Source organism: Nicotiana tomentosiformis, chromosome 2 (genome assembly GCF_000390325.3).
Source record: "Nicotiana tomentosiformis chromosome 2, ASM39032v3, whole genome shotgun sequence".
NCBI lineage: Eukaryota > Viridiplantae > Streptophyta > Magnoliopsida > Solanales > Solanaceae > Nicotiana > Nicotiana tomentosiformis.
In genome coordinates this window covers 129502205-129790562 of record NC_090813.1, presented here as the reverse complement: position 1 = coordinate 129790562, position 288358 = coordinate 129502205, and the positions used below count along the sequence as shown (strand labels likewise).

Below are 288358 nucleotides of genomic sequence, written 5' to 3'. Positions count from 1 at the left end.
AGTCGGATTTGAGTGAAACTGGTATGGTTGGACTCGTAATTGAATGAGTTGTCAGATTTTATAACTTTCGCCGGATTCCGATATGTGGGCCCCACGGATGAATTTTTAATTAATTTCGAAATTTTTATTAAAAATATAGTATTTTCTTATAGAATTGATTCCTATAAATTTTAGTGATTGTATCGAATTATTTTTGGTTAGATTCGAGCCAATCAAAGTTGGATAATCGGGAAAAAGGCCTACTAGTGGAATAAATTGGAACAAGGCGAGGTAAGTCTCTTGTCTAATCTTGTAAGGGGAAAATTACCCCATAGGTGATTAAATTAAATAATTATTGCTAATTATGGGGGCTACGTACGCACGAGGTGATGAGAGTCCGTGCGTAGCTACTATTAATGCTAAAGTCCGGGTAGTTTAGGACTCAAAAGCATGAATTACTTGTGTAAATGGTAGTCTTTACTTAATTAAATTATCTGATATATTTATATATATGTTGTAAATTGTTAGATAAAATTATTAAATGATAAAAATCTCATATTCTTGAATTTTCTGGTTAAATTAATTAATTGTTAAAAGAAATTGTTCATTCTCCCGAATTTATCTTATAATGAACATACTCTCTTTCTGGAGGTACATAAGAAAATGTCCTCTTTTCTTGTGGAGCGGGCCGAACGCCTCGGCAGGATAGATGCATCTATGGATCGTGTTGCACGTCCCTCGGCAGTGTACACGAAACTCTCGATCGGGCCGTACAACCTCGGCAGAAATCATGCTTAATAATAATAATAATTACACGATACTTGGACAGTTTATTGCAGCTTGTAAAACTATTTGATAAATTGGAAATGTTTATTGGAATTGAAGGATTTAATTAATAGATTGGGAATTGTTGCATTTGAAGGGTTTTTATTACTTCTGCTAATTGAATAAAATTATTGTTAACTCTGTGAATCATGCTGATTTGAATAATTATAATTTATTTTATTTATTATTGTTGACCCTTAGTGAGTATCAAAGTCGGCCATCTCGTCTCTACCACTTCGGGATTAGGCTTGATACTTACTGGGTACATGTTGTTTACGTACTCATGCTACACTTGCTGTACTTTTTGTGCAGGACTTGCGGCAAGTACTAGTGGGGGACCTATCGTCTTACACCCACGTTATCTAGGGGCATAGTGGTGAGCTGTCTTTCTAAGTCGTTCTGCAGTTACCAGTGTCTCTCCTTGTACTTTTTTTTCATTCTGTCTATTTTTATTTCAGAGAGTATTTGAGGTTTTGTATAATCTACTAGATGCTCATACACTTGTGACACCAGGTCTTGGCACACACATTGGTAGAATTTGGTGTCTTATTATTTTTTTTGATTTAAACTTTATCGATATATGTTTAATTTATTAGTTGGCTTGCCTAGTTGTAGTGTTGGGCGCCATCACGACCTATAGGTGAAATTGGGTCGTGACACTCCGTACCTGCGGACTCGCACTGCGGTCACAACAAATTTTGCACACAAGTCATAAATGACACAACGGATCTATTCCAACTTTCGAAATTGGAATCGGAATCCGATCCCGATATCAATAAAGTCAACTCCAGGTTAAACTTCTCAACCTTCAACTTTCTAACTTCTCCAACTCAAGCCGAAACGACCTTCGGACCTCCAAATCAATATCCGGACAAGCTCCTAAGTCCAAAATCACCATACGAAGCTATCGGAACTGTCAAAAATCTATTCCGGAGTCGCATACATAAAAGTCAAACTCCGATCAACTCTTTCAACTTAAGCCTCCAACTTAGGGACTAAGTGTCCCATTACTCTCCGAAAGTCTCCCGAAACCAAAGCCAACCACCCCCACAAGTCACAAAATCACAATATAACATAAATGAGGCAATAAATAGGGGAATGGGACTAAAGTACTTAAAACGACCGGCCAGGTCAATACAACGTTTTTTAGGGGAAAAAGTACTTTTGACCTCCTAGAAGCTTGGTCAAACATGCTCTTAATTTAATTAAATAGATCATAATGAAAATAAATGATTCGTATAGGCCATATAACTAATTAGTGAGAATAGAAGTAATTGTTGTTATACTGTTAAGTTTGCGCAGTATTAAATTTAAAAGAGTATATCTTTTTAGTCTAGTTAGATACTTGTATATCAACGTGCATGAATATAACTTATAAGAGTGAGATCCCTTATCTGCCTTAAAAAACAAGCACAGTATTTATCATTGTACATTGATCAATGTGTCCTAATATACCAAAACAACTAGCTGGTTAGATATTGAGGCACTGTTAACTGATTGTTCAATAGATGCATGAGAAATATTGAGAATGTGTTGGTAAATACTGAATATCGTTAAGAGAAAGACAGGTGCTGAAGTGGAGGAGGAGGAAGCTGAGAGTGGAAGTGATCAAGAAGATGGAGTGTGATGAACTTCAAAGATAAAGCACCATCCTATAAAATGGTTGTAAAATAGTCACACTTGACTTTTATGGTAAGGTTGAACCATCACTACTACATTATGTGTTTGTAGCTATGAAATCTTAGCTATGAATTTAAGAATCGTGGCTATTTTTAAAATTGTAAAATATCTTAGCTACCAACACTAAATTGGCAAAGCTAATTTCTCACATTTGCTATAATTACTAATAATCGTAGCAATAACTATCTAAATAGCTACAAATTCATTGCTACGGTAGAATTCCTTAGCTAATCATAAGTTTTTGCCACGCACCAAAAGTTACCGTAGCAATAGTAACTTTTTAGCTACAATAACTTATTTGGAACGATGTGTTGTAGCTAAATGGATATTTTTGCTTCAAGTTAAAAAAAGTTGTGGTAGTAGTTAAATGATATAGCCACATATTTATTGATATGGCAGAATTTTGTAGCTAATCATTAGTTTTTTGTCACGAAATAAAAGTTATTATAGCAATAGTAACCTTTTAGCTATAACATATTATTTAAAACAAAATATTATCGCTAAATAAATATTTATTGCTTCAAGCTATAAAGAGTTGTGGTAGTATGAGTTAAATTAGCCACAGATTTATTCCTAATATGGAATTTCATAGCTAGCCATTAGTTTTTCTTCCTCGAGATAAAATTTATTATAGCAACAATAACTTTTAGCCATAATAAATTATTTAAAATAAAATATTACTAAATAATTCTCTTGCTTCAAGTTCTAAAAAGGTGTGATAGCAGTTGGTTTAATAACTACAATTATTTGTCATGATTAAATGATATAACCACATATTTATTGCTATAAAGAAATTTTATAGCTAATCATTAGTTCTTTTCATGATGTGAGACTTGCCATAACAATAATAATCATCTACTAACATTAAATATTTAAAATAAAATCTTCTAGATATAAAAAAGAAAAATTAGTTAATTAACTTAATAATTACAACTATTTGTCATGACAAAAGTAGTAACCACAAATTTAGAGAGACAATAAACTTCGTAGTTAACTATAACTTTTGTCATACAATCGAGGTTATCATTGCAATAGTGGTATTTACAAAATTTTGTAGGTGAATGTTTTTGTCTCAATGACAAAAATAAGGATTGGCCTAACAATATTAGTTTATGAAAAATAATTATAACTATGAAAGTTAGATTTTTACAAAATGATAGAAAAAATAGTAAGTGTATATAAATTGAAATATTAATTAATTTTTAAGTAACAAAAATTAAAATGCAAAAACTAATCTTCAATACTAGATCTTTTTATGCCTATTTGTAGTCTCAAGACTTAGCAATTGACTTCTTAGTTAAATCAAACTTATATTTTTATTGCAACTTCTTGTTTTTTATGTTAATTATGTAAACAAAATTCACAATTTATAACATTGTAAAGATATTTATGTATGTCTGGACCTTTATTATTTTTAAGTAAGTACTTAGAGTAATTTCTTATATTTAATCACTTCTTTTCAAATAAGTCTTCATATATTAAAGACTTTGATAGTTGTGGATGTATCTATGTATATGGTCCTTAATTACTTTTAATAAGAACTCGGAATAATTTCATATAGCTAATATTATATTTTCAAATAATTTCTCATATATTAAATTGAAGAACTTTATAATGGTTTTGGTGCATTTAGTTTTGATAAATGACCAAAGGCTCCAAATACATACAAGAAATAGTTAAAACAAAGAAAAATATTATGATATCAAATCGTGGCAAAAGTTACAAATGATATGGCTACGAATCTATAACTATAATAAGTTTTAAAGCTATTCATAATTGATTGCTATGCATTTGAAGTCACCGTGGTAATTATAATCTTTTAGCCACAATAAATTAATTGGAACATAGAGGTTCCATATCATCGTGCGAGATCTAGCTACATATATGAGAATTATTAGCCTCCCTCGTGATATTTAAAACTCATCAAATTCTGAAGATCAATAATTATCATAACTTTAATTAAAAATATGTTTGAAATAAGAATTAAGTAATTAATATAGTTGAGATATGGTTGTATAACAATAATTGAAATTTCTAAAAATTTAATACAAAATTAATAAAGTGGAAGATGTGAAAAATGGCAGAATAAGTAGATTATTTTTGGTTAGTGAAAGATGAGTTGGGAACATATAGAATGTACTAAAGTTCTATCTATAATAAAATACAATTAGTAGATTGTTTTTGGCTATGATAAAATTATAAATATAAAACTATTTGAGTAAGGCTGATTGATATATGGAGTCGTTGAGTGTAACGACCCGGCCAGTCGTTTTAAAAAATAATTGTAGCCCCGTTCCCCTATTTACTGTTCATTATGTGCTTTATAACTGCTATGTGAATTGATGGGGTAGTCAGTTCGGATCCAGAGAGATTTCGAAATGAATTGAGACACTTAGTCTCAAGGTTAAAAATTTAAGTTGAAAAGGTTGATCAGATCTTGACTTATGTGAAAACGACCCCAAAATAGAATTTTGATGATTACAATAGCTCCGTATGGCGATTCTGGACTTAGGAGTGTGTTCGGAAAATTATTTAGAAGTCCGTAGTGGAATTAGGCTTGAAATGGCGAAAGTTGAATTTTTGGGAAGTTTGACTGGGGAGTTGACTTTTTGATATCGGGGTCGAAATTCAGTTCTGAAAATTTTCATAGTTTCGTTATGTCATTTATGACTTGTGTGCAAAATTTGAGATCAATCGGAATTGAATTGATAGATTTCGGTATCGAATGTAGAAGTTGAAAATTTTAGTTTCATTAGGCTTGAATTGGGGTATGATTCGTGTTTTTAGCATTATTTGATGTGATTTGAGGTTTCGACTAAGTCTGTATGATATTTTAGGACTTGTTGGTATATTTGAACGGGATCTCGAGTGGCTCGGTGAGTTTCGGGGTGAGTTTTGAGCGAGTCCAGGTATTTCGGCACTCTAATGTTGTTCTGGAACTTTTGGAAAAGTACGGACCGCACAATCTTGAGTGCGGTCAAACTTCAGAGGAAAAGTACGGACCGCAAAAGAAAAGTGCGGACCGCACAATTTTGAGTGCGGGCACACTTCAGAGGAAATGTGTGGACCGCACAATTTTGAGTGCGGCCGCACTTCAGGGGTTCTTCAGGTTTGATGGTCCAACTTCGAAGGCTTATATCGTTTAATCTACAATGAATTTGGAGATGATTAAAAAATAAAAGTTGTAGCCATTTGAATCTAGTTTCTAGAAAGGTATAGCATTAATCATTTGGACATCTGTACGAAAAGTTATGGGTATTTTACTGAAATCTGGTAAGTTATCACTGTGAAGTGTGGCCGCACAATTTAGACTGCGGCCGCAAAACTTGAAAATGTGCGGACCGCACATTGGGAGAGCAGACTTGGTACTATATAGACGAGAGTTAGGGTATTATTTTATTTTTGGACTTTGGGAGCTCGGTTTGTGGCGATTGTTTGTGGGATTTTCAAGAAATTTATTGGGGTAAGTGATTCTAACTCAGATTTGGCTAACATACATGAATATATCATTGTTTTTATCATTTAATCAGCATTTTGAGATGAAAATTTGAAAAAATTGTAGAAATTTCATAAAATGATTTTTTGGAATTGGAATACCGATTCGGAGTTGGATTTGAGTGAAATTAGTATTGTTGAACTCGTAATTGAATGAGTTGTCGGATTTTGTGAGTTCCGTCGGATTCCGAGACGGGGTCCCCACGAGTGATTTTTGGAGTTAAATTTTGGATTTTGTTGAAAAATTAGTATTTTCATATGGAATAAATTCCTATGATTTGTATTGACTGAATCGAATTAATTGTGACTAGATACGAGGCTTTTGGAGGCCAATTCACGAGGCAAGGGCATAGCAGAGTAAAGAATTATACAATTCGGGGTAAGTGACTTGTCTAACCTTGCGTGGGGAAAATTTTTTATTAGGATTGATATTGATATGATAATTGTGATGTGTGAAAAGTCGTGTACGCGAGGTGGCGAGTGTGTACACGGGCTAAATGTGGAAAACTCTGATTTTAAATTATGTAGATCTCTGTTACACATTAATTAAATTATTTTATCCGATTATACTCATCATCATTGATCTATTTTTATATTTTAAATTTGCCTGATATTTTTCCTACTAATTGTTTTACCTGTTTAGTTGAAACTTTATTTTCTTTTATTTTGTGCATTATTTGAAGGTTGAATTTTTTAAAATTAAATATTATTATAAATAAAGTATTTTACATTTAAAAATTTTATGTTAAGTCAAGATGATAAATTTGTGAAAATATTATTTTTGCTGAATATTTTGTGAGACTTTGTACTTATTGTGATTGAGTCGTGAGCTCCTTATTGTGGAAAATATTCTTGTTGTTAATTTATTTTGGCAAGTTGACATATTTGGACAGTTGAGGTGCAAATTATGATATATTGTGATATTGATATGCATGCGATGGTAGGGGTGGCATGTGGGCCGGGCCCGGTCCTAAGTGAGCTTCACGGGCTCGGTCCTAAGTGGTCCGGTCCTAAGTGGGTCGGTCCTAAGCGGTCCCGGGCTTCGCAGGCTTTTCGTTAGAATCGGTCCGGGACCGGGACCACGAACTAGCGGTCCCGTGTTAAGTGGATCGGTCCTGGGCCTAAGCGGGCCCAAACGGTCCTAAGCGGGCCCAAGTGGACCCAACGGAAAACTTTCTATTTTTTAAATTATTTTTATACAAGTTAGAGAAAAAAATGGTAATAAAAATATCTAAGGCAATTCCTAGTAAATTATATTATAGAATTGTCACCTAAATTTTTTAATTCAAATTTAAAGACAAAAATATTGTAAAGAGATATTCAAAGCAATGCGTTATAGTATATATACTATACTATACTATATATACATCTTAAGATATATAAGCTATATTCGATTTACTATATATACATCTTAAAATTTATACATTAATATTCGATTTATATACTATATTTATATATTTATTTATAAATTTATTTATACTATACATTAATATATAAATTTATTTATATATATATATATTTATATACTATCGAATATGGCTTAAGATATCTCTCTCTCTCTCTCTCTCTCTCTCTCTCTCTCTCTCTCTCTCTCATATATATATATATATATATATATATATATATATATATATATACATCTTACTATATACATAGTATATAAGCCATATTCGATAGTATACATCTTACGATATACTATATATATATATATATCTTATATATATATATATAGAGAGAGAGAGAGAGAGAGAGAGAGAGTATAGTATATACTATATTATACTATATGTATAGCTTAAGGTATATAAAAAGACAAAAATATTGTAAAGAGATATTCAAAGCAATGCGTTATATTTTTATTATAGCATTAAAAAATTATGAAAATATCTTTCTTAGTCTTCCTCCCCCTATGGAATGAGCACAACAAGGTGCTAATACCACCATTGAGAAGAAAAAGAAACTAATCAAGATGTGCCAAAATACAAGTTACATATTAATTTACATGGTATCTCTTACAAATTTCATAAATCCTTCAAGGTCCGAGGAATTTTCGTTGGTGGTGGCGGAAATGAAGCTTGGTCATCACCGCTTCCAGGCGAAGCATCATCCTCCGCAAGTTCAGCTAGCATTTCTTCATAAGCTTCGTCTACCTCTGGTTGTGATTCAGCAAGTCCAAAATTTCTTCTTTCCGAACGGATCCAATCTCTGAAAAGTACTGATTTTTCCAAGCTCTCCCTCATAGACGCTCTATAATCACCGAGTTGAAGTCTTGCTTGACTGAAAGCGCTCTATGATGCCACTGTTGAAGCTTGAATAGTTAAAATGTATCGGGCCATCCTTGAAAAAATCGGAAAGTGAGGGTTAGAAGGAAAACTATAGGGTAAGCACATAACAGTAATCATTTTTGCCAATTCTTCCCGATCTTTTTTTGGATCATAATATAAAATACCACCGATAACAGTGTTAATTTCCGGTTGAAATTGATTTGATCCGGTACTAAGGTCAGCCTGACTAGGTGCACTTGTCCCCTCGGCCAAAGCTTTCATATGAAAATATCTAGCTTTATCTTGAGGGTGTAGCAATATGTGTCTAGTCAAACTCCGTCCCCCCTCCCCCGACTTCCAACATATTTAAAAACTAACTCTTTGCCACAAGTTTTACATTTAGCCCTATTTTTTTCTCTTAGTTGAGTAAAAAATGGCCAAACAAGAGATGTTTATGCCCGTTTAGAAGGTTGTCTAGAAAAAGTAGGGGCAGTAACAGGAGGGTCAGACGGGGGATCATTTGAATTATTAATAGTTGGGTTAACTTCAGGAGCAGGACTAGTGGGTGTATCGTCATCCGGTTGCATTTCATCAAAATCTATTTCTTCATCATCATTTTCATCAATAGTTGGATTACCATAAAGAGCATTCATATATTCATGGTTTAATTGTTCACCGGGGGCAATATTATGGCAAAATTGACTCTCAGTAAATTGTAATAAACTATTATCGCTATCAAGAATAGCAGGTGTAGGACGGGTAACAGGTTTCGGCCGGGGAGCCGAGGGAAGTGGAGGAGGAATACATTGGCCACTAGATTCACCACTCTTAGATTTTCCCTTATTTTTACTAAATAATTTTTTTAGGGAATAAGCCATCTTAATTAATCAAACAAAGTAAATAAAACAAATAAAACTATAATATTAAAACTTAAGAGTTGGAACGGGAGCAGGACCAGTGGGTGTATCGTCATCCGGTTGCGTTTCATCAAAATCTATTTCTTCATCATCATTTTCATCAATAGTTGGATTACCATAAAGAGCATTCATATATACATGGTTTAATTGTTCACCGGGGGCAATATTATGGCAAAATTGACTCTCAGTAAATTGTAATAAACTATTATCGCTATCAAGAATAGCAGGTGTAGGACGGGTAACAGGTTTCGGTCGGGGAGCCGGGGGAAGTGGAGGAGGAATACATTGGCCACTAGATTCACCACTCTTTGATTTTTCCTTATTTTTACTAAACATATTTTTTAGGGAATAAGCCATCTTAATTAATCAAACAAAGTAAATAAAATAAACAAAACTATAATATTAAAACTTAAGAGTTGGAACGGGTTTACCGAATTAACGAACAACTTGTTGAAAAATAATTATCGTTGAAGACTTGAAGACTTCAATTCACAAACTTCACAATTTTGCACAAATTGTAACAATTAAGTAAGCAATTATAGAAGAATATTAGAGAGAGATTGAGAGAGATTGATAATTTTATGAGAAAAATGAAAGAATGAGGGGGTATTTATAGTTGAAAATAGGAAAAAAGTGTAATTATAAAGAATTTGGGGTTAAAACAAAATTTGGGGGGGTTAAATGACTATTTTGCAAATAGCCAATGGTTATTTTGGTAGACCAAACGGCTAGTTTTTAAATGGCCAACCGGTCAATTTTTTTTAAAAAAAAAAATTATCCGTTGGGCCCGTTTAGGACCGCTTAAACCAGCCCACTTCTGAGCCGGTCCCGGTCCTAAACAGTCCCGGTCTCGCGGGCCTCCCCTATGAGACCGGCCCACTACCCGGCCCACCACCCCACGGTCCCGGTCCTATCCAGTTAGGACCGTTTAGGCCCACCGCCCATGTGGGCTTGTGGTCCTGGGCCGGTCCGGGTCCTAACCGGCCCACATACCATCCCTATGCGATGGTATAAGGTCTGAGTGTTGAAATGTATGTGGTGAGATAAGGGCGGTGTCACGATCCAAAATCCATAAAGGTCGTGATGGCGCCGTACACTACTGTCAGGAAAGCTAACAATGAATACTTAAATGGGTTCTCATTTTTGTTACTTTTGAAATCGTATTTTCCTTCTATTTAAATCGTAAAAGATGAAGCTTACTAAATAAATAATAATATCTTTAAAAATTACAATACATCACAACTCATAATCATCCAAAAACCCGGTGTCACAAGTGCATGAGCATCAACTAGGAAGATAAAATAAAATACAATAATTGTCCGGGATACAAATTTGGACAGAAGAGAAAATACAATACTCTGAGGGAGACTCCGTTGGTTGCGGATCGTCGTAAAGAATGCAGCTCACCTAAGTCCTTGCCATAATCGCGCCTCTGCGCCCACAAGGCCGCTAAACATATGTGTACCTGCACAAAAATGTGCAGCAAGTATAGCATGAGTACGTAAATCAACGTGTACCCAGTAAGTATCCCGCCTAACCCCGAAGAAGTAGTGACGAGGGATCGACTTCGACACTTACTAGTGGCCCAATAATATCAGGTACAGTAAAAAAGTGAATAAATATGAGATAGAGTATATATATGAAACAAACAAGTATAAAATACGTGGTACAATTTTCCTCTTTACAATTTACTCAAGCTCTCAACTAGCAAGTTTCCTCCGTAATCGGAGCATATATATAGATATAGTGGATTTCATCAAAGAGGTTGTCATAATTATAATCAGGGAAAAACCCTCAGTTACACTGGCTTCTTGCCAAATATTATGCACGATTCCATGAGGATAATATATATATAGGAAGTGTAGAGGCGTATGGCCCGATCCAACATTAAAGTAAATCGTGCACTGCCGAGGGTTGAACGGTGTGAACCATAGATGCATCTATTTACCTGTCGAGGCGAACGGTCCGCTCCCATGAGAGTGTGGTACATAAATTCTGCCGAGGCGAACGGCCCGATCCCATAAGAGTAGTAGAAGGAAATACCCCGATCGCGAATCATATGTGCGACACTGTCAAATATAAATTTAAGAAATCTCTCCGCTCGCGGATCATACTTGCGACGCGGTCAAATATAAATTTAACATTAAGATGATATCTCCTTCTTGATTCTTTTCAAAATAAGGGAAATTCAGCTTGTAGCCTTTTAAGGAAATTACCCCGCTCGCGAAACATACATGCGACGCGGTTACACATAGATTTATTAAGCTATTATAGCATTACTCAATCCTTTTCGAAATTACGAGTCCAAATAAAACCTTTCAAATCTTAAGTTCTTAAATTTCAACTCCTTTCAAAACATTTAATAAGCAAACTCAATCTCACTCCCTCTCAAGGCAGACAATAAACATAAATTAATAACAATATCAACAAGGCATGATGTGAGCCTAAAACTACCAGGACATAGGTATAGCTAGTAACTACGTACGGGCTCTCGTCAGCTCGTGCGTACGTAGCCCCCACAAATAGAAGCACACAATAATTTAGTTCACCTATGGGGTTAATTCCCTCTTACATGGTTAGAAAGGAGACCTACCTCGCTCCAAAATTCCATAACCGACTCCAAAGCCTCCCTAATACCTCAAACCGATGCTCGTTGCTCCAAAGCTAGTCAAATAAGTTGTAACCCAATCAAAATATACTCTAACTCCGCTCGAAAAATTGATAAAAAATCACCCTCGGGCCCACGTGCCCGGATTCCAAAACTTTTCGAAGACAAACTTTACCCATAACCTCACAAACTCAAATATATAGTTTATTCTCAATTCCATGCCCAATTTTGTGGTCGAAATTCAAAAATACCAAATTCTAGGTCTTCTACCAAAAGAAAACCTCACAATTTATACTAATTTCCATGTTTGAATCCTTATACAAACCATGTATTTAATTTATAATAAGGGGGGAATTACTTACCTTGAGTTGCTTGCTGAAACTCTCCCCTTGAAGCTCTTCAAAATCGCCCAACCCAAATGAAAATGGGAGAAAAATGGCCAAAACCCCGCTTAAAAGCATTCTGCCTAGCCGACCTTTGCACCTGCGGTGCCTTGGCCGCATCTGCGGTCCCGCACCTGCGAAAATCCTATCACAGGTGCGGCTCCAGCTCAACTCATCATTCTCGCACATGTGCTATTCTCTTCGCACATGCGCCTTCGTAGGTGCACAAATCTTTCCGCTCATGCGGTTCTCAGCAACCTGCTACTTCCGCTTCTACGAGTCATTTTCCCGCACCTGCGGGCTCGCACCTGCGGCCCTCTTCAAGCAGGTGCGGTTACACCAGATGCTCAGCTGCTTCAGCCCTTCTTCAAATTCCAAATTCGATCTGTTAACCACTCGGAATCCACCCGGTGCCCTCGAGACCTTAACCAATTATACTAACACGTTCCAAAATATATTACGAACTTAGTCGAGCTTTCAAATAATATCAAACAACGTCAAATTCATGAATCGCACCCCATTCCAAGCTTAATTAACTTTAGAATTTCAAACTTCCTCATTCTATGCAGAAACCTATCAAATCACGCCCGATTGCCCTCAAATTTTACACACAAGTCACGTTTGACATTACGAACCTACTCCAACTTTCGGAATCAGATTCCGACCCCGATATCAAAAAGTCCACTTCCGGTCAAACTTCTCAAAAACCTTCAAATTTATAACTTTAGCCAAATGACTCCAAAATGACCTACGGACCTCCGAATCCACTTCCGGGCACGCTCCTAATACCAGAATCACCATACGGAGCCATTCCCAGACTCGGAATCCCAAACGGACATAGATAACATAAAATTCACCTCCATCACAAATTCATGAAATTCTTCCAAAGTGCTAACTTCCACAATTGGTGCCGAAAAGCTCCCGGGTCTTCCAAAATTCGACCCGGACATACGCCCAAGTCCAAAATCGTCATATGAACATGCTAGAACCTTCAAATCTAGATTCTGAGGTTGTTTACTCTAATATTCAATCTTAGTCAATTCTTCCAACTTAGAGCTTTCAAAATGAAAATTTTCTTTCCAATTCAACTCCGAACTTCCCGAAATTCAATCCCGACCACACGTACAAGTCATAATACCTGAGGTGAAGCTGCTCATGGACTCAAACAACCGAACGACGTGCTAGAGCTCAAAATGACCGGTCGGGTCATTACATTCTCTCTCACTTAAACATATGTTCGTCATCGAACGTGCTAAGAATTGCTCTGGAGTTGTCTGAAATCATTGCTTAACACCTCATGCACCTACCCGTGCTACCACAACTCAGTTGAGCCCACTGGATCGAGTAAATCTGAAGATTCCCCTTTTTGCTTAGTCAAATTAACCTTAGAGCCAAATTCCAACATCCGGAACCTTCTGTCAGGCCTGTTTCCAACGTACGATCACTGTATCAATCACCACACAATGTACCAAAACATGACTGCATACCTTTGCTAAATTCACACCACGTACCTCATTCTGGACTGAATATCGATACTTACTCTTTAACTATGCCTCATACCGATCTGATCACATTGACCCCAGGTCCAATAATCCTGTCTCTCCCAGTATAAGTTGTTCAGGCAATAAGCCACCTCAGACACTGCCAAAAGTCTCATGTGATGCCACAATGTGCCAATAAGCTACAAACTTGAAAATGATACATAAGGAAAATGAATTCTAGAAAGAACTACTCAACCCACGTAACTAACTAGACAACCGAAAAGGTGTTACGAACCTTCCTTAGAAAATGGAAAACAAAACACACAAAAATAGATATAGGGGACTGTACTCAACATCACACTGTTGCGGCGCGTAACCCGATCCGAACATAAAATCTATATAAGGATATACTTACCGAGCTAGAATGCTCATTATTACAAAATACCTGAATATAGGCCACGAGCACGCTAAGTGAATAATACCATCCCTGGGGAGACAGATAGTGACATACGCTACAAAAGTCAAGCACAACTAAGGTGCGATATATGATCTAAATCTCGAGAGACATTCTGCTCACATAACATCATCGCTACGCGGAACCTCAACACATATGAAATTAACAAGCTGGTTCACAACTCACACAGCACAATATAGTATTACATGAAGTAGCGGACGACGAAACAACATCCAATGTCCGAATACTCCTCCACAAGGAGCGCTAAGCCAAAATGAACACATTCGGCCTGATATATAGCCCACATTTATATCTAGATCCGTCCACGGACCTCAACCCGATTCGGATCGTATCGTACTAGTCTAATAATCTTTCAAGGGTTCATAATAACCCTTTTTTCCCCATAACACACAAGAACAACCATGATATCCGGAACAAACCTCCACAATCCACAATCAAATGAACCGAGCGCCCTCCAAGCATAAATTCTCACATGAACAATAGTGCCATAATCTCCATACTTGGTTCCAATCTTCGATCAATCAAGTAACTACATGTCACACTTATACAATCTTCCCGTGGAACGTGCTCCCACGACCTTCCGCACCAGATAACAAGTCTGCACATCCATACCACCGGCAGCACAAATGTTGTAAAGCAAATCAAAAATCCGAAATCACTACTCAAAGCCTCTTGCACAGGACATCGATTCAGGTAATGCTAAAGACAATACCAGCTTACTCTAACTATCTGAATCCTTTCCCGCTCATCCGAGCTCTTGATATTCTTGTCGACACCAAACTGCAACCTTGATCCTCAACTTCTAAATCCCATGCCGATCACTGCACTTAATCATGCCAATGCGCAAGAGTGCAAGAATTTCATCTTTAACTTCCGAACTATTAATAGGGTAAACACTTCATCATATAGAAACCTTCTACTTAACTTGTTTCAAGAGAACCATTGCAACACGTGACTGAATTCTTATATCCACAGAAAATACCAATCTCAAATAGTGGTCTAAACCACCATAACTCTTCCGGGATCCATCTACACATAACATGCCATAATACTTGAAATCCTCCAAATAAATCAATTACGGCGGCCGTCAAGCCTCGCACATACTGCCACAAATCACATGCATAACTCAATGCGCTGAAGGAACTGATCATTGCCACCATCATGACAATTAAACCATCGTTAGACGACCCGTTTTTCCTAATTTATCCTTAACTTTCCTTAGAAATAATAATAGCTCCATTTATTACATCACGAACCTAAATCCGCACTCATCCTGAGTGACATTATTTCACGAGACCACGTTGTCCCAAACCTACGAACCATCTCATACCCTCCTTGTGCGCATATTCGCATCTTCAACTGGTATACCCATTCTGAAAATTCCTCTATGAGTCTGAATTTATTTTCTCTCATTCCTCCAATACTACACCGCAGACCGAAGATAACATAGAACACTCCAAGTCCTTTTTTATAATCTGCAAAAACTCGATACTCAACCATACTACTGGCTCGAAATCCTTAGGCACTGCACTCTGAATTTTTTGAACCCACTAGAACTATTGCTGCGAGTCACCCACTCTGACTTGGTCCCGAATGTAATCAACTCCATGGCTCTGCTATCACGTGTACACCCTCTCAAAGAAGCAACCGACTGAATTCCTTTTCTTATACATCCATTAACACGAAGCATAAACTCTGAGTCTTTCCAAAAACTTGAACACGAACCGATAAGGACAAAGACAACACATATTCCTCAAATCCTTTGCTCAAATTACCACTGATGTTTTCTTTCCTTAGTCGTAATCACCCGCCAATTTCCTCGAAATCTTTCTGTTAAACCTTTTATGAACACTCTGAATTACTAGCCACATTCACATATCCGACCTCTTGCTGGATAGCTAGTAGAATTCTTTTGTAAAAACCCCATCAACACCACGCAACCGCTAACCTGCTCACAGGAGATATCCCACCTATGGAAATTCCATATTGACATCCTCTAACAACGTTGCGCCGAGTACTATTACCACGAAAACCAATAAAATATCCTGAGCCCGCACTCATTCACTAGCTGTACAAGTCTGTTCACTCCTCATGGACATCAACTAAAGATGTGATAATACATTCCAATCAAGAGTCATGTTGTATCCTTCTTCATATCAAGCAACTCATCTCTGTTGCATCAAATCTCCCACCGCCTAATAGCTAATATTCCTATTTGAGTCTGTAGACCCCGTCACTGTCCACCATGGATCCCAAATCACTCTAAACTTTTCTCATGGTGTGTAGTCCTCCTACTACAAAACCCATATGTTACTCTGCCACTCTCCCACTTTGGTCAAACTCCCTCCTTAAGAAACTACTCGACTCATGCTCCTCACACTTAGCTTTCTGAAAACTTAACCACCGCAAGACACCCTTTCACCTGCCCTTCCTCATCCTTCGCTACCCAGTTGTTGCCTCAAATCAATATCTATCTCCGTAGCACTTAAACCAATAGGTCGCTATTAACTTTAAACCTTTCCAAAGATCATCTTCCTCGAGCCCATCAACATTAAAAATATCCATCTGATTGCAAAATTGTTACACTCCGCTAACTCTGACAACTGCTTCTCTCGCACCATCTCACAGATCAAATTCTAACACGCTCGAAAGTACCAAGTCTCATTGCTCCATCAACCCATACCTGAACCTTTATAGGCCAATTGTCTTTCCTCCGTCGGAAATAAATACTGGACCTTTGAGTCATTCACTGAGTAAACCCTTTTCCAAGTCATTCATTGTTCTGACACATATACAAGCATCCTACTATTACACAAACACTGTGCGATAGCAACACACGAATCATCATGATAATCAAAGCCAAATCTCGAACCTTAGGTAATACTGATACAGAGCTGAAACGACAAAACGACCTTCCACAAGGCGACAACAATCGTCCAAAGCAATTATGTAGGGAGGAACATCCTGCACCACATCTGTAGTACCATTACAATTCCTCAAATTCCTAATTTATAACAAGCGCTTCACATTGCATAAGATTGAATGGGAAGGAAATGAAGCCATAAGCCTAAATGGAATCAAATCGCACGATGAGGAATCAAGAAGGGAAGTGCTCCTAACAACCATGTAGCCTCTCGAAGATAAGTAGAGACGTCTCTGTACTGATCCGCAAGACTCTACTAGACTCGCTCATGACTCGTGAGACCTAAGTGAACCTAGTGCTCTAATACTATATTGTCACGACCCAAAATCCATAAAGGTCGTAATGGTGTCGGACACCACTATCAGGCAAGCCAACAATGAATACTTAAATGGGTTCTCATTTTTGTTACTTTTGAAATCATATTTTCCTTCAATTTAAATCGTAAAAGATGAAGCTTACAAAATAAATAATAATATCTTTAAAAATTCCAATACAGCACAACTCATAATCATCCCAAAACCCGGTGTCAAAAGTGCATGAGCATCAACTAGGAAGACAAAATAAAATACAATAACTTTCCGGGATACAAATTTGGACAGAAGAGAAAATACAATACTCTGAGGGAGACTCTGTTGGCTGCATATCGTCGTAAAGAATGCAGCTCACCTAAGTCCCTTCCATAATCGCGCCTTTGCGCCCAAAAGGCCGCTAAACATATGTGTACCTGCACAAAAATGTGCATCAAGTATAGCATGAGTACGTAAATCAACGTGTACCCAGTAAGTATCCCGCCTAACCTCGAAGAAGTAGTGACGAGGAGTCAACTTCGACACTTACTAGTGGCCCAATAATATCAGGTACAGTAAAGAAGTGAATAAATATGAGACATTAAATATATGAAACAAACAAGTATAAAATACGTGGTACAATTTTCCTCTTTACAATTTACTCAAGCTCTCAACTAGCAAGTTCCCTCCGTAATCAGAGCATATCTATATATATATATATATATATATATATATATATATATATATATATATATATATATATATATGATAGATATATATATATAGATATAGTGGATTTCATCAAAGAGGTTGTCATAATTATAATCAGGGAAAAACCCTCAGATACACTGGCTTCTTGCCAAATATTATGCACGATTCCATGAGGATAATATATATATAGGAAGTGCAGAGGCGTATGGCCCGATCCAACATTAAAGTAAATTATGTACTGCTGAGGGTTGAACGGTGCAAACCATAGATGATTCTATTTACCTGTCGAGACGAACGGCCCGTTCCCATGAGAGTGTGGTACATAAATCCTGCCGAGGCAAACGGCCCGATCCCATAAAAGTGGTAGAAGGAAATACCCCATTCGCGAATCATACGTGCGACATGGTCAAATATAAATTTAAGAAAATCTCCCCGCTCGCGGATCATACTTGCGACGCGGTCAAATATAAATTTAATATTAAGATGATATATCTTTCTTGATTCTTTTCAAAATAAGGGAAATTCAGCTTGTAGCCTTTTAAGGAAATTACCCCGCTCGTGAAACATACATGCGACGCGGTTACACATAGATTTCTTAAGCTATTGTAGCATTACTCAATCCTTTTCGAAATTACGAAGTTCAAATGAAACCTTTCAAATCTTAAGTTCTTCAATTTCAACTCCTTTCAAAACATTTAATAAGCAAACTCAACCTTGCTCCCTCTCAAGGCAGACGATAAACATAAATCAAAAACAATATCAACAAGGCATGATGTGAGCCTAAAACTACCCGGACATAGGCATAGCTAGTAACTACGTACGGGCTCTCTTCACCTCTTGCATACGTAGCCCCCACAAATAGAAGCACACAATAATTTAGTTCACCTATGGGGTTAATTCTCTCTTACAAGGTTAGAAAGGAGACTTACCTCGCTCCGAAATTCCATAACCGGCTCCAAAGCCTCCCTAACACCTCAAACAGATGCCCGTCGCTCCAAAGCTAGTCAAATAAGTTGCAACCTAATCAAAATATACTCTAATATTCATAATTAATCAATTTATAAAAATTTCTAACTCCGCTCGAAAAATCGATAAAAATCACCCTCGGGCCCACGTGCCCGGATTCCAAATATTTTCGAAGATAAACTTTACCCATAACCTCACGAACTCAAATATATAGTTTGTTCTCAATTCCATGTTCAATTTCGTGGTTGAAATCCAAAAATACAAAGTTCTAGGTCTTCTATGAAAAACAAACCCACAATTTATACTAATTTCCATGTTTAAATCCTTATACAAACCATGTATTTAATCTTTCCGCTCCTGCGGTTCTCAGCAGCATGCCCCTTCCGCTTCTGCGAGTCATTTTCCCGCACCTGCGGCCCTCTTCACGCAGGTGCGGTTACACCAGATGCTCAGTTACTTCAGCCCTTCTTCAAATTCCAAATTCGATCTGTTAACCACCTGAAATCCACCCTGGGCCCTCGGGACATTAACCAATTATACCAACACATCCTAAAACACATTACGAACTTAGTCGAGCCTTCAAATTACATCAAACAATGTCAAATTCATGAATCGCACCCCATTCCAAGCTTAATGAACTTTAGAATTTTAAACTTCCTCATTCGATGTCGAAACCTATCAAATCAAGCCCGATTGCCCTCAAATTTTGCACACAGGTCACGTTTGACATTACGGACCTACTCCAACTTTCGAAATCGAATTCCCACCTCGATATAAAAAAGTCCACTTCCGGTCAAACTTCTCAAAAACCTTCAAATTTCTAACTTTAGCCAAATGACCAATGGACCTCCGAATCCACTTACGGATGCGCTCCCAACACTAGAATCACCATACAGAGCCATTCCCAGACTCGGAATCCCAAACGGATATCGATAACATAAAATTCACCTCCACCCCAAATTCATAAAATTCTTCCAAAGTGCTAACTTCCACAATAGGTGCCGAAACGCTCCCGGGTCCCAAATCGTCATACGAACCTGTTGGAGCCTTCAAATCCTGATTTCAAGGCCGTTTACTCTAAAATTCAATCTTAGTCAATTCTTCCAACTTAGAGCTTTCAAAATGAAAATTTACTTTCCAATTCAACTCTGAACTTCCCGAAATTCAATCTCGGCTATGCGTACAAGTCACAATACCTGAAGTGAAGCTGCTCATGGCCTCAAATCGCCGAACGACATGCTAGAGCTCAAAATGACCGATCAGGTTGTTACAGGTGGCTTGATATGCATGGCTAGTAGGGGAACTACTAGAAGTCATGCGGTGTGATAAGGGTGGCTAAAACGCGGGATGCTATTTCGAAAAAAATATTTTCTTTAAAATTAAATGTGAAGGCTCCCGCGGTGATCTAAGAAAAATAAGATATTGTGAATTTAATTATTATTTGGGACTACGAGGTGGTACCTCGGGAGTGCCCTAGATGATATTTAATTTTGGCTGCATATGCCTTTGATTATTGTCATGATTTTTCTTAAAGTCATAAATTTCTGTTTTCTTGCCGCAGGGTATTAATTACCCTTATTTTGTATAATTTAATGGTGACATACTACTTACTTAATTCATTTACATTGTAATTTATTGTTATTATATTGTTAAACATATCACCATGTCTTTTATTATTTCAGTAGGGCCTGACCTGACCTCGTCACTACTCTAGCGATGTTAGGCTTGATACTTACGGGGTACCGTTGTGGTGTACTTATACTATACTTCTACACATCTTTTTGTGTAGATCCAGGTACATCTTATCAGACCAGACATCAGTGAATTAGCCGTACGAGGAGACTTCGAGGTATATCTGGCAGCGTCCGCAGACTCTAAAGTTCCATTCTATCTTTATTATGTTGTTTCCTTATTTTCTTTAGACCTTGATGTATAAAGGAATTGAAGATACATTCTTATAAGCTTGTAACTTATTTCTACCGGATTTTAGGAGTTATAATTATGTGAATTTGAAAATTTATTTATTTTCGATTTCTATTGTTATTTCGTATTGATAGGCTTACATAGTCTTAGAGACTAGGTTCCATCACGACATCTTACAAAGGGTAATTTGGTGTCATGACATTGAGATGGATGTTGTTGTAAGTAAAAAAAAATTATAAAAGGGTAGAATATAACATTAAAAATCATTTTCAAAAAACCTTGCATGTTGTTATATAAATGTGATGACCCAAAAGGTCATCTTATGTTTTAGAACTCAAATCTGCATTCTTAAACCTTAAAAATCTCATTTTTACCCTCCCAAATTTGCGTGCACAGTCCGGACAGGTTTCTGAAAAGCTTTTATGTTGAAAACTAATGAAAATAAGAATTTTTGCCTTAAAAGTTGATTTTAGTTGACTTTGGTCAACATGTTTAGTAAACGGGCCCAAATCCATGTTTTGACGGTTCTGGTAGGTCCGCATCGAATTATGGGCCTTGGGCGTCTGCCCGGAATCAAATTCAGAGGTCCCTAGCTCAAATTATGAATTTTTGATGAAAATTAAAAGTCTGAAAATTAATTATTTTTAAGAATTGATTGATGTTTGGCATTGTTAGTATCGGGTCCGTATTTTGGTTCTGGAGCCCGATACAATTTCATTATGATATTTAAGACTTGTCTGTGAAATTTGGTGAGAAACGGAGTTGATTTGATGTGATTCGGACGTCCAGTTGAGAAGATATGGATTTTAAAGTGTTCTTGAGAATTTCATTTGATTTGGTGCTAAATTCGTAGTTCTAGGTGTTATTTTGGCGATTTGATCGCGTGAGCAAGTTCGTATGATATTTTTAGACTTGTGTGCATGTTTGGTTTGGAGCCCCGAGGGCTCGGGTGAGTTTCGGATAGGCTACGGGGTAATTTGCACTTACAAAATCTAAGATTTTTGCTGCAGCAACTGTTCTAGTGTGCCCTTCTTCACGTTCGCGTAGGTAGTGTCGCGAACGCGAAAGGTAAAATGGGGGCAGGGGAAATTTCTTCTTCGCGAACGCGAAGGACTGGTCGCGAACGCGAAGCGTTGGGGGTGGTACCCTTCGCGAACGCGATCTGTCTCACGCGAACGCGATAGTTCAAGGGACCTGGGGGAGGGGGTCATGTTCTTCTACGCGCACGCGTCCACTGGGTCGCAAACGCGAAGGCTTGGGGGATTTGCCTTACGCGGACGCGTAGAAAGACTCGCGAACACGAAGGCCTTAGGCCGCTGTGCATCGCGATCGCGACAGGCCTCTCGCGAACGCGATGAAGGCCTGTCGAGTGACTTAAAACAGACTCCAAACACTGGTTTGAGCCATTTCTTCAACATTTTTCAAGAACCAAATGGGGTAGAGGCGATTTTCAAGATTCATTTTCTTCCCCAAATTGTTGGTATATGATTCTAAACCATTTTCTTTCAATTACCCATTAAATTTCTTGAATTTTAACCTAAAATCTAGAGTTTTCATGGTAGAATTAGGGGTTAGGGTAGAAACTAGGGATTTCAAAAATTTGGGGATTTAGACCTCAATTTGAGGTCGGATTCCACAACCAATTATATATTCGGGCTCAGGGGTAAATTGGTGAATGGATGGTCCGAACCTCGGGTTTTGACCAAGCGGGCCCGGGGTAGATTTTCGACTTTTTGGAGGAAAATTTAGGAAATCTAAATTTATGCAATGTAATTGATTCCTTTAGCAATATTTGATATTATTGAGTCATTTTTGAATAGATACGAGTGGTTTGGAGGTGAATTCTAAAGAAAAAGTTGTGATTGAGAATTTAGTGGCCTTCGGAGCGAGGTAAGTATTGTGTCTAACCCTGACTTGAGGGAATTAGGAACCTTAGATTACTTGCTAAATAAAATTCATGTGAGCGGCATATATGTGAGGTGACGAGTACTTATGGGCCGCCAATTTACCTGTTCTCCCTGTTTCTTTGTTTTTCTTATATTGTCTCATTCTTATGCCAAATTACTACGTGTTATACTAGTGTTGTTCAATTTATCATTCTTATCATGTGTTTTACAGATTTTCTGGTAATAATTGAGCTTTTATTTCAAAGTTGAGATTGATATTATGGAACCAAATGTTGAAGTAAAGTTAGTACTTGCTATTCTATCTCCCTATTATTATTTATGCATTGCATTATGGTAAGGGAGAGTGTTAATGCACGAAGGGTGATGTCGTGCCATATTATGAGTGTTAATGCACGAAGGGTGATGCCGTGCCATATTGTGAGTGTTAATGCACGAAGGGTGATGTCGTGCCATGATATAAGAGTAAAAGCATGAAGGGTGATGCCGTGCCGTTTCTATTAATCTTATGGTGAGATTGAGAGTAAAAGCATGAAGGGTGATGTCGTGCATTTTTCCTTACTGTATTCACTATTCCTGTTGATTCATGGTATATTGGCTGCTCTGGTGATCATTCTGTTGTAGTTTTTTATCTTGTATTCCTCTCAGTATGTTTCCCTCCCGACATTTTCTGTTTAGTTCTTCATTTTTGTTATTTGTATATAGAATGTTAAATTGTAGAGGTTGATTTGTAGGTGCCTTGACTTAGTCTCGTCACTATTTCGTCGAGGTTAGGCTCGACACTTACCAGTACCTGGGGTCGGTTGTACTGATACTGCACTCTGCACTATCTGTGAAAATTTTGATACCGGCTCAGGTTGATCGAGATTTGCTACTGGTTCGCTGTCCGGAGACTCAAGGCAGATCTGTCGGCGTTCACAGATCTTGAAGTCCCCATCTATCTTTTATGTCCTACTGTTTTCTTTCATTGAGACAGTTGTATTTCTTTCACACTATTACTTGTAGTAAATTCTAGAATGCTCGTGAATTGTGACTCCAGATACGGGTGGTAGTAATTAATACAGTTTTGTGATATTTCGCACTTATTATATTTCATTTTAGTTAATTATTGTTACTTACTGAATGGAAATAAGAAATTGGTTTAATGATTCTCTAACGTTGGCTTGCCTGGCAAGTGAAATGTTAGGCGCCATCACGGTCCCGTCGATGGGAAATTTCGGGTCGTGACAGTTGTTATCAGAGCACTAGGTTGCCTAGGTCTCACGATTCACGAGCAAACTTAGTAGAGTTTGGAGGATCGGTACGGAGACGTATGTGCTTATCTTCCAGAGGCTATGAAGTCTAGGAACAAGTTTCACTTCTTTTCTTCTCGGTCGTGCGATTTTGCTTCATCAATACTGATTGAACTCTTCTACTCTTTTTCTCTCACATATGGCGAGAACACATACCGCTTCCTCGGCTGAGCAGCAGCCAGAGCCTCCAGTGGCAGCTCCTACGCGGGGCAGAGGTCGAGGCCGAGGCCGTACTAGAGGCCGAGGCAGGGGCAGGGCTCAGCCTAGGGCCCGAGAAGCAGCCCCAGTAGTGGAGCCTCAGATAGATCTTGACAAGGAGGTTCCGGCCCAGACTATTCCTGCCGGACCAGCTCAGGTTCCGGAGGGGTTCATTGCTACCCCAGTACTTCAGGACGTTTTGGTCTGTTTGGTGGGCCTTATGGAGAGTGTGGCCCAGACTGGCACATTTCCCATGGCATCAGCAGTCTCTCAGGCTGGAGGAGGAGCCTAGACTCCTACCATTCCCGCTCCAGAGCAGATAGCTCCCCAGTATCAGGCTCCAGCAGTTCAGCTAGTCGGATTAGTTCAACCGGTTATTGCGGCACAGATCGGAGATGTGCCAGCTATGTCTTCTGAGGCTTTGTAGAGATTGGACAGGTTTACCAAGCTCTTTTCTTTCCACTTTAGTGGTGGTTCTTCAGAGGATCCCCAGGAGTATCTTGACAGCTGTCACGAGGCTTTACGGACACATGGGTATAGTGGAGACCAATAGGGTAGATTTTGCTGCATTTTAGATGACTGGTTCTGCCAATAAATGGTAGAGAGATTACTTGTTGACCAGACTAGCTGGGTCGCCTGCGCTTACTTGGGACCAGTTCTCTCAGCTCTTCATAGAGAAGTTTCTACCTATCACATTGAGAGAGGAGCGTCGCTGTCAGTTTGAGCATCTCCAGCATGGCAGTATGACTGTTACTCAGTATGAGACCCGTTTTGGGAATTTGACCCGTCATACCATTCTCCTGCTTTCCACCGAGAGAGAGGGGGTGAGGAGGTTTATTGATGGACTTGCTCAGCCTATCAGATTGCAGATGGCTAAGGAGACTGGGAGTGAGATTTCTTTTCAAGCGACTGCTAATGTTGCCAGACGAGTCGAAATGGTTCTTACTCAGTGAGGTCAGGGGTCTGACAAGAGGCCTCGTCATTCCGGTGAATTTAGCGGTGCCTCATCTAGAGGCATGAGTACTTTTGGTAGAGGCCATCCTCCCAGGCCATTTCATTCAGCGCTCCAGGCATCCCATGGTGCCTCGGGTGGTCGTGGCCCTCAGATACATTATTCCGACCAGCTAGCCTACAGTGCACCACCAGCTCCTATTAGTGCACCTCCACTCCAGAGTTATCAAGGTGGTTATTCAGGTCGACGGGGTCAGTTTCAGGGTCAGCAGTCACAGCAGCCGAGGTTATGTTATACTTGTGGTGATCCGAGGCACATTGCTAGATTTTTTCCTCGGGCAACGGGTAGCTCACAGCATCAGAGTTCACGTGTCATGGTTCCAGCACCAGTTGCTGCACCACCTACTCAGCCAGCCATAGGTAGGGGTCAGGCAACCAGAGGTAGAGGCCAAACTGTTAGAGGTGGAGGTCATGCCGTTATAGGTGGAGACCAGCCAGTTAGTGGCCGTTCCAGGGACATAGTTTAGGGTGGTGGGGCCCAGCCCTAGTATTATGCTTTCCCAGCCAGGCCTGAGACTGAGTCATCTAATGTTGTTATCATAGGTATTGTTACAGTTTGCAGTAGAGATGCTTCAGTTCTATTTGATCCGGGATCTACTTACTCCTATGTGTCATCTTATTTTGCTTCCTATTTGGTTGTCCCCCATGATTCTTTGAGTGCTCCTGTATATGTGTCCACCCCAGTGGGAGATGCTATTATTGTAGATCGTGTTTATCGTTCGTGTGTGGTCACCATTAGGAGTCTTGAGACTCGTAGACCTTCTACTTCTCGACATGGTTGATTTGATGTCATAATGGGTATGGGTTGGCTGTCACCTTATCATGCTATATTAGATTGTCACGCTAAGACAATGACCCTAGCCTTGCAGGGACTGCCTCGATTAGAGTGGAGAGAGAATCTTGGCCATTCTGCCAGCAGGGTTATCTCTTATGTGAAGGCTCGACATATGATCGAGAAGGGTTGTCTAGCTTATTTGGCTTATGTCCGCAATTCTAGTGCGGAGGTTCCTTCCATAGATTCGGTGCCGGTTGTTTGTGAGTTTCCAGTGATGTTTCCTGTAGACCTGTCAGGGATGCCAACCGACAGGGATATTGATTTCTGCATTGATTTGGCTCCGGGCACTCAGCCTATTTCCATTCTGCCATATCGCATGGCCCCGCCAGAGTTGAAAGAATTGAAGGAGCAGTTGCAAGATTTGCTTGATAAGGGCTTCATTAGACCTAGTGTCTCGCCCTGGGGTGCACCTGTGTTGTTTGTGAAGAAGAAAGATGGATCGATGAGGATGTGTATAGATTATCGGCAGTTAAACAGAGTCACCATCAAGAACAAATATCCATTGCCGAGGATTAATGATTTATTTGATCAGCTTCAGAGTGCCAAGGAGTTTTCAAAAATTGATTTGAGATCTGGCTACCATCAGTTAAGGATTAGGGCATCCGATGTTCCTAAGACAGCTTTTCGGACTCGGTATGGGAATTATGAGTTTTTAATGATGTCATTTGGGCTGACAGATGCCACATCAGCATTCATGGATTTGATTAACCGGGTGTTCAAACCCTACTTGGATTCCTTTGTGGTTATGTTTATTGATGATATCTTGATCTACTCCCACAGTCGAGAGGAGCATGAGCAGCACCTTCGGATCGTTCTTCAGACTCTGACAAATAGCCAGTTATATGCTAAGTTCTCAAAATGCGAGTTTTGGTTGAGTTCATTTACTTTCTTGGGTCACGTTGTATCAGTAGAGGGTATTCAGGTGGATCCTAAGAAGATTGAGGCAGTCCAGGACTTGCCTAGACCCACATCAACTATATAGATCCGTAGTTTCCTGGGTTTGGCGAGTTATTACCGTCGATTTGTGGAGGGGTTTTCATCCATAGCAGCCCCATTGACCAGATTGACCCAGAAGGGTGCCCCATTCAGGTGGTCAGACGAGTGTGAAGCGAGCTTTCAGAAGCTCAAGACTGCCTTGACCACGACACTGGTATTGGTGTTACCCACAGGTTCAGGATCTTATACAGTATATTGTAATGCATCTCGTATTGGTCTGGGTGCGGTATTGATGCAGGATGGCAAGGTTATTGCATATGCTTCACGGCATCTGAAGGTTCGTGAGAAGAATTACCTTGTTCATGATCTAGAGCTGGCAGCCATTGTTCACGCGTTGAAGATTTGGAGGCACTATCTTTACGGCGTGCCATGTGAGGTATTCACTGATAATCAGAGCTTGCAGTATTTGTTCAAGCAGAAGGAACTCAATTTGAGGCAGAGGAGGTGGCTGGAGTTATTGAAAGACTATGATATCACCATATGGTATCATCCCGGGAAGGCCAATGTGGTTGTCGATGCTTTGAGTAGAAAGTCAGTCAGTATGGGTAGCCTTGCATATATTCTAGTTGGTGAGAGACCTCTTGCATTGGATGTTCAGGCCTTGGCCAACCAGTTCGTGAGGTTAGATGTTTCTGAGCCCAGCCGTGTTCTAGCTTGTACAATTGCTTGATCTTCTTTGTTTGAGCGCATCAGAGATCGGCAGGATGACGATCCTCATTTACTTGTCCTTAGAGACATAGTGTGGAACGGTGGTTCCAAGCAGGTTACTGTTGGAGATGACAGAGTTTTGAGGATGCAGGGTCGTATTTATGTGCCTAATGTGGATGGACTTCGTGAGTTGATCCTCGAGGAGTCCCACAATTCCTGATATTTTATTCATCCAGGCGCCACCAAGATGTATCAGGACTTGAGGCAGCATTATTGGTGGAGGCGAATGAAGAAGGACATAGTTGCCTATGTAGCTCGGTGCCTAAATTGCCAGCAGGTAAAGTGTGAGCATCAGAGACCTGGTGGTTTACTTCAGAGGTTATATATTCCTGAGTGGAAGTGGGAGCTTATCACTATGGACTTTGTTGTTGGACTCCCACGGACTTAGAGGAAGTTCGATGCAGTTTGGGTCATTGTGGACAGGCTGACTAATTCAGCGCATTTCATTCATGTAGCAGTTACCTATTCCTCGGAGCGGTTGGCAGAGATTTACATTCGTGAGATCGTCCGTCTTCATGGGGTGCCCGTGTCTATCATTTCTGATCGAGGTACGCAGTTTATCTCACACTTTTGGAGGGCAGTTCAGCGTGAGTTGGGTACACGGGTTGAGTTGAGCACAATATTTCATCCTCAGACGGACAGGCAGTCCGAGCGTACTATTCATATCTTGGAGGATATGCTCCGCGCCTGTGTTATTGACTCCGGAGGTTCTTGGGATCAGTTTTTGCCGTTAGCGGAATTTGCCTACAATAACAGCTACCAGTCAAGCATTCAGATGGCTCCCTATGAGGCATTATATGGTAGATTTCAGCTCTGTCCAGTTGGACAAGGATTTGACTTACGAGGAGGAGCCGGTGGCCATTCTAGACCGGCAGGTTTGTCAGTTGAGGTCAAAGAGTTACCCTTCAGTTCGAGTGTAGTGGAGAGGTCAGCCTATTGAGGCAGCTACTTGGGAGTCCGAGTCCGATATGCAGAGTAGATATCCCCACCTTTTCACCAGCCCAGGTACTTTTCTATGTCCGTTCGAGGACGAACGGTTATTTTAGAGGTGGAGATTATGATGACCCAAAAGGTCATCTTATATTTTAGAACTCGAATCTGCGTTCTTATGCCTTAAAATCTCATTTTTACCCTCTTCGATTTGCGTGCGCAGTACAGGCAGGTTTCCAGAAAGCTTTTATGTTAAAAATTAATGAAAATAAGAATTTTTACCTTAAAAGTTAATTTTAGTTGACTTCGATCAATATTTTTGGTAAACGGGCCCGGATCCATATTTTGACGGTCCCGGTAGGTCCGTATCGAATTATGGGACCTAGGCGTATGTCCGGAATCGAATTCGGAGGTCCCTAGCTCAAGTTATGAATTTTTGATGAAAATTAATTATTTTTAAGAATTGATTGATGTTTGGCATTGTTAGTATCGGGTCCTTATTTTAGTTCCGGAGCCCGGTACAGTTTCATTATGATATTTAATACTTATGTATGAAATTTGGTGAGAAACGGAGTTGATGGGTCCGTAATTTGGTTCCGGAGGGGGTCATGTTCTTCTACGCACACGCGTCCACTGGGTCCCGAACGCGAAGGTTTGGGGGGAGTTTCCTTACGCGGACCGTAGAAAGACTCGCGAACGTGAAGGCCTTAGTCCGTTATCCATCGCGATCGCGACAGGCCTCTCGCGAACGCGATGAAGGCATGTCCAGTGACTTAAAACAGACTCCAAATACGGGTTTGAGCCATTTCTTCAATATTTTTCAAGAACCAAACGGGTAGAGGCGATTTCCAAGAGTCATTTTCTTTCCCAAAATGTTGATAAGTGATTCTAAACCATTTTCTTTCAATTACCCATTAAATTTCTTGAATTTGCAACCTAAAATCTAGAGTTTTCATGGTAGAATTAGGGGTTAGGGTAGAAACTAGGTATTTTGGGGATTTAGATCTCAATTTGAGGTCGGATTCCGCAATCAATTATATATTCGGGCTCGGGGGTGAATGTGTGAATGGATTTTGGTCCGAACCTCGGGTTTTGACCAATCGGGACCGAGGTCGATTTTCGACTTTTTGGAAGAAAATACAGGAAATCTAAATTTATGCAATGTAACTGATTCCTTTAGCAATATTTGATATTATTGTGTCATTTTTTAATAGATACGAGAGGTTTGGAGGTGAATTCCAAAGGAAAAGCTGTGATTGAGAATTAAGTGGCCTTCAGAGCGAGGTAAGTGGTGTGTCTAACTTTGACTTAAGGGTATTAGGAACCTTAGATTACTTGCTAAATGAAATTCATGTGAGCGGCGTATATGTGAGGTGACGAGTACTTATGCGCCGCCAATTTACTAGTTTTTCATGTTTCTCTGTTTTTCTTATATTGTCTCATTCCTATGCCAAATTACTATGTGTTATACTAGTGTTGTTCAATTTATCGTTCTTATCATGTTTTTACGGATTTTCTGGTAATAATTGAGTTTTTATTTCAAAGTTGAGATTGATATTATGGAACCAAATGTTGAAGTAAGGTTTGTACTTGTTATTCTATCTCCCTGTTGTTATTTATGCATTGCATTATGGTAAATGAGAGTGTTAATGCACGAAGGGTGATGCCGTGCCATATTGTGAGTGTTAATACACGAACGGTGATGTTGTGCCATATTGTGAATGTTAATGCACTAAAGGTGATGCCGTGCAATATTGTGAGTGTTAATGCACGAAGGGTGATGTCGTGCCATATTGTGAGTGTTAATGCACGAAGAGTGATGTCGTGCCATGATATGAGAGTAAAAGCACGAAGGGTGATGTCGTGCCGTTTCTATTAATCTTTTGGTGAGATTGAGAGTAAAAGAACGAAGGGTGATGTCGTGCATTTTTCCTAACTGTATTCACTATTCCTGTTGATTCATGGTATATTGACTGCTCCGATGATCATTCTGTTGTAGTTCTATCTTGTATTCTCCTCACTATGTTTCCCTCCCGACATTTTCTGTTTAGTTCTTCATATCCGTTATTTGTATATACAATGTTAAATTGTACCGGTTGATTTGTAGATGCCTTGCCTTAGCCTCGTCACTATTTCGTCGAGGTTAGGCTTGATGCTTACCAGTACATGGGGTCGATTGTACTGATACTGCACTCTGCACTTTCTGTGCATAATTTGATACCGGCTCAAGTTGATCGAGATTTGCTACTGGTCCGCTGTCCGGAGACTCAAGGTAGATCTGTCGGCGTTCACAGACCTTGAAGTCCTCGTCTATCTTTTATGTCCTACTGTTTTCTTTCATTCAGACAGTTGTATTTCTTTCAGACTATTATTTGTAGTAAATTCTAGAATGCTCGTGAATTGTGACTCAAGATCCGGGTGGTAGTAATTAATACAGTTTTACGATATTCCGCACTTATTATATTTCATTTTAATTAATTATTGTTACTTACTGAATGTAAATAAGGAATTGGTTTAACGATTCTCTAACGTTGGCTTGCCTGGCAAGTGAAATGTTAGGCGCCATCATGGTCCCGTCGGTGAAAAATTTCGGATCGTGACAATAAGATAATCGTTATATAGATGTCTAAGTGTATATTATAATGTATACTGTCATATAAATATTACTTGTGATTTCCAATTATTACTTTAATTACAACATATTTATATCTTATTATGTTGATAAGTTATATTTTTAATTGCATAATTATATAATTAGATGTATTAAATTGAAATAACAATATAATTAATATTAAGATAATTTTTAATTACCTAGTTTCTTTTTACTAATTTTTAGGAGGGTAATCATGAGTTTAGAATAAGTTTTCCTTCCAAACTTTCCCCCTAAGTTTTTCGGCAAAAATCAAAGTCTTAATTTAGAGAGGTTAGAGGAGAAAGAAAACCCTTTCACTACATATCAAAAGAAAGCCAAAAATCGAGTAAGGCACTCTCTCTTTAGCTGCTTCCGCCGCGTCATCAAATGCCATCTTCGGCAATTTTAGTACCCAATATACAGTTCATACCAACAAGGTGTATGAAATCTATACGCTGCGATCTATGTTCCTCGCCGGCCAAAACCTAACTGGTCAAAGGTAGGGAACTCTTCAAAATTTTCATCTTCTGGGTAGGTATTATGCATTTTGGTTCGTCACATACACGGTGGATTGTTTGGTAGTGTATTGGTCTAGGAGTTGTTGTGGGTTTCCATTATTTTTTATTTTTCTGTAAAAAGTTGTAGATTACTTCAAATACTCTACAATTTAGCATTTCTGTCTCGATGTAGACATTGTTTTGATGATTTAATAGTTGGTAATTTCTGGAATTTCTATTCACTTTAGTTTCAGTTTTCTCTTTTATTTTTGTGCTCTTTGTATAATGGATATTCTGCAATTCTGTCTCATTTCTTACACTGGTTTATTTTTCTGATTTGTTAGTATAATAATTAGACGATATTGGATTTTTGGTCACTATTTGCTTTAATTTTATTGCTGGTGGATTATATGCAAAATAAAGGAAACTTTGGATCAAGAAATATTGTGAAAACTAGTTCCCAAAATTTTCTTGAGAAGCCAATGAATCAAATGAAATTAGAACAAGGAGAGTAGAATAAGCATAATGAATTTTTGGAGTATGTTTTATGGAATCAATATTGGCTAATAAAAAATTGACAGTCACAGTTCATGGATTGCTCTTTATGATCCAAAAAGAGTATAGTAAGTAAGCCATGTAGGAGGTTGATCTTGTATAGGTTGTTTTTCAACTATGACTGATAAATGATTATTTAATCAAATTTTGAAAGGTCAAATAATACTCTTAAGAAAAGATTAAACCAGCATCTGATAAGAATTTAAAAGTAAGAAGTTAACTTGGACCTTCATAAATTTTTTGGTAGTAGTTTACTAATGCTCAAAGATATGCTTTTCTTTAATACCATTCTTATCAGTAGTTCTTTGTCCTCTAAGATTATTGTCTCTCCATCTTATAAGATTGTTGTCCCTGTTGCATTTACTCTTCGCATTCTCTTTTTTTCTATGAAGTATATTCACATTTTCTTCCTGTGAACAGTGTTGTTCAGGATAGCTGGGTTAACTTAAACTGTACGTTAATCTAGAAACACAATTAGGTCTAGATTTAATGTGTGGTTGTCACGATCCGAAATTTTCACCTTCGGGATCGTGATGACACCTAATATTTCACTTGCTAGGCAAACCAACGTTAGAATAATATTAGCCATTTTAAAATAATTTTAAACTAATTAATAACAAAAAGACAAATGCGGAAGTAAGGTCTGAAATATAGTGAATAATTCACAATAATAGCGAAGTCTAAATACCATCCCAAAACTTGAATCACAAGTGCATGAGCTTCTAGAATAATACAAATAAATGTCCGAATAAAATTCAAGTTGTTTGAAATATAATACATAGCTGACATAAAATAGAAGGGGACTTCAGAAATGCGAACGTTGTGCAGTTATACTCAAGTCTCCACTGATAGCTATATCCGGACAAATCTACAGTACGCCGCTGGGACCAACTTCGAAATCTGTACAAGAAGTGCAGAGTGCAGTATCAGTACAACCAACCCCATGTACTGGTAAGTGTCGAGCCTAACCTCGATAAAGTAGTGACGAGGCTATGACAAGACACGTATGTAAACCACCTGTACAAGTATATACAAATACAAAGTAACAATAATATAACAAATAACAATTTATAAATTGGGAGGGAACATGCGAAGGAGAAGGATATAATAATTTCAGCAGGAGGAGTGTCACTTAGCAGCCAATTAATTTATCAATAATAAAATGAGCAAATGATAATATGAAAATGGCAAGGCACCACCCTTTGTGCTTTTACTCTCATTTGACACGGCATAATTCTTCGTGCTTTTACACTCACAAATGGCACGACAACACCCTTCGTGCTCTTACACTCACAAATGGCACGGCAACACCTTTCGTGCTCTTACACTCACAAATGGTACGGCAATACCTTTCGTGCTTTTACACTCACCAATGGCACGGCAACACCCTTCGTGCTTTTACACTCTTCCTTACCATAAAAATAATAATATAAATTCGGAAGAGTATTTAAGTGCGGGGATATACACTTATCAATCAATTCAATTCCAAAATACTTACTTCACCTTCCAAAATATTCAACAATAATTAAATGAATAAAAATTTCACGAATAATGATCAAATAATCAATAATAAACTTAAGCAGGAATATCTTAATTAAATAGACAATTATTCACAATAAACAAATTCCAGTCGCATGCTTTGACTCAGCCACAACTCATAAGTACTCGTCACCTCACATATACGTTGTACCCGCACATTACATCATGTAACAAATAGCCAATTAAGTCCTACTCCCTCAACTCAAGGTCAACTACGACACTTACCTCGCTTTGCAACCAAATTCAAGAATCCAATAAACCCTTGCCTCGCGAATTCGTGTCCGAAATCCTCAAATCTAGTCATAAACAATTCAATATACTCAATACAAATCGTAGGAATTAATTCCATATGAATTTACTAATTTTCTGGATTAAAATCCGAAATTCATCTCAAAAATCAACAGTGGAGCCCACGTCTCGAATCAGGAAAAAACTTACGAAATCCAAACACTCGTTCCGAGACGAGTCAACCATACAAAAATTACCAAATTTCAATGTCAAATGGACCTTCAAATCTTAATTTTTCTTTTTTGGAAAGTTTTACAAAAATTCTAATTTCTTCCATCTAAATCAGAAATAAATGATGAATATAGACATGGATTTATGAAATATAATCACTTTTGGTTATAGAACACTTACCCAATTCAAAGTAGTGAAAACCCCATTTGGAATCGCAAAAATCCGAGACTCAAAACTCAAAAATGAGTAAAAATGGCTAAAACCCGATTTTATGTATTTTGCCCAGCTTTTTCACATTTGCGGACCAATTTTTGCATCTGCGGACTCGCTTCTGCGAAGAGGAGTCCGCTTCTACGCAAGGCTGCCCTTCCCCCCTTCCCGCTTCTGCGATGCGTGGGCTGCTTCTGCGACAGCCCATCCGCTTCTGTGGACTGCCTGCTTCTACGAGCTCGATTCTGCGGCCAAGACTTCGCAGAAGCGAAGGCACCAGAAGCAGCAAACTTTCAGAATTTGCTTAAGTCCAATTCTTGTTCTGATTTCGATTCGAATCACACTCGGGGAATTTGTGACCCCGTCCGAATATACCAACAAGTCTCATAACATAATACGTACTTACTCGAGGTCTCATATCATGTCAAACAACGTTGATATTATAATTCACACCTCGATTCGAACTTTTAAGTTTTCAAACTCTTCATAAGTCAAATCTTTGTCCAATTGGACTGAGATAAAATCTAACACATGGGAAGGATCACCATGATATTTCCGAAGCACAGACACATGGAACACCGGATGAACCGATGATAAAATAGGTGGTAATCCAAGCATGTAGGCTACTTCACCCACCCTTTCAAGAATTGCAAAGGGTCCAATATACCTAGGGTGCAATATCACGAACCTTATTGTCGGCATAACTCTTTTTCCTAGACTGAGCTGTGCGAAGTCGATCCTGAATAACTTTGACCTTATCCAAGGCATCCTGTACCAAATCAGTACCCAACAACCGAGCCTCTCCCAGTTCAAACTAGCCAACTGGCGAACGACATCGTCTTTCGTACAATGCCTCATATGTAGCCATCTGAATGCTCGACTGGTAGCTATTATTATAAGCAAACTTCGCAAGTGGCAAGAACTAATCCCAAGAACCTCAAAAGTCTATAACACAGGCGCGAAGCATATCTTCCAATATCTGAATAGTGCGCTCTGACTGTCTGTCTGTCTGTGGATGAAATGTTGTACTCAACTCAAACCAAGTGCCTAACTCACGTTGTACAACCCTCCAAAAATGTGAGGTAAACTGTGTACCTGATCTGAAATAATAGACACGGGCACACTGTGAAGGTGGACAATCTCACGGATGTAAATTCCAGCTAACCGCTCTGAAGAATAGGTAACTGCCACTAGAATGAAATGTGTTGACTTGGTTAACCTGTCCATAATGACCCAAACTGCGTCAATTTTTCTCTGAGTCCTTGGGTGCCCAACAACTAAATCCACAGTGATACGCTCCCACTTCCACTCGGGAATTTCTAACTTCTGAAGCAAACCACCAGGTTTCTGATGCTCATACTTGACTTGCTGACAATTTAGACACCGAGCTACATATGCAACTATATCCTTCTTCATTTTCCTCCACCAATAATGTTTCCGTAAATCTTGATATATTTTGGCGGCACCTGGATGAATAGAATATCTAGAACTGTGGGCCTCTTCCAGAATTAATTCACGAAGCTCATCTACATTTGGCACACAAATACGACCCTGCATTCGCAGAACTCTATCTTCCCACACAACAACCTGTTTGGCATCACCGTGTCGTACCATGTCCTTAAGGACAAGTAAATGAGGATCATCATAATGTCGTCCTCTGATGCGCTCATACAAAGAAGATCGAGCAACTGTGCAAGCTAGAACCCGACTGGGTTTGAAACATCTAACCTCACGAACTGATTAGCCAAAGTCTGAACATCTGCAGCTAAAGGCCTCTCACCAATCGGAATATACACAAGACTGCCCATACTCACAGCCTTTCTACTCAAAGCATCGACCACCACATTGGCCTTTCTAGGGTGATACAAAATGGTGATATCATAATCTTTGAATAACTCCATCCATCTTCTTTGCCTCAAATTAAGATCTTTTTGTATGAACATATACTGAAGGCTACAATGATCAGTAAATACCTCACATGAGACACCGTAAAGGTAATGCTTCCAAATCTTCAAAGCATGGACAATGGCTGCCAATTCTAAGTCATGAAGATGATAATTCTTCTCGTGAACCTTCAACTGCCGCGATGCATATGCAATCACACTTCCATCTTGCATCAATACTGCACCAAGCCCAACGTGAGATGCATCACAATACACCGTATAAGATCCTGAACATGTGGGTAATACAAAAATTGGTGTCGTAGTCAAAGCAGTCTTGAGATTCTGAAAGCTCAACTCACACTCGTCTGACCATCCGAATGGAACACCTTTCTGGTCAGTCTGGTCAATGGTCTTGCTATAGATCAAAACCCCTCCACGAATCGACGATAATAACCTGCCAAACCCAGGAAACTTCGGATTTCTGTAACTGTAGTAGGTCTAGGCCAATTCTGAACAGCCTCAATCTTCTTAGGATCCACGTTTATGCCTTCTGTCAATACAACATGCCCCAAAAAGGCAACTGAGTCTAACCAAAATTTACATTTTGAAAATTTATCATATAACTGATTATTCTTCAAAGTCTGAAGCACACTTCGAAGATGCTGCTCATGCTCCTCTCGACTGCTGGAGTAAGATATCATCAATGAATACAACCACAAAAGAATCTAAATAGGGCTTGAACCCCCGATTCATCAAATCCATAAATGTTGTTGGGGGCATTTGTCAACCCAAATGACATCACTAGGAATTCGTAATGCCCATACCTAGCCCTAAAAGCTATCTTAGGGACATCAGATGCCCTAATCTTCAACCGATAGTAACCAGACCTCATAATTATTTATCTGAATTAACGAGTCACATTTAATGCCACCTGGGCGGGCACCCACCTCATAGGTTAAAACTCAATAATTATAACACGGCTAGTATGCACAGCGAATTTCATATAAGAATTTTTCAAATAAGCCTAATAAGCATGACTCCCTATTAGTACTATAGTACAAATTTAATTTCACAAGGGAGAACTTAAACACAAGAATTTTTCTCACAAGAATCTCGTCCTTATATAACTTCCACCGCAGCTCGTAACCCGGTTTAAACATATCAATTTATATTACAATGCGAGGATTTCGTCCTCAGTTCTGAATCACAAGTAATATGCACATCGTGCCAATCGCAAATTTCCAGTTTCTCTCTTTTAAATAATTTCGGTTAGACAAAATCACAACACATAATGTACCCCACACCGGTAGGGAATATAATTCATAATTTATAATTAATTATCCGGAAATTACATCAAAACTTACCGAAATGAGTAACAGAAAGCCACCTTTAGCCTCGCAGCTCTTATTAGTGACCAACATGGAATGATAAGCGTAGTTATCTCCATAGAATATCCCAATAGGAGTAAACACATAAGTAGATTATAGAATTACGAAGCTCACTCATAAGTGGAGCACAATAGGAAGACTCGTCTCGATACCCATAACCGGATCAAATTAAGGAAATTATTCCTTTATATTAGATCGAGGTCGTACCTATAACAACACCATCTGATGTAGCAACCTCCGCCACTATGACTCCTTCTACCCGTCTGTCCTCCACCCCTAACTAGTCGTGTGGGTGGTGTAGTGATTGCAATGGGACACGTATCCTGAGTGCTTTGATGACATATGTCTCTCCCAAATATGGAACAATTTTCTCATGATGTGCCTACTATCACCGCATTCATAACAACCCCTTTACAGGTTTGGCTGCTCATACTGAGTCTGTGCCAGAAAACTAAAATAACCATTGTAGGAAACTCATGTCAGTGGTGCATTAAAAGAACTTATTGGAGCACCCCGAGTAATCCGATAGGCGGACTGGCTGGCCGACTGGCCGAGCCTCCGCCATAATGATTTATACTCGCAGAGTAGAATCCACTGAATCCCCTAGAACCTCGAGACATCTTGAAAACTCATGTCAGTGGTGCATTAAAAGAACTTATTAGAGCACCCCAAGTAATGCGCTAGGCGGACTGGCTGGCCGACTGGCCGAGCCTCCGCCATAATGATTTATACTAACAGAGTAGAATCCACTGAATCTCCTAGAACCTCGAGACATCTTGGTCTCCTTAGTTTCCTTTTTCCTCACCCCGAATACGTTCTAACATCTTGGCAAACTTATCCTCTACAAAATATCAGGCCTTAAACATGTGTAAATTTTTGGGGAATCTTTCAGTACCACATATATACATTTGAGGCCAAAATTGATATAACACATGACCCCGCAATCCATCCATTGATAGTGGACTTCCCCCACTCGGCGTGAAGTCATAGTTCATCACGTCCGATGATCCACAATACTAACCTTCACAGCTCGTATAAATCAACCATATGCCAAGGTCCATTGCGCTCCCCACATGATTCACTAGGTGATCTCTCAATGCGTTCGCATCTTCAGTCGGAACCTCACGTTAAGGCAATGTTTGGGCATCTCTGGCTCACTCGTAGTCCATCTGCGGCATCACGAATCGTCGACGCACAACTGATACCGAGTGCGCAATATCATACATGAGTGGATACAAAGGAATACGAGATATATGTTTCAAGCTAAATCAATGTCGCACGATAAGGAATGAAAGAAGTGATATTGTTCCTAAACTTCATAGCCTCTGAAAGATAAGTACAGACGTCTCCGTACCGATCCTTCAGACTCTACTAAGCTTGCTCGTGACTCGTGAGACCTATTTAACCTAGTGCTCTGATACCAACTGTCACAACCCGAAATTCTCACCTTCGGGACCGTGATGGCGCCTAACATTTCACTTGCTAGGAAAGCCAACGTTAGAATAATATTAGACATGTTAAAATAATATTAAACTAATTAATAACAAAGAGACAAATGCGGAAGTAAGGTCTGACAAATCGCACGGTAACACCCTTAGTGCTTTAACACTCACCAATGGCACGACAACACCCTTTGTGCTTTTACACTCTTTCTTACAATAAAAATAATAATATAAATTTGGAAGAGTATTTAAGTGCGGGGATATACACTTATCAATCAATTCAATTCCAAAATACCGACTTCACCTTTCAAAATATTCAATATACTCAATACAAATCGTAGGAATTAATTCCATATGAATTTACTAATTTTCTGGATTAAAATCCGAAATTCATCTCAAAACTCAATAGTGGGGCCCACATCTCGAATCTCAAAAAAAATTACGAAATCCGAACACCCGTTCCGAGACGAGTCCAACCATACAATAATTATCAAATTCCGATATCAAATGGACCTTCAAATTTTAATTTTTCGTTTTTGAAAAATTTTACAAAAATTCTAATTTCTTCCATCTAAATCCGAAATAAATGATGAATATAGATATGGATTTATGAAATAATAATCACTTTTGGTTATAGAACAATTACCCAATTCAAAGTCGTGAAAAACCCCTTTGGAATCGCCAAAATCTGAGACTCAAAACTTTAAAATGAGTAAAAATAGCTAAAACCCGATTTTATGTATTCTGCCTAGCTTTTTCGCATCTGCGGACCAATTTTCACATCTGTGGACTCGCTTCAGCGAAGAGGAGTCCACTTCTATGCAAGGCTTCCCATTCCCCCTTTCCTGCTTCTGCGACGCGTGGGCCTCTTCTGCGGTCACGCTTCTGCGACAGCCCATCCGCTTATGCGGACTGTCCGCTTCTGCGAGGCATGGCTCGCTTCTGCGGCCAAGACTTCGCAGAAGCGAAGGCACCAGAAGCAGCAAACTTTCAAATTTTGCTTAAGTCCAATTCTTGTTCCGATTTGGGACCCCGTCCGAATACACAAACAAGTCTCATAACATAATACAGACTTACTCGGGGTCTCATATCACGTCAAACAACGCTGAAATTACTATTCACACCTCGATTTGAACTTTTAAGTTTTCAAACTTTTTAATTTACAAAACTTATGGCGAAACATGTTAAATAAATCCGGAATGACTTCAAATTTGGCACACAAGTCATAAATGACATAACGGAGCTATTTTAATTTTCGGAATCGGATTCCGACCTCGATATCAAAAATTCAAATCTGTGGTCAAACTTTTAGAAATCTTTAGGCTTTTTAAATTACTAGTTTCCGTTAAATGGCCATAACCTGAGTTAGGGACCTCCAAATTAAATTTCGAGCATATGCCCAAGTCCCAAATCACGATAGGGATCTACCGGAACTGTCAAAACACTTATCCGGGTACGTTTTCTCAAAATATTGACCAAAGTTAACTTAGTTGAGTTTTAAGGCTATGTTTCATATTTTAATCCATTTTTTACATAAACACTTTCCGAAAAATTATACGGACTGCGCACACAAGTCGAGGAATGATGAATAGTGATTTTCGATGTCTTAGAACACAAAATTAATTATTAAATTTAACGATGACCTTTTGGGTCATCACAATCTCTACTTCTAAAACAAACGTTCGTCCTCGAACAGAATTCGAAAAAGTACCTGAGCTGGTGAAAATGTGTGGATATTTACTCTGCATGTCTGACTCGGACTCCAAGGTAGATGCTTCTACCGGCTGACCTCTTCATTGCACCCGAACTGAAGGGTAACTCTTAGACCTCAGCTGGACCTGCCGGGCTAGAATAGCTACTCGCTCCTCTTCATAAGTCAAATCTTTGTCCAATTGGATTGAGCTGGAATCTAACACATGTGACGAATCACCATGATATTTCCAAAGCATAGACACGTGGAACACCGGATGGTAAGGTTGAACCATTATCTATTCTCTTTCTTTGATTATTTTCCCGTTCATTAGGTAGATTTTATGTTTTTACTTTCCCCCAAAATATAACATGCTTGATGAACATATATTACATTTAGACTATCCCAATGATTTTCGCGAAAAGGACTGGTGTAATTGCCATGAAGAAGATGACATTGGTGAATGAAAAAGGAAAAGAGTGGGGAGTGGATACAGTGCATATTGGGTCAAACGTAGGCATAACAAGAGGATGGGATGAATTTCGAACACATAACAAGATAGCCAGTGGTCGGACTTGCCGCTTCAAGTTGATTCAGGGCCGCCACACTGGACGTGGTGGTGATGTTTTACAGGTTCAAAAGATTCCCAGACCTAAATTCCTTGCAATAGGGCTACAATATGGATGGTTTATGCAGAGAATAATCATGCTATATAGATGGAATAAAATCAGAGCATCTTTGAACAAAGAAGCAGAGATGTGGAGAGTGTTGCAAGAAATATTGCCTACATTATTTGTTGATGTAGGCAGTTAATTAGATACTTTGGGTTCTAGTTGTGGTCTGTCGACTTTAGGAAGAGAAGGAACCCTCTCTTAGGAGGTGTGCTTCTACTTTTCTTAAATATAAATGGCATAGTATTCTAGTCTAGTTTGTGGTTCCTTTTTTATAGTGGTAGCTATAGCTTTCTTTTGTACTCACACTTGTGATTAATAAAGTTGATTTAATTACTCTCCTATCTCAATTTATGTGGTAATATTCAGATTTTGAGTTAAATGAATTTTTTTTTTTGTATATGTTGTCTTTTTAATATTTTTAAATTATTAATTATTATAATTTATAGAACCTTTTATATAATTCCCAAATATATAAGTCTTATTTCGAAAAAACTTAAACATTCTATGTTCAAATAAACTGTCAAAATATGTACTTCCGTGATGCTTCAGCTGGGCACATTGAACTTTTCCACGTTTATTTAAGAAAGTTAAATATTTAATCATGTATATATATATATATATATATATATATATATATATATATATATATATATTTGTTAGCAAGGTGGGGAGTTCTTGGAGGGAAGGAGTCGAGGGTCTATCGGAAACATCCCCTCTACCCCAGGGTAGGGGTAAAGTCTGCGTACACACTACCCTACCCAGACCCCACTAGTGGAATTATACTGGGTTGTTGTTGTTGTTGTTGTTGTTGTATATATATATATACTATATTATATGTGTGAAAACTTTTAGGTTAAGTTATTTTACTAAAATATTCTTCAAAAACTGAATGACTAAATTACCCTATACTTAGTGATTTATTTATTAATGTAATTTATTATTATTACATATGCAATATTATGAAGAACTCAATAGTCATTTTTTTCGGAAAAGGGTCATATTTGCCCATGTACTCTTTAAAAAGGATTATATTTGTCCTTCGTTATACGTTTTTGATATATTTATCCTTATTGTTATACTTTAGGATCATATTTGTCTATGTACTGTTCAAAAATAGTTACATTTGCCCTTCACTATACTTTTTTGACATATTTATCCTTACAATTTACTTTAGGATCATATTTGTCCCTCATCCGTTAAATCGCCATGTCCCACCTTTATTTTCCTACATGGTGCCTATGTGGATTTGTTTTTCTTCCAATTTAAATATGGTCACCTATTTAAGTTAATTTAACTCGCACATCCAATTTAAATAAGACGCACTAACTAAAATAAATGGAAATTCTAATTCCCTTCCCCCCCTCCCCCCCCCCCCCCGTCCATCTATCCGTCTTCGAGTCAGCTCCATGTTTTCCGGAGAGCAAGAAAATTTTAGACAGTGAGTGAATAAAACTATAGTGTTATCTCTAATTAATTTATTTAATTATTTCACCTTTATCTATGTTAATTTATTTCCCTTTAATACTTAGGAGTTAGGAGACATGAATCACTCAATGATGTTTTGAAGTGTTTGTAGAGATACAACTCTATAAAGTCTAAACTTGGTCAATTGATCATGATTGATCCACGAAAAGCAATTTCCTGATATGATATTTACGAAGATTGTGTGAAATACAATAGCGATATAGCAGCGACAATATATTGGCAAACATTAACTTTGAACTCAAAATTATTAATCTAATACAGTTCACAATTATTGCAGTAACCAAAGTAAATTACGAGAAGTTGCACAATAATGGAGTTAATGCAGTCTTATTTAAATTAGGTAGGCGGGTTAAATTATCTTAAATAAGTGACCATATTTAAATTGGAAGAAAAAAAATTCGCATAGGCGCCATGTAGGAAAATAAAGGTGGGACATGACGATTTAACGGATGAGAGGCAAATATGCTCCTAAAGTATAATTATAAGGATAAATATGTGTAACGACTTGGCCGGTTGTTTTGAGTATTATAATCTCGTTCCCTCAATTACTGCTCAATTTATGCCTTACAGTTATTTTATGACTTACCGGGTTAGTTGGTTCAGGTCTGAAAGGATTTCGGAGTGAAATGAGACACTTAGTCTTGTCACACCTCCTTTTTCCCGAGGGGATAGGGGATAGAGAATTTTTTTCAATTTAAGTGACATTATTCGAAATGAGATTATTTATTTAATTCAGAGTCGCCACTTGGAATAATTTATGGTGTCCCAAGTCACCGGTTTATTTTAAATCCCCAAATCAAGGAAATTTGACTCTTATTTTTGGTCCGCGAACACAGAAGACCGGGTAAGGAATTCTGTTAACCTGGAAGAAGGTGTGAGGCACTCCCAAGTTCCGTGATTTTAGCACGGTCGCTTAACAATTAATACTTGGCGTAATTATCTGATTTATTACATGTTTTAAACCTATTGTGCATTTTTGTCTTTTAACGCTTTTTAATATTTATGGAACTTATTTGAACAAGTCGCAAACTCATTTGTTTTTGTACATATTGTGAATCGCGTCACGTGAAACGCACTCGCGATTTACAACATATTTATTTTTATTATTATTCGAAGTTGAAGTCAAGTCGCGTGAAACGCCCACTTGAGTTGGGGTTTACGTATCATGACCATGCCACAAGAACCATACCCATAGTCACGATGATTTATTAATCGCGCCTAAAGCAACTAGCATGTGTTCATGATTTATTTTTCCTTACAGGTTTGAGATCTGTGTAAGGTCAAGAGCTATGGAAATCAATTGTGGAAAATGGGTCAGCTTTTGCTCTTACTAAATTGGGCCTGACAGAAACTATTTTGGACCAGATAAATTAAATTGGATCGTTGTACAATTTGCCCTTTAAAGCCAATTAATGAGTATGCCCAGATACTAGTTCATCAAGTTACTCCCTTATCAATTAGTCAATTGCAGTAGTACATGTTTCATTAAGCACAGCCCAACCACCGGGCCCAATCATTATTTTTTTTTTTAAATCCAAACCTCATTTTTCAATTTCAACTAGCAGACATAGATTGTATCCCCAAAGTTCAAACATTCACTACGTACCCAAAAATTATTTTTTATAAATCTTCATGTTAATCATCAAAAAAGTAGAAAAATTTAACAAAGCTAATGAGACCTAACAATTAATACAAAAAAAAAAATTTAATCTTCATGAATCTAAATAAGATCAAATTATATATTCAAGCATATTATCTTAATAAAATAATGATGAGATAAATGGACCTTTACAAGACTGTTTTGAAGCTCGGACAATGGACAAGGATGTAAATCGAGCCTCGACCAAAATCGACAAATGGAGCTCGAACTCGACGACTCAACTTTGGAGCTGTTGTTTTCTATACAAAAGGGGACTGTTTCGCTGGGTTTTCGGCTCGTTTTTGTGGTGCTTTTTAGCTTGATTTCCAGTTGGTTCGGGGCAGGAGTTTAGGTGATGAATTGCTGAATTTTTTGAAAGAAAGCCGAAGAAAGAATGACACGAGTAGAAATTTCTTTATCATAGAAGAAGAAAATATTTTTTTCTCAATTCCTTCCTCCCAATTTTTTCCTTTCTCTCTCTCTCTCTCTCTCTCTCTTTTTTCATCACATTTCTCTTCTATATATACTAAAAAAAATCGGAATTTTCAGATTTTTATTTTTTATTTATTTTTTATTTTTTTATTTTTTTAAAAAAAAAATTCCACTATCCATTTTTCTTATTTTTTTAAAAAAATAATTCCCCACTTTCCTTTACTTTTAGTTTTTAATTTCTCACTTTTTTTACTTTTAATATATTTAAAATCCCACTTTTTTACTTTTCTTTTTTTATTTCCCACTTACTTTTACTTTTAAAAAAAAATCAGATACCCTTACTTTTATTTTTTAATTCCAACTTTATTTTACTTTTTATTTTTAAAATTTCCACATTCTTTTACTTTTAGTTTTTAATTTTTCACTTTCTTTTACTTTTTTTATTAAATAATTTCTACCTACTTTTACTTTTACTTTTTAATTTTATATTTCTACTTTTCCTATTTTTTAATTCCCATCCAAAATTAATTTTTATTTTAAATAATAATTAATTTTTATTTATTTTCGGTTTTTAATTCATTTTATTTAAAAATAAAGATAAAAATAATAATAATAATAATAATAATAATAATAATAATAATAATAATAATAATAATAATAATAATAATAATAGTAATAGTAATAATTATATTTTAAATTATTAATAATTTTTTCTATATATATATATATATATATATATATATATATATATATATATATATATGTATAAGTGTAACAAAGCTAAATATATATATATATATTAAATTCTGAAAATATTTACATAGTAGAAGGTGATAAAAATTCAAATATAGTCAAATATTAGGTGCTCACAAGTCTCATAATTAAAAACTTAAATTGGAAAAATTAACCGGATGTTGATTATGTATAAACAACCTCAGATTTGAATTCTGATGATTCCAATAGCTCAGTATGGTGATTTTGGACTTAGGAGTGTGTCCGAAAAATATTTTGGAGGTCCGTAGTGGAATTAGGTTTGAAATGGCGAAAGCCAAATGTTTTTGAGAGTTTGATCGGGGGGTGACCTTTTTATATCGTCGTAATCCGATTCTGGAAATTTGAATAGGTCTGTTACGTCATTTCTCACTTGTGTGCAAAATTTGAGGTCAATCGGACGTGATTTGATAGGTTTCGGCATCGTTTGTAGAAGTTGAAAGTTTCAAAGTTCATTAGGCTTGAATCTATCCGTGGTTCGTGTTTTTGGTATTGTTTGATGTGATTTGAAGGTTCGACTAAGTTCGTATGATATTTTAGGACATGTTGGTGTATTTGATTAAGGTCCCGAGGGTCTTGGGTGAGTTTCAGATGGTTAACGGATCAAATTCGGACTTAGATGAAATCTGGGAAATTTCTGTCTTCTGGTGTGATCGCACCTGCGAGAAATTGGCAACAGATATGGCTCATGTTGCGCAGGTGCGGGCAGGCGTAAATGTGCGATGGAATTTTTCGCACCTACGAAGGCGCAGATGCGGTCCAAGTCTCGCAGAAGCGAAGTTAGCTGGGCTAAGTGGCTTCCGCATATGCGGTGTTTTCACTGTAGAAGTGGGACCGCAGATACAGAAATTATGGCCGCAGGTGCAAAAGCACTGGGCAGTGTACAAAACAGAAGGGTCCGAGAAATTTTGTCATTTTTGACATTTCCAAGAGCGGGTGAGGCGATTTTTGAGCGAGCTTTTCACGAAAAATCTTGAGGTAAGTCACTTGTGATCATTTCTACTCCATAATATTGAATTATCATCGAATAATCCGACTAGATTACATATTTTTGAGGTGTAAATCGGGGATTTGAAAATACGATTTAAAGATTTGGAGGTCGAGTTGAGGTCGGATTTTGGTAAAATTGGTATGGCTAGACTCGAGGTTGTATGGGCTTTCGGATTTATAACTTTTGTCGGGTTCCGAGACGTGGGCCGATTTTGTTGGAAAATTAGTATTTTCTTATGGAATTAATTCCAATAAATTTTATTGACTGAATCGAATTATTTGTGGCTAGATTCGAGGCGTTTGGAGGCCAATTCACGAAGCAAAGACATTGTAGAATAAAGAATTTCATGGTTTGAAGTAAGTAACAGTTCTAAATTTGGTCCTGATGGTATGAAACCCCAAATTTTGTGTTATGTGATTGGTTTTGAGGTGACGCACATGCTAGGTAACGGGCGTGTGGGCGTGCACCGTAGGAATTGTGACTTGGTCAAATTCCATGGAACTGTGTAGTTGAATTATCTGTTGATATCCGTACATTCTCTAAGTGTTAGAGAAAATTGAGCTAAGACTCGTATTAAAAATCATGCTTAATCATATGTTGTTATTATTGGTACCCACTAGGGTCATTTATGTGGTTGAATTATATGCTCAAATTGTAATTTCACACTCAGTCATGCTCATTCATTTGATACATCATATAACCATTTTTGGGCTGATTTTCATGACATTTTGAGCCCGAGAGACTGAGAGGTTGATGACTGAGTGAGGCCGAGGGCCTAATTGTGAGGATATTTATGGGATCGAGCTGCGCGCGCGCAACATGTTTCATTGGTATATGCCATGATTGGCTTGATATAGCGCTTGGGTTGAAGGAACTCCTCCGGAGTCTGTACATACCCCAGTGAGTGCAGGTATCTACTGAGTGCGAGTGTCGTGTGCGAGTACCGAGTGCCGAGTGATGAGTGACTGTGAGGAATGAGTGATTGTGAGGAAAGAGTGTCTGTGAGGAAAGAGTGACAGTGAGGTTGGAGTGAATGTGAGGACTGAATGACTATTACTCTGAGAGGATGCATTGGTTTCATTAATTGCTGCATTTCAGCTGTCATATATCACTATTTTGGTAATTTTGGAAAAATATTATTTTTTGTTTCAGTCAAATTTGATATGAAATTTCTGTGAAATTTTAAATGTCGAACTTGAGAGCATGCCTACTCTTTTATATTGGAAAGTACTATATTTGGACTTAACTGAGAAACCCGTCACTACTTTCAGTTCTTTATTTATTGTTGTTACTTACTGAGTTGGTTGTACTCATACTACAGATCCAGGTGATCCCGGATACAGTTGGTGTTGATTCTTTCACACAGCCGATTTTTCGGAGATTCAGAGATAGCTGGCATGTTTCGCAAACCTTGTCTCTCCTTCCCTATCCTTTTATTTATTGTATTTGATCTCAGATTATTATAGACAGGGTTTCCCAGACTTGTAATGTATAGATGTTCATGTACTCAGTGACACCGAATTTTGGGAGTGTGTTTATTTCTAATGTTCGTGGGATTTACTCTTAAACTTAATTATTATATTTTCAGTATTTAAAATAAATTATGGGTTATTTATGTTGTCGGCCTGCCTAGTGTCGAGATAGGAGCCATCACGACGGGTGAGATTTTGGGTCGTGACAAGTTGGTATCAGAGCCTAGGTGACATAGGTCTCACGAGTCATAAGCAGGTTTAGTAGAGTCTTGCGGATCGGTATGGAGACGTCTATACTTATCTTCGAGAGACTGCCTAACACTTAGAAAAATTTCACTTTCTTGTATTCTGTCGTGCAAATTGTTGATTTCGGAAACTAAATTTATGTTATTCTATTCTCTCAGAAATGGTGAGGACACGTACTACCGAATCGGATAGTCAGCCACCAGTTCCACCAGCTAGGGTCGCGAGAGGCCGGGGTCATGGGAGAGGCCGGGGCCGAGGTAGAGGTCAAGGTATAGCTCGTACCACAGTTGGACCGGCACCTGTAGTACCACCCGTTGCTCTAGCTCAGGAGCAGATTCCAGATATAGCTGAGCCGACAGGACCAGTCAGGCACCAGCTGTGCCCATTTAGATTTCAGGTCTTCAGGAGACTTTGGCCCAGATATTGACAGTTTGCACTGTCCTTACTCATGTGGTTTGGGCTCAGGCCACACCTGCCATTTTTCAGGTCGGGGGAGGTACTCATACGCATTTTTTTCCGTACTCTAGATCAGGTGGTACAGGGACTTCAGATATCGGGGGCACTACCAGCCTAGTCGGATGCAGCTGCTCAGGCCCTGGTAGTCCCCGTTATGGCAGATGATGAGCAGAGGAAACTTGAGAGATTTGGGAGGCTTCGACCTCCATAATTTAGTGGTGGTGAGTCAGAGGATGCTCAGGGTTTTCTGGATAAGTGCTAGCGGATGCCTCGGATAGTAGGTATTCTAGAGACCAGTAGGTCTCATTTACTACTTTTCAGTTTTCTGGGGCTGCCTTCAGATGGTGGGAGGCCTATCATAGGCGCATGACGGTTGGTGCAGTACCATTTACATGGCAGGAATTTTTGTTCTCTCTTTGGAGAAGTTTGTGCCGCAGTCTCGCAGAGAGGAGGTGTGCAGACAATTTGAGCAGTTACGTCAGGATGGCCTGTCTGTGATGCAGTACGAGATGAGATTTTCTGAGTTGGATTGTCACGTAGTTTGGTTGGTTCCCACTAATAGGGAAAGGATCAGGAGATTTATTGATGTCCTCACATATCAGCTACAGTTATTTATGACTTGGGAGAGGGTATCAGGTGCTACCTTTGATGAGGTAGTTGACATTGCTCGGTAGATAGAGATGGTTCGTAGCCAACAGCGTGGAGAGAGGGAGTCTAAGAGGCCTCTTGGACCATGTGATTTCAGCGGTGTTCCTTCCAGGGGTCGGTTTTACCGCAGTAGGGGTTGTCCTTACATACACGCTCAGACGAGTCGTCCAGTTCACCTTGGTGTATCATCCGGCCAGGGTTCATATAGTTCTCATCAGGGTCAGTCATCTCTCGGTGCCCTTCCAACCCAAAGTTCATCATGTGCTTCTTCAGTTCAAGTTTCATTTTCACCGGGTGCTTCTAGCAGTTATTTTGGTTCTCGGGGCCCGATTCAATCCGCACCACCTCCAGTACCGGGGAGCTGCTTTGAGTGCGGGGAATTTATGCATATGTGGAGATAGTTTCCTCGTCTCCTGGGATGTCCAGTGCAGTAGAGGAGTCAGACTATGACTTCAGCACGAGTTATTTCACCACCCGCCCAACCAGCACGGGGTGGAGGTCAGTCAGCTAGGGGTCGCCCAAGAGAGGGAGGCCGATCATGTGGCGATCATGCCCAATTCTATACTTTTCCTGCCAGGCCAGATGTCGTTGCTTCAGATGCAATGATCACTTGTATTGTCTCAATGTGCCACAAGAAAGCTTCTATATTATTTGACCCTGGTTCTACTTATTCGTATGTATCATCGCACTTTACTCACTATCTGGATATGCCTTGTGAGTCCTTAGTTTCACCTGTTCGTATATCTATGCTGGTGGGCGGTACTATTATTGTGGACCGTGTATATCGGTCTTGTGTGGTAACCATTGGGGGACTGGAGACTAGAGTTGATCTCTTATTGCCCAGTATGGTTGATTTCGATGTTTATCCTGGGTATGGATTGGTTGTCTACATATCATTCTATTCTGGACTGTTACGCAAAAATCGTGACGTTGGTGATGTTGGGGTTGCTGAATGTCGAATGGAGAGGTTCTCTAGATTATATTCCCAGCAGGGTAATTTCTTATTTGAAAGCCCAACGTATGGTTGGGAAGGGGTGTTTGTCATATTTGGCTTTTGTGTGAGATGTTGGTGAAGATACTGCTACTATTGATTCAGTACTGGTAGTGAGAGACTTTCCGGATCTATTTCCTGCAGACCTGTTGGGTATGCCGCCCGACAGGGATATTGATTTCGGTATTGACTTGGTGTAGGGCATTCAGCCCATTTCTATTCCTCTGTACCGTATGGCACCAGCTAACTTATTGAAAGAGTAACTTCAGGAACTTCTTGATAAGGGGTTCATTAGGCCTAGTGTGTCGTCTTGGGGTGCACCGGTTTTGTTTGTGAAAAAGAAATATGGTACTATGCGAATGTGTATCGATTACAGGCAGTTGAACAAAGTTACAATCAAGAATAAGTATCCTTTGCCGCGTATTGATGATCTATTTGACCAACTTCATGGAGCGATGGTATTCTCCAAAATTGATTTGAGATACGGGTATCACCAGTTGAAAATTCGGGATTCGGATATTCTAAATATAGCATTCAGAACTCGTTATGGTCACTATGAATTTCATGTGATGTTATTTGGGCTAACCAATGCCCCAACAATATTTATGCACCTGGTGAACAGTGTATTCCAGCCGTATCTTGACTCATTTTTCATAGTATTTATTGATGATATCGTGGTGTACTCACGTAGCCAGAAGAAGAATGCACAACACTTGGGTATTGTATTGCAAAGGCTAAGAGAGGAGAAACCATATGCCAAATTCTCTAAGTATGAGTTCTGGTTTAGTTCGGTGGCATTCTTAGGACACATAGTGTCCAGTGAAGGAATTAAGGTGGATCCGAAGAAAATAGAGGCAGTTCAGAGTTGGCCCAGACCATCTTTAGTTACTGAGATTCGGAGTTTTCTCGGCTTGGCTGGTTATTATCGTCGCTTCGTGGAGGGTTTCTTGTCTATTGCATCGCCTATGACTAAATTAACACAGAAAGGTGCTCCGTTCAGGTGGTTGGATAAATGTGAAGAGAGCTTTCAGAAGCTCAAGACAACTTTGACTATAACTCCAGTATTGGTATTGCCTACAGGTTCAAGGTCTTATACTGTGTATTATGACGCGTCACGTATTGGTCTCGGCACAATGCTTATGCAAAACGGTAGGGTGATTGCCTATGTGTCCAGACAATTAAAGGTACATGAGAAGACTTATACGGTCCATGACCTTGAGTTAGCAGCTATTGTCCATACCTTGAAGATTTTGTGGCATTATTTGTACGGTATCCATTGTGAGGTTTATACCGATCACCGGAGTCTACAACATCTGTTTAAACAGAAGGATCTTAATTAGCGACAGTGAAGGTGGTTGGAGTTGCTTAAGGATTATGATATCACCATTCTATATCATCTCGGAAAGGCCAATGTGGTGGCCGATGCCTTGGGTCGTAAGGCGGAGAGTTTGGGCAGCTTAGCATACTTACCGGTAGCAGAGAGGCCTTTAGCCTTAGATGTTCAGGCCTTGGCCAACCAGTTTGTTAGATTGGATGTTTTCGAGCCGAATCGAGTTTTGGCTTGTGTGGTTTCTCGGTCTTCTTTATATGATCACATCAGAGAGCGCCAGTATGATGATCTCATTTGTTTATCCTTAAGGACACGGTTCATCACGGTGATGCCAAGGAAGTCAATATTGGGGATGACCGTGTGTTATGGATGTAGGGTAGGTAATGTGTGCATAAGGTAGATGGGTTGCGTGAGTTGATTCTCCAGGAGGCTCACAGTTCGCGATACTCCATTCATCTGGGTGTTGCAAAGATTTATCAGGACCTGAGACAACACTATTGGTGGAGGCGGATGAATAAAGATATAGTTGGGTTTGTAGCTCGGTGTCTTAATTGTCCATAGGTAAAGTACGAGCATCAGAGACTGGGAGGATTGCTTCAGAGACTTGAAATTCCGGAGTGGAAATGGGAGCGTATTACCATGGATTTCGTATTTGGGCTTCCACGGACTTTGAGAAAGTTTGATGTTGTTTGGGTAATTGTGGATCGATTGACCAAATCTGTGCATTTTATTCCCATTGGTACTAATTATTCTTCGGAACGATTGGCTGGATTTATATTCACGAGATTGTTCGCCTACACGGTGTGCCAGTGTCCATCATATCATATCGGGGCATGCAGTTTACATCACAGTTTTGGAGAGCAGTGCAGCGAGAATTAGGTACATAGGTCCAGCTAAGTACAACATTTCACCCTCAGACGGACGGACAGTCCGAGCGCACTATTAAGATATTGGAGGATATGCTACGCGCTTGTGTCATTGATTTTGTAGGTTCTTGGGATAAATTTATGTCACTGGCAGAGTTTGCTTACAATAACAGCTACCAATCGAGCATTCAGATGGCTCTGTATGAGGCTTTATATAGGAGACGGTGTCGGTCCCCGGTGGGTTGGTTTGAGTCGGGTGAGGCTAGGCTATTGGGTACTGATTTGGTTTAGGATGCTTTGGAGAAGGTTAAATTGATTCAGGAGCGGCTTCACACGACGCAGTCTAGAGAGAAGAGTTATGCCGACTAGAAGGTCCATGATGTTGCTTACATGGTTGGGAAAAAGGTTCGGCTCATGATTTCACCCATGAAGGGTGTGTTGAGGTTCGGGAAGAAGGGCAAGTTGAGCCCTCGGTATATTGGGCCTTTTGAGATACTTTAAAAATTGGAGTGGTGGCTTATGAACTTACCTTGCCACCTAGTCTATCGGGTGTTCATCCAGTATTCCATGTATCCATGCTCCGAAAGTATGTCGGGGATCCATCTCATATTTTGGATTTCAGTACAGTGCAGCTGGACGAAAATTTGACTTATGATGTGGAGCTGGTGGCTATTTTAGACCGGCAGGTTCGAAAGCTAAGGTCAAAGAACATAACATTAGTGAAGGTACAGTGGAGAGGCCAGCCAGTCGGAGAAGCTACTTGGGAGATTGAGCAGGAGATGCGGAGCAAATATCCACATCTATTTGAGACTCCAGGTATGATTCTAAACCCGTTCGAGGATGAATGTTTGTTTAAGAGGAGGAGAATGTAACGACCTGGGCGGTCATTTTGAGTATTATAACCCTGTTCCCTCAATTACTGCTCAATTTATGCCTTACAGTTGTTTCATGACTTACCTGGTTAATTGGTTTGGGTCCGGAAAGATTTCAGAGTGAAATGAGACAGTTAGTCTCATTATTAAAAATTTAAGTTGAAAAAGTTAACCGGATGTTGACTTATGTGCAAACGACCTCGGATTTGAATTTTGATAATTCCAATAGCTCTGTATGGTGATTTTGGACTTAGGAGCGTACCCGAAAAAGTTTTTGGAGGTCCGTAGTGGAATTAGGTTTGAAATGGCGAAAGTTAAATATTTGAAAAGTTTGACCGGGGAGTTGACTTTTTGATATCGGGGTCGGAATCCGATTTTGAAAATTTGAATAGGTCTGTTACGTCATTTATGATTTGTGTGCAAAATTTGAGGTCAATCGGACATGATTTGATAGGTTCCGACGTCGTTTCTAGAAATTGGAAGTTTCAAAGTTCATTAGGCTTGAATCTATGTGTGATTCGTGTTTTTGGTATTGTTTGATGTGATTTGAAGGCTCAACTAAGTTTGTATGATATTTCAGGACATGTCGGTGTATTTGGTTAAGGTCCCGAGAGTCTCGGGTGAGTTTCAGATGGTTAACGGATAAAATTCGAACTTAGAAAAAATCTGAGAAATTTCTGTTTTCTGGTGTGATCGCACCTGCGAGAAATTGGCCGCAGGTGCGATGCCGCAAATGCGGCTCATGTTGCGCAGGTGCGATGGAATTTTTCGCACCTGCGAAGGCGCAGATATGGTCCAAGGCTCGCAAACCGGAGGCAGTTAGGCTAAGTGACTTCCGCAGATGCGATATTTTCACCGCAGAAGCGTGACCGCAAATGCGGAAATTATGGCCGCAGGTGCGAAAGCACTGGGCACTGTACAAAACAGAAGGGTTAGAGAAATTTTGTCATTAATTTTTGACATTTCCAAGAGTGGGTGAGGCAATTTTTGAGCGAGGTTTTCATGGGAAATCTTGAGGTAAGTCACTTGTGATCAGTTAGACTCGTGGTTGAATGGGCTTTCGAATTTTGTAACTTTTGTCGGGTTCCGAGACGTGGGCCCCACGGGCAATTTTTGGGCTAAATTTTAGATTTTGTTGGAAAATTAGTATTTTCTTATGGAATTAATTTTAATAAATTTTATTAAATGAATCGAATTATTTGTCGCTAGATTCGACGCGTTTGGAGGCCAACTCACGATGCAAAGACATTGCAGAATAAAGAATTATACGGTTTGAAGTACGTAACAGTTCTAAATTTGGTCCTGAGGGTATGAAACCCCGAATTTTGTGTTATGTGATTAGTTTTGAGGTGACGCACATGCTAGGTGACGGGCATGTGGGCGTGCACCGTAGGAATTGTGACTTGGTCAAATTTTATGAAACTGTGTAGTTGAACTATCTGTTGATATCCGTTCATTATCTACGTGTTAGAGAAAATTGAGCTAAGACTCGTATTAAAAATCATGCTAAGACATATGATGCTATTATTGGTATCCACTGGGGTCATTTCTGTGGTTGCATTATATGCTCAAATTATAATTTCACACTCAGTTATGTTCATTCATTTCATATCATATCTCAGTCTCTGTTGCTATTTATTGATACATCATATTACCATTTTTGGGCAGATTTCATGACATCATGAGCCGTAGAGACTGAGAGGTTGATGACTGAGCGAGGCTGAGGGCCTAATTGTGAGGATATTTATGGGATCGAGCTGCGCGCCACATCATGTTTCATTGTTATATGCCATGATTGGCTTGATATAGTGCTTGGACTAAAGGAGCCCCTCCAGAATCAGTACACACCCCCAGTGAGCGTAGGTACCTACTGAGTGCGAGTGCCGAGTGCCGAGTGGCGAGTGATGAGTGACTGGGAGGAAAGAGTGAATGTGAGGTTGGAGTGAATGGAAAGACTGCGCGACTATTACTCTGAGAGGATGCATTGATTTCATTATTTGTTGCATTTCAGCTATCATATATCAATATTTTGGAAATTTCGGAAAAATATTATTTTATCTTTCAGTCAAATTTGATATGAAATTTGAGTGAAATTTTTAATGTCGAATTTGAGAGCATGCCTAATCTTTTATATTGGAAAGTATTGTATTTGGACTTAGCTGAGAAGCTCGTCACTACTTTCAGTTCTTTATTTATTATTGTTACTTACTAAGTTGGTTGTACTCATACTATACCCTGCACTTCGTGTGCAGATCCAGGTGATCCCGGATACAGTAGGTGTTGATTCTTTCACACAGTCGATTTTTCAGAGATTCAGAGGTAGCTGCCATGTTTCGCAGACCTTGTCTTTCCTTCCCTATCCTTTTGTTTATTGTATTTGGTCTCGGATTATTATAGACCGGATTTTCCAGACTTGTAATGTATAGATGCTCATGTACTTAGTGACACCGGGTTATGGGAGTGTGTTTATTTCTAATGTTTGTGGGATTTACTCTTAAACTTAATTATTATGTTTTCAGTATTTAAAAGAAATTATGGGTTATTTTATGTTGTCGGCTTGCCTAGTATCGAGATAAGCACCATCACGACGGGTGAGATTTTGGGTCGTGACAATATGTCAAAAAAGTTAGGGCAAATATAACCCTTTTGAAGAGTACAAGGACAAATATGATCCTAAAGTATAACGATAAGGATAAATATATCAAAAAAGTATAACGAAGGATAAATATAACCATTTTAAAAAAGAGTACAGGGGAAAATATGACCCTTAACCGCATTGTTTTTCTTATTTCCGTTGTCTAATATATCATTAATTACTTCTTTAATACTACCTCTTAATTAGCCTCCTACTCTTCCTCCTCTTTGATTTTCTTAATTAGCTTCCATAACCCATCAAATTCCTATGTCAAGTTATTATCCACAGTACTTCAACATTTGCAAGTAGCAAAAGATGTGTATGCAAGGAACAAAGATCAAATAACAAAAGCGAAGAATTGAAAAATCGATAACATTCTAGATGAGTTACAAAGTGTTTTTAACGTATGTGAAACCCAAAACATGAAATTGAGTCTTAAAACGTCTGTATTGTTTGTTTATGGGTGTGTTGTACATTTTTTGCTCTTTTATTTAGTGTTTTAAATTTTCTCTAAATGATTAGGTGGAAAATTGAGATGCTTGCAATTATAGTCATATCATGAATATTTACTCTTTCTAATGATGATCTTGGACCAGACGTAATATTTGGTCTTGGCATGTTCATCATGGCTAACATTTACAAAAGTCGTACTAACAACTAACCTTTGCAGTTATTGTAAAATATTGATTGTTAAGACTGAATTGCTCACAGGTCTATTCATGTCATCATTGCTTGTGTGAAAAATAATTATTTGAAATTTCAAAATATAAATATCATGGGATAGGAAAACGTTTATTCAATTTAGCTTAACTCCTAAATAACATTTCCAAACTAATTGTTTTGCTCACAAACTGCGGACTGAATTTTTTTTTTTTTTTTTTGTAAAAACTAAAAAAAACTAATTTATTTAGAATTACATCTTGATGTTTACTATTCTTTTATGAAGGTTTGATTTTCTTTCTTTTTTGATACTAATCTTTCAATTTATATTGTTTGTATTTATTGATGTGGGATACACATACAACATACGTGTCCAGAAGCAATTTTCTAAAGCAATATTTTTGTAAAAACTGAAAAAACAAAAAAAAAATCATTTTTTAGTTAAAAATATTTCAATTTTTTCCAGTTTTTAATTACTTTAGAAAATTGTTTTTCAGTTTTTTTTTTTAGTTTTTACAAAAATATCGTTTTTTCAGTTTTTAGTAAAAAAGAAAATTAGTTTTTTCCAGTTTTTACAAAAAAAAATAATTATTTTTCGGGTATGAGTAATGAGTCTTTTTAATTAATTAGTAGATATTTAGAATTGGCCAACAAGATGATGACATGTGTCCCTCCGTTTAAACGAGGGGTATATTTGAACCCAAAGTATGATCGCAGAGGTATAAATAACTCAATAGTATAACAAAGGATATTTTTAAATCATTTTCGAAAGTACATGGGTATATTTGCATATTTATTTACCTACCACTGTGCACCTATTAAGCATTAATTAAGAAACAAAGGGAACTAACTCTGTTGCTCTACTATCACTTTACCATTTTCTTCAGTTGGCAATTTAGATCAGTCATGGCAGCTAAGCCCCACCTACAAAGTGGTGAAGGCTCTTCCCATTGGAAGTCTTCTACTAACATTACTCAACCAAAGTTCTTCAAGATTATATTTTCCCAACATGAATCCAGCCGTCTAGTAACCACTTTCTTCCTTCTATTAATATTTTCCTTATTTTGCTGCTATTTTTAATCTATGTCCTCCCTCTCTCTCTCTCTCTCTCTCTCTCTCTCTCTCTCTCTCTCTCTCTCTCTCTCTGTAGGGGTGTTGAGCTTACGATTTTGGTGTACATCCATCTGCTATTATTTTCCATAAATAGGAAGTGTTTTCTTTTTTTAACGTACTAAAAAAGTAAATAGCATTAGAGAAAATGAAACAGAGTCAGTACTTTTTAAATAGCTAGTAGTTGCAGATCCATTAGAAAAAACTTGAGGGCCAGTCTGCTGACAAAGATACAAAATGAGAAATAAGTTAATATAAAAGTTTGGAAAAGAGTATAGTGGAGAAACTAACACAGGTCGTTAACAAATTTAGGCCTATGGTTTTCTACAAGTTATAGGAATTCACAGTCAATTTTTAAGAATAGACTTCTATGGAAGAGTCAGGTAGCTACATTAAGGGGTTAAGGCTTCACTAATAGTATGAATGAGCAACTTTATGAAGATATATTGTTATTATTAGAATACATTGTTTTATTTTCACACATCTGTTGCTTAGATCTTCTGATATAGAAGAATGAAATCATATCTTTCTCCTAATCTATAGTAAAACTGAGATATTGCAATTCACAGGTTAATTACATCCAGAAATATCTGCTATCTTTTCTAGTTGGCATAATTAGATTAGTGTAGATATTTTTTGTTTTAGTAGTTAATTCTGAAAGAACAGAGAATACACTATGCAGGTATATTGCAGGATTTTCTCAAGAAAAACAGGTATATTTTACTGTGATTCGAGAAGTATGAAACTGAGTTTAGATCTCCTTTGCACACAGAGGATTCCGGAAGACTTTGCGAGCAGATATTGCAAGAACATGCTAAACCCTGTGTATCTTGAGGTTCCCAGTGGAGAAGTATGGGAGGTTGAAGTTGTTCATTCTCAAGGCCGAATTTGTCTAGGCATTGGATGGCAAGATTTCAGTGACTTCTATTCAATAAGCTGCGGCGACTTTCTGATGTTTGGATACAATGCTCGTTCCCATTTTAATGTCACTATATTTGACTTGAGTGCATCAGAAATCGAATATCCATACAGTTCTGTTCATGGTATACACACTCCCATTTCCTATTGCCATGAAACACGCCATGCACCAAAAAGAGACCAGTCCGGGTCAGATGATTCTGTAGAGATCCTGGAGGGTATTCCTAGAAGCCAGAAAGCAAAAGCAAAAATTCCTGATACGGTTGAGCATTCTGTTGAAAACTTAGGCCAATGTCCGTTAGGACAGTCCAGCAAAAGAAAAAGACAAAAAGGGGATGCAGAGCATGATGCTTCAGTTGACATGCATGTCAAAAGAATGAAGGTTGAGAAGTTGCAAGAGGATGTAGCTTCACCTTCTTTCATAAGAGAGGGCCAAAGTGAGTATTTTATCTGCTCTTTTTGGCTATGAACTGAACTGAAAAATGATAATTTAATAAAGTCTAAGTTCCATGCACTGACGGCGTAAAATATATTTACACAATCTAGTCACTTATTAGGTAACTCCCGGTAATCTTTATAATAAGCATCAATTAGTAACTCGATGAATGGTAACTGCTTACTGTCACAGGTTAAACTACATTGATGGTGTATATAATCTTTACACAAGTCAGTTGTATATAACTTAACCCCATTTAGTATTGACACAATGATCTTAGTTTAATGTTTGAACAAGATAGTAATAGACAAAGAGTGGGACATAGCATATCAAAGAGCAAAAACTTTTAAATTCAAGAATTCACTTATTGTATCTTTTATGCAAACCTTCATACGTCTACTCTCCTTTCACACTAGTAAGCTACAAGCTAAAAATCAATGTACTGATCCATCTCCTTTGGCAATCCATACCGTTGAAATTTGCTAGGAAGTATTTCCTCAAGAAATATGGTGATTTAGTTCTTCATGTTCCCGGCAGGGGAGGCATTCGTGCTGGACAATAAGTTAAAAAGTTGGTGATGTTTATAGTTTTGAAGTGATTAAGGGCGCTAAGCTCTTCATAGATGTTACCATATTTCCAGTAGCTGAGAGCACACCAGTGTATAAAACAGATGGCCAAGAAGCGCCAGAGGTTTCGGATAGTAAAGACAAGATTTTCAAACTGATAATTCTGTTCCATGTACTCAGCCCAAAGTAGCTCATACCAAGTAATTAAAACAGCTGAAAGAAGTTTCATATGGTTTCTACTAAAAATTAAAGGTGATAAAGTTGAAATCTCTCTATAAGATATTCTGGAGTATACCAAACGATCATAAGCTGACATTTTAGTGTCTATTTTACTAGTTAATTTTCTTGATGGTTTTGATAAAGTTGTATCGACTTGAATTTCTTCAGATCATGGGGAAGGCACTGAGATTGAGCATTCTCTTGAGATATTGGACCATTGTCCATCAGGACATGGCAGCAAAAGAAAAGGACTAGAAGGGGACGCAGAGGATGATGTTTCAACTGACATTCACACCAGAAGTATCAAGGTGGAAAAGTCACGAGAGAATGTGGCTTCGCCTTCTTTCACAAGAAAGACTAAAAGTAAGAAACTTTTTAAATTCTGGCTATGAGCGGACTTGATAACTGATGATCACCTACGTGCATGACAATTTAGTAGTAATACTTTGATTTTGAATTTCTGTTTGAAGAAAGCGGAGAAAGTTGCCGGATGCACAAGCAACAATCCAAGCTGGTCTCAGCTAAGAACAAGACAGTATTGGAGAAAAAAAGGTCTATAGCATATCAAAGAGCAAGAGCTTTTAAATCTGAGAATCCATTTGTTATATATTTTATGCAACCATCATATGTCTCGAAACCATACAATCTAGTAAGCTATAAACTTTTTAGACTTCCCCTATACTTTAATCTGTATTTAATCCATATGGGTGCATGCCATTATACTTATTTTACTCTGTCCATCTCTTTTGGCAGCACATATCGTTCTTATTTGCAAGGAAATATTTCCCGGAGGAATGTGGCAATTTAGTGCTTCGTGTTCCTAGCAGAGGATCTTGGACTGTCAAATACGTCGTTGGAAGATCAAAAGCAGAAATTCGTTTCTGTTGGAAGGCCTTCGTGCTGGACAATAAGTTAAAATTTGGTGACGTTTGTGTATTTGAATTGATTAAGGGAACTAAGCCCATTTTAGATGCCACTATATTTCCGGCAGCGGAGAGCAAAGCAACGCATAAGATAGATGGAAAATTGCCAGACGTTTCTGATTGTAAAAACAAGATTATCAAAACTGAGAATTCAGAAGACGCTGGGAAGCATGTGCAACAATCTAAGTCTTCTTGTAAGGGCAGAGTGGTGGCCAAAGAAATGGTTATAGCGTATCAAAGAGCCAAAGCCTTTAAATCTGAAAATCCATTCTTCGTATGTTTCATGCAACCATCATATGTGTCTTCTGCCTGCGGCCCGATGCGATTGGTAAGATAGCTATTCTTGAATATCTCGTGAAGTTCAATATCTTAGTGACCTAAAGCTAATCCCTGATTAATGATGAATCTTTTGTTCTGTATAATAATGCATCCTTCAAATTGACAGTCCATAACACTGTCAAGAGCTAGGAAATTTTTTGCCACTAGACATAGTGATGTAGTACTTCAAGTTTCAAGCAAGAAATCCTGGGCTGTGAAATGCATTCTTGGAACAGCTAACGCTAAGTTGACCTCCGGTTGGAAGGATTTTGTGCTGGACAATAACCTAAAAGTAGGTGATGTTTGTGTGTTCGAAAGGGTTAGTAGATCCAAACTTTTGTTCAATGTCATTATATATACTTCTGCTGAAGGTATTTAAGATGATTTCACTTCTTTAGTACTTTAAACTCCTATGTATATTTTGGAAGGGAAGGAAACAATGAACACTATTCTCCCTAGGAACAACTTTAGGATCTCTGATTTTGTGATCTTAACTTCTTTTAAATAGTTTACCAGTATGAGGTTCGATATTAATGAGTAATTTTAGAGAAACATATTAATAGGCGATTTTGGATATTATCCAGTTCTATCTGGTTGTGTGTAGCGTTATGCTAGTGAATTTTATTCGCGATCAAACGCGGGTGGATTTATATGGGAGGATATGGATCCAAACAAACTGAAATCTCAATGAACCAAAAGTAAGTTTTTCAAGCTAGTGATGGACACAAGCACATAGCAACACATAGGTCATTTTTCTCAAGGAAGTTTAGGTTTTAGATATTAGATCGGCTTATCCAGAACTAGTGAAAGTTTGAAAATTTGAAAAAGAATTTCAACACTTTTTGTTTAGCAAACACCACATTGAATGAATCTAGGTTGGTCATCTTGGAATAAACTTTCCCAAAGGATACTTTATCAAGATAGTATGACAACTTCTCCAAAATGAAAATTGAAAAGTTTCTAGCAATAGTAAGGATCTGTGTTATTAGGAGTGGCAAACGGGCGTGTCGGGTTGGATATGGTTCGGGTCGAAAACAGGTAATGGAAAAAACAGATAAATTATCCGACCCGAATCATATTTAATACGGATAAAAAACGGGTTAACCATATTATTCATGACATCTTGAATATGAACACTTTTGGGAGAATTCCTAGTCTCCCAAACTTGAGGAACACCAATATGAGACTTTATAAATGTAAAAGTTAAACTCATTAGTTATCCATTGGTTATCCATTTTCTAAATGGATAATATGGTTTTTATCCATATTTGACCCATTTTTAAAAGTTCATTATCCAACTCATTTTTTAGTGGATAATATGGGTGGTTAACGGTGTTCTTTTAACCATTTTGTCACCCCTATGTGTTAAGAATGGGGCGTGCATAAATGATAAAAACAACTAAGGTTGTCCAACGGGACGGGCCGTCCCGTACTACGTCCCGTCCCGTCTGTCCCGTCCCGCGTCCCTTTTCTTTTTGAATTATACCCGTTGGGCAACGACTATAATTGCTAAAATAGCCGTTCCCAACGGCAAAAAACGGTCATATTTGCCCCCCATCCCCCCTCCCCCCCACAAAACTTTTAATATAATCCCTAAGTTTATTAAATTACACTTTGGCCCTATTTTCTACTATAAATACCTCCATCATTCTTTATTTTTTCTCACAAAAATAAATCATTCTCTCTCAAATCTCTTACATTCTATCTATATTATTCTCTCAATTTTTTCGCAATCAAGTGATAAGTTTCAAGTATTTGGGCAAATTTTTGGAGCAACTTTCAAGTTTCAAATTAATTCGTCAAGTATTTGGAGCAATATTTTGAGCAATTTCTTCAAGTTTCAATATTTAATCACGGTGCACTCGTTCCATCTCTTAATTTTAATATATATTTTTTGCGCATTATTTTAGTGCTTAATTTTTGTGTTTACTTTACGTGTTCTATTTTCGTATTTCATTTGTGTTTTTAATTTTGTGTTCACTTTTTAAATTTAATTTCATATTTAAATTATGGCACCTAAAAATGTATTTGGCGTATTTAAAAAAAATAGTAAAGGTGAAAGTAGTAGTAATTCTAATCCTAGCCCTTCTCCTATAATTAGAAAACATATAGATGAAATGACTCATGTTGATGAAACTTCATTTTTTCAATCCCCGCATGTTATAATATTAAATTTCGGAGAACAACTAGATCATGACACTTTACAAAGACAATTTGGCAATGATATTTTTATTGAGGACGAAGAAAATGTGGATGAAGAAAATGAGGAAGAAGAATTAGATGAAACACCCACTAGTCCCGCAACACAAGCTCCAACTCAGAGTTAATCTCGGTCTGGAGCTTTACCCCCTGTACCTCCTGTAAGGGGTAAGCCTAAGGGTGAACGTCCCAAAACATCACTTATATGGAAATTTTTTAAACGTGATAAAGTCAATCAACGTGCTACATGTGAAATATGTAAGCAACGATTTGCGCACACCAAAAGTGGTGGGACGAGGGGTTTATCTAGGCACTTAGGTTGGGACCACAAAGCTTTATGGATACAAGCTAAAATAGAAGCCGGAAAAATACCGAATCCTAGCACCGGTACTAGCACTCCTAGTGGATCTGGCGGGGGTTCTAATTTTTTACAACAGCAGCTTGACCCTGCTTCTGGTACTATTTTACGTCCCTATAACAAAGATAGAGATCGTGAGAACTTAGCAAAAATTGTGGCTGTCTGTGGCTTACCTTTTACTTTTCCTTCTCACCCTGCTTTTGTGCATTATATACACGAAACTTATAATCCTGCTTTTCCAGGTTTTCCTAAGACTACAGTTAGAAATGATGTTTTTAAATTTCAAACCGAATATCTTCAGTATATTCATTGTGTATTTTCACTTAGATTGTAAAGTGTCTATCACATCTGATATAGGTCGTAGTCCTAATGGTTATGATTATTTAACTGTTATATGTCATTGGGTTGATCATCACTTGAACATGCAAAAACGTATTATTGGTTATAAATTTGTTGATTCAAAACACACTGGAGCATATATTGAAACTACTGTTCTACAAATACTTAATTTTTATGGACTCATTGATAAAGCTTTAACTATCACCTTAGATAATGCTTCTGCTAACACAACTGCAACAACTAGCTTAAGAACTAGACTTTGTCCAATTAATCCGATAATTTTTCATGTTAGATGTGTATGCCATATTTTTAATTTGATTGTAAAATATTGTATTAATTTATTTTCTGATTCTTGTAGTAAAGTACAACATGTTTGCGGCTATATTTTTTGTGTTAATAAAGCGAGTAGAATTCGTGAATTTGCTCAACAATGTGCTAGTGCTAACCTTCCATATAGAAAAGTTCCAAAAGATATTTGTACTAGGTGAAATTCTACTTATGAAATACTTAAAGTTGCTTATGATTATCGAGTGCCTATACAAAAGGTATTTAATATGCATAATGGTATCCCCGCTGATCAAATTGTTGATTCTGATTGGGATCAGATCAAAGAGCTTACTAAAGTTTTAGAAAACTTTTATTATGCTACAAAATAATTTTCTGGTATATATTATCCTACTATTACACAAATATTATGGTATATTTGTGAAATTTCTATTGTATTTGGTAAGTATAAAACTAATCCAACTTATACACCGGCCATTAATGAAATGATTGCAAAATTTAAAAAGTATTTTTTTCCTATTCCCCAAGTTTATTTAATTTCTACTATACTTAACCCATTTTAAAATTAAGAGGTGCAAAAGGACTTGTTCGTAAAATTTATGAGAATTTAGCAATTCAAGAAAATGAACAACCATCTCTCGAAGAATGCCAAGCTAACATATATTCTTATGTTAGATCAATGTTTGATAAATATAAATCTATCGAAATAACCGGTGGTGAAATTGCTTCTTCTACTTCTAAGTCTAGAGTAGAAGTTCTATGGGAAGATATGGATGATATAACAGGTTTTGATTCCTCTATTGATGATGAACTTGATTCTTATCTTAATCAAGGATTGGAAAGTATTAAAGACGAAGAAGGCAACGAACAACTTTTGGTATGGTGGAGGGAGCGTGCGAAGGTTTTTCCAACACTTTCAATAATGGCCCGAGATATCCTTGTTATTCAAGAATCATCAGTAGCATCGGAGAGTGCTTTTAGCACGGCAAGATTTCAAATCGGAGATCATAGACATTCCTTAGCAGAGGACAGCCTAGGGATTTCCGTATTATTCAGAGATTGGATTAATTCAGAAAGAAGAAATCTTGGCTTTGAAAAATTAACCACTAGGGAAGAAGAAGAATACAATGAGATACTTAGCACTGGGAGCGATGACGACATAGAACTCATGGAACATCAATCAACATTGCCAATTCCAGAACAATGTCCGAGAGAAATTATAGATAAGTTACAACGAAGTTATATAGGAGCTTACAAATATTAGTATGATAATTTGTAATTGGCTACTAAGAGGCCTAGTTCAAACAGAACCCTTCCTAGAAGGTGGCTGCGTAGATTAGGTGCTCTTCAAAAGAATTATATTTGTATGTGAGATTTGAAAGTTCTATTAATAAAATAAAAGACTCTAAGCGTTGAATATTTTTTATGAATTGTCTTACACTCTTACTTAGTTACTTAATGACTTGAAATTATATTAAATAAATTATAACTCTATTATAAATTTATAATTACTAGAATATTTCATTACAATTCTTTTGTTTTAGTATTTTATAATTCTTTACTTAGTTTTCTAATTTTCGCTTAATTTTTAAATTTATTAAATAAGTCAAAAAACTAGATGTTGTAAACTTTAAAAATTTAGTCATTGTCAAAAGAATATCCGTTGCCAAACTCAATGCTTAAATAATTTTTTTTTTAAAATGGCACTTAAGGCCCGTGAACCCGTCCGTCCCATCCCGTTTGTTAGCGGGACGGGATGGGCCTACCGTTTCATCCCGTTTGTCCCATCCCATTTCGTCCCGTCCCGCCACCGTTCCGGCTAAATATCGTCCCATTCCGTCCCGTTGGACAGCCATAAAGACAATTGAGAAAACGGTTAATAAACAAAATGCAGTAATGAACGTTTTATAAGATGCTCTCTATTAAATCTGTATATATATATATGACATTTTGTAAATAGTATCAGCTCATACCCAAGTAAATCGAATATTCTAAAAGATTTACCAAAATAGCAAGTGCAGTATAAAAATAAATTAGTATTAAAAATTGAATAGAAAATCCGACGGAAGTCGGTCCGTTTTTCAAAAGATTTTATTTATTTATTATTTTTTTTTTTTATGAAATCGATCAACTTTAGTTGTTTTTTTGAGCAAAAATGCGAGAAACTATTTTAGCATCCCGCGAAATTTATTTTTTTAGAAACAAACCAACTTTGGTCGGTTTTTCATGTAAAATTAATATTAAAAAAACCAATTGACCGTCAGTTATTTTAAAAAATTAACGGATTTCAGTCGGTAATTTTATATTTTTAATAAAATCGACCGAAATCGGTTGATTATTTTCGCACGAAAATGCAATTAAAGAGTACAAGTAAAATAAAAAAAAGTATTACATCAAAATGTACCAAATGGTCTAGTGGTAGTATAGTGTCCTGTGACAGTGCAAACCCCGAATCGATTCCGAGACGATGCATTTTTTAATTACATAATTAGAAACATGTTTGGAAAAAATCGACCGACTTCGATCGATTTTTTGAGAAATATTTTTTTTTTGATCGTTTGTGAAATTTAAATGACCGACCGATTTCCATCGCTATTTAATACCCTAATTTCGATGAACTTCAATCGATTTTTTCAATTTTCTGTCCCATTTTGGTCCGTATTTGATAGAGGTTTTTCTCTGTTTTCTAGTAGTGACACCTTGGGAGAAGAGAAAAGACACAATATGATGTCTAATTCCGATTTCCGACACAATCAACCTCTCTTTTGTTTTTGTTTTTCTTTTTGTCTGTTTCCCGAATGGGATTATTCTTGCACATGAATGTACATGTCATCATTCCACTTAACATGATATTTCCCCTGAACGAATCCACCCTGGACTAAATGTTATACTCGGTTTTGTGTCATTATTTTCTTATTAATTAGTTTCAAAAAGGTTATATATACCCGTCTATTATTAAAAGTAAGTTATATCTATCCTCACTTTTAGTTTTTTGGTATAATAACCCTTACTGTCATAATTTTGGATCATATTTGTCCTCCATCGTTTAATGACTTTGTCACATCTTAAAAATACACGTGCTTGGCCCTGATTGGATAAAAAGGCCCCGCGCCATTTCTAATAAAAACCCATCCGACGGTTTGACCCATACTAATAACCCATGCATTTCCACAAAAAAAGGAAAAAAAAAATTAAACCCATTCCCCCCCCATCTCCTTCTCCTCTGTCCCACTAAGCACAAAGACCAATTTATAACATGTAAAGAATAAAATGGAGCTTAGCATTCCAATTTCAGTAACTGAATCCTACTGTTGAATCCAAATTTTACTATGAATTCTTATCAACCTGATATTAATTCCTTTTGAACAGGCTTCGTGAGTCTTTGAACTAAGTCTTGAAGAAACTAAACAATCAGTGTAGTATGCATAGTTTTATACTGTTACGATTCTAATCAATCTAGATAAATCTTCTGATGATTTCTTCGTGAAAATTAGGTCTCTAGCAAATAAGGATTTGGGAATTGTATATTGCGCCGTTTTCCCTTATGATGCTTCACACATGTGTGTTTGTGGTTTTATGACTTACGAGATTGAGTGGTTTCGTTCTGGAAAGATTTCGGGTTGATTTAGACCCTTTGACTCTTGGCTTTGAAGCCTAAGTTGTTTATGTTGACCAATAGTTGACTTTTGTGAAAAAGACCGCGGAACGGTGTTTTGATGACTCCATTAGCTTCGTATCGTGATTTTAGACTTGGATGTATGCCCGGATTCGAATTCGAAAGTCTGTAGGTTGGTTTGTGTTGTTTTACCGAAATTTGGCAATTCGAAGTTTAGAAGTTTAACTGCAGGTTGATTTTTAGTTATCAGGTTTGAAACTTGATTTTGGGACTTGGAATATGTGTGTTATGCTATTTAGAACTTGTTTGCAAAAATTTGGTATCGTTTGGAGTTGATTTGATAGAATTCGGACGCTTAGTTGCAATTTTAGAAGTTCTTGAAATTTACTTTGAAATTCATGCGTTTTGGTGTCTGGTTTGTACTTCTAGATGTTACTTTTGTGCTTTGATCACACACGCGAGTTCGTATGATGTTTTTAGACTTGAGTGCATTTTGGTTTGGAGCCCTGAGGGCTCGGATGAGTTGCGGACATATTTCGAAAAGTTTTGGATTGAAAACAGGAATTTGGTGTGATGATACCTCACTAGGTTCGCAATTGCAAAAGCGTCGCATTTGCGAGGAGGACAGACTTCGCAAATGCGAAGCCAATGTCACATTTGTGACGTCCTCTTAAGCTATCAGTGATCGCATGTGCGAGGGTTCGTAATTGCAACAATTACACCTGATCAAAAGGGTTGGGAGTCGGGATTTTTCAACATATTATCTCATTTTAGAACCATAGACGCGGTATGAGGCGATTTGGAAAGGAGATTTTTATCTACAAACATTGAGTAAGTGATTCTAATAAATTTCTAGCTACATTTCATTAATATATCTTAGATTTAACATCAAATTCATGTGAATCAAAGTGACAATTTTGCCTAAGTTTTTTTTTTGGTAACTAAGTATTTTTATTTACCATCAAAAAAACTGTACAAACCGTAGCTAACTAACACAGTTAGCTATCCGCGAATTCATCACTTCTACATGATCATAGAGAGCTCTACTAGAATCTAAACATAAGTACTTCTTGTCTAATTCTAACCGAAACTCGCACACTACTAACACAAGCAATATCTCTTGCTAATGACTCATTAGTGTCACGACCCAAACCGGCGACGGGCACCCGATGCCTTACCTAGCCGAGCACCAATGTAATGTCTCTTTATTATCATACCATCATGGGTAAATGGTCTAGAAGGGCCGTCATGAGATAACAAGAATAAAAAATAAGGGAATACTAAATATAGGACGATCCGACATGATATAGAAACTTATACATGTGACATACGGGCCTATAAGGCCGACATAATCATTTGTATACTCAAAATATAGGCCGATAAGGACATACAAGTATCCATATACATGACATCTGTCTACAAGCCTCTAAGAGTACATAAATGTCATAAAGGTCGGGACAAGGCCTCGCCATACCAATCAATATATGTCCAAATCATACTGACCAAATAGGCAACTCTGGAACAAGTGGAGTGCACAAACACCTTCCGCTGAGCTGATAGCCTACTAGAAGAACTCTCAACCTGTCTATCGGGACCTGCGAGCATAAAACGCAGCGTCCCCAGGCAAAAGGGACGTTAGTACAAATAAAGTACCGAGTATGTAAGGCATGAAAGTATTATATAAAAGACATAAAAAAAATATAGAGTAAAGAACTCAACCTGTAATTGTGAATAGCTCTGTGAATCATGAAAATTTTATAATGTCATGCATGTGCGTATAAATATCATACCATGCATAGGTATATGCATACATAACATCATCAAGCCAAAGAGGGCATCCCATCATATCATTTCAGCCACTGTGGGCGAAATTATCAACGTATACCAGCTGATCAGGTGGTGGTGTATATATAACGCCATAACCTTTCCCCATACCTCATATATATATACTATACGCGTATATAATGTCATCTGGTCATGGGTAAATATACATGTATAAATGAATGCAATGCATAATGAAGTAAGTCAATAAGATCTCTCAAAATGTCATGAGACCCATGAACATATGATATGATAGTAGGACATATGGGGAATTAAGAACATAGGCAAACCTAGTACTTCTAGGAATAGAATCATTTGTGAAAGTTGCGTGCTTGCTCGTTTTGTTGTATCATATGGATCGTGCTAAAAGGAAATAAGGGATATCCTTAACATACCTTAGCTACATCGAGTCCTTAATACCTTCAAAGTAATTCTTCAAACAACTCAACTCAATCTATCATAGCTTAAGGAGATTCAAAATCAGTGTTGAGTAAAAGCTAAGCCCGCAACTTAAACTAGTAGCTTGTTTACGTAAATTTAGGCATCATCTCCCCTATAATAAGAGCCTCCTCCAATACCATATACCAACAATAATGAACAGAGCGATCCAGCAATATATAATTATCAATAACAAGATACCATATAACAACAAGTCACAACTACTTCACGACGAGCGGCAAGCTCCAATTTGAATCTGTATACCCCATATCACCCGTTATAGACCTCTTAATTTAATTTAATAGTACTATTAACTTGATAATGAAGGCATTCATCAATTATTCCAGCCTTATACCATATATTTATAACAAAGAAAATAATCCACAACTCCAATTATCCTCAATTAGCAACTTTATTCACTAGTTCATGTCTAGTCCATCCATTTAACTTAATCAGTGTCAAGATAACCTTACGCACATACAATAACACAATATAAATACCTCCTACAGTAGCTTCAAGTCAAAATCCAAGTTACATTTAGCTTATAACATCCCTCAATGTCAATACAACACCATAGAAGTGACTCAAGCTAATCTTCGCTTGCAATCTCAAGTTTCATATGTTTCTTTCATCAATTCACTTGATAAACATATATACATGCATAACAACAGAAACTATATCATAATAAAGTTATTTTCACCATTTTTCAACCATAACAACATATATATATATATATATATATATATATATATATATATATATATATATATATATATATATAAACCAACAAAAGATAACAACATATCGTCCCCTTTCAAGTGTTATCTTATAACCTTCATCCAAATAATTTAACCAATACATAGATAAGATTAATCCTAAGAAATAGGGTATTATAAATACCTTAAATAATCTGGAAAAACTCGAACCAAAGCTTCCCTTAGCTTAAAAGCACCCTTAATCACATCACAACACCATAAAGACTCTCTTCTTCACTTAGGCTAACTTTGATGTTTGATTATGGTGTATTTTTTTGGAATTTGTTTCGAGCCTTTGGGGAACTATTTGGTAGGGTTTGGATAGCGTGAGGCTGGAAGGAGGACGAAAAATAAGCAAATATCATCCCAAAATGAGACAAGAATAAGTGAAGGTCTTGCCCCGACCAAGTGGATCCAATAGGGGCTTCCTACGCAGTCTCGCAAAAATGCAAATATCTCTTTACACCGATGTCGTATTGATGAACGGTTTGCAAAGTTAGAAACTAGATACATGGGTCTTTAGTTAAATATAAATATCTCCCTGCAACGCTCAATATATTGGTAGAAAATGGCCTCATAACCTGGCCTATAAACCTGCCAGTTTCTCCGAAGTGCGGCGCCGTGACTTGGCGACCCTACTTTAAAAATTCTTATTTTTCTACCCCGGTATCGTATGAATAAATGGTTTAGAACGTTGGAAACTAGGTTCAAATACCTTCATTGAGGTATTATATATGTCCCAAAATGACATTATAAAGCTTACGAGTTTAATTTCTTAAAACGGCTCGTTACAAGGCAAATCTTAGCTTTAATTTTTTGCAACTTAAATCCGATTTTTCCCAAACTTTATGTTTTATATCCAAACATCATATATAGTCATATTATTACTTTAAACTCATTTAAATAATGATTAACAAGTCTCTTATTCATCTTAACTTATTTAAGAATTCGGTAAACCTTTCTTATCCTTATAATTGGATTTTGTCATTTTTGAGCTTACATTAAATAATACTATAATGACAGTGACGTCTGAAGTACGAGGTGTAACAACATTAAATCACTTTATATACTTTTAAAGAGGATCTTATTTTCGATCTTACATCAATTTACTTACGACTTACTTTCACGTACAAAAACATGGGGTGTAACAACTAGCTCTATACACCTTCTCAAAGATTCTCATGTTTCTTTCTATCCAAATGCTATAGACATACTTTGCGTACATCATCTTGAACAGCTGTGCAGCTTGTGATTTCCCCTTTGATTTGCTAATAATCTCTTGTTGGTGTTGTTGCCCCCCCCACTGTATTCATTGGACGCTCTTGAGCCCATTGAAGTAGTCTATGCCATACTCTTTTAGAGTATTCATATTCTAGGAAGAAGTGTTCATTAGTTTCATCAAAGCTTTAGCATATCACACGTTGAGTGTTTATCTCTAATCCCCATTTGGTTAGTCTGTCAGCAGTTAGAAGTCTGCCTTGTAGCTGCAGCCACAAGGTAAATGTAGCTTTTGGCCGAGCGGCATTAGAGAACATCATGCATTTCCGTGGCACTCTATCTTCATCTCCGATCAACTGTATGTATATTTTTCTTGTGATGCTCTTTCCAGCTTTAAAATTGCATTGCACTTCCTCCAAAGTAGACCTTGCTTCCATAATCTTCCTGATCATCCAACATGCCTGTTGAGGTATAGCCACAGAGTTTATTGATTGGTCTTTGATATAATATGTGTGAATCCATTTGATCCACAGTTTATCCTATTTATGTGCAAGATCCCGGTATGTCTTTGCTATAGCAGCTTTATTCCAAAGATGTAAATTTGTCAAGTTAAGACCTCCAACACTCTTTGGGGCACATATTTTGCCTAACCTTTTGAAAATGCAAATTTGAGTTCTGAGAGTTGATTTGGACTGAATTTGAAAACTAATCACATATATGGACACGCGGGGTTATGAGTAGTCAGAATTTACCCTTGTGCATGGATTTTGACAGGACGAGAATGGGGTTGACTTTTTGAAAAAGTGTAAAGATCATAGCTTTATCTATTGTAATTGTTTTTTCTTGCATTGCTTGATAATATTAAGTCAAGTTTGGTTAGATTTGAGCCATGTGGAGGCGAATATTAAAGGGAAAACTATTTTCGAGAGTTGAGTTGGCCTTATTGAGGTAAGTATCCTTCCTAACTTTGTATGGAGGAACTACCCCTTAGGATTTGGGATTAATCGTGCTATTTGTATTATGTGAAAGTCGTGTACGCAAGATGATAAGTTGGTGCACAAGTTATATGTGGTATTTGACCGATTTATGCTGTTTAGACTCTTTCCATGCCTTTAATTGAATTGTCATATTATGTTTTAATTCTCATCGTCAGTCTACTCTTACTTTTGTTAGTCTATCCTTACCCGTCTTATTTGACTTTGTTGACATTTGTTCTACATCTTACTTGATACTTTATTCTTATGCTTTAGTTATTGCTTTCCTTATTGCCTTGTTACATCCTTAATTGTTGAGTTACTTTTACTTGATGTCGTTATGTCATAAATTATCTTCTTGTTGAGTTATTGGTATTTAAGTTGTGAAAGTTGTTATCACATTGAGGCGAAGTTATTAGTTGTTGAGATATCTTCCTTGTTGAACAATTCACATTCATTGGTATTGCTGATATTCTTGTACACATTGTGGTTGAGCCATGTACTATTTGTAGTGGAAACATTGATATTGTTGATTTTGGCAAGTTGTGGTACATGGGCACTTATGGTGCGAGTTGTTATTGTGTTGTGATATTGATGTGCATGCGGCGGTATATGGATAGGGATTAATGTGCATGTGGGGGCATAAGGTGGGATTTATTTACGTGTTGCTAGTATAAGAATTACTTGAAGCAATGCGGTGTTATAAGGTGGGCTATAGTGCATGTAGCTATTTCGGAAAAAATATTTCAAAACCATCTAAATGTAAGGCTCACACGGCAGTATAAGGACAGATTGTAATTAAAATTGAGAAATGTGAATACGAGGCAGTACCTTGGTTGAGATTCTTGTTGTACACGAGACGGTACCTCAATTGTGATTCTTGTGTGCATCTCATGTAGAAAAGATCTATTGGTGGAATAGTTCTTGTTGCTTTTGTTCTTCCTTGTTGTAACAACCCAGTCGGTCTTTCCGAGTATTACAGTCCCGTTCCTCTATTTACTACTCATTATTTGCTTTACTATTGTTTTATGACTTACAGGGTTAATTGGTTCGGGTCCGGTGAGGTTTTGAAATGAATTGAGACACTTAGTCTCAAAGATGAAAACTTAAGTTAAAAGGTTGAACGAATGTTGACTTATATGTAAATGACCCCGTAATAGATTTTTGATGATTCCAATATCTCTGTATGGTAATTTGGAACTTCGAAGCGTGTCCGAAAAATTATTTTAAAGTCCGTAGTTAAATTAGGCTTGAAATGGCTAAAAATAAAAATTTAAGTTTGGAAGTTTGACCGGGGAGTTGACATTTTGATATCGGGGTCGGAATCTGATTCTGGAATTTGGAATAGGCCCGTTATGTCATTTATGACTTGTGTGCAACATTTGAGGTCAATCAGACTTGATTTGATAGGTTTCAGCATTGAATGTAGAAGTTGGAATTCGTTAGTTTTCGTTAAGCTTGAATTGGGGTGTGATTCGTGTTTTTAGCATTGTTGGATGTGATTTGAAGGCTCGACTAAGTTCGTATGATGTTTTAGGACTTGTTGGTATATTTGGTTGAGGTCCCCGGGGCATCGGGGTTGATTTCAGATGGTTAACATATCAAATTTTGGACTTAGAACAATTGAAACTTGCTGTTGCTTACTGATGCAATCGCACATGCGGAAATTGGCTCGCACGTACGAGGAGTGAAGCGCAGAAGCGGCCAGGCTTTGGGGTGGACAGTTTTCGCAGGTGCGATGCATTTTCCGCACTTGCGTGGTCGCAAGCGCGGTGAGGGGTTCGCAGAAGCGTACCCGCATGTGCAGAATTTTGAGCGCAGGTGCGGAGCTAGGGGAAACCAAGTGGTTTCCGCAAAGCGATTCCGCATGTACGAATAGGGGGTCGCAGGTGCGAAAAGCCTGGACAGAATGTTAAAAATAATTTTCGCGATTTTGGCTTCATTTCTAACATTTCTAACACGGTTTATAGAGATTTTACAGAGAGAATTCACGGAAAATCTTGAGGTAAGTCACTTATGATCATTGTTAGTCAATAATATTAAATTATCATTGAGTATTTCGACTAGATTCCATGTTTTTGAGGTGAAATTAGAGGAGTTGGGCCTACGGATTTCAAAATAAGAATTCAAGATTTAAAGGTCGAGTTGGTATCGGAATTTGGTAAAACTTGTATGGTTGTACTCGTGATTGAGTGGGCGTTCATATTTTGTAAAGTTTGTCGGGTTCCAAGACGTGGGCCCCACAAGCGATTTTTGGTGAAATTTTGGATTTTGTTGAAAAATTAGAATTTTCATATGGAATTAATTCCTATAATTTGTTTTGACTGAATCAAATTATCTATGACTAGACGAGACTTTTCGAGGCCGATTCGCGAGGCAAAGGTATTGTAGAATAAATAATTACATGGGTCGAGTTAAGTAACACTTCTAAACTTGGTTCTGAGGGTATAAATCCCTGAATTTCGTGTTGTATGAATTGTTTGGAGATGACGCGCATGCTAAGTGACGGGCGTGTGGGCATGCATCATGGAAATTGTGAATTAAATTGATTCCGCGGAGTTGCATAATTAAATAAATGTCATAATCCGCATATCCTCCACGTGTTCGAGAATTGGACTGAGACTCATATTAAAGATCATGTTTAGGCTACATGCAGATATATTTTAGGACCTACATGGGCCATATTATTGTTGAATTATTTGTTTAAATTTACAATTTTGTACTCAGTCACATCTATCACTTGCATATCATATCTCAGTCTCTATTGTGATTCATTGATACTTCATATCATCATGTCGGGTTAATTTTTCATGTCATTGAGAGTGAGAGAGAGTGGAGATTCTGAGTGATATTTATGTTTATTTATTTATACCTGGATCTGGCTATTATAGCGCAAGGAGCCTCTCCGGAGTCTGCACCCCCACAGTGAGCGCAATATATATATATATATATATATATATATATATATATATATATATATATATATATGGGATGGATCTTCCCTGGGCATGGATCTTGCCATAGATATATATATTAAGGGATGAATCTTCCCTGTACATGATCTTGTCCGAATCATTGATATTCGGGGATGGATCTTACCCTGGACTAGATTGACCTTATATAGTACCGAGTGACTAATTGTCAATTGATGGATATACATATATAGTAGGGATGGATCTTCCCTGGGCTAGATTGGCCATATACAGTACTGAGTGACTGAGTATTTTTAGATTGTGATTACACGAAGTTTTCACTAAGGTGCATCATATATGATATGTGCATGGGCATGTAGAGGCATAGATGTCATATTCCTCAAATTGTTTAGAATTTGTCTATTTTACTTTTACTGAGTGTAACTGTTGAACTTAAAAGCATGCCTACATTTCTGTATTGTTATTTCTATATTGGATTGTACCCGCCGAGCTCGTCACTACTTTCAGCCCAAAGGTTAGTCTTGTTACTTATTGAGTTGGTTGTACTCATACTACACTCTGCACCTCGTATGAAGATCCAGGTGCTTTCAGACACGGCTACTGTTAGATATTAGAGTGCTATCCGTTGGAGACTATCAAGGTAGCTTCCTGACGTCCACTGACCTTGACTCTCTTTATTTCAGTTATTGTACTGTTCTATATTTCCAGATAGTGTTTTTATCAGTTAGACTTTGTATTCATTTAGATGCTCATGTACTCAATGACACCGGGTTTTGGGAGTGTATTTATATCTCGTATTTGTGGGATTTTCTCTTAAACTTAATTATTCTGTTTTTCGTATTTAAAAGAAATTATTTGTTATTGATATTGTTGGTTTGCCTAGTACCATGTTAGGCACCATCACTACAGGTTAGGAGTTTAGGTCATGACAAGTTAGTATCAGAGCCTAGGTTACATAGGTCTCATGAGTCATGAGCAGGTTTAGTAGAGTCTTGCGGATCGGTGCAAAGACGTATGTACTTAAATGCTACCAAACCCTTAGGAAAATTTTACTTTCTTTTATTCTGTAGTGCGAATTTGTTGATTTCGGAAACTAAATTTCTGTTATTCTATTCTCTCAAAGATGGTGAGGATACGTACTACCAGATCAGACAGTCAGCCACCAGTTAGGGTCGCAAGAGGCCAGGGTCGTGGTAGAGGCCGGGGCCGAGGTTGAGGTTGAGGTGTAGCTCGTACAGCAGTTGAAGAAGCACCTGTAGCACCATCGGTTGCTCTAGCTCAGGAGCGAATTCCAGATATAGCTGAGCCGACAGGACCAACTCAGGCACAAGCTGTGCCCATTGTGATTCCAGGCCTTCAGGAGGCTTTGGCCTAGATATTGACAGTTTACACTAGCGTTGCTCAAGGTGTTTCGGCTCAAGCCACACCTACCACTTCTCAGGCTAGGGGAGGTACTCATACCTCTGTTCCCCTTACTCTAGAGCAAGTAGTGCAGGGACTTCAGATACAAGGGGCACTACCAGCCCAGCTGGCTGCAACTGCTCATTTAGCGGTAGATGATGGGAAGAGGATACTTGAGAGATTTGGGAGGCTTCGACCTCCATCATTTAGCAGTGCTGAGTCAGAAGATGCTTAGGGTTTTCTGGATAAGTGCCAGCGGATGCTTCGGACAACGGGTATTTTGGAGACCAGTGGGGTCTTATTCACTACTTTTCAATTTTCTGGGACTGCCTTCAGATGGTGGGAGGCTTATGAGTGGCGTAGGTCAGTCAGTACAACACCACTTACATGGCAGGAGTTCTCTGTTCTCTTTTTGGAGAAGTTCGTGCCGCAGTCTCGTAGGGAGGAGCTGCCCCGACAGTTTGAGCAGCTTCGGCAGGATGGTATGTCTGTGACCCAGTATGAGATGAGATTTTATGAGTTGGCTCGTCACGCAGTTTGGTTGGTTCCCACTTATAGAGAGAGGAGTAGAAGGTTCATTGATGGCCTCACGTATCAGTTATGGTTGCTTATGACTAGTGAGAGGGTATCTGGTGCCACTTTTGACGAGGTAGTTGACATTGCTCGGTAGATAGAGGTGGTCTGTAGCTAGGAGCGTGGTGAGAGGGAGGCCAAGAGGCCTCGAGGTTCGGGCAGTTCTGGTGGGGTACCTTCTGAAGGGCAGTCCTACCACAGCAGGGGTCGTCCTTACAGGCACGCTCAGACAGGTCGTCCAGTTCACCGTGGTGCATCATCCAACCATGGTTCATACAGTTCTCATTAAGGTCAGTTATCTCTCAGTGCCCTTCCAGCCCAGAGTACGTCTTGTGCTCCTTCAGTTCATGGTTCATTTGCACCAGGTGTTTCTAGCAGTTATTATGGTTCTCGAGGTCTGCCTCAGAACTTACCGGCATTTTCAGAAAGGGGTTGCTTTGATGTGGAGACTTGGTCCACATAAAGAGATATTGCCCTCGCTTTACAGGAGGTTCAGCTCAACAAAGGAGTCAGGCTACAACTTCTACACCAGTTGCTCCACCACCCGCCTAGGCCGCTCGGGGTAGGGCTTAGTCAGCTATAGGTTGCCCAAGAGGGGGAGGCCGATCAGGTGGCAGTCAGGCCCGATTCTATTCTTTTCCTGTCAGGCAATATGTTGTTGCTTCAGATGTAGTGATCACAAGTATTGTCTCAGTGTGCCACAGGGAGTCTTCTATATTATTTGACCCTGGTTCCACTTATTCGTATGTATCATTGTACTTTAATCATTATCTGGATATGGCCCGTGAGTCCTTAGTTTACATGTTCATGTATCTACGCCGGTGGGTAATACTATTATTGTGAACCATGTGTATCGGTCGTATGTGGTAACTATTGGGGGACTGGAGACTAGAGTTGGTATTTTGTTGCTCAGTATGGTTGATTTTGATATAATTTTGGGTATGGATTAGTTGTCTCCATGTCATGCTATTCTGGACTGTCACACAAAAATCGGGACATTGGCAATGCCGGGGTTACCGAAGGTCGAATGGAGTGGTTCTCTAGATTATGTTCTCAGCAGGGTAATTTCTTACTTGAAGGCTCAACATATGGTTGGGAAGGGGTATTTGTCATATTTGGCCTTTGTGAGAGATGTTGATGCAGACACTCCTACTATTGATTCTGTAATAGTAGTGCGGGATTTTTAGGATGTATTTCCTGGAGACCTGCTGGGTATGCCACCCGACAAGAATATTGATTTCTATATTGACTTTGTATCGGGCACTCAGCTCATTTCTATTCCTTCGTATCGTATGGCACTAGTTGAGTTGAAAGAATTGAAAGAGCAACTTTAGGAACTCCTGGATAAGGGGGTTATCGGGCCTAGTGTGTCACCTTGGGATGCACCGGTTCTGTTTGTGAAAAATAAAGATAGTACTATGAGGATGTGCTTCGATTACAAGTAACTAAACAAAGTTACAATCAAGAATAAGTATCATTTGCCGCTTAATCAGCTTCAGGGAGCGAGGGTATTCTCCAAAATTGATTTGAGATTTGGGTATCACTAGTTAAAAATTCGGAATTTAGATATTCTAAAGACTGCATTCAGGACTCGTTATGGTCACTATGAAAATCTCGTAATGTCTTTTGGGCTATCCAATGCCCCAACAACATTCATGCACTTGATGAATAGTATATTCCAGCCATATCTTGATTCATTATCGTAGTATTTATTGATGATATCCTGGTATACTCATGAAGCCAAGAGGATCATGCACAACACTTGGGTATTGTATTACAGAGGCTAAGAGAGGAGATACTGTATGTCGAATTCTCTAAGTGTGAGTTCTGACTTAGTTCAGTGGCATTCTTAGGACACATAGTGTCCAGTGAATTCAAAGAAAATAGAGGCAGTTCAGAGTTGGCCCAGGCCATCTTCAGCTATTGAGATTCGGAGTTTTCTCGGCTTGGCCGGTTATTATCGTCGCTTTGTGGAGGGTTTCTCATTTATTGCATCACCCTTGACTAAATTAACCCAGAAACGTGCTCCGTTCAGGTGGTCGGATGAGTGTGAAGTGAGCTTTCAGAAGCTCAAGACAACTTTTACTACAGCCCCAATATTGGTGTTGCCTATAGGTTCAGGGTCTTATACTGTGTATTGTGATGAGTCACGTATTGGCCTCGGTGTAGTGCTGATACAAGATGGTAGGGTGATTTCCTATACATCCAGACACGTAAAGGTACATGAAAAGAATTATCCGGTCCACGACCTTGAGTTAGAAGCTATTGTTCATGCCTTGAATATTTGGCGACATTATTTGTACGGTGTCCATTGTGAGGTTTATACCGATCCCCGGAGTCTACATCATCTGATTAAATAGAAGGATCTTAATTTTCGGTAGCGGAGGTGGTTGGAGTTGTTTAAGGATTATTATATCACCATTCTTTATCATCCCGAAAAGGCCAATGTGGTGGTCGATGCCTTGAGTCGTAAGGCAGAGAGTTTGGGTAGCTTAGCATATTTACCGGTAGCAGAGAGGCCTTTAGCCTTGGATGTTCAGGCCTTGGCCAACCAGTTTGTTAGATTGGATGTTTCCGAGCCGAACCGAGTTTTGGCTTGTGTGGTTTCTCAGTCTTCTCTTTATGATTGTATCATAGAATATTAGTATGATGACCTCTATCTGCTTGTCCTTAAGGACACAGTTCAACACGGTGATACTAAGGAAGTCACTATTGGGGGTGATGGTGTATTACGGATGCAGGGCAGGCTATGTGTGCCTAATATAGATGGTTTGCGTGAGTTAATTCACCAGGAGACTCACAGTTCACGGTACTCCATTCTTCCAGGTGCTGCGGAGATGTATCAGGATTTGAGGCAGTACTATTGGTGGAGGCGAATGAAGAAAGATATAGTTGGGTTTGTAGCTCGGTGTTTAAATTGTCAACAGGTGAAGTACGAGCATCAGAGACCAGGCAGATTGCTTTAGAGACTTAAAATTTCGGAGTGGAAGTGGGAGCGGGAGCGGGAGCGGGAGCATATTACCATGGACTTTGTAGTTGGGCTCCCACGGACTTTGAAGAAGTTTGATGTTGTTTGGGTGATTTTAGATCAGTTAACCAAGTCCACGCATTTTATTCCAGTTGGTACTACTTATTCTTCGGAGTGGTTGGCTGAGATTTATATATGCGAGATTGTTCACCTTCACGGTGTGCCACTATCCATCATTTCAGATCAGGGCACACAATTTACATCATAGTTTTGGAGAGTAGTGCAGCAAGAATTGGGCACACAGGTACAGTTGAGTATAAAATTTCACCCTTAGACGGACGGACAGTTTGAGCGCACTATTCAGATATTGGAAGATATGCTACGCGCTTATGTTATAGATTTTGGGGGCTCTTGGGATCAATTTATGTCAATTGCAGAGTTTGATTACAATAACAACTACCAATCGAGTATTCAGATGGCTCCGTATGAGGCTTTATATGGGAGACAGTGTCGGTCTCTGGTGGGTTGGTTTAAACCGGGTGAGGTTAGGCTATTGGGTACTGATTTTGGTGCAGAATGTTTTGGAAAAGGTTAAATTGATTCAGGATCGACTTCGCACGGTGTAGTCTAAACATAAGAGTTATGCCGACAGGAAGGTCTGTGATGTTTCTTACATGGTTGGGGTGAAGGTTTGTCGCAAGATTTCACCCATGAAGGGTGTGTTGAGGTTCGGGAAGAAGGAAAAGTTGAGCCCTTGGTATATTGGGCCTTTTGAAATACTTAAAGAAGATTGAAGAGGTGGCTTATGAACTTGCTTTACCACCTAGTCTATCGGGTGTTCTTCCAGTGTTTTAGGTATCCATGCTCCGGAAGTACGTCGGAGATCCGTCCCATGTTTTGGATTTCAGCACAGTGCAGTTGGATGGTAATTTGACTTATGATATGGAGCTGGTGGCCATTTTAGACCGACAGGTTCGAAAGCTAGGGTCAAAGAATATAGCGTCAGTAAATGTACAGTAGAGAGGCTACCCAGTCGGAAAAGCTACTTGGGAGATTGAGCGGGAGATGCGAAGCAAATATCCACACCTATTTGGGACTCCAGGTATAATTCTAAACCCGTTCGAGGACGAACGTTTATTTAAGAGGGGGATAATGTAACGACCCGGCCAGTCGTTCTGAGTATTACAATCCCGTTTGCCCATTTACTGCGCATTTTGTGCTTTACTGTTGTTTTATGACTTACTGGGTTAATTGGTTCGGGTGCGGTGAGGTTTTGAAATGAATTGATACACTTAGTCTCTAAGATGAAAACTTAAGTTGAAAAGGTTGACAGGATGTTAACTTATGTGTAAATGACCCCGAAATAGATTTTTGATGATTCCAATAGCTCTATATGGTGATTTTGGACTTAGGAACATGTCTGAAAAATTATTTGGAAGTCCTAGTTAAATTAGACTTGAAATGGCTAAAAATAGAAATTTAAATTTGAAAGTTTGACCGAGGAGTTGACTTTTTGATATCGGGGTCAAAATCTGATTCTAGAAATTGTAATAGGTCAGTTATGTCATTTATGACTTGTGTGCAAAATTTGAGATCAATCGGACTTGATTTGATAGGTTTCGGCATCAATTGTAAAAGTTGGCATTCATTAGTTTTTGTTAAACTTGAATTGGGGTGTGATTTGTGTTTTTAGTATTGTTGGATATGATTTGAAGGTTCTACTAAGTTCGTATGATATTTTAGGACTTGTTAGTATGTTTGGTTGAGATCCCGGGGGCCTCGGGTTGATTTTAGATGGTTAACGGATCAAATTTTGGACTTAGAACAATTGAAACTTGTTGCTACCTACTGATGCAATCGCACATGCGAAAATTTGCTCGCAGGTGCGAGGAGTGAAGCGCAGAAGCAGCCAGACTTTGGGGTGGACAGTGGTCACAGGTGCGAAGCATTTTCTGCACTTGCGTGGTCGCAGACGCGGTGAGGGGTTCGCATAAGAGCACCCGCAGGTGCGGGATTTTGAGTGCAGGTGAGGAGCTGGGAAAACCACGTGGTTTTCACAAAAGCAGTTCCGCATGTAAGAATAGGGGGTCGTATGTGCAAAAAGCCTGGACAAAATGTTTAAAATAAGGTCCGCAATTTTGGCTTTATTTCTAACATTTCCAACACGGCTTTGGGCGATTTTGCAGAGAGAATTTATGGGAAATCTTGAGATAAGTCACTTGTGATCATTATTAGTCAATAATATTGGATTATCATTGAGTATTTCGACTAGATTACATATTTTTGAGGTAAAATTAGAGGATTTGGGCCTAGGGATTTCAAAATAAGAATTTAAAATTTGAAGGTCGAGTTGATGTCGGAATTTGCTAAAATTTATATGGTTGGACTAGTGGTTGAATGGGCGTTCATATTTTATAACTTTTGTCGGGTTCCGAGACGTGTTCCCCACGGGTGATGTTTGTGTTAAATTTTGAATTTTGTTGGAAAATTAGTATTTTCATATGGAATTAATTCCTATAATTTGTTTTGACCGAATCAAATTATTTATGACTAGATTCGAGGCGTTTGGAAGCCGATTCGCGAGGCAAAGGCATTGCAGAATAAATAATTACATGGGTCGAGGTAAGTAACACTTCTAAACTTGGTTCTAAGGGTATAAATTCCTGAATTTCGTATTGTATGAATTGTTTGGAGATGACACACATGGTAGGTGGGGCGTGTTGGTGTGCATAATTCAAATTGTGACTTAAATTGATTCCTTGGAGTTGCATAGTTAAATAAATATCATTTTCCGCATATCCTCCACGTGTTAGAGAATTGAGCCGAGACTCATATTAAAGATCATGTTTAGGCTACACGCCGATATATTTTGGGACCTACATAGGTCGTATTGTTGTTGGATTATTTATTTAAATTTACAATTTTGTACTTACTCACATCTATCACTTGCATATCATATCTCAGTCTTTGTTGTCATTCATTGATACTCTATATTATCATGTCAGGTTGATTTTTCATGTCATTGAGAGCCCGAGAGACTGGAGATTCTGAGTGATATTTATGTTTATTTATTTATGCCTGGATCTGGCTATTATAGCGTTTGGACTGAAGGAGCATCTTCGGAGTCTGCACCCCCACAGTGAGCGCATATATATATATATATATATGGATGGATCTTCCCCTGGACTGGATTGACCTTATACAATACTAAGTGACTCACAGTCAGTTAATGGATATACATATACACTTGGGATGGATCTTCCCTGGGTTGGATTGGCCATATACAGTACTGAGTGATTGAGTATTTTTAGATTGTGAGTACACGAAGTTTTCACTAAGGTGCATCACATACGGTATGTGCATGGGTATGTAGATATAGAGATGTCATATTCCTCAAATTGTTCAGAATTTGTCTATTTTACTTGTACTGAGTGTAACTGTTGAACTTGAAAGCATGCCTACATTTTTGTACTGTTATTTCTATACTGGACTGTACCCATTGAGCTCGTCACTACTTTCAGCCCAAAGGTTAGTCTTGTTACTTATTGAGTTGGTTGTACTCATACTACACTCTGCACCTCGTATGTAGATTCAGGTACTTTCGGACACGGCGACTGTTAGATCTCAGAGTGCTATCCGTTGGAGACTATCAAGGTAGCTGCATGGCGTCCGCTAACCTTGACTCTCTTTCTTTCAGTTATTGTACTGTTCTATATTTTCATACAGTATTTTTATCAGTCAGACTTTGTATTTATTTAGATACTCATGTACTCAGTGACACCGGGTTTGGGAGTGTATTTATATCCAGTATTTGTGGGATTTCTTTTAAACTTAATTATTATATTTTTCGTATTTAAAAAAAATTGTGGGTTATTGATCTTGTTAGCTTGCCTAGTATCACTTTAGGCGCCGTCACGACATGTCAAAATTTTGGATCGTGATACTTTTCTTATCATTTTTGTCTGTATTTGACTATTATGGTTCTCTTCATTTGCTTCCTTCTGTTATCTCTATGTTATAATTTGTCATTAGTCTACATTATTAACCTGCTCCGCTATCATTTATTTCTCCGCTTTTCATTACCTCTCGTCATTATATTTTTGTTATGTTTATTATGTCCTAGGAGGTGTCTTGATCTGGCCTCGTCACTACTCTACTGAGATTAGGCTTGATACTTAATGGGTACCGTTGTGGTGTACTCATATTACGCTTCTGCACGTTTTTTGTACAGATCCAGGTACGTATGCCCGTGCTGGACGTTAATGGTTGACTGTAGGTGTTCTTCGGATACTTCAAGGTATACCTGCTCGGCATCCGTAGGCCTCAGAGTCACCTTCCATTGTTGTAGTAGAAATTCTAGATTATTCTATAGAGCTTATGACTCAGTACCACCATATTTGGGAAGAGTGTTGGTGAAATTCCATTTTGGAAATATATATGAGTTCATCAGTCTTGCTTTAGTATTTATGTTGATTATTTCTGTCAAGTTATAGTTAAATATTAGATTTACCTAATCTTAGAGACTAAGTATTATCACGACATCCTAAAGTGGGATGCTGGGGTCGTGACAGGAATGCCCCGATAGTTTTATCTTGGCTTAAGTATGAAGTGGAAAACTGGCCTAAACATCTTCTAATCAGTCAAAATCCTATTTCTACGCTATAATAAGTCCAAACTCGTTTCTAGTACTGGTCGCAAGGACAGATTGATACTGGTAGCACTAGAGGAGTCAAATAGATATGATAGCTTCATATGATGTTCTATGCAAATGTAAATAACAAATAAATGAAACTGTGTTATAAATCCTGCAAGTGGATGAAATGCCTTCCATAACACGTTTGGGAATAATTCTGTATTCATAATAGTTTTGGAATGGTTCTGTATTTATAACAGATTTTGAAATAGTTTTGTATTCATAACAGGTTTTTATCCCCTTCTTATATTCAGTTCTAATATTATTATCCCCTTTTTATATTCAGTTTTAGTTAACTACATAGTTCTTGTTATATTTCTTTTATTTCATAACACGTTATCAGCACAAGGCTCTAATTCTTTCCATTAACATTTTAAGATTTATTTTCATATATCCTTCAGGTATGTCTTAATACATGTAACATATTTTATATTAATTCAAGTTCTTATAGTAGCTGTTATGCCGTCACAGAAAAAAAAATTGTAGACATAAAATAGTTACATAATGTTTCATTATTCACATGTATATCAGAAAGCATTTGGTTAGAGTTATTGTAAAAATCTGCTATGATTTTTAATTGGCAGAAATATTCGTTAACTCCTCTTAACTGAAGATGACCTTAGTAATTTTATTTTACCAAAATACTAATAGAATTGATTTTTGAAAGAATGACTTCTTTTGGAAGTCTACACTCAGTAATAGTATATGCTAGTTTTCGTATCCTGTAGATGTTATTGACACCTATTCTTCTAGGTATTTTGAAGCTACCTTTCAACTAATTATTCCAAATTTTATAAGTGAAGCCTCTTCATTGATAGTTATCGTGAATATTTCTAATTTGTGTCTTGCTTTGTTTTATGATAGTTTTTATTCATCGAATTTATCAAAACTTGAATTGTGGCACTTGACATTTCCGGAAAAAATTATTTATCATGAGCCCTTGATGCTGAAATTCACCAACCTGTAAAATCTCTTGAAAATACTATTATACAAGGAAATGAATCATCAGACCAGGATAAAGCGAATGTTATGATTTTCCTCCTTCATCTTCTCGATGAAGGGTTAAAGACTGAATAATTAACCCTGAAAGATCTATTTGAATTATGGAGCCGTTTGAAGGAATGATATGACCCTTAAGGAAACTGTATTGCCTAGTGCTCGGTATGAATGGATTCACTTACCGTTACAAGATTTTAAAAATGTGAGTGAATATAATTCTGCTTTATTCAGGATAACTTCCCAACTTAAATTATGTGAGAAAACTATAAATGATGAGGACTTATCGGAAAAGACTCTTTCTACTTTTTATGCCTCAAATATGGTATTGCAGCAACAATACAATAAAAAGGGTTTAAAGAAATATTCCAAATTAATCTCATTCCTCCTGGTGGCTAAGCAACATAATACCCTTTTTAATGAAAAATCATGAAGCCCGTCCCACTGGATCTGCACCATTTATCGAAGTGAATATGATAAGAACGAATCAAAAGTCTGAAAGAAGATAAAGTAATTATCGTGATTGTGGTTGTGGTCGTGGTCATGGTCGTGGTCGTGGACGTGGACATGGAAGGGAAAAAATAATTATCGTCATCATGGTGAAAATAAGAATAATAAGGGTCATAAAAATAATTCTTTAAAAGGCAGAATTAATATTTGCCACTGATGTGGCACGTGTTTGTTGTACACCTGACCATTTTGTCAAACTTTATCAAGCCTTCATTAAAAGAGAAGAGAACAATATGGAGGCACATTAAACTTTTCGAAATAATAATGATGAAGCATGTCCCTCTAACAAATATGATGATGTTGAGACAAATCTTGCATATAAAGATGATGATTTTGGAGTTCTTGCAAATATTACTCATTTAGCTGAAGACTTATTTGAGGATATTGAACGAAGAAGTGATTATTTTACTGGAGAATAAAACTTTAAGAAAAACTGTTATTTTAATATTATGTTCGCACGTAGTTTGTTCTTCTTATTGTATTTTCCTAAAAGCATCATGTGAGCCAATCTTTGTATTCCTAGTGTAATTTCTTAATATTTTTTTTACTGATAGTCTTTCATATTTCTTATAATGTACTTTTTGTTTCTTTATGAAGTATATGGAAATTTCCCAATCTTCAATTAGATCCAAGATCAATAAAGATGATATATGTCTTTTGGATAGTGCTACAACACATACTATTTTAAGAGATAAGAGACATTTCTCTTATTTGGTAATGAAAGAAACCAATATTAATACAATATCTGGTAGTACAAGATTAATTGAACGCTCTGAAAGAGCAAATTTATTACTACTCGGAGAAAATAAATTTGGCTATTAATGAAGCATTATATTGTAGTAAGTCTTAAAGAAATTTACTAAGCTTCAAAGATATTCTCCAAAATGGATTTCATGTTGAGACTACAAATGATAATAAGATTGAGTATCTTTACATTACTACAATAAAGTCAGGTAAGAAATATGTGCTTGAAAAGATACCCGCTCTTTCCTGCGGCTTGTACTACATAAATATTAGCAGGATTAAAATACATGCCATAGTAAACCAGAAGTTTACTAATCCAAATAATTTTATTATTTGACATGACCGATTTGGTCATCCCGGTTATAATATGATGTACAAAATAATTGAAAATTTACGTGGACATGTATGAAGAATCATAAGATTCTTGAATTTAAGGAACCCTCTTGTATTGCATGTTCTCAAGGTAAATTTATTACTAGGCCATCAGTAACTAAGGTTAGGATTGAATCCCTAACATGTTTGGAATATATAGAGGGTGATATATGTAAGCTAATTCACCCACTATGTGGACCATTTAAATATTTTATGATTTTAATAGATGCATCTACAAGATGGACTCATGTGTGCTTATTATCAACTCATAATCTAGTATTTGCGAGGTTGTTAGCTCAAATAATAAGATTAAGAGCATAATTTTCAGATTATGCAATTAAGACAATTCGTCTTGATAATGCTAGTGAATTTACATCCCAAGCCTTTAATGGTTATTGTATGTCAACCGGGATAAAAGTTGAACATCTAGTTGCTCATGTTCATACTCAAGATAGTCTGGAAGAATCATTTATCAAACACCTCCAATTAATTGCTAGGCCGTAGCTTATGAGAACAAAACTTCCTATTACAATATGTGGTCATGCTATTTTGCATGCAGCAACACTTGTACGCGTCAGACCAACGAGTTATCATAAAATCTCCCAATTACAATTGGCTTATGGTCAGCAACCAAATATTTCTCATCTTAGAATATTTGGATGTGCGGTATATATTTTTATTGCTCCACCACAACGCACAAAGATGAGTCCTCAAAAACGATTGGGGATATATGTTGGGTATGAATTTCCTTCTCTTATTAAATATTTGGAACCCATGATTGGAGATCTATTTACGGCCAGATTTGCTTGCCATTTTCATTAATCAACTTTCCCAAATTGGGGGAAGGGGGGGGGGGGGAGGGAGAAAATAAGCAACTGAAAAAGAAGATAGACTGGAATGTATTATCACTGCCTTATTTAGATCCTCGTGCAAATCATTGTGAGCTGGAGGTTCAAAAGATAATTCATTTTGCAAATCAACTTCCAGATACATTTACCAACCTACCAAGGATTACTAAATCCCATATTCTAACTGCAAATGCTCCAATTCGAATTGATGTCTCTGTAGGACAATCTATTAAAGAAAATGAGTCCAAGCCACACTTAAAACGTGGTATACCAATCGATTCCAAAGATAAAAATCCTCGAAAAAGGAAAGGGACAAATGCGTTGAATATATTGATTTTGTATAAATGTACAAATTTGGTTCATGTGAGCAGATCTGTAAATTTGGTTCATGTGAGCAGATGCAAATTTTGTATACATGTGAGCAGAACTGCAAATTTTACCTCTTCAACAGTTCAACACAAGCTATAATACTCGCTCCGTTCACTTTTACTTGTTCATTATACAAAAAATACATTTTTACTTTTACTTGTCTACTATACTAAATTAAGAGAAAGACAATCATTTTTTCCTATTTTATCGTTATCATTAACTACTTGTAACAACTAAATTTTGGTCCTGAAAAATAATAATCAAGACAAGAAATATAACGACAAATAGTATATTCGATTTAAAGTGATGAGGTTACAATCTCTAGAATATCTCAAATCTAAAGAGATATAGTCCTCTGATTCTTCTCCTCACGAACGATGGTACAAGAGCTTGATCTTGAACTTGACAGATTTCAGATTTGTGGTACGTCGCGAACAATTTGAATGTCGTCACGAACCAGAATTTGGTGTTAGGTTATCACGAATGGAAGATTTGAAGTCGTCCGCCTATTATTTGAGTTCGCCTTTGAAATTTGACCACAGACGAAGATTGTAGATATGGATGGAGACTTTGATGCTATTCTTCAGAGCTTCTTTAGTCTTTCCTTCTGCTTACTTGCTTGTTTTTTAGCCTTGTCCTTTGACCCCTTTATATAGGTGCGAGGTGGTGTATCCTCCAAGAAAACACCGGTGGGCTATTGGGATTGAGGCTCATGGGTTGACTTATCCAATAGAAGGCCAACTATTGGGCTAGTCCAATAATATCATACTTTTTTAAATCAATTTGATTAGACTTAAATAATTAACCCAATTACACTAGTGCATAATATTTATTTGGACAAATATATGTTTAATTTAAACTTAATAAAATTTTAATTGTCTACAAATACCCTTATTTCAAGGTTTGTCGGGATAGACTTGCTGATGAGACTTGAAGTACCAACGAAGACAACATAGTTTTCTTCTCCGTAGATTGGAGAACTTTCTTTTCCGTAAAGATCTCTTGAATCATTACTCAACTACTAGACTTGAATAACATTATTGATACGTACACAAATTACGTAGTAAGAGTTGTCATGAATCTCTGATATACTTGAAGTCCTTTGTGTGTGCCTTGCAAAATAACTCCAAGTCTGCACTTGAGATGGTTCTGAGGTATCAAAGTAATTCAATTTTAATTGAACCATTTCATCAAGTAGATACCGTTCCCTCAGAACGTTATCAATTTTTAGCACGCCTTTGACTTCAACTACATATGAAGAAAGGTTAGGTTCCATGTCCTTAGTGAATTAGGAGTGTCCGAAGAAGGACATTGGACCAAAACCAAGTAAATATGGGCGTGGCTGCATGACTCCATATTTGCATGAAATTGGTCTCTCTTTATTTGAACCCCACACATAATAAGGCACTAATTCCAATTCAAGACCATCTCAGGAACTAATAATTATTTTTTTTCCATATTTGACTTCCTAGTCAACTAGACATTGACTATTACTTAGAAGAAAAATTCCTGTATACCAAGAAAAGCTCGACCGCCTTAGAACATCTATATAAACAACACTTTGCTAAAATTTATTCCATGTGATTTACTGTCGAGCCGCTCTCAAGTTTGAGGAGTTCACGTACATGGGTATCAGCTTTATCTCCTGAGAAAATTCCACAGGAAAAGGACAAACAAACCAAAGAACGATGCCGAGCTTCTCTCATGTTTGAAAGTTGGGCAGCACTGTAGAATTGGATGCGCTTATGGTTACTTCAAGGCTTTAATTTTGTGGATGTTCACCATACAAATTCAGTTTGTTTTTTTCCATTGTTGCCTTCACTTCTTCCTTCTGATTCTTTTTATTAGTCTTGGATTTTTTTTATTGCAGGATCAATCAGTCAACTTTGCACGCCTACAGAGCAGTATCAATCAGCCAACTTGCGCGCTTGTAAAAATGGACTCATCTTCCTGTAGGAGCACCCAAATCATGAGCGACTTGATTCTGCAGAAACTAGACTATGAAAGCTACGACATATCAAAAATATCTGGTCCAAACTCCTTCCGAGTCAGCTGTAATAAATTTTTGAAAATTGATTCACGAGTCTGGCATGTCGACTTCACACTTTTGCACACTCTTATCGAAAATTTCATATCTCAAGATAGGAGCGTCGAAATCACAAGCCGTTTGTGGAATTGAAAATTAGACTCCTAGATCTATATGTAAACATTAGTCTATCCCTAGGTTTTTCCAGATATTTGTCAGAAGTTAGGAGACGAGCTTCGACCAACTCGCTCCTTTAGCTTTGCGCGCCTTCACCAAAAAATTAGTATCTTGTTGTAGGAATTTGGACATCGCAAATCTCTTCATTCTACTGATTCTAGACTTAAAGGACTACAACATATTAAAATTTTACCTCCAAAAACCTTTTGGATCGGATGAAATTAATTTTTGAAGTTGATCAACACATCTGGCTTGCTGATCTCACAGCTTTGTACACTCTCGGTGAAAATGTCATATCTCGAGATAGGAGCGTCCAAATAATGAGTCTTTTGTGCCGTTGGAAATAAGACTATGAGAGATACAATATATAAAAAGCTCGATGCTCCACCCTCTTTGATACAGTCACAGTAATCTTTGAATCAAAGGCCAAAATTGGGAGGATTATCCGGGCAACATACTTTTTTTTTGCAGGTTTGGTGAGAGAAAGCTTGGTGCCTCCTCATCCTTGGGCTTTGATGACAAAATTACATGGAGAAGCTTATGTTTTTAACCTTTTCTAGAAAGTCCAAGGAGCATCCCTCACCTTCAAGCTTTGGCGTGGGATAACTCCTTCTTCCAACTTGGTGAAGAAGTTCATGGAGCGTCTCATCCTTCAAGCTTTGGCACGGAACAACCCCTTCTTGCAACTTGGTGAAGATGTTCACAAAGAGTTCTATCCTTCAAGATTTGATATGGAATAACCCCTTCTTGCAAATTGGTGAAGAAGTTTATGGAGCTTTCTATTTTTTAAGCTTTGACAGAACAATCTGTGGAGTATTCCATCCTTCAAGATTCTGCAGAGAAGTGCACGTCGCAACGATCACCATCTGTATTGAAGCATCATGTCACCTACACCGTGGCTTGCAGTTCTTTTTCTTATCTTGCAGGTTTATAAATAAGCATAACCAGTCTCAATATCAGTCCAAGAAGACGAAAGTGATGTTCACATGATTAGCGAGGAACCACTCGGTGTCTCTTCTTTACAATTTCGTGACTTCGGCGAGATACTTGTTGGTATGCCACCTCCCTCGAAGAAGTATATTTCATGTCTCCTCCTTGCGGCTTGATGAAGAGACACATGATGCATCCCCTCCTTTCGACTTGGCGAGAAGGAGGTTTGGAGCGACCATATACCATTGTTGGCAGTGAGCACGTGGCGCATCCCATCCTTCAACCTTGTGGGGATGCATTACATGGAGTGCCTCAACCTTCAAGATTTTGTTGTCGAACCACATTTTCGTTCAGTTTGGAGAAGTTCATGGAGCGTCCTTTGCTTCAAGTTTTTGTCACGGTCCCAATTTCCGACCTTCGGAACCGTGATGACGCCTAACATTTCGCTTGCTAGGAAAGACAATGTTAGAATAATTTTAATCATTTTTAACAATTCAATTTAATTAAATAGTAAAGAAACCAAACAACTAGAATAATATCTGAATTAAAGTGAACAAACCAAAATAATAACGATATCTAAATAGCATCCCAGAACTGGAGTCACAAGTGCACGAGCTTCTAGAATAATACAAACAAGGGTCTGAATAAAAATAAAGATGTATGAAAGAAAGCACACATCTAAGATAAAGTAGAAGGGGACTTCAGAGCTGCGAACGTTGTGCAGCTATACCTCAAGTCTCCTCTAATAGCTGAATTCGAGCAAATCTACAATACGACATTGGGACCAACTCTGGTATCTGCACAAGAAGTGCAGAGTGTAGTATAAGTACAACCGATCCCATGTAACTCTGTAAGTGCTGAGCCTAACCTCGACGAAGTAGTGACGAGGCTAAGGCAGGTCGCTTACATTAACCTGTACGCAATAATAATAATAATAATAATAATAATAATAATAATAATAATAATAATAATAATAATAATAATAATAATAATAATAACAACAACAACAATAATAATAATAATAATAATAATAACAATAATAATAATAACAACAACAACAATAATAATAATAATAATAATAATAATAATAATAATAATAATAATAATAATAATAATAATAATAACAATAATAACAATAACAATAATAACAATAATAATAATAATAATAATAATAACAACAACAACAACAACAACAATAATAATAATAATAATAATAATAATAATAATAATAATAATAATAATAATAATAATAATAATAATAATAATAATAATAATAATAATAATAATAATAATAATAATAATAATAATAATAACAATAACAATAATAATAATAACAACAACAACAACAACAACAACAACAACAACAATAATAATAATAATAATAATAATAATAATAATAATAATAATAATAATAATAATAATAATAATAATAATAATAATAATAATAATAATAATAATAATAATAATAATAGAGGTAAGACAGGTAAATCATATCAATAATTAAAGTCAATTCAGCAGTCACAACTAATTATTTCTTTTATCATTCTGTTGCGGCGTGCAACCCGTTCCCTCAATATAATCCTTCGATTAAATTCTGATGCGGCGTGCAATCCGCTCCAACAATATAAACTTAAAATAAAATCCGTTGCGGCATGCAACTCGATCCAACAATATAATCTTTCAAATAAATTTCATTGCGGCGTGCAACCCTATAACAACACTTATACGTAAGACTATTTCAGTAAATGCCACAATTAATAAGAAACTATTAGGCAACAAGGTATACGACAATTATAAATTAAGTAGGAAACAAATAGGGCAAGTGACAATATATAAACACTCGTCACCTCGTCTATACGTCACTATACATAAAATTCACATAAACATATAGTTCAAGGGTCCTATTCCCTCAAGTCAAGGTTAATCACGATACTTACCTTGCTTCGCAATTCAAATGATCACTCGACCACGTCTTTTCCTTTCGAATTAGTCTCCAAACCAATCAAGCCTAGCAATTTATTTACCAACAATTCAATTTGAGCTTTAAAAGTTATTCACAATTCGAAAGAGACTTAATTAAAGTTATTTTCAAAAAAGTCAACCAAAAGTCAACGCGGGGACCACTTTTTCAAACCCGACGAAAAATCACGGAATCCAAACATTCATTCTAATATGAGTTCAATCATACAAAAATTATCGAATTCCGACATCAGATTGCCTTTCAAATCTTCATTTTACATTTTTGGAAGATTTTTGAAAAATATAATTTTCTTCCATTAAATTCACGGATTCATGATGTAAATAAGTATGGAATCATGAAATATAATCAATATAGGATAAGGAATACTTACCGAGTTCGAACTTGTGAAAAATCCTTTTGAAATCGCCCAAATCCGAGACTAAAAACTCAAAAATCAGTAAAAATGGCAAACTCCCGATTTTAAGCATTATGTCCAGTATTTTTGCATCTGCGATCCAAGGCAGACAGGTTGAGGGCCGCATCTGCGGACCTTCACGTTGCAAATGCGACTGTGTAGATGTGCTAGGGGAGCCGCAAATGCGAGAAGGATCGCATGTACGATCATGGCACTACAGAAGCAGGCATCGCATCTGCGCCCCAAGCTTCGCAGAAGCAAAGCTTCTCCCTTGGCCTCAAAGTCGCAGAAGCGCCACTGCCTCCGTAGAAGCGACCACGCACATGCAGCCAAAATTGTGCAGGTGCGACGCACCAGAACCGGACCTACAAATTTTACAAAAATGGTCTGAAACTCATCCGAAACTCAGCCACTCAGGACCTCATCCAATTATACCAACTACTCCCGTAACATAACGCAGACCTACTCGAGATCTCAAATCACGTCAAACAACATCGAAATTGCAAATCAAAACTCGATTTGGACTTATGAGTTTATGAAATTTTCAATTCTATAACATGTCAAATCAATCCGAAATAACCTCAAATTTTATAGGTAAGTCCCAAACGACATAACATGGATATTCCAACTCTCGAAATCTCAATCCGAGTCCGATATCGATAAAGTCAAATCTACGATCAACCTTTGGAAATCTTTAGTCTAAAATTTTTAGTTTTCGTCAAATGGCGATAATTCGAGTTAGGGACTTTCGATTTTGATTCTAGGAATACGCCAAAGTACCAAATCATGATACAGACCCACAGGGACCGTCAAAACACTGATACAGGTCCTTTCGCTTAAAATGTTGACCGAAGTCAGCTTAAGTGAGTTTTAAAACACTATTTCATATTTTTATCAATTTTTATAAAATATCTTTCTGAAAAAATATACGGACTGTGCACGTAAGTCGAGGAGTGCTGAATGATGCTATTTGAGGTATCAGAGTACATACTTGAATGTTAGATTTAATGATGAACTATCGGGTCATCACATTCTCTACCTCTATAACAAATATTCTCCATCGAACTGATTAGAAGAGTACCTGGGCTTGTGAAAAGGTGTGGATATCTACTTCGCATGTTCGACTCGGACTCCCAGGTAGATGCTTCAACCGGCTGACCTCTTCATTAAATTCGAACTGATGGATAACTCTTCGACCTTAACTGTCGGACCTACCGAGATAGAATAGCTACCGACTCCTCCTCATAAGTCAAATCCTTGTCCAATTGGACTGAGCTGAAATCTAACACATGGGACAAATTACCATGATATTTTCAGAGCATATACACATGGAACACCGGATGAACTGCTGATAAACTAGGTGGTAGTGAAAGCGTGTAGGATACTTCACCCACCCTTTCAAGAATTTCAAAGGGTCCGATATACCTAGGGCTCAACTTGCCATTCTTTCTGAACCTCATTACACCCTTCATAGGTGAAACTCAGAGAAATACTCTTTATCCAACCATGAATGCAACATCACGAACATTGCCATCGTCATAACTCTTTTTCCTAGACTGAGCTGTGCGAAGTCGATCCTGAATAATCTTGACCTTATCCAAGGCATCCTGTACCAAATCGGTACCCAACAACCGAGCCTCTCCCGGTTCAAACCAGCCAACTGGTGAATGACATCGCCTCTTGTATAATGATTCATACGGAGCCATCCGAATGCTCGACTGGTAGTATTATTATAGGCAAACTCTGCAAGTAGAAAGAATCGATCCCAAGAACATCCGAAATCCAAAACACAAGTGCGAAGCATATCCTCCAATATTTGAATAGTGCGCTCAAATTATCCGTCTGTATGAGGATGAAATGCTATACTCAGCTCAACCCGCATGCCTAACTCACGCTTTACATCCCTCCAGAAGTGCGAGGTAAACTGTGTACCTCAATCAGAAATCATAGACACGGGCACACCATGAAGGCGGACAATCTCGCGGATGTAAATCTCTGCCAACCGCTCTAAAGAATAGGTAACTGCTACTGGAATGAAATGTGCTGATTTTGTCAACCTGTCCACAATGACCCATACTACGTCAAACTTTCTGTAAGACCGTGGGAGCCCAACAACAAAATCCATAGTGATACGCTCCCACTTCTACTCAGGAATTTCTAACTTCTGAAGCAAACCACCAAGTCTTTGATGCTCTTACTTGACTTTCTGACAATTTAGACACTGAGCTATATATCCAAGTATATCCTTCTTCATTCTCCTCTACCAATAATGTTGCCGTAAATATTCATACATTTTGGCAGCACCCAGATGAATAGAATATTGGGAACTGTGGGCCTCCTCAAGAATTAATCCATGAATGAATTTTTGGGAAGTTTGACCGGGGGTGACTTTTTGATATCGGGGTCGGAATCCGATGCTGAAAATTATAATAGGTTTGTTATGTCATTTATGACTTGTGTGCAAAATTTGAGGTCAATCGGACTTGATTTGATAGGTTCCGGCTCATTTGTGCAAATTTAAAATTTCAAAGTTCATTAGGCTTGAAACTGGGTATGATTCGTGATTTTAGCATTGTTTGATGTGATTTGAAGGCTCGACTAAGTTCGTATGATGTTTTAGGGCTTGTTGGTGTATTTGGTTGGGGTCCTAGGGGGCCCGGGTGAGTTCCAGGATGGTTTCAGATCATTTTTCTTTGTTTTGCAACTGCTGGAACTGGTGTATGGCATTGTTCTTCGCGAACGCGAAGGGTCTCACGCTAACCCTTCGTGTTCGCGAAGAAGGATTTTGGGCTGCTGGGAAGCCCATCGCAAACGCGATGAAGTAGACGCGAACGCGAAGAAGAGGCTGGGGAAGCCTATGCGAATGGGAGTGGGCGAACGCGAACGCGAAGAGGAAAGGGAGCTGGGGGCCTGCCTGGCATTAAGCCTACGCGAACGCGGCTCGTGTCTCACGAACGTGAAGGGCAGAGGTAGGAAGGTATCGCGAACGTGATGAGGAGGTCGAGAACCCGAAGAAGGAATCTTGGCAGCACATATTTGTGCTTCGCGAATGCGATGAAGGCATTTTTGGGGAGAATTAAAAGTTTCAAAACGAGGGTTTTGAGTTCATATCACAAAATCAAATTGGGAGCTCGGTAGAAAGCGATTTTTGGAGAGATTCTTGCGTGGGTGTTTGGGGTAAGTGATTCTTATTCATTTTTGATTAATTCCCATGATTATGCCGCCTTTGAATCCATCATTTAATGGGTAAATTAAGTTAAAAAATTTAGAAAACCCTCTTGGTTTAATTTAGAGATTTGAGGGTCGAGTTGAGGTCGAATTTTGGTAAAATTGGTATAGATAGACTCGTGGTTGAATGGGCTTTCGGATTTTGTAACTTTTGTCGGGTTCCGATACATAGGCCTCACGGGCAATGTTTGAGTTAAAATTTGGATTTTATTGGAAAATTATTATTTTCTTATGGAATTAATTCCAATAAATTGTATTGACTGAAACGAATTAATTGTGACAAGATAAGAGGCTTTTGAAGATCAATTCTCAAGGCAAGGGCATAACAGAATGAGAAATTACACGGTTTGAGGTAAGTAACACTTCTAAACTTGGTTCTGAGGGTATGAATCCCGAATTGGTGTTATATAAATTGATTGGAGGTGATGCACACGATAGTTGACGAGCGTGTGGACGTGCACCATTGAAATTTTGACTTGAATAATTTCTGTGATAGTCGTAAAAATTAAAGAGCCATGTAATTACCCGAACATCTCTCATGCGTTGGAGGAATTAAGATAAGGCTCTTATTAAAAATCATGTTTAGGCTACGTGCAAATATTTTGGGACCCATGGGGTCATGTTGCTGTTAAATTAATTATTTTAAAATTGTACATTTCACATTCAGTCATATTCATCCATTGTGAGCATATTTATGGGATCGAGTTGCGCGCCGCAGCACGCCATATTGGCTTTATATATTATAAACATATGGATCGGGATTGCCTGCCAGCAACAGGCCTTATAGGCTTTATTATTATGGGATCGGACTTCACACCGCAGTAGGCCATATTGGCTTTATATAGCACTTGGGATGAAGGAGCCCTTCCGGAGTTAGTACACACCCCCAGTGAGTGTAGATGATTATATATTCGGGATGGACTTCCCATGACATGAACTTGCCTTACTTATTTATATTGTGATGCATATTCCCTTGACATGGATCTTGTCCGTGACATTTACATTTGGGGATAAATTACTCTAGGGCTGGATTGGCCTTATACGGTACTGAATGACTGACTTACTGTCGATGTGTATATATATACGGGATGGAATATCTCTGGTCTGAATTGGCCATAAACAGTACCGAGTGACCGAATGATTTGTGACCAGTATTTACATGAGATCTTTCTACTGAGAAGTCATATTCCTCATATCACGCAGTATTGATCTATTTCACTTGTACTGAGTATAACTATTGAACTTGAAAGCATGCCTATATTTTTGTACCACTATTTATACTGGACTGTACCTGCGGAGCTCGTCACTACTTTCAGACCTGAGGTTATTCTTGTTACTTATTGAGTTGGTTGTACTCATACTACACTCTGTACCTCGTGTGCAGATCCGAGTGTTCCAGGATACGTTGACTGCTAGATTTTAGAGTTATTTCTGTTGGAGACTATCAAGGTAGCTGCTTGACGTCCGCAAACTTGATTCCCTTCCTGTTTAGTTAATGTACTGTTCTATATTTCAGACATTGATTTTATCAGTTAGACTTTGTATTCATATAGATGCTCATGTACTTAGTGATACCGAGTTTTGGGAGTGATTATAACTGTATTGTGATATTTTTTTTGTTGAATTTAAATATTATGTTTGTAAACTTAAAAGATGTGGTGTTTTATTGAGATTGTCGACTTGCCTAGTATTGAGATAGGCGTCATCACGACAGGTGAGATTTTGGGTTGTGACAAGCACATATCATATATATATTAATAATAGCTGAAGAGGCTTGGGATATTGGGATATACTTGAATCCTTTTAATGGAGAAATTGGGGAAGAATTAATACGGGTATATATATATATATATATATATATATATATATATATATATATATATATATATGTGTGTGTGTGTGTGTGTGTGTGTGTGTGTGTATGTGTACTTTTAGGTGAGAGAATCTCAAAAGAGAGATATACCGGATATTAAAAGTTGTAGAATTTAAAACAAGTTGTACCTTACGTAATTTTCTAAAAGCAATTGTAACATATTTAAATAAGTTGTATTTTGTGTAAATTCCTCTAAAAGAAAGGGCCTAACTTGCTTGGCCCTTGAGTCGGACCTGTGAATATAAGATGCTCTTAATTAGATATCTTTTGTTTTTGGTTTAAAAGACTACTGTATAGTAATTAAACAAGCATTATAGGGAGTGTCTGCGTTCTGGTAGAAGTACAAAAAATCCTATTAGATCTACTATCAGCACTAGTGTGCCATTGTATTGGATGATGAGTGCTAGAACTACTTGTTCTGATGGGTTCCTTACATAGTATTGTGTTGTAGCATGTGCTTGTGGAAGGCACGTCCAAAAATGTACAAAACGTTTGATGTGATCCCTGCATAGTGGGATTATTTATACTAGCCAGCTTAAGTGTCGTATGGCCCCGCATGTCTTGCATGAGTTGCGTCCAAATGAAGTGTGGAGGAGTTTCCAAAAAGGTGATATTGCTTCCCGTCAGTTTCATTCTAAAATGTACCAATTTATCCGCTACCATTTTTTGCTCCATGTAAGTATGAAGTACTGGTGGATTACTCAGGCTCTGAATCAGGAATCTGCAATCATTAAGCAAAGGTGAGTACATTATGAGTGGATTGTGAAGCAATTTTATTACCTCTTGTGCATCCATGTGGATCTCCAGTGGCATTAAGTTGTGTGTGGCTGCAATTTGCAATCCTCTTAGCAGTGCCAGAAATTTGACATCGATAACATTGGATGTTGGGTGTTGGCCTGCGTAGCCCATTACCCAATACCCTTTGTTATCTCTGAAGACGCCCTCAAATCTAGCTGAGGGTTTTGTTTTTTTGACTGTCCCATCCGTGTTTAACTTAAAAATTCCATATGGAGGAGGTTCTACGTAGGTAATTTTTTTTTTTTTTTTGTGAAGTGAACTGGTTGTTATGTAGTAATATTCGTTAGCTAGTTGGTAAATGATATTAGGATATGGTTTCACCTTTAAGCTTTCAAAGCAGTTTTTGTTTTGAGCATTCGATAGATGCCATAAGGTGGAAGGAATTATTTGTTGTAAAGGAATGGTATTTGTATTTGAATGGTTATATTGGAGAATGAGTTGTTTAAGCCAAACATGATTTGGAACTCATACAATTTTGATTGAGTGTATAAGGTTCCTTAATTTTCTTGCCAGCATTGGTTTGCATTTATACAATGTAAGAGAATGTGACTTATTGATTCCTTTCCTGAGTGAAAAATTATACAAATGTTAGAAGGTGTAACTCCTAACTTGTGTAAGTAAGCTTTGGTTGGCAGTCTATGGTGGCTAATCAACCATAAGAAATTTTTAAATTTTGGCAGTATTTGGAGTCGCCATATCCATCCATGAGGGTTTGCTCCCTGGTGCGCTTGTGTGAGTTCTTTATAGCAAGATTTGACAATAAATTTATCCGTTGGAGTTAGTCCCCAAACCATACTATCAGGTGTTGTTGCATGTAAAGGTATGTAAGTACTATTTATTCTGTCAACTATGTGTTGGGTAAATCAAAGGATAGTTGATAAGGTTGACTATTGTTCATGTTTAAAACAGTAGCGATATTTAAATTATCTTTGTTACGTTTTAATGGCCCTTGAATAAAGCTTCGAATATTGGTATTTGGAGCCATCCAATTGTCCGTCCAGAATCTTACATGGGTACCTTTTGTGACGTGCCAAAGTAAGCCAGTTTGACATGTCTTCCAGCCATTGATGATGTATTTCCATAAAGTAGAGGTTTTTTAAGTGGGTACCTAGGCGTAGTAATGTACTTTGATATTAGAATGGTTGCCCATAGTATTGGAAGGTTATAAAAAAGCTTCCAAGTTGTACTAGCTAGTATGGCATTATTTTTATCCTTTAGTCGCTGAATACCTAGTCCTTCATGTTTGTTTGGTGTATTATTTTTTCCCACTTAAGGAGGTGAAGCCTTTTTTTTTCCCTAAGAGGTTGAACTCCAACGACAGTTCTTTTGGTAGCTTTCTAATTTTATAATTATATGAGTAGGAAGTTATATAAATTGCATTATATGATTGGGTATGGAATTTAGTGTTGCCTTTATTAGGGTGGATACGCCCTGCCATTGTGAGATGGTTCGTTTTCCACCTTGCAAGCTTATTTTTGAAACTATCAATTATAAATTGAAAATCTCGTTTGGTAGGCTTTGAAGTAAAGAGAGAAAATCCTAGATATTTCCCAAAAGATTTTCCTTTCGCCATATTGAGAGAAGCAAGTATGAAATTCTTATATGTGGGTGTGCAATGTTTAGAGAAATAAACTCTTGATTTTTCAAAATTGATTTTTGGCCTGATACCTGAGTGAAGTGATCCAGTAAATCAATAATTTTATGACAACTAGTAGTGTTTATTTTTTAGGCCAATATAATGTTGTCCGAGAAGAACAAGTGTGATATTTGTGGAGCCTTGGCGTTTAAGGAAATCAGTTTCCATTGATTGTAGTCCACAACATTGTTTATACTTCTAGATAATATTTCCATACACGTAATAAAGGTTTATGGTGATAGCAGGTCACCTTGCCTAATACCTCCAGTGGGTGTGAAGAAATTGGTAGGAAAACTATTTAAAAGTATATCGGTAGTGGGTGTTGATACACAGGACATAATGAGAGAGATTAAGTATTGTGAAAAATTAAAGTAAGTTAAGGTTTGGCGTATAAGCTCCATTCCAATTGATCGAATACTTTTTCTAGGTCTATTTTAAGAAGCATGTTTGAGCATTTTGACCTAGAATTTCTAAAATAATTTAGTAATTCTTGAACGATTATGACATTGTCTGCCACTCGACAATTTTTCTGGAAAGCTGACTGTAACGACCCGACCGGTCGTTTTGTTTTTTAGAACCTAATTCCCCTAAATAAGACTGTAACGACCTGTTCGTTCGTTCTGAGAGTTATAGCCCCATTTTCCCCATCTACGCTTATTTATGTATTGTTTAGCTGTGTTGAGTTGTATCGAGTTGGTAGGTTTGGGTTCGGAGTAGTTTTGGAGTGAAATGAACACTTAGTCTCTTAGTTAGAAAGCTAAGTTAGAAAAATCTACCGGAAGTTGACTTATGAGTAAACGAATTCGGATTTGGATTTTTATGATTTGATTAGCTTCGTTGGGTGATTTTAGACTTAGGAGTGTGTCCGGAATGTAATTTAGAGGTCCGTAGTAGAATTAGGCTTGAATTGGCAAAAGTTGAAAGTTTAGAAGTTCTTAGGCTTGAATTCGAGGTTGATTTGGTGTTTTGGTTTTGTTTTGGATATTCTAAAGGTTCGACTAAGTTCAGGTAGTGATATATGACTTGTTGGAATTATTTATTGAGGTCCCGAGGGCCTCGGGTGAGTTTCGGATAGATTTGGATTGTGTTGCGCTCGTTTTTCTTATGTTTCAATGTCGTTTCTTCAAGCATAAATGATATCATATTGAACAAATGAGCTCCGGTTTATTTTTTGATTGAAGCATTAGATCCATATCGTAATTACGGACCCGTAACAAAAAGAATCGCCGAATTTGGACATCGTATGAGGATTTTATGTTCAGTTTACTAAGAATTACCATGCCAGATTTTTCAGATTAATTACGCAATTACCATTGACGGCGTATTTAAAAATCTACACTATTTGCAAATATTGAAACTAACATATCTCCTTCATTATAAGGTCAAATTTAGTGATTCAAAAGCCTAACTTGACTAGGATATCACAAGGAATTTATTGGAGGCATAAAAAAAAGTTTCGGGATTGTTTGGCATGAGAAACGAGGCAGAATAGCTGGCAGAAAAATATATAAAATGAAGGTTTGTTCATTCGGTCATATTTTGAGTTGGGGAGCTCGGATTTGGACGATTTTGCGGGAGAATTTCACCATAAGGATTGGGGTAAGTGTTCTCTACTCAGTTTTAGTTATATTTCATGAATGCATCTTCGTTTTTGGGATTTGATTGATGATTTCAAAGTGAAATTGAGGGAGTTAGGGTTTGAGTTTTGGAGAGTTTAATGAGGATTTGAGGGACCAAACGGAATCCGATTTTGATAAATTTCATATGGTTAGACTCGGAAGAGGACGAGGTTTATTATTCTGCTATTGCTTTTACTGATTTCAAGATGTGGGCCCGGAAGCCGTGTTTTTGGCCGGTTTCGGATTTTTGGCATATTTTATAGTTTTATTTTGGAATTCGATTCGTTTGCCTATGTTGATGGTATTAATCTAATTATGGTTAGATTTGTAGCTTTTGGAGACCAGATCCAGAGACGAGGGCATCCCGGAGTAGGATTTTACTTTATTAAGGTAAGTAACAGTTTTAACTCCGGCTTTGAGGGTATATACCCGGAGAATTTGATATCGTGTGACGGGCGTGTGGGTGTATACCTCGAGGGAATGAGACTTGATCCATCCCGTGAGGACTCATGGCCATCATATGTGTTTATGTAATTACTTGTTGTTGAACTTGTCTGCCTTCATGTTAGAGATCATGCTTAGACTTTATTCATGCTCACATTATTTGTACTCAGTCATAGAAATTATTATACATGTTTACCGCAGTCTCTATTATTTGCTAATATGCTGTGATATTTGATGTGGGATATGTTCCCTTATTTGTTGATGATGGTGAGGCTAGTGAGGTACATGATTGAGTGAGGCCGAGGGCCTGGTTGTGAGGATATTAATACCATAGCGCGTGAGTTGTCCGCGTAGCACGTGAGTTGACCGTGCGGGTCCAGCAATTGATACCATAGCGCGTGAGTTGTCCACGTAGCACATGAGTTGACCGTGCGGATCCAGGTATTGATATGATGGCACGTGAGTTGTCCGTGCTTTGCGCTTAGGCTTTGGGAGCCCCTCCGGAGTCTGTACACACCCCTAGTGAGCGCAGAGTGTTGAGCGTTGAGTGCTGAGTGCTGAGTGATAAAGTGACATTGCTGTGAGGTTGCATTTACTTTTGTTGTTTCTTCATTTACCTGTTAATTTTCCTTGTAGCCTTACTGATTTTTGAAATTACCTGTCTACTCATGTTTGTACTTAATTGTGGAAATAATAATTGGTTTATTCTGCTTAGCTTGTCACTACTGCTCAGTTCCTTAGTTATTTCTGTTACTACTGAGTCAATTGTACTCATACTACACCCTACACTTTATGTGCAGATCCAGGTGAGTTAGAAGGCCGCAATTGTTGAGTTCAGGCCGGCTACCTTTGGAGACTGCAAGATAGCTGTTAGCATCTGCAGGACCTTGTTACTCCTCTTGTCATTTCTTCTTTTGGACAGTTAGACAGTTTATATATCTTAGTTCATAGTTTTAGATGCTCATCATTTAGTGACACTCCGATGTTTGGGGCTCGTTTCCGTATTTTCTATTTTATATTTAGAGTTGATTTAGTTTATGAGAAATTCAAATATTGGTATTGTTTTATTAAATTCTTATAATTGATTTAGTAGTAATATTTTGGGAAATAGGCTTGCCTTGTAACACGATAGGCGCCATCACGACCATGGTTAGATTTTGGGTCGTGACAAGTTGGCATAAGAGCTCTAGGTTACATAGGTCTCACGAGTCATGAGCGGGTTTAGTAGAGTCTTGCGGATCGGTACAGAGACGTCTGTACTTATCTTCGAGAGGCTTCAAAACCCTTAAGAAAATTTTATTTTCTTGTATGGAATTGATTCAGCTTGGAACATAACTCCTTGAATTCCTTCACGTATTCGTATGCGCACATGAGCGCTCTGTATCAGTTGTGCCTCGACGGCTTATGATTCCCTGGATGAGGTGCGAGATGTGATTTCTGTGTGTTGATGTTGGGCCAATCTGGAGGACTCGAGGTCGGGGTTTTGATTGTAGAGTTACCACTGAGGTGTTGATTGTGTGAGCACATGCTCGTGGTACTTTTGGGGATATTTAATAGAGTATTCAGCGGCTTATGAACCTTAGGGTGGTGTGGTTTTATGCTTGGGTCTCGTGTGGTGAGTCTGGGTTGAGGATTGTGGTGTTATGGCGGGGCAAAGTATCAATTTGAAGGTAATTCAGAAGGAACTCGGATAGATAGTACATCTTGTTAGTAGGTTGGATCGGCATGGTAATGGGTATGATTAGTTCTTTGGGTGTGTATGAGGTAATGAGTTCTACAGTGTGTAGGTTTGGTTGAATTGAGAAATTTCACTTATGTTGTGTTCTCAGACCTACATTGGATAGGGGTGGCATGGGATCACCCCCGAGTATGTGCAAGTTAAGGTTATGCGGTGGTTTGATGGTTTTGAGAACAACTCTTGGCTCGTTCGAGGACGGACGTTTGCTTAAGAGGGGGAGGATGTAAAGACCCGATCGTTCGTTCTGAGAGTTATAGCCCCATTTCCCCCATCCATGCTTATGTATGTGTTGTCCAGCTGTGTTGAGTTGTATCGAGTTGGTAGGTTTGGGTTCGGAGTAGTTTTGGAGTGAAGTGAACACTTAGTCTCTTAGTTAGAAAGCTAACTAAGAAAAGACAACCGGAAGTTGACTTATGAGTAAACAAATTCGGACTTAGATTTTTATGATTCGATTAGATTTGTTGGGTGATTTTAGACTTAGGAGTGTGTCCGAGATGTAATTTTGAGGTCCGTGGTAGAATTAGGCTTGAATTGGCGAAAGTTGGAAGTTTAGAAGTTCTTAGGCTTGAATCTGAGGTTGATTTGGTGTTTTGGTGTTGTTTTGGGTGTTCCGAAGGTTCGACTAAGTTCAGGTAGTGATATATGACTTGTTAGAATTATTGGTTGAGGTCCCGAAGGTCTCGGGTGAGTTTCGGATTAGTTTGGGTTGTGTTGCGCTCGTTTTTCTTATGTTTCGACGTCGTTTCTTTAAGCATAAATGATATCATATTGAACAAATGAGCCCCGATTTCTTTTTTTAATGAAGCATTAGATCCTTATTGTAATTACAGACCTGTAGCAAAATGAATCGTAGAATTTGGACATCATATGAGGATTTTATGTTCATTTTACGAAGAATTAGGTTGCCAGATTTTTCAGATTAATTACGCAATTGCTACTGACAGCGTATTTAAAAATCTGCACTATTTGCAAATATTGAAACCAACATATCTCCTTCATTATAAGGTCAAATGGAGTGATTCAAAAGCCTAACTTGACTAACATTTCACAAGGAATCCATTGGAGGTATAAAAAGTGAGTTTCGGAATTATTTGTTATGAGAAACGAGGCAGAATAGCTGGCAGCAAAATATATAAAATGAGGGTTTATTCATTCGGTCATATTTTGAGTTGGGGAGCTCGGATTTGGGCGAATTTGGGGATGATGTTCACTATAAGAATTGGGGTAAGTGTTATCTACTTAGTTTTGGTTATATTTCATGAATCCATCTTCGTTTTTGGGATTTGATGGATGATTTCAAAGTGAAATTGAGGGAGTTAGGGTTTGAGTATTGGAGAGTTTAAGTGAGGATTTGAGGGACCAAACGGAGTCCGATTTTGATGAATTTTATATGGTTAGACTCGGGAGAGGACGAGGTATATTATTCTGCCATTTTTGACTGATTTCAAGACATGGGTCTGGGGGTGGGTTGTTGGCCGTTTTGGATTTTTGGCATATTTTATAGTTTTATTGTGAAATTCGATTCGTTAGCCTATGTTGATGGTATTAATCTGATTATGGTTATATTTGGAGCTTTTGGTGACCGAGTCCAGAGACGAGGGCATCCCGGAGTAGGATTTTATGCTGTTAAGGTAAGTAACCATTTTTACTCTGGCTTTGAGGGTATATACACGGAGAATTTGATATTGTGTGACTGTTTGGAGGTGATACCCACGCTAGGTGATGGGCGTGTGGGTTATACCTCGAGGGAATTAGACTTGATCCGTTCCGTAAGGCCTCATGGCCATCATATGTGTTTACGTAGTTACTTGTTGTTGAACTTGTCTTCCTTCATGTTAGAGATCATGCTTAGGCTTTATTCATGCTCACATTATTTGTACTCAGTCATAGAAATTATTGTACATGTTTACCTCAGGCTCTATTATTTGCTATTATGCTGTGATATTTGATGTGGGTTGTGTTCTCTTATTTGTTGATGATAGTGAGGCTAGTGAGGTACATGATTGAGTGAGGCCGAGGGCCTGATTGTGAGGAAAGTAATACCATAGCGTGTGAGTTATCCGCGTAGCACGTGAGTTGACCGTGCGGATGTAGGTATTGATACCATAGCGTGTGAGTTATCCGCGTAGCACGTGAGTTGACCGTGCGGATCCAGGTATTGATATGATGGCATGTGAGTTGTCCGTGCTTAGCGCTTGGGCTTTGGGAGCCCCTCCGGAGTCTGTACACACCCCCAGTGAGTGCAGAGTGTTTAGCGTTGAGTGTTGAGTGCTAGTGCTGAGTGATGGAGTGACATTGTTGTGAGGTTGCATTTACTTTTGCTGTTGCTGCATTTACCTGTTAATTTTCCTTGTAGTCTTACTGATTTATGAAATTACCTGTCTACTCATGTTTGTACTTAATTGTGGAAATAATAATTGGATTATTCTTCGTAGCTCGTCACTACTACTCAGTTTCTTAGTTATTTCTGTTACTACTGAGTCGGTTGTACTCATACTACACTCTGCACTTTATGTGCAGATCCAGTTGAGTTATAAGGCGACGATCGTTGAGTTCAGGCCGGCTATCTTTGAAGACTGCAAGGTAGTTGTTAGCGTATGCATGACCTTGTTACTCCTCTTGTCATTTCTTGTTTTGGACAGTTAAACAGTTTATATATCTTAGTTCATAGTTTTAGATGCTCATGACTTAGTGACACCCAAATATTTGGGGCTCGTTTCCGTATTTTCTATATTATATTTAGAGTTGATTTAGTTTATGAGAAATTCAAATGTTGGTATTGTTTTATTAATTTCTTATAATCAATTTAGTAGTAATATTTTAGAAAATAGACCTGTCTTGTAACACGATAGGCACCATCATGACCATGGTTAGATTTTGGATCGTGACAAAGACTTCTCGTATGTTCTTTTACTGTTTTATGACTTGCGGGGATGGTTAGTTTGGGATTTGGTAGAGTTCGGGTTGAAATCGGAACACTTGGTTCCATGGTTTGGTCTTAAAAGGCTAAGTTTGACTTCGGTCAACATTTTGAGTAAACGACCTCGAAATCGGGATTTGACTATTCCAATAGGTTCGTATTATAATTTTGGACTTGGGCGTATATTCATATCGGGTTTTGGATAACCAGGGAGCGTTTTGGAGCCTAATAGTGAAAGTTGTCTCTTTGAATATTTTAAAGTTCTTTAAATTTAGTTTGGAGAGGATTTGGTGTTATCGGGATCCAATTGGAATTTCGAGTTCGGGAATAGTTCTGTAATGTCATTTAAGACTTGCACACAAAATTTGGGGTCGTTCCAAGGAGTTTAAGTAGGTTTCGGCGCGTTGGGAGTAAGTTGGAAGAATTTAAAGTTCATATTTTTGATTCAATTGGTTTATGGTGTGATTGTTAGTTTTAATGTTGTTTTGTGCATTCCGAGAGTTCGGGCGAGTCCATTTTACGATTTCAAACTTGTTGGTATGTTTGGACGGGGCCTCGGAGTCCCTGGATGCCAACAAGACAATGCGCGGATTGAGTTAAGACTCAAAAGGGTTGCTGATGCACCAATTCTGGTGTGCCCGCACCTACGAGCTTTTGGACGCAAGTGTGAGCCCGCAGGTGCGTGGTTTTTCCGTAAAAGCGTCTTGGGGGCATTTGGCCATGGACCGCATATGCGGGTGATTGTGCGCACCTACGAACGTGCATGTGCGATTGGGGGAACCGTAGAAGCACGACCGCAGAAGTGGGATCCTGTCCGTAGATGTGGCATGCGCTGGGCCTGTGGAGCTCCGCAGAAGTGGTCCAATGACCACAGAAGCGGTGCCGCAAATGCGGTCTAATGACCGTAGATGTGGAAGTTTTGCTGCGCAGAACCATCATTTAATGTCGGGACTCAATCATTTTGGGTTCATTTATTTCATTGCTTGGGCGATATTTGGATCTCTTAGCGAGGGGATTTCACCTAAAAATTTTAGGTAAGTAAATTCTACACAATATGAGTTAAATACATAGTTTATGGTAGATTTAACAGGTAAATTAGTGAAAATTATGGGTTTAGGTGAAAACTTAGGGTTTTGATAAAAATGAGATTTAACCACCAAAATGGTTATGGAATTTAGTAAAAATCATATATATGACCTCATGAGGTTATGGGTAACAACTTTCTTTGAAAATTTTCGGAATCCGGGCATGTGGGCCCGGGGGTAAATTTTAGGAATTTTTTCAATTGGGGTTGGGTAATCACTTTAATAATTAGGATATGAACTTTTGAGCATGTATTGACTATTTTATATAACATTTGACTAGTTTCAAGTCGTTTGGCACCGAATTGAGGGTTTAAGCACAATCTTGGACTAAAAAGTAAGCTTTGAGACGAGGTAAGTTTCTTTTCTAACCTTGTAAGAGAGAATTAACCCCATAGGTGAATTTAATTAATATGTGCTTCTATTTGTGGGGGGTTATGTACGCACGAGGTGACGAGAGTCCGTACGTAGCTACTAATTATGCTTATGTTCAGGTAGTTTTATGTTTATACCATGCTTTATTGACACTGTTATCTGATTATGCTTACTAATTGCCTTGGATAGAGTTGAGATTGAGGATTTTAAGATTTTAAAAGTTTCTAGTTGGATTTCTTGTTTTGGAAAGAATTGAGGGAAATTATGATGACTTGAGAAATCTATGTTCAACCGCATCACAAGTATATTTCCGCGAGCGGGGTAAATTTCTACTACTCTCATGTAAGCGGGCCATTCGCCTCGGCATTTTAACAGATGTATCTATGGTTCATGTCGTTCGACCCTCAGCAGTGCACACGGTATATGTGCATGTAATTTGGATCGGGTCGTACGTCCTCGGCATAATTCGTGCATAATAATACTGGGAGCCCAATTATATTTGATATTGTTTCATTAGCTTGAGAGGTTAAATGGTTAAATTAGGGAAATTGATTTGGTACTTACTAACAGTGAAAGGATTGTTTATTTATTTCTTGCTTCCGAGTTCTATTGTCATTTATATATCCCATGTTCAATTAGAATCTTATATATTTTATTATTGGCCCATAGTAAGTGTCGAAGTCGACCCCTAGTCACTACTTCTTCGAGGTTAGACTAGATACTTAATGGGTATATGTTGTTTATGTACTCACGCTACACTTCTGCACTAAATGTGCAGGATCTGAGGCAGGTGCATCTGGATATCAGCCCGACACGCATCCTTGACTACTACGAGACTTTGCGGTAAGCTGCCTTCCGAACCAATTCTGCAGCAGCCGAAGTCTTTCTTTTGCTTTATTTTCTGTCTATTTCGTTTCGGGAATTAGTGTAGTATTCTTTTGTATATCCTACTAGTAGCTCATACACTTGTGACACCAGGTCTTGGAGAATTATGCTAGTAGACACTTACTGGTTTTGGGTTATTTTACTTATCTCACTTGCTTTCAAATTTTGATCTCTCGTTTTTATTAAATTCTTACTTCTTATTTATGCACGAACTAAAAAAATCAACTATTTAAAATCTTTAAAAGAAAGGATCAAAGAGTTAGTTCACTGTTTTCTTGCCTAGCGGTTACGTTAGGTTCCATCACGGCCTATAGGAGAAATTGGGTCGTGACACTGACTGTGCAGGGCGAATAATTTTGTCTAGAAATGGTTTGATTTAATTCACAATTATCTTGGTAATGACTTTGTACAGTGTATTGCATAAACTTATAGATCAAAGGTGAGCTGTTGTTGATGGACTTTTAATTTTAAAGATTAAACAAATATATGTCATGTTTAACACATTTTAGGATGTGTCCTTTTTGAAAAATATGTTTACAGAATTGAATTACTGATTGCTTTATTTGAGGCCGGAAATTTTGAAAAAATAATGGATGAAGGCCATCGTGCCATGGTGATTTTATTGCTTTGAAATAATGGATAGTTTCAAATATTTCTTTATATGTTATTAAGGATGTTAGAACACAACCATCTTCGTGTGTTAGAGAATTATAATTAGTTGTTGGGTAACGTCTTTGAGAGATGTTGTGAGTAGTAGTACACAGATTTTTATAATAGTCCGTTATTAGGTGCTGAAGTTATATGAGATCTGAAGTCCAATTGCTTGTTGAATCTTTGAGGGCAATTATGCGATTACAACATCTTCTCTTTAGTGTAGATAAATGAAAAAATCTTATGTTTGCATCTCTATGGTTTGACAATTAATACAAGATTTCAATTTCCAAAACTCCTCTTCAAGTGTTAGTACGTGATTATATTGGTCAATGAGGTCTTTTTCTAGTTCTTGTAAGAAGTGACTAGTGGGATAATTTTGAGATTTTTGTAATCCTCTTAGTCTAGCGGCAATATTCAAAAGTGTCTTTATTCCATAGTTGAACTAAGCAAAATTATCAATTGCGTCCATTAAAGGGGGTTGTTATTACACACTTGACTAACAAATTGAGGAAACTCTTGGGTGTGCTAACCACATAGTTTCGAATCTAAAAATAATTATTCTTGGTGGAGCGTTTTATGGAGAGTTAATAGTAACAGGCAATGATCACAATGTGTTCTGGGTAAGTGGTGAACTTGGGCTTCTGGATATCATGGCTCCTCGTCTACGTTTATTTGTCCGCGTATATTTACTGCCCCTAAAACCTATGTCTATGAGATTACAATAGTTGAAACAGTTAGCATTAAATCTGCTCTATTGTTATTTAAAGTACAACCACCAAATTTTTCGTTTGAGTATAGTATGTTATTGAAGCCACCACCTACGACTCACAGTCCTTTGTAAGTGTTAGCTATGGTCATTCAATTTTTCCATAGTAACTTCCTATATGATAATAATATGCTTGCATAAATAGCTGAAAATAAAAAGAGTGGACCTTGGGGACGTACACGTACCATGCAGTGTATCTCTTCGTTTGTGACGGCAATTTCAGTAGCATTAACTATAGTGTTAGTCCATAAAACTACTATTCCCCCGCCTGTCCCTTAGCTGGTGCCTGTGAGAGATTTATGAAGTCAAAGTCGTCCTTGAGTATTACATAGTCCATGAGGTGTGTGACGGGCGCAAAATCGGTGTATAAAACTTAGGCTCACTAGTCAAAGATAGTATAGTATTAAATGGTCTCCACATGGATTGGTTTAAATAATGTTCTAATAAACCTTCAGCTTAACACTATTCAGGAAGATAAACCTTTGATTTATGTTATTACCTACTAATAATAAAAATTAAGATTATCGATTGTGAGAAAATAATGGAAATTTAATGACTAAATCGCAACGATTGAATATCAAGATGAAAAGTAAAGGTTGTGACAGGATATGTGATCAAATATTACTCCGGGTAACTCCATACTAAGTTCACTCTAAATTTTTATTGACTCTTTCGATTTCAATAGATGATTAGGATATCTTAAGGATTCAAATTCTACTTTCTAATGAATTAGAGTCCGGTTAACCAACCTATTGACAAGTTCTATGAACATATGCAAAAATACAATGAAGCCATGATTTTTCGAAGAACGTCTCTCGACTATTCTTATAAATTGGCTTAATTGATAACTCTCTAAGCTTTTTTGATTACCTATGAGAGGCGTAAATTCAACCCAAACAAGATAATACAATGCGAATTACAGCAACACTTCTCTTTGAAATTCTTCTCTCCAAAAGTTGCTCCAAAATCCCAGATACCTTGTTTTGAGAGGAGCTAGGCTTCATATAGGTCAAAAAGAGTCGCCTCTAAATTTACCAAAATAGGCATGGGTAAAGTTCCCAGAACGGACGTGTGAGGCCGCGCATCTGGAGTTGTGACCGCGCTCATGGCCGCACAAGTCTGGCAGAGTACTGTGTCACTTGCACGGTTGTATGCATGGTCGCGCATCTGAATTTCATTCCTCCTCAACTCTTTTTTCTCCTATTAAGTGCACTACTCATTCGTTGACCCCCGAACACGATCCCGACTTAATTCCTTGTGCTTTTACTCAGACTTCAAAGTTCCAACATAGCTCGAATTAGCTCCACATATGCATAAATCGGAATCGCTCATACAAGGCATAAACCACACTCAGTGCAAAATAATACCATTTAAAGCTCAAATACTATAAAGTGCAGTGAATTAGAGTACAATAAGTGACCAAAATACGCAATTATAGCCTCCCATCAATACCCCACACTTAAACCATTGCTCGTCCTCGAGAAATCAAACTACACTTCACATAGAACACGGCCTTTGTTTTCAAGAACTCTCATAACTCATCACACCAAAACTCTTTAAAACATATTAAGTACAATATCGTAACATCTTAACCTCGCGATTTGGCTCAAAAGCACCGCACATTATTTATAACCCACTCACTTACTCTAGCCTAGAGGTCGATGACATTACCTTTCCTTCATGAATTAAGTGCCCTCACACAATAATAGAGAGTAGTTCCACAAAAGATAGGAACTAAGAACAATTAGGAACTCAAGATAAAAGACATCGCTCACTCTCAGAAACAACATTCATATGCCACAAAAAGCGTACCATAGGCTTGCCCGTAGTGTACTACTCTACTAATTGAGCTCATTCAGTCAAAGATCCAGTAAGGCTTTATTTGGTTGTAATGTAGGATGCAGGATAGGTAGGATACATTTGGATATAAGAGTGACTACACCTCCCTAAGCACTTTAATACATACAATTAACCGTTCAAAGCCCCACACTTATGTCAAACTATAACTCCAACCTCACATCGATTTGCATTAACTCTCTACTTCTTTAAGCACAATTACATCAAGAGTCACAACTATCGTAGAATATTTTGCACAACAATACAACTATTTTTTTTCTTTTCTTTTTCAATTCAAGTGGCTCTTACTTTTTCAACACAATGCACATTTCTCCTTATTTCATTACTTACACTCAAAAGTCACACCAACTACCCCACACTTCAACTTTTACAAAGTTCGTAACCAATTCTAGTGCTCACAAGAGGTAAAAGGTTAAAATAGATGGTCAATTCAAACAAATAGGTAAGGCTTGTAATATGATTGCCAAAGAAACAAGATTATAGGCTCAACGGGGTTAGCTAAGGTACATAACCATTAGGTGGGTACAAGCATATGACTGGCTCAATAAAGAAATGTCTATATCACTTCCAAGACTGAATAAAACTACTATTTCGCTTTGCAAACACACATGGAAAGTTCTAGACATAAGATGAAATGCACAGAATAACACAAAATCTCACACATATATGGAACATAACTCACTCAAGATCGGAATCACGACACTCTAATCAGAGCAGTTAAGCAACATTAAGATCATACACTTTAAGGTATTTATTCCGTAGTAAAAAATTGAGCCTAAGAGTCATAACTAAAGCACTCACTATTCTCAAGGTATAATAGATTCAATACATATTGCCTTCCATTCAAATCATAGAACAAGGTCTCCTACTCCTACCAAAATAAAAGCTAACTACACCCGGTTCAATCAAAATCCTTGGGGGATGGGAGAATAAATACACTACCTACAAAAGAATATCTTTTTGTCTTTTTATTTTGACTTTAATCCCTCGAGCAATCTGTCGACTGATATCCATCGTCGAAAAAATCAAATTTTAAATTTGTTTCAATTTTTAGGGTTTTTTCAATTATTTTCTATCTCTAACTACTACAACTAACAAAAATAAAATGACAACTAACAAAAAATAACTCATATACAGACAAGTGAGGCTTGCTTAGTTGGTAAAAGCACCTCCACCCACGACCGTAAGGTCCTGTGTTCGAGTCACGGTGGAGGGGAAATGTGGAAACACAATAAATCCTCCTAATTTGGGAGGGGTTTTTAAAAACAAAACTCATATACATACATACAAATATCCCCCACCCCACACTTTAAGTTGTGGCATGTCCCCATGACACACAATGAAAATGCAAAGGTGAAGAAAACTCCCATGATCAAGTCATTCCATGTCGGAGACGGTGTCGGGGTCCAGATGACAAGCCCGACCAAGTGCACGCAACCATGCCATGATCTTTTTCTCGGACTTAGCATTCTGTGTAGCAAGGTAGTCCACTCGAGCTCCCAAATCAATGACTGAAGTATGCATCCACGCCATCTCATGTTCTAAAGCAACCATTCTCGTTTCACATTCGCCGCCTGAAGGTTCTCCACCACCCTGCTCATGCGGTGGATAAGCAGCGACATCCTCATCGTGCACCTCATTTACCTCGTCGAGTGCATCAGACTCCTCACTATCTGCCTCAGCAACCCTAGAGGGTTCCTTCCCAATTATAACTTTATCAACCCAAAATTTCTATTCGCGCTTGAATTTACCATCCATGGACCTGTTTTCCGTTACCCGTGCCTCACGGCATAACCGAGTAACTAGTGATAGGAAAAAGAACCCATACCTCTGCACAGGACAACGAATTTTCATCTCATCCTGAATGACTTTAGAACCATCAAAGTCATGGCCAGTGACAAAGCACCAAATCAGAGCAGCATAGGGGTCGTTAACCTCAGTAGTGTTGCCTGAAGGAATGGGGTGGTCGTTAATTATATAGAGCCAGCATTTCCCCTCAAAAGTTAGTGAAGAAGAGTGAAATTTGTGGTCGTGGATCAACCACACCACCTCATTCCCGAGCATACAAATTGTCGCAAAGAATGTAAGCCATGGAAAAGGTTCCCAGTTGTACGCCAAATACAAATCATCTGCATCAGGGTCTTCCGCGTATTCCGGCAAGTTATAGGCCCTTTGGATGACCTCTTTGGAGAAATCCACTATCTTCTTCTGGATTATATAGACATGGTTCTCATGTTCTGGGCAGTTCGCGTGGAACTCCCGAACAACCATTAAATTTGTTTCGTCAGGTTCTTCGAAGAACACCCACATTCCTCTCTTGACTAATTCTGTATACTCTCTGGGACAATCATTTTGGAGAGACCCAATATCGATTCCTCTTTTCGATATGGGCTTTTTACCTACTTTTCTATTAAATTGTTGTTGAGCTTCCCATGAGACAAACTTATTCTGATCATAAGGACGAGCGGATGCAGAATCTCACGACCGGGACGTGCTCTCTTGACCACGTGTGGAGGCACTTGCAGTTTTTCTTTACTTGGAGGGAGCCATAGTACCTGTATGTGGTTGGGTGCATGGTTGGGTCATCCCGTGCGTGGTTGTGCACATATTGCAGTGTTCTGGTGCATGTGCGCGACCTTTCAGGTGCGCGGCCGCGCACATACCACATAGTCTGACGTCGTCTTTTGTGCAACCGTATGCGTGAGAAACCCCACCAGGTGCGCGGTCGCGCACGGGTACACTAACAAAGAGCCTTTTAGACACCTCAATTCCGACCGTCCGCAACATTCCTGCACCTACCAAATCATAATATACACAAATTTTTACCTACTGTAAGCTATAAACAAAAGTGAAAAATTAAGCTACTAGAAGCGTTAGAGGTAGTTATGAGATATAGTTGTAAGCTTGACTCAACCGTGCATCCTCAACTAATTTTGATGCTTGAGGATTGCTGAGTAAATCCTCCAGCAAGATACGGTTTTAGCATGTGCCTATTCACTTTGATAACTCTCCGTTCTGTCCATGTTCTGGATCTCAATTTCCCCATATAGTGATATATATTTCACCACATACATTCTCGTCCACCTAGACTTGAATTTTCCGGGGAACAATCCGAGTCAACTATTTGTAATGACCTGACTTGTCGTTTTAAGAATTAACGTCCCATTCATTGACTTAAGGAATTACTTGCATGTGTGATCGAGTTTGATTTTCGGATGATTCAGGATGAAATTGGAAGAACAATTCTTATTTAAGAAGCTTTAAAGAAAAGAGTTGACCGGAGAGTTGACTTTTGAGCAAACGAACCCGGAATAGAGTTTTGATGATTCCAATAGCTCCATATGATGATTTGGTGTGATAGTCACCTTAATTTTATGTGAATCCTCTGCTTTTGTTGAGTTAATATTTTCTGGAGATAATTTCATTATGGATTATTCATTTGTAAATAATTTATTAAATAACTTTAAAATGAGGCATTAATCTATTTTCCAAAAAATTGGATTAAAAAAGGCGTTGTTCCTTGATGAATTACTTTCTAGTTCATGTTGTTGAAATTGGTATTGAGTTATAAAGGCCGTAAATCATACTGAGGTAAAGTGTTAAATTGTAAAATATTATTTTGTTGAGTTGTTCACTCCCGAATATTTTGTTAAGATTTTGTGCATATTATGGTCGATCCATGGGCTCCTTATTGTAGAAAATAATGTATTGTTGATTTCTGTGGCAAGTTGTAATATTTAACCACTTTATGTGTAATTTTTGATATGTTATAATATTTGAGCACTTGATGTGCAATTTGTAATATGTTGTAATATTTAAGCAATTGATGTGTAATTTGGGATATGTAGTAATATTTGAGCATTTGAGGTGCAATTTGTAATATGTTTTGATATTTAAGCACTTGATGTGCAATTTATAATATGTTGTGATATTTGAGCACTTGAGGTGCAATTTATGTTATGGTGTGATAATTGAGCACTTGAGGTGCGAATTGTGATATATACTGGACTGTACCTGCGGAGCTCGTCACTATTTTCAGCCTAGAGGTTAGTCTTGTTACTTATTGAGTTGGCTGTACTCATACTACACTTTGTACCTTGTGTGCATATCGAGGTGCTTCCAGGCACGGTGGCTGTTGGACCTCAGTGTTGTACCAGTTGGAGACTATCAAGGTAGTTGCCTAGCATCCGCTGACCTTGTTTCTCTTTCCTTCAGTTATTGTACTGTTCTATACTTTCGGACAGTGGTTGTCACGGCCCAAACTAACCCCTGTCGTGATGGCGTCTATCGTGGAACTAGGCAAGCCGACTCATTTCCAAAACAAACTGATATTTTCATTTCAAAGATAATTTCAATGTTATTTAGCATAAAACAAAAACTTCATAAAGGAGTTCAAATCAAAATAAAAGTGCGGAAGGAAAAGCCCGACATTGGGGTATCACTATTCATGAGCATCTACTACAATTTGTCTAACAATATCAAGGCTAACTCAACCTGGAAAATAGCTAAATACAACTAGAGGAAGATAAGAGGGAGAAGAGTAGGGGCTGCAATCGCCAACCAACTACCTTGCTATCTCCAAGATAATCTGCAACCAGAACAATCAATAACCGCTACCGTGTCCAGCTACATCTGAATCTGCACACAAGGTGCAAGGAGTAACATGAGTACGCCAACTCAATAAGTAACAACAATAAATAAAGATTGAGCATTAGTGACGAGCAATATAGCATATAATATGCATATCAGGAAAACTCAGTAAAATACCACATGCTTTTAAAAATCAGGATTTGAATCAAAACATCTCGTTTAAACCCAATTCCAGTAAAAATTATTTAAAGATATTTTTCAACAGTTTTCAAACAAAGGAAAAATGCAAAGGTGAGCAAAAATGATGAAATCATAAACAGCCCCTCGGGCAAAACATCACTCATAAACAGCCCCTCGTGCAAACCTCACAGTCACTCGTCCACTTGGCCATGCCTCACAATCACTCTTTTCACTCGGGCATACCTCACAATCACTCAGCACTCGGCACTCACACTCAGTAGGTACCTGCGCTCACTGGGGGTGTGTATAGACTCTGGAGGGGCTCCTTCAACCCAAGCGCTATAATCCACACGGCAACTCACATGCTATAATAATAAATTATGTTGCAGGCGGGCAGCCCCGATCCACACTCATCCTCATAATCAGGCACTCAACCTCACTCAGTCATAAACCTCTCAAGCCCCTCGGGCATTTCAGTAAAACAGGGCATTCGGCCCAAAATATTTATATGCATCAAAATAGAGTCATAAAACTGAGGTATGCGGTAAACAAGTATAAACATGACTGAGTATAGATTTTTCAATCGAAAACAATGAGAGGATATTAAGAAAAAGCCCCTAAGGATCCAAACAGCACTGGCACAAGGCCCAAACATGGCATTCAGCCCAATTTACAGAAACTCTTTCTAAAACATATGAGTATCATATAGTTTCAACAAAGTATGCAACTTTACAGTTGCTACGGGACAGACCAAGTCACAATCCCCAACAGTGCACGCCCACACGCCTGTCACCTAGCATGTGCGTCAGTAAAAATAGTAGGATGATACAAAAATCCAGGGTTTCATACCCTCTGGACTAGATTTACAATCGTTACTTACCTCAAACCAGTCAAATCTCTACCCCGCAATGCTCTTGCCTCTATACTTGGCCTTTAAATGCTCCAAATCTATCCACAATTAGTACAATTCCATCAATATATGCTAATGGAATGAATTCCACAAGAAAAGCTACAAAATTAGACCAAAACCCGAAATTTGCTCAAACCCGCCCCCCGGGCCCACATCTCGAAATCTAACAAAATTTACAAAACTAGAAATCTCATTCACTCACGAGTCTAACCATACCAAATTCATCAAAATCCGACATCATTTGGTCATTCAAATCCTTAAATTACTCTCCAAATATTCTAAGACCTAACCCCTTATTTTCACTAATTACAATGATTAAACAACGAAAAATCACCATATATACAAGTATTTGGGCTCAAGTAACTTACCTCAACGAAACCACCTTGATTCCCTCTTCAAATCTCTCCCAAAAGCTCCAAAATCCGAATAAAAATGGTGAAGAATGCACCAAAATTCGCGAAGTGTGCAATATGTACCCTCTGCCCAGGCTTCTCGCACCTGCGGCCATTTACTCGCACCCGCGCGACCTCACCTGCAGTCTAAGGAGCCGCAAATTCGCAACTCACTTATCCACCCAGACTCTGCATCTGCGGCAAACCCGCCGCACCTGTGAAGGCGCACCTGCGCATTTCCTTTGCTTCTGTGAAGTCTACCCAGCATTTCCCTTTCCGCATATGTGCCCCAAGTTTCGCACCTGCGGGCTGGCAGATGCGACCTCCAACTCGCACCTGTGCAACCTGCCTAGTTCAGCATCACCAGCACCTACGCACTTCACACGCACACCAGCAGCCTTGCGCCTGCGTCTCTTCCTTCCGCAGGTGCGAAAATAGCAGAAGCAGCAGCTCCAGCTGCATGTTCTTGGGCTAGAATTTTGAGGTTTTGAATGGGATTTCGTTATCGGATTTGAGTAAATTTGGTATGGCTAGACTCGTGAGTGAATGGGCTTTCGGGTTTTGTAACTTTTGTTGGATTTCGAGACGTGGGCCCGAGAGCGCGGGTTTGAGCTGATTTCGAATTTTTGGCAATAATTTCATATTTTCTTGTGGAATTGATTCCTTTAGCCTATATTGATTGCATTGTACTGATTGTGGCTATATTCGAGACGTTTGGAGACCGATTTGGGAGGAAAAGGCATTTTTTAGTAGAGTTTTACTCGGATTGAGGTAAGTAATACTTTTAAACTTGGTTCTGAGGGTATGAATTCCCGAATTGGTGTTAAATAAATTATTTGGAAGTAACGCACACGATAGTTGACGAGTGTGTGGAAGTGCACCATTGAAATTGTGACTTGAATAAATTCTGTATATTTTAAAAATTAGAGAATCATGTTATTATCTAAACATTTCCCCACGTGTTAGAGAAATTGAGATGAGGCTCTTATTAAAGATCATGTTTAGCCTACGTGCCGATATTTTGGAACACATGTGGTCGTGTTGCTGTTGAATTAATTATTTTAAAAATATACATTTCACACTCAGTCATATTCGTCCATTGTGAGGATATTTATGGGATCGAGCTGCGCGCCGCAACAGGCCATATTGGCTTTATATATGTTATCATTAAATGGATCGGGGTTGCCCGCCTGAAGCAGGCCTTATTGGATTTAATATATTATGGATCGGGGTTGCCCGCCTGCAGCAGGCCGATAGGCTTTATTATTATACTAATCGGGACTGTCCGCCTGCAGTAGGACATAAAGGCTTTATGTCATGCTTGGGATGAAGGAGCCCCTCCAAAATCTGTACACACCCCCAGTGAGCGTGGATGATTATACATATTCGGGATAAATTTTCCAGGGCATGGACTTGCCTTACTTATTTATATTGTAATGAATTTACCTGGACATGGATCTTGTCCATATCATTTATATTTGGGGATAAATTACCCCAGAGCTGGATTGGCCTTATACGGTACTGAGTGACTGACTGTCAGTCGATGTGTATTTATATATGGATTGGCCATAAACTGTACCGAGTGACCGAATAATTTGTGACCAGTATTTACATGAGGTATTTCTACTGAGATGTCATATTCATCATATCATACAGTATTGAACTATTTCACTTGTACTGAGTTTTACTGTTGAACTTGAAAGCATGCCTACATTTTTGTACCATTATTTATACTAGACTGTACCTGCGGAGCTCATCACTATTTTCAGCTCAGAGGTTAGTCTTGTTACTTATTGAGTTTGTTGTACTCATACTACACTTTGTACCTTGTGTGCAGATCCAGGTGCTTCCAGACATGGCGGCTGTTAGACCTCAGTGTGATACCAGTTAGAGACTATCAAGGTATTTCCTTGCATCCGCTGACCTTGTTTCTCTTTCCTTCAGTTATTGTATTGTTCTACACTTTCAGACAGTGGTGGTCACGGCCCAAACAAACCCCTGTCGTGATGGCGCCTATCGTGGAACTAGACAAGCTGACTCATTTCCAAAACAAACCGATATTTTCATTTCAAAGATAATTTCAATGTTATTTAACATAAAATAAAAACTTCGTAAATGAGTTCAAATCAAAATAAAAGTGCGGAAAGAAAAGCCCGACATCGAGGTGTCAGTATTCAAGAGCATCTACTACAATCTGTCTGACAATATCAAGGATAACTCAGCCTGGAAAATAGCTAAATACAACTAGAGGAATATAAGAGGGAGAAGAGCAGGGGTTGCGATCGCCAAACAGCTACCTTGCTATCTCCAAGAAAATCTGCAACCAGAACAATCAATAACCGGTACCGTGTCCAGCTACACCTGAATCTGCACACAAGGTGCAGGGAGTAACGTGAGCACGCCAACTCAGTAAGTAACAATAATAAATAAAGACTGAGCAGTAGTGACGAGCAATATAGCATATAATATGCATATCAGGAAAACTCAGTAAAATACCACATGCTTTTAAAAATCAGGATTTGAATCAAAACATCTCGTTTAAACCCAATTCCAGTAAAAATCATTTAAAGATATTTTTCAACAGTTTTCAAACAGAGAAAAAATGCAAAGGTGAGCAAAAATGATGAAATCATAAACAGCCCCTCGGGTAAATCATCACTCATAAACAGCCCCTCGGGCAAACCTCACAGTCACTCGTGCCACTAGGCCATGCCTCACAATCACTCTTTCCACTCACGCATGCCTCACAATCACTCATGCCTCCCAGTCACTCAGCACTCGGCACTCGGCACTCGGCACTCGACACTCGCACTCAGTAGGTACCTGCGCTCACTGGGGGTGTGTATAGACTCTGGAGGGTCTCCTTAAACCCAAGCGCTATAATCTGCACGGACAACTCACATGCTATAATAATAAAGTATGCTGCAGGCGGGCAGCCCCGATCCACACTCATCCTCATAATCAGGGCCTCGGCCTCACTCAGTCATAAACCTCTGAAGCCCCTCGAAAATTTCAGTAAAATAGGGCATTCGGCCCAAAATATTTATATGCATCAAAATAGAGTCATAAAACTGAGTTATGCGGTAAACAAGTATAAAGATGACTGAGTATTGATTTTTCAATCGAAAACAATGAGAGGATAGTAAGAAAAAGCCCCTAAGGATCCAAACAGCACTGATACAAGGCCCAAACATGGCATTCATCCCAATTTACAGAAACTCTTTCTAAAACATATGAGTATCATATAGTTTCAACAAAGTATGCAACTTTAAAGTTGCTACGGGACAGACCAAGTCACAATCCCCAACAGTGCACGCCCACACGCCTGTCACCTAGCATGTGCGTCAGTAAAAATAGTAGGATGATACAAAAATTCAGGGTTTCGTACCCTCAGGACTAGATTTACAATCGTTACTTACCTCAAACCGGTCAAATCTCTACCCCGCAATGCTCTTGCCTCTATACTTGGCCTTTAAATGCTCCAAATCTATCCACAATTAGTACAATTCCATCAATATACACTAATGGAATGAATTCCACAAGAAAAGCTACAAAATTAGACCAAAACCCGAAATTTGCTCAAACCCGCCCCCCCGGGCCCACATCTCGAAATCTAACAAAATTTACAAAACTAGAAATCTCATTCACTCATGAGTCTAACCTTACCAAATTCATCAAAATCCGACATCGTTTGGTCATTCAAATCCTTAAATTACTCTCCAAATATTCCAAGACCTAACCCCTTATTTTCACTAATTACAATGATTAAACAACGAAACATCATCATATATACAAGTATTTGGTCTCAAGTAACTTACCTCAATGAAACCACCTTGATTCCCTCTTCAGTTCTCTCCCAAAAGCTCCAAAAACCGAATAGAAATGGCGAAGAATGCACCAAAATTCGCGAAGTGTGCAATATGTACCCTCTGCCCAGGCTTCTCGCACCTGCGGCCATTTACTCGCACCCGCGCGACCTCACCTGCGGTCTAAGGAGCCGCAAATTCGCAACTCACTTATCCACCCAGACTCTGCATCTGCCGCAAACTCGCCGCACCTGCGAAGGCGCACCTGCACAATTCCTCTGCTTCTGCGAAGTCTACCCAGCATTACCCTTTCCGCATATGCGCCCCAGGTTTCGCACCAGCGGGCTCGCAGATGCGACCTTCAACTCGCACCTGCGCAACCTGCCTAGTCCAGCATCGCCCGCACCTGCGCACTCCCCACGTGCACCAGTAGCCTTGCGCCTGCGTCTCTTCCTTCCGCAGGTGCGAAAATAGCAGAAGCAGCAGCTCCAGCTACATGTTCTTGGGCTAGAATTTTGAGGTTTTGAATGGGATTTTGTTATCGGATTTGAGTAAATTTGGTATGGTTAGACTCGTGAGTAAATGGGCTTTCGGGTTTTGTAACTTTTGTTGGATTTCGAGACATGGGACCGAGAGCGCGGGTTTGAGCCGATTTTGAATTTTTTGCAATAATTTCATATTTTCTTGTGGAATTGATTCCTTTAGCCTATATTGATTGTATTGTACTGATTGTGGCTATATTCGGGATGTTTGGAGACTGATTTGAGAGGCAAAGGCATTTTGGAGTAGAGTTTTACTCGGATTGAGGTAAGTAATACTTTTAAACTTGGTTTTGAGGGTATGAATTCCTGAATTGGTGTTATATAAATTGTTTGGAAGTGACGCACACGATAGTTGACGAGTGTGTGGAGGTGCACCATTGAAATTGTGACTTGAATAAATTCTATGGATTTGAAAAATTAGAGAATCATGTTATTATCTAAGTATTTCCCCACATGTTAGAGAAATTGAGATGAGGCTCTTATTAAAGATCATGTTTAGCCTACGTGCCGATATTTTGGGACACATGTGTTCGTGTTGCTGTTGAATTAATTATTTTAAAAATATACATTTCACACTCAGTCATATTCGTCCATTGTGAGGATATTTATGGGATCGAGCTGCGCGCCGCAACAGGCCATATTGGCTTTATATATATTATCATTAAATGGATTGGGGCTACCCGCCTGAAGCAGGCCTTATTGGATTTAATATATTATGGATCGGGGTTGCCCGCCTGCAGCAGGTCGTATAGGCTTTATTATTATACTGATCGGGACTGCCCGTCTGCAGTAGGCCATAAAGGCTTTATATCATGCTTGGGATGAAGGAGCCCCTCCGGAATCTGTATACACCCCCAGTGAGCGTAGATGATTATACATATTCGGGATAAATTTCCCAGGGCATGGACTTGCCTTACTTATTTATATTGTAATGAATTTACCTGGACATGGATCTTGTCCATATCATTTATATTTGGGGATAAGTTACCCCCAGAGCTGGATTGGCCTTATACGGTACTGAGTGACTGAGTGACTGATTGTCAGTCGATGTGTATTTATATATGGATTGGCCATAAACTGTACCGAGTGACCGAATAATTTGTGACCAGTATTTACATGAGGTATTTCTACTAAGATGTCATATTCATCATATCATACAGTATTGAACTACTTCACCTGTACTGAGTTTTACTGTTGAACTTGAAAGCATGCCTACATTTTTGTACCATTATTTATACTAGACTGTACCTGCGGAGCTCGTCACTATTTTCAGCCCAGAGGTTAGTCTTGTTACTTATTGAGTTTTTTGTACTCATACTACACTTTGTACCTTGTGTGCAGATCCAGGTGCTTCCAGACATGGCGGCTGTTAGACTTCAGTGTGATACTAGTTAGAGACTATCAAGGTATTTGCCTGGCGTCCGCTGACCTTGTTTCTCTTTCCTTCAGTTATTGTATTGTTCTACACTTTCGGACAGTGGTTATCACGGCCCAAACTAACCCCTGTCGTGATGGCGCATATCGTGGAACTAGGCAAGCCTACTCATTTCCAAAACAAACCGATATTTTCATTTCAAAGATAATTTCAATGTTATTTAACATAAAACAAAAACTCCGTAAAGGAGTTCAAATCAAAATAAAAGTGCAGAAGGAAAAGCCCGACATCGAGGTGTCAATATTCATGAGCATCTACTACAATCTATCTAACAATATCAAGGATAACTCAGCCTGGAAAATAGCAAAATACAACTAGAGGAATATAAGAGGTAGAAGAGCAGGGGTTGCGATCGCCAAACAGCTACCTTGCTATCACAAGAAAATCTGCAACCAGAACAATCAATAACCGGTACCGTGTCCAGCTACACCTGAATCTGCACACAAGGTGCAGGGAGTAACATGAGTACGCCAACTCAGTAAGTAACAACAATAAATAAAGACTGAGCAGTAGTGACGAGCAATATAGCATATAATATGCATATCAGGAAAACTCAGTAAAATACCACATGCTTTTAAAAATCAGGATTTGAATCAAAACATCTCGTTTAAACCCAATTCCAATAAAAATCATTTAAAGATATTTTTCAATAGCTTTCAAACAGAGGAAAAATGCAAAGGTGAGCAAAAATGATGAAATCATAAACAGCCCCTCGGGCAAAACATCACTCATAAATAGCCCCTTGTGCAAACCTCACAGTCACTCGTGCCACTCGGCCATGCCTCACAATCACTCTTTCCACTCACGCATTCCTCACAATCACTCATGCCTCCCAGTCACTCAGCACTCGGCACCCGGCACTCGGCACTCGCACTCAGTAGGTACCTGCGCTCACTGGGGGTGTGTATAGACTCTGGAGGGGCTCCCCTCAACCCAAGCGCTATAATCTGCACGGACAACTCACGTGCTATAATAATAAAGTATGCTGCATGCGGGCATCTCCGATCCACACTCATCCTCACAATAAGGCCCTCGGCCTCACTCAGTCATAAACCCCTCAAGCCCCTCAGGCATTTCAGTAAAATAGGGCATTTGGCCCAAAATATTTATATGCATGAAAATAAAGTCATAAAACTGAGTTATGTGGTAAACAAGTATAAACATGACTGAGTATATATTTTTAAATCGAAAACAATGAGAGGATAGTAAGAAAAAGCCCCTAAGGTTCCAAACAGCATTGGTATAAGTCCCAAACATGGCATTCAACTCTATTTACAGAAACTCTTTCTAAAACATATAAGTATCATATAGTTTCAACAAAGTATGCAACTTTACAGTTGCTACGGGACAGACCAAGTCACAATCCCCAATAGTGCACGCCCACACGCCTGTCACCTAGTATGTGCGTTAGTAAAAATAGTAGGATGATACAAAAATCCGGGGTTTCGTACCCTCAGGACTAGATTTACAATCATTACTTACCTCAAACTGGTCAAATCTCTACCCCGCAATGCTCTTGCCTCTGTACTCGGCCTCCAAATGCTCCAAATCTATCCACAATCAGTACAATTCCATCAATATACGCTAGTGGAATGAATTCCACAAGAAAAGCTACAAAATTAGACCAAAACCCAAAATTTGCTCAAACCCGGCCCCAGGCCCACGTCTCGAAATCTGACAAAATTTATAAAACTAGAAAGCTCATTCACTCACGAGTCTAACCATACCAAATTCATCAAAATCCGACATTGTTTGGTCCTTCAAATCTTTAAATTACTCTCCAAATATTCCAAGACCTAACCCCTCATTTTCACTAATTACAATGATTAAACAACGAAACATCACCATATATACCAGTATTTGGGCTCAAGTAACTTACCTCAACGAAACCCCATTGATTCCCTCTTCAAATCTCTCCCAAAAGCTCTAAAAACCGAATAGAAATGGTGAAGAATGCACCAAAATTCGCGAAGTGTGCAATATGTACCCTCTGCCCAGGCTTCTCACACCTGCGGCAATTTACTCGCACCCGCGCGACCTCACCTGCGGTCTAAGGAGCCGCAACTTCGCAACACACTTATCCACCCAGACTCCGTATCTGCGGCAAACCCGTCGCACCTGCAAAGGCGCACCTGCGCATTTCCTCTACTTCTGCGAAGCCTACCCAGCATTTCCCTTTCCGCATCTGTGCCCCAGGTTTCGCACCTACGGGCTCGCAGATGCGACCTCCAACTCGCACCTACGCAACCTGCCTAGTCAGGCATCGCCCGCACATGCGCACTCCCCACGCGCACCAGCGGCCTTGCGCATGCATCTCTTCCTTCCGCAGGTGCGGAAATAGCAGAAGCAGCAACTCCAGCTGCAAATTCCAACTTCGACAAATCCGTTAACCACACGGAATCAACCCGAGGCCCTCGGGACCTCAACCAAAAATACCAACAAGTCATATATCAACATACAAACTTAGTCGAACCTTCGAATCACTCAAAACAACCTCCAAACACCAAATTGCCCTCGGATTCAAGCCTAAGAACTTCTAAATTTCCAAATTCGGCAATCGATGCCAAAACCAACCAAACCAGGTTCGAATGACCTCAAATTCTGTACACACGTCAAAAATGACACTACAAACGTACTCCAACTTCCGGAATTCCATTCCGATCCCGATATCAAATTTTCCCCATGCCGACCTAAATCACCAATTTTCCAATTTTGCCAATTCAAGCCTAATTCTACCGCGGACCTCCAAATCACATTCCGGACGCACTCCTAAGTCCAAAATTACCTAATGGAGCTAACATAACCATTAGAATTTAAATCCGAGATCGTTTACACATAGGTCAATATCCGGTTGACTTTTCCAACTCAAGTTTCTACTTAAGAGACTAAGTGTCTCAATTCACACTGAAAGCACTCCGGTCCCGAACCAACTAACCCGATATAATATAATATAGTTGAATAACACAAAAAGAAGTAGAAATTAGGGAAAATGGGGCTATATCTCTCAAAACGACCGACCGGGTCGTTACATTCTCCCCCTCTTAAATATTCGTTTGTCCTCGAACGGGTCTAGAAATATACCTGGAGTCTTGAATAGGCGTGGATATCTGCTCTGCATCTCTCGCTCAGTCTCCCAGGTGGCCTCCTCCACAGGCTGACCTCTCCATTTCACCTTCACTGAAGCTATATCCTTTGACCTCAACCTTAGAACCTACCGATCCAAAATAGACATCGGCTCCACATCATAAGTCATATCACCCTCCAACTGAACCGTGCTGAAATCCAAAACATGGGACAGATCTCCAATATACTTCCGGAGCATGGAAACATGAAACACTGGATGCACGCTCGACAAGCTTGGTGGCAAGGCAAGCTTATAAGCCACCTCTCCTATCCTCTGAAGCACCTAAAAAGGCCCATTAAATCGGGGGCTCAATTTGCCCCTCTTCCCAAACCTCATAACCCATTCATGGGTGATACCTTCAGCAAAACCTTCTCCCCAACCATAAAAGACACATCACGGACCTTCCTATCCGCGTAGCTCTTTTGCCTAGACTGCACCGTGCGAAGCCACTCCTAAATCAATTTCACCTTATCTAATGCATCCTGGACCAAGTCTGTACCTAAGAGCCTAGCCTCACCCGGCTCAAACCATCCAACCGAAGATCTATACCTCCTCCCATATAAAGCCTCGTACAGAGCCATCTGAATACTCGACTGATAACTGTTGTTATATGCAAACTCCGTGAGTGGCAAAAACTGGTCCCATGAACCCCCAAAGTCAATTACACATACACGCAACATGTCCTCCAATATCCAAATAGTGCGCTCGGACTGCCCGTCCGGTTGAGGGTGAAAAGTTGTGCTCAACGCAACCAGAGTACCCAACTCTCGCTGCACGGCCCTCCAAAACTACGATGTGAACTGAGTACCCCTATCTGAAATGATGGAAACTGGGACACCATGCAGGCGAACGATCCCTCGAATGTAAATCTCAGCCAACTGCTCTGAAGAGTAAGTAGTACCAACTGGAATGAAGTGCGAGGACTTGGTCAGCCGATACACAATAACCCAAATAGCATCGAACTTCCTCGAAGTACGTAGGAGTCCAACTACAAAGTCCATGGTGATCCGCTCCCACTTCCACTCTAGGATCTCCAATCTCTGAAGAAAGCCACCCGGTCTCTGATGCGCATACTTAACCTACTAACAGTTGAGACACTGATCCATAAACCCAACTATATCCTTCTTCATCCACCTCCACCAATAGTGCTACCTCAAATCCTGGTACATCCTCACGGCACCTGGATAGATAGAATACCGCGAGCTGTGGGCCTCCTCAAGAATCAACTCTCGAAGACCATCTACATTAAGCATACATATCCGTCCCTGCATTTTCAGCACACCGTCATCACCAATAGTCACATCCCTAGCATCACCTCTCTGAACCCTATCCTGAAGAACGAACAAGTGGGGGTCATTATACTGACGCTCCCTGATACGGTCATAAAGAGAAGACCTGGAGACCACACAAGCCAATACCCGACTAGGCTCCGAAATATCCAATCTTATAAGCTGGCCCGCTAAAGCCTGAACATCCAATGCCAAAGGTCTCGCTGCTGCTGGAAGATATGCTAAACTCCCCAAACTCTCTGCCCGGCGACTCAAAGCAACGACCACCACATTGCCCTTCCCCGGATGGTACAAAATAATGATATCATAGTCCTTAAGATGCTCTAACCATCTCCGCTGACGCAAATTAAGATCCTTCTGCTTTAATAGATACTGCATACTCTAGTGATCTGTATAGATCTCACAATGAACCCCATACAAATAATGATGCTAAATCTTCAAGGCGTGAACAATGGATGCTAACTCAAGATCATGTACATGATAGTTCTTCTAATAGGTCTTCATCCGGTGAGAGGCATAGGCCATCACCCTACCCTCCTGCATCAAAACAACCAATGTCTATCCTCGAGGCATCACAATACACGGTGTAAGAACCTGAAGCTGATGGCAGAACTAACACTGGAGCTGTGGTCAAAGCAGTTTTGAGCTTCTAAAAGCTCTCCTCACACTCATCCGACCACCTGAATGGAGCACCCTTTTGGGTCAATTTGGTCAATGGCGATGCAATAGATGAAAATCCCTCCACAAATTGACGGTAGTAACCCTCCAAACCAATAAAACTCCTAATCTTTGTGGCTGAGGACGGTCTGGGCCAACTCTGCACTGCCTCTATCTTTTTTAGGTCCATCTGAATAGCCTCACTAGACACCACGTGCCCCAAGAATGCTACTGAACTGAGCCAAAACTCACATTTGGAGAATTTTGCATAAAGCTTCTCCTCCCTCAATCTCTGTAATACAATCTTCAAATGTTGAGCGTGCTCCTCCTGGATACGAGAGTACACCAGGATGTCATCAATGAATACAACAACGAATGAGTCCAAATAGGGCTGGAATACATTGTTCATCAAATGCATGAACGTTGCTAGGGCATTGGTCAGCCCAAAAGACATCACCAAGAACTCATAATGGCCATATCGGGTCCTGAAAGCTGTTTTAAGAATATCTGAATCCCGAATCTTCAGCTGGTGATAACCGGACCTCAAATCAATCTTAGAGAACACCCTCGCTACCTGAAGTTGGTTGAATAAATCATCAATACGAGGCAAAGGATACTTGTTCTTGACTGTGACCTTGTTCAACTGCCTGTAATCAATACACATTCTCATGGAACCATCCTTTTTCTTCACAAATAGAACCGGTGCACCCCAAGGTGACACACTAGGCCGAATAAAGCCTTTATCAAGGAGTACCTGAAGTTGTTCTTTCAATTCCTTCAACTATGCCGGTGACATATGATACGGTGGAATAGAAATAGGCTGAGTGCCCGGCACAAAATCAATAGCAAAGTCAATATCCCTTACATTTTATTTCAATTACCCATTACATTTCTTGAATTTTCAACCAAATATCTAGAGTTTTCATGGTAGAATTAGGGGTTAGGGTAGAAACTAGGGATTTCAGAAATTTATGGATTTAGCTCATTCACTCACGAGTCTAACCATACCAAATTCATCAAAATCCGATATCGTTTGGTCCTTCAAATCCTTAAATTACTCTCCAAATATTCCAAGCCCTAACCCCACATTTTCACTAATTACAATGATTAAACAATGAAAAATCACCATATATACAAGTATTAGGGCTCAAGTAACTTACCCCAATGAAACCCCCTTGATTCCCTCTTCAAATCTCTCCCAAAAGCTCCAAAAACCGAATAGAAATGGTGAAGAATGCACAAAAATTCGCGAAGTGTGCAATATGTACCCTCTGCCCAGGCTTCTCGCACCTGCAACCATTTACTCGCACCTGCGGTCCAAGAAGACGCAGCTGCGCAACTCACTTATCCGCTCAGACTCCGCATCTGCGACAAACCCGTCGCACCTGCGAAGGCGCACCTGCGCGTTTTCTCCGCTTCTGCGAAGCCTGCTCAGCATTTCCCTTTCCGCATCTGCGCCCCAAGTTTCGCACCTGCAGGATCGCAGATGCGACCTCCACTCGCACCTGTGCAACCTGCCTAGCCTAACATCACCCACACCTGCACACTCCCCACCCACACCAGTGGCCTCGCACCTGTGACTCTTCCTTCCGCGGGTGCGGAAATAGTAGAAGCAGCAGCTCCAACTGCAAATTCCAACTTCGACAAATCCGTTAACCACCCGGAATCATCCCGAGTCCCTCGGGACCTCAACCAAAAATACCAGCAATTCATATATCAACATACAAACTTAGTCGAACCTTCGAATCACTCAAAACAACCTCCAAACACCAAATTACCCTCGGATTCAAGCCTAAGAACTTCTAAATTTTCAAATTCGACAGCTAATGTCGAAACCAACCAAACCACATCCGAATGACCTCAAATTTTGCACACACCTGACAAATGACACTACAAACATACTCCAACTTCCAAAATTCCATTCCGACCCCGAAATCAAACTTTTCACTGCCAACCGAAATTGCCAAATTTTCAATTTCGCCAATTCAAGCCTAATTCTACCACGGACCTCCAAATCACATTTCAGACGCACCCCTAAGTCCAAAATTAACTAACGGATCTAACGGAACCATCAGAATTCAAATCCCAGATCTTTTACACACAAGTCAACATCTGGTTGACTTTTCCAACTTAAGTTTCTACTTAAGAGACTAAGTGTCTCAATTCACTCTGAAACCACTCCGGTCCCGAACCAAATAATCCCATATAATATAATATAATATAGCTGAATAACACAAAAATAAGTAAAAATGGGAAAATGGGGCTATAACTCTCAAAACGACCGGTCGGGTCATTACAGTGGTTTTTATCAATCAAACATTAAAATCATTTTAGATGCACATATACTCCGCGACACCGGGTTTTGGGAGTGTTATATTTTTATTTGTGAGATTTCTTCCGCTAAATTTAATTATCATGTTTCCAAACTTAAAAGGTATGGTGGTTTATTGAGATTGTCGGCTTGCTTAGTATTGAGACAGGCGCCATCACGACAAGTGAGATTTTGGGTTGTGACAATATTTATTTGAAGAAATATATTTGGAGGGTATTTATTAGAAAGAATTATATGTGAATGATTTATAATTGAAGGACTGGATTAATTGGTTGTACTTGTGTTTATCATTCGTTTGAGCAATATTTATGGTGTTCCTGTTGCCTTGCTATTAATGTCACAAGTTGATTATTGTTGCCATCACTGCTATTTGTTGTTCTAATATATTTGTATGTTATATTGCATAGGTTATTTGACTAGTGAGTGTCTTGACTGTACCTCGTCACTAATCTACCGAGGTTAGTCTTGATACTTACTGTGTACCGATTGTGGTGTACTCATACTACACTTTTGCACATTTTTATGCAGAGCCAGGTATTAGAGATATCGAACTCAGGTAGAGTTAGTGTGTTGATCTCAAGGATTCAAGGTAGAGCTGCTTGGTCGTCATGGTCCCTTGGAGTCTTTCCGTTATATTGTACTGTCAACTCTTATTCGAACAGTATTGTATATTCGATCTTTGAGATCATACCATGTATCCAGTTAGAGTTCGTGACTCAGTATTACTAGTCTTGGGAGGTTGTTATATTTGTTTTCGCTTTTGGTTTCGACGCTTATGTTATAATTATAAGTTTTAAAAAATGGCTCGAAATGTAATTGTAATCATCTTACCTAATCTTAGAGACTAAGTGCCATCACGGTGTTTGTGGTGGGGGTTTTGGGTCGTGACAAGTTGGTATCTGAGATCTAGGTTCATATGTTTCACGAGTCACGAACGAGTTTGGTAGAGTCTTGCGGGTCGGTAAGGAGACGTCTGTACTTATCTTTGAGAAGCTAAAGAACTGTTAGGAAATTTCCACTTCTTTCATTCCTGTTGTGCAGAATTTTTTGATTTTGGAGTTTGAGCCTTTGTATCTCTATTCTCTCACGGGTGGTGAGGAGACGCGCTACCGGGTTAGCTGAGCAGACACCCGCGCATTCTGCTAGGACCGCAAGAGGCCGGGGTCAAAGTATAGGCCGAGGTAGATGCCGAGGAAGGAAACGTGCCATAGCCAGAGCACCTGTCAGAGTAGCAGTTGAGGAGCTGCCAGTAGCTCCGGTTGGGGGACAGGTACCGGAGACACCTGTTGTCAACCTCGGACTTCAATAGATTTTAGCACAGTTCCTGAATATGTTTGGTACATTAACTCAAACAGGATTGATATCCGTTTCACCAAATATTTCACAGATTGGGGGAGGAGTTCAGACTCCTACCGCCTGTAATCCAGAGCAGCAGGTTCACATTGGTCAAGTTCTATGTATAGTACCGGTACATCCTATTATTTTGATTCAGACTGAGGTCAGGCTAGAGGCATCAGAAGAAGAACAAAAGAGACTTGAAAGATTTAATAGGTATAATCCACTTACTTTCAGTGGCACAGCTATAGAGGATGACCAGAGGTTCTTAGAAAAGTATCACCATATTCTCCGCACCATGGGTATTGCTGAAGTTAGCTGAGTTACCTTTACTCCATTTTAGCTGTCAGGAGTAGCGTATCAATGATGGCAAGTTTATGAAGAGGGTAGACCAGCTGATGCAATACCACCAACATGGGATCAGTTTTCAAAGATGTTTTTGATGGAGTATATTCCCCAGACCCTCCAGGATGCGTGGCGTACAGAGTTTGAACGGTTGCATCAAGGCACCATGACGATGTCAGAATATGCTATCAGGTTCAGTGAGTTAGACCTCCAAGCACCTATCTTGGTTTCTACAGTTAGAGAGTGAGTCCGTAGATTCATCGAAGGGCTCGATTATGATTTTCAAATAAGTATGGCTCGAGAGTTGCAGACTGACATTCCCTTTCATCAAGTAGTAGAGATTTCCAAAATGATAGAATGTGTTCGAAGTGAGGAAAAGGAGTCTAAGGATACCAAAAGGTCTTGGAACTCTGGAGGATTCAGTGGATTCTACTCTGCAGCTATGACTCATCATGGCGGAGGGTCGGACAGTCGGTCAGCCCAGTCTGAAATTCAAAGTACTCGCAGTACTCCAGTTAATACTTTTAGTGCACCACCGGCACGGGGTTCTTACAGTGGTTATTCCAGTTATCCGGCACATACTCGGTATGAGCAGTCGCGCCCGCAGAGGGGTTGTGATGAGTTTGGTGATACTAGGCACATCATGAGAAATTGTCCCAGACTTGGGAGGGGTGGATTTAATTAGAACACTCAAGGCTACAGGCTTTATTCCAGTTAATACTCCACGTGCATAGCCAGTCAGGGGTGGAGGACAGGTGGGTATAGGGCACCCAAGAGAGGGAGGCCTGGACTGTCGATATAATTGTTATGACTTGGCTGAGGACAATACACCAGATGGTGTCGTTACATGCATGATTTATATTATAATAAAATGAGCATTATTCTTATTTTGATTCACTTCTGAATACGAGGTGAGACCTCCTATCGTGCTCCATATAGGGCGAGTTTGTGATTTGTACACCACTCACGTGTTTATCCCTGTTGGGAGATTCGATGGTGCTAGCCCGTGTCTATCGTTTTGTTTTGAACACTATTGAGGGTTGTGAGTCCAAAATTGACTTTCTATTAATCACTACAGTAGGTTTTGATGTAATTTCGAGATAATTGATTTCAATTTTATAAATTATATGCCCTACCGGTATGAGGGTTCATTATGTGTTGTGAATTTATTTGACGGAATTTATTAAAAGAAGAAAAAGAAATGAAAAGTTTCAGTTGGCACAATGTGCATAATACTTGTGATTCAGAGTTCAGGATGGGATCCTCGTATTTTAATGTGATTTGATATGTTTAACCCGGGCTACGTGTCGCGGTGGAAGTTATATCAGGATGAGATCCTTGTGGTTAAATTCATGTATTTTCTCCCTTTGTGAAATTAAAATTTGTACTATTGTACTAATATGGAGTCATGCATGTTATGCTTATTTGATAATTCTTGTATATGTTTTCTGTGCATATTTAGCCATTTCGTGCTGTAATTTTTGAGTGTTAGCCCACGAGGTGAGTGTCCGGGTGGCGTTAAATATGACTCGTTAAGTCGGGTAAATAATTATGAGGTTTTCATGCCTCACATTTTGCTGTCAGTGTTGTGAAAATTCAAAATGAAGGTTTGATTAATTTGAGGTTAATTGATGATGATGGAATTAATTATGAACATCTATTATGACCAGAGATATGATTATGGGCGTACGAATGATGTGTGCGTAGGTACGAGTTGCTACAGCCGGTTGAGACTAATACTGTGTGTTGATGAGAAAATTCAGGCCTCTTTAAAATGTTTGGAGTGTAAGAATTTTGGTTTTAAAGTTTATAAGTATGGATGAAAGAAGTAATCTTTAACTGAGATGGCATTGTCGGATCCGTGTTAAATTTGCGGTGACATAGAATCACCCGAGAGTATGTGTATAGTAAATACCCTCACGAATTTAATGTCCTCGGAATAATTCTTGCCACGTTCGAGGATGAACGTATGTTTTAAGAGGGGAAGAATGTAATGACCAGACTTGTCGTTTTAAGAATTAACTCCCCATTCATCGACTTAAGGTCCCGATCAATTTCGTAATACATATTATTACTTGCGTGTGTGGTCGAGTTTGATTTTCGGATGATTCAGGATCAAATTGGAAGAACAATTCTTATTTAAGAAGCTTAAAAGAAAAGAGTTGACCGGAGAGTTGACTTTTGAGCAAACGACCTCGGAATGGAGTTTTGATGATTCCAATAGCTCCCTATGATGATTTGGTGTGATTGCCACCTTGATTTTATGTGAATCCCGTGTTTTTGTTGAGTTGATATTTTCTGGAGATAATTTCATTATGGATTATTCATTTACAAATAATTTATTAAATAATTTTAAAATGAGGCATTAATCTATTCGCCAAAAATTTAGATTAAAGAAGGCCTTGTTCCTTGATGAATTACTTTCCAGTTCATGTTGTTGAAATTGATATTGAGTTATAAAGGCCGTAAATCATACTGAGGTAAAGTGTTAAAAAGTAAAATATTATTTTGTTGAGTTGTTCACTCCCGAATATTTTGGTAAGATTTTATGCACATTATGGTCGAGCCATGGGCTCCTTATTGTGCAAAAATAATGTATTGTTGATTTTTGTGGCAAGTTGTAATATTTGAGCACTTGATGTGCAATTTTTGATATGTTGTAATATTTGAGCACTTGATGTAAAATTTGTGATATGTTGTAATATTTGAGCACTTGATGTGCAATTTGTGATATGTTGTAATATTTGAGCACTTGAGGTGTCCCGACCCAATTTCACATATAGGTCGTGATGGTGTCCAACACTATATCTAGGCAAATCAACTAATACATTAAACATATATCGATAAAATTTAAATCCAAGAAAAATAATAAGACACCAAATTCTACCAATGTGTGTGTCAAGGCCTGGTATCACAAATGTATGAGCGTCTAGTAGATTATACAAAACCTCAAATAATGTCTGAAATAAAAATAGATAGAATGAAAAATACAAGGAGAGACACTGGTAGCTGCAGAACGGCTCAGAAAGGCAGCACACCACTATGCCCCTGGATAACGTGGGTGCAAGGCGATAGGTTCCCCACTAGTACTTGCCTCAGGTCCAGCACAAAAAGTGCAACAAGTGTATTATGAGTACATAAACAACGTATACCCAGTAAGTATCAAGCCTAATCTCGAAGTGGTAGAGACGAGATGACCGACTTTGACACTCACTAAGGGTCATCAATAATAAATGGAATAAATTATAATTATTCAAATCAGCATGATTCACAGTAATTTTATTCAATTAGCAGAAATAGTAAAAATCCTTCAAATGCAGTAATTTTCAATCTATTAATTAAATCTTCCAATTTCAATAAAACTTCCAATTTATCAAATAGCTTTACAAGCTGCAATTCAATTTCAATAGATTTCCAATTTATCAAATAGCATTACAAGCTGCAATAAACTGTCCAAGTATCGTGTAATTTTTATTATTATCAAGCACGATTGTTGTCGAGGTCGTACAACCCGATTTAGAGTTTTATGTACACTGCCGAGGGACGTGCGGCACGATCCATAGATGCATCTATAGTGCCGAGGTGTTCAGCCCGCTTGACAAAAAAAGAGGACATTTTCTTATGTACCTCCGGAAAGAGAGTATATTTATTACAAGATAAATTCGGGAGGAAAAAAAAAATTCTCTTAACAATTAATTAATTTAAACAGAAATTCAAGCATATGAGATTTTCATCCTTTAATATTTTTATCTAACATATCACAACATATATATATATATATATATATATATATATATATATATATTTTTATCTAACAATTCACAACATATATATAAATATATCAAATAATTTAATTAAGTAAAGACTGCCATTTACACAAGTAATTCATGCTTTTGAGTCCTAAACTACCCGGACTTTAGCATTAATAGTAGCTACGCACGGACTCTCGTCACCTCGTACTTACGTAGCCCCCACAATTAGAAATATTTATTTAATATAATCACCTATGGTGTAATATCCCCCTCACAAGATTAGACAAGAGACTTACCTCGTCTTGCTCCAATTTAATCCACTAGTAGACCTTTTCCTCGATTATCGAACTTCGATTGGCTCGAATCTAACCAAAACTAATTTGATACAATCACTAAAATTTATAGGAATCAATTCTATAAGAAAATACTATTTTTTTCAATAAAAATCCCGAAATTAATTAAAACTTTGTCCGTGGGGCCCACATCTCGGAATCCGGCAAAAGTTACGAAATACGACAACCCATTCAATTACGAGTACAACCATACCAGTTTCACTCAAATCCGACTCTGAATCGATACTGAAATCTCAAAAATCCGTTTCTATGAGATTTCTAAAAAATTTCCCAACTTTCAATCTCAAAACACTAACTTATGGTGAAAGCAATGATATATTTGTGTGTATAGACCAAATCCGAATTAGAATCACTTACCCCAATGTTTTTCCCTTGAAAATCCGTCAAAATTCGCCTCTGCTCAAGCTCAAGTTCGTCAAAAATGACAAATGGGACAAATACCTTCTTTTATAAACTGCCCAAGCAGCCTTCAGAATTGAGCCCCTATCGCGGCTTTGATCGTGGACCTCGATTCTGGACTTTGGTCATGGCCTCGAGACTGAGACTCGGTCCTGGCCTCGATCATGGCCTCGAGCCTGTGCCTTCAATCGTGACCCTCGATCTTGGGTCTTGATCCTTGCCCTCGAGCCTTGCATTCGATCATGGCCCTCGAGTTGGACCTTTGATCAAGGTCCTCCAGCTGGACCTTCGATCGTGACTTCGATACACAAGCTCGAGCCTGAGCCTCATCAACCTTGGGCTCGATATCTGAGCTCAATATCTAGGTCGATCACAGCCCAGAATGTCCAACAGAAGAGGAAAAGTTGCAGCAGCTTTTTAAGTCTAATTTTTGATCTGTTAACCATCCGAAACTCACCCGAGGCCCTCGGGACCTCAACCACATATACCAACAAGTCCTAAAACATCATACGAACTTATTTGAAATCTCAAACCACATAAAACGATGCTAAAATCATGAATCATGCTCCAATTCAAGCTTAATGAAACTTAAAATTTCCAACTTCTACATTCGATGTCGAAACTTATCAAATCAAGTCCGATTGACCTCAAATTTTGCACACAAGTCATAAATAACCTAACGGAGCTATGAAAATTTTCGGAACTGGATTCCAACCCCGATATCAAAAAGTCAACTCCCCGGTCAAACTTCCAAACTTTAAATTCCTATTTAAGCCATTTCAAACCTAATTTAACTACGGACTTCCAAATAAAATTCCGAACAAGCTCCTAAATCCAAAATCACCATACGGGGCTGTTGGAATCGTCAAAATTCTATTCCGGGGTCATTTTCTCAAAATGTTGACCGAAGTCAAACTTGGCCTTTTAAAGCCAACTTAAGGAACTAAGTGTTTCCATTTCAACGCAAACACTTCCAAATCCCGAACCAACCATCCCCGTAAGTCATAAATCATTAAAAACACATACGCAAAATATTATTTTTAAGGAACGGGGTTCTAAAAGTTAAAATGACCAGTTGGATCATTATATTTTCCACCTCTTAAACAAACGTTCGTCCTCGAAAGGATTTAGAATTGTACCTGGAGTGCCGAATAAGTGTGGATATCTGCTCCGCATGCTTTCCTCGGTATCCCAAGTCGCTTCCTCAAAATGTTGCCTCAAATCACGATACATCTTTGTAGCACCTGAATGAATAGAATACCGGGAACTGTGTGCTTCCTCTAGGATCTTTTTCCTCAGTCCATCCACATTAGGAACACATAAACGATCCTGGAGTCGCAGAATACCATCCATTCCAATAGTAACTTCCTTGGCACCACCCTGTAGTACCGTTTCTCGAAGAACCATTAAGTGTAGATCATCATACTGGCGAGCCTTGATCTGCTCAAATAGTGAAGACTGATCTACAAAACATGTAAGAACTTGGCTGGGCTCTGAAAATATCCAGCCACATAAGTCTGTTGGCTAAGGACTGAATATCTAAAGCCAATGACCTCTCCTCTGCTGAAATTAAAGCCAAACCACCCATACTCTCAGCCTTTCTACTCAAGGCGTCTACAACCACATTTGCCTTGCCCGGATGATATAGGATAGTAATATAATAATCTTTCAGTAACTCAAGCCATCTGCGTTTTCTCAAATTTAGGTCCCTCTGCTTGAACAAATGATGCAAGCTGTGATGATCAGTGTAAACTTCACAAGACACCCCATAAAGATAATGCCTCCAAATCTTTAGAGCGTGAACAATCGCATCTAATTCCAAATCACGTACTGGATAATTCTTCTCGTGGGACTTCAGCTGACGTGAAGCATATGAAATAACTTGCCCTTCCTGCATCAATACACAACCCAAGCCAATGCGTGAAGCATCGCAATACACTGTATACATTCCCGAACCGAAAGACAGTACTAACACTGGTGTTGTAGTCAATGTTGTCTTGAGCTTCTGAAAGCTCACTTCACAATCATCGGACCATCAGAACGGAGCACCCTTCTAGGTTAATTTGGTCAAAGGTGCTGCAATAGTTGAAAAACCTTCCACGAACCGACGATAATAACCTACTAAACCTAGAAAACTCCTGATCTTAGTCGCCGAAGTGGCATGATGCCAATTCTGAACTGCCTCAATCTTTCTGGGATCAACTTTAATGCCCTCGCCCGATAAAATATGCCCCAAAAAAGCTACAGATTCAATCCAGAACTCATATTTAGAGAACTTAGCATATAGCTTTTGTTCCCGCAATGTCTGAAGCACTACTCTCATATGCTGCTCATGCTCCTCCTTACTGTGTGAGTAGATCAAAATGTCATCAATGAATACAATGACAAACGAATCAATATATGGCCTGAATACCCTGTTCATCAAATCCATAAAGGCTGTCGGGCATTAGTTAAACCGAAGGACATCACCGAAAACTCATACCGACAATATCTAGTCTGAAAAGCAGTCTTCGGAACATTCGAATCCCGAATCTTCAACTGATAGTACCCTGACCTCAAGTCGATCTTATAGAACACCATAGCACCCTGCAACTGGTCAAATAGATCATCAATACGCAGCAACGAGTACTTGTTCTTAATAGTGACTTTGTTCAGTTAGCGATAATCAATACACATCCGCATTCTTCCATCCTACATCTTCATAAATAATACCGGTGCACCCCAAGGCGATACACTTGGCCTGACGAACCCTTTGGCTAGTAACTCCTCAAGTTTTTCTTTTAATTCTTTCAGAGCCATGCGATACGGTGGGATAGATATAGGCAGGGTATCTAGAGCTAGGTAAGCCAAACAACCATTCTCAACCATGTGTTGAGCCTTTATAAAAGAAATAACTCGATAAAATGAACTAACAGACAAACCCTTCCACTCCAACTTAGGAAATGCTGGAATAGCCAAGGTAACAGTCTTGGCATGACAATACAGAATAGCATGATATAAAAATAACCAGTCCATGCCCAGAATAATTTCAACATCGGTCATCTCAAGCAATAGGAGATCTGCTCTAGTTTCATAACCATAGAATATAATAATATAGGATCGGTATATCTAGTTCACAACAACAGAATCGCCCACAGGAGTGGACACATAAACAGGAGTACTCAAGGACTCACGAGAAACACCTAGGAATGGAGCAAATAGAGATGACACATATGAATACATAGATCCTGGATCAAATAATACTAAGGCATCTTTGCCACAAACAGAAATAATACTTGTAATCACGGCATCTAAGGCCTTTGCATCTGGTCTGGCCGGAAAAGCATAGAACCGAGTTGGAGCACCAACTGGCTGGCCTCCGCCTGGCTGACCTCCACCTCTAGGATGGCCCCTACCCACCTGTCATCCACCTCTTGGTAGTCAGACTACTGGTGGAGCAACTGGTGCGGTAATCATAGGCTGTTGAACCTGTTGCACTAGTCTACCCCGCAGTCTGGGGCAGAATCTCTGCATGTGACTGGGGTCCCCGCATTCGTAATAACTTTTCGGTGCGATAAGCTACTGACTAGAAGTCTGGCCCTGGTGACCTGAATACCCACTAGAAGAACCCTGAATAGCTGGTGGGCGATAATAACTCTCTGGTATAGCACTGAAATAAGGTCACACTGGATTACCCCGAGGAAGCGGTGGTGCTGGATGTGGGGGCCTGTTGGACTACCTTCTCACGAACTGACCTCTGCCCCCAGATGGAACACCTATGAACTCTCTGGAATACCTAAACCGCTTATCTCTCGTAACCTACTCTCGGCTCTGCTGACGTACACCCTCAATCATGTGGGTTATCTCCACGACTAGCTCATAAGAAGTACCCATCTCAACCTCTCGAGCTATAGTAGCCTGAATGTCAGTATGTAAACCCGCAAAAAACCTCTGCGCTCTCTCCGCCTAAGTAGGTAGTATCATAAGTGCATGGCGAGATAACTCAGAAAACCTCGCCTCATAATCGGTCACTGACATCTGATCCTGCTGGAGCTGCTCAAACTGAAACCTCAAGTCTTCCCTCTAGGAGGGGGGAATATACATGTCCAGGAAGATACGGGTGAACCTGTCCCAAGTTATGTGAGGAGAATCTGTTGGTCTGCTAAGAACATAAGACTGCCACCATCTACGGGCTCTTCCCTCTAGCTGAAAAGTAGGAAAGTCTACCCCATGAGTCTCCAATATCCTCATGTTGTACAGTTTATCCTTGCACCGATCAATGAAATCCCGGGGATCCTCATGTCGCTCACCCCCAGAAATAGGAGGATGTAGTCTAGTCCATCTGTCCAATAGTTTTTACGGATCAGTGACTATAGCTTGCCTGGGCTCAAGTGTAGTTGTTGCCACTAGCTAGGCTCCACCCACGGGTAGTGCACCCTGGGTCTGAGTCTGATATACAACAGTCACCTGTCCATGAGCCTGTGTGGTAGGGGTCTATGCTCCCCCGCCCGCTTGAGATATGGTTGGGTCTGCCGGAAATAAATCGGCCTGAGTCATATTGTCCATGAACCGCAGCATACGACCCATGACATCCTGAAATCCTGGTGCAGATGTGAAATTCACCGAAGCTGGCTCTTCCACAAGCACATCATCATGTTCCTCAACAAGGGGTTCTCTGCTGGACCCACTGGCGGCATAACTGGAACAGTCCTGGGACGTCTTCGCCCTCTACCACAGGCAGGAGCCCTCCCTCGTCCTCTGCCTCGGCCTCTAGCAATTGGGGGAGTAGCTCTTCTCTGATTTAGAACCTCATTAGAGCGCGTTCTCACCATCTGTGAGAGAATAAAAGAAGGATATTTAGTACTACATTAATTGCATGATGGAATATGAAGAAAGGTAGTTTCCTAACACCCCATAGCCTCTCGAAGATAAGTACATACGTCTTTGTATCGATCCGCAAGACTCTATTAGGTCTGCTCATAACTTGTGAGACCTACGTGAATCTAGTGCTCTGATACCATGTTATCACGACCCAATTTAACCTAGAGGTCGTGATGGCGCCCAACACTATAGCTAGGCAAGCCAACTAATACATTAAACATATATCGATAAAATTTAAATCCAAGAAAAATAATAAGACACCAAATTCTACCAATGTGTGTGCCAAGACCCGGTGTCGCAAATGTATGAGCATCTAGTAGATTATACAAAACCTCAAATATTGTCTGAAATAAAAATAGACAGAATGAAAAATACAAGGAGAGACATTGGTAGCTGCAGAACGGCTCAGAAAGGCATCTCACTACTATGCCCCCAGATAACATGGGTGCAAGGCGATAGGTTCCCCACTAGTACTTGCCTTAGGTCCTACACAAAAAGTACAGCAAGTGTAGTATGAGTACGTAAACAACGTGTACCCAGTAAGTATCAAGCCTAATCTCGAAGTGGTAGAGACGAGTTGGCCGACTTTGACACTCACTAAGGGTCATCAATAATAAGTGGAATAAATTATAATTAACCAAATCAGGATGATTCACAGAGTTAACAATAATTTTATACAATTAGCAGAAATAATAAAATTCCTTCAAATGCAACAATTTCCAATCTATTAATTAAATCCTTCAATTTCAATAAAACTTCCAATTTATCAAATAGCTTTACAAGATGCAATTCAATTTCAATAAATTTCCAATTTATCAAATAGCTTTACAAGATGCAATAAACTGTCCAAGTATCGAGTAATTATTATTATTATCAAGCACAATTATTGCCAAGGGACGTTCGGCACGATCCATAGATGCATCTATCCTGCCGAGGTGTTCGGCCCGCTCCACATGAAAAGAGGACATTTTCTTATGTACCTCCAGAAAGAGAGTATATTCATTACAAGATAAATTCGGGAGGAAGAATAATTTCTCTTAACAATTAATTAATTTAAATAAAAATTCAAGCATATGAGATTTCCATCCTTTAATATTTTTATCTAACAATTCACAATATATATATATATATATATATATATATATATATATATATCAAATAATTTAATTAAGTAAAGACTACTATTTACACAAGTAATTCAAGCTTTTGAGTCCTAAACTACCCGAACTTTAGCATTAAAAGTAGCTACGCATGAACTCTCGTCACCTCATGCGTACGTAGCCCCCACAATTAGCAACAATTATTTAATTTAATCACCTATGGAGTAATTTTTCCCTCACAAGATTAGACAAGAGACTTACCTCGTCTGGCTCCAATTTAATCCACTAGTAGGCCTTTTTCTCGATTATCCAACTTCGATTGGCTCTAATCTAACCAAATATAATTCGATACAATCACTAAAAGTTATAGGAATCAATTCTATATGAAAATACTACATTTTCAATACAAATCCCGAAATTAATTAAACTTTCGTCTGTGGGACCCACATCTCGGAATCCGGCAAAAGTTACGAAATCCGACAACCTATTCAATTATGAGTTAAACCATACCAGTTTCACTCAAATCCGACTCTGAATCGATACTGAAATCTCAAAAATCTGTTTCTATGAGATTTCTAAATTATTTCCCAACTTTCAATCTCAAAACACTAATTTATGGTGAAAGCAATGATATATTTGTGTATATGGACCAAATCCGAGTTAGAATCACTTACCCCAATATTTTTCCCTTGAACAAATTGTCAAAATTCGCCTCTGCTCAAGCTCAAGTTCATCAAAAATGGCAAATGGGGCGAATGCCTTCTTTTATAAACTGACGAGGCAGCCTTCGAAATTGGGCCTTGATCGTGGCTTCGATCGTGGCCCTCGAGTATGGGCTTCGGTCATGGCTTCGGTCATGGCCTCGAGCCTAGGACTCGGTCATGACCCCGATCATGGCCTCGAGCCTGTGCCTTCGATTGTAACCCTCGATCTTGGGTCTTGATCCTGGCCCTCGAGCCTTGCATTCGATCATGGCCCTCGATCTAGACCTTCGATACACAAGCTCGAGTATGAGCCTCGTCAACCCTGGGTTTGATACCTGGGCTCGATATCTGGGCTCGATCACAGCCCAGAATGTCCAACAGAAGAGGAAAAATTGCAGCAGCTTTTTAAGTCCAACTTTTAATCCGTTAACAATCAGAAACTTACCTGACGCCCTCGGAACCTCAACCAAATATACCAACAAGTCCTAAAATATCATACGAACTTATTTGAAATCTCAAATCATATAAAACGACGCTAAAATCATGAATCATGCTCCTATTCAAGCTTAATGAAACTTAGAATTTTCAACTTCTACATTCGATGTTGAAACCTATCAAATCAAGTCCGATTGATCTCAAATTTTGCACACAAGTCATAAATGACATAACGGAGCTATTAAAATTTTCGGAACTGGATTCCGACCCTGATATCAAAAAGTCAACTCCCCGGTGAAACTTCCAAACTTTAAATTCCTATTTAAGCCACTTCAAGCCCTAATTTAACTACGGACTTCCAAATAAAATTCCGAACACGCTCCTAAGTCCAAAATCACCATACTGGGCTGTTGGAATCGTCAAAATTCTATTCCGGGGCCGTTTTCTCAAAATTTTGACCGAAGTCAAACTTGGCCTTTTAAAGCCAACTTAGGAACCAGGTGTTTCGATTTCAACTCAAACACTTCCAAATCCCGAACCAACCATCCCCTCAAGTCATAAATAATTAAAAGTACATACGGAAAATTTTATTTTTAAGAGACGGGGTTCTAAAAGTTAAAATGACCGGTTGGGTCATTACATGAGGTGAAATTTGTGATATGTTTTGATATTTGAGCACTTGATGTGCAATTTATAATATGTTGTGATATTTGAGCACTTGAGGTGCAAGTTATGTTATGCTGTGATAATCGGGCACTTGAGGTGCGAATTGTGATATATTATAATATTGATACACATGTGGTGGTACAAGGTATGGGTGTTGAAAAATATGCGGTGAGATAAAGGGGGCTTGATACGCGTGGCTAGTAGGGTAACTACTAGAAGCCATGCGGTGTGATAACGGTGGCTAAAACGCGGAATGCTATTTTGGAAAAAATTATTTTTAAAACTAAATGTGTAGGCTCTCGTTGTGATATAAGGAAAGATTATGAATTTATTTATAATTTGGGACTATGAGGCGGTACATTGGAAGTGTCCTTTGTTGAAATTTATTTATGATTTGGGACTACGAGGCGGTACCTCAGGAGTGCCCTTTGTTGATATTTCTCTGACTCTCAGGATTTGTATTTCTGGGTTGTACTTGTTTTCGATGATTGAGTTATTTTAAATAAAAGAAAATTACTATTATGTTTTAATTTAATAAGTTTTACATCCAAATCAATAGCTTATCTGATTCTTTATATTAATTGAAATGTCATTTTTATTCACTCAAACAATTTCTAAAATAAACTTATTTCTTTGTTGATTTCTCACTTTATTTAAAAAAATTTACCTTACTTTATTGAAAACAAATTGGTCCTAAAATTTTTATATATTGATATTTTGGGTACGTGAGTTGTCCGTGCAGATGTGATATAGACATGGGCACAAGGTGCCATGAGAATATGAAAGGGGGTTGAGTCCCGTATTTATGATTATTATATAAGATATTTATGTGAAAGAGTTTTATATTCGAAGGATATTTATTTGAAGAAAAGTATTTGGAGGGTATTTATTCGAAAGAATTATATGTGAATGATTTATATTTGAAGGATTTGATTAATTGGCAGTACTTGTGTTTATTATTCGTTTGAGCAATATTTATGGTGTTCCTGTTGCCTTGCTGTTTATGTCACAAGTTGATTATTGTTGACATCACTGCTATTCGTTGTTCTATTATTTTTGTATATTATATTGCACATGTTATTTGACTAGTGAGTGTTTTAACTGTACCTCGTCACTACTCCACCGAGGTTAGTCTTGATACTTACTGGGTACCGACAGTGGTGTAATTATACTGCACTTCTCCATATTTTTATGCAAAGCCAGGTGTTAGAGATATCAGACTCGGGAAGAGTTAGTGTGTTGATCACAAAGATTCAAGGTAGAGCTGTTTGGTCGTCGTAGTGCCTTAGAGTCTTTCCGTTATATTGTATTGTCAACTCGTATTCGAATAGTATTATATATTCTATCTTTGAGATCATACAAGTATTTTAAAAGGCGTGGGCGTAAAGCGAGGTATTTTTACATATGTCTCAGCGGGGCGTAAGCCCCGAGGAGCCGGGCGTAATTCCCATAGGTATTTAATTTTTAATATTTTATAAAATAATATAATGACAATTAATATTTATAAACATGTAAAATTGCAAAAAATTTGAAGAAATCTATATATATGTGTGCTCCATCCCCACAAAAAACTAATCAAAATAATCTATTATACGTTACTTACAAGCACAAGTAATTTGAGTCTAAAAGAATAAAGTTTTCTATATGGAGGAACAAAAAGGATGATTAACCTGCAATTTGAACTTTGAATTTGCTGCTACGAAGAAAAATGTAGTTCTCTTTGTATTTGTAAAAAAAATTAAATATTCGTTGCTTTTGGGAGATATTAGCAGACTAGCGGACAGGATAAAAAATTAGAAAAACCATGAATTAGGGCTTAAATCAATAAAAAAGGTCTTTACTTTTAAATTTAATACTTTTGAGTTCCTTTTTAAACCTTTTGAGTAATTATCAAACTGACTTTTGAGAATTTGGGTATTATATGAAGGACTAATTCAACAAATTTTGTTTTAATTTAAAAAAGTCTCGGGGGCTTACTCCTTACTAAAAAAAGCGCCTTGAACGCCCGGACGTACGCCCCGAACGCCCGTTCGGGGCGTACGCCTCTTGAGACTTTTGCCCCACACCATCGTCCCGGGGAGTTTTTGGTACGCCTCGCCCCGGGGCTCCCCCCAGAAAGGCCTTTTAAAACAGAGGATCATATCATGTATTCAGTTAGAGTTCGTGACTCATTATTACCAGTCTTGGGAGGCTGTTATATTTGTTTTCGCTTTTGGTTTCGACACTTGTATTATAATTATAAGTTTAAAAACAAATGGCTCAAAATGTAATTGTAATTGTCTTACCTAGTCTTAGAGACTAAGTGTCATCACGACGCCTGTGAGGAGTTTTTGGGTCGTGACACTATTGTACAGGAAGACATTTTCCCCTTCATGAAATTCCTTCGATTTAATCAAACGGTCATGCCATTTCTTCATCTTTTCCTTGAAAATTAGCGCATTCTCATACGCGTCCAATCTGAATTCCTCCAGCTCATTCACATGTGACATTCTATGCTCACCTGCAAGACTAAGATCAAGATTAAGAAATTTAATTGCCTAATAAGCCTTATGCTCTATCTCCACAGGTAAGTGACATGACTTTCCATATACCAACTTGAAGGGTGAAGTCCCTATGGTTGTTTTGAACATTGTTCTATACGCCCATAGAGCTTCATCCAACATTACTGACCAATCTTTTATGGAAGCACTAACCGTCTTTTCTAGAATTCTTTTGAGATTCACGGTTAGCTATTTCTACCTGTCCACTAGTTTGAGCGTGATATGTGGTTCTTGTTTTATGAGTTACCCCATATTTAGACAGTAGAGTGGAAAACTATTTATTTACAAAATGTGACCTATTATCACAGATGATGACTTGGGGAGTTCAAAAGCGGGTGAAAATATTCTTTCGAAGAAATTCACATACTACCTGAGCATTGTTGGTCCTAGTGGGAATTGTCTCAACCCACTTTGAGACATAGTCAACGGACACTAGGATGTACTCATAGGAATGTGACGACGGGAAAATGCCCATGAAGTCGATGCCTCAGACATCGAAGATTTCGCACACTAAAATTGAGTTGAGGGGCATCTCATCCTTTTTACTAATGTTACCTATCCGTTGGCACATGTCACATGTAGCCACGTAAGATCTTGCGTCTTTCTACAGAGATGGCCAGTAAAAACCGGCCTCCATGACCTTCGTTGCTATCCTATTTCCCCCATAGTGTCCTTCAGCTGCTCCATCATGACAATGGGACACTATACTTCCCATTTCCCCTTCTGCTACACATCTCTGAATTACACCATCTGTACATAATTTAAACAAAAAGGGGTCATTCCAGAAGTAACTTTTTACCTCACTTTGCAGCTTCCTTTTCTAGTCGGAGGTCAAGTCGTGGGGCAGCCACCCACTAGCCAAAGAGTTGGCAATGTCGGGAAACCATGGCGATCTATCAGAGACCACTACAATGGAAAGAATATGCTTATTTGGGAACTCTTCTCGAATGTCCATCGCTTCAACTGGTGGTTTTTCCAATCGCGACAGGTGGTCAGCCATTTGATTTTCTATGCCATTCTTGTCTTTGATTTATAGATCAAATTCTTGCAGCAACAATACCTACCGCATCAAACGCGGTTTGGATTCTTTCTTACTCGGCAAATACTTCAGTGCTGAGTGATCAATACGCACTATTATCTTGCTTCCCACTAAATAGGATCTGAACTTGTCAAAAGAAAAGACCACTGCAAAGAACTCCTTCTCCGTGGTAGCATAGTTCACCTGAGCATTTTTTAAGGTCCGACTTGCTTAGTAAATGGGTATGAATATTTTATCTCTCCTCTGCCCCAGCACTACTCCCACTGCCACATCACTGGAATCACATCTGATCTCAAAGGGTTCACTCCAGTCATGAGTCACCACTATGGGAGCACTCACTAGCTTTTCCATGATCAGTTCGAATGCTATGAGGCTCCCTACATCGAACACAAATTTCATATCCTTGGCAAGTAACGTTGTTAAGGGCATGGTAATACTAGAGAAATTCTTGATGAACCTTTTATAAAACAATGCATGCCCCAAAAAGATTTTGATGCTCTTCACTGACGTCGGAGGTAGGAGCTTAGCTATCACATTTACTTTAGCTCTGTCGACCTCAATACCTTCAGCTGTAACTTTATGGACCAAGACAATCCCCTCCTTAACCATGAAGTGACACTTTTCCCAGTTGAGTACTAGGTGAGTGTCCTTACATCATTTCAGGACAAGTTTGAGATTCCTTAAGAAATCCTTGAAGTCATCTCCAAATAGATTAAAGTCATCCATGAACACCCCCAAACAGTTCCCATTCAAATCAGAAAATATTGACATCATGCATCTCTGAAATGTTGCTAGTGTGTTGCATAATCTGAAAGGCACTCAGGTATGCAAAGATTCTGGAAGGGCATGTAAAGGTGATTTTCTCCACATCTTTGGGAGCAATGGGTATTTGGTTATACCCTGAGTATCCATCTAAGAAGAAGTAACATCCACGCCCTGCCACCTTCTCCAACATCTGATCAATGAAAGGAAGAGGGAAGTGATCCTTCCTTGTTGCATCATTTAGCCTTCGTTAGTCGATGCAAATCCTCCAACCAATACGTGTTCTGGTAGGAATTAGCTCGTTGTCCTCGTTTTTCACCACCGTCATGCCCCACTTTTCGACACAACCTATACGAGGCTGATCCATTGGCTGTCAGAGATGGGAAATATTATAACTGCATCTATCAATTTGAGTATCTTTTTCTGCACCACCTCCTCAAGGTTTTTGTTCAGTTTGCGCTGGGGTTACACCACCGATTTTCTCTCTTCTTCCAATATGATCTTATACATGCAGATTGCGGGACTGATCCCCTAATTATTGGCTATACCTCAACAGATTTCCTTTTTATGCTTTTGTAGCAACTCCACAAGCATGTATTCCTGTTCACATCCAGTTTGAGACAAGCATAGGCAAGTTTGAGACAAGCATAGGCAGATGCCTCTCACACGGGTATTTTATCATCTTCTTCATTTGAAATACCACTTTTTTCATTTCCCACTCATAGCATGAGTTGCCCCTCATATATATCAAGAATAACCATGTCAGTGCAAATGAATGGTCTCCCCAGGATTAGAGGTACCTCCTTATTCACTTCTATGTCTACCACGATGAAGTCTACTGGGAAAACAAATATATCTACCCTCACCAGAATGTCCTCAATTATTCCCTCCGATATGATTGTTGTCTAATTAGCCATATTCAAGGATATCGATACATATTTTATCACTCCTAGTTCTCCTTCGGACTTCTTGAACACTGATAATGGCATCAAGTTAATAGATGCATCAGAATCGCACATGGCTTTGTCAAAAGTTTTGCTACCTAATGAGTAGGGTATAGTGAGATTGCTTGGATCCCCACACTTTTGAGGAATGTTGTTGTGTAGAATGGCACTGCAGTGGACATTGAGTTTGATCACTTTCATTTCCTCGAGCTTCCTTTTGCTTGAAAGGATTTTCTTCAGGAATTTTACATAGGCTGGCATCTGTGTGAGCACCTCGGTGAACGGGATGTTCACATACAACTGTTTCACCATCTCCAAGAATTTCCCAAAGCATTTTCTAGTTTCTGCCGCTTCATCTTTTGAGGAAAGGGTAACACTGGCATGTGCTTGCTTTCCTCAACTGTGTTGTTTAATTTTTGCTTATCAACCTCCTTGCTGCTAATATCTTCCTTAGGTAGAGATTCACCAATTTTCTGTTCTTCTACTATCTCGGTTGAGTTGATCTCCTTCTCAGCCCTTGATTTTGCATTGGGATATGCTAATGTTTTCCCACTCCTCAGGGACACGGCCTTGATTGTCGCTTTTGGATTCATCTTAGTGTCTGCCGGCAAAGTCCCCGGAGCCCTTTCTGACAAAAATGATGCGAGCTTCCCCAATTGTCTTTCCAGATTCCATATGGCTGTGCCTTGCTCCCGGATAGCAGTCCCTTGAGTCTTAACTTTTTCATCTGATTTATTTATGAGTTCCTTCATTAGATCTTCTAAACTTGAGTTGTTGGGCTGTGGAGGCTGGTATGGTTGCCTCGGTCGGTTTTGGAAGCCAAGAGGTCCTTGCACTAGTGCTCTCAGATTTTGTTATAGTCATGAGTTCAAGCTACCATTTGAAGAACTCCATGAGAACCACGGATGTCTCTGTCCCAAAGAATTGAAATTACCACCTCCTTGATAGTTGCCTCTATTAAAATTCCCCACTACCTTAACTTCTTATTTTGCGGTGAATGTTTGGCACTCATGAGTTGGGTGTCCCAATCCACAGATGTCACATCCCACCTGTGGTTGATTTTGCACCTAAGCTATCATCAGTTGCTTGATGTCCTTAGCCATAGCTACAATGTGAGCATGCATTGTTACCGACGATTCTATTTGGTACACCCTGGATGATCTTCTTCGATCCCCTTAGTCAGTTGACCATTGTTCCACATCTTCAGATGGTTCATTCAAAAGTGTGAAAATCTCTTCAGGAGTTTTCTTCATGAGAGGACTTGCAACCGCACTATTCAGCAATCTCCTTGATGGCAGGTTTAACCAGTCCCAGAAGTCCTGGAGTTGCATCCATTGCTCTATTCCGTTATGACGTCACCTCCGCAATAGCTCCTTAAATCCTTCCCATGCTTTGAACATTGTCTCCCCTTCACCTTGGCTGAAATTATGAATCACTTTCCTCATCACCGGATTGTGTTTATAATTTTGTCGAAGTCCATCAGATGGTTGCTTGAATCTTCATTGGGTTTGCCTCTAAATATGCAATTATTCTAAATGGTCTGGATGACTCCCTGTTTGAGTTCAAAATTGTTAGCATCAATAGGTGGGGGGCTCACACTAGACTGGTATTGGTTGTACACCGGTCTGGCATAATCTCCTAAAGACCTCCCAAGCCTAGGATATGCATTTTCAAATTCATCTTCGATCATGGTTTGGTTAAGATTGAACCTTCGATCCCCGTCGACAACTTCATCAGTAACTCTACGGGTTGCTTCAGCTGCTAACCGTGCTTCCTATTGTTGAGTTTCCTCTCTCGCAGCTAGGTTCACCTCTTTTTCATTGTTAACTATTGTATTTTGAGTTGAAGGTTGACCCAACAACAATCCACTCGATCCTTTCCCCTTTCTCAACTATCGCGGGTACTTGTCTAATTCTGGTTCATATGGAACCAATTCCTTGGAAGAGGATCGAGTCATACACCGCTGAACTTAACTTGTTTCCTACACACAGATAAGAAGAGCGTAAAAAAGGAAGATAAAATAAAATTATTTCTCAATTAGCACCAAAATTTAATTCAAACACTATTAATCACGCCAAAATTTGACGAGCGCAAAACCAATGTATAAAACTTAGGCTCGCTAGTCAAAGATAGTATAGTATTAAATTATCTCCACATGGATTGGTGTAAATAATGTTCTAATAAACCTTTAGCTTAACACTATCCAGGAAGATAAACCTTTGATTTATGTTATTATCGACTAATAATAAAAACTAAGATTATCGATTGTGAGAAAATAATAGAAATTTAATGAGTAAATAGCAACGATTGAATATCAAGGTGAGAAGTGAGGGCTGTGACAGGATATATGGTCGACTATTATTCCGGGTAACTCCGTGCTAAGTTCACTCTAAACTTCTACTGACTCTTTCGATTTCAATAGATGACTAGGCCATCTTAAGGATTCAAATTCGTCTTCCGAATGAATGAGAGTCCCGTTAACCAACCTAATGACAAGTTCTATGAACATATGCAAAAATACAATGAATGCATGTATTTTTGAAGAACGTCTCTTGACTATTATTCTACATTGGATTAATTGATAACTCTCTAAGCTCTTTCGATTACCTATGAGAGGCGTAAAATCAACCCAAATAAGATAACACAATGCGAATTGCAGCAACACTTCTCTTTAGATTAAAGTAAAACCACAATTGGCCTTGCAATTCAATTAATAACGCATTCAATGAATTCATACAATTAACAGAAAGTAAAAACCCAAAACAATAGTCAAATTACAATATCCGTCAATAACCCTAAGAAATATTTCTCCAAGGTGGAAAATTTATTCATCACAAGAGTATTAGAAGAATAAGAAGACAATACAATTCACAAAATCAAACAAACTTCAGTATTGGATGAATTAATTAGAGTCTTTGTTGTTTCCTTGCCTTCTTTTCTCCAAACATCGCTCCAAAATCTCAGATCCCTTGTTTTGAGACGAGCTAGGCTTCATATAGGTCAAAAAGGGTCGCTTCCTAAATTACCAAAATAGGCCTAGGTAAAGTTCCCGGAACGGACGTGCGCGGCCGCGCATCTGAAGTTGTGACCGCGCTCATGGCCGCGCATGTCTGGCAGAGTACTGTGTCACTTTTGTGGTTGTATGCACGGCCGCGCATATGAATTTCACTCCTGCTCAACTCTATTTTCTCCCATTAAGTGCACTACTCGTCCGTTGACCCCCAAACACGATCCCGACTTAATTCCTTGGGCTTTTACTTAGACTTCAAAGCTCCAAATAGCTCGAATTAGCTCCACAACATCTGCATAACTCGGAATTGCTCATATAAGGCATCAAACACACACTCAGTGCAAATTAATACCATTTAAAGCTCAAACACTAATAAAGTGCAGTAAATTAGAGTGAAATAAGTGACCAAAATATACAATTATAGCCTCCCATCAGTGTGTTTCTAGGAGCACGACTAGTGGTGGACTGTAGTAATTATGCATGGAATGAGAGTTCCTTCTGATCTCTGGAGATTGGGAACCCCTACAGTTCTAGATGACAAAATTCATAGATTTACTGCGTAGAGGTGGGTTTGGTGGGGTTGTTTCCTAGTCCAGCATAATCTGGTTCTCCTCATTGGTTGGTTGAGTTGCCTCCATGAGTGTTGGTGTGATCACCACTGTAAATTTCCCCACTTCTGGGTTCACTGTTGGTCTCATTTGATCAGACACTTGGTCACCTCTGGTGGACAGTTAAATAGAATATTTTCGTCGTATTGCTCCTTAAGAACTAAGAAATGGCAGTCCCTCTAGCCACACCGGTCCCGTTCTTGTTTCCCTCATTTCTTCCATAACTACTGCGATTTCCTGAGGAGTGAGTATTTCTTGATTCTTGGGCTTGGTGGTTGTGGACTGCATGAGCTAGTTGAGAGAGTGTGTGGTTCGAATGGGCTCATTTGAGACATGGGCATTATGGGTATACCATGTGTATGCATTAGTGTATCCAAGGAATTTGGACTGGGAGGGTGGATAAAAAGGTTGCTCCATATAGGTTGGAGTTGGGGTGTTCAAACCGAACCGAAAAATCGCACCAAACCTAAAAATCAGACCAAACCGTTTAAATAATCCGACTAGGTTTGGTTTGATTTGGTTTGGTATTGAGTTAAACAGCCTGAACCAAACCGACATATAAATATATAATTTGTATATATACTTTTAACACTTTATATTGAATTTTCTTTTAAAAAAAAGTAGAAATATTTGGGATCCTCTCATGGAATATAATATTTAATAGAACTATGAAGTAGCACATTCACTTTTGTTTACTTTAAATAATAGATTGTATAATTTTCTTATCAAGTGTTATATTGAAATGCGTCAATCATCTCTTTGTTCTTCCATATTCATGTGTCAAGATTTGTTATATTTTTTTGAATTTAAAATAGTATTTTGATAATTTATAATTAAATAGAACATATCATTATTTAGGTATCATGTTGATTTTCATATTTAATTATTAAATTCGGTTAACCTTGAAAGCGTATATTAACGAAAAGTTATTGTTAGACAACTAAGAAAATAACTATATGTGATCATGTGTTACTTAAAAAATTCTCCCATTAGAATATTTTAATAGATCATATGTTTGTCAATTTTTTCAACTTTTACTAAACATATCTTCACTTATCTAAACTTTATCTATAACTTTAACAAAGCAAGATTGAAATAATATTCACGTAACAAAAAAATCTGAAAAAATCCGAAAACCCCAATAAAACCGAACCAATCCAAACCGATATAGTTGGTTTGGTTTGGTTTTGACAAAGACTGAACCAACCCGCTCCATGTACAGCCCTAGGTTGGAGGATTTGGTTGATTCTGGAATTGAGGAAAAGGGTTCTACGTGTAATGGTAAGGGTGTGTTGATATCTGTGTTGGCCACTGGTACTGGCCATTGAGATTCGTGACTGCTGCCATGCCCTCCAAAACTATCTGAGCTAGGTCTTGTGGGTTTTGGAGTCAAACTATCACTTCTTGGTTATTCACTATCATTGAGAAAGTGAGTGCATGATTTTGCAGTCCCATTTCCAACTATGATTGAGGTGGTATGAAAGGGTTTGGTGCTTAGGAGGTGTAAATCACTGGATAAGTTTGGGGAGGTAGTGTATAATTTTGCACGGTTGATGGGGATAGAAATTGGATGTTGAGTGGTGTGAAGAGGAGTTGGGATGGTCGTTGGTGATGATTTCTTAGAGGGAGTGTTGGTGTATGGTGTCGTTGCATGGCTAGAGGTTAATATAGATAAGGAGTTAACATAAGTGTGTTGCGTGTGGGATTCTTGATTTAATGATATCATGTCAGTATTAGTATAGGTGGGAGAGGTTGATGAAGGCGCTTATTTTGTAATATAAGAAGTAATGTCTTGTATAGTGGGCTTATCACGTGGGCTAGGAATCGAGTGGGTAGTATGCATGGGAACATGAGTGTCAATATTATGTATCAAATTGGGATTAGGGAGTAGTGTAGATATGTCATGATTCCTTAGTGCAGTTGTTTGTGGGCTTGTGCTAAGGTTTGGATAGTGGGTTTCCCGCTGATTTTGATTAGCATGTGTTGGGAGGTGCCTCTAACGTAGCATCTGGAGGTATTGGAGTAGTGTCCATAGGTGTAATGTTCATCTTAGTAACGTGTGATGTAGGGTTACTGGGTTGGTTATTGTCTAGTGATGGTAATGGTAATTGGGGTAAAAAAAAAAAGGGTGTGTCTAGTTGGAGTAACCGGTTGTAGTGGTTGGGCCTGTTTTTGCTGGGTTGGGCTTGGATGGGTAGATTGAGTAGTTTTATCCATTTGATCCTCTGAATTATTTAATAAATCAAAACTATTATTTATTGCTAATAGTTTGCTATTAATTAATTATGGTTGTAATACATGGATTAGAGTGGTAGCAAAAGCATTAGTTGAGCACGTACATGTGTAGTCTTCATTAGACATCGCTATGTGTGAATTTGATAGTAGTTTTTATTTAGCGGGAGTCGTTGAAGTTGAGTGACGTGCATCCTTACTGATGTGAATTGGTATGTGTTGTTTCTTCATATGTTTTATTGGTCTTTTGAGGAAGATGACAGTTTTCCATTCTGATTATGTAGCTTGTACCTCTTTCCTGTCATGGTCTTTAGTTGAAGAATTTGGGTTTAGTTGTTGTGGTGTAATTGGTGAAGTGTTGTGATTGAGGCAATTGGCGTGAATATGTCTTATTTGTCCATAAGTGGTACATAGCATATTGAGTCTTTCATAAAGGATTTGTTGACGATGTATCCCAATGAATACATGTGACTTTAGTGGTTTTTCTAGGGGCACTTCAATGCATATGCGCGCATAGCGCCCTCGAGACGTAGACGATGTGCATGTATCAATTTTTAGAAGTTTACCTAATTTGTTTCCCACTTTTTGTAAGATCTCTATGTCATAGAAATCTATGGGTAGCTCTGGCAGTCGAGTCCATACGGTAGTGTAGGTAAGTTTAGCGTTAGAGGCTAAAAACTTAGGTTCCCAGCGTCTGATTGAGAGGAAATGGTTTAGAACAAACCACGGAACCTCATGTAGTGCTTTATTCATATATTCTTCATGTTGATATTTGATTAGGAAGAAATCATTCCCTAAATCGATGAGTGACAGTTATTCCATGGGTTTCCAGAGTGCTTGTAATTTATATTTAAGAGCTAAATGACCCACTTTCCTGCCAAACACATTAACTATAATTGAGTATTTTCAAGGAGAATAAAGTTTGGCTTTGTCTTCACTGGATAAAGGAATAAAGTTTTCTGGAGTTGGGCCCTCTATTGTTTCAGGACATGTCAAGATAGTATTGGATAGTAAAGATGGGGTAAAGACATGGTGTGGTTATTTAATAATGTTTGCATAAAGGAAGGATTTTGGTGTGTAATGATTGGATCGTTAATATTCATTGAACTCATATCAGGCGGATCTGTATTGGTAGCCGGTGGAGTGTTAGACATGGTTTCGATAGTTACAAGGAGGGAGGAGAAATTACGAGGAGTTGAGGTGTGTAGATGGTTAGTGAGAAGGTGGAGCTTCTCTCTAACTCATTGTATTCTTTGTATGGTGTTCCTCAATTAGATCTCTATATATATGATATTTGTAAATAGTAAAGGCTTATATATAAGTTTATCAAATATTCAAAAAGGATTTAGCAAGTGCAGTATGCACATAAATTAGGATAAAAATGGAATGAAAGGTATATTGAGAATTATAAAAGCAAAAAAGTTATAGAATTATTGTAGACTATGATGTATATTTATACTTTTTAATATCAGGAATGAACATGATTTGGGTTGAATAAAGAAAAAAGAAATGCTACGTCCTTTCAATTTGGGACACTATAATAATTTGGACTATTACGTTAGTTAGCATCTTAATGACTTAGAAGCTTAGCGAGTTAACATTCATGATTCAAGTGAGAACGACCCTTCTTTTTTTCTAAAACAAGTTCATAAAAGATATGTTAAATTATATTTTGAGTAAGAAAAACAAATGACACCAAATTACAATAAGCGAAATATCCAATATGGAAGAAAAAACATACAGTCAAGTAAATCAATTTCATGGAAATGAAACTAGAAAAAATAAAAATAGAATAGAACCTTTGGGGGGAAGGGGGGGGGGATGGGAGGTCGATAATTTAGAGGCGAAAAACATTTTCGTTTAAAATTACCAATAACGACTGAATATTAGAATATGAGGAAGTGAATGTTTACAGTATAAAGTTAGCGTGAGAGTTAGGGATCGACCGGTAGGGTGCATAAAAATAATGCTTGTTAGGATCGGAAATTCGGGTAGTGCGGAATTTAGCCAGACAACGGTATAATGACAATAACAAAGACAATAGAAGTTGATAACAACGATAATTAAAGTAGATAAAGAAGACACAAATTTAACGTGGTTCGGTCAAAGTGACCTACGTCCACAAGCGGAGAGGAGCAATTTACTATAACAATAAGAGTACAAAAGAGAATACAAAATTAGAGTAAACACTCTAATTAATCCCAAATACCCTAAGAGAATAACCTCACAAGATCACTCCAAAGAAAGGGTTCACACAAGTGCTTCCCAACACTTAACTCTCATACAAAATACTCTTAATAAAGGAAGAAAGGAAGAAACAAGAATTGAAGACAAGTTTTGTTGGTGTGTCTAAAATGAACTAATGGCCTTCCCTTTTATAGGCAAAAAAGTCTTGACCTCTTAGGTGTAAAAGAAGAGATACAACTTGTGCAAATGATGTCCAACACACAATGCAATATTTTTGGGTCCCAAAAAATATTGCCAACAAAGTCTACACTTTGCAAAGATACTTATGCTTATGTGAAATGGACTCCATTTGACAAAATAATGGCCATATTACAATGCTGAATAAATGTATTAGTGTTGCATGAATTAGTTATGTATGAGTTAGTAATATAAGCATTAGTTATGCAAATATTATTTTTTATTCACTGTCTGGTGTGGTGTATAAAAAATTAAAATGCATTGCATAATTTTAAGAAAATTAGTTGTTTACAAAAATACCCTTCATACTCTTTAGTCATATTGGCTACTGAAAAAATCTGATTTAATCCGGCTCTAATACCAATTTATTAGGATCGGGAACTCGGGTAGTACGGAATTTAGCCAAACAACGGTATAATGACAATAACAAAGACAATGGAAGTTGATAACAACGATAATTAAAGTAGATAAAGAAGACACAAATTTAATGTGGTTCGGTCAAAGTGACCTACGTCCACAAGCGGAGAGGAGCAATTTACTATAACAATAAGAGTACAAAAGAGAGTACAAAATTAGAGTAAACACTCTAATTAATCCCAAATACCCTAAGAGAATAACCTCACAAGATCACTCCAAAGAAAGGGTTCACACAAGTGCTTCCCAACACTTAACTCTCATACAAAACACTCTTAATAAAGAAAGAAAGGAAGAAACAAGAATTGAAGACAAGTCTTGTTGGTGTGTCTAAAATGAACTAATGGCCTTTCCTTTTATAGGCAAAAAAGTTTTGACCTCTTAGGTGTAAAAGAAGAGATACAACTTTTGCAAATGATGTCCAACACACAATACAATATTTTTGGGTCCCAAAGAATATTGCCAACAAAGTCTACACTTTGCAAAGATGTTTATGCTTATGTGAAATGGACTCCATTTGACAAAATAATGGCCATATTATAAATCTCCACCTTGGCCTAATTTTGGATGATATAGTAAATTTGCTCCACATTCTCCGCAAAATCCCCAATGGGTATATGTCAAAATTTAATGCCATCAAAATCAAACAAATTGTCTGATACCGAAACTGTAGTAGGGCCTATAACAGTGGATCCCAATAAAGTATACAACGAACTAGATCTGTGTGCTTTCATGATCAAACGAGCACCTTGAAACATTTTCAGAACTCCACCTTCACCAGTGAATTTGCACCCAAGGGATTCTAAAGTGCCTAGAGAGATGAGATTTATCTTCAATTCAGGAACACATCTAACATCGGTGAGAGTTCTCACCACATCATCGTGCATTCTGACCCGAATTGTACCTTTGCCAATAAAGTTACAAGTAGCATTGTTACCCAATTGGACAACTCCACATGTAACTGAATCATATGTAGAAAACAAGTCCCTGCTAGGACACATATGATATGAACAACCGGAATCTAAAATCCACTCATTGTCTAATCTGAAACTAGTTTCAGTTGCTAAAAATATAGTTCCCTCAATCTCATCAGTTGCTACACTAGCTTAGGCTGTGTCAGTTTTTTTGTGCTCATTTTTTTTTCTTTATGCTTTTCTTTATTTTTCTGTTTATAGCATTCAGAAATATTATGACCTTTCTTATGACAATAGCGACACTCTAAATTATTGTATCTGGAATTGGAGTCGGATTTGCCCCTAACAAACAAGTCAACTCCCGCTTGAGTTCCACTAGCTTCCCTAGTAATATCATTATCTATCTGTTCTTTTGATTTTAAGATAGATTTAAAATCCTTATAAGAGATATTATCCTTTGCATAAAGCATAGTATCTCTTATATGCTTAAAAGATGCGGGTAGAGAACAAAGCAGTAACACGGCTTGATCCTCATCTTTAATTTCAGCATCTATATTACTCAAATCCATAAGAATGGAATCAAAGATGTCAATATGAGAGAGAATAGAGGTACATTTACCCATACGAATTATATAAAGCTTCTGCTTCAGATAAAGTCTATTTTCCACCGTCCTCTTCATATATAAGGTTTTTAATTTTTCCCACATGCCTTTGGCTGTGGTTTCTACAGAAACTTCACGTAAAATCTCATTTGAAAGATTTAAAATGATACCTGCTTTTGCCCTTTTGTCTATGACGGCAAACTCCTTATCCGTCATTTTATCCGGCTTCTTCTCCTTTCCTTGCAATGCCAAGTCTAAGTCATCCTGAATTAGGATAGCTTCCATCTTTAATTGCCACATTCCGAAGTTTGCACTTCGGTCAAATTTTTCAACATAGGTCTTTGTTAGAGTCATATTGGCTACTGAAAAAACCCGGTTTGATCCGGCTCTGGTACCAATTTGTTAGGTTCGGGAATCCAGGTAGTGCGAAATTTAGCCAAACAATGGTATAATGACAATAACAAAGACAATGGAAGTTGATAACAACGACAATTAAAGTAGATAAAGAAGACACAAATTTAACGTGGTTCGGTCAAAGTGACCTACGTCCACAAGCGGAGAGGAGCAATTTACTATAACAATAAGAGTACAAAAGAGAGTATAAAATTAGAGTAAACACTCTAATTAATCCCAAATACCCTAAGAGAATAACCTCACAAGATCACTCCAAAGAAAGGGTTCACACAAGTACTTCCCAATACTTAACTCTCATACAAAACACTCTTAATAAAGGAAGAAAGGAAGAAACAAGAATTGAAGGCAAGTCTTGTTGGTGTGTCTAAAATGAAGTAATGGCCTTCCCTTTTATAGGCAAAAAAGTCTTGACCTCTTAGGTGTAAAAGAAGAGATACAACTTGTGCAAATGATGTCCAACACACAATGCAATATTTTTGGGTCCCAAAGAATATTGCCAACAAAGTCTACACTTTGCAAAGATGCTTATGCTTATATGAGATGGAGTCCATTTGATAAAATAATGGCCATATTACAAATCTCCACCTTGGCCTAATTTTGGATGATATAGTAAATTTGCTCCACCTTCTTCGCAAAATCCCCAATGGGCATATGTCAAAATTTAATGCCATCAAAATCAGACAAATTGTCTGATACCGAAACTGTAGTAGGGCCTATAATAGTGGATCCCAATAAAGTATACAACGAACCAGATCTGTGTGCTCTCATGATCAAACGAGCACCTTGAAACATTTTCAGAACTCCACCTTTACCAGTGAATTTGCACCCAAGGGATTCTAAAGTGCCTAGAGAGATGATATTTTTCTTCAACTCAGGAACATATCTAACATCGGTGAGAGTTCTAACCACATCATCGTGCATTCTGACCCGAATTGTACCTTTGCCAATAATGTTACAAGTAACATTGTTACCCAATTGGACAACTCCACCTGCAACTGAATCATATGTAGAAAACAAGTCCCTGCTAGGACACATATGATATGAATAACCTGAATCTAAAATCCACTCATTGTCTAATCTGAAACTAGTTTCAGTTGCTAAAAATATAGTTCCCTCAATCTCATCAGTTGCTATACTAGCTTCGGCGGTGTCAGTTTTTTTGTGCTCATTTTTTTTCTTTATGCTTTTCTTTATTTTTCAGTTTATAGCATTCAGAAATATTATGACCTTTCTTATGACAATAGCGACACTCTAAATTATTGTATCTGGAATTGGAGTCGGATTTTTCCCTAACAAACAAGCCAACTCTCGCTTGAGTTCCACTAGCTTCCCTAGCAATATCACCATCTATCTGTTCTTTTGATTTTAAAATAGATTTAATATCCTTATAAGAGATATTATCATTTGCATAAAGCATAGTATCTCTTATATGCTTAAAAGATGCGGGTAGAGAATAAAGCAGTAACACGGCTTGATCCTCATCTTTAATTTCAGCATCTATATTACTCAAATCCATAAGAATGGAATCAAAGATGTCAAGATGAGAGAGAATAGAGGTACCTTTACCCATACGAATTGTATAAAGCTTCTTCTTCACGTAAAGTCTATTTTCCATCGTCCTCTTCATATATAAGGTTTTCAATTTTTTCCACATGCCTTTGGCTGTGGTTTCTACAGAAACTTCACGTAAAACTTCATTTGAGAGATTTAAAATAATACCTGCTTTTGCCCTTTTGTCTATGACAGCGAACTCCCTATCCATCATTTTATCCGGCTGCTTCTCCTTTTCTTGCAATGACAAGTCTAAGCCATCCTGAATTAGGATAGCTTCCATCTTTAATTGCCACATTCCGAAGTTTGTACTTCGGTCAAATTTCTCAACATAGATCTTTGTTAGAGTCATATTGGCTACTGAAAAAACCCGATTTAATCCGGCTCTGATACTAATTTGTTAGGATCGGGAACTCGGGTAGTGCGAAATTTAGCCAAACAACGGTATAATGATAATAACAAAGATAATGGAAGTTGAGAACAACGATAATTAAAGTAGATAAAGAAGACACAAATTTAACGTGGTTCGGTCAAAGTGACCTACGTCCACAAGCGGAGAGGAGCAATTTACTATAACAATAAGAGTACAAAAGAGAGTACAAAATTAGAGTAAACACTCTAATTAATCCCAAATACCCTAAGAGAATAACCTCACAAGATCACTCCAAAGAAAGGGTTCACACAAGTGCTTCCCAACACTTAACTCTCATACAAAACACTCTTAATAAAGAAAGAAAGGAAGAAATAAGAATTGAAGACAAGTCTTGTTGGTGTGTCTAAAATGAAATAATGGCCTTCCCTTTTGTAGGCAAAAAAGTCTTGACCTCTTAGGTGTAAAAGAAGAAATACAACTTGTGCAAATGATGTCCAACACACAATGCAATATTTTTGGGTCCCAAAGAATATTGCCAACAAAGCCTACACTTTGCAAAGATGCTTATGCTTATGTGAAATGGACTCCATTTGATAAAATAATGGCCATATAACAAATCTCCACCTTGGCCTAATTTTGGATGATATAGTAAATTTGCTCCACCTTCTCCGCAAAATCCCCAATGGGCATATGTCAGAATTTAATGCCATCAAAATCAAACAAATTGTCTGATACCGAAACTGTAGTAGGGCCTATAACAGTGGATCCCAATAAAGTGTACAACGAACCAGATCTGTGTGCTTTCATGATCAAACGAGCACCTTGAAACATTTTCAGAACTCCACCTTCACCAGTGAATTTGTACCCAAGGGATTCTAAAGTGCCTAAAGAGATGAGATTTTTCTTCAACTCAGGAGCATATCTAACATCGGTGAGAGTTCTCACCACATCATCGTGCATTCTGACCCTAATTGTACCTTTGTCAATAACGTTACAAGTAACATTGTTACCCAATTGGACAACTCCACCTGCAACTGAATCATATGTAGAAAACAAGTCCCTGCTAGAACACATATGATATGAACAACCGGAATCTAAAATCCACTCATTGTCTAATTTGAAACTAGTTTCAGTTGCTAAAAATATAGTTCCCTCAATCTCATCAGTTGTTACACTAGCTTAGGCTGTGTCCGTTTTTTTGTGCTCATTTTTTTTCTTTATGCTTTTCTTTATTTTTCAGTTTATAGCATTCAGAAATATTATGATCTTTCTTATGACAATAGCGACACTCTAAATTATTGTATCTAGAATTGGAGTCGGATTTGCCCCTAACAAACAAGCCAACTCCCGCTTGAGTTCCACTAGCTTCCCTAGTAATATCACTATATATCTGTTCTTTTGATTTTAAGATAGATTTAATATCCTTATAAGAGATATTATCCTTTGCATAAAGTATAGTATCTCTTATATGCTTAAAAGATGTGGGTAGAGAATAAAGCAGTAACACGGCTTGATCTTCATCTTTAATTTCAGCATCTATATTACTCAAATCCATAAGAATGGAATCAAAGATGTCAAGATGAGAGAGAATAGAGGTACCTTTACCCATACGAATTGTATAAAGCTTCTGCTTCAGGTAAAGTCTATTTTCCACCGTCCTGTTCATATATAAGGTTTTCAATTTTTCCCACATGCCTTTAGTTGTGGTTTCTACAGAAACTTCACGTAAAACCTCATTTGAGAGATTTAAAATGATACCTGCTTTTGCCCTTTTGTCTATGACGGCAAACTCCTTATCCGTCATTTTATCCGGCTTCTTCTCATTTCCTTGCAATGCCAAGTCTAAGCCATCCTGAATTAGGATAGCTTCCATCTTTAATTGCCACATTCCGAAGTTTGCACTTCGGTCAAATTTCTCAACATAGGTCTTTGTTAGAGTCATATTGTCTACTGAAACAAACCCGATTTGATCCGTCTCTGATACCAATTTGTTAGGATCGGGAACCCGGGTAGTGCGAAATTTAGCCAAACAACGGTATAATGACAATAACAAAGACAATGGAAGTTGATAACAATGACAATTAAAGTAGATAAAGAAGACACAAATTTAACGTGGTTCGGTCAAAGTGACCTACATCCACAAGCGGAGCGGAGCAATTTACTATAACAATAAGAGTGAAAAAGAGAGTACAAAATTAGAGTAAACACTCTAATTAATCCCAAATATCCTAAGAGAATAACCTTACAAGATCACTCCAAAGAAAGGGTTCACACAAGTGCTTCCCAACACTTAACTCTCATACAAAATACTTTTAATAAAGGAAGAAAGGAAGAAATAAGAATTGAAAACAAGTCTAGTTAGTCTGTCTAAAATGAACTAATGGCCTTCCCTTTTATAGGCAAAAAAGTCTTGACCTCTTAGGTGTAAAAGAAGAGATACAACTTGTGCAAATGATGTCCAACACACAATGCAATATTTTTGGGTACCAAAGAATATTGCCAACAAAGTCTACACTTTGCAAAGATGCTTATGCTTATGTGAGATGGACTCCATTTGATAAAATAATGGCCATATTATAAATCTCCACCTTGGCCTAATTTTGGATGATATAGTAAATTTGCTCCACCTTCTCCGCAAAATCCCCAATGGGCATATGTCAAAATTTAATGCCATCAAAATATGACAAATTGTCTGATACCGAAACTGTAGTAGGGCCTATAACAGTGGATCCCAATAAAGTATACAACGAACCAGATCTGTGTGCTTTCATGATCAAACGAGCACCTTGAAACATTTTCAGAACTCCACCTTCACTAGTGAATTTGCACCCAAGGGATTCTAAAGTGCCTAGAGAGATGAGATTTTTTTTCAACTCAGGAACATATCTAACATCGGTGAGAGTTCTCACCACATCATCGTACATTCTGACCCGAATTGTACCTTTGTCAATAACGTTACACGTAACATTGTTACCCAATTGGACAACTCCACCTACAACTGAATCATATGTAAAAAATAAGTCCCTGCTAGGACACGTATGATATGAACAACCGGAATCTAAAATTCACTCATTGTCTAATCTGAAACTAGTTTCAGTTGCTAAAAATATAGTTCCCTCAATCTCATCAGTTTCTACACTAGCTTCGGCGGTGTCAGCTTTTTTGTGCTCATTTTTTTTTCGTTATGCTTTTCTTTATGTTTCAGTTTATAGCATTCAGAAATATTATGACCTTTCTTATGACAATAGCGACACTATAAATTATTGTATCTGGAATTGGAGTCGGATTTGCCCCTAACAAACAAGCCAACTCCCGCTTGAGTTCGACTAGTTTCCCTAGTAATATCACTATCTATCTGTTCTTTTGATTTTAAGATAGATTTAATATCCTTATAAGAGATATAATCCTTTCCATAAAGCATAGTATCTCTTATATGCTTAAAAGATGCGGGTAGTGAACAAAGCAGTAACACGACTTGATCCTCATCTTTAATTTCAGCATCTATATTACTCAAATCCATAAGAATGGAATCAAAGATGTCAAGATGAGAGAGAATAGAGGTACCTTTACCCATACGAATTGTATAAAGCTTCTGCTTCAGGTAAAGTCTATTTTCCACCGTCCTGTTCATATATAAGGTTTTCAATTTTTTCCACATGCCTTTAGTTGTGGTTTCTACAGAAATTTCACGTAAAACCTCATTTGAGAGATTTAAAATGATACCTGCTTTTGCCCTTTTGTCTATGACGGCAAACTCCTTATCCGTCATTTTATCCGGCTTCTTCTCATTTCCTTGCAATGCCAAGTCTAAGCCATCCTGAATTAGGATAGCTTCCATCTTTAATTGCCACATTCCGAAGTTTGCACTTCGGTCAAATTTCTCAACATAGGTCTTTGTTAGAGTCATATTGTCTACTGAAACAAACCCGATTTGATCCGTCTCTGATACCAATTTGTTAGGATCGGGAACCCGGGTAGTGCGAAATTTAGCCAAACAACGGTATAATGACAATAACAAAGACAATGAAAGTTGATAACAACGACAATTAAAGTAGATAAAGAAGACACAAATTTAACGTGGTTCGGTCAAAGTGACCTACGTCCACAAGCGGAGCGGAGCAATTTACTATAACAATAAGAGTGAAAAAGAGAGTACAAAATTAGAGTAAACACTCTAATTAATCCCAAATATCCTAAGAGAATAACCTCACAAGATCACTCCAAAGAAAGGGTTCACACAAGTGCTTCCCAACACTTAACTCTCATACAAAATACTTTTAATAAAGGAAGAAAGGAAGAAACAAGAATTGAAAACAAGTCTAGTTAGTCTGTCTAAAATGAACTAATGGCCTTCCCTTTTATAGGCAAAAAAGTCTTGACCTCTTAGGTGTAAAAGAAGAGATACAACTTGTGCAAATGATGTCCAACACACAATGCAATATTTTTGGGTACCAAAGAATATTGCCAACAAAGTCTACACTTTGCAAAGATGCTTATGCTTATGTGAGATGGACTCCATTTGATAAAATAATGGCCATATTACAATGCTGAATAAATGTATTAGTGTTGCATGAATTAGTTATGTATGAGTTAGTAATATAAGCATTAGTTATGCAAATATTATTTTTTATTCACTGTCTGGTGTGGTGTATAAAAAATTAAAATGCATTGCATAATTTTAAGAAAATTAGTTGTTTACAAAAATGCCCTTCATATTCTTTAGTTTTAAGGGACTTTAAGGACAATTTGTTATCCACCATGCAAATAACGCATGCATTAATAGCTTTGGTATTGCTAATACCATAATTTGCTATGCATTGATTATATATAGGATAATACCAAATAGTTGTAAAACTAATACGTGCATTAGTAATATATAGGTTGAAAAAGTGTAAAAAATAAGGGATTAATAATACCAAAAGTTAATGCATATATTATTTTTTCTAATGCATCCTACCAAACGACCCGTTAGATTTTCTACACAAAGTTGGAACAGAAATGATTTTCATCCAAAAACTTACGAGCTAGCTATGATTTATATTAACTGTTTTAATAGCACGCACTTTTTGTGTTATTATTTTCTTATTAATTAGTTTTAAAAAAATAGCAGAAAAAAGTCATATATGCCCCTCTATTGTAGAAAATAAGTTATATCTACCATTTATTTTAGTTCCTTAGTATAATTATCCCTATCTCATATTTTTGGATCATATTTGCCCTCCACCGTTAAATAACTTAGTCCCATCTTAAAAAAGACACATGGCTGGCCCTGATTGGATAAAAAAGACCCCGCCCATTTCTAATAAAAACCCACCCGACCCATACTAATAACCAACATATTCCAAATAAAAATGGAAAAAGAAAATTGAACCCATTCCACCCCATCTTCTTCCCCTCTTTCCCTCAAAGCATAAACACCAGTTTATAAAATGTAAAAGCATAAACTGGACCCTACAATTGAATCCAAATTTTGGTATGAATTCTTATCAACCCAATATTAATACCTTTTTTAACAGACTTTGTGAGTCTTTGAACTAAGTCTTGAAGAAACTAAACAAGCAGGGTAGTATGAATAGTTTTACACTATTACTATGCTAATCAATCTTGATAAATCTTCTGATGATTTCTTTGTGAAAATTAGATCTCTAGCAAATGAGGATATGCGAATGCGATGATAGCTTTATTTAGCTTAAGTGTGAAGTGGAAAACTAACCTAAACATCTTCTAATCAACCAAAATCCTATTTCTACGCTATAATAAGTCCAAACTCCTTCAAAGATAAACTCGTCGTGGTCACCAGGACAGATGGATACTGGTAGCACTAGAGGAGTCAAATAGATATGATAGCTTCATATAGGGTGTGTTTGGTATAACGAAAAATATTTTTCGTGGTTTTCTTGGAAAACAAGTAGTAATCTTATTCATTTTTCGGTATTTGATACGCAAATTAAGGAAAATAACTTCTCAAGAGTATTCATAAATAATTTAGATACAATAAACATGAAGTCATAAACTTTCGAACCAACAACCATTCAAATTCACAAATTTCATAAACTTCTGAACCGCTAAACTTTCGAAACCGCGAAATTTCAAACCCGTAAACTTCCAAGCACATAAACTTCCGAACTCATAACTTTGGAACTTGTAAAATTTTGAACCTGTAAACCGAAAGAAGAAAAAACTAAAACTAAAAATATATTAAAAAAATATTTTTTTTCCCGGGGGAGGGGGCAGGGGCGGCGGGGGTGCAGAAAAACGAAAAAACAGAAATTTAAAATTATAAAAAAAAAGTAAAAAAAAAAATGTTTTTTGTTCGGGGTGGGGGGAGGAGGTGGGTGGTGCAGAAAAAAAAAGAAATTTGAAAATTACAAAAAAAAAAAAAAAACTCTTTTTCGTGCGGGGGGGGGGGGGAGGGGTAGTATTGGGGGGGTTGGGTGGTGCAGAAAAACGAAAAAATAAAAATCTGAAATTATAAAAAAAAAAGTAAATTTTTTTATTTTTGCGGGGGGAGGGGGTGTGTAGGGTGGGTGGCGACGAAAAAAACTGAATTTATTTTTTTTTAAAAAAAATCTTTTTGAAGAGAGGGCGTGGGGTTAGGTGGGTGGGTGTGAGGGTGTGTAGGTGGTAGGTGAGGGTGAGGAAGGTTGAGAAGGAGTTTTGGAAAATGTTTTCTCTTCTCTTGATAAGGAAAACATTTTCCTCCAATTGGAGGAAAATGAGTTCATAAGGAAAATATTTTCCAAAACATTTAAGCCAACCAAACATGAAAAAATTCAAAAATATTTTCCGAAAAATATTTTCCTTCGTACCAAACGCACCCATAGTGTTCCATGCTGATGTAAATAACAAAGTAAATGAAACTCATAATTGTAACACCCCCTTTTTCTAATCAAGTATACTTGTGATTTAAAAGGATTTTTTCAATTAAAATACATTTTTGAAAAGGGATTCTTTTATTTAATTAGAGTCGCCATTTGTAATTTAATTTTAGTATTAAAGTCACCATTTATTGAATCCCTAGTCAAATGGAAAGTTTGACTCCTTATTTGTGATCCATAAAAATAAAAGATTGGTAACGAATTATGTTAATCGGAGGAAGGTGTGAGGCACCCTTCGAATCTCGTGGTTAACTATATTTGACTTGAAATTAATTTTATATATTTATGTGCTTTGTTGGATTTGTGTTTTGCCTCTTATATTAATGTCATGACCACACCACGTAAACGAATCCATGATCAAGATTTGATTTATTAATTTATCATAATCGCGATATACAAGCAATTCCACAATCGAAAAATAATTGTTTGTGCCTTAAACTTTTGGGAAATTATCACATTTTACTGTTGATGTGAATTTAACTCGGGTATTTTATTAAATGTCATAACTACTTGAATCTACAATTACGACAAAGGATTAATTAAAATTAAGGACTAATTAAAGCTATTGAAAAGGTGTGAGATTATTGATGAAGTTATTTATTTAATGTCACAAATCAGTAATTGTGATAACATTGTAAATCGGGCTTAATGAAAAGTTCGCTAGTGTTTCTTTTCTTTACTTTTTTTTTTTTTTTTTGAATCAATGCAAAACTTATTTGTTAAACGTAAACGGGCCTAACTCATTATTGTAGATTTGTGATGGAGAAGAAAAGAAACGGCTGACTGCCATGATTTATTTGTAAAAATTTCACGGACGCCTCATTTGGTCGGTCCATTTTATATTGTATCCATTTTTTTAAAAAAAATTAATTAGTAGCTAAAGTACAGATAACTTTAGGCCTCCTTCACCTCCTCCTCCTCTTCCTTAGTCGTTGTGAAAATAAAAGTGACGGAGATTTGCATAGTGTTTATGAGCAGGTTTTAAGGTGATTTATGGTATTTTACAGTAATGAATTGTTGTGGCACTCATTTCTTTGCTACTTCTTAAGGTTTCTTCTCCATTCTTCTTTTTTAGTTGCAAATGAATTTGTTAGATTAGTTGTTGTTTTGACAAATTGATGATTGTAGTTTGTTCTTTATGATATTTTGAGGTTATATTTTAAAATTGAGCTCATTTGGAGTAGATTTAGGTATTGAATCGTGTGTTGGATTATTAAAATTCGAAGAATAAGTTTTTGTTTCTTGGTATTTTACACTTCAGACCTATTTGGCCTTTAGAACATGAGAATTGGTTGCACTTGTGACCTATTTAGCCTTAAGTGTCTTAAGTGCAATTTTTTCACTTCAGACCTATTTGACCTTAAGCGCATAAAAATATTTGTTGTACTTCAGACCTTTTTGGCCTTAAGTGCATCTCAAGTGCAATTTTTGCACATTAGACTTAATTGGCCTTAAGTGTATTGCACTTGAGACTAGTTTTTTTTCTTCTTTCAGACCCAATAAGTCTGAAGTTGATCCTAAAGTGGGTAGGCTTGCAAATTTTTGGGCAAAGTGGGTATAACTTCAATGGTAGTCCCTAAATTGGGTATAGATGCAAATGCCCTGATTTATTGTTAAGACTATTGTGCTTAACATAAATAGCCCATTTAACTTAAAGCTAGTGATGAATGTAAGGCCCACTATTGGGCTGAAGTTGCTTTATGGACTCAAAACCCAATATGCAAAGGCGGACAATAGAGGGCCTATTTACAAGTCCACCCCCCTTCCCTCTCATTTATATTACAGCCTAGGCCCTTTATCACTATTTGCAGCTGTAGCCACTATTTATTTTAGCAGCCATAACCCGTAATCACTTAGTTACCATGGCCACAATTATTCTTTATAAAACAATCATTTATAGACATATCTCTTGCTGTACTTTATTGTATAAAATCACCTCAAAGGTCCAGAAGAGGCTCCAGAAGGTGATGAATACACTAGTTGATAAAAGCTAAGCAGTCTTTGTGCCAAGGAAGATTATTAGTGATAACATTATTTTGAGTCATGAATTGATTAAAGAATATGGTAGGAAAGGATTATCTCCAAGGTGTATGATGAAGATTGACATGAGGAAAGCATATGATTCAGTAGAATGGTGCTTCTTAAAGAAAAATTTGATCTCCCTACAGTTTCCTGCTATTTTTGTCAAGTGGATAACGAATTGTGTCAAGACGGTATCTTACTCTATTCTTATAAATGGCAAACCTTCTGCGCCCTTTTCAGCAAAGAAAAGTTTGAGACAAGGAGACCCTATGTCTCCATTTTTGTTTGTGTTAGTTATGGAATACTTGGCGAGGTTGCTGAAGACTCTCCAAGACAATCCAGATTTCAATTATCACCCCAAATGTGCCAGAATGAGGGTTGTGTAGTTGGGTTTTGCAGATGATTTACTTCTTTTCTGTAGGGGTGATAGTATTTCAGTACAGATGTTATATGAGTTGTTCCTGGCATTTTCTCAAGCCTCTGGGCTAGTGGCAAACATCGACAAAAGTTGCATCTATCTAGAGGATCGAGCCACATATACAACAACAGATTCTACAAAGATTTGGCTTCTCAAAAAGTGATTTGCGTTTCAGGTATCTTGGAGCCCCTCTTAGTTCTAAGAGGATTTCTGTGTCCTTTACTGGACAAAATGCTTGGTCGAATTTTTTCTTGGACAAAATTCTTATCATATGTTGGTAGATTGCAGTTGATCAAAAGTGTATTGTTTTCAACCCAAGTTTTTGGGTCCCAAGTGTTTGTGCTGCCTAAAAAAGTGCTTCACTTTATAGAGTCTGTGTGTAGAAGGTTCTTATAGACATGAACTGCTGAAATGTCTAAGAAAGCTCTTTTGGCCTGGGATAAGCTATGTTGCCCCAAAGCTGGTGGTGGTATGAATATATTGAACATTCACATCTGGAATAAAACAGATGTTTGTTAGCTTTTGTGGAACATATGCAGGAAAAGGACACCTTGTGGGTCCAAATGGATACATAGTTACTATGGGAAGTCGGGAACTATGTGGGATATACAACCTAAACAAGCTTCTTGGATGGTATGCAAAATTCTTATGGCTAGCAAGTATATGGAAGAAGAAGGGTACCGGGAGGATGATATACAATAGTTTAATAGTTTCTCTATTAAGGCAATATACAGAAAGCTAATTGGTGACTGCCAAAAGGTTGAGTGGAGAAGGATGATATGTAATAACCAAGGATCTCGAGATGGATATTTGTGCTTTACTTGACACTACATGAGAGGCTCCTAACCATGGATAGACTGACCCAGTGGTATTGCTTGGATAGTGTGGTATGTCCTTTGTGTGGAGAGGCAAATTAGAGTATTGATCTTCTTTTCTTTGCTTGTGCTTTCTCTTCACAAGTATGGAAAAGGCTATTGGCATGGCAAGGTGTTCAGAGACGACAATCTGAGAAAGAGTGGGCTATAGCATATGTGAATGGGAAGAATGTAGTGACTGATTTGTATTGAATAATTATGGCAGGTGCTGTGCACCAAATATGGATTGAACGAAACCAAAGGATTTTTCAACAAAAGACTAGAGGCATTGAGATTATCATTAGAGCAATCACCCAAGAAGTGCACTACGGAGGAATTATGAAGCCCAGATTAGCTAAGAAACTTGAAGAACTTAATTTCTATCCTTACGGAGTAGTGTTAATGAGTGTATTGGTAGTTATTGGAAGTTCTGACGACTAGAGGTAGAGCAACCCTGGGACCATTTGTCCACGAGGTGCTTGTTTTGTTTTTTATGCTTTGTAAATATTTATTTGGTAAATAAAATTGTTTACTTACAAAAAAAAAAAACAGTCATTTTTTAGTTTTTATCCATGACCACTTATTAATCAAACAAAATTTACCGAAATAACCACAAGGCTACTCTTACAAATATAGGCACTCAGAATAAATCTCAAGGAGCATACTCATGCTTAGGGGTGACAAAATAGTTAAAAGAAAATAATTAGTTACTCATATTATCCACTAAAAAATGAGTTAAATAATGAACTATTTAAAAACGGGTCAAATATGGATAAGAACCATATTATCCATTTAGAAAATGGATAACCAATGGATATCTAATGGGTTAAACTTTTACATTTGTAAAACCTCAAATTTGGGAGATTAGGAATTCTCCCAAAAATGATCATATTCACGAAGTATCCGCCGGTTAATCCATTTTTATTCATATTAAATATAGATCGGATCGGATAATTTATCCGTTTTTTCATTACCCGTTTTCGACCCGTCCCATTTCCGATCCGCCTGTTTGCCACCCTACTCATGCTAATCAAACACCAAGCATTCAATACATCAAAAGCATGAAACAAATGCGTGGAATCGCTATTAACACTGATTTTGTATAAATGTACAAATTTGGCCAATCAAGTGATCAGATCTGCAAATTTTACCTCTTCAGCAGTTGAACACAGCAATACCCAGACTTTAGCATGGTGCGAAATTCAGAACCATTCAGTAATAGATTCAACATCCATTCATTTCAGATATAGGATTCATTTATTTTTCTCCTCGATACCTGGGTTAATCTATGACATCAATGATAATAATATGTTTATTTACCTACCACCTGCACCTTTTAAGCATTAATTAAGAAACAAAGGGAACTAATAACTCTGTTGCTCTACTATCACTTACCATCTTCTTCAATTGGCAAATTACATCAGTCATGGCAGCTAAGCCCCACCTGCAAAGTGGTGAAAGCTCTTCCAATTGGAAGTCTTCTACTAACATTACTCAACCCAAGTTCTTCAAGATTATATTATCCCAACATGAACGCAGCCGTCTAGTAACCACTTTCTTCCTTCTTCCATTTTTCCCCTTCTTTTGCTGCTATTTTGAATCTATGTCCTATGTGTGTGTAGATGTGTTGAACCAAAGATTTTGGTGTGCATGCATCAGCTATAATTTTCTTTTTGTATCATTTGATTCTTCTTATTTCACCTGTAATCACATGTCTTGACTTCACGCAAAGCAAATTAAGATAGAGATTTAGATCCTTTGTTGGTTAACGGAATCTGCATGAGTTCTTTAGAAGAGAGTCTGAGATTAGTCTTTCTCGTTAATTCAAGTATCACAAATTCACGATAAAAAGGAAAAGCAAGAAAAAAGAGAAATTTGAAGTGATATGAATAAATCCCCTTTCAGACTATTTGGGTGGAAGTTGTTTTTGTTATTACTTATATATATGTGATTGGGAACGAAATTTTAAGAGAAAAAAATAAATAAATTTGAAACTTCTGGTCTTAAACATCCTATGACATTATGAAGATATATTGTTAATCTTATTGGAAAACATTATCTTATTTTCACACTTCTGTTGCTTAGATCTTCTGATATAGAAGAATGGAATCATATCTGTCTCCTAATCTATAGTCAAACTGAGATATCACAATTCACAGGTTAATTACATCCAAAAATATCCGTTATCTTTTCTAGTTGGCCTAATTAGATTACGGTGGGTATTTTTTAATAGTTAATTCTGAAAGAGTGCAAAGTTTAGCGACGCGACACACGAGACAGATGGGGAAATGAGTTTGGATACACAAGTCATCTCTAAGAAAGGAAGTTTTAGGTACCTCGGGTTAGTGATCCAAGGTAACGGGGAGATTGACGAGGATGTCACACATTGTATTGGAGCGGGGTGAATGAAATGGAGGCTTGCATCTGGCGTCTAGTGTGATAGGAATGTGCCTCCAAGTCTTAGTGGTAATTTCTACCGAGTGGTGATTAGACCGACTATGTTGTATAGGACAGAATGTTAGCTAGCCAAAAATTCTCATGTCCAGAAGATAAATGTAGTGGAAATGAGGATGTTGAGATGGATGTGTGGGTATAACAGGAGAGATAGGGTCAGGAACGAAGATATTCGGGATAAAGTGGGGGGTGGCCCCTGTGGAGGATAAGATGCGGGAAGCGAGGCTGAGATGGTTTGGGCATGTGAAGAGGAGATGCACGGACACGCTAGTGAGGAGGTGTGAGAGACTGAATATGGTAGGTCTCAAGAGAGGTAGGGGAAGGCCGAAAAAGTATTGGAGAGATGTGATTAGGCGGGACATGACTCATCTTCAGTTTACCGAGGACATGACCTATGATAGGAGGTTGTGGAGGTTGAGAATTAAGATTGTAGGTATTAGGGAGCCGAGCGTACTTCCTTTCTTTTCCTTATCAGTTGTTTTAGTGTTAGTCTAGTTCTGTCTTGTTCTTAGACTACTATTACTATTTGTTGTTGCTTCTGCTTCCGTTGTTGTTACTATCTAACTATTGTTACTACTTCCTTTCCATGACTTCACCGCTGTATTTCTTTTCTTTACTGTTGTGTTGATGCTTGACTTGAGCCGAGGGTCTATGAGAACAACTTCTCTACCTCTATAAGGTCGGGGTAAGATCTGTGTATACTCTACCCTCCCAGACTCCACTTGTGGGGAATACACTAGATATGTTGTTTATTGTTGCTGCTGTTAGTTAATTCTGAAAGAACAGAGAATACACTATACAAGTATATTGCAGGATTTTCGCAAGAAAAACAGGTCTATTTTACTGTGATTCAAGATGTATGATACTGAGTTCAGATCTCCTTTGCACGCAGAGGATTCCGGAAGACTTTGCGAGCATATATTGCAAGAACATGCTAAACCCTGTGTATCTTGAGGTTCCCAGTGGAGAAGTATGGGAGGTTGAAGTGGTTCATTCTCAAGGCCAAATTTGTCTAGGCATTGGATGGCAAGATTTCAGCGACTTCTATTCAATAAGCCGCGGGCACTTTTTGATGTTTGGATACAATGCTCGTTCCCATTTTAATGTCAGTATATTTGATTTGAGTGCATCAGAAATTGAATATCCATACAGTTCTGCACATGGTATACACACTCCCATTTTTCATTGCCATGAAACACGCCATGCACCAAAAAGAGACCAGTCCGAGTCGGATGATTCTGTAGAGATCCTGGAGGGTATTCCCAGAAGCCAGAAAGCGAAAGCAATAATTCCTGATACGATTGAGCATTCTGTTGAAAACCTAGGCCATTGTCCGTTAGGACAGTCCAGCAAAAGAAAAAGAAAAGAAGGAGATACAGAGAATGATGTTTCTGTTGACATGCATATCAAAAGAATGGAGGTTGAGAAGTCGCAAGAGAATGTAGCTTCACCTTCTTTCACAAGAGAGGGCAAAAGTGAGTATTATATCTGCTCTTATTGGCTACGTATCTGAATTGAAAAATAGATAATTAGTAACACAAGGTTAAGGGTGTAAAATATATCAAGTCATTTATTAGGTAATTGCAAGTAAATCTTTATAATTAAGATCAATTAGTAACTCGGTGAAATGGTAACTAACCTTCTAGCATAGGTTAAACTACACTGATCTATTTATTATTAACACAATTATCTTAATTTTCTTTTTGAAGAAAGCAATAAAGGCTGCAGGATGCAAAAGCAACAATCCGAGAGTGTTTATGGTCCAAACAAGGCAGTAATGGACAGAAAGAGCGCTGTAGCATATCAAAGAGCAAAAGCTTTTAAGTCCAAAAATCCATTTATGACATCTTTTATGCAACCATCATATGTCTTCTCTCCATTCAGTCTGGTAAGCTACAAGCTATAAACTTTGTGGACTTTGTGGTGCTCTAATCTTTCTTTATTCCATTTTGCACTATGTCAAAATCAATTTACTTAGCCATCTCCTCTGGCAGTCCATAGCGCTGAAATTTGCCAGGAAGTATTTCCTTGAGAACTATGGCAATTTAGTGCTCCGTGTTCCAGGCAGAGGCAGGGGATCTTGGTCTGTCAAATGCACTACCAGAGGCACAAATGCTAAAGTTCATTCTGGTTGGAAGGCATTTGTGCTGGACAATAAGTTAAAATGTGGTGACGTTTGTGTATTTGAAGTGATTAAGGGCACTCGGCTCTTTATAGATGTCACAATATTTCGCGCAGCTGGGAGCACACTAATGCACAAGATAATTGGAGAAGTGCCAGGGGATTCTGATAGTAAAAGCAATGTTTTCAAAACTGATAATTGTGTTCCATGTTCACAACCCAAAGTAGTTCACACCAAGAAATTAAAGCAGCGGAAAGGAGGTTCATATGGTTTCTACTCAAAATTTAAAGATGATAAAGTTGAATTCCCTCTATAAGATAGTCTGGAGTATACATACAGATTTTGTTGTACTAGTAATTTTATTGATTGTTATATTGCCATGAATATTTTCAGAAGAACATGGTGAAGGCACTGAGATTGAGCATTCTGTTGAGATTTTGGGCCATTGTCCGTTAGCACATGGCAGCAAAAGAAAAAGACCAGAAGGGGAGGCAGAGGGTAATGTTTCAATTGACATTCACACCAAAAGTATCAATGTGGAAAACACACAAGAGCATGCAGCTTCACCTTCTATCACAAGAAAAACCAAAAGTAAGAAAGTGTTTACTCTGGCTTACTAACAGAATTGATCATCTGCTTACATGACAATTTAGTAGTAACACATTGATTTCAAATTTCTGTTTGAAGGAAGCGGAGAAAGTTGCAGGATGCACAAGCAACAATCCGAGGTGGTTTATGCTAAGAACAAGACAGTGGACAAAGAGAGGTCTATAGCATATCAAAGAGCAAAAGCTTTTACATCTGAGAATCCATTTGTTATATATTTTATGCAACCATCATATGTCTCAAAACCATACAGTCTGGTAAGCTAAGCTATAAATTTTATAGACTTCCCCAATAATCTTAATTCAATCCATTATACTCAATTTACTGTGTCCATCTTGGCAGCACATATCACTCTTATTTGCTGTGAAATATTTCCGAGAGAATTGTGGCAATTTAGTGCTTCGTGTTCCTGGAAGTGGATCTGGATCTTGGCCTGTCAAATACGCCCTGGGAAAATCAAAGCCAAAAATTTGTTTCTCTTGGAAGGCATTCGTACTGGACAATAAGTTAAAATTTGGAGACGCTTGTGTATTTGAATTGATTAAGGGCGGCACTAAGCCCATTCTAGATGTCACTATATTTCGTGCAGCTGAGAGCAAACCAATGCATAAAATAGATGCAAAATTGGCAGGGGTTTCTGATAGTAAAAAGAAGACTATCAAAACTGAGAATTCAGTTCCATGTTCTCAACCCAAAATAGTTCACAGCAGGAAACTGAATTTTGAAAAGAAGCAGAGAGGAGATTCAGATTGTTTCACTTCAAAAATTAAAGGTGATTGAATGAGGCTCGCTATAAAGTATTCTGATGTATACAACAATCATAGATTTAATTTTAGAATCCACTAAAGGTACTTTCTTGATCGTTCAATGTGGTCGTGTTGGCTTGATTTTCTGCAGAAGAACCCAGTGAAGCTGCTGGGAAGCATGTGCAACAATCTAAGTCTTCTTGTAAGGGCAGTGCAGTGGCCAAAGAAATGGTCTTAGCATATCTAAGAGCAAAAGCTTTTACATCTGAAAATCCATTCTTCACATGTTTCATGCAACCATCATATGTGTCTTCTGCCAGCGGCCCGATGCAATTGGTAAGATAGCTATTCTTGAATGTCTCGTAAAGTTGAATATTATAGTGACATTTAAGCTAATCCCTGACTATAAGGATTACTATTGATTAATGATGAATCTTTTGTTCGGTATAATAATGCATCCTTCAAATTGACAGTCCATAACGCTGTCAAGAGCTAGGAAATTTTTTGCCGCTAAACATAGTGATGTGGTACTTCAAAATTCAAGCAAGAGATCCTGGGCTGTGAAATGCAGTCTTGGAACAGTAAACGCTAAGTTGACCTCCGGTTGGAAGGAGTTTGTGCTTGACAACAACCTAAAAGTAGGTGATGTTTGTGTGTTCGAAAGGGTTAGTAGATCCAAACTTTTGTTCAATGTCATTATATATACTTCTGCTGAAGGTATGTAAGATGGTTTCACTTGTTTAGTACTGTAAACTCCAGTGTATATTTTGTTTAACTAATCTATTTTAGTTGCTTCTTTTGAAAGGGTAGGAAAGAATGTATATTATTCTCCCTAAGCACAACCTTTTGGGGTATTTGATTTTGTAAACTTACCTTCTTGTATAGGGTTGAGCTTGCTTGACTCCATGTTGTATATAATGCAGGTCTGAAATAGGTCAGCTTATCCAGAACTAGTGAATATTTTTTGGAAAATTGAAAAAGAATTGAAAAATAAGTCAATACTTTGTGAAAACAAACACTACATCTAGTTTGGTCATCTTGGAATAAACTGTCCCGATAAATGCTTTTTCAAGATAGTATGATATTCCACCTTCTAAAAAATAAGATAAAAAAAATTCTGGCAATAGTAAGGATAGGAATAAGCAAAATACAGTAGTTTACATTTTATAAGATGCTCTCTATTAAGACAAATAAATACAGTAGTATTACGACAATCATCTAATAACCGCTCCCTTTTGCCACAGATAAATCATTAATTACAAGATGGTATTACTACCATATATAACATGGTTACAATTTTCATCACAAAGATAAATCTCGCGAGGATATCAGAATCGTCATGTTCTACCCTCTCTTTTGCCATAGAAAACTTCACATGATGGTTACAAGTTATGACTCGCATCTTCTTCGGTCTCTCCGTTTGTCTGTTGTAGAACATAGAAGATCTTATAAAGTAGACTTGATTTATGAAATCTTGGTGCCATGATTCAATAATAATTGAAAACTTTAAGATTCGATTAAATCTGTATATATTTGACGTTTTATTACTATAGCTAGGCTAATATAATTTTTTTTTATATTTAAAATTGATTTACCTTTAAAATCTACTATATTTGCCTTAAAAATCAAACTACCCCTCCAACATTAAACAATAGACATTCTGTTCCTCCTATCATATGCATTGGCTATTTTATCCTTGACATTTTCAATTGCTCCTCTAGGCTCTATGCATATAAATTTTTTGTTATATTTAAATTGGTAAAACACTTAGCTAAATATCTTATTATGAATTTTGTAATTAAATCTTAATGAAAATTAACTAGAATAGTATTTTATAACAAACTCATCGTTACTTTTTTTTTAGTATTGTTACTTAATACTCCCTCCGTTTCAATTTATGTGAACCCACTTGACTCGGCACAGAGTTTAAGAAAACAGAGAAGACTTTTGAACCTGTGGTGTAAAACGAGGTACATATATTTTGTGTGGCTATAAATCATTGCATAAAGGTAAATTATTTCCAAATAAGTAAAGTGGTCATTCTTTTTGGCACGGACTAAAAAAGAAATAGGTTCACATAAATTGAAACAGAGAGAGTATTAAGTAAATGTTTAAATTTTACTTTCCCTTTTAATATTTATCTTATATATATATAACTAGAGTTAATAATAAGGTAGGTATTGGACCCTTGCCTAGATGGCGTGTTAAGATGTCTTTCAAAAGTAGCTGCTAGGATGTCATTGGTAAACACCGGAGGAACCGCAAAAATCCAGAATTTTTCAAAAACTTTTTTCTTGGCCCTTTCTTTAGCTAGCAAGTGTTCTCTGTAGCTATGGTCTAGTACTGGATTCCCAGCTGCTGCATCAATAATATGCATTGAAGAATAAAGGAGTCATAAGGAAGATCCTTTTTTCTATCGTGTTAATTACCTCTTTTGAGTCAATGTTAATCTCCAACGGTATTAGGTTATTTTCCTTAGCCAATTTCAGACCCTATAAAGTAGCATGCAGTTCTGCTAGATTTTTAGTTGTATGAGGCAGTCCTTTCATGTATCCAAGAACCCAGTCTCCCCTATTGTTCTTTATTACTCCCCCAATTCCTGGATTACCAATAGCAGAATCATATGTGTTAAGTTTGTAGGAACTCCTATCAGGAAGTTTCTATTTTACATTAATGGGAACTATCTTCCTGTAAGCCTGTCGCTTTCCAGCAATTAGATGAAATTCAGTGGCTCTGTCAAATAGTGTTCCTAACTGAAGTAGTGTCTTTCTTACTATTAAACAAGTTGTAATTTAGTTGGGCTTTTAAGCTTGGTTTAGCTTAATTTTAAGTTTGGTGTAACTTAAAAAGGGTGAATGGGAAATGGAGGAAAAATAAAATATTTGAGTTTCCCTCCTTTGCAAAGGGACATTGTCCCATATTAGAGGAAGAAAAGGCTTTTGATGGGTATATATACAATTGCTTTTCTTCTAACTCTTAAAGAGTTAAGAAGAAGCAAGCCTCGCGCCGTCGTCGCTCGCTCCGCTCGGCTTCAGCTAATTAAATTAATTAACGAAAATTCAATCCGAAATAACCCATGGCCTGCGATTTTGTGACATTCTTGCTTGAAAATGAGCCTCAAACTTTTAAAGCAGCTATATCATCTTTTGATTCAGCGTTTTGGAAAGAGGCAGTCAATAGTGAGATTCAATCAACTTTTGATAACCATACATGGGAATTGGTTGATCTTCCTCCGGGAAATAAGCCTTTAGATTCGAAATGGATCTTTAAATGTGAAAAGAAAGCTGATGACACTATTGACAAATATAAGGTAAGACTTGTTGTCAAAGGTTATAGATAAAAGGAAGGCCTTGATTACTTTGATACTTACTCGTCAGTAACGAGGATAATATCTATTAGGTTGTTAGTGGCACTAGCGGCCATGTATGGTCTTGAAATACATCAAATGGATGTTAGAACAACTTTTTTAAATGGAGAATTGGAGGAAGAGATTTACATGGAACAACCTGAGGGTTTTGTGGTTCCTGGTAAAGAAAAAAAAGTGTGCAAACTTGTTAAGTCGCTTTATGGACTTAAACAAGCACCCAAACAATGGCATGCCAAATTTGGCCAAATAATCTTGGCAAGTGGGTTTAAAATCAACGAGTGTGATAAATGTGTTTACATTAAAAACACTCCAGGATATGAAGTCATTGTTTGTTTATATGTTGATGACATGTTGATAATGAGAAAAAACATGGCAGATATAAATGCTACTAAGCGCATGTTGGCTAGCAAATTCGACATGAAAGACTTAGGAGTTGCTAATGTGATCTTAGGAATCAGAATTCACAAGACTCCACAAGGTCTAGCATTATCACAGTCTCACTACATTGAAAAGGTACTTGACAAGTTCAAGTATTTGGATTTCAAAATTGCAAGACTCCAATTGATGTGAGTTATGCACTTCAAAAGAATGAAGGTGAAAGTGACTCACAACTAGACTATGCAATAGTATTGGGAAGTTTGACGTATATCATGAATTATATGCGACAAGATATAGCATGTGCTATTAGTAAACTAAGTCGGTTTGCAAGTAATCCCAATCAAATACATTGAATGGCAATGAAACGAGTTTTGGGGTATCTCAAACATACCCAAAATTACGCTTTGCATTATAACAAATATCCCTCCGTAATCGAGGTAAATAGTATTGCAAATTGGATCACTAGATCATCTGAAGTTAAATCCACGAGTGGATATGTTTTCACAATTGGAGGTGGAGTAGTATCTTGGAAATCATTCAATCAAACGTGCATCGCTCGTTCTACAATGGAATCTGAATTCATAGCTTTAGATAAGGCCGGTGAAGAAGCTGAATGGCTTCGAAATTTTTTGGAAGATATTCCATTTTGGCCAAAACCTTTGGCACCTATTTATATACATTGTGATAGTCAAGTGGCGATAGGCAGGGCAGGGAGCGTTATGTATAAAGGAAAATCTCGTCATATACGATGTTGACACAATACCGTTAGACAACTACTCTCTAGTGGTGTTATCACGATTGACTACATAAAGTCAAGAGATAACGTCGGATCCACTTACAAAAGGCCTATCTTGAGAGGCAGTTGAAAGATCATCAAAGGGAATGAGATTAAGGCCTAGGACAAGTCATCATGGCGGTAACTCTACCTAGCAGACTGGAGATCCCCAGAGCTAGATTCAAAGAGATTAAACAAAGTTATGAATGACGGTTCAACATTATCAAATAACTCAACTCATTCTCTTGATGAAGACAATATTTAAAAATCGAGGTAACTCATTAAGGCTTTTTGATGAGTCAATAAAGCTTAAAACTTTTTAATAATTTGCTAAGTCTGGCAGGATATGACCAGATAGTGTGTCTATAGGATTACACGTTTAGAAATCACCTATGTAAGTGTGAAGTGTAAGCCGCTTCAAGGGGAATGAAAGTAAAGGCCTATTCTCTAAGCACTCATGAAAGCAAGCAATGTTCATGGCTGAAACGAATACAATCGTAAGAACCATATGTGGTTAAGGGTTAATTGTGTAACTTATATTGTCTAGGTATACAACAAAGCTTGACGGTTCAAAGATATCAAATCTACCGATTGACCGAGTATATCCGATATAAGTTCACTACGGAAAGTTTAAAGGGAAACCTACTTATCCAGATGAAATTAATTCTTGCATGTAAAACACACACGCGTCCGTGCATTCCTTTATTTTATAGCCATTCCTCATTTATGTGGGGGATTGTCAGGCTTTTAAGCTTAGTTTAGCTTAATTTTAAGTTTGGTGTAGCTTAAAGAGGGTGAATGGGAAATGGAGGAAAAATAAAATATTTGAGTTTTTCACCTTGGCAAAGGGACATTGTCCCATATTGGAGGAAGAAAAGGCTTTTGATGGGTATATATACAATTGCTCTTCTTCTATCTCTTAAAGAGTTAAGAAGAAATCAAGCCTCGCACCGTCGTCGTCGCTCGCTCCGCTCGGTTTCGGCTTCGGATTCGAATTTGGTCAAAGATTGATTGATTAATCTTTTTGGACAAAATTTCTTTCAATTATTTAATTAAATTAACTAACAAAAATTCAATCCGGAATAACCCGCGACCCGGTCCGACCCGTTTTCTTTCCTGGATTATTTTAAATCCGTTTTTCTATTTTTCCGCAATATTTCAACAGAAATATTCCCACCTGCTCCAACAGCTATGGATGTTTCTGAAAGGTTGCAAACCTTTTCAGAAGCAGTGCCAAATGGTCTATAAATATGCCTTGAATCGCAGAATCTTTATTTACTAAATTTTCTGATTATCTTCTTTTTCTTCTGCACAACATTTTCCAGTGTGTTTTGCGACCATCGAGTGGTTCGAAATTCACTGGTGAGTTAAATCGTTCTATCCTGGGAGGACAATATTCCAACACCTCGGATACTTGAGGGGAATAATTTTCTTAAGGACACACTGTGCATTCAGTGGGCTCGATTTATTCCAATATTATTTTTTCGCAATTTATTTCGTGAAACTGGTTCTACTAACTTTCTATTTCTTTTTCTATTTCAGAAAGTTTAATGATTTTTTATTATTTATTACAATAATACAGAGTGTTTAAAAATCTTAAGGAAATTATTTTATTGTATTTTGTATTCTGTTTATGGAGATTAAAACCTGTGTGGTTTTCTAATCCTTCTGAATTTTATTATTCTGACTTGAAGATATAAAAACTTCATCAGAATATTAAAATTCAGAAACGATTTGAAGAACATAAAAACTTCATCGTTTTCTGTGAAACAAATAAAAAAATTAGGGTTTTATTTATTAAACTTACTGTTTATTATAAATTACAGTATTGTTTACCATTCTATTTTCTGCCATTAATTGAACTCTTCCGTTATTGACAGTGAGAAATGAAAATTGATAATGAAAATTCTTTTGCGACTGTTGCGGCAACGACGATAGCCTCGTCAAGCCGAACTGTTGTTCCACCGGCCGAGAAATCGGAGAAATTTTCTGGAGCCAACTTCAAAGGATGGCATCAAAGGGTGTTCTTTTGGCTTACCACACTTGATATGCAGAAATTCACTAGTGAAGAACCTCCAGTGCCTGCTGCGTACATGCTGGACAACGAGAAATTCATGATTATTGAGGCGTGAAAACATGCAGATTTTTTTTGCAAAGGCTATATCTTAAGCACTTTAGAGGATGACTTGTACAATGTGTACATTGCGATAAATACTTCGAAAGAATTATGGGACGCACTTGAAAAGAAGTACAAGACTGAAAATGCATGCTTGAAGAAGTTCGTGGTTGCCAAGTTTTTAGACTATTAAATGATAGACATCAAAACTGTTGGAACCCAAGTTCAGGAGCTTCAACTTATTTTTCACGACCTTATTGATGAAGGTATGGTCGTGAATGAAGCATTTCAAGTGGCTGCAATGATTGAAAAATTGCCTCTTTCGCGGAGAGATTTTAAGAACTATCTTAAGCACAAGCGCAAAGAAATAAAGTTAGAAGATCTTGTGATTCGTCTCAATATTGAGGAAGACAACAAAATAGCTGAGAAGAAGTCTCGTAGAAATTCAACGATCATGGGAGCTAATATCGTTGAGGATACTGCTCCAAAAAGACAACAAAAAGAAGAGAAAGAGGTTTTCTGGACAGATTAAGGAGCAGAACAAAAAGAAATTCAAGGGCAGCTGCTATAATTGTGGAAAAGCTGGTCACAAAGCCCCTGATTGTCGTCTCCCGAAAAAGGATAAGAAGAAGGGACATGCCAACATAGTGGAGAAGAATGATAACAGTGATGATCTGTGTGCAATGCTTTCGGAATGCAACCTAGTTAGAAATTCGAAGGAGTGATGGATTGACTCTGGAGCCACTCGACATGTTTGTGCTGTCAAAGAAGCATTTGCGACTTACTGTACTACCGGTCCCGAAGAAGAGCTTTTCATGGGAAATACTGCAACAAACAAGATTGAAGATTATGGGAAGATATTCTTGAAAATGACTTCCGGCAAGGTGTTAACGCTCAACAACGTTCTTCATATTCCTACTATTAGGAAGAATTTAGTTCTACTTCTTTACTTGTTAAGAATGGATTCAAATGTATATTTGTTTCTGATAAAGTTGTTGTAAGCAAGAATGAAATGTATGTTGGAAAGGGCTACCTCACAGAGGGCCTTTTCAAACTAAATGTAACGGTTATTGACAGTATGAATAAAATTTCAGCTTCTTCTTATTTATTGGAGTCAAATGATTTATGGCATATTCGTTTAGGACATGTCAATTACAAAATCTTGCGAAAGTTAATTAATTTAGAAGTATTGCCTAAATTCGAGTGTAATAAATCAAAATATCAAATATGTGCTGAATCTAAGTTTGTAAAACATCCTTATAAGTCTATTGAAAGGAATTCAAATCCTTTAGACTTAATTCATACTGATATTTGTGATATGCAGTCGACACCATCTCGAGGTGGGAAAAAGCGTTTTATTACTTTTATTGACGATTGCACTCGATATGGTTATGTTTATTTGCTTAATAGTAAGGATGAAGCAATTGAAGCATTTAAGCAATACAAGAATGAAGTGAAGAATCAATTGAATAAAAAGATCAAAATGATAAGAAGTGATAAGGATGGAGAATATGAATCTCCGTTTGTAGAAATATGCTCGGAATATGGAATTATCCATCAAACTATTGCGTCTTACACACCTCAATGCAATGGAATTGCGGAAAGGAAAAATCGGACATTAAAGAAAATGATGAATTCTTTATTAATAAGTTCCGGATTACCGCAGAGTTTGTGGGGGAAAGCTATCCTTACAGCTAACCGAATACTCAACAGAGTACCCCACAGCAAAACGCAATCTATTCCATATGAAAAATGGAAAGGAAGAAAACCCAACTTGAAATATTTTAAAGTGTGGGGGTGTCTAGCAAAGGTACAAGTTCCTTTACCTAAAAGGGTTAAAATCAGACAAAAAACTGTAGATTGCGTTTTCATTGGATATGCTACAAACAGTAAAGCATGTCGATTTTTGGTTCATAAATTCGATAATCCTGAAATTCATGTTAATACTATAATAGAATCAGATAATGTTGAATTCTTTGAAAGCATCTATCCGTATAAAACTGAATGTGAGTCGTTAAGTAAAATACCTAAACGACCTCGGGAAGAACCAAAGGAAAATACTCCTAAGTGTAGAAGATCCAAGGTGTAGCAAACGTCAAAGAACATCTACTTCCTTTGGACCAGATTTTGTGACATTCTTGCTTGAAAATGAGCCTCAAACTTTTAAAGCAGCAATGTCATCTTCGGATTCAGCGTTTTGGAAAGAGGCAGTCAATAGTGAGATTCAATCAATTTTGGATAACCATACATGGGAATTGGTTGATCTTCCTTCGGGAAATAAGCCTTTAGGTTCGAAATGGATCTTTAAACGGAAAAAGAAAGCTGATGGAACTATTGACAAATATAAGTCAAGACTTGTTGTCAGAATTTATAGACAAAAGGAAGGCCTTGATTACTTTGATACTTACTCGCCAGTAACGAGGATAACATCTATTAGGTTGTTAGTGGCACTAGCGGTCGTGTATGGTCTTAAAATACATCAAACTGATGTTAAAACAACTTTCTTAAATGGAGAATTGGAGGAAGAAATTTACATGGAACATCCTGAGGGTTTTGTGGTTCCTGGTAAAGAAAAAAAAGTGTGCAAACTTGTTAAGCCACTTTATGGACTTAAACAAGCACCCAAACAATGGCATGCCAAATTTGACCAAATAATGTTGGCAAGTGGGTTTAAAATCAACGAGTGTGATAAATGTGTTTACATTAAAAACACTCCAGGACATGAAGTCATTATTTATTTATATGTTGATGACATGTTGATAATGAGCAAAAGCATGGCAGATATAAATACTACTAAGCGCATGTTGGCTAGCAAATTCGACATGAAAGACTTGGGAGTTGTTGATGTGATCTTAGGAATCAGAATTCACAAGACGCCACAAGGTCTAGCATTATTACAGTCTAACTACATTGAAAAGGTACTTGACAAGTTTAAGTATTTGGATTTCAAAATTGCCAAGACTCCAATTGGCGTGAGTTATGCACTTCAAAAGAATGAAGGTGAAAGTGACTCACAACTAGACTATGCAATAGTATTGGGAAGTTTGACGTATATCATGAATTATATGCGACAAGATATAGCATGTGCTATTAGTAAACTAAGTCGGTTTGCAAGTAATCCCAATCAAATACATTGAATGGCAATGAAACGAGTTTTGGGGTATCTCAAACATACCCAAAATTACGCTTTGCATTATAACAAATATCCCTCCGTGATCGAGGGATATAGTGTTGCAAATTGGATTACTGGATCATCTGAAGTTAAATCCACGAGTGGATATGTTTTCATAATTGTGGGTGGCGCAGTGTCTTGGAAATCATCCAAACAAACGTGCATCGCCCGTTCTACAATAGAATCTGAATTCATATCTTTAGATAAGGCCCGTGAAGAAGCTGAATGGCTCCGAAATTTCTTGGAAGTTCCATTTTGGCCCAAACCTTTGGCACCTATTTGTATATATTGTGATAATCAAGCAGCGATAGGCAGGGAAGGGAGCGTTATGTATAACGGAAAATCTCGTCATATACGATAGATACGCAATACCGTTAGACAACTACTCTCTAGTGGTGTTATCGCGATTGACTACGTAAAGTCAAGAGATAACATGTCGGATCCATTTACAAAAGGCCTATCTAGAGAGGCAGTTGAAAGATCATTAAAGGGAATGGGATTAAGGCCTAGGAAAAGTCATCATGGCGGTAACTCTACCTAGCAGACTAGAGATCTCAAGGGTTAGATTCAAAGAGATCAAAGAAAGTTATGAATGATGGGTTCAACATTGTCAAATAACTCAACCCATTCTCGTGATGAAGACAATGTTCGGAAATCAAGGTAAAGCATTAAGGCTTTTTGATGAGTCAATAAAGCTTAAAGCTTTTTAATGATTTGCTAAGTCTGGCAGGATATGACCAGATAGCGTGTCTATAGGATTACACGTTTAGAAATCACCTATGTGAGTGTGAAGTGTAAGCCGCTTCAAGGGGAATGAAAGTAAAGGCCCATTCTCTAAGCACTCATGAAAGCAGGCGATGTTCATGGCGGAAACAAACACAACCGTGAGAACCATAGATGGTTAAGGGTTAATTGTGTGACTTATGTTGCCTAGGTATACAACAAAGCTCGACGGTTCAAAGATATCAAATCTACCGATTGACCGAATATATCCGATATAAGTTCACTACAGAAAGTTCAAAGGGAAACCTACTTATCCAGATGCAATTAATTCTTGCATGTAAAACACACACGCGTCCGTGCATTCCTTTATTTTATATCCATTCCCCATTTATGTGGGGGATTGTCGGGCTTTTAAGCTTGGTTTAGCTTAATTTTAAGCTTGGTGTAGCTTAAGAGGGTGAATGGGAAATAGAGAGAAAATAAAATATTTGGGTTTCCCTCCTTAGCAAAGGGACACTGTCCCATATTGGAGGAAGAAAAGGCTTTTGATGGGTATATATACAATTGCTCTTCTTCTATCTCTTAAAGAGTTAAGAAGAAAGAAAGCCTCGCGCCGTTGTTGTCGCTCGCTCCGCTCGGCTTTGGCTTCGGTTTCGGATTCGGATTTGGTCAAAGATTGATTGATTAATCTTTTTGGACAAAATTTCTTTCAATTATTTAATTAAATTAATTAACTAAAATTCAATTCGGAACAACCCTTGACCCGCGACCCGGTCCGATCCGGCCCGTTTTCTTTCCCGGATTATTTTAAATCTGTTTTTCTATTTTCCCACAATATTTCCATAGAAATATTCCCACCTTTTTCAACAGCTATGGCTGTTTATGAAAGATTGCAAACCTTTTCAGAAGCAGTGCCAAATGGTCTATAAATATGCCTTGAATCCCAGAATCTTTATTTACTAAATTTTCTGATTATCTTCTTTTTCTTCTGCAAAACATTTTTCAGTGTATTTTGCGACCATTGAGTGGTTTGAAGTTCACTGGTGAGTTAAATCGTTCTATTCTGGGAGGATAATATTCCAACACCTCGGGTACTTGAGGGGAATAATTTTTCTTAAGGACACACTGTACATTCAGTGGACTCAATTTATTTCAATATTATTTTTTCAGAATTTATTTCATGAAACTGGTTCTACTAACTTTCTGTTTCTTTTTCTATTTCAGAAAGTTTAATAATTTTTTATTATTTATTACAGTAATACAGAGTGGTTAACAGTATAAATATGCCAGAAATAGAATGAGGGAACGTCTTACCACAACAGGATGTTGTTAAATTCATGGCTCCCTATAATGCATGTTCTATGTATTGACTATTGTGGTTGATCAAAGTTGAGATGTTAGAAACTATGAACATTGGTACTTTCATGGGAGAGAGAGTGCCAGAATGCTTATACATTGGTGCACCTGAAAAGAATATGAGAGATCGATTCACTAGGGTAGCCACAAAAAGGTGTACTGTGATTGGATATTGAGATAAATGAATTGGAGATATTGGCCAATGGGTAGTCTGCCATAAAGTAGTAGCCAAAAAAAAATTTGATCTTGTTTGGTACTCTTATTCTCCATACCCAATTAAAATTTATATGGGCATCTTTGGTTGTATTTCTAGATTGGGCATCCAGAAACATATAAGCTGACTTTGATATTCTACAATGTTTCCCTTTTAAGACATTAGGCTTATTAAATAGCCTCCATGCTATTCTTGAGAGTATGGCTTTGTTCTTATATTCAGCTCCTTGGACACCTAAAACCCCATCCATATGGGTAATATATTTTGAGTTGATAAAGTGCAGTTTCTTTTTGCAGCAGTGGTGCCCCAAATAAAGTTTCTTTGGATTCTATTTATGAGGTTGTTAACATGGGTATGTAGCTTAATATACTGCATGACATGATTGGAAATACTTTCTACAGGTGCTTTAGCTAGTGTGAGGTGGTTCCACTTGTTTCAGATTCTGACTTCAATGTTTACTTGATCTTTTTGCCTTTTGGGTTTCTGCTTTTTGCAAAGGGGACTATTTCGTCCAACATAAATTAAAGCAATATCTTTCGCCCGAAGCATGTAAAACCTTAGAGTTTCTTATTTTATACTAATATTTTTTTTATCATGACTTCTTATTTAGAGTTGAGTATATGATTTGACAAATATTACAAGGAGGTAGGAAATGCATATCACCTCCTTTATGTAGCATGTTTTGGATATTAATGATCGAAGTAAGGCTCAAAGCCTGACCCGCGAGCACCACAACATTTATTCCACTAAAAATTAAAGAACCTTTCTAATGGTTGACTTCGATGATTTTAACATTTTGGATTCTAAATAAACATATAAATGATCGACTTGATCTTGAACTGCATTGATGAAGACCAGCAAACACATTTTGGATATAATATGAAAGATAACTAATTATACATAGAGCTTCTTCTTTGTGAATCTATTCGCTATCAAAACTCACGAGGTGAAATGAGAGTTCATAACTAAGATGGTCACTCAACTATATGAAAGTATAGTCACTTTTCTTTTGTTTGTTATAGGGAAGTCACTCAACTATTCTTGTTTCGCACAAATGGTCACTCAACCGAAATTATTAAACTTTCCAGTAGAAAATACGATGTGGCCGTCTGCATGGACTTTTTATATTGTATTGATTATTTTCTTTAGACTTTCGCTTAACTTATTTATGTTTCGGATACAAAATCCAACGGTCAAATTTATACATGAAAACTTATAAGCTTTCTTACTAGATATCATCAATCTCTACAAGATTTCTTTCTTCACGCTTAAAATGATGAAATACAGAATTCCAACTAATGAGATTGTCCAACTATCATGCACTTATTTTGTAAAATTTATACTGCAAAGCATGTATGATCTTACTTTAGCTAAATTTGTGGTATTATAATCAAACATGAGGCATTTGTCACTACCCAAAATTCAACTAGTCGTGATGGTACCTAACCCAACCCGCTAGGTAAGACAATTAGCCACAATCCAAATCAAATGAGATTTACTAAGAGAAATAATGATAATATAACTGAACTTTATATAATTCTCCAAGAACTGATAGTACAAATCATGAGCTGCTAAGATTTAGAGTTTACAAAGTTGGTATGAAATAAATACGTTATCTATTTGAAACATACATGAACAGATTAATAATTCTACAATTACCAAGAACAAGAGGCAGCTATGATCGGAATGCATGTACATTCAATGCTAGCTCCCGTCATACACAACAACATCAACATCCAAAATCTGTACACAAGGTGCAGAAGTGTAGTATGAGTACAACCGACCCCATGTACTCAATAAGTAACAAATCTAACCTTAGGTTGAAAGTAGTGACGAGCTTGGACAACGGTCATAGTCCAACACAAACAGCCAAGAACAACTCGTAACAATATAACGAAACTGTACAAGTAATACTTAAAGATATGATGCTCATCTCGTTCATAGTTATGAAAGATAGGCATGCTTTTCAAGTATAACAGTAAAACCCAAATCTTTCACCGGAATCACCAAAAATGAGTAAATATGAAAAATAGTGGGTTTTCCCAAAATCTTTCAACAACGGGTGAGATGTTTCATTATCAGATGGCATGAGGAAAGTATATCTCTATTCCTACATATCAATGTGTATGTGAAGTCATGAATGTCACAATGTCGTACCGTATGCGGAAATGCATCTCAATGCCTACATGCCATGTATGCATGTCAATTGTAATGCAACGCAGTGATGAAACTATATGTATACTCTCGGAGTATCAATTCGCTCAATCCTCCCAGTCACTAAGTCCTCACAGTTACTCAGTCCTCCCAATCACTTGGCACTCGCGCTCAGTAGGTACCTGTGCTCACAAGCTCCGCATCTGCGCAGGTGCGATCACAAGCTCCGCATCTGCGCCCCTTTCCCGCTTCTGCGCCAAAGCCACGACATCTGCGTGTTCGCAGATGCGAAGAAATTTTGGCATTTGCGGACTCCTGCTCCCAGCTGCACCCTTCACTTCTGCAATTACTCTGTCGCTTTTGCGGCTCCGCACCTGCGCCCATAGCTTTGCAGGTGCGGTGACACCAGAATCCCAGCCAACCAACCTAGCCAAAATGAACCAAAGCGATCCAAACCTCGTCCGAAACTCATCCGAGCCCCTTGGGACCCCGTCCGAATATACTAACAAGTCTCATAACATAACACAGACCTACTCGAGGCCTCAAATCACACCTAACAACATCGAAACGACGAATCACACCTCAAATCAAGCTTAATAAACTTTTAACTTCCCAAAACACGTGCCGAACCATATCAAATCAACTCAGAATGAACTCAAATTTTGCACACAAGTCCCAAATGACATAACGAAGCTATTCCAATTCCCGAAACCACAATCCGAATCCGATATCATCAAAGTTAACTCTCGATCAAACTTATGAACATTTCAAACCTTCAAATGTTCAACTTTTGCCAATAAGTGTCGAAACCTTCTAAAAACATCCAAATGCAAATCCAGGCATACGCCCGAGTCCAAAATGACCATTCGGACCGAACGGAACCATCAAAACTCTGAACCGAGGTCAAATATTAAAAAGTCAAACTTGGTTAATTCTTCCAACTTAAAGCTTCAATCAAGAAATTCATTCTTCCAAACCAATTCTGAAACACCTGAAAACCATAACCGACGATACACATAAGTCATAATACATTATACGAAACTACTCAAGACTTCAAATAGTAGAACGGAATGTTAATGCTCAAAATAATCGGGTGGGTCGTTACATTCTCCCCTACTTAAACATGCAATCATCCTCGAACGTGCCAAGAGTCATTCCAAAGTCATCAAATCGTCGTGTAATCCTACCATGCATGAACCCGGGGGTGATCCCATGTCACCCTAATCCATGTAAGCTAATCAACACAACATAACTGAAGATCATTACTTTAACTTTAGTCTGTAAGCCTTAGAACAGAATTTTCAACATCCGGAATATCTTACTAGACTCGAATCTCGCATCTACACATTGTATAAGTCTGAACAAGCTGCATCAAGTCATTAACATAACCCAAGATGTAATCACATGATATACCACAAAACATGCGTACTCGTAGCATTAATTCCCGATCACAATAGCTGCTCAAATCAAACCCAATACCGGTACTAAATCTCATATAAAATAAAACCTCATTCAAAAACTTCGTACACTGCCGATGATGAAAGAAACATACAGAAACTCGTAACCACCCATCTGATTAGCAAGTCATGGAGCTCTCTCGCCCCAACCAGAACCATAGCTCAAATTCTAAGCCGACTTCTGATATTATTCTTCCAAACATACCGTAATCCAATCCGATAATGCCCATTCTATGTCCAATGACCTTATCTCATCAAACAAAACCATTCTATTGATATGCCACACCAACACAACCTAAATCCACAAACCGTACAATCTATGCACCAATGAGCAACAATTCAAATGTACTCAAACATGGAAAACGATTCAAATGAGAGAATTGTCCTGCAAGATCAACAAGCACCACCACAACCGTAATGCTACGAACCCACCATACCTAGTAGAACCAAGACACACGAATCTAACACAAAGGACAATATCCCAATACAACTCTGTTACAAAGCGTGACCCCATCCAAACATCGATCCCATAAAATACCTCAAGCCACAATGCTCAAAATCAACAACCACGCGCAATTCGACATCAAGTACATGAAGCGCATGACCATAAATATGGAGAAGTGAATAGAACAATATACCATAACCCGAAAAGACCATAACTAATTCGCAATCAACCATTCAACACCCCAATAACCATCTCGCTTGAATTTCTCTACAAGGCCCAAAAAGAACCACACCGTGGGTGCATAAAACAACCAAATCACACCCCTCGCAGAATAGAAGAGTAACACATAGAACATATCCGAACACGACCAGGCTCGACTCTAACCGAATGACACACCTTTCAGCAACAACGGTGTTGAGTCAACAAATCTGATCCGATGTAGAATACACATCCTCTTTGGGCCTACTAATGCCCCCCCCCCCAAATCAACTTCGGTCATCCCTAAATAGATAAATAGCCCTCTAAAAGTCCGCAATAATCTAACCATAACATGTACCACCATCTAGCTAACTTTGGCCACATCTTCATAGTCCGTAACCCCGAAACAATCTACTTCGGAGAACTCCCAGTCTCCAAATCCATAAAACACATGAATCACCATAGTCGATCCCAACTCCACCACTCGAATGACTAACACATCTCTCATACATAATCATCCCCACGAGAAATACTTCTATAATTCTTCCATTCCACATAGCAAAATCTGAACAACAACAATCGATCAACCACGCTAGTATCACAATACAAATGAAGCATCCGTAAGTCAAAACACAGTGTGCCTTCTGAAATGCACACCCTTCTGAGGCAATACCAAGTAGTAATAGCATTTATCTAGTTATCTGAAATCGTCCATGTTGTCTAAGAATTCATGAACTTCCCTTCAAAACTGAACCGTAACCTAGCACATACAAATCTCAATCCCACAGGACGCATCACATCTATCATGCGGTCCTATAAAAAGCACGAGAATCTCATAATCAATTGTGAGGCACCAGCAGAATACATACTCGATCAGTCAGAAACATTCTATTTGATCCCATCCAGGAGAAAATCACAATACGTAAGATGCTCCTCACGCCGGTAGGAAATATCCATCACAAACCATGGTAGAAACCATCGAAAGCTCTTTGAAACCCATTTGCACATAACTAAACCATCATAACTGAATCTCTCTAACTCAACCAAGCCACGCAGGTCGCCAAACCCAAGAGTGTTGCCACAAAACACCTGTAGAGACTCACCACATCACAAGTACCGAGAGAACCAATCATATCCATTACCGTGCCGTTCTAACCTACTATCAAGTTGTCCTATTTCTCCGAGTTCCTTCCGAATTACCCTCAAGTTGACACTTCTCCTTGCCAGAACACCACGATCCTTACCCAAAGCTCATTAAAATATATCCTAGCATAAAACCACACCGCCCTAAGGCCCATAAGCCGTTGTATTCCCTCTTAAGCACCCCAAAAGTACCAAAATCGAGACACCCACTCTGAAGAGACCTTCTAAGAATCTAAAGTCGTTTTCTTCACCTTCATTATATTGAAATGTAGAATCCATAATGACATAGAAACACCACGAGTCTCAGCACCATCCAAAGCAAATCTAAGATTCTAGCCATATACCAATCTGAAATTCTCAATTGCTACATGTAAATATTGAATCCATTAGAACCTTCTCGAGAGTCATCCACTCTGCTAAAATCTCAATTCCACTGCCCCAAATAGGCCGAACGACCTGTGTCCTATTAGCACGACAACTCCCAAAGAAGTAATCTACACCTCTCAGCAACCGAGTGAATCCCTTTTCTTAGTGCATCACATCTACCACTAAAAACAAACCCGAATCATTCCAAGATTACTATATATCCATAATGTGTAGTTCACCATGCATCCAGAAATTTTCTTGCTTAAGTCATCCTCAAAACTAGCCTCTGCAAGTCATAACCGATCCACAAGTATGTCTCAAACCAAAACCAATACAATACGTAACCATGTAACCAAATCGTCGATAACAGACTCCCCCACTTGGCTCAAAGCCACAGATAAAAACACTCGATAACTCACAATGGCAATACTTTATTATTGCCATAATCCCGTAGTGAGATTCAACTAAATCCTTCACAATCTCGTGCAACACAACCCATAAAATACCTCAAATCATCCATTAATCTCACATTCAACCTTGTGACAGTCATGTCAACTTTCTCAACTGATCTAAACTAAAATCGCAACACCTATAACCCACTGGTAGAAAAGAAAGCCTCTACCAACATCATAAGGATCACACCACTGTAGACCACCCCTCAGGAGATAACCCACCTGCTTAGCCTCAAATTGGCATCCTTCTATACCCTTTCGCAGCCACAATTACAACACAATCGCTTAATCTTCCTGAGTCTGAACTCACCAACAAGACATGGGAATCTAATTTGTTCCACAATGAAATAACATGAAAGAATCTATCAAAACCTTCATAACTAAGGACTGTATGACACATCCACAGAAACCAAGCACCTAATAGCCCTTTTCGCATCTCAAGGAAACTCTTCTCAACACATTCGAACCATCCGAACACATCTCGTAGTCACATCATACTCATCATATAGCCATCTAACCACTCATCGAGCCACAACTACACTCATAGGGACACTACCGTCCATATAGGTCCAAAAGCACATGCTTACACAACCGAAACCACCGAGTCCAAGCTACGGTCAAAACTTGGCTTCAAGTCCTCTAGACTGGCCCAACTCCAAATATAGAAGAACGCATCTCACACTTCATCCATGGAATCACAAGCCGTCAATGCACAACTGATATCGAGCGCTCACATATGCATACGAGTGAGTGGAAGAAAATTCAAGTGATATGCTTCAAGCTAAATCAATGTCGCACGATAAAGAAATAAAGATGGGAAGTTTATCCTAAATGTCGTGTAGCCTCTCAAAGATAGGTGTGAACGTCATTATACCGATCCGCAAGACTCTACTAGACACTTGCTCATGACATGTAGAACCTATGAACCTAGAGCTCTGATACTAACTTGTCACGACCCCAAATTCAACTAGTCGTGATGGCACCTAACCCAACCCGCTATGTAAGTCAATTAGCCACAATCCAAATCAAATGAGATTTACTAAGAAAAATAATGATAATATAACTGAACTTTATATAATTCCCCAAGAACTGATAGTACAATCATGAGTTGCTAAGATTTAGAGTTTAGGAAGTTGGTATGAAATAAATGCGTCATCTATTTGAAACATACATGAACATATTAATAATTCTAAAACTAAAAAGGACAAGAGGCAGCTACAACCTGAACACAGATACATATTCAGATCCAGCACCCAACGAACGCAGCAACATTAGCGACCAGTATTTGCACGCAAGGTGCAGAAGTGTAGTATGAGTACAACCGACCCCATGTACTCAATAAGTAACAAACCTAACCTTAGGTTGAAAGTAGTGACAAGCTTGGACAACAGTCATAGTCCAACAAAAACAACCAAGAACAACTCATAACAATATAATGAAATAGTACAAGTAATACTCAAAGATATGATGCTCATCTCGTTCATAGTTACGAAAGATAGGCATGATTTTTAGGTATAATAGTAAAATCCAAATCTTTCACCGAAATCACCAAAAATGAGTAAATCTGAAAAACAGTAATTTTCCCCAAAAAATTTCAACAACGGGTAAGATATTTCATTATCAGATCGCATGAGGATAGTACATCTCTATGCCCACATGTCAATGTGTATGTGAAGTCATGAATGTCACAATATCGTACCGCATAAGGAAATGCATCTCAATGCCTATATGCCATCTATACATGTCAACTATAAAGCAACGCAATGATGAAACCATATGCATATCTCGGAGTATCAATTCGCTCAGTCCTCCCAGTCACTTAGTGCTCACAGTCACTCAGTTCTCACAGTAACTCATTCCTCCCAATCACTTAGCACTCGCGCTCGGCACACGCACTCGGCACTCATGCTCAGTAGGTACCTGCGCTCACTGCTGTTAAGTCAGACTCCGGAGGGGCGGATCCTGCTCAAGCGCTAATATAAGACAATCATGGTATGAGTCAATAAAACTTGTTGTGGCGTGCAACCCGATCCCATAAACATCCCCACAATCAGTCCCTCGGCCTCACTCAGTCAATAATCTCTCCAGTCTGTCGGCCTCACAATCTCATGCCAATCGGCCCAAATAATGATAATATGTTGTGAGACAGATGATATCAGAGACTGATATATTATATGCAATGAATTAGTATGACTGAGTATGTAATTAAAATTTAAGAAAATAACTCAACAACAGAACTGAACTCAGTGGGTCCCAACAGAATAAACATATAGCCTAAATATGGTTTCTAACATGGATCACAACTCAATTAATGTAACACGAAGAAATTTCATAGATAGAAACAAGATTAGGTCACTACAAAGTACCAAGAATCAATCGAGTCATAATTCACACGGTGCACACCACACGCTCGTCACCTGCATGTGCTTCACCTCAACACCAAACACATAACACGTATATTTAGGGGTTCATACGCTCAGCACCAAGTTTAGAAGTGTTACTTACCTCGAGCAAGCCAAATATGATATCGAGCAAGCCAAACAATACTCTAAAAATGCCATCTCACACGCATCAGCCTCCGAATGGCTCAAACCTAGCAAAAAGCAACTCAAATACATCAAATAGTGCCTAAGGAAACAAACCCAATCGATAAAGGTCGAATCTTTAATCAAAAACCAAACGTCAATCCAAAAGTTAAACCTGGGCCCGCACCTCGGAATCCCAAGAACTCACAAAATCCGATAACCCATTCAATTACGAGTCCAACCATACTAGTTTCACTCAAATCCAACTTCGAAACGATACTCAAAACTCAAAAATTCACTTTATGAAATTTTAGATAAAAACCGTCAATTTCTCTCTTGAAATCATCAATCAAATTCCAAAAAAGATACATTCATAAAATATAATCAAAACCGAGTAGAGAACACTTATCCCAGTTCATATGGTGAAAATCGCCTAACAAATCGTCCAAATTTGAGCTCGAGAACTCAAAGTATGTTAAAATGAGCAAAACCCTCGATTTATAGCTTCTACACGGCCATTTTCTCTTTTGCGAACAAAAGAGCCGCTTCTGCGGCATCGCTTTCGCGACACATGCGCTGCTTCTGCGAACTCCACTTAACAGACGACCTCTCACACATGCGGAAATATTTTCCGCTTCTGCGACATCGCAGGTGCGATCACAAGCTCTGCATCTGTACCCTTTCCTGCTTCTGTGCCAAAGCCACGACATCTGTGCATTCGCAGATGCGAAGGAATTTTGGCATTTGCGGACTCCTGCTCCTAGTTGCACCCTTCGCTTCTGCGATTACTCTGTCGCTTTTGCGGCTCCGCACCTGCGCCCATAGCTTTGCAAGTGCGGTGACACCAGAATCCCAGCCAACCAGCCTAGCCAAAATGATCCAAAGCGATCTGAACCTCGTCTGAAACTCATCCGAGCCCTTTGGGACCCCATCCAAATATACTAACAAGTCCCATAACATAACACGGACCTACTCGAGGCCTCAAATCACACATAACAACATCGAAACGATAAATCACACCTCAAATCAAGCTTAATAAACTTTTGAACTTTTAGCTTCCCAAAACACGTGCCAAACCATATCAAATCAAACCAGAATGAACCCAAAGTTTGCACACAAGTCCCAAATAACATAATGAAGCTATTCCAATTCCCGAAACCACAATCCGAATCAAATATCATCAAAGTCAATTCTCGTTCAAACTTATGAACATTCCAAACCTTCAAATGTTCAACTTTTGCCAATAAGTGTCGAAACCTTCTAGAAACATTCAAATACATATCCAGGCATAAGCTCGAGTCCAAAATGACTATTCGGACCAAACGGAACCATCAAAACTCTGAACCGAGGTCAAATACTAAAAAGTCAAACTTGGTCAATTCTTCCAACTTAAAGCTTCAATCATGAAATTTATTCTTCCAAACCAATTTCGAAACACCTGAAAACCATAACCGACGATACACATAAGTCATAGTACATCATACGAATCTACTCAAGACTTCAAATAGCAGAACAGAATGCTAATGCTCAAAACAATCAGGCGGGTCGTTACATTCTCCCCCTACTTAAACATGCAATCATCCTCGAACGTGCCAAGAGTCATTCCAAAGTCATCAAATCGTCGTGTAATCCTACCATGCATGAACCCGGGGGTGATCCCATGTCACCCTAATCCATGTAAGCTAATCAACACAACATAACTGAAGATTATTACTTTAACTTTAGTTAGTAAGCCTTACAACCGAATTTCCAACATCCGGAATTTCTTACTAGACTCGAATCTCGCATCTACACATTGTATAAGTCTGAACAAGTTGCATTAAGTCATTAGCATAACCCAATATGTAATCACATGATATACCACAAAACTTGCATACTCGTAGCATTAATTCCCGATCACAGTAGCTGCTCAAAACAAACCCAATACCGGTAATAAATCTCATATCAAATAAAACCTTATTCAAAAACTCCGTACACTGCCGATGATGAAAGAAACATACAGAAACTCGTAACTACCCATCCGATTAGCAAGTCATTGAGCTCTCTCGCCCCAACCAGAACCATAGCTCAAATTCTAAGCCGACTTCTGATGTTATTCTTCCAAACATACCGTAATCCAATCCGATAGTGCCCATTCTATATCCAATGACCTCATCTCATCAAACACAACCATTCTATTGATATGCCACACCAACACAACCTAAATCCACAAATCGTACAATCCGTGCACCAATGAACAACAATTCAAATATACTCAAACATGGAAAATGACTCAAATGAGAGAATTGTCCCGCAAGATCAACAAGCATCACCAAAACCTGTAATGCTACGAACCCACCATACATAGTAGAACCAAGACACACGAATCTAACACAAAGGATAATATCCCAATACAACTCTGCTGCAAAGCGCGACCCCATACAAACACCGATCCCATGAAATACCTCAATCCGCAATGCTCAAAATCAACAACCACGCGCAATTTGACATCAAGTACATAAAGCGCATGACCATAACTATGGAGAAGCGACTAGCACAATATACCACAACCCGAAAAAACCATAACTAAGGCGCAATCAACCATTCAACACTCTAATAACCATCTCGCTCGAATTTCTCTACAAGGCCCAAAAAGAACCATATCGTGGGTGCATAAAACCAACAAATCATACCCCTCGTAGAATAGAAGAGTAACACATAGAACATATCCGAACATGACCATGCTCGACTGTAATCGAATGATACACCTTTCAGCAACAACGGTGCTGAGTCAACAAATCCGCCCCAGTGTAGAATACACATCCTCTTTGGGCCTACTAATGTCCCCCCAAATCAACTCCGAAGTCCGATTACGACCCTCAATACCAATACCATCGTACTTTTAGCACGGAGTCCGATCACGACTCGATCGGCTAGGCCATCTCATTAGAGACATTAACCACAATCAAAATTTCAATAACAATTTCTAGCACAATCACCACCATGTGTGCGGCATGGCATCCGATCACGACCCGATCGGCTAGGCCGTCTTACCACAATTTTGTGTGGATCGACATCATCCTTTTCTATCAATCAATATCATCCCAATTAAGGGAAATAATTTTATCACATCAATCTCATCCCAAATAAGGGGAATGATCACAATCCACTCCTACACCAGCACGTGTACTTTCGGGGTTAGGTTATTTCAACCTACCCTTACTCGGTGACTATCGATACTCTCAAAAATATTATTTTTTATTTTTCACACAAAGGTAACATAGGTACAAATGTATTCACCTCATCATCTTACACATTGTATGAATCTCCACTAGTATTTTCAACCAATAACAACAACAATATTCCCTTGACTCGTTTGGCTATTCACAAGATTCTTTATTCAAGGCACGGTGGCCGTATTTGATATTTCACACTTTCATTTCTTCCATCTCATGTATCATCATCATAAATATTAACATATATAATATTTTAGAAATTACAACTTTAAGTTCATTAGAAACGAACAATTTAAGCACAATAGATTTCTTTCCGAGAAATAGAGTAAAATAATTGGCAATTAATGTGCAAGTTAAAATCATCAACAAGTAACACACGATTTATTCTTGAAATACTTTTCCCCAAAAAGGACAATACATAATTTCCACTCACGAATATGTAAGAACGCAAAGCACATTGAAAATACTCACAAAGCATAATATTTGTTAAAACAGCCACATACGGGCATGACTTGAGTACATAAGCTTTTAGGCAATTCTATTTTTGAAATAATTTGGAACAGTTGAGTCAAAACTCATTTCATAATCTTTCCCACATCATCCTATTTCATTGGCACCATTAGCCACAAGTATAACTTTCACTCTTGGCACGTTGGCCACACTTTATACCCCCAAGTCACTTATATCACTTCCAACCATCTTTATAGATTATAAACAATAAGATATTTTCAATCAAGACTTTATGTACACATATGAGCAATTAAGAGTCTTAAGCATATTGAGATTTCGTCACACAATTTGGCATCATAGCCTTCATTTGAAACATGACTCAAAGACATAACATTTTAATACACATATCATTCTTGAACATATTCCCAAAGGATAACATAATGTGATAGGAACATTCGTAACACGTTTTGAATACATAATTCTCGACACTTTGCTTATTTGGGACAATCAAATTTATTGGGAACATCTCCGAACATAGAATAAGGAACTTGAGTCAAGAATACTTGAAACTTAAGGGAACATCATGGAATTCATTTCTAAAAGAGTAGTTTGGCCAACATACCTGGAATTCGCCCCTTAATAATACTACGACATTCCACCATACTAAACAACTTCAGCTATAACAATGCAACACAATTGCACTAATATTAACAAGATTTCTATATGTTAAGTCATTTAGACTTTTTATCAAACATCTAGTGTGCATATCTTTCTACAACCTTCTCCAATGGAATTTCTTCACCTAACAACCACTTTCCACACTAATGATTCACCTCACAATCGTCTCTAGGCCATCCACAACTTCCATTAGTACATGCATGCCCAATAATTCACTCCCAACCTATAAATCTTATCAATTAATTCATTTTACAATCTCTACAATACCAACACAACCTAGGTTAGGCATTTGTGGCTTCCAATCACCATCCCATAAGTCCTAACACATATTTCATACATAAGTAATCACCATAGATTAGTTAGAGATGGTAGACATACCTCATATAGTGAAACTCTTAAGAATACCAACTTGTAGTGTTCTTGACCAATTTGGGGATTTAAATGAAAATCTATGGATATTCAAGATTAATCCTTGTTAATACAAGTGTTTGGGAGTAGTAATCAACTCAAAATTACTCCAAAAATATTACCTTGGTTCATGGGAGGGAGGTGTTGGACCGATTTCCCTTGATATGCAAGCCCTAGCTCAAAGAAATGACTTAGCCCTCTCTCTACCTGACCTTGGGGGTATTAAATGGGCTCCTACGTGCGCGGCCGCGCACACAAGGCAAAAACGCTCAAATATGCGCGGCCGCGCATATGACATAGGTCAAGTAAAATGGCCATAACTTTCAATATACATATCCAAATGATGAACGGTTTGATGAGTTGGAAACTAGACTCAAAGGGATTTAATTTGATAGGTAGCTCACCTCCTAATTCTTTATAGTTTGGTAGCAGCATACGTTTGAAGTAGGATATTGTGCGAATTGGGACATCATTTCCACTTAATGTATCTAACTTGTTCCACACAAGTTCTTGCCATTCATAAAACTTCTTAGTATGTTCCAATACACCCTAAACATATATTATCAATTTAAAATGATGTGTCTCTATCCCATAGATATCCTTTAATACTCAAATACGTTATTCCCAACCGTTGGCGCGCCTTAAAATCTTAAATCATTAGGAAATTTTTAACGGGGCCTTACTTTCTCCTCCGCTTAGGATCATTCATCCTCAAATAAGGATCAAAATTCACCATTAGCACCCAATATGACTCAGTTACTATAACACACACCAACAGTTCTAAATTTTTGACTAACTCCCAAAATATTCAAAAATTTTGCTAGAGTCTCCCCTGTAATTGGGGCCTTTCTACCTGCTAGAGAATCCCAAAATCACCCTAACAACATATCCATAACTCAACAAAGCATCACAATAAATATTAACAACACTGATCTTAACATTAAGGGCATTACATTAACAGAAGTGGTATCTAGACATGAGTTGCACATATTTAAATCATAACACATAACAAGTACCCTTTTGAACCACAACCATTTGGTTATATAGGCAAGTGAGAATACTTCCTTTACTTTGGCGGAGGCAGATCTTAATTTCCGGACTTATCTAACATGGATGACAACTAGGTACCTCTTATAAGCCAATTACCCATTAACTTCACCTTCTATAGTTTTCACCGAAATGATAGGCAAAGAATTTCCAACAACCTTCTAGAACCTAGATACATGATGCATCAGGTGCATGGACGACAACAATAGGAAAATATCATACTCATAGTTTGGCCTATTTCCTTCAATATTCCATAAGGCCTAATGTGACTACATATACTTTACCTTCCTTAAAAATTCACCCAATATATTCATAGAGAAAATCTTGAGAATAACCCGTTCACTTTCTTCAACTCTAAATCCCTATGCCGAACAATCAAACTAAACCATTGGCGACCTCCAATAATTACTGTAAGATGTGCTAGCATGAATATGATCATAAAATTTCCTATCCAATATATTTGATCACGGGATGATGCTTCTTCTTTGACATGTTTGAACCTTCAACCCCCATAGGTTACTATAAATAGGAACAACGAGGTCCGAGATTGGGCTGGAATTTTTCAACAATCCATCAATGTGCTGAACAGGGCATTTCAGGAGGTTATATCCTAAGAGACATGAAGGTTACTACCAATAGTGCTGACATAGTTAATCATTGTGATGACATCATTGATTCGACAAATGAGGCATAGAGTTGCCTAGTAGGCTTTGATAATGTAGGAACCATGCGATTCTGAGATTTAAAAGAAATGAGTCATTTTAGACATGTGACATATGGGAGGCATGGTCGGGAGGATAAATACATTATCGTTAGTTATTCTTGGAAGACTAAAAGTCATGAAAAGGACATCAATAATTATTTCATTCCATATATGCCTTGTTCGGCAATAGTAGGCCTCAAGGAGAAATAGCCAACTACGTGAGACCAGTCGCCTCTTCGAATGTAGGGAAAATCAGTTTATCTCGAAATGAGAATATTCTGGCACCCTGAATGTGGTATGGGTTTCAAAATACATGAAATTGCATTATGCTCTTAACGGTAACTAGCACGAGGGATCTATACCACAAGCCCATGAGGTTGAAAAAAGAAGTTGAACACTTGTGATATTATTATCATTCTGACAGGTTAACCCTTCACAATAGTTGATCCTATATGAGAGGACTAGAGATACAACAATCTTATCTTTCAAATCAATATGCTCATCATATGTGCTAGAATTTTAAACATCCACCTGAAGTGGGGAGGAAAAGTCGTTGTACGGCTGCTTAACTTTCAACCACACACAAGGGAAACCATGTAGCTATGACATCTTAATGTTGGGATGAAATCATGTATTGGTTAGAGAGAATGAACACTTTGCTATGAGCTAGACACATTTTCGCCATAATAACTTTCAAGCTGCGATACCAGGCCACTTCATGGGCAACTACAATACTAGGAACAAAGTGAGCTACTTACTGCAGAATGATCTAAGTGGACATGAATGCCATACTGAGATGGGCAAACAAAAAGATCTTCCTGTGACGAATTTGTGAAAATCTCAAATTTCCCAGAAACTTTTATGCGGACAAGTGATCCCTTTCAATTGACAGGTACACATGTGATAGGTGTTGAGATATTGTCACGACCCGAAATTTTTCACCGACGGGACCGTGATGGCGCCTAACATTTCACTTGCTAAGCAAGCCAACATTAGAGAATCATTAAACCAATTCCTTATTTCCATTAAGTAATTAACAATAATTAACTAAGATAAAATATAATAAGTACGGAATATCATAAAACTGTATTAATTACTACCACCCGGATCTAGAGTCACAATTCACGAGCATTCTAGAATGTACAATAAATAATAGTCTGAAAGAAATACAACTGTCTGAATGAAAGAAACAGTAGAACAGAAAAGATAGTCGGGGACTCCAAGGTCTATGAACGCCGACAGATCTACCTTGAGTCTCCGGACAGTGGCCCAATAGAAAAAATCTCGATCAACCCGAGCCGGTATCAAAATCTGCACAGAAAGTGTAGACTGCAGTATCAGTACAACAGACCCCATGTACTGGTAAGTATCGAGCCTAACCTCGACGAAGTAGTGACGAGGCTAAGGCAAGGCACCTACAAATCAACATGTACAATATAACAGTGTATATACAAATAACAGAAATGAAGAACTAAACAGGAAATGTTGGTAGGGGACATGCTAAGGGGAATACAAGATAAAGAACTACAACAGAATGACCACTGGAGCAGTCAATATACCATGAATCAACAGGAACAGCAAATACAGTAAAGTAAAAAATACACGGCAACACCCTTCATTCTTTTACTCTCAATCTCACCATAAAATCAATAGAAACGGCACGACATCACCCTTCGTGCATTAACTCTCATATCATGGCACGACATCACCCTTCGTGCATTAACTCTCATATCATGGCACGACATCACCCTTCGTGCATTAACACTCACAATATGGCACGGCATCACCCTTCGTGTATTAACACTCTCCCTTACCATAATGCAATGCATAAATAACAACAGGGAGATCGAATAACAAGTACAAACCTTACTTCAACATTTGGATCCATAACATCAATCTCAACTTTGAAATAAAAACTCAATTATCACCAGAAAAATTCGTAAACATGATAAGAACGATAAATTGAACAACACTAGTAATACATATAACAATTAGGCATAGGAATGAGACAATATAAGAAAAACTGAGAAACATGGAAAACAGGTAAATTGGCGGTGCATAAATACTCGTCACCTCACATATACGCTGCTCACATGAATTTCACTTAGCAAATAATCTAAGGTTCCTAATTCCCTCAAGTCAGGGTTAGACACAACACTTACCTCACTCCGAATGCCACTTAATTCTCAATCACAGATTTTCCTCTAGAATTCACCTCCAAACCACTCGTATCTATTCAAAAATGACTCAATAATATCAAATATTGCTAAAGGAATCAATTACATTGCATAAATTTAGATTTTTCAAATTTTCCTCCAAAAAGTCGAAAATCGACCCCCGGCCCGCTTGGTCAAAATTCGAGATTCGGACCAAAATCCATTTACCCATTCACCCCCGAGCCCGAATATATAATTGGTTTTGGAATCCGACCTCAAATTGAGGTCTAAATCCCCAAATTTCCGAAATCCCTAGTTTCTACCCAAAACCCCTAATTCTACCATGAAAACCTTAGATTTTAGGTTGAAATCTTGTAAAATAGAGTGAAAGATCGAAAGAAACCAGTTTAGAATCACTTACCTATGATTTGGGGAAGAAATGGTCTTTGGAAAATCGCCTCTTGTGTTTTAGGTCTTGAAAATTTGGGAAATGAATGAAAATTCCTGTCCAAAAGTCATTTTGATCAGCTGCAGATGTCGCATTTGCGACCTGAGCTTCGCAAATGCGAAGCCCTTCACACTTCTTCTGCCTTCGCAAATGCGAAGATAAGTTCGCAAATGCGACCTTTGAATCTTCACAAATGCGACTAAATGATCGCATTTGCGATCACTGCCCTTCCCCGGCTCCCTTCGCAAATGCGAAAGAAAACTCGCAAATGCCAAAACTATTGGCCCAGCTTCTCTTCGCATTTGCGATGAGAAGCTCGCAAATGCGAACCTCTCAGAGGGCGCAATTACGATGCCTGATCTTGCAAATACGAGATCAGAGGCCTGCAATAATATCAGATGCACCAGCAGTGTTTTCCAAGCCAAATCTCACTCCGTAGCCTATCCGAAACTCACCTGAGCCCTCGGGGCTCCAAACCAAACATGCACACAAGTCTAAAAATATCATACGAACTTGCTCGCGTGATCGAATCGCCAAAATAACACCTAGAACTACGAATTTAGTACTAAATCAAATGAAATAATCAAGAACACTTTAAATTTTCTATTTTCTCAACTGGACGTCCGTTTCACGTCAAATCAACTCCGTTTCTCACCAAATTTCATAGACAAGTCTTAAATATCATAATGAACCTGTACCGGGCTCTGGAACCAAAATACGGACCCGATACTAACAATGCCAAATATCAAACAATTCTTAAAAATAAATAATTTCCAAACTTTTAATTTTCATAAAAATTTCATAACTCAAGCTAGGGTCCTCCGAATTCGATTCCGGGCATACGCCCAGGTCCCATAATTCGATACGGACCTACCGGGACCGTCAAAGTATGGATCCGGGCCCGTTTACCAAAAATATTGACCAAAGTCAACTAAAATTAACTTTTAAGGCAAAAATTCTTATTTTCATTAGTTTTCAACATAAAAGCTTTCCGGAAATCTGCTCGGACAGCGCACACAAATCGAGGAGGATAAGAATGAGATTTTTAAGACCTAAGAGCGCAGATTCGAGTTCTAAAACATAAGATAACCTTTTGGGTCATCACAGATATGCTCTCATGTTACTAGACAGTGAAAACGATTCATGAAAATATTCACAAAGGAGTGAAGTGATTGTTCAAACCATAGGAGCCACATACACCGGAGAGAAAAAGAGTGGCTCTAAAAGGATCTCAACACTAGGCCGCTATACATTGAATTTGATACCGCATAGGTAAACTTTATGACAGTGCATGCATAAGCATAAGTGAGCAGATATTATCCATTTGAATCAAAAGGTTCTTTTAAGAAATTCATCAGGTATAGTCCCTTGTTGAGAATTTAAGGAAGCAATGGGAAGTATTAACCTAGGGTTATAACTCATTCCAAGGAAATCATTATAGAACTCAATTCCTCAAGAGGTTGTAAATAATAAAATTTGTGATAAAGTGGCTTCATGAATAATGCGTCTCATTTAGAAAGTAAGTACATGCAATGTTTTGTGATTCAGCGTCTTGTTAAGACCGTGTTTATGAAGGCTCTTCAATATGGAAGTACATATACAACAAGAAAAAATTATGCATGTTCATAATGATGTATTAAGGAGTGACTTACTTGATGATTTTAGATTGACGAGGCAGTGCCTTAACTGATGCCCCTCGACTCCACATCCATAACATACATTGGTACCATAGTGACATACCCCTGAATGACATCTCCTACACTTCACACAATGAGGATGAGGTCTATTAAATTGACTCGACCCACCGACCTGATATTTACCCTTTTTGCATACATCATAAGTATTCCCCCTATCCTTCTTCCAGGACCCTATAATGGGATTACAATCTCTGCAACATCTCGTTGTATGTACTTTTGGAATTGTCCAAATCTACTACCCCTAACACGTTTCTGAGCATACTCATAACATGACGCAAAATGTTCCCGCCCGCATATCGGACAGACCGGGGTGGGTGTACCCAACCTAAGGGGATTTTTTCTTCTTGTACCCCTTCTTTCCACAACCATAACATGCTTCAAGAATTATCCAACATAAACCCGAGTGGCTCTTCTTTCATATCAAACATTTTGGCTCATTGATGCCAATAATCCTCTTTCATTTCTTAGGTGCTCTCACCACATATTCCGGTGGCACAGTAACATTAATAGGAACAACGACACTTCCCCTAGCAACTGGTTTTTTCAACACCTCCTCGCTGCCTATGAAAAATAAGACATGACGAGGAATTTAGCTTCCTACCTTGAGCTCCATCGCACGATCTGGAGTATCAAAGAAGGGTGAAATTCCTAAATGTCCAAGTAGCCTCCTCATTATAGATGTGGTCGAAAACACACCGATAAGAAGGACTCTACTAGACACGGCTCCGAGACATCCTAGGACACTTTAAAACCTTAGGCTCTGATACCAAGTATGTCCCCGAAATCGAGGAGCGCGACTAGCGCTCAACCGAGTGAACCCGACCGAGCAAGCCTATTAGATTTCCTTCTACCAAAACTCATTCATGAATAAAGAGGAGATGTACTCCATTAATCAAACACTGGAAAGATTTCATTAACAACTCCCATTTCATTTCCATTAGCAACTTCATTCATAATTTCTAAAATATTATAAGTTTACAGATATAATGAAAAACATGTTTGCCAAATACCAACATTTTTCGTTCAATTCCCAATATCGAATACCACCCACAACCTGTCTACGGAGCTTCTAAGTACAATAGAAGTGAAGAATGGAAGTGCTGGCAACAAGGCCCCGGCTATACCTCAAAACACAATATACAACTTATATGACATCAGGCCCGGAATAGAGTAAGGCTCACCAAAACCTGCTGAATATAGAGTGACTGCTAATGAGGACCAAAGTTGCCCGCTGATGAACCACCTACATCCATTAAAGATGCATCGCCCCGTCAAAAGGGACGTTAGTACATATGGAATAGTACTAGTATGTAAAGCTAACTGTCCTCTTTCAAAATAGAATGCCAATGTAAGAAAGGGAAAACCATGGAAACAAAAATCAACAATCAATGATATTTAAATACCAAGTTAAAATATAATAATTTCCAAAATATGAAGATAACACTGTGAAGTGATAATCAAAATATGATGATAATATTATTTTTGGTTGGGAGATATTTAGCATAGATATACCACTGTTCACAATACCAATACCATCGTACTTTTAGCACGGAGTCCGATCACGACCCGATCGGCTAGGCCGTCTCATTAGAGACATCAACCACAATCACTCTCAATACCAATACCACCGTACTTTTAGAATGGAATTTGATCACGACCCGATCGGATAAACCATCTCATTAGAGACATTAACCACAATCACAATTTCAATTACAATTTCCAGCACAATTACTACCATGTGTGCGGCATGGCATCCGATCACGACCTGATCGGCTAGGCCGTCTCACCACAATGTCGTGTGGATCGACATCATCCTTTTCTATCAATCAATCTCATCCCAATTAAGGGAAATAATTTTATCATATTAATCTCATCCCAAATAAGGGGAATGATCACAATCCACTCCTATACCGGCACATGTAGTTTCGGGGTTAGGTTATTTCAACCTACCCTTACTAGGTGACTATCGATACTCCCAAAAATATTATTTTTGTTTTTGCACATAAAGGTAACATAGGTACAAATGTATTTACCACATCATCTTTCACATTGTATGAATCTCCACTAGTATTTTTAACCAATAACAACAACAATATTCCCTTGGCTCTTTTGGCCATTCACAAGATTCTTTATTCAAGGCACGGGGGCCGTATTTGATATTTCACAATTTTATTTCTTCCATCTCATGTATCATTATCATAAATATCAACATATATAATATTTCAGAAATCACAACTTTAAGTTCATTAGAAATGAACAATTTAAGCACAATAGATTTCTTTCCGAGAAATAGAGTAAAATAATTGGCAATTGATGCGCAAGTTAAAATCATCAACAAGTATCACACCATTTATTCTTCAAATACTTTTCCCCAAAAATAGCAATACACAATTTTCACTAACGAATATGTAAGAACGCAAAACACATTGAAAATACTCACAAAGCATAGCATTTGTTAAAACAACCACATATGTGCATGCCTTGAGTACATAAGCTTTTAGGCAATTCTATTTTTTGAAATAATTTTGGAACAGTTGAGTCAAAGCTCATTTCATAATCTTTCCCACATCATCCTATTTTATTGGCACCATTAGCCACAAGTATAACTTTCACTCTTGGCACGTTGGCCACACTTTATATGCCCAAGCCACTTATTTCACTTCCAACCATCTTTATAGATTATCAACAATAAGATATTTCCAATCAAGAATTTAGATATACATATGATCAATTAAGAGTCTTAAGCATTTTAAGATTTTCTCACACAATTTGTCATCATAGCCTTCATTCAAAACATGACTCAAAGACATAGCATTTTAATACACATACCATTCTTGAACACATTTTCGAAGGATAATATAATATGATAGGAACATTCGTAAAACGTTTTGAATACATAATTCTTGACACCTTGCTTATTCGGGACAATCAAATTTATTGGGAACATCTCGGAACATAGAATAAAGAACTTGAGTCAACAATATTTGAAACTTACGGGAATATCATGGAATTCATTTCTAAAAGAGTAGTTTGGCCAGCATACCTGGAATTCGCCGCTTAATAATACTACAACGTTCCACCACACTAAACAATTTCAATCTACAACAATGCAACATAATTGCACCAATATTAACAAGATTTCTATACGTTAAGTCATTTAGACTTTTTATCAAACATCTAGTGTGCATATCTTTATACAATCTTCTCTAATAGAATTTCTTCACCTAACAACCACCTTCCACACTAATGATTCACCTCACAATCGTCTCTAGGCCATCCACAACTTCCATTAGCACATGCATGCCCAACAATTCACTCCCAACCTATAAATCTTATCAATTAATTTATTTTACAATCTCTATAATACCAACACAACCTAGGTTAGGCATTTGTGGTTTCCAATTACCATCCCATAAGTCCTAACACATATTTCATACATAAGTAATCACCATAGATTAATTAGAGATGGTAGACATACCTCTTATAGTGAAACTCTTGAGAATCCTAACTTGTAGTGTTCTTGACCAATTTGGGGATTTAAATAAAAATCTATGGATCTTCAAGATTAATCCTTGTTAATACAAGTATTTAGGAGTAATAATCAACTCAAAATTACTCCAAAACATTACCTTGGTTCATGGGAGGGAGGTGTTGTACCGATTCCCCTTGATATGCAACCCCTAGCTCAAATAAATGACTTAGAACTCTCTCTACACGACCTTGGGGGTATTTAATGGGCTCCTACGTGTGCGGCCGCGCACCTGGGCAAGTGGTCGTGCATATGACCGCGCACACAAGGCAGAAACTCTCAAATATGTGCGGCCGCGCATCTAGTCGCGCATATGATACAGGTCCAGTAAAATTGCCATAACCTTCTGTATACATATCCAAATGATGAACGGTTTGATGCGTTGAAAACTAGACTCAAAGAGATTTAATTTGATAGGTAGCTCACCTCCTAAGTATTTATAGTTTGGTAGCAGCATGCGTTTGAAGTAGGATGTTGTGCAAATTGGGACATCCTTTCCACTTAATGTATCTAACTTGTTCCACATAAGTTCTTGCCATTCACAAAACTCCTTAGTATGTTCCAACACACCCTAAACATTTATTATCAATTCAAAATGATGTGGCTATATCCCATAGGTTTCCTTTAATACTCAAATACGTTATTCCCAAATTCCGTTGGTGCACCTTAAAATCTTAAATCATTAGGAAATTCTTAACGGGACCTTACAATTAGTCACAAGAAGAACCTAGGCTCTGATACCAACTTATTTACGACCCAATTTAGGATCATGACCGGCGCTTAGGAGCAAGTGCTCCCAAGTAAGCTTCATCGATATTTTACAGAAAATCGGACAAAGTTTTCCCTGTTTTAGGACTATCCAAAAATAAACCTATCTTAGAAATTAACAACACAACCAACCAATATCAATCAAACACAAGTTATAATCCTCATCAACGAAGTATTCCCAATACAATAATACTAACTCCATCTCCTAAAATACGATCGAAAAGTCTAATACGAGTTACAAGTCTATATTAATAAAAAAATACTCGTGATACTAAAAAATGACTATGGAGCGACTCTAAAAATTTCAAGAAAGAGATTATAACAAATAAATAATAATTCTTGCCCACACGAATAAATGCGGGGCTCACCAGGAACTATCAACTTGTGTATTCTAATTAAAGAAATTCTCGGTAGGGTCAACTGCTATATCTGTAAAAAAAAAAAAAAATTAGCGGGGAGTGAGTCGCTAGCTCACTGAGTAATAACATTTAGCCACAACTGTTTTTAATGGGGACAAGTAAGAAACATGCCTTTATAATAATAATAATCAGAAACTATCATAAAAATAAAATGCTCTCTCAAAAACGGTAAATATAATCAGTTTATTCATGTACTTCCTGTAACAGGAATCAATTTAACAGATCGGTAATAAACTCGGCAAACAATGTCTCATAGCAAATCTTTATATTTGGGAGGTTTCTAAGAAAGGATCATGTAATCTGTATCACTGTGTGGACCCCTTCGTAAAAGGAGTCAAATATAACTGTAGGTCCCTACTCGAGGGAAAACTGTAGCTGTATGTTAATTCTACCTTCCCACTAGCGAGGACTATAACTGTAATCGGTAATCTGTAAATACAAGGTGCACCAGGTCTAACGAACCCACTGTTAGCTACGGGATCTTTCAAAGTCTCCTCTCATTTATACTTTTCTTTGTAAACAGTAAATATTCACGTGAAAGCATTTTCAAAATAGAATAGGGCATTTCAATTCTTATCATATCATATAATCCAATTTCGGTAACGGTAATCATACCTCAAGTAACAGTAAAACATGTCTAGTAACGGTGAGAACCTTTTAAATAACTGTAAACATCTCAAATAAACTATTCAGTACCATATCAAGTAAAGGACTTGTCCCACGTGCAATTTCAACATTCGGCAACACATTTTATTTTCAAAATATAGTATAAACCATGCAGGTTATGAAAACACAAATTGCGGTAAGATTACTACTCACAATACTCGTGTCAAAATATCAAACTCTCCACCTCGAGCAATCCGTATGACTTCGTTTAATCTATAATCACATCACATCGACCTCGTATTAATTGCCTTCTTTAGGCTAATTTATAACTAATTTAGAATACCTAATCCTTGAAATTTCACATCTAATTTTTCAACTCGCCAAATTATATTGACTCATGCTACATGTAACTTAAACCAATACAAAATATTCTAATAAAAAGGTCTATACCTTGTGAAATCCTTTCAATATATAAACGAGATAAAAATAATTACCAGAAAAAAAAACACTCAAATAAGAAGTTCGTGTATTACTCGTACGAATCAGTATGTATTTAAAATTTCTCAAAATTTGGTTCCACCTCCTCTGCGTTTTTTTTCCTTTCCCTACTTTAGCTTCTGTTATAGCCGCAGCATTCCCTTTTCCCCCAAATCTTCCTTCTTCTTTTGTTTTGTTTCTTTTTTGGCTTCTCCCTTTTCTCGTTTCTCTTTCCAGTGGGCTTAGCCCATTCTTCTATTGTTTTGTTTTGTTTTTCTTTCTTAATTTTTTTTTTTTAATGACCAATGCACCCTTAGTTAAATAATGGAATATTACATTAAGTGTACGAAAAGTTGTTTCAAAGGCAAAACATAAGAAAAGAAAATCCAAAATTGGATGTTTGAAAGTGCACTTTCTTACATCAATTTTTTTTTCTTTTCCTTTAATTATTATTGAGCAAAAAACATAACTAGGCAATAATTTAAAAAATTTTACACAATCTTAGCAGATTATCTTAATTTACAATTTTGACTATCATATATTTGCATTTCAATCACAATCCAACTGGACTCTATCTATTAAACCGGTATCCCATCACTCAAATCCCAGCGAAAATCATGTTGTCGTTATAGAGTTTTATCTTTTAGGAATGTTTTTCTTCATTTTATTGGTAAATGGTAATGATGATTTTAATATTTCTCTGACTTCCACTTATGGTGGATGTAATTAATTATATGCTATTATACATGGGATCCTTTTTGCCCATGTTTGAAGGCTTGCTTCTTATAGTTTATTCCAGCATACTTCTCTCCTTTTCTTTTTAATTATTTGGAGTAGAACTAATCTTTTTTGAGAAACAATAAATTTGTGCAATGAGTTGAAAAATTCTTTTATTTTTTGGGTTTGTCAAAAAAAATTGTAAACTAGTAAACCACCCGATTTTTGGTATTATATGTATATAAACCACATATTTTATATATGTAAAAAAATATTATACATATATTTTTAAATATATATATACAAAAATATTAAACATATATAAGCAGTATATTTTATATATATTTATATAGAAAATGCATATGACATATTCTGTATATATTTTATTACATATATACACGTCATATATTTGAAAATATACATCTCACATATGTTGTATATGCACTTCTTATAAAGTAATACCATTGTATACACTATATATATCATATGTACAGTGGTCAATAAATTATCAAAAAATCACTAGTATTCGTCTACTTTCACCTCTAACAAGAGGAGAGAGAGTTTTGAATGCAAAATGAAATTTGGATAAGAGGAGAAAGAGTATGAAAAAATAAATAAGGATAAGAACCAATCCCATGATTTGTGCATTATGTATACTCATTAATTGTGTGTTTAATCTGTAAAAAGAAATGCTATTTATGGAATAAACAATAATGATGTCTTTTTTAAAATAACTTTAAAGAAATCCTCAACAGTGTAAAAATCTCATTATTTTATTTTAAAAGACATTTGACTTTCTTAAACAAACGTGGAGGTGATACTGATTTCTTCACATAATTAGGAAACTTAAGTTTTGCTGCATTGCCTCGTAAATAAGCTTGAAAGTCCATTGTGTCCTGAAAAAATCTTTCACTGCTTGCACTTTTAAGGTTCCAACTTCCAACTAAGAACAATTTGCTTATTTTCCCCTCTTCTTTATGTAACTGACTAAGGGGTAATTTGATTTAGAAGTAAGTTATGGAAGGATTAGTGATGTATTCATTGCTTACACGATTAATATTGAAGGGATTGTGATGATTAATAGTGAAAGTATAATTATGTAGTAATTTAATAATTAAGATAATATTATATATGCATAACTATTCAAAAAGAATATTTATGCTTTTAAATAGTTTAATTCCCGCATTGGCATTATATTCATTCTTATTTCACATTTTATTTGCATAAAATAATATATAAATTGCCACGTAATCTAATGTGAGTGTGATTTAGTACCATCAACTCGATATTGTATAATATTTTTGTAATGACCCGACCGGTCGTTTTGAGCTCTAGCGCGTCGTTCGGCGGTTTGAGGTCTTGAGTAGGTTCACTTCATGTATTATGACTTGTGCGTGTGGTCGGAATTAAATTTCGGGAAGTTCGGAGTTGTTTCGGAGGGAAAATTCTCAATTTAGATGCTTTAAACTGGAAGAGTTGACTATGATTTGACTTTTGAGTAAATGACTTCGGAATCAGGATTTGAAGGTTTCAATAAGTTTGTACGATGATTTCGGACTTGGGCGTATATTCGGGTTGAGTATCGGGTGGTCCGAGAGTATTTCAGTGCTTATTATGAAAAGTTAGCATTTGAAAGTTTAAGAATTTCTTAAGTTTGATTTGAAGTGAATTTTGGTGTTATCGATGTATGTTTGGAGTTCCGAGCCTTAGAATAGGTTCGTATCGTGATTTGTGACTTGTGCGTAAAGTTTAGCGTCATTCCGGGATGTTTAAGTATGAATCGGACGCGTTCGTCGAAGTTTGAATGTTTGAAACTTTTGGAATTTTTTCTAAGTTTGACCAAGGTTTGACTTTAAGGTTATCGGGTTCGAATTTTGGGTTAGGGGCTTGGAATAGGTGCGTTTCGTCATTTGGAATTTGCGTGCAAAATTTGGTGTCATTCGGAGTTGATTTGATGTGGTTCGGACGATTGGTTGCAATCAAGGTCGGCTCAACAAGATTGGGGGCTTAAAGCCAAACTTCACAGAGAGGCCTAATTAAAAAAAATCGTCATATATATTTTAATTTAAAACTACTTTTCTAGCTTTTTTTAGATGCAAAATCATTAATTATTATCTTATAATCGATTTGTTCTAATAATTCCTTTTCAATTGATAATATAGCTAATAGATCTCTCAACTTTGTATCTACCCTATTCCATTGACTTGGATCGTATATATTTTTAGAGATGCAGTTATTCAAATCATTTAAGAGTTCTGGATTTTCTGGAACTATGTCAGATTTCGTAGTAACTTCTTCTAGATTTTCTTCTTGGATGTTATTATCATCTAACTCAACTTTACGAGTAACTTGTTCATTTGAAGAACATCCTCCCATGTTTTCTGATTCAAGTTTTTTATTATTTGTTAAAAATCTATCAAGGGCTCCCTTTTGGGATTTAATTAATTCTTCACATTTGTTTTTCTCTTTTTGCATAACCGGATTCATATTTTCTAGTTGATATATTTAAATTGAATAAAATCTAATAATAACTAAAACAAGAATATATACTTAGGAAGTAAGAATATCAATAATGAAAAATTTTCAATGAAAAAAATATAATATTAAGTTAGAATAATAAAACCTGGCTCAAGAATTTGATAAGTTGATATAACGGTATCGAAATAGTATTGCACTGCTTCAAAATAACGATGCTTTTGTCTTGTTGTAATGCTTGAAATTTTGAAGAAGACACCCAAAAGCATACTTTGATCTTTTGTGAGCACACAACGGTAAGTTTTCTCAAATGAAATATAGGAATAGTTAATAAGAGAGTAAGAATAAGTGAAAGAGACAATGAAAAAGACAAAAATATAGAAATAGTCATGTGGGCCCATGTTAGGTGGTAAGATATAATTAGGCAAGAAATTATACACCAACGTCCCCACATAAAAGGTGAAAAATTACTTTCTTCCAAAAATTTCGCTTCCAATAGTATATGCACAAATTTTTTATTTTTTTTATAATATATAACATACAACTTTACAAAAAAAAATGCCTTATGGTTCAACCGCCCCTGGTTGCAATTTTAGAACTTCTTAAAGCTCATTATGATTTTTATGCGTTTTGGCGTTCGATTCATGATTTTGGGGGTTATTTTGGTATTTTGATCGCGCGGGCAAATTCGTGTTATATTTTTAGATTTGTGTGGATGTTTGATTTGAAGCCCCGAGAGCTCGAATGAGTTTTGGAGGCGTTCCGGAAGAGTTTTTAAAGGTTCAGCTGATTCTGGTGCGCTGTTCTCGCATTTGCGAGGTTCTTATCGCATTTGTGATAGCCGCATTTGCAGTAGCCGTATTTGCGAGATCATTCTCGCTTTTGCGAAGATGGGTTGTGGCAGAGGAGTTCGCATTTGCGAATGGACTATCGCTTTTGCGAGCTCGTATTTGCGAGACTTTTGTCGCATTTGTGACACAGACAGTGTTGGTCGGGCTTCACATTTGCGACGCCAATTTCGCTTTGCGGCAATCGCATTTGCGAAGCCTCATGTCGCAAATGCAATATCTGAGGCTGGGGCGTAGCCCATTACTCTCATATTTTTATTTGGTTGGGCGATTTTTCGAGTTCTTGGAGGCAAGATTTTCATCATCTATTGCAAGGTAAGTAATTCCCACATATTGTAAGTTAATTACATGTATTCTGGAAGGATTTAACATGGAAATTATTGAAAATTGTGGAATTTTTGAAGAAAAATCTAGAAATCGTATTTTTAGATTTTGACCACGAAATTAAACATAGAATTTGGAATAAATTATATATTTGAGTTTGTTGTGTTATGGTTAATGTTTATCTTCGAAATTGTTTGGAATCCAGGCACGTGGGCCTGAGGATTGACTTTGTTGACTTTTCGAGCGAAGTTAAGAATTATTATAAATTGATTAATTATGAGTATTAAAGTATATTTTTATTGGTTTGCATATTGTTAGACTAGTTTCGGATCGATGAGCATCGTTTGAGGTGTTAGAGAGGTGTCGGGTCCGGTTATGGAATTTCGGAGTGAGGTAAGTCTCTTGTTTAACCCAGTGAGGGAAAATTACCATGTAGGTGTTATTCCTGTTATATGCTACATGTTGTGGGAGCTGCGCACGTATAAGGTGATGAGTGTCCGTGCGTATGCTAGAATTCCTGATTATGTCCGGGTAGACCTAGGTTAACGCCATGCTTTAAATGTACTAATTGAGTTATCTTTGCCTGTTTAATTCCTTTATTTCGCGTTACGACCTGAGGCTAGGCTTGCGTAGAGTGATAGACTCGCTATTGTAGAGATTTGATGAGCTACATGATTAGCCGCGGAATAATTGTGCTTCCTTTACAAATTTCTCTCACATTGTGCATTTTCATCAAAAAGCTTTTTTAAATTTCATAACTCACACGTATATTCGTGAGTCGGGTCAAGGACATGTTAAAACTTCTTATTCTTATAGGATCGGGCCGTTCGCCTCGGCAGTATCATATTCTTATGGGATCGGGCCATTCGCCTCGACATTTCTATAAAATACTCTTATGAGATCGGATCGTTCGCCTCAGAAACTTCATGAAACACTCTTATGGGATCGGGTTGCTCGCCTCGGCAGAATCGTACGTAATATTTGACAAGAAGCCAGTGTATCTATGGGTTCCCCTGATTTAAATTGTGACGACCTATCTGGTGGGGACTATTTTATATATATACTCCGGTTGAAGAGGTAGCCGATGATTGAGAGCTTGTGTTTACTGTTCAGATGGGGATCATACCACGTACCTATATTTATTTACATTGTTTATTTACTATGCCTCATGCTTGTTTACTTTCTATTGTGCTTGATTTATTGGACCACTAGTAAGTGTCAATGTCGACCCCTCGTCACTACTTATTCGGGGTTGGACTAGATACATACTGGGGACGCGTTGGTTTACGTACTCATGCTACACTTCTGCACTTATTGTGCAGGTATATATTTCTGGTGGTCTTTTGGGCGAAAAGACACATCTATTGCGGGGACTTTACGGTGAGCTGCATCCCATGTTATGATCCGTAGCATACGAAGTCTCCATCAGAGTTATTTGTATTTTTTCTGTCTAACTTGTATTCCAAACAAATGTTGTATTGTTATTATACCTTCTAGTAGATGCTTATGCACTTGTGACACCGGATTTTGGGGGTGTTCTAGAATTTGTTATGGATTATTTTACTTTGATTCACTCTCACTTATTATTTTAACGAAGTTGTATGTATCTACAATTTATTTTAATGCACTGCCCTCTCTATCTAAATAATATTCATGATTTCAAAAATAATAAAATGAATAATTAAGTGTTGGCTTACCTAACAACGACGTTGGATATCTTCGCGGTTTATAATAAGTGATCATACCACGTACCTATATTTGTTTAAACTGTTTATTTACTATGCCTCATACTTGTTTACTTTCTATTGTGCTTGATTTATTGGACCACTAGTAAGTGTCAATGTCGACCCCTCGTCACTACTTATTCGGGGTTGGACTAGATACTTACTGGGGACGCATTGGTTTACATACTCATGCTATACTTCTGCACTTATTGTGCAGGTATATATTTCTGGTAGTCTTTTGGGCGAAAAGACACATCTATTGCAGGGACTTTACGGTGAGCTGCATCCCATGTTATGATCTGCAACATGCAGAGTCTTCATCAGAGTTATTTGTATTTTTTCTGTCTAACTTGTATTCCAGACAAATATTGTATTGTTATTGTACCTTCTAGTAGATGCTCATGCACTTGTGACACCGGATTTTGGGGGTGTTCTAGAATTTGTTATGGATTATTTTACTTTGATTCACTCTCACTTATTATTTTAACGAAGTTGTATGCATCTACAATTTATTTTAATGCATTTACCTCTCTATCTAAATAAGATTCATGATTTCAAAAATAATAAAATGAATAATTAAGTGTTGGCTTGCCTAACAATGACGTTGGACATCATCGCGGTTTATAGTGGATTTTGGGTCGTGACAATTTTATGCAAAATTATATGTTAGGACCTAATTATTTCTATACCTCAACCAAATATTATTTTTGTATTATCTTGTTTTTGTATTATCTTATGCTATATTTTATGTCTTAATTAATTGTCTCTATACCCCACCAAAGGGCTCCTAATTGATCAACGAGCATGTTAGGAAATGAAAAAAAACAAAAGGCACTTGCCCACTCATAACGATTATTATTTGACTCCTCATCCCACGGTTAGAGCCCCTTTGGTTTAACTGATTTCATGTAGTTGATAAACATTAAATGTTAAGACGCACTTTTAAGTGTTAAAGTTAATTTAATAAATAAATAATTATGCGTTTTGATAAAAATACTAAAATTAATAATAAGTAGTTGAAGTTTTTGGTAAGAAGATACCGATAAGCACATTTTTATTAAAATAACTTAAATACTCTTAAAGTTATTTATATTAATACAAACATCAGTATAACAAGATTTTAAATATTCAAATTGATGCAAATATAAATTAATTTATGTCTCAATTTATTTTAGTTCAAAATTGAGTAGAAAAGTAATTCATAAAATATAATTTATTTTGTGATAAGATAAAATAAAATAATTAATAATTTGATTAAGGTTTGTTAAATTATAAAGAGTAGAATAAAAAGCACACGTTTGGTTCATTTTTCGATACAAAACGCAAGAAAAATTTGTAAATTGGGCAACATACATATTTGCTACAACTAGCAACATTTTCCCTTTAATGCCATAGTAAACAAAATAAATTAAAAATAATAGACTACCCATGATATTCATTAGTTAAAATAATTAGGAACGTACCATATCTTAATTATATAACAATATGAAAAATGATCTAATACAAAGCAATGGGAATTTGATTGTTGTGGATGGTAGAGGAGGTGACGAAGATACTCTGGGTTTCGAAAAAATGGATTAGGGAATAAAGTCATGAAAATGGTTAGGTTTTTTTCTTGGAAAAGGTATTTTAAGGATTGAAAAAAGAGAGAGGATAAAATAGTAAAATTATTGGTCAAATCAATATAAAAGTATAAATAGGAGTGATCATCTTGTGATTTTTAGCTAATTTTGAACTATAAGTACTTGGTATATATGCAATTTTGATCTTACCAAATACCTAGATAAATTAAAAAGTAGTTATAAATAATTTGACGGGTTTATAAACTTAGCCAAACACGTCGATCCATCACTCAATGACCATCATAATATGTTTATGATCTACCTAACACTCTGCACCCTCACACTGTATTAAACAATTACTGCTGCTACTATATATCAAGTAGACAAATACCATCCAACTCATAAATTGTCAAAGATTAGCCATGGCAGCCAAACCCCAGCTGCAAATTCCGCAACCAAAGTTTTTCAAGATTATATTTTCCCAACATGAATGTAGCCGTCTGGTAATTAACTACTTTCTTCCTTTCTTCTTTTGCTGCTACTTTGAATCTGAGATTTGTGTGCATGCAGCCGCTGTATCATTTTGTTTTTGTATCATTTGATTTTTCTTATTCTGCTTCATCAATCCACTTCCAACCCAACCAAGAGGTTGTGAGTTCGCAAGGTTGGGAGTTCTTGGAGCGAGGGAGCTGAGGGTCTATCGGAAACAGCCTATCTACCCAGGGTAGGAGTAAGTTCTGTGAGTTCGCAAGATTATACTGAGTTGTTGTTGCTTCATCAATTATTGTAAACATTCTTCACCTGTTCTCCCACGATCCTTGTAATCACATGTCTTGACTTCTTGAAATCAAGCTGAAATTTAGTTCTTTTGTAGGTCAACGAATTCTGCATGAGTTTAATAATAGAGTCTGTGGTATGAATTAATCCCCTCTCAGACTATTTAGGCGGAAGTTGTTTTTTGTTATATATATACTTGAATGATTGTGTAGTGAATGTGTGCATTTTTGTTTAACACTCCCTCCATTTCAATTTAAGTGACGGTGTTTGACTAGGAACAGAGTTTAAGAAAAAAATTAAAAACTTTTGAAGTTTTGCGCTTCTACACATACTTTTTTGTGACTATAAAAACATGTCATTGAGGCTAAAATGAAAAGTTTAAAATTATATTATTTTCAAATATAGAAATATGCATTTCTTTTTGGAAAGTACTAGAAAGAAAATAGTGTCACATAAAATGAAACAAAAGTAGTAATTTTTATTTCTCGAATTTGAATATAGTTTCCAAAGCCTCTTAAGTTTACAGATATTTCTTTTGAATAAAGAGAAATACAATTTAACTTCACATGGCTAGTAGTTGCAGTTTTTAGAAAAAAACTTGAGGGTCAGTCTGCTGACAAATATTCAAAATAAGAGATAAGGAGGTACATAAATGTTGGGAAAAGAGTATAGTGGTTAGACTAATAAAAGGTTGCTCACAAATTTAGGCCTATGGTGAATTGTAGGGGTAAACTTTTATGAAAGAGTCAGGTAGTTACATTAAGGGGTCAAGGCTTCAATAATAGTATGGATGATCAAGTTTATGACAATATATTGTTAATCTTATTGGAATCCATTATTTTATTTTCACAAATCTGTTGCTTGAATCTTCTGATATAGAAGAATGAAATGATATGTGTCTCCTAATCTATAGTAAAATTAAGATATCACACTTCACAGGTTAATTACACAAAAAAATATTGCTGTCTTTTCTAGTTGGCCTCATTACATTACTATGGGTATCTTTGTTTTAGTTGTTAATACTGAAAGAACAGTGAATACATTATACAAGTATATTGCAGGATCTTCTCAAGAAAAAACAGGTACTCCTTTTACTGTGATTCGAGATGTATGAAACTGAGTTCAGATCTCCTTTGCATGCAGAGGATTCCGAAAGACTTTGCGAGCAGATATTGCAAGAACATGCTAAACCCTGTGTATCTTGAGGTTCCAAGTGGAGAAGTATGGGAGGTTGAAGTGGTTCATTCTCAAGGCCAAATTTGTCTAGGCATTGGATGGCAAGATTTCAGTGACTTCTATTCAATAAGCTGCGGGCACTTTTTGATCTTCGGATACAATGCTCGTTCCCATTTTAATGTCACTATATTTGATTTAAGTGCATCAGAAATTGAATATCCATACAGTTCTGCCCATGGTATACACACCCCCATTTCCCATTGCCATGAAACACGCTGTGCACCAAAAAGAGACCAGTCCGAGTCGGATGATACTGTGGAGATCCTGGAGGATATTCCCAGAAGCCAGAAAGCGAAAGCAATAATTCCTGATACGGTTGAACATTCTGTTGAAAACCTATGCCATTGTCCGTTAGAACAGTCCAGCAAAAGAAAAAGACAAGAACGGAATGCAGAGGATGTTGTTTCAGTTGACATGCATGTCAAAAGAATGAAGGTTGAGAAGTTGCAAGAGGATGTAGCTTCACCTTCTTTCATAAGAGAAGGCCAAAGTGAGTATTTTATCTGCTTTTATTGGCTATGAACTGAATTGAAAATCGATATTTAGGTTGTATAAGTTTAAGGTTATAAAATATATCAAGTCATTTATTAGGTAATTGCGAGTAAATCTTTATGATAAGATCAATTAGTAACTCGGAGAAATGGTAACTAACCTACTAGCATAGGTTAACCAACACTGATCTATTTATTATTAACACAATTATCTTATTTTCTGTTTGAAGAAAGCAATAAAGGCTGCAGGATGCACAAGCAACAATCCGATAGTGTTTATGGTCAAAACAAGACAGTAATGGACAAAGAGAGGGCTGTAGCTTATCAAAGAGCAAAAGCTTTTAAGTCCAAAAATCCATTTATTATATCTTTTATGCAACCATCATATGTCTTCTCTCCATTCCATCTGGTAAGCTACAAGCTATAAAATTTGTGGACTTTGTGGTTCTCTAATCTTTCTTTATTACATTTTGCACTATGTCAAAATCAATTTACTTAGCTTTCTCCTCTGGCAGTCCATAGCGCTGAATTTTGCCGGGAAGTATTTCCTTGAGAACTATGGAAATTTAGTGCTTCGTGTTCCAGGCAGAGGCAGGGGATCTTGGTCTGTCAAATGCACTACCAGAGGCACAAATGCTAAAGTTCATTCTGGTTGGAAGGCATTCGTGCTGGACAATAAGTTAAAATGTGGTGACGTTTGTGTATTTGAAGTGATTAAGGGTACTCGGCTCTTTATAGATGTCACAATATTTCGCGCAGCTGGGAGCACACTAATGCACAAGATAGTTGGAGAAGTGCCAGGGGGTTCTGATAGTAAAAGCAAGGTTATCAAAACTGATAGTTCTGTTCCATGTTCTCAACGCAAAGTAGTTCACACCAAGAAATTAAAGCAGCGGACGGGAGGTTCATATGGTTTCTACTCAAAAATTAAAGGTGATAAATAATTCCCTCTATAAGATAGTCTGGAGTATACATACAGCTTTTGTTGTACTAGTAATTTTATTGATTGTTATATTACCTTGAATTTTTTCTGAAGAACATGGTGAAGGCACTGAGATTGAGCATTCTGTTGAGATTTGTGGCCATTGTCCATTAGGACAGGGCAGCAAAAGAAAAAGATCAGAAGGGAAGACAAAGGATGATGTTTCAATTGACATTCACACCAAAAGTATCAAGGTCGAAAACACACAAGAGGATGTAGCTTCACCTTCTTTCACAAGAAAAACCAAAAGTAAGAAAGTGTTTACTCTGGCTTATTAACAGAATTGATCAATCTGACAATTTAGTAGTAATACATTGATTTTGAATTTCTCTATGAAGAAAGTGGAGAAAGTTGCCGGATGGACAAGCAACAATCCAAGATGGTTTATGATAAGAACAAGACAGTATTGGACAAAGAGAGAACTGTACCATATCAAAGAGCAAAAACTTTTAAATGTGAGAATCCATATGTTATGTATTTTATGCAACCATCGTATGTCTCGACACCATACAGACTGGTAAGCTAAGCTAAACCTTATGGATTTGATCCTTATTAAATCCATATAGTTCATGGCACTATACGCATTTCACTGTGTCCATCTCTTTTGGCAGCACATATCGTTCTTATTTGCTAGGAAATATTTCCTGGAGGAATGTGGCAATTTAGTGCTTCGTGTTCCTGGAAGAGGGTCTTGGCCTGTCAAATACGCCCTGGGAATATCAAAAACACAAATTTGTTTCTCTTGGAAGGCATTCGTACTGGACAATAAGTTAAAATTTGGTGATGTTTGCGTATTTGAATTAATTAAGGGCACTAAGCCCATTTTAGATGTCACTATATTTCGTGCAGCTGAGAGCAAAGCAATGCATAAGATCGATGGAAAGTTGGCAGGGGTTTCTGATAGTAAAAACAAGACTATCAAAACTGAGAAATCAATTCCATGTTCTCAACCCAAAATAGTTCACAGCAGGAAACTGAATCTTGAAAAGAAGCAGAAAGGAGATTCAGATGGATTAACTTCAAAGATTAAAGGTGATTGAAGTATTCTGATGTATATAGAAAATATACCTTTAATTTTTAGAGTCCACTAAAGGTACTTTCTTGATCGTTCAATGTGGTCGTGTTGGCTTGATTTTCTGCAGAAGAATTCAGTGAAGACACTGGGAAGCATGTGCAACAATCTAAGTCTTCTTGTAAGGGCAGTGAGGTGGCCAAAGAGATGGTCTTAGCATATCAAAGAGCTAAAGCTTTTACATCTGAAAATCCATTCTTCATATGTTTCATGCAACCATCATATGTGTCTTCTGCCAGCGGCCCAATGCAATTGGTAAGATAGCTATTCTTGAATGTCTCGTGAAGTTGAATATTTTAGTGACCTAAAGCTAATCCCTGATTAATGATGAATCTTTTGTTCTGTATAATAATGCATCCTTCAAATTGACAGTCCATAACACTGTCAAGAGCTAGGAAATTTTTTGCCACTAGACATAGTGATGTGGTGCTTAAAGTTTCAAGCAAGAAATCCTGGGCTGTGAAATGCATTCTTGGAACAGCTAACGCTAAGTTGACCTCCGGTTGGAAGGAGTTTGTGCTGGACAATAACCTAAAAGTAGGTGATGTTTGTGTGTTCGAAAGGGTTAGTAGATCCAAACTTTTGTTCAATGTCATTATATTTACTTCTGCTGAAGGTATGTAAGATGGTTTCACTTCTTTAGTACTTTAAACTCCTCTTTATATTGTTTTAACTAATCTGTTTTAGTTACTTCTTTTTGTAAGGGAAGGAAACAATGTATGTTATTCTCCCTAAGCACAACCTTTGGATCTCTGATTTTGTAAACTTAAACTTCTTGTAAAGAGTTGAGCTTGCTCGACTCCAACTCCATGTTGTATATAAATGCAGCTCTATCTTGTCGTGTATAGCGTTATGCTAGTGAATTTTATTCACGATCAAACAAACTTAGATAGCGTTATGCTAGTGATGGACACAGTCGTATAGCAACACTTCCACTGTTATACATACACATCTGATCAACAAGAGCCTTCCTTAACGAGGTTTTAAGCCATTGTTCTTCAAAAGAAAGTTAATGTTTTACAAATGTATCGGCTTATCCATAGCTAGAGAAATGTTTTTGGAAGTTAAAAAAGAATTTGAAAAAGAAAAACTCAACTTTTTTTAAACAAACACCACACTGAAATCTCCAGTTTGGCCATCTTGGAATAAACTTTCCCGAGGAATGATATGCCACCTTCTCAAAAATCAAAAGTAAAATATATTTCTAGCAATAGTAAGGATAGGTAGTGTTAAGAAGGGGGCAATGTGGCAATGCGTAAATGATAAAAACAACCGAGAAACAACAATAACCCAGTAAAATTTTACTAGTGGGGTTTGGGGAGGGTAGTGTGTACGTAGACCTTACCCCTACCCGAGGGAGTAGAGAGGCTGTTTTCGAAAGACCTTCAGCTCAAGAATACAAAAAGATAAAAAGAGACAATAGTAGTATCACCCCATAAATCATAAGAAAAGTAACAACATGGGAACAAGAAGATAAATGCAAAGCAAAAGCGATAGCGCGTAAATAGACCTGGCACTAGGAGAAACGAAAGAGTAGTAAGACACAACATTGCCACTCACGACAAAAACCCTACCAGACTAGCCTTATAAAGGTACGAAGAAAGTAAAGACTCAACTACCTCCTAGCCTACAACCCTAATCCTTGACCTCCACAAATTCCTATCAAGGGTCATGTCCTCGGGGATCTGAAGTCTCGCCATGTCCTGCCTAATCACCTCTCTCCAAAACTTCCTAGGCCGCCCTCTACCTCTTCTCATGCCCTCCACAACCAGCCGCTCACACCTCTTTATCGGAGCATCTGGGCTTCTCCTTTGTACATGCCCGAACCATCTGAGCCTCGCTTCCCGCATCTTATCATCAATGGGTGCAACACCCACTGTCACCCGAAAAGATATCATCATTCCTAATCTTGTCCATCCTAGTGTGCCCGCACATCCACCTCAATATACTCATTTCTATTACTTTCATCTTCTGGATATGCGAGTTCTTAGCAGGCCAACACTCAGCCCCATACAACATGGCCGGTCTAACCACCGCTTTATAAAACTTACCTTTGCGTATCGATGGCACTCTCTTGTCACACAGGACTCCAGATGATAACCTCCACTTCATCCACCCCACCCCAATACGGTGTGTGACATCCCCGTCGATCTTCCCTCCCCCTGGATAACCAACCTAAGGTACTTGAAACTGCCTATACTTGGGGCGACATGTGATCCAAGTCTCACATCCACGCCCACTTCCCTCAGCTCAGCACTGAACTTACACTCCAGGTATTCTGTCTTCGTCTTGTTCAGCTTGAAACCCTTAGACTCAAGAGCTTGTGTCCAAACCTCCAGCTTCTCGTTAACGCCGGCTCGCGACTCATCAATCAGAACTATGTCATCAGCGAATAGCATACATCATGGCAACCTCCCCTTGAATATGATGTGTAATTGACAACCGAGAAAATGGTTAATAAATAAAATAAAGTAATTTACGCTTTATATGATCCTCTCAACTAAGATAAAATCTCCAGTAGTACTACAACCATCATCTTACACCCTCTTGGTGGACTGTGTTTCGATCATAATCGACAACTTTAACATTCGGTTAAATGTGTATATTTTTTTAATTTGTAAACTGTATAGACGTGTATCAAATATTTCAAATGAATTTAGAGTGACGATTCAGAAAAACAAATGACACCAATTTATAATAAGTGAAACATTTAGGGTGTGTTTGGTATGAAGGAAATTTTTTTTCGGAAAATATTTTTCAATTTTTTCATGTTTGGTAGGTTTAAATATTTTGAAAAATATTTTCCTCATCAACTCATTTTACTCCAATTGGAGGAAAAACTTTTCCCAATCAAAAGAAGGAAAAATATTTTTCAAAATTATTTTCCAACCTTCCCCCATTCCCCATCCCCACCAACCCCAACCAACTCACCCCACCCCCACCCACCCCTTCCCCCACCCCACCCCCACCCACCCCACCCCCACCTTACATAGAAATATTGTTAATAGTACTATATTTTCATGTTATAGATAGAATATATTTTTTTTTCACTTCAATAAATGAGTATTTTCTTTTCACGATAAAAAAAGTTTTTTTTTTATTTTAACAAAAAAAAAAAGTACTTTCTTTTCAGGATGTAGAAAAAATATTTTCTTTCATTTCAACAAAATAATGTAGTAAAAAATATTTTCTATTCATGATGTAGAAAAAGTATTTTCTTTCGTTTCAACAAAATGAGTACTTTATTTTCATGTTGTAGAAATAGTACTTTCTTTATCAACCAAAAAAGGAGTATTTGTTTTAGTTATGAAGCATAAATTTCAACGTTGTTTTTGCGTAAAAAAGTAAAGCAACACATTAGTTTCGGAAAAAAATTTTTACTTACCAATAAAATAAGAAATAAGTGATATGACCACTCATTTTCCATGAAAAATATTTTCTTTCGTACCAAACACACCCTTAAGGTGAAAGTAATGGAAGAAAAAAGTACAGTTAAGTTAATCATTTTCGTGGAAAACTAAGAAGGATAATTACAAAAGGAGGATAGCGTCTTTTGTCGACACTTTAGGCAGGTGTGTCAATATATATTTAAAAATCGATTAAATCGACCGAACTATATCGTACCGAACCGATTTTTAGATTTTTTTTAATAAAACCGTAGATTTTTATATAAATCTATAACTGTACCGATAATTAGGATATGTTTTTTATTTTATGAAAATAAACCGAAAAGATACCGAACCGTACCGAATAAATTTACAATATGAAAAATATATTTATATATTAAGTTTAAAATAATAAACCATTAAATCTTTCTTGGTTGAGTCTAACAGTTACGAGCCAACAAGTAATTAAACTCAAAATCTTAATTCTCAAACCTATTATGCTACTCCTATTGAAACTAAATTATTTTTAGCATATTCACTAACAAATTATAATGTATTGAATATATTTCCTTTCGTATGATTTAGATTTATCTTTTTGAATATTTAATCTTCTATAAACTTCATTCTTGAGTCTCAGCTTGGTTAATATCTTTACACTCGTGTGATTTATATTTTCATTGTATTTGCTTAATTTTTTTATGTTGTTGTAGAATAGTTTATGGATATATACTCTAGCCATCTTTTATGTTTTCTTAATTTATCACCTTTTAAACTATAAAAATGCTGAGAGAGTTTTGCTAAGTTCTATAAAAGTACGTATGTTATTGCATTCTACTTCTACTAGTGACTTTTACATGACATTTAAAAATAATTACCGAAAATTAACCAAACCATACCGATACCGAAGAGAAACTGACATGATTGAGACGGTTTCGAAAAGTCTAATTTTGTTTATACATAATAGAATAATCGAAAAAATAATATGATACAAATTTTATAAAATAACCGATCGAACCGAACCATTTACATCCCCTAACTTTAGAGACGAAAATAATGTCATTCTAAAATTATCAGATTTTATGGGATGTCCCCGAAAGGACTTTTTACAATTACCAATTAACAACTGAATATTGGAATAGGAGGAAGTGAATGTTGATACTTTATAGTATAAAAGTCGATGCAAGAGTTTTGAATTCTAAGTCTTTTTTTAACCTTTCTCGTCCTATTCCCCGTCTCCATCAATCCCAGTACTCCCCCTTACCCTTATTCCACTCACCCCGCAAAACCACCCCAACTCACCTGCACCCGCACTACCCCTACCCCCACCCTTATCCACCCACCACCCCAACCCAACCGTCGACCCCTCACGCCCACCCTAAAATAGAAATATTATGTAGAGTACTTTCGTTTTCATGTCGTTGAAAGAGTATTTTTTTTTCATCTCAATAAAATTAGTATATTCTTTTTATGATGTAGAAAAGATAGTTTTTTTCATTTCAACAAAATGAGTAGAAATGACAAAATGTAGCCACTTTAAAGAGGTGCTATTTAGAAATTAGTCAGTGCGTCCTGAATTTCAATTTTTCAGGACAAAAATGTCCGGAGCTGTCCTGAAGTTAAAATCTTTAGTTTAAAATTTCAGGACAAAATAAATACTGGCTAATCTCTAAATAGCAATTCTGAAAACGGCTATCTGTGCACTTGCCCCACAAAATGAGTACTTTCTTTTCATGATGTAGAAGAAGTATTTTCTTTCATTTCAATAAAATTATTATTTTACATGTTGAAAGATTATTTTTGTTTTGTTTCAACAAGAAAAAGAGTATTTGTTTTTAGTTATGTAACTCAAATTTCAAAATTGTTCTTGTCTGAAAAAGTAAAACAGCACATTAATTTCTTTGGGTATGAATTCTTAAAAAACAATTCTTAAAAAAAATAGCATCGTGAAAGCGTTGGATATTTGGATGGGGGAGTGGGAGGGAACGGAGGAGCACAAAAAATATGGGGATTTGGGTGAAGGAGGGGGAGGGGATGGTAAGGAGCGTAGCATAGAAAATTATTTTTTTAAAGAAATATTTCTCACCCTCTAACAAAACACTAGGAAAAAAAAAATTCGAAAAAAGTTTTTTCACTCACGAATCAAACATGGAAAAATAAGTGATAAAACCATTATTTTTCAGGAAAATATTTTTTCATACCAAACACATCCTTAGAAAAGAATGATTTTCATCCCAAAAGTTATTAGTTGGTCCAAATATCATCTTTCTTATTTTTGTACGCTGTTTATGGAAAAGAAAAAAAATCTTTAATTATAAGAATATTTGTCTAACTTGTAGCGCCAAGTGAAAAAAGAGAAAAGTTATTTTTTCTGTTACTTTGAAAGTAGTTGTTTCATCTTTGGCCACTCAAAATTTTAATATATCTTTTATTTCTCATCAAAGAAATGATATCTTTTTTTGAAAATCCTAGATATTCTTAGTTCGATATTGGAAAATCTCACAACAATTCTTTAAACAAGCATGAAATATATGTTTGTATATTCGGCCATATGTGTAATAGAATATGTAATTATTGGAATAATTGTTTGAGATTCAAATACAGTCACACATCTCTATAACAGTATCTTTATATATAACATTTCACTATAAAATTTAAGTTTTTTCGAAACCAAATTTTATTTTCTATTATAATATATATTTTTTATAACAACAATTCACCGTAACATACACAAATATCTTGAGCAAAAACTAGCGTGATACATAGATGTTTGGCTGTAATGGATAAAGATACAATATGATGACTATTTCGCCTCTGCATTGTCAACCTCCAATTTTATTTTATTTTTAAAATGAATGGATGTGTCATCATTCAACTTCTCTAAAATTTCAAGTACGTAGCTAGGCCCTACACGCTTGATTAAATATTGCATATTGTTCCGTTCTATGTGACACTACTTTTTTACTACTTTATTCAAAGGAATGACAACTTGTTAAATATAAACAATTTAATAGATATTTGTTATAAATATAACTCAAAATAACAATATCGAACAAGGAAAAACAAGTTAAGAGATATAGAGAGAAAGAGAGGAACAGAGATTCTTATTTTTTTTAATTATGTATTTTTCCTATCTATTACAAGGCCTTTATATAAGCATGAAAAGTGAATAAAAATATGTCATTGAATATGTCATTAAGCATAGAAATATGTCATTGAATATGTCATTAAGTATTTGAAAAAGATCATGGAGGAAGAGTAGACATCCAACATAATTTGATTTCTCTTATAACATAAATAAGAATCTCTCTTCCTCTCTATATCTCTTAGCTTGTTTTTCCTTGTTCGATATTGTTATTTTGAGTTATATTTATAACACGTTATCAGCGCGATTGTCACCTTCATTTTTACAATCACATCCTAGTTGTGTTCGATTCTCCTTCAGGTATATCACTATATATTCTTTTAGTTTATGGTAATATATATGCACCAATATGCTATTTATTAACAAATTCATATACTATTAAGCATTTATTTTAGTTGAGCATGTTACTGAAGTTCTCTTACCTTCCTTATTGTTAAAGAAAATATAAGATATAGATCTTAAGTGCGTTAAACTAACAAAAACTAATTTAATAAATATGTGTGGACTTGCGTAGAGCAAAACTTATCTTCAAGACATTCTACAAAAATAAAATAGTGATAACCAAGGTGACAAAATAATTATTGTACATATTAGTTTAAATTACTTTATAATTGGTGGAAAGTAATATTTGAATACATTCACTCTTATCACCGTATATGGTTATTCCTCAAATCCACGTTTATAATAAATTACTTTTCTTTTACCATACTAAATATATCTCTTTGTGTTTATTCATATACTCCATAATTCTTATTTATTTGACATATATATTATATGTTACTTTTTATACTACATGTTTGAAGTGATCAACTTCTTAATTAGTTGTCTGATTTATTTTTACAAGTATATTTTTATTAAAAATTATTTTTATTTGTTCTAACCCATTTATTTTTGTGATTAGTTTCAATATGTCAAACTTGTCAAAGCTTGAATTCGTGGCACTAGACATTACCAGGAAGAATTATTTATCATGGGTCCTTGATGCTGAAATCACCTTGACGCTAAAGGTCTTGAAAATACTATTATACAAGAAAATGAAGCATCAAATCAGGATAAAGCGAAGGCCATGATTTTCCTTCGTCATCATCTACATGAAGGGTTAAAAACTGAATATTTAATTGTAAAAGATCCACTTGAGTTATAGATTAATTTGAAGGATCGATATGACCATCTAAAACTTACGGTATTACCGAAAGCTCGGTATGAATGGATACATTTAAGGTTGCAAGACTTTAAAACCGTAAGTGAGTATAATTCGGCTATCTTTAAAGTAAGTTCTCTATTAAAATTATGTGGAGACACTATCACAGATGAGGACTTATTAGAAAAAATATTTTCTACTTTTCACGCTTCAAATGTGGTACTATAACAGCAATACCGTGAAAAGAATTTTAAGAAATATTCTGAGTTAATCACATGCCTACTTGTGGCAGAGCAGAATAATACTCTATTAATAAAAAATCATGAAGCTCGTCCCACTGGGTCAGCACCATTCCCGGAAGTGAATGCTGTAGCAGCATATGATAAGTCTGAAAGAAAACGAAATAATTACCGTGGTCGTGGACATAGTCATAGACGTGGACATGGCAGGGGACGAAACAATTATTGTCATTATGGTGGAACTAAACAGGAGAACAATAAGGGTTCTCAAATTAATCCTTCAAAAGGTAAAATTAGTATGTGTCACCGATGTGGTATGAAAGGTCATTGGGCACGCATTTGTCGTACGCCAGATTATTTTGTCAAACTTTATCAAGCCTCCCTTAGAAAGAAAGAAAATAATGTGGAGGCACACTTGACCTTTCAAAATAATGATAATGAAGCATGTCCCTCAAACAAATATGATTCTGAGGCACATCTTGCATATAAAGATGATAATTTTGGAGGCCTAACAAATATTACTCATTTAAAAGCTGGAGACTTCTTTGAGGATATTGACTGAAGAACTAATCATCTTACTGGGAATGAAGCTATAATAAAAGTTGTCATTTTGTTATGTTTGAAACTAGTTTATTTTTCTTAAGTGTATTTTCCTAATGTATCATGTGTTGCTAGTTTCTACATTCCTAATGTATTTCTTAATATATATTTTGTTTGTCTTTCATATTTCTTATAATGTACTTTTTGATTTTTTTTATGAAGAATATGAAAATTTTCCGGTCTTCAGTTGGACTCAAGATTAATAAAGATGATATATGTCTTCTGGATAGTGCTACAACACATACTATTTTAAGAGATAAGAGATATTTCTCTTATTTGGTAATGAAAGAAGTCAATGTTAATACAATATCCGGTAGTACAAAATTAATTGAAGGTTCTGGAAGAGCCAATTTATTACTACCAGGAGGAACAAATTTGGCTATTGATGAAGCACTATATTGTAGTAAATCTCAAAGAAACTTATTAAGTTTCAAAGATATTCGCCAAAATGGCTACCATATTGAGACTACAAATGATGAAAAGATTGAATATCTTTATATTACTACAATAATGTCTGGTAAGAAATATGTGCTTGAATTATTACCTGCTCTTTCCTCCGGCTTATACTACACAAGTATTAGCAAGATTGAAATGCATGCCATAGTAAATGAAAAGTTTACTAATCAAGATAATTTTATTATTTGGCATGACCGGTTGGGTCATCCTGGTTCTACTATGATGCGTAAAATAATTGAGAATTCACATGGACATTCAATGAAGAACCATAAGATTCTTCAATTTAAAGAATTCTCTTGTGCTGCATGTTCTCAAGACAAATTAATTATTAGACCATCAGCTATTAAAGTTAGGATGGAATCCCCTACATTTCTGGAACGTATACAGGGTGATATATGTGGGCCCATTCACCCTCCATGTGGACCATTAAGATATTATATGGTTTTGATAGATGCATCTATAAGATGGTCACATGTGTGCTTACTATCAACTCGCAATATGGCACTTGCGAGATTGTTGGCTCAAATAATAAAGCTAAGAGCACAATTTCCAGATTATGCAATTAAGACAATTCGCCTTGATAATGCTGGTGAGTTTACATCCCAAGCCTTTAATGATTATTGTATATCAACTGGGATAACAATTGAGCATCCGGTTGCTCATGTTCATACACAAAATGGTCTAGCGGAATCATTGATCAAACGCCTCCAATTAATTGCTAGACCAATGCTTATGAGAACAAAACTTCCCATTTCAATATGGGGTCATGCTATTTTACATGCAGCAGCACTTGTGCGGATAAGGCCCACAAGTTATCATAAAGTCTCTCCATTGCAATTGGCTTTTGGTCAGGAGCCAAATATTTCTCATCTTAGAATCTTTGGTTGTGCGATATATGTTCCAATTGCTCCACCACAACGCACAAAGATGGGTCCCCAAAGAAGGTTGGGAGTATATGTTGGATATGAATCTCCTTCTATTATAAAATATCTGGAGCCTATGACCGGAGATTTATTTACAGCAAGATTTTCTAATTGTCATTTTGATGAATCAGTATACCCAATATTAGGGGGAGAAAATAAGCAGCTGAGAAAGGAGATAGATTGGAATGTATTATCAATATCTCATTTAGATCCTCGAACAAATAAATGTGAACAAGAGGTTCAAAAGATAATTCATTTGTAAAATATTGCAAATCAACTGCCAGATGCATTCACTGACCTACCAAGGGTGACTAAGTCACATATTCTAGCTGCTAATGCTCCAATTCGAGTGGATATCCCGGTAGGACAATTAATTAAAGCAAATAATTTTAAACCACGCTTGAAACGTGGTAGACCTATCGGTTCTAAGGATAAAAATTCTCGAAAAAGAAAAGGTGCAAATGATCAAAGTGATCATAATACGGAGGTAGTGACTCAAGAAGAGCACAAAGACATAACAAATGATAAAACCTCAAGGGAGGTTCAGGTACCTGAAAATGATAAGAATAGAGAGATCTCAATAAGTTATGTCTTAACGGAAAAAAGATGAAGCCGAAATAATATTGTTATCGATAACGTTTTTTCTTATAATGTCGCTATTGAAATAATGCAACAAGTTGAGGATCTTGAACCAAAATCTGTTGATGAATGTAGACAGAGAAATGATTGGCCAAAATGGGAAGATGCTATCCAGGCAGAATTAACTTCACTTGCGAAACGTGAAGTTTTTGAGTCTGTAGTCCAAACACCGAATGGTGTTAAGCCTGTTGGCTATAAATGGGTTTTTATACGTAAAAGGAATGAGAAAAATGAGGTACAAAGATATAAGGCACGCCTTGTTGCACAAGAATTTTCACAAAGGCCTGGTATCGATTATGAAGAGACGTATTTTCCTGTTATGGATGTTATAACGTTCCGTTATCTCATTAGTTTTGTTGTCAATGAAAAGCTTGACATGCATTTAATGGATGTGGTTACAGCCTACCTTTATGGATCACTTGATAACGAGATATACATGAAAATTCCCCAGGGATTTAAAATGCCTGACGCACATAATTCGAAGTCCCGGGAAATATTTTCAATCAAATTGAAAAGATCTTTGTATGGTCTAAAGCAATCAGGTAGAATGTGGTATAACCGCCTTAATGAGTATTTATTAAAGGAAGGTTATATAAATGATACCATTTATCCATTTGTTTTTATAAAGAAAATAACATCAAAGTTTGTTGTACTTGCTGTATATGTTGATGACATAAACCTTATTGAAACTCCTAAAGAACTCCAAAAGGCAATTAATTATTTAAATAAGAAATTTGAGATGAAAGATCTCGGAAAAACAAAATTATGTCTTGGTTTGCAAATTGAACATTTGGCAAACGGGACTTTTGTTCATCAATCTGCCTACATAGGAAAGGTATTGAAATGGTTTTACATGGATGGAGCACATCCATTAAGTACTCCGATGATTGTTCGATCACTTAATGTGAATAAGGACCCGTTCCGACCTCAAGAAAAGAAAGAAGAACTTTTTGGTCCTGAAGTACCATATCTTAGTGCAATTGGTGCACTTATGTATCTTGCTAACACTACAAGGCCTGACATAACTTTTTCAGTTAATGTCTTAGCAAGATATAGCTCTGCTCCTATAATGAGACATTGGAACGGAATCAAACACATATTGCGGTATCTAAAAGGGACTATCGATATGGGGTTATTTTATGGCAATGATTGCAGTCCCGATCTTGTTGGTTATGCCGATGCTGGGTATTTATCTGACCCACACAAGGCTCGATCTCAAACAGGTTATGTGTTTACATATGGAGGCACTGTCATATCTTGGAGATCGACTAAGCAATCAATAGTGGCTACTTCATCTAATCATGATGAGATAATTGCTATTCATGAAGTAAGTCGAGAATGTGTATGGTTGAGGTCTATAATACACCTTATTCGAGACAAGTGTGGTTTGAAGTGTGATAAATTACCCACAATTTTGTATGAAGACAATGCAGCATGCATAGCCCAATTGAAAGGAGGATTCATAAAAGGGGATAGGACAAGACACATTTCACCAAAGTTATTTTTTACATATGATCTTCAAAAGATTGGTGATATCAATGTGCAACAGATCCATTCAAGTGATAATATGGCTGATTTGTTCACCAAATCTCTACCGACGTCAACCTTCAAGAAACTAGTGTACAAGATTGGGATGCGAAAGCTCAAGGATGTAAATTGATGCTCTCATCAGGGGGAGTTAATACGCGTTGTACTCTTTTTCCCTTACAAGGTTTTGTCCCACTGGGTTTTCCTAGCAAGGTTTTTAACGAGGCAACCAAAAGGCGTATTTCTAAACATGTGTACTCTTCTTCCTTCACTATGATTTTTTTTTTCAATAGGATTTTTTCCTAATAAGGTTTTAGCGAGTCACATTATCTATGGTCATCCAAGGGAGAGTGTTATAAGAGAAATCAAATTATGTTGGATGTCTACTCTTCTTCCATGATCTTCTCAAATGCTTAATGACATATTCAATGACATATTTCTATGCTTAATGACATATTCAATGACATATTTTTATTCACTTTTCATGCCTATATAAAGGCCTTGTAATAGATAGGAAAAACACATAATTCAAGAAGAAATAAGAATCTCTCTTCCTCTCTATATCTTTTAGCTTGTTTTTCCTTGTTCGATATTGTTATTTTGAGTTATATTTATAACAATATTTTACTTTTGATAACATTTTTTTTATAATTATACATGTGTATATTTTTTGTCTTTCTTTTGTTCTTAAGTTCCGTTCAATCAAACGAGTTCACCTAATTATATAAAGACCCCACAATGCGAAGTGCCACGAATGACACAAATGGATGTATGAAGCTGAATGGCGTACCAAGCATCTCCATTCCTTCACAAATGACTGACTCCTTTTTTAATAAAAAAAAGTTTGATATTAATTTTTTTTCATTGAAATTTTAGAATCTGGAACCTAAATAATGATTTTTTGGACTTAAGAAACCAAACAAGTGGAAAAGGGGTTGAGTACCATTTTATATATAGTGCATGTATTACATGCGTTATACCTTAACGACAAGTTACCCTGTTATTATATGCGCTATACTGAATATTATGGCTGCCATGATTGTTAAGACTATAGTGCGTGTAATACAGGTGCTATGCGTACAACGCATGTATTACATACACTATATGGACATTTCACATGCCTTTGTTGCTTACCTTGGCCGAATGTTCATCCTTGCATAAATCATTCTTGAGTGAATTTGAACCAATTTGCCTTTGTTTTTCAGCATCCTTTATACATCCCTTCATCTTCATCAATATATTCAAAGTTCTGTTTGAATCTTGCTACGATATCTGATGAGTAAAAAATTAGGGTTGCAGTATATTAGGGCAGTGAAGCTGTGGATGAGAATAACTCGGTACATTATAGTTGTCCTTCATAATGCATTGTTAAGGTGCCACTCATATTAGAGTACCACAAATTGGTATCTTTGATTTGTAAAAGAATGAGTGTCAGTAAACGTTTGGTTAATCTTAAGATAACCGGAAGATAGTCGTATTCGCTTACTCCACAAGGTGTGTTTTGTTATGCTGAGTTTAACATCGACGATGATGAAACTCTGCATGATTTTTTGAGGACTCCGGATGAATACATAGATGTTCTTGTGTTAAGCATGCTGGAAATGTACGTAAAGTCCAAAGACGAGAACAACACTGATATTCCGCAAACTACGGCCAATACTTAACCATCTTGTGGTGTTTTCAGAGTTCTTTTATTCGAATAGGTTTTGTATGAAAGAGTTTAGCCTGATCTAAACTTATCTCGACGGGTTATCTAGGAGCAAGGACACAATTTCTCGCCAATGCAGCTGCATGGAGAGTAGCCAAGTTTACATAATTCACTGCCCGAGTGGTAAATTACAATTTATCTTGTTGTAGTATAACTATTTGCTTTATATATAATAATAGTACTAACTCTTATATCTTTCATAGGGATTATCGGTCATATATGAATTTTATAAGTTATGAACCAACCAACAGTTAGAATCTACCTACTTTTGGAGCGATGAATCATGTTGGTCCATCCTCGAGTCATCAGCAATTTGATAATGTGCATCATGGAATATCTGCAAATTATGAATGGTACATTTAAGCAGTAAAGTTAATATATTATGTTGAGATTCATAAAATATTAATTATTTTAATGGTTGTGCGGTGAAAATGAGCAACATGACTGTCTTGTCGTAACTCAGTTGGGCGATGACAATATTTTGAATCAGGATATGGCAGATGCACAGAGTGAGGAAGATGACAATGATTATGACAACAATGTTGATGAGTCAGGTGATGAAACACCCTTCCCTGATGAGAGCAACGGTGAGGAACAACACTTCACAAATGAGAGTGACAATTAGCAACCAGATTTGACGATGGAGTATGATATCACTACTCAACATGCTTTGTATATGCAGACTCCACCTACCGTTAGACCAACGGTGTACGAGTCGCGTGTGCCCTTTCATTAAAGGGAGATTCCCTAGATGGCATCACAAGGGATCTTAATAACATTCGTATAGCGAATAGCAATGTGGGATGAAAGTAGACCAATGAAGCTTTGTAAAAATATATTTTTCAGTAATGAAGCTCACCTCAGCATGGCGGTGAGAATTTACAGCATAAAAAACTGTCATGAGATCAACTGATCAAGGTTCCTGAGTCATCTAAAGAAACATATAAGGTGGTTTGTCGTAGATATGACCAAGGTTGTAAATGGATGTTGCGTGGGAGAAAGTTAAAAACTAATATGTGGGGGTAGAAAAATACATTGGCAATCATACTTGTAATATAGACACATTTAATGAGAATCATTTTTAACTTGAACGTTGATTTGATTTCCCTTGTATTGATTCCACATATTGAATCGTCCTTAACGTACAAGGTGAAGGAGTGTATAACATCAGTCGCACAAGTATATGGGTATACTATTACCAAAAAAAGGCATTTCTCGGGAGTAAACGTGCATTTGAGATTATTTATGGCAACTGGGATAAGTCATTTGCGGCTCTACCGAGGTACATGACTGCTTTGCAATATTTTAACCCTAGGACAATTGTTGAATGGAAGCACGACCTGCGTCCTGACTTTCCATAAATCATATTTAGATATGTGTTCTGGTCATTTAAACCATCCATTGATGGTTTTATTCATTTTCGGCCGGTCATCTCCATAGACGACACACATGTGTACGAAAAGTATGATATAAAGATGTTGATTGCCATTGGAATAGATGCTAATGGCCAAATATTTTCCCTCGCCTTTGCTATTTGTGCCAATAAAAATCAATAGACTTGGACATGGTTTTTAAACCACTTGAAGGAGCATGTTGTGAGACAACGTTTAGGTATTTATCTAATATATGATCGACATGGTGGGATTTTAAGTTATGTGCATGCTTTGGATGAATGGAAGGAATCGTACGACTACCACTGGTACTGTGTTAGGCACTTGAAGGCCAACTTTCAGCGGGCTTATCCAAACAAAAGGTTGCATGATCTAATATGGATGGCTGTAACAGATCATCAAGAGACGAAATTCTTGATACAAATGAAATTGATTAGGCAGGAAGACGAATAAGCTTATATTTGGTTGAGGGATCTTGATATTAAGAATTGGACTCTGCATAAGGATGGTGGCAGAAGATAGAGAATTTTAACTATAAATATATTAGAGTCTTTCAATGGGTTGTTGAAGTCAGCCCGTGGATTGCCAGTCACTGCCATAGTGCGGATGACATTCAAGCAGCTGGCGGATAGGTGCGTTGATAGATTCTGCAGTGCATCCTCCTTGTTGGAAATGAGTGTTCAAATTATGCCAAAATCGATGCAACAGTTTGAGCGTTATAGGAACTGATCACAGTGGCATACATATTTGCAATATTGCAGTGACCGAAATATTTCTAAAGTTCACACAAATTTGCATCGAGGATGTGGTAATAATACCCACACCGTCAATGAGAGCACGTGATTATATTTGTGTGGTAAATGGATGATTTATCATATGCCATGCTCTCATGCAATGAAATGCCTTCAAAATACTAGGTTTGTAGTGACGAGGTATGTTCATAGAGAATATAGTATGGCTGCATATGCAAACACTTATAGCGGGGACTTCCAACCATTGGGTTCTGAGTTCTATTGGTCCCCAGAACCTTTTGCAATGGTTTGTAACAAGACATTTTTGTGTCACATGGGAGTACAAAAAAGAATGCGAATGTGGAACCAAATAGATGTTGGGGATACCATATATGTGCATAAATATAGTCTGTGTTCCCAAACAGGACACGATCACCGTAAATGTCCTACATTCCGTTAGAGATGCGGTGGCAATTTAGCTCCTGGTGACAGTTCATCCAATATTGGAAATTATCAGGCATATTATTAGTGTTTTTAGCAGTGTATTTAGTAGGAACATGTGTCTATAATAGTGTATTTACAATATCAAGTTAACTCTAATTGGCACTTAGCATTGAAAATTCAATAGAAAATATAACATAAAATTTAAAAAATGAAATAGTTTAATTCGTCATTATCGTCACTGTCGGGCACTAATTCATCGTTACTATCGTCGGGGTCTTCATTGTCATTTTCTTCATCTTCTTCATTACCATCGTTTTCACATCTGTCCGGATCCAGGGCATCATAATCTAGCCCCCAATTATCACACATTTCTCATATTTCATCACTATCATCAATAAGACCACTTGTTTGATTTTTACAATAATATATCACTCTAATATCCAACGCCTGCGGTAGATATTTTGGTAGGCCCTCCCACTCCACAATTGTTGGAAAAACAGGATAATCAAGATCTCTATGCAATTTTTCATTCTCTAATAAAGCTCAATGCTTATCCTCAGTGCCTTGGAGGTAGTTAAGATCATTCAGTGCACGATGAACGGCTAGTGCCTTTTCCATCTCTAAGATTTCCTTCATCAAACGTCGAATAACTTCTGGTTTGTCTATGTGTGCGGAAGTTTGGAACGTTGCAGACAATGCTTGTGGTATAGCTAGCCCATGCCAATGATATAATACCTCATAATCATACCTTTTTTAGTATAGGGAAACCCATTGTAGGGTTTTACCCCAAATTCGCACATCTTCAGGCATAGTAGAATATGTATTCCCCTCAATAATGTGCCATGTAATTTTTAGATCTATATATATATTGATGGATTTATTTTTCAAGGGACGTAAAACACCATACCACTTATCATCCACCAAATCAGTATAGCAACTTAGCATATTTTTTTCAAAAAATGGATTGAATGTATTCCGACCCGTGCCATGTGGATCTTTTGAGCTACCTTTACCCTTTTGCTTATTCTTAAACCATTTGTTAAAGGTAAGTGGCATTTTGAAAAAGTTTTATTAGATGAATAACTTAAAAGAAAATTGGTTCTACTTATGAAGAACAAAAATGGAGGTAGTTCAACATGACGCATGTACAATATGCGCTAATCAAATGCACGTCTTATCTTGTCCACGTAAAAAGGCATGTATACACTTGTAGCGTAATGATTCCTTTACTAGTTCAACACAGCGCATGTATAATACTATGCATTATGCAACAATTCAGAAAAATGGTACAACTTAAATGCACGCCTTGTCTTATCCACCTGAAAAAGCCTGCACACACTTGTACCGTAATAATTCCTTTATTAGTTCAACATGATGCATGTACAATATGCGTTATACAATAGGTCAGAAAAATAGTACAAATCAAATGCACGCCTTGTCTTGTCCACCTGAAAATGCATGTGCGCACTTGTACCATAATGATTCCTTTACTAGTTCAACATGGAGCATGTATGATATACGTTATGCAATAGTTTAGAAAAACTAGTACATATTAAATGCACGCCTTGTCTTGTCCAACTAAAAAGGCATGTACGCACTTATACCGTAATGATTCCTTTACTAGTTCAATATGGCACATGTCAATATGCGTTATGCAACAGTTTAGAAAAAGTAGTAAAAATTAAATGCACGCCTTGTCTTGTCCACTTGAAAAAGCATGTATGAACTTGTACTAATATGATTGATTTATTAATTCAACATCGAGCATGTACAATATGCGTTATGCAATAATTCAGAAAAATAGTACAAACTAAATGCACTCATTCTGTTACACCCCATATTTTCGTACGTAAAAGTACGTCGTAAGTCAATAGATGTAAGCTCGGAAATGAGATCATCTTTGAAAGTATATAAAGCAAGTTAATCATGTTATCTTGGAGGTTACAAATATTTAAGATCAGGAACAACAGGTACCAAGAGGGTTGGAGGGCTTAGAAGCTAAACGAATTGAAGAAAATAAGTTTTGTCGAAAGTCGACAAAGTTAGGAATGTTATAATACATACATATGGGGTGAGACTAGGGTGATTAATAGGATAATAAGGTTATTTTATGAGTTATTGTAGTCGTATGATAGTTGTGTATTAATATTTTAAGTCAAGCGAGTTATGGAACAAAAGTTGGCAAAGGTCATCAAAAGTTACATTCATAAATGCTCTAACAATTAGGTTAAATGTAGCAGAGCTCTTCTCCCAATATACTTTGAATTACGGGATCATCAACTTACCAAATCAAATATCTACGAGTCTAGTTTTTAAATCATTAAACCGTTTGTCGATACGACATGGGAGCAGAGAGATATTCGCATTTTCGCGAGACTGCACAAGCAGCTCCCTATGGGACCCACTTAGGAGGTTGAGATATCTTGATATATATATGATGCCTAAAGCCCGTTTTAACTCATTATTTTTCACACTCTTCATACCCTAGACACCTAAGAACTCACTCTAAAAGTTCTCTCATGATCCAAGACCCAAACTAAGGGCAAACAACATAAATCAAGTATCGGGAATCCCGTGGCGCTAGTGAGTTTCTTGTTCTTCTTGTGGTTGCTGATTTTGGTGTGGTTCCAGCTCATGTGGGGAGTTTTTAAAAGTAGTTTAAGTTCTGTAAAATACTCTCCCAAGGTTTTCATATTAATCGTAGGTGATTTCAAGTCTTCCAAAGTGATTCTAGTACCGAGAAACCCGAATTGATTGCTAGTTTTGCTTCCTTGTGCTTGTGGCTGCGTTGGAAGGATATTTCGTTGTGAAGTAAGATCAAATTGGAGTTGTTATATCATTTTAAAGGTAATTAAACTCTTACTCTACATGTATTTAATATTATCCCATTTACATCTAAGTCGTTAAAGCTAAAACTTGTGAGATATCGATCAAAAGACTTGTTAGTAAAGTTGTTGATTGTTGGACTGTTGAGGAGGTGTTCTTGCAGAATTTTATGGCTGGAAAATTTAAGGAATAAACTAAGTATATTGTGTTGTTATTATAAATATTTTCCTGAATATAAATAAGAGGAAAAGGGTTCAAAAAATAGTGTTATTAGACATGAACCGAGCTTGCTGCTCGACGTATTATTGTGATGGTTGTATTCCATATAGCTACTAGTTGTTGTTTGGGCTGTTTGGTGACTTTTAGTAACTTGTGGGATGTAGTACAAATAGGGGAGATCCACGTGGCCGAGTACGATTCTACCGAGCCTTATTATGGCCGGGTACATTTTTACCGAGCCTATTACGAGCGGGTACGATATGATAATGATGATGCGCGTATGTTTTTAAAGGTTTATGCATGTGTGTGTGTGTGTGTGTGTATATATATATCATGCATTTCATGTTAATAGCCCTCAGATGTTACAAGTTGTATCTTCTCTATCTCTCTTTGCATTACTGTTCTTATTTATGTTTTCCTACCTTATATACTCGGTACTTTATTCGTACTGACATCCCTTTTGCCCGGGAACAATGCGTTTCATGCTTGCAGGTCCCGATATATGGGTTGACAGTCTTCCTAGTAGGCTATCAGCTCAGCGGAAGGTGTTGGGGCACTCCACTTGCTTCGGAGTTGCCTATTTGGTCAGTATGCTTTGCACATTTATAGATTGGTATGGCAGGGCCATGTCCCGACCTTTATGACGTTTATGTACTCTTAGAGGCTTGTAGATAGATGGCATGTATATGGATACTTGTATGGCCTTGTCGGCCTATGTTTTGAGTGTACAAATGATCATGTCGGCCTTATAGGCCCGTATGTCACATGTATAATTTTGTATATCATGTTGTGTCATACTATATCGAGTATTCGCTTATGTTTTATTCAGGTTATATCATAACGGCCTTTCCAGCTCATTTACCCATGATAGTATGATAAGAAAGATACATTACGTTGGTACTCGATTGAGTAAGGCACCGGGTGCCCATCGCGGCCCTTCGGTTTTGGTCTTGACAAACGTGGTATCAAAGCAGTTCTATCCCAGGGAGTCTACAAGACGTGTCTAGTAGATTCTTATTTATGGGTGTATTGTGCACCACACTTATAAGCAGGAGGCTATAAGGCATTTAGGACTGTCACTCTTTTTTCTTACTCTAGATCGTATGGTAGAGCTCATATGTAAGAATTCAAACTCCTAAATTCTACTTTATTCGTAATACAATGATACCTACATCCAGAAAGACAATTGGTAAGAGATTGAATGTGGTTGTGGAAGAGTTGAGTTAGAGGAACTTGATTTTGCATCATGCTTATGATGAGTAAATGTAAGGTCTTCAGTAGATCATGCGTGTACCAAGACGTGTAAACTTCTTTATAAGGAGCCCTAAGGCATGAATATCTATTATTTGCAATTCAGGCAGAGAATATACGCATTTTGAGTTACTTTCAACAGTAACAGAGATATATACACTTGGCAACACCCATCTCAGTTATGCCCTATGGGAGCTAACAAACTTGGTATCAAAGCAGTTTTGTCCCAGGGAGTCTACAAGCCGTGTCTAGTAGATTCTTGTTTATGGGTGTGTTGTGCACCACACTTATAAGTAGGAGGCTACAAGGAATTTAGGACTATCACTCTTTTTTCTTATTCTAGATCGTGTGATAGAGCTCATATGTAAGAATTCAAACTCCTAAATTTTACTTTATTCATAATACAATGATACCTACATCCAGAAAGACAATTGGTAAGAGATTGAATGTGGTTGTGGAAGAGTTGAGTCAGAGGAACTTGATTTTGCATCTTGCTTATGATGAGTAAATGTAAGGTCTTCAGTAGATCATGCGTGTACCAAGACGTGTAAACTTCATTATAAGGAGCCCTAAGGCATGAATATCTATTATTTACAATTCAGGCAGAGAATATAAGCATTTTGAGTTACTTTCAATAGTAACATAGATATATCCACTTGGCAACACCCATCTCAGTTATGCCCTATGGGAGCTAACATATATTGTTTAAGAGAAGTATGGGATATCAGGATCCAAATGGGTTAGAGTAACCCAAAATGGTTGATGGATTATTAGCGTTAGCTGGCATTTCCGAAGGATATTGCAAATGTGATAATAGTTCTCCTTGTGAGACACCTAGATGGTGCACTCTAGAATAGTACATTTAGATATGAATACTAGAATGTTTAGAAAATTCAAAAGATAGGCACTGGAATCCTAGAAGGGATAAATATTTACCTTAGTATGTATCTCGTCCCTAGTAAAGAGAGAATGTTAGGAGACCTGATGAGCCAGTGGATGGAGCAAGGGGAGTAAAGGCAAAAGAATATTTTGTTGAAGTTTTCAGAATAAGGTGATAAACAGAAATACTAGCAGGAGAATAAAAAAAAGTAAATGAAGCATTATAAGTAAGATGTGATAAATGGTTGATAACGGTAAATCAAAATAAGACAGGATGACAGAGTCTATATTCAGTGAATGAAAGTACAAGAGGAGACAAGCCTTGAGGCAATAAAAGAGTATGAACCATAAAGTTATATCCTTATTTAAAGAAATGAGTTGGTGACTCCAACGTGATTACCAGAAGGAATAGTTAGACCCCCGGAGTAATAGAAATCAATATGGTCTAGTGAACAAGATACACTGAACATGAATTAGGGATCGGAAGATTTGATAATAGTCAACATCGTGAGAATTTCAGAGATCGCGTTCCAGCAATAATAGGATGGACAACAAAAGAATAACCTTTAAGGGTCATTCTGTAAGATGCTTTCCTAAAGTAAGCACTGTGAGCAGAGTTAAGCTTAAGGGACTAAGTGTGCCAGTTACACTAGGTGTCACCCTCGTGCGTAAGAAATTCAGTTATCCTTGGTACATAAGGGTTACCGCAAGGTGAGTAAGATGTAAGTGAAGATGTGAAAAGACGCTAAAGATAATGAGGTAACTATGGAATAGTCAAGGAAGAATGCGATAAAAAGACGAAAGGAATGATATTGTATTTATTCAGATCCTACAGATGTTTTACGACTCCACAACATTATGCAAGCATGATGCCGGGGAGAGGCAGTAAGGATTCCCACCCAGGATGTTATTGATAAATAAGTGTGAATGAACACTTAATACATAAGGAGCTAGTGCGAGAGGTAAGTTAAGACAAAGGAAATAACCCAAGAGAGATTACGCGAAATATAGATATGAGAATGGACCAATGAGTTAGTAGTTGATTCAGGAAGAGTCTAGTTATGGCTAGACAAGAGGATACAGATAAATCAACAGATCATGCAAGATAAACATAGTGAACCCCAACATATAAAATTCAGTCTCGCAGATATGAGATCGTAATCCTTGTGAAATATTCAGATAGGAGTTGGGGTAGTTAAAGGTACCGTATAAGTGTAACGGAAATAAAAGAAAGTGTCACTAGGGAGATAGTCAAATTTAGTTCAGAAGCAACCCTACGAGCACAAGGGCGTTGAGGTCACTAACTAAGGATAATTATAGGTGAGTAAGAACATCAAAAATTCCTTCAGGTATACGATGTAATAAGCTCGCAGCTTTACATGAGTCAGAGGGTCTCCCCTAAGTTCTACGACGAAAGACTAGCTGAGAAAACAAGGAAGAAGGCTTCAACCTAATCATAGTGACCTAAAGAAGAAATGATCTGGTAACAACAGTCTCACCACAATATTGTATGCACTCTATAAGAAAGTGGCACCTATCGTGACTAATGAACGGGTACTAAAATCAAAAGTATTATTTGAGATCATATGGGTTGCATGAATCCATGCAAAATGTGTGGACACTAGGATAAGACAAGTATTCGTGAAAAGTAATTGCTTACATTTAAAGACAACTGAGAAGGCACGGAAAGAAAATCTATGGTACTAGCAATTTAAAGGAAGATTGCGAGTAGTATAAATAGATATGTGTAGGTCGCAAGATAAAGTATAGTAGAGCGACAAGCTTTTAGGTAGATAGGAATAAGGATAAGAAAAGGTGAGTGAGAAGATGACAAGAATAGGTAAGGCCTAGAAATTAAGCCCATCAAAACAATAGAGCTGATGGTTTTTGTAAGTTATAGAAAACCCAGTATAGCCTGAATGAACTTAGAGGAGTCTAAGACTAGGAGCACTCAGAAGAGATGGAATATTGCCTGGTAGTAAAGTAAAGGTGTAATTGTGATAAATGATAAGAGGATGACGTTTAGACCTTTGATTGAGTAATAATTTAAAAAAAGGTATTTCATGAATTGCACGTGATTAGACTATCCCCCCCCCCCCAATAAGATGAATCACACCGGGATGCTATGAAATATGGTTATTGAAGTATATTATCGTCCCTTTGGATCAGGAAAATCACTTCAGATGTTCCTCGATGAGACGTGAGCCTTAATGACAATATATTACGTAAGAGGTTTTAAGTTATCAGTGGTAAATTATAGGTCAACATTAAGGTGAATCAACAGTAGATGGATAAAAGTTCTAAAGTATGAGAGGGGATTAGGATGACATTCTTTATATGAACAGTAATAAGGAAGCATTAAAGGACTTAGATTTTTACATATAGGATAAGCAGTGAGAGAGTAACATGGAGTTGGGTAGCAGACCTCAGTAATAATAAATCAAAGTAAGAGTTATGATATAGTATGACCTACCTAGATGTAGTAAATCCATAAGCATAGATAATCGAGGCTATGAAACAAGATATAACAATAATTGTAAGTTCGACAAAGTACCAAGCGAAGAACCTCAGTACACATATAAATGCCTAAAGGGACGACTTGTCATAGTTTTGTATATGTTAATAAAGTGAGGCCTAGAGATTGGCTAAAAGTTGGAGGAAAAAGGAGAGAAGATTCGTATAGAGAAGTAAAAGCAATTACGAGATTGGAAGAATTACGACCACAAGTCGTGGTGTGAGAAAGAGGCCTAAAGGGGGGAATGCCTTGGCCTTTAGATTTATTCACAGAACAATTGCCTAGATAGAAAGGACGGTATTAAAGTATTCATAAGAGTTGTAGATTATGAGACTGATAAGCACATCAGTCAACATTTGAGGACGAATGTTCCAAAAGGGGGAATGATGTTACACCTCATGTTTTTGTACGTAAAAGTACGTCGTAAGTCAATTGATGTATGCTCGGAAATGAGATCATCTTTGAAAGTATATAAAGTAAGTTAATAATACTACCTTGGAGGTTACAAATATTTAAGATCGGGAATAACAAGTACCAAGAGGGTTGGAGGGCTTAGAAGCTAAACAAATTGAATAAAATAAGTTTCATCGAAAGTCGACAAAGTTGGGAATGTTATAATACGTACATTTGGGGTGAGACTAGGGTGCTTAATAGGATAAGAAGGTTATGTTATGAGTTATTTTAGTCGTTTGTTAAGTTTTGAAGTCAAGCGAGTTGTGGAACAAAAGTTGACAAAGGTTATCACAAGTTACATTCATAAATGCGCTAAACATTAGACCAAATGTAGCAGAGTTTTTCTCCCAATATACTTTGAATTATGGAGTGATCAACCTACAAAATCGAGTATGTATGAGTCTAGTTTCAAATTCATTAAACTGTTCATATATACAATATGGTAGTAGAGAGATATTTGCGTTTTTGCAAGACTGCGCAAGCAGCTCCCTAAGAGACCCACTTAGGCGGTTGAGATATCTTGATATATGTGTGATGCCAAAAGCCTATTTTAACTCATTATTTTTCAATATATTCAGACCCTAGACACCTAATAACTCTCTCTCAAAGTTCTCTCATGATCCAAGACCCAAATCAAGGGCAAACAACACAAATCAAGTGTCGGGAATCCCGTGGCCCTAGTGAGTTTCTTGTTCTTCTTGTGGTTGCTGATTTTGGTGTGGTTCCAGCTCGCGTGAGGAGTTTTTTAAAGTGGTTTAAGTTCTATAAAATACTCTCCCAAGGTTTTCATATCAATCCTAGGTGATTTCAAGTCTTCCAAAGTGATTCTAGTGCCGAGAAACACGAATTGATTGCTAGTTTCGCTTCCTTGTTCTTGTGACTGTGTTGGAAGGATATTTTGTGGTGAAATAAGCTCAAATTGGAGTTGTTATATCATTTTAAAGGTAAGTAAACTCTTACTACACATGTATTTAATCTTATCCAAGTTACAGCTAAATCGTTGAAGCTAAAACTTGTGAGATATCAATCGAAAGCCTTGCTAGTAATGTTGTTGAATGTTGGACTGTTTGGGAGGTGTTCTTGCAGCATTTTATGGCTGGAAAAATTATGGAATAACCTGAGTATATTGCGTTGTTTTTATAAATATTTTCTCGAATATAAATAAGAGGGAAAGGGTTCAAAATATAGTGTTATTAGACATGAACCGAGCTTGCCGCTTGACGTGTTATTGTGATGGTTGTGCTCCATATATCCACTGGTTGTTGTTTGGGCTGTTTGGTAACTTTTAGTAACTTGTGCGATGTAGTACAAACAGGGGATGTGTTGTCCGTTTTCTTGTAGAATACTAGTTTTGACATATGAGAGTTACAACGCTTATATGATGACGACGAAGTTGGTTTACTCATTGGAGACGTAAGAAGATCATATTGAGCTTGGTTGACGATTGGAGAAGATTGTAAAGGTATGTTAAGGCATTTTCTTCTTTCTTTTGGCATGATCTAAAGTGAAATGAACGTAAGCAATATGCTATTTCATAACGGATCTTGTCCTAGCAACTAAGGTTGTCCATGTTGTTCTTTCCTTATAAAAAATTTCTAAGCAAGTATGTATGATTCTTGAATCCTATTGAGGTTCATATTGATGGTATGTATATCCATAATATTAATCGAAGGCACGATGACCTTATTTCATTATGAGAGGTTTAGAATATGACTCCATGAGTCCAACATGCAATATAGACTATATATATATATATATATATATATATATATATATATATATATATATATATATATATTACTATACTTTTTGCGCTATAGGTGGCCGGGTATGGCACCTATTGTGTAACCAATGATCAGTTGGATTTTACCGAGTTCCACGTGGCCGGGTACGATTCTACCGAGCCTTATGATAGATGAGTACGTTTTTACTGAGCCCATTACGGTCGGGTATGATATGATGATGATGCCCTCAGAGGCGTATGTTTTTAAAGGTTTATATGTGTGTGTGTGTGTGTGTGTGTGTATGTGTGTATCATGCATTTCATGTCAGTAGCGCTCAGACGTTACATGTTGTATCTTCTCTATCTCTCTTTGCATTAATATTCTTATTTATGCTTTCCTGCCTTACTTACTCGATACTTTATTCGTACCGACGTCTCTTTTGCCTAGGGATGCTGTATTTCATGCCCACGGGTCTAGATAGACAGGTTTAAAGTCTTCCTAGTAGGCTATCAGCTCAGCGGAAGATGTTGGCGCACTCCATTTGCTCTGAAGTTGCCTATTTGGTCAGTATGCTTTGGGCATGTATTGATAGGTATGGCGGGGCCCTGTCCCAACCTTTATGACGTTTATGTACTCTTAGAGCTTGTAAATAGATGTCATGTATATGGATACTTGTATGGCCTTGTCGGCCTATGTTTTGAGTGTACAAATGATCTTGTCGACCTTATAGGCCGTATGTCATATGTATAAGTTTGTATATCATGTTGTGTCGTCCTATATCGAATATTCTCTTATGTTTTATTCTGTTTATCCCATGACGGACTTTCCAACTTATTTACTCATAATAGTATGATAAGAAAGATACGTTACGTTGATACTCGGTTGAGTAAGGCACTGGGTACCCGTCGCGGCCCTTCGGTTTGGGTCGTGACACATTCTTACCTTTAAAAACCCCACGCACGTTACTTCATTCTTTGCAAATCCTCACAGCTTAAACAACCAATTAATTTTAGTTTCCATAGAATTTCAAGTTCCAGTATACGATATGTCTGGCCATGATGAGGTCCCTAGGTGTTACTACGAGAAACATGCAATTTTGAAGTCATGTTGGGCCACTTGTAATCTATAACGCAGACGTTGGATGTGTAAATGCATTGTGAGTTATAAATATGCAATTTTTTGTTGGTTATTCGGATATTTATTTTATAATATGATACTGATAGTCGTTTGTTATCATGACCATTTGTAGGAGAAAAACTCAATATAGTTTTGAAGAATGGTACGATGAACCCATTAACCAGGAATACTACAAATCATGTTTACTAAATCTTTGGAAACATACCGAGGAGTACGAAATGAAGGCATGAAAACTCGAAAAAAAATGTTACAACGCTGAAAAAGAAGTAGAGGCATTGAAAGAGAAACTGAAAGAAGCAGAAGAAGAAAATAATCGGTTGCAAGAAAAATTTCAGTGATTGAAGCAGAGAATAATAGGTGAGTGGTTCTTCTTTTTTTTTTTTTACATATTTTAATGTATATTAATCTGTATTTTTATTTGTGGTTCAAATATTTAATTAATCAATAATACTAAACCTTAAAATACTAAGTTAATAATATAAAACATAAAATAATATTTACACCAAACTACTGTATAATGTAATATATATATATATATATAACGCAAGTTGAATATCATTATGTCCCACAGCCTGTATGCTTTAGTCCATTGGCTGGCGTGAGGCGCATACCTCGCCGATCGGCTACGCTATCAGGATCATCCTCATCATGTCGCCTCTTTATTAGAGGATGCATTGTAGGATGATCATCTGGATGGCTAGCTGGATCAGTAGTCCATTGGGCCAGCAATAAGTTACAAAATATAAAGCAGTTTTTAGTATGTGATGTATATAGAACAATAATATAACATATTAATTAATTTTATAGTCAAACATGTATCTCATATGGCTCCTCAATAGGTCCTGCATCTCCGGCATATTAGTATCATAGTCTACTATCTCCGTGATAAGTGATGGATAAATCTGAAAAAATATAAAAACAGCTTAGATATTACTGACTAATATTTAAAGTGAAATAAATTAATAATAATGTAAATACACACAAACTTGCGTCTCAGTGGCCAGCCGCACGAGCTCATCATCGGGATGCTCGAGGGGAACTCCGAGGTGGACTGGACTAGATGAAGGTTCTGCAGTCTCTAACGGAGGTGGAGTCTCCTTCATAATATGACGAAAACACATTATCTTTCTATTAAATAATAATTCTAAAATAGTGAAGATCGATAGGAAAAGATACTAATATGAACAGAGCCACAGCTCAAAGGTCTGTCATTGTGCACATCTCGCACCAGACAATCCTCTGCATCCCTTGATGTTCCTGGAAGATTAGAAAAGTATGCATCCCAATAATACGATGGAGTGTCGGCAACCGTTATCGATAAAGTAGTCGGCTGGATAAACTGTAAAGTCTCCAGTGACAGCAATCTGAATGTAGGCATATCATCACCAGCATCGCGTGCCTCACCATGGTCACCTGGCAAACCCTCGCCAATATCCTCTATGGGTGCCTCAAAGCTCCCTTACGGGCCACCCCATCCATGCCGACCACCCCGACCATGTGAACCATGCCTAGCATGTCTACCATGTACTGGGGTACACCTAGCCCATGATGGTGATCCTCTGGCGGAACATAAGATGGATCAAAACCTAACGCGCATCCGCTCGTGCAGCTACCAATGTGGCAGTAGAAAGCAAAGAAACCTGATGACCCCAATGTTGCAGTAGTGGCGCTCCGTTACCTAAATGTTGCTGCATCTGCAGATCCATCTGGTAAATATGCTGTAAGCCAATAACCTGCATAGAATGCAACATATTTATTAAAGAAATAAGTAGCTCTAACATTATACGTAAGTATATCAAAGAACATACCAGTGCCTCATGCCACTCGGTGTATGGAACGTACCGACGACCCTCCCGATGATCGGGATTACCTATCAGAGTGCGAGTAACATGACGATACCAAACCATATATTCGTGCTCACCGTCAGCACTGTTATGTGGAGGCTTTGGAAAAAACCTGAAAAGTCTTTGATCCTAGTCCTCTATCCGGGCCTCGATCCAGGCCAAGTACGCCCGGTCAACTCTATTGTGATCATCCCGCTCGTAATATGTGTCATGCAAACTGAGATGAGCAAGCATATGCTGTGACCGGCCAAACTATCGCAGGACTCTCCCCGTCGGATGATGCTCAACTATATCGATGCATATCAATAGGACCTCAGATAGCCACACGGCTTGACCTCGTGAACAATAGTCTGGCAAACTAACGATGAGCCCGTCGCTATATGGCCTCCATAAGAACTATTTATTAAACGCAAGAACAATAAGTAAATGCAAGACAAATCATGTATTAACAAATGTACTAAGTCGAATATTTACCTAATCACCACCAGTAGATCCAACATATCCCTGTAAAGCAGGAGATGATATCGAGCCTCGACATTGCGGGCGCGACCTCTCTTATCTACCCATACCCTAGCCGGGGTAGAAGGTGCGAAGGTGGTGCATCTTTAGTGGTCGAGAAAGGGGATGCATCTACAAGAATTTCTTCCAAACCTAAACCTAGTATTGATTATGGACGTAAAACTAAGTATTTTACTATATATATATATATATATATATATATATATATATATATATATATATATATATATATATATATATATATAATATTCATGAAAAGAATTGATAATGGTATCACCTGTAGAAGTAGAAAATATCCAGCGACGTCTCACGCTACACATCGACGCCCTGCATAGCTGCCTATACAGGTATGCTAGAACGGCACCGCCCCAACTATACAAGGGTAAATCATCTAACCACTCCAGACGAGCCAAGAACATAGGCTCACCAGGTTTCTCGAGGTGTTCGGGAAAAGAATGCCGCCAAATATCATCAACAGCAAAAACCTAAACTTCCGCTCAATACCCTCCACTGGTGTCTCATTTGTGATCTGCTCATGAAGCGCCGACAGGTGTTTCCTAACAGGCAATAACTGTAATCGGCTAACTCCACTAATCGCAGTCTCCTCAACCATCAAGAATCCATTGAGCCTCTGTAGCATCTATAGATAGTCATGCCTCCTATACTCCATAACCGCTGGTAGGTAGTGGACAGCAAAACTATCAACGGCCAATCCAAATAAAACCTCCACATCTGTAGCGTGATGGCGGCCTCTCCGGTAGGCAAATAAATGTGTGTATCTCTAGACTCCAATGCTCGATCAGAGCCATGATCAATGGACAATCGAACTACAACCAGCTGACCTCAACGACTCGGTAAAAAGTAGTTTGAGTGAGGCACGCGACAATGCACTGATGTGGTGGGTGATCCCTAATAAACTCTCATAAGTCATCAATGCGTCACGAGTGAAAGTGTAATGACCGACCGGTCATTTTGAGAATTTACAATCCCGTTTGGTGGCTTAAGGTCTCGAGTAGCTCTGTATGGTGTATTATGGCTTGCGTGTGTGGTCGAGTTCGGTTTTCGGATATTTCAGGATTGGTTTAGAAGGATGATTCTTGTTTTATAAGCTTAAGCGGTAAGAGTTGACCGGTGACTTTTGTATAGACAACTCTAGAATGGTAGTTTGATGATTCCAATAGTTTCGTATGGTGATGTTGGACTTAGGCATGCGTCTAGATTTAGATTTGGAGGTCGTATATTGATTTAATACACTTTGGCGAAAATTAGGAAGTTGAAGGTTTGGAAGGTTGAGAGATTTGACCGGGAGTTGACTTTATTGATATCAGGTTTGGATTTTGATTACGGGAGTTGGATTAGCTCTGTTATGTCATTTGGGACTTGCATGCAAAATTTGACGTCATTCCCTGTTGATTTGATATGATTCGGCGCGAGTTGTATAAGTCAAAAGTTCATAAGTTTATTAAGTTCGATTCGAGGCGCGATTTATAGTTTGGATATTGTTTGATGTGATTTGAAGCCTCAAGCAGGTCATCGTTATGTTATGGAACTTGTTGGTATGTTAGGACGGGGTCCCGGGGGCCCCGAGTGTGTTTTAGATGAGCTTCAAATCATTTTCATGCTTTTGAGCATGTCTGGTTCTGGTGCTTTGCACCTGCGCATTTTGGAGCGCAAGTGCGTCTCCGCTTCTATGCAATTTGCATCGATTATGTGATGTTGAGGCCTGGGCGGAAGCTTCACTTCTGTGGACTTTTGCACGCAAGTGCGATGGCCGCTTCTGCGGCTAAAGGATCGCACATGCGCAGGGGTTCGCTTCTGCGATTCGTTTGGCGCTTATGCGTTGTCGCAGGTGCGACTGATTTTTCCGCAGATGCGGATCCTGGTCTGGTAAGTTGGGTTTGCATATGTGAGCCTTTTCTCGCAAATTCGAGGCCGCAGGTGCGGCGTTTCTGTCTGCAAATGTGAAAAAGCATGGACAGAAGCATATATTCGAGGGTTTCGTTTCATTACTCATTTTTGGACCTAGGGAGCTCGGTTAGTGACGATGTTTCGTGCGTTTTTCAAGCAATTCATTGGGGTAAGTTTTCTTTACTCGAATCTTATTATATTTCATGAATCCATTGTTATTTTCATCATTTAATTAGTGATTTAATATGGAAATTTGGGGAAATATTGTGAAAAGTTCTTAAATTAAACTCTGGAGAGTTGAAAGGCAATTTGAGGTCGGGTTTGAGTAATTCTTGTATGGTTGGACTCGTTATCGAATGAGTGTTTGAATTTTGTAATGTTGGTCGGGTTCCGAGGCGCGGGCCCAGGGTTGACCTTTTGAGTTGACCTTTTTATTTCTCTTTCAAGATCGAAGCTTTATTATCCGAAATTCGTTTCCTGTGATTTTATTTACGATGTTAAGTTATTTTGGCTAGATTTTAGCCGTTCGGAGGTTGTTTCACATGAGAAGATCATTTTGGAGTATTGGTCTAGCTTCTTTGAGGTAAGTATCTTGCTTAACTTTGTGTGGAGTGAACTACCCCTTAGGATTTGAGTCATTTATACTAGTTGTGTCATGTGAAGGTCGTGTACGTGAGCTGAAGAGTACGTACTCGGCTTATTTGTAGAAATTTGACCGTTTAGGGTTCTTAGGTTCTTATGTCCACTAAAAAGGAAGTTGTCTTATCATGTTAAATCCTACATTTACTAAATTACCTTTACGTGTCTTATTTGGAGTTGATTGATTCATGTTCTACCCCTGTTGCCAATAAACTCTTATGTACCTTAACTGAAGTTGTCGCCTCTTTTATTACCATGTTGTCTTTTCCGTAATAGTTTAACCTTAATTGAAGTGATGTTGTATTTTTCTTAATTGCTTAACCTTAATTGAAGTTATTGATGTCTTTTCCATAAATGCTTAACCTTAAATGAAGTTATTATTATCTCTTTCGTAATTGCTTAACCTTAACTGAAGTTTTGTTATCCCTTTCATTGTTAACTTATCCTTATTTGAAATCATTGATTCATGCTATCTCTTTTATCGTCGAGTTGTACTTATGTGGAATCATTGTTACACATTATCTTTCCCCTTATTAAGCTATTCTTGTTGAAACCATTATTCCATGTTGTGTCTTTCTTTGTGAGCTCGTTCTTCCATTTCTTTGTGTTCTAAATTTCCTGTTTTGATTTACTTATCGTACTCTCATGTTATTGTTATTGCTATTGTACTCAGTGTTATTGAACCGAGGGCTATGCGTGGTTGTGGTATTGAAATTGTTTTGAGGAAAAGTTGTAGCATATGGGAACATGTGGTGAAAGACCTTATATTGTGTTGTAATATTTTTGGCACACGTGATACTGTTGAGAGTATATATGTGGGTTTGCGCATGTTGCGAGACAAGGTGGGAATATTATTATGTGATTGCGGCGAGACAAGGCGGGCATTTACTTTATTATTGTGCACGTGGTGAGACAAGGTGGGCTATGTCGGGAAATGATTTGTGATGACTTGTGATGGCCTGGGGGCATTGTTGCTGACGATATTTGTGTAGTGGTGTGCATACCCTGTGTGAGTTATACATTGTACGTTTTGTGGTTATTGGTTCCTATGTGTCATTCATTGTCTCTACTCTTACTTGTTGACGTGAGTTGTGATAGAATACTTGCACAAGCATACACGTAATTAATCACCCATTTCGGTTTAAGAAGATGAATCCTGATGATATTGACCATTTATATGTACACTCGTCTACTTGCCTTCTGTGTGAGAGTTATCCTGTTGGCACGTGAGTTGTTCGTGCAGTCATGAGTCATTGTTATTATTGGCACGTGAGTTGTCCGTGTGTATATGAGATATTGTCACTCCCTTGGCACGTGAGTCATCCGTGCGGTTGCGATTTGTAATGTGGGCACAAGATGCCAAGAGATTAGGGTTCATGAATTGGGACCCGTGAAATGTGCCTATGAGGTGAAGTACCGGAAAAATCCTTGAACAAATCTTGTATGGAAGCGCTTGCTCTTATTGAGTTGTTACTTGTTTTCTTTACTTGGTTACACCGAACTTAAACTGTATTCAGCTTACTCCACGGCGTTATTACCTGTTTGTTCCATATTGCTAATTGTTGCTCTTAGTTTCTTATTACAAGCATTGTTTGCTATTGTTATCATGCTTAGCTTTATATTGATATTGTTTATAGTTAGTTTCACGTTTATACTTGTACATGTTATTATGTCTAGTAGGTATCTCGATTATTTTTCGTCACTACTCCACTGAGGTTAGTCTTGATACTTACTGGGTACCGCTGTGGTGTACACATGCTACGCTTTCTGCATATTTTTGTGCAGATTCATGTACTTTGGAGTTGGTTGATCGCTAGCTAGCTGGTCGGATTTTGCTGTGGAGACTCAAAGTATACCTATCATCGCGTTGGCAGGCCTCGGAGTCACATATTGTACTCTTATTGTCTATTTCTATTTCGGAACAGTTGTACTTAGAAGATTTTTCCTAGTAAACTCAATAGCATTTATGACATGTACTACCGGTTTTGGGATTGTTGGCTTTGAATAAAAAATTTATGTTTCATATTTAATAGTTGTTGGTTGAGTTTGTCATTAATTCAGTAAGTGTTAGGCTTACCTAGTCCCCAAGACTATGTGCCATTACGATATCCTACAGAGGAAAATTGGGGTCGTGACAGAAAGTTCTGGCTAAGCAACTCTCCATTCGATATATGTGATGACCTATGACCCGCTTGGAGCGTAAGTAGCTCACGTGACACGGGTCCAGGATGAACAGTCGGGCGATCCATAATGTTGTATGTACATTGAATAATATTAAGTAAAAATATTTTCTCTTTACTCGTTTAACGTTTCGAGATATCTTGAAATACTTTATTGATTAATTTTTTACGAAGTATTATTATTTATTTATTTAATCGTAACTTTTTATACTTAATTTTTTTTATGTAACGATAAAAATTCGTGATATCTTGGAATATTTTTATTAATTATTTTGATATGAAATAGTATTTATCCCTCACGAAAAAATTTGGCATATTCTCATTTGTACTGACAACTATTTATATTCTTATTCGTCGGTCAAAGAACACTAAATATTTAATGTGTTTACCTTATCGAGATATTTTGAAATCTTTTTATTAATTATTTTGATATGAAGTATTATTTATCCTTTATTTATTCATAACGGTTATATGATAGTTTTTTAGATTTTACGACAAAAATTCTGCAGAGTCTCATTTGTAATGACAATTATTTATATTTTTATTCGTCAGCCAAAGAACACTAAATATTTAATTTGTTTGACTTATTGGATATCTTGAAATATTTTTATTAATTATTTTGATGTGAAGTATTATTTATCCTTTAGTTAATTCACAACGATTTATACATTAATTTTTTTTATTTAACAACCAAAAATCCATAGAATATCATTTGTACTGGTAACTATTTGTTAACTTATCATGTTCTAATTTATTAGTATATGATCATTCTTTTAGTATAAGATTAGTAATTGATTAGTATACGGGTAATTTGATTTTCTTCTATCGCATGAATTCTCTTAAAATTGGACATGATATAAGCTCTAAGCGAGGGAAGGAATGCAGTTGGCTATGTGATAGAAGCTTTACTTTAGTAGTACTATTTACCCTTTTTAATATGGTGTTATTTGTTTCGGGGATCCATTATTTTGAGTATTACGTTTTGTAATAAAACTTTACTGGGAATATCAGTATGAAATTTCTTGCATGGTTCTGCAATATTATGGGGCATGGAGGGCATCATTCCGTCAAGAAACTAATATTTCTAATCGCAAAGAGATTATGTATGTCGATATAATTTACTATATCACAAAATAGAAAGGAAAAAAAAAAAGACAAATACAACAAAATATCACAAAAAATTACATATTATCACAAATTACACGGAATTATAACTAATGCTAATTTTTTGTTTGGGAAATTTAAAAAAATCAATTTTTTAACTTTATGGAATTTATGCAATTAAAAAAACTTAAATATAACCCCTTTTTATGTAATGGAATTTAAATAGCATATAAATTAAATAAAAAAATTATTTTTGAATTTTAAAAAATAGAAATTAACTAAACACCCAACAAAACTATGGCATAAATTAATAAAAATGAATTATTAATTTAAATGGGACACATAGTCCCTAAAATGGAAGTTTAAGTCGTAGGAATGGACCGTAGTTTGATTTGTGTGAAGACGACTACGAAATGAAGTTTCGATGGTTCCAATAGCTCCGTAGGATGATTTTGGTCTTAGGAGCGTGTTCGGGTGTTGATTTGGAGGCCCATAGGTCATTTCGGCGTAAATTGGCGAAAGTTAGATGATTTTTGGAGAGTTTGAACGGTAGTGGACTTTTTGATATCGGGGTCAGATTTCGATTCCAGAAGTTGGAATAGGTCTGTAACGTCAACTGTGACTAGTGTGCAAAATTTGAGGTCAATCGGACTTGATTTGATAGGTTTTGGCATCGAAAGTTGAAGTTAGAACTTTTAAAGTTCATTAGGCTTGAATCGATGTGCAATTCATATTTTTAGCATTGTTTGATGTGATTTTAAGGCTCGACTAAGTTCGTATGATGTTTTAGAACTTGTTGGTATATTCAGTCGGGGCCCCAGGTGCGATTCGGATTGAAACCGGAACACATTTTTTATTTGTGCAAGTGCTGAAGCTCCCGGCTTCTGGTGTCATCGCACCTGCGATGGGGTTGGCCACAGGTGCGGACTCGCATGTGTGAGCAATGGAGTGCAGAAGCGGAATGGGCTGTCCAGGAAGGACTCGCAGGTGCGGAACAGTTTCCGTAGAAGCAACTTCGCTTCTGCGGTGGGGAGATGTGCAAGAGCGACTGGGTTGCAGGTGCGATGCCCTGTTCTTGCATAAGCGAGCCCATGGGACGTAAGTGAAGTCTGCACTTGTGATGGAAATTTCGCAGATGTCGAGCCGCAGATGCGATTGTGGGTTCGTAGATGCGAAATCATTGGGCAGAAAAGGGCTAAGTTCGAGGGTTTGAATTCATTATCCATTTTTTGGACCTAGAGAGCTCAGTTTTTGGTTTGGAGGGTTTTGCAAGGAAATCATTTGGGTAAGGTTTCTTAACTCATTTTTGATTAATTCTCACGAATCTATTGTTGTTTCAGTCATTTAATTAGTGTTTTAGTTGGAAATTTGGAGAAAAATTGGAAAAACTTCTTAGGCTAAAATTTGGGGATTTGAAAGGCGATTTGAGGTCGGATTTGAGTAATTCTTATCTGGTTGGACTCGATATCGAATGGGTGTTCTGATTTTATAATTTTGGTCGGGTTCCGAGACGTGGGCTCGGGTCAACTTTTTGGAGCGATTTTTCAATTCTTTCCTAAAGTCGTAGTTTCATTATTTAAATTAGTTTCTTATAGTTATATTTATAGTATGTAATTGTTTTGGCTAGATTCCGATCGGAGTTGGAAAATCGAGGGAAAGACCTTCTTATTGATTGATTGAGCGAGGTTTGAGGTAAGTGACTTGTCTAACCTTGTGTGGGGGAAATTTTCCTTAGGATTTGGTACTGTTATGATAAATTGCAATACGTGAAGGCCGTGTAAGCGAGGTGGCGAGTGCGTACTCGGGCTAAATGTTAAAAATTTCATTTTTGCTAAGTAGTTCCTTTTTATTCCCTTAATTGAGTTATTCTAGCACGTATATTCATCATGTTTAGCCTAATGTCACATGTCTACGTGTCTTATCTCTTGCTTGCAATTTGTGCAACATGATTAGTTGAATTACCTGCTTCCTTTGATTTCGTATTCATTTTTTTAACTGTAGGATTCCTTGCTGTAATTTTATTGTTCCATTTGTTATGTATTGTTTTTGTGATTTTTGTTAAGATAACTGATTGGTTGTGGTACGAGGTTTCTGTTGTGCGGAGTATTATTATGGCACGAGGTTTCTGTCATGCAGATTGTAATTGTGGCACGAGGTTTCTTCCGTGCGAAGTGTTATTGTGGCACGAAGTTTCTGCCGTGCGGAGTATTATTGTGGCACGAGGTTTTTGCCGTGCAAAGTGTTATTGTGGCACGGGGTTTCTGCCGTGCGGAGTGTTATTGTGGCACGAGATTTCTGTCGTGCGGTTATCATTGTTTGTACGAGGTTTCTACCATGTCGTTGTGAGATATTTATTTTTTAGACTACGAGGCGGTACCTCGGGAGTGACCCTGTTGTTTACCTCTATTTGCTATATTGTTGTTGATTCTTAACTTGTAAGATTCTTGTTTCTTTACGTGTTGTAGTTGTCTTCTTAAATTCCTGGTTGTTATCTTTTGTGAATTTCTATTGTTATACTTCTCTGTCATCTAATTACATTATTATATCACCTGTCTTGTTTTCCTACTATTCCCAATAAGGCCCTGACCTGACCTCGTCACTACCCTACTAAGATTAGGCTTGACACTTACTGGGTACCGTTGTGGCGTACTCATACTACTCTTCTGCACATCTTTTTTTGCAGATCTAGGTTCTTCCAACCAGACTAGATATCAGTGAGCTACCTCGTGCGTGGAGACTTCAAGGTATATCTGCCAGCATTCGCAGACCTCGGAGTCCCCCTCTATCCTTATTATGTTGTCTTCTTTATTCTCTTTAGACTCTGATGTATAGAGATATTTAGCATTTCTCTTTAGATCTTGTGACTTATTTCTATCGAGTTTTGGGAGTTGTAACTATTTTGAATCGCAATTTTTATTTATTTTATATGATGAGGTTTGAGTTTCAGTGTTATATTCAGTTATTTCGCATAATTGCCAGGCTTACCTAGTCTTAGAGACCAGGTATCGTCACGACATCCCACAGGAAAAATTTGGGGTCGTGACAAGTTGGTATCAGATCTCTAGGTTCCTAGGTGTTATGAGTCACAAGCAGGTATAGTAGAGTCTCGCGAATCGGTACGCAGATGTCTGTACTTATCTTCGTGAGGCTATGGAACTGTTAGGAAAAGCTTCACTTCCTTGATTTCTCATCGTGCAAAATTTGACTTTGGATTCTAAATTTATGTCTTTCTATTCTCTCACAGATGGTGAGGACATGTACAACTGGATCAGATGACCAGACACCCGCACCCCTTGCTAGAGCCGCGAGAGGTCGGGGTCGGGGTAGAGGCCGGGGACGTCCACATGGTGCAGCCAGAGCACCTGCACGAGCTGTTATAGAGGAGCCACCAGTATCTCCAGTTGGAGGACAGGCATCTGAGATGCCAGTTACTGCACCATCCCTCAAGGAGACTCCCGCCCAGTTTCTGAGCATGCTCAGCACCTTGGCTCAGGCAGGATTGATACCACTTGCTCCTGCCACATCTCAGGCCGGGGAAGTATCACAGAATCCCGTTGCTCGTACCCCAGAGCAGCGGGTCCAGGTCAACCAGGTTCTGGAGGTCATACCAATGTAGCCGGTAGCCCCAGTTCAGCTCGAGGTTAGGGCAGCAGTTTCTGAGGAGGAGTAGCCCAGGCTCGAGAGGTACAAGAAGTACCACCCTCCTACTTTCAGTGGCTTGGCGTCAGAGGATGCCTAGGGTTTTCTTGAGGAGTGACACTGTATCCTCTGTACTATGGGTGTTGCGGAGTCTAATGGGGTTTCTTTCACTACGTTCCATCTTAAAGGAGCGGCCTATCAATGGTGGCGAGCATACGAGTTGTGTAGTTCGACCGAGGCAGCTTCACTCACTTGGACTCATTTCTAAGATATGCTCTTCTTGGGGGAGTATTTCCCCCAGAGTCTCAGAGATGCATGGCGTACAGAGTTTGAGCAGTTGCGCCAGGGTTCTATGACCGTGTCAGAGTATGCAACACGGTTCAATGATTTTGCTAGGCATGCACCATCCTTGGTTGCTACTGTTCGGGAGCGGGTTTGTCGATTTCTTGAGGGGCTAAACCCCAGGATCAGATTTAGCATGGCCTAAGAGTTGGAGATGGACATCACATACCAGCAGGTGGTGGGGATTGCTAGGAGATTGGAGGGTATGTTAACCCGAGAGAGAGAGAGGAGAGGGAGGCCGAGAGGTCTCGAGAGTCTGGCATATATAGTGGTACTCGTTCCCCAGTTAGAGCTCGTCAGGGTAGGGGCTATGTGGGTCGCCATGTTCATTCAACACTTCCAGCCGCCAACATTACTCCAGCCACTCCTAGGCCCCAGGCTCCCTATTATGCGCCGCCATTGTCTAGTGCACCTCCTGCACGGGGTGCTTTCAGCGGTCAGTCTAGTTGATTAGGCCCGAGCCAGTCACAGCAGCCACATCCTCCGAGAGCTTGTTTTGAGTGTGGTGACACTCGGTGAGGGATTTCCCTAGACTCAGGAGGGGTGCACCTCTACAGGCCACTCAGGCACCGCGTGCTCCACCGGGTCCTCAGGTTATGATTACAGCACTAGCTACAACTCCACATGCTCAGCCAGCTCGAGGTGGAGGTCGGACGGGTAGAGGTCGCCCTAGAGGGGAAGGACAGGCCAGATATTATGCCCTTCCTGCTAGGACGAAGGTAGTTGCATCTGACTCTGTCATCACAGGTATTATTCCGGTCTGTCATCGAGATGCATCAGTCTTATTTGATCCAGGCTCCACTTATTCCTATGTGTCATCTTATTTTGCTCCTTATTTTAGTGTATCCCGTGATTCTTTGAGTTCTCATGTCTATGTGTCTACGCCAGTGGGAGATTTTATTGTTGTCGACCGCGTGTATCGATCGTGTTTGGTTTTTCCTAGTGGTTTTGAGACCATAGCTAATTTATTGTTGCTCAGTATGGTGGATTTTGATATTATTTTGGGCATGGACTGGTTGTCGCCCTATCACGCTATCCTTGATTATCACGCCAAGATAGTGACGTTGGTTATGCCAGGTCTACCGTGGCTAGAGTGGAGAGGTACCCTAGATTATTTTCCTAGCAGGGTTGTCTCATTTCTAAAGGCTCCGTGGATGGTAGAGAAGGGGTGTGAAGCGTATATGACATATGTGAGGGATGTTAGTGTTGATACTCTTACCATCGAGTTAGTTTCGGTAGTGAGGGATTATCCAGATGTATTTCTGGTAGATTTTCTAGGCATGCCGCCTGACAGAGATATCGACTTTGGTATTGATTTGTTACCAGGCACTCAGCCCATTTCCATTCCACCCTATCGTATGGCCCCAGCGGAGTTGAAAAAGTTAAAGGAATAGTTGCAAGAGTTGCTTGATAAAGGATTCATTAGGCCTAGTGTGTTGCTTAGGGGTGCTCCTGTCTTGTTTGTAAAAAAGAAGGATGGTTCTATGTGAACGTGTATTGATTATCGCCAGTTGAACAAGGTTACAGTGAAGAAAAGGTATCCATTGCCACGTATTGATGACCTATTTGATCAGCTTCAGGGTGCCAGAGTGTTCTCTAATGTCGACTTGCGTTCAGGCTATCATCAGTTGAAGATTCAAGAGCCAGATATACCGAAGACTGCTTTCAGGACTCCGTATGGTCATTACGAGTTCCTTGTGATGTCTTTTGGGCTGACCAACGCCCCACTGGCATTCATGCACTTGATGTACAATGTATTTCATCCCTATCTTGACTCTTTCGTTATTGTGTTTATTGATAATATTCTGGTGTACTCCCAGAGTCGGGAGGATCATGAGCAGCACCTGAGGACTATGCTTCAGACCTTGAGAGAAAAGAAGTTATATGCGAAATTTTTGAAGTGTGAATTCTGGCTAGATTCAATGGCATTCTTGGGTCATATAGTATCGGAAGTGCAGAGTTAGCCCAGACCGTACTCAACTACGGAGATCTGGAGTTTTCTTGGTTTGGCAGGGTATTACCGCCGATTTGTAGAGGGTTTCTCATCTATTGCAGCACCTATGACCAGATTGACCCAGAAGGGTGCTACGTTCATGTGGACCGAGGAGTATGAGGAGAGCTTTCAAAAGCTCAAGACTGCTTTGACGACAACCCTACTGTTGGTATTGCCTACTGATTCAGGGTCATATACGGTGTATTATGATGCGTCGCACATTGGTCTCGGTGCGGTGTTGATGCAGGATAGTAGGGTGATTGCCTATGAGTCTAGACATCTGAAGGTGCATGAGAAGAACTATCATGTCCACGACCTCAAGTTAGCAGCTATTGTTCATGCCTTGAATATCTAGCGGCACTATTTGTATGGTGTCCCTTGTGAAGTCTACACCGATCACCGGAGTCTACATCATCTATTTAAACAAAAGGATCTAAAATTTCGGCAACGGAGATGGTTGGAGCTACTTAAGGATTATGATATCACCATTCTATATCATCTCGGGAAGGCCAATGTGGTGGCCGATACCTTGAGCCGCAAGGCGGAGAGTTTGGGCAGCTTAGCATATCTATCGGTAGCAGAGAGGCCTTTAGCCTTGGATGTTCAGGCCTTGGTCAACTAGTTTGTTAGATTGGATATTTCCGAGCCGAGTCAAGTTTTGGCTTGTGTGGTTTCTCAGCACGGTGATGCCAAGGAGGTCATTATTTAATATGATGGTGTATTACGGATGCAGAGCAGGCTATGTGTGCCTAATGTAGATGGTTTGCATGAGTTAATTCTCCAAGAGGCTTACAGTTCACAGTATTACATTCATCCAGGTGCCGCGAAGATGTATCAAGACTTGAGGCAGCACTATTGTTGGAGGTGGATAAAGAAGGACATAATGGAATATGTAGCTCGATGCCTAAATTGTCAGTAGGTGAAGTATGAGCATCAGCGGCCAGGTGGACTACTTCAGAAGCTAGAGATTCCGAAGTGGAAATGAGAGCGAATCACTATGGATTTCATTGTTGGGCTCCCACAAACTCAGAGGAAGTTCGATATAGTTTAAGTGATTGTGGATAGATTGACCAAGTTAGCTCATTTCATTCCAATGGTTACTACTTACTCTTCGGAGCAGCTGGCTCAGGTTTACATTCGCGAGATTGTCAGGCTTCATAGCGTGCCGGTATCTATCATCTCTAACTGGGGCACGCAATTTACATCACGGTTCTAGAGAGCCGTAGAGCATGAGTTAGGTACTTGGGTGGAGTTGAGTACAACATTTCACCCTCAGACGGACGGACAGTCCGAGCGCACTATTCAGATATTGGAGGATATGTTTCATGTGTGTGTGATGGTTTTTTGGGGGTTCTTGGGATCAGTTCTTCCCACTTGCAGAGTTTGCCGACAACAAAAATTACCATTTGAGCATTCAGATGGTCCCGTATGAGGCTTTGTATGGTAGGCGGTGCCACTCCGCGGTGGGTTGGTTTGAGCCGGGTGAGGCTAGAGTATTGGGTACAGACTTGGTTCAGGATGCTTTGGAAAAGGTTAAATTGATTCAGGATCGACTTCGTACAGCCCGATCCAGACAGAAGAGTTACACATACCGGAAGGTTGTCGACATTGCATTCATGGATGGGGAACGGGTCTTGCTCCGGGTTTCTCCCATGAAGGGTGTTATGAGGCTCGGAAAGAAGGGAAAATTGAGACCTAGGTATATCGGGCCTTTCGAGATTCTTGAGAGGGTTGGAGAGGTGGCTTACAGACTTGCACTACCACCTAGTCTCTCTGCAGTTCACCCAGTGTTCTATGTTTCCATGATGCGGCAGTATCACGGTGATCCGTCTTACGTGTTAGACTTCAGCTCAGTCCAGTTGGACAAGGATCAATCTTACGTTGAGGAGCCGGTGGCCATTTTGGACAGGCAGGTTCGAAAGTTGAGATCGAAGAACATCGCTTCAGTGAAGGTTCACAGGAGGGGTCATCCAGTCGAGGAGGATACTTGGGAGACCGAGCATGATATGTGCAGCCATTATCCTCAACTTTTCACCACTTCAGGTATGTCCTTATACTCGTTTGAGAACGAACGTTTGTTTTAAGAAGGGGACGATGTAACGACCCGATCGGTCGTTTTGAGAGTTTTAGTCCCGAACCCCTATTTATTGCTCCCTCTATTTCATTTTGTGGTTACGTGACTTGCCGGGAGGTTTAGTTTTTGATTTCGAAGTTAAATGGGATACGTAGTCCCTAAAATAGAAGTTTAAGTCGTAGGAATGGATCGTAATTTGATCTCCATGAAGATGACTCCGGAATGGAGTTTTGATGGTTCTAATAGCTCTGTAGGGTGATTTTGGTCTTAAAAGCGTGTCCGGATGTGATGTGATTTGAAGGCTCGACTAAGTTCGTATGATGTTTTAAGACTTGTTGGTATATTCAAACGGGGTCCGAGGGGGGCCTAGTTGTGATTCGGTTTGAATCCGGAATAAATTTTGGATTTATGCAAGTGTTGAAGCTCCGAGCTCCTGCTGTCATAACACCTGTGGTGGGGTTGGCCGCAGGTGTGGACTCGCATGTGTGAGAAATGGAGCACTGAAATAGAAATGGGCAGTCCAGACAGGACTCGCAGGTGCGGAACAGTTTTCGCAGAATCGTCTTTGCTTATGCAGTGGGGAGATGCGCAGGAGCGACTGGGTCGCAGGTGCGACGCGTTTTGCCACAGGCGCGCACGCGCAGCTGCGATCCTATTCTCGCAGAAGAGGACCCAGGGTACTTAAGTGAAGTCCACACCTGCGATGGAAATTCTACAGGTGCAGAGCCGCATATGCGAAATTGTTGGGCAAACAACGGCTAAGTTCGAGGATTTGATTTCATTATCCATTTTTGGACCTAGAGAGCTCGGTTTGTGGAGATGTTTTGAGGGTTTTGCAAGAAAATCATTTGGGTAAGGATTCTTAACTCACTTTTGATTAATTCCCACGAATCTATTGTTGTTTCCGTCATTTAATTAGTGTTTTAGTTGAAAATTTGGAGAAAATTGGGAAAACGTCTTAGGTTAAAATTTGGGGATTTGAAAGGTGATTTAAGGTCGGATTTGAGTAATTCTTGTCTGGTTGGACTCGATAGCGAATGGGTGTTCTGATTTTATAATTTTGGTCGGGTTCCGAAATGTGGGCCCGGCTCGACTTTTTGGAGCGATTTTTTAATTCTTTGCTAAAATAGTAGTTTCATTATTTAAATTAGTTTCTTATAGTTATATTTATAGGATGTAATTGTTTTGGCTAGATTCAAGCCGATCGAATTTGGAAAATCGAGGGAAAGGCCTTGTTATTGAATGATTGAGCGAGGTTTGAGGTAAGTGACTTGTCTAACCTTGTGTGAGGGAAATTCCCCTTAGGATTTGGTACTGTTATGGTAAATTGCAATACGTGAAGGCCATGTACGTAAGGTGACGAGTGTGTACTCGGGCTAAATGTTGAAAATCCGGTTTTTGCTAAGTAGTTCTTTTTTATTCCCTTAATTGAGTTACTCTAGAACGTGTAGTCATCATATTTAGCCTAATATCACATGTCTACGTGTCTTATCTCTTACTTGCAATTTGTGCAACATGCTTAGTTGAATTAACTTCTTCCTTTGATTTCGTATTCATTTTTTTAACTGTAGGATTCCTTGCTATAATTTCAATATTCCATTTGTTATGTGTTATTTTCGTGATTTTTGCTGAGATAACTGATAGGTTGTGGCACGAGGTTTCTGTCGTGCGTAGTGTTATTGTGGCACGAAGTTTTTGCCGTGCGGAGTGTTATTGTGGTACAAGGTTTCTGCCGTGCGGAGTGTTATTATGGCACGAGGTTTCTGCCGTGCAGAGTATTATTATGGCACGACGTTTCTGCCGTGCGGTTATCATTATTTGCACGAAGTTTCTGTCGTGCCGTTGTATGATATTTATTTTTGGGACTACGAGGTACCTCAAGAGCGCCCCTATTGTTTACCTCTATTTATTGTATTGTTGTTGTTGTTGTTGTTGTTTCTTAACTTGTAAGATTCTTGTTTTCTTATGTGTTGTAGTTGACTTATTGAATTCTAGGTTGTTATCTTCTGTGAATTTCTATTGTTACACTTCTCTGTCATCTAATTACATTATTATATCTCATGCCTTGTTTTCCTACTATTCCCAGTAGGGCCTTAACCTGAACTCGTCACTACTCTACCGAGGTTAAGTTTGACACTTACTGGGTACCATTGTGGTGTACTCATACTACTCTTCTGCACATCTTTTTGTGCAGATCCAGGTTCTTCCTACCAGACCAGATAACAGTGAGCTAGCCTGTGTTTGAAGACTTCAAGGTATATCTGCCAGCGTCCACAGACCTCGGAGTCTCACTCTATCTTATTATGTTGCCTTCCTTATTCTCTTTAGACTATGATGTATAGAGATATTTAGCATTTCTCTTAAAAGCTTGTGACTTATTTTTACCGAAATTCGGGAGTTGTAACTATTTTGAATTGTAGTTTTTATTTATTTCAGATGATGAGGTTTGAGTTTGTGATGACCCAAAAGGTCATCTTATGTTTTAGAACTCGAATCTGCGCTCTTAAGCCTTAAAATCTCATTTTTACCCTCCTCGATTTGCGTGCATAGTCCGGGCAGGTTTCCAAAAAACTTTTATGTTGAAAATTGATGACAATAAGAATTTATGCCTTAAAGGTTGATTTTAGTTGACTTCGGTCAATATTTTTGGTAAACATGCATGGATTAGTATTTTGACAGTCTCGGTGGGTCCGTATCGAATTATGGGACCTGGGCACATGCCCAAAATCGAATTCGGAGGTCCCTAGCTCAAGTTATGAATTTTTGATGAAAATTAAAAGTCTGAAAATTAATTATTTTTAAGAATTGATTAATATTTGGCATTGTTAGTACCGGGTCCGTATTCTGGATCTGGAGCTCGGTACAGGTTCATTATGATATTTAAGACTTGTCTGTGAAATTTGGTGAGAAACAGAGTTGATTTGACGTGATTCGGACGTCCAGTTGAGAAAATAGAAATTTTAAAGTGTTCTTGAGAATTTCATTTGATTTGGTGCTAAATTCGTAGTTCTAGGTGTTATTTTGGCGATTTGATCGCACGATCAAGTTCGTATGATGTTTTTAGACTTGTGTACATGTTTGGTTTGGAGCCCCGAGGGCTCGGGTGAGTTTCGGATAGGGCACAGGATGTTTTGGACTTTGAAAATCTGGTATTTTGCTGCAGCAGGTGTTCTGGCATGTCCTTCTTCGCGTTCGCGAAGGTACTCTAGCGAACGCGAAGAGTAAACTGGGCAGCTAAAGATTTCTTCTTCGCGAACGCGAAGGCTTGGTCGTGAACGTGAAGCGATGGGGGTGTTACCCTTCGCGAACGCGACAAGCCCATCGCGAACGCGTAGTGTTAGGCATTGAGGAGGGGGAGTCAGTCGTTCCTTCATCGCGAACGCGAAGGCCAGGGGGAGTAACCATCGCGAACGCGAGCTGGGTCTCGCGAACGCATAGGCTTGGCATCCAGTACCCTTCGCGAACGCGACAGTGCTCTCGCGAACGCGATGAACACTGTCGCCCAGCACTTAACAGAATCCAAAAACGGGATTTTAGCCAAAAATTTATTTTCTCAAAAAAAACCAAACGGTGATAGGCGATTGTTCAAAAGCCATTTCCTCCCCAAATTGTTGGTACGTGATTCTAAACCATTTTCTTTCAATTACCCATTACATTTCTTGAATTTTCAACCTAAAGTCTAGAGTTTTCATGGTAGAGTTAGGGGTTAGGGTAGAAACTAGGAATTTTGGGAATTTGGGGATTTAGACCTCAATTTGAGGTCGGATTCCAAAACTAATTACATATTCGGGCTCGGGGGTGAATGGGTAAAAGAGTTTTGGTCCGAACCTCGGGTTTTGATCAAGCGGGCCCGAAGTCAATTTTTTCGACTTTTTGGAGGAAATTTTGGGAAATTTAATTTATGAAAAATAATTGATTCCTTTAGCAATATTTGATATTATTGAGTCATTTTTGAATAGATACGAGTGGTTTGGAGGTGAATTCCAAAGGAAAAGCTGTGATTAAGAATTAAGTGGCCTTCGAAGCGAGGTAAGTATCGTGTCTAACTTTGGCTTGAGGGAATAGGTATTATGTGTTCATTTGCTATGTGTTTGGTTGTTAAATACAATGTATAGGTGAGGTGATGAGCATCTACGCGTCGTTGTCGAGTCATAGCATGCGAGTAAAATTCTCTTCTTGTTTATTTTGTAGCCTTAAATTCCACTATCCATGCTTATCGCGTTATTTGAAATGATGGGTGACTCATATCTGGTTTCACTGAGATTTGGTAACTTTCGAATATTGATTCAAGGTTGAGATTACATTGTGCTATGGATTATGGGTAAAATACTGGTTTCCTTGTGATACTCTTATCTATCCATTGTTATTGATTTTGTGATTGGTGAGGAGGAGTGTAAATCACGAAGGGTGATGCCGTGCATGCATTATTTATATTGTGAGGAAGAGTGTAAAGCACGAAGGGTGATGCCGTGCATGCATTATTTATATTGTGAGGAAGAGTGAAAAGCATGAAGGGTGATGTCGTGCCGTTTTATTTATTTATTTGGTGAGGTTGAGAGTAAAGGCACAAAGGGTGATGCCGTGCCGTTCTATTTATTTATTTATTTGGTGAGGTTGAGAGTAAAAGCACAAAGGGTGATGCCGTGCAGTTTTCCTTTGTTGTTTTAATTGCTCAATTCGTTTAAGAATTTTCTCTTTAATTATGTTTTTTTTATTATTCTCACTCTTTATTTGTATTCCCCCATTGTATGTCCCCTTCCTATTATTTCTGCGTTATTGCTTATTTACTGTTGTTGCCACTAGTATGATTATACTGTTCAGGTTATATGTGGGTGTCTTGTCCTAGCCTCATCACTACTTCGCCGAGGTTAGGCTCGACACTTACCAGTACATGGGGTCGGTTGTACTGATGCTGCACTCTGCACTTTCTGTGCATATTTTGATACCGGCTCAGGTTGATCGAGATTTGCTACTGGTCTGCTGTCCGGAGACTCATGGTAGATCTATCGGCGTTCACAGACCTTGAAGTCCCCGTCTATCTTTTATGTCCTACTGTTTTCTTTCATTCAGACAGTTGTATTTCTTTCAGACTAATACTTGTAGTAAATTCTAGAATGCTCGTGAATTGTGACTCTAGATCGGGTGATTGTAATTAATAGAGTTTTATGATATTCCGCACTTATTATATTTTATCTTAGTTAATCATTGTTATTTACTGAATGGAAATAAGGAATTGGTTTAACAATTTTTCTAACATTGGCTTGCCTAGCAAGTAAAATGTTAGGCGCCATCACGGTCCCGTTGGTGAAAAATTTTGGGTCGTGACAGAGTTTCAACTTTATATTTAGTTATTCCGCATAATTGTCAAGCTTACCTAGTCTTAGAGACTAGGTGCCGTCACTACATCCCACGGGGGGAAATTGGGGTCGTGACAAAGAGGGACAAGATTCCTCCTTCCTTCATTAAGAATGATAATGATTTGCAATCGTACCTCCTTGATCTTACAATTAATGGTATGAGGCCTTGTTTGAAGATATTTATGACTGAAAATGAGTTTAAATAAGGGGCTGAAATTTCTGCTGATAGGTCTCATCAAGGTTTAAATGTTGCAGCTGCACCACCACCAACACAACCACCAATTTTAGAAGTAGAGGAGGAAAGAATGGTGAAAGATGGCTTCAGTGGATTTAATCATGACTTGCATGACTTTGATGACAATGAAATGAACTCGTATGGTCCGGGAGATGCAGATGGAGCGGAAGAGCTCCTAGATATTGTCAGTCGGGCAGCTGGAGATGAAGGCTTGGTGGACTTGTTAGCTACACAAGACAACCACCCTGATGGTACAGGTTTTTTCCTTGAGAAATATTTCGATAGCAAATTGGATCTAATGAAACAGTTGGAGGTTACTTCTGTGAAAATGCATTTTACATTTCGTGCGAAGAAGAGTAGTAATAAATTAACTTCGGTGGGATGCCGAGATGTGAGTTGCCCGTGGAAGTACGGGCTTTAAAGTACGAGAGTTCTGATAGGTTTTATATTACTAAGTACCATGGCGAGCACACATGCGGGGTACAACACATATCAAGCAGTCATCCTAACGCGTCGTCGGAGACTTTGGGTACATATTAACAGGAACGGTATGTTAATGGCAAAGGCCCATCCCCGTCAAATATGAAGGATGGTGTTTTTGCAGATTTTAACCAAAATCTTACTTATAGGAGGAGTTGGAAGGTAGGTGAAATAGCTAAGGAGTGTGATGATTCTTGGACCTACTTTTTTAAACAGTTGCAGCACATTGTTGACGACAATGATGAATTGTGCATTATCTCTGATCGACATCTGTCTATTGGGAATGGCTTCAAAAATTTTACTGCCACTCATTATGGTTTTTGTACGTGTCACATTGCTGAAAATATGCACAAGAGGTTTCATTGTGGAATTTTTATTAAGCATTTCTTTTCTACCGCACAGTTATGCAATACTGAGGAATTCTTTGACAATTTTCAGCAATTGCGTGATAAAAGTAGGGAAGTAGCTAACTGTCTCGCGAATGAAATTAGGTTCCACAAGTGAAGCAGGGCCTTCTTTCCAGGAAACTGATATAGCGCGTTGACAACAAACATTGCAGAATTGCTTAACGCAATGCTTAAGGATCAAAGAGACTTACCGATCATTGGCATATTCAATCATATTGTTCGAAAGTTTGCAGAAAAATTTGAGGAGAGGCATAATGAAATGAAAAATATTTTGACCCTCTTTGTTCCTTCTGTTGAAAAGAAGATTAGGAATAATATGGTTGTCGGTGATCCGCTCTGGGTGCATCAATTAGAGAATAACTAATTTAGCGTCGTCGGTCACAACGAGGATGCAGTAGTTGATCTGGATTTGAACACATGTTCTTGTTATCAGTTTGATTTGGAAAATATACCCTTCCCCACATGCAATGGAAGCTCTGCGATTGAGCTTTGGGATGGATATAGTTCCTCCATTTACGATCACTCATCTTCGTTCTATAAGGTTTCAACATATTTGGCTGCATATAAAGAAACTATTCACACAATCCCTACATAAGAGAAATGGGTGGTGTCTGGCGAGATTCAATCCACAAAACTACTTCGGCCCGATGTCGAGCCTACAAAGGGTAGAAGAAAGACTAAGAGATGGCCAAGCACTTTAGAACCTGGTTCTTCTGGCAGCAGGAAAAAAGGCAAAAACAAATGTTCCATTTGCAAAGAACTTGGCCACAAGAAAATGACTTGTAAAGTATTGTTACAACATTCTTGATCTTTTAGCTATTGGTATTGTAATAAAGATAATTAACTCTTTTAATATTCTAGATTTGTTGTTTGTAATCACTTATTGTTTCTACTATCAATTGCTATATTGTACATTATAGACTATTGTTTTATGGTTAACCATCAGCAGTGTCTATTGTAGACTTATGATCTAGAGTCAACCCCTCCCCCCCCCCCTCCCCATTTTAAGAAGGAGTCATGTGACCAAGTTGTCTCATAGACTACTATTTTATGGTCAACCACCCACATTGTCTATTGTAGACCTATGATCTATAATCAACCCCCTTATTTTAAGAACTAGTCATGTGACCTTATATCATATACTACTGTTTTAGAATCAACTACCCACATTGTCTATTGTAGACCTATGATCTAGAATCAACCTCTTTATTTTAAGGAGTCATGTGACCAACTTATCTCATAGACTACTGTTTTACGATCAACCCCTTATTCCTTCTTCAACCACATGTAATCAACTAATAATCTATTTTCAACCTCCATCGATATTTTTAATTTAACCAAGACTTGTTGCGCTGGTTTAGGTAGTCTATTGATAACCATTGGTTTAGGTAGTTAATTTAATGTCTAGTGTTAATAATAGATGGCAGCCAATATGAAAAGGACATGTCTAATTAATTGAAATACATTGAATATGTCAATTCAAAGTATCAATTCGTTTCTCAAAACTCTCAACAGTCACGTCATTTACGAGAAGTCATATGGAAAGGTACCATTTACGTAGAGGTCTTGCTTCTTGATTTGTTACATGTTCTAGAATGACCAACTCTTAATGGTATGAATTCTCGATCATTAGTTTACCCTCGACCGCAATAAGAGGTGAGGAGGAAACCTCAAGTTGACACTCACCCATTAAGGAAGTCTATTGATTTATGCTGAATGTCCAGGGTCGGGGTTCAGGGTTGGGGTTGGGATTAGAGTTCAGGGTTTATAGACTATTAAAGAAGTTTATCAGTGACTAGTGGTTGATGCAAGGCAGCTCGTGTTGTTCATAAAATTAAAATATGTCCACGTGGCCTATCCCCAATCATTTTTTTCCGTTAAATAGCCTATTTGACCCATTTAAAATTACCCATTTGACCGACCATGTAATCAAAATAAAATTGATCACATTTTAACCATATTTTTTTGATCAGTTGAAATTAACACATTTGACCTATTTAAAAATATCAATTTCACCTGCCATCTCAAAATAAAATTGATTTCATTTCAACCCCAATTTTTACTTCCGAAAAATATTACTCAAACAATTGAAAAAAAATGAGTCAAGGGTCGCGTGCATCCTTTGGGCCGAGAAAGAATTGTCACTACGGCATGGTTGCCAGTCAATATATAGCTACAACTCTAGTGAATGCTGGTAGGCGATTCTCAAAATATTCCAAAACTAAGGTAAGATAAATTTTATTGATTGGCTTCTTTTTAATTTTACAATTAAAATTATTTTTCCACTTGATTCGAAAGGGTAAACGATGTCAATTTTGGGAATGGGATGATGATCTGCTAGATCCAACGATTCCTGGCCTTATCAGTAGTTTGAAGTGTGAAAAGGACGTTCTTAAGCGTGAAAAAATTATTCTACAGATAAAGGTGATTGAACTTGAAAATATAATAGCAGTCGAAGTTCATGAAGAAGATGATGATGATGGAGGGATTGAACTGGAGAGAGGCATATTCCTGTAAATTGTACAGTTGGCGAGATGGTTAAGATGAATAAAATGAGGCTGAATAAATGGGTTATGCTCTTGTGCGTGGTTGTCGGATTTGTGACAACTTGGATGATGAAGTGAGAAGGAACATTGATTTGTTGTTAGTAGGAATAGTTTAATTACTGTAAGTTTGTTTTGTTGGAAGTATTTTGGATCATGTATTGTTGTACTGATATAATGTTAAATTTGTTGAAGTTACTAGATGCCACTTTGAGTCTATTACGCAACCAAGTAGCTAGTTTATTAATGGACTCAGTGTCTACTACGCAACCTCTATCCGCCTGATGCAGTGTTATATTTGATGAAGTGATTATAAGTGACTTTGAGTCTATTACGCAACCAAGTAGCTAGTTTATTGATGGACGCAGTGTCTATTACGAAACCAAGTTGCTAGTTTAGTATTAGACATACTGTCTATTATGCAACCTCTAGATGCTTATTGTAATACAAAAAGTAAGTGCTTAGGAAACAAAAATTACACCATCAATAGTTAATCAGCAAAAAGTTAGTTTCATTATATAGAGGTTGATGCAAATATCAATAATTACTACAAGTTCACCCAAAATAATTTAGTTTCATGACCAACACAAACATAAATTACACTTATAAAACTAAGAAGGGTCCATCCTTCCCCTGAAGATATCCACTGCAAATTTTTCCCTAAACAACTTCATTCGCTTGTCATTAAGTTGCACCAGCGGCGTATCAGTTAGGAGAAAGTCAATGACCTTCACTGCATAGGCTCCACTGCTTTCACTACAATAATCAAAGACAAAATTAGTTATTAAAGAAACCAGAAGAATAAGTAAAATATAATGGATGACACATTTAATTTACCTTTGCTGAATAGATAGCACATCCATAATACATTCCCAAGACCATTTCCTCGTAAGCACATCTTGGCCTAAGTCTGTAAGCTGTCCAGTTTTCATCAAAATCCTAGGCATCATTAGTGTGAGAGGTTGTACAAGTTCTTCTAGTTTACCATCATCATACAAACTGACATTGCTATCGTAAATTCAAATCAAACCCCCTGTCAAGTGGAAAACAACAGGTACAAAATACTTTTTATCAATATTCCATACATAGTACACCGCCTTAGCCTTGCACCACTCCACAACCCTAGGTTTTGGCATACTTCCTTGAGGATATAGCATTAGGGGTGTAAAGCACAAGTCTTGGCACGCATCAATTGTCTGACAAAAGTCCAAATCCTTTCCCTCTTTAATGGCAACCTCCTTGATCTTATACCATGCAGTGCACATGTTGTTGCATAATGCAACATCCATAACAACATGGCATAAAGGCGTGGACGTTTTATGTTCCGTATACGTATCAGTGCCAAAATTTCCTCCACATGTTAAATATTATTTAAAATGTACGTTAAATATGGAGCTACTAAAAACATAAATACACGCAATGATTAAGGGACTTACAAAAATTAAAATGGACGTGTTAGCATCGCACAATTGCTAAAAAAACCTCCAACCATAGCTGCCAGTCAAGAAGTTTTTGGGAAACTTCTCCTTCTTGTCAAACCATTCACATAATACTTTCTTATCTTTATCCGAAACTGGTTTGAGTACGTCTACCTTTGGTTTCTTCTTCTTGATCTGTTTCAGCTTCCTCATCTTGCTTGCAGAAATTGGAGCATTCCTCAATCTGCTTTGCAATCTTGTAAACTTGTACCAAGGTGACTCAACTACTTTAGAAGGGCTCTCATTCTGATTGTGCATCTCCCCAAGGATCTTCAACACCTTATCCAATTTGTCATTTAGAACCTTCAACTCTTTGCGCACATTTGTATCACTTGGTTGAGCATTGCACATCCTGCATAGTCCTTCTCTACCAATATAAAAATAAAATCACTATCTAATGATGAACCAGGAATACTCCCACCCAAAGGGTCATTATCAACAAAGTCAACTTCATCATTAGTCTCCAAGCTCACTGCATCAGGTGCCTTTTTAATTGCAGTCACCCATTCCAAATCAACCGCTAGTTGGTCGATTATAGGATCTGCTACCTCATCGTCATATGGTACCAAATTCTTCATGTAGTCCATATCCATCTCACATAGGGTAGGAATAAAGTAATGATGCACCTCCTGAAATATAGCATAGATAGAAGTCAATAGATAAGCAATACAAAAAAATAGACATGATGTCTATGATAATCTCTTACTTTAGTTCATTCTAATCTACTGGTGGAGTGTTATTGCACTCCCTATCTTACCACACCGGGGTCATCAACTCTCTACTTAAAGGAATCCCAATCAGGGTCAGATGTCACTTTCTTGCTGTGCCATCTCAACATCCTTGGCAGCGGCATCTGTATGACCTTTGATTTCTCGGCACTACAACCAAATAGCGGAATTGCTTTGTACGCCCATGCCTACATTTTTTTATGAACCAAAAAGTATTAATTTTTATCTGCAGTAAATAAAATAATAGTATTCAACTACAAAGAAATTTTGAGAAGGTTTTTTTAATACTTACCATGAATGCCCATGGAAAGCCGAACATGGCATAACTAGCCGATTTGGACTTTTTACTAGAGATTTTGTTTTACTTCCTTTTGCTCACATATGATTTGTACATTGGAAATATGTCCTTCTTCAAGTACTCAATTATAAGCTCAAAACACTCTTTGCCCCACAGATATTTCATGAAAACTTCCAAATTGTTATCCATACAAATTTACTTCTTATCGACGCGCGATATGTTATCCCTTGCAAGCAAAACTGAATGGACAAACCACACCAATGCAATCTTAAACCTATCGATTGTGTCAAACCTCTTGGACTTCAACTGTTTCAAAAGCAGCTCGGCTTCCACCCCTTTCCTGCTAGATTGGCAAACTTTGTCTCAGAATGTTTCGCCATCATCCATCATTTTCTTCATTTGTTCTTTACTGGGTTTGGCACCACAGTTCAATCCAGTCATCATAGCAAACTCCTTCAATCCAAAGTGAACAAGCTTGTCTCCAATTAAAAACCATAACTCGTGCTTCTTCGCACAATAAATTCGGCGAATCAGCATGGAATGGACAAGCTGTCCATTGAACTGTGTCTAGTGCTCTGAAAGTTTTGCAAACTCTCCAAAACAACTACTATTAAACTTTTCCATCAATTTGATTGTTCTAAGTTTATCCTTGAACTCATGGAATACATTGATCCTAGACGTCACATTAATCTTGGACGGAAAATGTCTATACTTTCTTAGAAAAGTCCTGAATTTATATCTAGATGCGTCGATCGCCCTTACAAACACAGGAATTGACAGAGCATCCTGGTCACCTTCAACTGCTGCATGTGTTTCACTTTCCAGCCATCTTCAGCATCTTCAAGTTGTTCATTATCTTCATCATCGTCTTCATCGTCATCTTCATCATCATCTTCTACTTCTACTACATCTTTTTCTTTTTCTTCTTCAATATTTTTATCA

The 288358-nt window shown here is 37.8% G+C and overlaps 2 protein-coding genes across 11 annotated transcripts; both read left to right on the top strand.

The window, feature by feature from the left end:
• Nucleotides 1–58095: 58095 nt before the first annotated feature.
• Nucleotides 58096–183568, top strand: LOC104106750 (B3 domain-containing protein LOC_Os12g40080-like). Of its 5 annotated transcripts, none has more exons than XM_070196110.1 (9): nt 58096–58277; nt 59044–59716; nt 180903–181081; nt 181188–181575; nt 181712–181906; nt 182003–182178; nt 182264–182693; nt 182819–183003; nt 183141–183568. In XM_070196110.1, exons 1-9 carry the CDS (start codon nt 58158–58160, stop codon nt 183390–183392), a joined length of 2598 nt encoding a protein of 865 aa, XP_070052211.1. In that variant the 5' UTR covers nt 58096–58157; the 3' UTR covers nt 183393–183568. The 5 variants fall into 5 exon arrangements, with proteins under 5 accessions (XP_070052211.1, XP_070052212.1, XP_070052210.1 ...); XM_070196111.1 differs by having other exon boundaries at nt 58097–58277; nt 59134–59716; nt 181709–181906; XM_070196109.1 differs by having other exon boundaries at nt 58097–58277; nt 181709–181906.
• Nucleotides 183569–228080: 44512 nt separating this feature from the next.
• Nucleotides 228081–233162, top strand: LOC104106748 (B3 domain-containing protein Os03g0620400-like). Of its 6 annotated transcripts, none has more exons than XM_009615363.4 (10): nt 228186–228262; nt 228406–228483; nt 229680–230262; nt 230494–230672; nt 230779–231196; nt 231300–231494; nt 231584–231762; nt 231857–232277; nt 232388–232572; nt 232690–233162. In XM_009615363.4, exons 3-10 carry the CDS (start codon nt 229719–229721, stop codon nt 232939–232941), a joined length of 2373 nt encoding a protein of 790 aa, XP_009613658.1. In that variant the 5' UTR covers nt 228186–228262; nt 228406–228483; nt 229680–229718; the 3' UTR covers nt 232942–233162. The 6 variants fall into 6 exon arrangements, with proteins under 6 accessions (XP_009613656.1, XP_070052214.1, XP_070052213.1 ...); XM_009615362.4 differs by having other exon boundaries at nt 228406–228489; XM_009615364.4 differs by having other exon boundaries at nt 228406–228498.
• The last annotated feature ends 55196 nt before the right edge of the window (nt 233163–288358 follow it).

Bases quoted from the DNA above. Each gene is read 5' to 3' on its own strand.
- LOC104106750 (XM_070196109.1), top strand. From the start codon at position 58,158: ATGGCAGCTAAGCCCCACCTACAAAGTGGTGAAGGCTCTTCCCATTGG. The intron at 181,082-181,187 runs GTAAGCTACAAG...CTCCTCTGGCAG, and splicing joins TCTTCTCTCCATTCAGTCTG to TCCATAGCGCTGAAATTTGC. The intron at 181,576-181,708 runs GTTCATATGGTT...GAATATTTTCAG, and splicing joins ATTAAAGCAGCGGAAAGGAG to AAGAACATGGTGAAGGCACT.
- LOC104106748 (XM_070196112.1), top strand. The intron at 230,673-230,778 runs GTAAGCTACAAG...CTCCTCTGGCAG, and splicing joins TCTTCTCTCCATTCCATCTG to TCCATAGCGCTGAATTTTGC. The intron at 231,197-231,299 runs GTGATAAATAAT...TTTTTTCTGAAG, and splicing joins TTTCTACTCAAAAATTAAAG to AACATGGTGAAGGCACTGAG.